Source organism: Alosa pseudoharengus, unplaced genomic scaffold (genome assembly GCF_046254945.1).
Source record: "Alosa pseudoharengus isolate Yale_2024_CS ecotype anadromous, Long Island Sound unplaced genomic scaffold, YU_APseudo_1.1 YU_APseudo_1.1_scf_16, whole genome shotgun sequence".
In the NCBI taxonomy this organism is placed as follows: domain Eukaryota; kingdom Metazoa; phylum Chordata; class Actinopteri; order Clupeiformes; family Clupeidae; genus Alosa; species Alosa pseudoharengus.
In genome coordinates this window covers 28,523,998-28,756,497 of record NW_027468630.1, presented here as the reverse complement: position 1 = coordinate 28,756,497, position 232,500 = coordinate 28,523,998, and the positions used below count along the sequence as shown (strand labels likewise).

At 42.0% G+C, this 232,500-nt stretch overlaps 4 protein-coding genes and 1 long non-coding RNA gene across 7 annotated transcripts in view; 2 read left to right on the top strand and 3 right to left on the bottom strand.

Annotated features, from left to right (window-relative positions):
* Window positions 1-29,648: 29,648 nt before the first annotated feature.
* On the bottom strand, window positions 29,649-30,187 carry LOC143126307 (uncharacterized). Its single transcript, XR_012987450.1, has 3 exons — window positions 30,099-30,187; window positions 29,902-29,961; window positions 29,649-29,730 (listed from the first exon to the last, which is right to left on the bottom strand). It is a non-coding gene; the product is annotated as an uncharacterized LOC143126307 (long non-coding RNA).
* Window positions 30,188-57,815: 27,628 nt separating this feature from the next.
* On the top strand, window positions 57,816-165,873 carry rxfp1 (relaxin family peptide receptor 1). Its single transcript, XM_076286620.1, has 18 exons — window positions 57,816-57,858; window positions 60,146-60,295; window positions 102,551-102,634; window positions 121,879-121,984; window positions 123,213-123,284; window positions 124,764-124,835; window positions 133,863-133,934; window positions 134,120-134,191; window positions 134,316-134,384; window positions 134,912-134,983; window positions 144,879-144,950; window positions 145,261-145,332; window positions 145,496-145,567; window positions 146,344-146,415; window positions 146,907-147,136; window positions 160,570-160,980; window positions 161,370-161,588; window positions 165,548-165,873. The coding sequence occupies exons 1-18, from the start codon at window positions 57,816-57,818 to the stop codon at window positions 165,871-165,873; spliced, it is 2,286 nt and encodes a 761-aa protein (XP_076142735.1).
* Window positions 165,874-174,641: 8,768 nt separating this feature from the next.
* Window positions 174,642-179,751, top strand: ctso (cathepsin O). The gene is made up of 8 exons (XM_076287609.1): window positions 174,642-174,961; window positions 175,227-175,338; window positions 175,566-175,711; window positions 175,980-176,147; window positions 177,252-177,373; window positions 177,888-178,051; window positions 178,310-178,402; window positions 179,232-179,751. The coding sequence occupies exons 1-8, from the start codon at window positions 174,770-174,772 to the stop codon at window positions 179,264-179,266; spliced, it is 1,032 nt and encodes a 343-aa protein (XP_076143724.1). The 5' UTR covers window positions 174,642-174,769; the 3' UTR covers window positions 179,267-179,751.
* Window positions 179,752-180,449: 698 nt separating this feature from the next.
* tdo2a (tryptophan 2,3-dioxygenase a) lies at window positions 180,450-188,980 on the bottom strand. The gene is made up of 12 exons (XM_076288201.1): window positions 188,733-188,980; window positions 188,383-188,491; window positions 187,917-188,007; window positions 186,345-186,415; window positions 185,864-185,991; window positions 184,331-184,517; window positions 182,680-182,787; window positions 182,039-182,150; window positions 181,601-181,658; window positions 181,362-181,441; window positions 181,106-181,196; window positions 180,450-180,612 (listed from the first exon to the last, which is right to left on the bottom strand). Exons 1-12 carry the CDS (start codon window positions 188,765-188,767, stop codon window positions 180,450-180,452), a joined length of 1,233 nt encoding a protein of 410 aa, XP_076144316.1. The 5' UTR covers window positions 188,768-188,980.
* Window positions 188,981-202,199: 13,219 nt separating this feature from the next.
* Window positions 202,200-232,500, bottom strand: part of LOC143126305 (teneurin-3) — a 133,263-nt gene continuing 102,962 nt past the window's right edge. For 2 of the 3 annotated variants that reach the window (XM_076288197.1, XM_076288198.1), the window contains 13 exons: window positions 230,760-231,027; window positions 225,837-225,980; window positions 219,158-219,407; window positions 216,185-216,205; window positions 213,847-214,079; window positions 211,131-211,285; window positions 209,139-210,019; window positions 208,719-208,894; window positions 207,927-208,162; window positions 205,836-206,132; window positions 204,018-205,629; window positions 203,526-203,656; window positions 202,200-203,171 (listed from right to left, as the gene is read on the bottom strand). In XM_076288197.1, coding sequence (XP_076144312.1) covers window positions 202,410-203,171; window positions 203,526-203,656; window positions 204,018-205,629; window positions 205,836-206,132; window positions 207,927-208,162; window positions 208,719-208,894; window positions 209,139-210,019; window positions 211,131-211,285; window positions 213,847-214,079; window positions 216,185-216,205; window positions 219,158-219,407; window positions 225,837-225,980; window positions 230,760-231,027 — 5,166 coding nt within the window. In that variant the 3' untranslated portion in view covers window positions 202,200-202,409. The remainder of the gene's footprint in view (window positions 203,172-203,525; window positions 203,657-204,017; window positions 205,630-205,835; window positions 206,133-207,926; window positions 208,163-208,718; window positions 208,895-209,138; window positions 210,020-211,130; window positions 211,286-213,846; window positions 214,080-216,184; window positions 216,206-219,157; window positions 219,408-225,836; window positions 225,981-230,759; window positions 231,028-232,500) is intronic. The other variant, XM_076288199.1, reaches the window with a different exon arrangement.

Sequence of the window (232,500 nt, the reverse complement as noted above, 5' to 3'; positions counted from 1 at the left end):
ACACATCCTATTGGTTCTTCATAAACATAAAAGATTGATTGCATATCTGGTAAACACAAACTATGAGCTTTTTTGTAATGGATCTGTCTATTTTGATATGTGAAGCTACAAAGGTCATCTCCCAATGACTCTGCTCAAAGCCAATCAAAATCCGGAATGAGTCAGCAGTCTAGCTCATTTAGGATGCATCATAGTAATTAGTTTCATATCTGAGCTATAGCTGTGCTTAATATGAGGGGGGAGGGGGTGTATGTAGCTGTGCTTAATATTAGGGGTGTGTGTGTGTGTGTGTAGCTGTGCTTAATATGAGAGCATATGCATTGAGAATAAATACCTAAGGATGTTCTGTCTCACAGCTTTTTTTTAATCTGTTCTTCACATTTCTTTCATTTAATCACTTTACTATGTTGCTTCATTATTTCAATTTTTTGTGTCTTTTGTCTCATTTCCATAATGAGTGCTCAGTAATTAATTAATGTGTCACTGTTGTTATTCTATCATTGCAGGACAGTATCAAAATGCTTTATAAAACAAAAACAAACATGTCCTAAACATGTTATATCTACTAATGATAGCATAATAACTACATCATGATATGATTATGTCATGGTTACGGTTGCCTCATGATACTAGATTGAAATAAATCTTTACCTCAAGGACATAATTATCACAATCTGAAGCTATCTGACAGAGCCATGTGTTTGTCCCTGTTTGCTTGCTTATAAGGCTGTGAGTAAGCATTTATACCCTCTTTTATGAGAGTCTGATAAAATCATTTGGTAATTCAGAGCCAGAACATTTTGGAGTTATCAGAGAACATTTGGTGAGAGCAGGCAGACTAAGCCATGAAATAAAACACCAATTTTCCTTTTCATAAAACACAACTGCTCTGCGTTTCATCTTTCCCTCTGTTTACACCCTCCTCTCAACTCCTATGTTTTCTTTTCCCTTGAGCAACAACAATGTCCACTCTTTCATTTAAAAGCTCTCTGCAGTGCCATCAGCCGAGGGGGAGGTAGTATTTATCTCAGTAGGAATTGTAAAACTCCCTCCACAGTGTGGTGATTACACATCTCACTTCCTCTCTCCTCCAGAGATAATGCCAAATAGATGGCTCTAGGTAACATGGCCCCACTCGCCTAAAATTGCTGCTCATTTTCATTTCACTGAGATACTAGTCTGGCTTCTCTCAATGCGTTTACGTTTCCCTAAGCCACCAGGATGGCGATGTGTGTGTATGTGTGTGTGTGTTCTCTCAATGCGTTTACGTTTCCCTAGCATAGTGGTTAAGGAGCTGGGCTAGCATGCAGTAGTGTGTGTGTGTGTGTGTGTGTGTGTGTGTGTGTGTGTGTGTGTGTGTGTGTGTGTGTGTGTGTGTGTGTGTGTGTGTGTGTGTGTGTGTGGTAGCATAGCTGGGCTAGCATGCAGTACACTGAAAAGTTGTGACTTCAATGCACCTTATGCACGGAAGGCTCTTCAGCCAGCTCATGTATGTCCGGTGAGGCGGCAGCTGTGTTGTAACAGCATGTTCGGTTATATTCTGCTCCTTCCATGTTCACTCCGACACTGAATATCTTGTTTATGCCCAAAAGGGCAACTCTTTATACAATTTTTAGACACACTGAAAACCATCGTGACATGCTCATTCTCTAGGTGCAACACCCAACCTGGTCCATGTAGGTACGTCATTTACCATTAACAACAGCCGCTACAACACACCTGACTACTCTCGACTGGAAATAAATAAGCTGATTGAGCCTTCAGTGCATTAACTGAAATCCCAGCTTCCACTGTTGTGCCCTTGAGCAGGTACTTAACTCCTGTATTTTGCACTCTGCCGCATGGCGTAAAACTCGTTTTCCACCTGCACAAAGTTTAATTCGGTATTTTGCACGTTTATTTTTTAAACAATGCGCCCAGGGGTGTGGCAATTAACAACCTAGGGAGGGGCTTGGCGCATTGTCTAAAAATCGCTATTGTACACCTGGTCAGAAGTCTATGGCGAGTTGTTTATATGTTATTTTAAGAGCGCATTGTCAACAGTCATATTGGCAGGTGCACCTTCTATCATTCATGAATGCACACCAGCGCACGTCCATGCTAAACATTACAAATTGCACTGATTACAATGGGAAACATAATTAGAATAAAGATATTACGAAATACTGTACATCTCATGATGAGTAGTTATTCACCATCATCTGCAAATTGGTAATGACGGTTAAAAGTGATTAGGGGAGAGGCGAGAGACACGTATGGAGCACAGCTGAAGACGCACTGTCATGAGATATAAGCAACTCCTCTGCAGGATAAATGTTGTTTTATTCAGTCATTTGAGCAATATTAGGGTAAGTGTTGCTTTTTCCAGCCTATGTTTTCGATGGTAACCCATTGTCAGTCAATAGTGAAAGTAACTGCATATAAATGTCTTGTCGTTGACTGACATGTTAGTTTCACTTTGCCAATGAGTTCAAATAATAGATGAGTGCAAATGCGTGAAGGCTATGCTAGGTTTTAGTAAAGCATGGTTTAGGAATGACTATTCCATACAGTCTCGCAAGCAGCCTCCTTCAAATGCGCCATTGAATACCAAAATACCGTTGCATTTATTTGACATATCACGCTTTGCGCCACTAAAGGGAATGACAGATGTCATTCTCATTGGTTTAAATGATGTTACTCCACAAACACACCCATATGACTGATTAAAAAACCTAGGAACACCTTGTTGCGCCATGCGCTCCCCGTTTGATAACGAAACCCCTCCCAATGTGAATTGGACATCCTACTAAATTTGAATAAACTTTTGACGAGTGACGTTGCGCTTTAGAATGTCATGATAGGGCCCCAAGTTGCTCCGTTCCGAACTTTTTCTGTCCAAACAGGCAGTACAAGGCGATCTAACAGAACTCAACAGACAGCTTGAAATGTTTCATACTGTTTACTTTTTCTCGATACCCTGCACCATATTTTTAACTAGTGATGCTGTGTGAAATATTACTACAAATGACAACCCTTCATCATAGTTTTTGCATATTTCACACTGTGCCCTGAATAGGCCTTCTTTAGATATGCAATCAGTCATTAATTTAACATTCCTTACAGATAATGTCATAGCAATCATTGATTTGGCTCTTAATGAATGCGGTCTCCTGCCAGCTAACAACTAATATACCCCCTGCCTATCTGCCTCAAGAAATGTGAATTGTCATCATCTTAAATTCCGTATTGTGAGGTCAGGGTTGTGTACCCATGGCCTCCCCTGACCCTCAAACTTCAGATATTAAATACTGTCCTACACCCGCTCACTTGGATGTGAATTTCACAATCAATATACAGTGTTTCTCATTCAGCCGTGGCCCAATGGTTAGCACTCTGGACTTGTAACCAGAGGGTTGCCGGTTCGAGCCCTGACCAGTGGGCCGCGGCTGAAGTGCCCTTGAGCAAGGCACCTAACCTCTCACTGCTCCCCGAGCGCCGCCGTTGAAGCAGGCAGCTAACTGCGCCGGGATTAGTGTGTGCTTCACCTCACTGTGTGTTCCCTGTGTGCTGTTTGTGTTTCACTAATTCACCGATTGGGTTAAATGCAAAACCAAATTTCCCTCACGGGATCAAAAAAGTATATATACTATACTATTTTGACAAGTAGAGGTCCAAAACTTGATAAGTTCCCAGCTTGTTAACAGTGTTAAACTGGATCATTGTTTCCATGTGAGCTCTGTCTGACTGCATTGCCCGGGTCAGTCAGGGGGGAGTGGAACGGCCTTTGGGTTTTGGGCTCGGCGACACTCGAACCGTCTAATTAAACTAATTACATGTGATGTCTGAGTAGAGCGTCGACACGCTGACATTTCACTTCTCCGTGGCCTGTCTGAACGCATGTGTGACGGGATGTGTGGAGGCAGAAGAGCAGCAATGGCTGGGGGGAGGAAGATACAGCTCAGGCGGCGCAGCCAACTCACAGCCGCTGGAGATGACACACACACACACACATACACACACACACATACACACACACACAGCAGGGACACTTCAGCTGATGAAATCCCTAGGATAAACACAGGGCAATACACACTTTCAAAATTGAATAAGACAACGTACACTTTCACAACAATATTCTGGTAGATAGGCACGTTCAGAAACATAAGATTGTTGATTGAACTTGCCACTTGAAGGTAATAAACAGTGTGACAGCATGCCACCATGTAGAAACACCCCCTGTGAACAACACACAGTGTGAGTGCACAGCCTCAGTCTATGGAGATGATGAAAAGCCAGCACTAGTGGCATTGGCAAATCTGTCACCATATACACTACAGCATTCTATTCACCATACACACTACAGCACTCTATTCACCATACACACTACAGCACTATATTCACCATACACACTACAGCACTATATTCACCATACACACTACAGCACTATACTCACCATACACACTACAGCACTATATTCACCATACACACTACAGCTCTATATTCACCATACACACTACAGCACTATACTCACCATACACACTACAGCACTATATTCACCATCACCATATCTCACCAAACAACAGCCAAATCTGTCACCATACACACTACAGCACTATATTTGCCATCACGTTATCTCACCAAACAACAGGACCCCTTCAGGGCTCTGAACAAATGTGGTGGCATCCACTACAAAAGAAGAGAGGTGTACCAGGGCAAAACAAACCATATCTGTGGGCCGTTCTAGGGTATGAGGGGCAGCTCGGGGGTATGAGGGCAAGATTGGATTTTCATCCAATTCAGGTTTTTGTCTGACCTGAAACCATCTCCCAATCCTCCCAAATGCTCCCAAAGCATTTCTAACCTGTCTCCTCCTCACCTCATCTGAATACATTCTGATCCAGTGCACATAGTCAGATTCAGCTGTTCTTTCGGTGTGCGCTCAGAAATGCTCTGGTGCTCACACACCGTCCATGTTTTGTAAACATGAAACACACTTAGTGGCTCGGGCAAAGCTATATAGTATTCCGACCAGTCAGCACCTTGCTTTTCATTGGCTGTCTAGTTCAAATATCAACCTATATAAAACATTACTCTTGCAGAAGGGTACCAGAGAGGAGGAGGAGTGAGGAGGCCATTTCCGTTTGACAACTTGCATACTCATGCAAAATCTTTGTTGGCTCTACCTTGAAATCACAGCTCTAATTTCAAGGGGTCTCCTATGAGTGTTGAGGTGGAACTGGTTTCCAAAATGGGATTATCCACATTAAGCCCTCAGCCCTCATGGATGGACACATGGCAGTGCCTGAGACCCAACTGTTGTTTAATTAGTCAGAGTTGAGGGGAGAGGCAGCCTCATCAGCAGTTGACCAGTATAGTACCTCTGCGGTATCAGAGCAGTGGACTGTCTCACCAGGATTTGTGAGTGCTTAATGCCGTGGAGTCCACAAGCTTTACTGTAAACCTCTGCCCACTCAGTGCATCAAACATGAGTTTTGTGATAAGCCAGGAAGGTAAAGAAACATGATATGTGTCTCATGATAAGCCAGGAAGGTAAAGACATAAATAAGCATATGCACTCATTACTTTAAGTTTGTGTCAGCTAAACATGACAACATTAAGGTACATTGTAGGCTACATTCTGTGCTTGCGACAAAGTGCTGTCTAGCTAGACACCCCAAGTCTCCCGAAGTTTTGGGAGTCTCCCACATATAGCGGCTTCCTCATGCCCGCAAATTACATAAAATCTCCCGGAACCTAGAGCGAACAAGAGCACGCAAGCCAGACCGGACCGTGCCTGAAGCGCATCCAAGACAGAGAGCATCCTGGTCTGTTTTGCTAAATCAACCAATCAGTTTTCAGTGTAAGTGTGCTTATATCTCTTTTCACCCAAACTTAATTAATCAGTTCAGTCAGTGTATCTAGGAACAGGAGCGTCATGGCAGCGTCAGTGCCCCTCAAAAAGGAAGATTTAAGACCCATTTCACATCAGACTACACAAAAGTGTACCCAATTGTCTCATAAGATTAAAACATAATGGTAGTCTTGCACACTGCACTGTTTGTAACAGCGACTTTAGCATTTCTCACAGCGGGTTAAATGATTGCAAAAGACTTGTTGAGGTGAGTTTAACAAGTGTAATTTAATTTGCATATTACTCAGGCCCAGTGTTGGGAGTAATGCGTTACAAAAGTAATGTAATTATTACTGTAATGTATTGCTGTTTGCGGTAACGCGGTAATGTAAGGCATTACCAAAAAAAAATTGGGTAATATTTACTCGGTACAAACTTCAGTAACGCGCGTTACAATGCATTTTAACCCAAAATACATATTCGCAAACACCACCGCGAGAACAACAGACGAGAAAAAATCCGCGCAAAATAGTAGAACGTATCTCCTGATACTGGTTGAAGATGACTGTGGCTGCAGCAGACTCAAAGTCGGACTCTATTTGCGGGATGGACATAAGCCTACGCTCATTATTTTTATCTTGTCAGAGACAAGGATATGAAGAACATAATAGTTAGTGCACTTTGTGTGCGAAACCAAAAGATCTCACTATGCCTCGCGAAATAGCACAAGTCATTTAATGAAACATCTAAAGTGGTGCCACGCTAATCTTTTTTATTCTTGATAAAACACAAACTATGTTCTTCTAGGGCATGACAGCTTGGAGCTGTGAACTTGAATTAAAGAGAATAAAGGGATAGAAATGCAGAAAAAGATTGTGTAGCCTGGCAGTGCCACCGCTCCCACCACGCGCATCACGCACTCTGCACCAAAGGACAGAGGGGGCACCCAAATGTAACCAATGAATAGTAGATTTACTACAAACTGCGTTTCACTCTTCATCAATAACGTTTACAATGTCATAATGCACTAACACCATGGTACATACTTTTTGGGTTCTCTTAAATCTCCACCACGTAGTACTAGTAGAATGGAATTGGTGGGTCTTCAATAATTCGTTTCCCAAACATTTAGGCTACACGAAGCACATGATATGCCAAGTCGACAAAAAATCCATTCAGATAGCTAGGTGGATACCAGGCTCATAATTCACTTTTATTTGCAAAACGAAATGTGAAGCAACATGTCATTGCATACTTTCCAGAGCAATGAAGGCTGCTTAAAACAACTTAACATTGTGCATATTATTGTTAATACTGTGCTATCAATGTAACTCAATAAACAAGGCTTGTAAACAAGAGCTGGCAAAAGGGCATTATGAGAACGTAAAGATCAATGCTCTTAAAGTGACCGTGCACCATTTATAAGAAAACAGCATTTCTTCAGAAATTAATGTTAAAAAACACACAGTAATGGTCTGTATAATAGGCCTTTTATTTTACTTTAGGTGTTTGAGTTATCATTTAAATGTCACTCACTCAAAGCCACTCACTTAGGGCACCGAAATGGCCAGTAGGCCACCATCTTGACATGTCTTTATTAAGCTTTGATTTACAATAGGCTCTCTATTGAGCAGGACTAGGCCTTAAAGTTACAGTATTTATATCACAATTTTGACTTTGACCTTTTGTCGGTTTTTAACAAAATTCTGACTATGATTGTTCCTTGTTTTGCATCATGAGCACTGCGCCTATTGTATTCTTACTGTATGTTGTTAGCCTTAAGCCTAGCTCAGTCATTATTCTATACCACATCTCCCTCCATTGGAAGAGCAATGAGCGGCATTGAGCGTAATAAACTGCATTTACAATGGCAAATCCATATTTCTAGATATTTTGGTGAAAGTAACTTAAAAGTAATGCAATAGTAGTGTAATGCCTTACAATTCAGAGACAGTAATAGTATAATGTAACAAATTACTTTGAAATTACAGTAATAAGTAATGCATAGTACATTACGATTTTGAAGTAACTTGCCCAACACTGCTCAGGCCAGACCAGATGGCTAGTTACCAAGGCTACATGAAAAAAAAATCTACAAAAAAATCTACATATTTTACCATAACAATTTCTATCAATAGGCCTTCCTTATTTTGGTGTTGGTATTATTGTACAAACATCTGAATTTCAGTATCTAAGTAGGTTAGGTTGGGATGTCTGCTATACATGGCTGACATTACTGTTAAAATGCACTTCCAGTATAGTGAGTATTGGCAAAACCGGTTATCATTTTTATCTTGAGGCGGTGGGGGTGTTGTCGGCAGCTGCTGAAAATAACTAATAAAGTAACTTGTAATCTAACTTAGTTACTTTTAAAATCAAGTAATCAGTAAAGTAACTAAGTTACTTTTTAAAGGAGTAATCAGTAATCAGTAATCAGATTACTTTTTCAAGGTAACTGTGGCAACACTGGTCAGAACGTTGGGTGTGAAACACTAGACACGTCATGTGGTCCCCATTTGGGAGGGGAGGGACCCAACTTCTTTTTTCAATGGTAGTCAGATGATGTTGCGCTGACATAGCAATCATCAGTTCTGATGATCACAATTACCCTATGGTAAGTCAATAGTAGTGTATTATATCTCAGTGTACTGACGGAAGTACTGGGAATAAGAGACAATCTGGCCCTGGTACAACCCAGATCTGGCCTCACAACGCCACTGCGCCCAGTCCACAGTGCATCGTGAGTGGTACGATAAGCCGAAAAGTGGAGGAGTGGATGAGCACATGCTCTCTTTAAATGAATATCCACTCTGCTTTTCCACTGTAGCAGATGCCCAGATCAGCTCTGGCTGCAACGCTGTTGAGTTAGCTCTTATCTACAGGATGTGGCAGAGACGCTAATGTTTAAATCCCTTTAATGGTACTCGTCCTGGCCAGTGCAGGCAGGCTCTTCATCCTCACAGGGAGATATGTATGACTGGTGTGACACTCAGTTCAAAGACAGACCCGTCCCTGAAAGCCATCCTGATAAGAAGCTGTTCTCCCAGAAATATGCAGGGGTTGACAAAATACATTGAATTTCCTCATTTGGGAAAGGGGTCATTTCCAATTCCATTAAGTTAACGAGAGCATCATCTGTTTGCATATGAACTGCTGCCAGTGATTGTTTATTTAGTGACTTTGGCTTTAGTCTTATCTTATGATGTGTGGCAATGTTTACCAACTCCTCCATTAGTTGGCTTATCTTAAAAGAGAAAAATTATAAACAAGGATCGTTTTGACAGGAAGAATCCAATACTGCTTCATTCAGTCATTACCGTTTTTTAAAGGAGCGAAAAAGCCAGTGCTGTTGCATTTTAGAGTGCTGATGTTTCAAAGTTTTTCCTTCCTATCTGTTTCCGAGCAACTCATCCCTCCGTACGCCTGGGGTGAACCTTGCCCTGGACGGTGGCCTGTCCTTCTCCAGGCCCCCAGGTCCAAACCTCACCATCATGCAACTGCTGCCCAGATACTTCCTCAAATCCTCAACACAAAGCCTACGTCGGAGGCTATTCATGTGTTATTGTGCTTTACCTTTACCCCTAGCCTGCACGTTGTCATATGCAAATTCTAGTCAGAATATGAGTCTGATACTGCTCCATTGGGATGTGATTATGGGGCATGTTTCAACCGATACAGGGGTTCTTCTTCTCCACAAATGCCTTAACATTGTTTTCTGGTTATTGTGCTGTCAATATCTTGTACAATGTACAACAGACGTGGTAGCGAAATCTAAATGCCTATATTTTGACTTCATATCCTTCATATCCAAGTAGATTTCTCACCGAAAGATAAATGTCACATTATCATAAAATACCTGTAGGGCCTATTGGGAAATTGATCTTAAACTGATATCCTACAAAAATATCATGACAGGAAATTGTGTTATCAACTAAAATCAAATAATCCACACATACACAATGCACTCTATCTTTGAAATGAATCCATGTATAAGTATGTGACCTTTTACTTACTTGAGACCGCAGAGAAGAGCTGACATTTACACACACACACACACACACACACACACACACACACACACACAGACACACACACACACACAATTGCTCTTTCTCCCTCTTTCTATTCTATCTATCTGTCTGTCTCATACACACTTGTTCTGGGGCAGCCGTGGCCTACTGGTTAGCGCTTTGGACTTGTAACCGGAGGGTTGCTGGTTCGAACCCCAACCAGTAGGCACGGCTGAAGTGCCCTTGAGCAAGGCACCTAACCCCTCACTGCTCCCCGAGCGCCGCTGTTGATGCAGGCAGCTCACTGCGCCGGGATTAGTGTGTGCTTCTGTTCACTGTGTGTTTCACTAATTCACGGTTTGGGATAAATGCAGAGACCAAATTTCCCTCACAGGATCAAAAGAGTATATATACTTACTTATACTTATACTCTTTCACACACCCACACACGCACAGACACACATCATTATTTTATCTCTGTTATCTATCATTAACCTTCAATTAAATATTGTTAACCCTCAATGCTTCCCGAGTCTTTCTGGTAGAAATAATTAAAAAAAAAACTGAAAATTAAGTTCTGTATGATAAAAAAAAGTCTGGGTAACACTTTACGGTAAGGGTACATGAATTATCATATATCTTATGAATCATCAGGAATTGATATAAGTTCAAAGTCTCTCATTCATGATCTCATGCATGAACAACTAAAGTATTAGTTATGGTGGGTACATCATTCTGATTTATGATTTCTTAAGCATGATCATCATGATTAGATTAATTTAAGGTTAATTACTCTTCAGTTCAGCATGTTTGTGGCCCCTCAACTAAAGTGTGAACAATGGCACGTATTTAATGAACTGCACAAGTTGTGTTCAAATCAGAATTTGAGTAGTGATGACCATATTTTTGGCAGAAAAAGACATCACCATGATCATTCTTAATAAATTATAAATCATAATGATGTGCCCATCATACTTAATGCTTTAGTTGATATGTTGTTCATGTATGAAGTCACAAGTGACAAACTATGAACTCATGTAAATTCCTGATGATTTATGAGATAAAGGAATGAAGTCTCATGAATGAATTCATTATGATTCATGTACCCTTACCGTAAAGTGTTACCAAAGTCTGTATGATGAGGATTTATGCTTTGGATCTACGATTGGTCGACCAATCACAGCCTCTGTATGTGAATTCAAAGCTTGATGGTCTTTTGGGCCCCCACCGTCGATTTCAAGGCAGCGCTGCTACCGTCAAATTCAAGGCCGCACTGCCATACCTAATCCCAACCCTAACCCTATGCCTTCCAGGTCTTGAAGTCGACAGTGGGGGCTAGAAGACCATATGTCGATTTCAAACTGCAGTCCTTTATGACCATCATGAGGGTACTGAACCAATCCTGAGTCCTTGGGGATGGGACAATTCTTAATAACTATGCAGACAAGTGTGCTAAAGTCCACTGCCAGTGAGCAATGTGTGGAGGGGTGGGGCCAGATAGAGCCCAATTCCCGACATAGGGAAGAAGAGTACAGTTGCATTTAGCCATTTTAAGGCCATCTGGGGATGTTTTCACAAAAAAAACATCAACTTGTAAATGTATACTTTAGAGGAAAGAAGATTTATGGGTGTAATGAACTGCTGGAGTCCTTCAATAGAAAAAAACTATCAAAGTTTAGCAAGTTCCCACTGAGAGAACTTTCTCTAGCCTTCTTCCTCCTTCCCCTAATTGGTTTTAATAGAAGGCTCCCTTTGATGTGCTGATTGCGAGTACACAGTGTAGCCGTCCTGTTTATGATTGTGTTAATGCCATGCATGAAAGACTGCTCTTTCGCACCGTTTTGGGGGCCGAGCACGAGTGGCTGCTCAGAATCGATAAGGAGCGCTCTCGTGTCCCGTCCTAGGGGAGAGAATGCAATGGTGAGGCTGCTCAGACCAAACCACGGCGCAACGCACACAGACAGAGCTGATTTCCCTGCGGACATCTGCATGCTGGGTATGCGGCTTATTGACAGAGATGTCTCACAAACTGCATGACATCTCAATTTGCAATCAATCAGTGTAGCCTCCCACTCTGGCGGGCGCTCACGGAGATGGCTCCCTGGGCCAGTACAGTGGTCTCCTTCATCCAACATGATAATGAGAGCCCCAGAGAAGCAGGGAGTAAGCTTGAGGTACCAACAGTCTCTGATGGATGCCTTCTCTCTCTCTCTCTCTCACACACACACACACTCTCACCCACACACTCACACACTCACACCTGTGTCTGTAGACTCAGCTGCTACATGAATTGTACTGTGTGAATGTGTAAGTGGCACTGATATCTCAGGAGAGGATTTAAGAACTCATCATTCGCCAGCAACTCATCATACAAATACACCAGGGCCGGATCTCCCTATACGCATACTAAGCAAGTTGCATAGGGCCCCGCAAGTTAATGAAGCCCCCTACCCCATCTCCCCTTGAGTCAAGCCAGCTTTAGGTATACAGTTATAGCAACAGTGTCTCATACATTATGAAGATGAAACTGAATTACCCTTCAGGGCGTGAGAAACGGAAGAATAAACTTCACAAGAATGATCAGTGGGAATAGTAGTCGGGTAAACTTGTGGTCGTTCCTCAACACATAATCTGAGTATAGTAACGTTAAGTTGATCTGTTTATTTGCATCTCTCCAGCGTGTGTTGCTGGCCTAGCCTACCTGACACGGCAGGGAATCCTCTGATCTGTCTGTGGCTTGCTTGCCAGCCTTTCCTAGAGTACTTTGTCAGAGTACTTTGCAAAAGTTGTGAAATACAACCGCATATTCCATTTTATTGAATAACCACATCTTTAAATGTTTTCATTTGTTGTTTTTCAGCAGAAACATGCAAGGATCTTTCTAAACTAATTTCACTCTTCCCATACATTTTTAAAACAAGTCAATGGCTTTACAATTTTTCAGTCAAGCTTTATTGGTTTAGATACAACTGAACATGCAAAATGTAGCCTAATGGATTAACTTTGATTTGCGGTGCTGACTGGACTATAGATGCACACAGTAGGCTAAATTAGGCCTATATGAAGTATTAAAATGATAGTTTAAATAGTCTACGTTTGAAAAAGGGATGAAGGGAATCAGGGGGAGCCAGTCCAGTAGCCTGTGCCTTTGGCAAATAGCCTACTACAGACGCAAGCAAAGAACAGTTAGCCTCAGCCAGTAATAATAATAACTAGATGTACCGCATAGCGGTACAAAATATGACCGCCGCTCAGTCCTGTACAGCCGTTCCGCGAAAATAAATCACACTTCAATTTGTCTCCATATTTTACTCCATCCCCCACTCTTGAAACTTTTGTGTATGCTTGTTTGGCATGCCTGAGTGTGTGTGTGCGGCTGCACAGAAAGTAGCCTACTGGTGCTGAAATGTTGAATTGATTGTAGAATAGCCAAAGAAGATGTAGCATTGTAATAAAACCTTTAAAATCTCTAAACAATCACAAGTAGGGCAGTTCATCACAGTTCTTCCATTGCAACTGATTGATGAAAGGTCATTTACACCTGTAGGCTACATTGTATTTGGGAAAAGCAAAAGGTATCAGCATAATGTTATTTATGTATTTATTTGTTTGTTTGTTTGTTTGTTTATGAACAAAAACATCTCTGTCAGTTCCATGCCGTTTTCAACAGTTATCAAAAACAAGGTCATTTTTGGATGGATGGATTTTTTGTGAATGTTTCTTCTTCTACATAAGATTTTAGTCATTTTTAGTTCATGTAATACTTCATTGTCAATGCACAAATTAAGTAACAGTAATCTGAAACGTTATTGTTAATGCACAAATTAAGTAACAGTAGTGTGAAACGAAATGCTGTTTTACATGTAACCAGTGGTGCAAATAACTGACATGTCCAAATGGGCCTTGATGAAATGCGTCGCTAGACTGTTCATACACATTTTAACGGGCCAAAGTTGAAGAACTGTTGTCCGTTATTGTTCGTGCAAATATAGGCTGATTCATGTTCCCTTGCATTGTGTAACTGAGGTCCATGGAAATTAAAATCAAAAAATAAATAGCGGGCAGATCAGGCTGGGTTCACCTGGCACCCGATATTGTTTAATTTTCCGATTGAGATATCCACGCTCTGGCTATTCTAAATGCAAAAATGCATCAGGGAGTTATGACAAAACTGTAACTAACAAACTAGATCCTAATAGAAAGCTGTTAGCTTCCCTAAGCTACAGGTAGGCTTATAAGGTAGGCCTATTTATAACATAAATTGTCAATAGGCTATGCTGGCGACACAAATAAAATCTCCTTTGGAAACCAATGGCTCACGCCTTACAGTATCAAGCGGACTTAAACTGCCATATCGTGGCGAAAAGTTGTAATAAAATTCACGCAGCTCCATGAGTCAAGGAAAGCGCGAATGAAGTAGCTACTTCTAAATGGGATCCACTACATAGTAGCTTAAGGTGTGTTGCTAAAGCAGCCATAATGAAATGAAGGTGTCATTGTTTGGATACTTCACACACACGTGCTTTTTAATTTCACAGACTACAACTACCAAGCTGGAATCAAAGAACATCGATTCCCCTCTCACACACCCTGCACGCACTTAAAACAAAATAAACAGGCGTCTTAGTCTCACGCATGTATAGGCAAAACTGTATCAGTAACGTTGGTAAATCTTCCATTGCACAGAATGATTTTTGTAGCACGTGCAACAAATGACAGTCGAAAGATACAATTACAGTGCTGCTATCAATTTGCTTGGTATATCCGCATTTCTAGTTTTCTACAAATGCAATCAATCAAATTGGCCTCCATCACTCAACCAACGCTAACGGTAACATTACCTAGGTCCTTATTGATATTATAAGATTAACGTACCTGCAGTAAAAACCAAGCATGTCCGATAAACATCCTCAGATTTATGTCGGCTTCAAGAAGAAATGGGAATTACATTTCATGTGAACATCGTCCTATCCTTATTAGACGTTCTCTGCGGTAAATTACAGTCCTTGTAGGAAGCGTCCATTGTTTTTTTCAACCCACTTTTAACTTCCAACAAAATTACGTCTCACTGCAACGATGCGCCATCTAGTGGACAAACGACTACTTATCGCCAATACTGGAAATGCAGCCATGATGATGGTGATGAATATTTATTATGGCTTTCTTTTAATCCTACTGAATTTGTAATTATGTATCGGCCGTTCTAATACCGATAGTATGTGGGTGCCTGTGTGTGTGTGCATGTGTATATGTGTGCACCGCCATCTACAGGCCAATGAGTGTACAGTCACTAAATGTACACATAACCTAATTTTTTTAGACCCCCCCCCATGGATGAAATTCTACGAAACTTGGCATACCCCCAGAGAATGCCAGGTCAATCATACACATAAAATGTGGTGCAGTTCTGAACATCTTAACTGAAGATAGGGGCGATTAAAGCAGAATAATATTGCATTTTCATTTTTTACCGGGGGGGTGCAAATCACAAATGAGTGATTATGGGCCAGGTTGATGTGGGCCCTTGAGACCAACATACCATAAAAAATTCTTCATCCTCAGTGCCACGGTTCAGGTAGTTATTTAGGAAAAATTGCTTTTTTTGCGGTTCGGGGGGCCCAGCACGGGGGTGGAGTGGCCCCCGGGGACGAAACAAAATTTTTCCGTAAAAGTCTAGTGGGGCTACATACCCACCAAATTTCATGTGCCCCGGTGGTTCGGTGTCCTGGGTATCGTTGACCAAAAATTCAGGAAGTAGATGACGGGGGAAAAAGCGGCGGTCATAATAATAATAAGCTTTATTTGTATAGCACATTTCATACATGGAATGCAGTTCAAAGTGCTTTACATTTAGAGAATTTAAATAGAGAGAAAAGAAAGAGAAGAAAAATAAATGTAATAATACAAACAAACAAACAAACAAGCAAATCAGTAAATAAAACATCAGAGATTTAGAATTAAGCAAAAATGAGATTTCACAAGAGATAGATACAACAACACATTTACAACTAGGGCTGTCAATCGATTAAAAAAATTAATCTAATTAATTACATACTCTGTGATTAATTAATCTAAATTAATCGCATATATGATTTTTGCTGTGAAAGTATTTTAAATATTTAAATTCAAATCAATCATTGAATAATCAGCATTAGTGACATTAAAGTTAAAAAACTATTTTATTATTATTTTAATAATGGGCATAATAATCTATGATATGACCTAATATGCTGACGAAATAAATTCAAAAGTGCTTCGGGAAGAAGGTTTTTTATCACATACATTGCAGAGGACTTTATTTTAATCAACACTTTATTTTTACCAATACCGTTTTTGAAAAGTAAATGTTCCAATCAATGATCTAGGCAGCACATTTTCTTCTCTCTCCTTTATTTTACAGTCTAATGGTTACTGACTACAACGGCTCGGGGTCAAAGGTCATACAGAATCGATTAATCTGCGTTATTTTTTTTAATCAGTTATTTTTTCTCAAATTAATTAATTGAAATGAATCAGTTATTTTGACAGCCCTATTTACAAAACAAATAATGCAGTAAAAATAGGAATACCCTGTAAATAGCAGCATTAAAAAGCATCATTAAAACGTGAATTGATGTGAATAAATACACAGTAACAAGGTAAACGTGAGTTAAATAAAAGCTCTCATATACTGTACATGTATGTTTTCTTTTAAATATGTTTACAGATATGTAGGCTACAGCAAGCATCAAAAATATATATTTGGTCACTTGTATTGGGAGCACGGGCTATGAGGTGCCACTGTAAAAAACTTTTCAGAGGGCCCCTCAGAGGGCAGGATTTTGCTAAGGGCCCCATGGATGTCTCAACCGGCACTAAAATGGGCAGTCTATGGTTTTGTTAGATGGTTGTTGATCTTTGAGCTCAAAAGGCAAATAAATGACACATATACTTCCAAAGTAATGTGTTAATTACTGATCCATGATTGTTTCCCATCTGGGAGAAATTTCAGTCATGTTTATGCCCTATGCATAGCTTTGAAGCTGCTCTTATCAGTCTATTGATGACAGAGTCTATTGATGACAGCTGATTCTGGAGAGCTGTTTTTACTGTTCCGTTTGATATACCATTGATCATGCCAGACATGTGGACTCGAGTCACATGACTTGGACTCGAGTCAGACTCGAGTCATGATTTTAATGACTTCAGACTTGACTTGATAAAATTCGGCATGACTTGCGACTTGACTTGGACTTGAATACTATTCACTTGAGACTTGACTCGGACTTTGCCTCTTTGACTTGTGATGACTTGACATGTCTCGAATCAAAAACTAAATTTCCTGATCGTGGACCAGTCACCCCAGAGACGCTTTACCGCGACTAAAAAAAATAAATAATAGCGGAGACAAGCGGCCAGAGCACAGTACAGTAGCCTCCTGCCGCTACCCCCACACGCGTTACGCTCTGTGTGTAGGGCAAGAGACAGAGGAAGGACCAACATTTAGCCAATCACTAGTAGCTTTACTGCAAACTGATTTGCACTCTTGTTAGAGAACGTTTAATGTCAAAAGGCACCAACAGCATGTTACATAAAGTTGATTTATCCGGTTCTCACTACTGTACTCATATAAACTATGAGATCCAGGTCACTATGACATAGCTGCACTCACTGTGATTTGGAAAGTGGACAAGAATATTATGAAGAGTTGTCTTTGCCTTGTGTAATGGAACTGGTGAGTCTTGAAGTATTCAATAATGTATTTACATGAAGCACATGATATGCCGATTGAAACGCATTTCACTCAGCTACTGTAGCTAGGTGGCTACTGGCTACCAGGCTCATTATTCACTTTTAATTGCAAACAGAAAATGTCAAGCAAGCATCATGTCATACATGCTTCTCTTTCCAAGGGAATGATGTTTGAGTTTGTGGACTAGCCATAGGCTATATTTGAATGGAGCTGGTAAAAAAAGATCATTATGAGAATGTGTGGACAGTGGCACACAATGACACAATGGGTTTAAAGTGACAGTGCACCATTTACAAATGAGATAAACAGCATCAAATGTGTAGTATTTCTAAAGAAATGAATACTTTAAAACAAAATTACTGTCATTGCCAAAAAGTGTTGACCTTGGCTTCCCTTATGATTCGCCACTGGCAGACAGCCTAATAAATAGTTTGCAGGCAAATCTGTGGCCTAGAGCAGTGAAATTATTACTATCAGTCAAATTATTACTCATCCTTACAGTGGGCTCCGCAATTTGGAAAAACATTATATATATTTGCAGCTGTGCTGAGTGTCATGTAGCTATCCGTTTACAGATTACTCAGGTATGCACATGTCTATACACAGGTATGTGCATGCATATGTCGTAAAGGATTACAAGACAGAAACATTGAACATATTTTAATCTGTATTTCTAAAAAAAATACTGTGGATTAGATGTAAGTGCTAAAATGATCGATAGTCTAATAATGGCATTATTAAGTGAAGAGTACCTGATGACTTGTTCAGGACTTGAAAAAGATTGGGACTTGGACTTGGACTCGACTTGGCTTTGATGTGACTTGGACTTGGACTCGACTTGCCCTTCTCTGTATTTACTTGGGACTTGACTTGGACTTGACTGCTAAGACTTGGGACTTACTTGTGACTTGCCAAACAGTGACTTGGTCCCACCTCTGGATCATGCTATTTTAATTAGCGGACTAAGAAAATATGCTCTGAACTGGTTCATATCCTACTGTATTTTCTTCATCAATAGGTTATTTTATTTCCTATAACTCAGCTAGTACTTGCTGTGCAAGGCTTAATTCTTCAGGAGTCTGATAGCTGTCACTGTCATTTTAACGCTTGATTGTTTGAAAAACTGGGCAAACTGGGTAGTTTTACTTTCAGAGTAGAGTCAGGTAGATCACTTTCAGCTCTTCATCACTAATAAATTACACCCCAACAAATCAGGCAATAGTATGGGTAGGAAAGTAGCTTAAAAAGACCAATGCCTGCTAATACTTTAAGCTCTCCTCATGAAGTTTCATTTCCTTTCATGTTAGCTTCACTCATTAGCACTGTTTGGAAAAGAGTCATATATACTAATGATTTCTGTATGGGTTCTGCTCCTGCGTTTGGATGTTGCTGTAGGACAGACCCTCTTTCTTTGGGGGCTAATGGATTTCCCTGAATGGGCCGCTGAGCTGAGCTGCGCTCCAGTCTGCTCTTACCCCGGCTCTGTCGCTCCGCTCCGTGTTGCTCCGCACTCCTTGCCCCCCGGGGTGAGCGGGCATTACTACTCTGCTCAGAGCAGCGCATCAAAGGCCTGAAAGTGTTCATTCGGGTAATTAGACCTCGTCTTTATCCTTTCCTGCCATTGTTTCCTTCTGTGTGTTTGCAAGACAGAGAGAGAGAGGGAGAGTTTGGTGATGAGAGCAGCATCCTCGTTTCTGAATAAAGTCTGTGAGAAAACACAACAGAGATAATCACAACAAACAGACGTTCTGTAATGTTTGCACTTGTCCATCTCTCTTAAGAAACATAATCTTCTTTTCTGGAAGCCAAAATGAAATTTCTGTGTATGGTTCAATAAACAAATATGGTTCAATAAGCAAATGCCTCAATAGTACCACCCGGCTGCCGTCCAGGTTTTGTACTGCTAGGCATACTTATTCAGGGATTATCCACAGTTTGGCCAGCAGACTCAGGCCACGTCTGGGCCAGACTCCAGAAGTCAACCACTGCCTTAAACAAACACACACCCCAGCCTTGTCACACTCCACACATCTGTTAAAATGTCATTTTTCAGGTCCTCCACAGCTCTAGTAGCAACTACACATATTCACTATGCACTATAAGTATTTGTCTGGTGGATGTTGAAGGATTGTGTTGTGTTGTATTCCTTGTAGCAATTCAATGTTAAATCAATAAAAATGGCAAAACGTTGTTCTGCCTCTGGGTGTCATGGTGACTGTCAAGTTTTGACAGTTGCTTGTGTGCAACCGATTTGCCAAGTCACTGCCCAATACGCCACAGCAGCAAGATGATTCCAATGTATGTGCCTGACCATACACACTCAGCACCAAGTAAAGACAAACTGAGATTAATTCCAGCCAGTGGCAGACTACCCTCTGCTGCTATCTAGGATCCTAACCAGTGGCAGACCAATCTCTGCTGCTATCTGGGATCCTAGCTAGTGGCAGACCAATCTCTGCTGCTATCTGGGATCCTAGCCAGTGGCAGACCAACCTCAGCTGCTATCTGGGAGACTGATTCACCTCAAGGAAAACACACAATGTTTCTAGATGATGTAAGGACACTTTGAAGATCAGTGGCATGGTTGTGTTCATTCATCAAGGGACAGGGGTTGTTACAAAGGGGACAGGGGTTGTTACAAAAAAAGTAATTGTCTATAACTGTGCCTGTAAAATGCACCTACTGTATTAGTAAAACATTTGGGCCCTATGACAGATAAGATAAAAATAAAATATACTTTAATGTCCCCCAGGGGGAGGATTTGTCTTGGGCTGCAGTCACTGCGTCACACACTTACAACATACCACATACTGTAAAATATACACAGAGTATAGACAATACAAACATACCTCACTGCATCATCCACAACAGACACAATCACAACAGGGGGGTAACAGTGTACAAGTAGGTAACACAGTCGAATGAGTTTGGCATGGTACACATAGCCCGACAATGATCAACACAAGATATGCGTAATGGATAAATCTTGCCATGTTGACTTCACATTCCCACAGCGCAGCAACACATTCACAAACGTACAAACGCAAACAAACATACAAATCGACAATCGCAGTAGACAGCGTGCCCGGGTCGCAAGCAGAGCAGAGAGAGACAGACAATACTGTAATTCTGCCCCTCCCCCTCCGACAATATAGGGTATATAAGGGTCCCTGTCAGTGCTGGGCCCTTACAATCATCCTAATTGCATCTGACCTGACTGGATCTTTAGTAATTTTGAATTAAGAAATGCTAGTGCCTTTGACCCAGCTCTAAGTATTTAATACTAATATACTTAATATACTAATACTTACATTTACTGTGCCTGACCCAACAACCTACTTCCACCCTTCATACCAAGGGTTGTTATCGAGATGCATGGTGAATATTTCTGAATATCTTTCCATGTCTCTTATGCACCACTTTTCCAGTTGCCTTTCATAAGCCCACAGCCTACATGGAGAGCTGTAGATCTTCATCAGAAAAAGCCAAATGTGTTCAAATTACTGTTGACTTTATTCAGTAGCCAAAGCAGTGCTTCTCTGTGTGTGAGAGAGAGTTTGAGAGGGGGCGAGAGATAAATGTCATTGCCCCTTTGGTATTGGCTGTGCATGTATTTCTAATGAGTTTTCAAATTCAAAATGACATCCTCTAACCTTCAACTTGCATGCACAAAAACATGTCCCTTCCAGCTGTGGAGAATGAATGTCCTTCCCTCCCTCCCTTTCAGTGTTCATCCAATACATTTCACATTAAGAGCTCATTAGGAACTCAGTCTCTTGCATAGACAATAACAATCAGAGCGTAACAGGGACATGCCACTGGTCTGAATGAACAAGTGGGACAAGTGTCTTATTCCATTCAAACATATGTACAGTGTATATGACTGTACCCACTGCCATTAACCTTTATACGGTAAGCAGCAGACACATGTAACATTATAATTGCAAATGATCTGTGGCTGTGCTGAGGTGTAGGAATCGCAGCAGAGCTGGTGTGCTGATAGCTCCTGAAGCCTGGCACAACTAGCGGGAAGGATGATTGGGTTGAGATTAAACACTTTCATCTTTTCTAACAGCTAGTCCTTCCATTTGCAAATGTGCTGTCCTTGCATCGTGTCAGTTCTGATTGATTGTCCCCCTTTGATGTATGGATATGCATGTGTGAACATGCTCTTATCATACAAAAACTACCACCCAAGGAGACAGCCTCCCTCAGCCAAAACGCATACAAAATACCCCAAATGATGACATGCATCAGTCTGCAGCTGAGAGCTCTATCTGTATTTTTTAGTCAGAACATGAATCTGGCCCTAGATGAGGTATGTCTTACTGGTCTCAGGGCAAGCTAAGACGCCATGGTTAACTAAATACATACTGTACCAGTAACATCGAGTTGCTATCCTCCAAAACGAGACACAAACATCTGGGCATCTCAAAGGTCGAAAACACAACAATGTGAGTATGCATGCACATAAATGAGTTAGAAGCAACTTGTTTTCTCCTCCCTGGATAATGGGCTACATTTATGCAGGGCTTCCACTCAGAGGATTTGAACATAAAAGGCTCCTACTTTAAAATAAATGCACAAACACAGAGAGACATGTACACAGAAACACTTGCACACACACACACACACACACACACACACACACACACACACACACACCTACCTAGACACAGGGCATTTCAGGAAACCAGGAGTGGAAAAAGCACTACCTGCCACAAAATGGCTACTAAAAAACTGGATGCTCAAACAGACTAGGGGCCTGTACTACGAAGGGAGCTTAACCTACCCAGATGTAACCCAGGGTTACTTTGTTAAACCAGGGTTGACAAAACCTGGTTATCTTAAGTGGTAATCGGTACTACGACGCTGATTATGAAGTTGATTTGTTGAGCCAGGGTTAACCTCATTGGAGTTTGTGCGCGTTCACATAAAAGGGGCGGGTTGCAGTGCAAGTCACCACTTTCAATGATGACGCGATCACCTTATTTTACGGATGAGGAATGCACACATTATTATGACAAGTTATGAGGAATTAAAACCCACTCTACGACAAAAATCCAGGGCCGGTTCTCCCTATACGCACACTACGCAAGTTGCGTAGGGCCCCGCAAGTTAATGAAGGCCCCCTCTCCCGTCTCCTCTTGAGTCAAGCTAGTGACAGACAAGTTAGTAAGGCCCTATACAGTTATAGCGACAGTGCCTCATACATTAAGAAGATGAACATGAAACCGAATTACCATTCAGGGCATGAAAAACGGAAGAAACGCCACGAGAATGAAAGCGGGAACAGCAGTTGGGTAAATTTGCGTTCGTTCCATGGTTTGATGTCAACATGCGTCTCTCCAGCGCGTGTTGCTGGTCTAGCATAGGCCTACCTAACAGGGAAGTGAATCCCCTGATCTGTCTGCGGCTTGCTTGCCAGCCTTTCCCAGTCACAGTACTTCGCAAAGTTGTGAAATATAATCGCATAATCCGTTTGTTTGAATGCGGGCGACTGGCTACATTTAAAAAAAAAAGACCGCATCTTTAACTGCGTTACGTGCAGCTCGGGATGAAACTAGCAGTTTTTCAGCAGAAACATGCGAGGACCCGTCAAAAGTAATAGTTGATTTCACTCTTCCCATACATTTTTAAAATAACTAATTGTTTTACAATGTTTTAGTCAAGCTTTATAGCATACTGAACGTATGCAAAATGGAAAGTAGGCCTATATTAACTTTGATTCGCTGTGCATATACAATAGATGCACATCGTAAATTAGACCTACAGTATATGAAATATTAAAATGATTGTTTAAAATAGTCTACGTTTGAAAAAAAATATTGAAATAATAAGAGAATCAGGGGAGCCAGTTCATAGCCTATGTCTTTGGCAAGTAGCCTACTACAGACACACAGGTGAAAAACAGTCAGCCAGTAGGCTACTAGCACAACCAGACCCTTACAAAAAACTGCATTACTTCAAGTGTCAAATTGCAGATTTCAGAGTATGAAAACAGCAGTTTTTGAGAAAATATTTGCAGTTCTTATGCAGGGAATGCAGTATTTTAGACACAAAAAACTGCATTACTGCATACTAATGAACTTTACTACAGAAATGCAGTATTTTGGACATGAAAATACTATACTGCACTGTAGCCTACTGTGGTATACTGTAACTGAACTGTACTTGGAAAAACTTCAGTTATTTTTTGCAAGGGGATATGTACAGCAAGCATCAAAAGCAAACAGCCCAGACACTGAGACTGGTCATTTATTGCTGTGTGAAGGTGATTCACACACATGTTTCTTTCTCATAGTCCTTTATAGGGAAAAACATTATAGTTGGTAACTTCCATAGACATCCAAAATGGGGTGGGATGATTGTATTGGGAGCACTGAGGTGTCAGACGATACTGTAAAAAAATGGTTACAATTTGGCGCTCAGTGTTCAGGTAGGAGGGCCCCTTAGCAGGATTTTGCTTAGGGCCACATGGAGGTCTGAACCGGCACTGCAAAAATCAAATACGTCGGCAGTGAACAAAGCAAGGCTGTTGGCAACGTATTGCAGATCGGGTAGCCTAAATGCCTAAAAGTAAAGTTTTATTCCCACATGTTCTTCAAATATGTGTTACGGAGGATTAGTAGCTTGCGGAATGTCTGAAGTGAGTTGAAATAAATAAATAGCCTATTTTGAGTTCATAGAAAGGCCTACAGTTGCAACACAATTCAGAAGTGGGCATATAGATTACATAATAAGGATAATTGAATGTTTAAGTAGCCCCCATTGACTGATTTAGTGTATGCCTAATCCTGTGAACATTTCAGATGCAACACCATTGCCAAACGCACATGGCAGCAGGTGAAAATGAAACACAAAAACATTATTCAGAATAGTAGGTTTATATAGTTATAGCTTGCATAAATATTTCTTAATTATGAAAACATGTAGGCCTAGCTTATAGCCTTCACTTGGCCTCTGTTTTACAGTTAACAAGAAAAAGGTGTCTTTGAACACTACTGTAGGAGGAAAGGCACCAGAGTTTTTACAACAGAAGAGTTGGCCATCGCAAATAGTGGAAGGCCGATTATGGAGGGGGTTGAGGGAGGCATTCGGTCGGATTCTGGTGCTGTGGAAATGTGTAGCCTTTATGTGCAGGGTACAGTAATATGACATTCAATTCAACAAGTTTGTTAAAATTGTATTTATTAGGCCTACTGTAGGCTATGTCCGATTTATTTTAGGCTATTCTTGCTCAGATGTTCAGCATACTGTAGGCCTATGTAAATCTATCTAAATAAAATAGAAAATAAAATAGAAATAGAAAATGTCCGATTTATTTTCGGACATACAGTATTCTTGCATCACCGATGGAATACATGAATGTCCACGTACGGGCATTGCTAGAGACGTCTAGATCATCTGACAAAGATAACGAATTCCCTCGGCTGACAATATACATCTTCATAGAGAATATCGTCCAGTAGGCTATATATATTTTCTGGCAGCCTCTAAACCCTCGCCTTGCGAAGAGAGTCCCTCATGATTTGCGCTCCAATGTCGTATGGATCATCCAGATACGTCGACATGTCTCGGGAGAAATTGTTAGTGGAGGGGTGGTACTTATAAAGGGTGTGGTTAACGGAAACCTCGGTTTTAACCAAGAACATAACCTGGTCGGAGCAGGTTTGAGATGCAGCGTAAATTGCCATGGCAGCATACCTCGGTTAAAACCTATCCACCTTTCGTAGTACAGGTTAATCGGGAAGTTACGCCACACGTGATCAAGTTACTCTCGTAGTTACCCAGATAAGCCAGTAACCCCGCTTCGTAGTACAGGCCCCAGGTCAAGGCCAAAGGACTGTGGTTAGAGGGTGTACATGTACATACGTGTGGTACATCAGTGCCTTATATGTTTAATTTGCACCTTTTTGCTGCTGATAATTCAAAAGTAATATACTAATTTAAGATTACAAAATGTGTTACAGTTTTTTACAATTGTTTACACACGTTTTCAAAACTCTGTGTCTATTTTTCAAAACTCCAAACACAAAACCCACAACTGCTCACACAAAATGCAAAATGCCCCAAATCTCCAGCAAAATGACACACAACATTCAAAATGTCAAAAACACATGTTTAAAGCAAACATTCGCCTCACATTACAAACACTTTTGTCATAATATGACATTTTGGATACATCATGTACACACTGTTGCTCAAAACCTAAAGCTCTTCTGTCTTAGGCTTTCTATATGTATTTCCATACATGAGTGAAAGTTACGGTATCAACAAAGAGAAGTTAATGTACACAGTAAAAATGCAAGCAATATTGAAACCAAAAATAGTGATTTTTCCCAAATAATTTGCTGTTGTGAATACAGTATTTTACAGCAAACAAGAAAAAAAGCAAAGAAGAATACAGTGACCACCAGATGTACATGGTGTTTTGAAAACACTGATTTTTTTTTCTAAAGACAAGTGTGTGTGTGTGTGTGTGTGTGTGTGTGTGTGTGTGTGTGTGGGAGGTGGGGGGGGTCGTGTACTCATAGGCCTATAGACCCTTTCAACTGCAGAAACAAACAATTCTACAGTAAGCGTTCCTAAGGCATTTCTGGAGGCACAGAAAAATGTATTGAGCTACAGTTTTTTTCAACTGCTTACACACTAAATCTTTGCTTGTCACACAATTTTCTAAACATGTCCTCCAAACATCATAACCCGACACCAAATCTGCAAAACCATACACTAATTCTCAGTGTTTGACTCAGTTTTCAATTGACTAAAACACATTTTGCAAAACACCACACACAATTTTCTACCTAACACACAAAAATCTAACAGGAAGTAACTTGATTTCGTTCTTCAAACACAACCCATCATAATGCCACACTAAATCACCAGTGCTTCACTCTTTCTCTTCACATGTGCAAACACTCTTTACTTTACTGAACACCATCCAATCATTGCCTTAGTATAGGTCTATGAATAGATATACTCTCTATATAGGTACAGACCCTTTCAATCTGCTCCTAGAGGATTTCCTGTTGAAATATTCAGAACCAATGCAGATACTTTGAAAATAGAGAAAATACAGTAATCGAACTTTAGCTTACAGTAAAGCACTGGTGATTTAGTGTGCCATTTTGATGGGTTGTGTTTGAAGAACGAAATCAAGTTACTTCCTGTTTGATTTTTGTGTGTTAGGTAGAAAATTGTGTGTGGTGTTTTGCAAAATGTGTTTTAGTCAATTGAAAACTGAGTCAAACACTGAGAATTAGTGTATGGTTTTGCAGATTTGGTGTCGGGTTATGATGTTTAGAGGACATGTTTAGAAAATTGTGTGACAAGCAAAGATTTAGTGTGTAAGCAGTTGAAAAAAACTGTAATGTTTTGTGTTTCATGTTTCTCTTGTCTTTAAGTTCACTTTAAAAGACAAAAAAATGCAGCCCATGGATCAGCCGCCCCACAAGAAACCCTGGACCCTCAAAGACCCCCAACCCAAGGACCAGTTACCCCACAAAGGGTAACTTCCAAACAAATCACAGAATTTCTCTCATGGAATGAACTCCTTGATTCTAACCAGTCTGGTTTTAATGCCACTCCACCAAAATGGCTCTGGTGTCTGTGACAGAAGCTTTGAAATCTGCCAGAGCAACAGCTCAGACCTCAGTTCTCATCTTGCTTGACCTATCAGCTGCTTTTGACGCTCGATGGTGTTTGCCCCCACCGTCGACTTCAAGGCACTAACCTGGACGATGACATTGGGGGCTTAAAACACCATTGTGCACTTTTGACACAGTCAACCACCGCATCCTACTATCCATACTCTCAAGCATTACATGCAAAGCGCACTCCTGGTTTGAATCCTACCTCACCGGGCGTTCATTTAATGTGTCATTGCTAGGACATATGTCCGCATCTTACTGCCTTGCCACAGGGGTGCCCCAAGGCTCAGGACCCCATCATCCACACACGGATTCTCATATCACTGTTACGCAGATGATACACAACTATATCTATATTTCCTGCCTGATGTCTGCCTACAGTCTTGGACTCTTTAAGACTGAACTATCGATCTTCCCAGCCAAACAAACCATACATCACAACATCAACATCAAAACTGACACCTCTCTCTTCTCTGACCATGTTGCCTCTGTAGCCCAATCGTGCCAGTTCACACTATTCAATATGAGTTATATTAAACTATAGTTATATTAAACTATAGTTATATTAAACTTATAAAAGGAAATCATGAAGGCAACAAAAACGAGGTTAGAGGAGATTGCAGAGTTATCCGGTTCCACTACTGGCCAGTTATAAACTGGCTGCACTCTGCACTGTGATTTGGAAAATGGACAAGAATATGAAGAGTTGTCTTTGCCTTTATGTAATGGAACTGGTGAGTCCATTTGTTTACATGAAGCACATTATATGCCGATTGAAACGCATTCCACTCAGCTAGCTAGGTGGCTACTGGCTACAAGGCTTATAACTCACTTTTAATTGCAAACAGAAAATGTCTAGCTAGCATTATGTCATTACATGCTTCTATTTCCAAAAGAAATGAAAGCTGTTTACACCAACTTAATATCATGCTTATCATTGTTAAAGCTGCAGTTGGCAAGTCTGACAGATTGAGGGGACTTAGCCAAAATGTTGAATGTACACTCTTAAAACAAAAGGTTCTAAATGGAACCTTTAAGGGTTCTATAACTTGGTACATATATGGCACCCTCAAAAGGTTCCATATAGAACCATTTCAGATGGTTCAATATAAAGAACCCTTAGGGGTTCTTTCATTTTTTATAAAAGGGTTCTAAATAGTACCTTTTAAGAGGTTCATTCATTCCCCCAAAACCTTTTATTACTTGTTGATCAGATTTTAATGTTTAATCATAAATTTAGGAAAGAGGGAGGCTTTTACTTTAAATGAAAATATACCCATTAACTTGTTACACAAACCTTTGTTTACATGCTGTAAGCCCTGTAATACTATGAAAGAGTTGTACCTGGCTCTACACATAAAAACATGAACAGGAAGACCACACACAGATTTAGAAATAATCAAGCAAATTTATTAAATATATAATATAATAAAAGGTAACATTAACGAAGACTAGCAAATTTGATTGTAAAGTCTCAAAACAGGAGTCGACACTCTTTTTTGACTTGGTATCTTGAACAAATAATGCTCTGCAAAAGCCAGTGTGTGCTTAATCTGCATGTGGTACTCTACACCAAAGATGTAATACACCTCCAGCAGGCATTGGAGGGCATGTGGCACATCCATCTCTCCACTTGCTATTGTGATGCCATCCATCTTTATGGATGCTTTCCTGGCAAGGAGGGGAGTATCGCCACCCTGGAAGATGATGGTTGGAAACACAGTGGTTCCTATGCAAATGAGAAATGTACAAGGGATCTTCTGTAAGAGTCTATGATGTGAATTGACAACATAAAGCAATGTTAATTGTAATGTTAAAAACATCAAATACCTCATCTAAACAATACAGAAACTTGGCATCCTCCTTGAAAAGGGCAGGCAAAATTAGGACAGCAGCACTTTTTTGAAGGTCTGAAATTTCAAAAGAAACAAATAATGATTTCATTAAAACATAGTTTAATGATCTTATTATTATTAAATAATTGAAGGGTGCAAGGGAAAAGAAGAAGCTGGTGACTTACCATCTGTGTTAGTATCTCGCTTGACAGCATCTCCTTCTGACTCCCACTGTCAGCCACTCTGATGACATTAGGGGTCAATATACTGAGGGTGTTATGCAGGCTTAGCTCTAAGTCCAGTCCAAACCGTAACTTCATTTCATGATGCATCTACAAATGAACAAACAAAACAAAACAGAGAAAATTGTAGTTACCAATAAATGGTTATAGAACTTACTCCTGAACAGCACTGAACTCACAATATAGTAATACTACTATAAGACTGTGCTACTCACCAGCTCTGACACCCAAAGAAATGGGAACATCTCCATCACCTCCTCAGTTGGCTTTCCCATTTGCTCTACCCTCTTATAGACAGTTTGCCTCATCCTGTCCATTATATGACTAATATCTGGCTGATGACGGCACAACTAATTGTTTATGGCGTTTATATGCTCTTGAAAGCTGTGGTAGTCCTCCCCAACTGCTTCAAGGTCCAACATAATCTGAAAAAAAAGACATGCAGAGAATGCAAAACTGAATTTACGTATGTGAGCAATGATAATATAAATGTTCTCAATCCAGATAGTCTTTCATTCAATCAGATATAAATAAATAATGTAGCCGGACCTAACTGCTGTATGATTCAACATTTCATTCACAAACATATTACAAACCTCTTGTGTTGGCTCATAATCAGAAGACATCTGGACCCCCACTCTGCACTTTTTTGCTCTCTGAAATTAGCAAAGAGAAATGTGTAATATTAAGATATCTGTACTGACAAACAGTGGCTACTGTGACTAGCTAGTATATAGATATACAGACAAGCAAACAAACGGACTAAAGACAAGCAAGAATGTAAAAATGGCACCTGATGTCCAGGTGGGTCCTCCAGAGGCACATGGTCCACAATTCTTTGTCTTCTGACACCAAACTTTCTCTTCATCTCCTGCACCGTCGTCAAGTTTATCAAAGGAGACCTTTCCTTTTTAAAATTATTCCATTAAGACACTCCAGCAGGGTCTCCTTTACAGTTTTTTACAATTGTTTACACACGTTTTCAAAACACTGTGTCTATTTTTCAAAACTCCACACACAAAACCCACAACTGCTCATACAAAATGCAAAATGCCCCAAATCTCCAGCAAAATGACACACAACATTCAAAATGTCAAAAACACATGTTTAAAGCAAACATTCGCCTCACATTACAAACACTTTTGTCATAATATGACATTTTGGATACATCATGTACACACTGTTGCTCAAAACCTAAAGCTCTTCTGTCTTAGGCTTTCTATATGTATTTCCATACAAGAGTGAAAGTTACGGTATCAACAAAGAGAAGTTGAAATACACAGTAAAAATGCAAGCAATATTGAAACCAAAAATAGTGATTGTTCCCAAATAATTTGCTGTTGTGAATACAGTATTTTACAGCAAACAAGAAAAAAAGCAAAGAAGAATACAGTGACCACCAGATGTACATGGAGTTTTGAAAACACTGATTTAGTTTTTTTCTAAAGACAAGTGTGTGTGTGTGTGTGTGTGTGTGGGAGGGGGGGGGGGGGTCGTGTACAGTATGTATTCATAGCCCTATAGACCCTTTCAACTGCAGAAACAAACAATTCTACAGTAAGCGTTCCTAAGGCATTTCTGGAGGCACAGAAAAATGTATTGAGCTAATGGTACTGTAACATGGGGACAAACAAAAATAGAGTAAAAAGACAAATTTTACATAAAGTCAACTTTTTGTAGAACATTACTGTAAGCTAAAGTCCGATTACTGTATTTTCTCTATTTTCAAAGTATCTGCATTGGTTCTGAATATTTCAACCGGAAATCCTCTAGGAGCAGATTGAAAGAGTCTATACCTATATAGAGAGTATATCTATTCATAGACCTATACTAAGGCAATGATTGGATGGTGTTCAGTAAAGTAAAGAGTGTTTGCACATGTGAAGAGAAAGAGTGAAGCACTGGTGATTTAGTGTGGCATTTTGATGGGTTGTGTTTGAAGAACGAAATCAAGTTACTTCCTGTTAGATTTTTGTGTGTTAGGTAGAAAATTGTGTGTGGTGTTTTGCAAAATGTGTTTTAGTCAATTGAAAACTGAGTCAAACACTGAGAATTAGTGTATGGTTTTGCAGATTTGGTGTCGGGTTATGATGTTTGGAGGACATGTTTAGAAAATTGTGTGACAAGAAAAGATTTAGTGTGTAAGCAGTTGAAAAAAACTGTAAGTAAAGACATGAATTATGAGGCTCAGACAGAGTCAGAGTAGGCTAGTATAGGAATTCAATTGAGGAATAATGTTTTCCATAACAAAACGTTAAAAAATAACATACATATCCAGATGAGCTGTGGTCGTTAAGAAATGGATATCTAGTGATCAGACACCACAGGACAGTGTATTTTTTATGGTTTGGGTACCTGAAAGAACAATCATTGGAATTAGAAGTTTTAGTAGCAAAGGAGATGCTGAGCGTTATTAAACAATAGGCAGAAAAAAATAACATGTGGTCCTAAAAAACCTTCATGAAAAAATCTCTTTACCAGGAGAAATTAATGAAGTATACTCACTGAACCAACGATGATTTGCATAACTTTCCCCCCTTAAAAAACAAGACTGTGTTTCATCAGAGGAAACAGTTGTTCAACCATCCCCTCTGTCAACCCCAGCAGTCTCCCCATCAATTTGCTTTTCTGTTAATGCAAGTATGACAATAGACTTTCATTACATTAAATATAATGCAAACAATGCAGAAATCAGGAAGATGCTGATTAAGTAACTGTAGATATATAGTTGCAAATATTTGGGAAGGTAAAACTTTACATTACAAATTGGACACTTAAAGATAGTATCCATTACCTTTGACTATCTTGCCGTCAATTCAATTGATGGACAGACATCTCACAGTCCAGTGCTCTGTCATCTAAAATGAAAAATAAGACATAGAGACATTAAGTACATATAGTAGTGAGTTAGTGAGTTCCATCCTTTTAGATTCCTGTATTGTCTTACAGACACCAGAGCCGTAGCGTTAGCTATACAGATGTACTAAATACATTGTACTTTTCAATGAGCCTAACAGCATGATACAAGAACTAGGTTCAACTGGTAGCTATCTCATGTGTTTCAAAAGTCTGTTATAGCACTATTGGCTACTGTTAGCTATCCTAACTTGTTGGCTGGTTTCCCTGTAATTTAACTAAACAGTCTGCTAATGAAGTATTAGTTATTGTCAAATCATTTTCAGGCAAAAGGTTCTATTTTCATGGCAAAGAACCCCAATGGTTCTATTTAGCACCCACAAGCACCCTTTTTTCTAAGAGTGTAGTCTCGGTTTCAGTGAATATAATCAAAAAAATCTTGCCAACTGCAGCTATAATATTGTGCTATACATGTGGCACAACAATGTTAGAGTATGTGGACTAGCGTTAGGCTATATCTGAATGGAGCTGGTAAAAGTGTGAACACAATGCGCTTAAAGTGACAGTGCACCATTTATAAATGAGTTAAACTGCATCAAAATAGTAGTATTTCTTAAGAAATTAATATTTTAAAACAAAATTACAAAAAATTAAGTCATTATTATCATTTAAATAATATAAAAGTGTTTTACTTTTACCTTTAATTTTGTGATTTATGTTGTATTCAATATGCCCGTTAAGAAGCTTAAGTCTTTAGGGAGAAAATATACCTTTAATCGTGATTAATCTAGATTAATTCAATTCAAAATATGAGATTAATAAATTATGTTTTAATCGTTTGACAGCCCTAAATAATAATAATAATAATAATAATAATAATAATAATAATAATAATAATAATAATATATTAATGAATTATTTTTTATAGCGCTTTTGAAGGTTAGAGGATCAGGAGGGAGGGGACAAAAAGGAAAGAGAAGGGGGGGGGGTGAGATAAAGTGGAAAACAACACTTAGGTAAAGGGAGTAATAGGAGCAAGATAAATACCAAATAGAATAGAGAGGGAGAGAGAGAGATGAGCTAGTTACAGCCAAACATCAATCACTATTAGCCAGAAAACTCTCCATTATCTCCTAGCTAGATTGCTGCTGGTGGCACTCAAGTGCAAACACTCCCTGCTCCACTTTCTACACCCTGCAGACTCTGACGAGTTGAGATTTCTCTTATTCTACTCTCTGTGGGGTTGTGCTGCGTTTTACAACAGCATCGAGCGCGATTCAGCCAATCATAATCAAGAACCGTAACTATCCTAAATAATGTAATGACAGATATAGGAAGAAATAGTGGCAGATCAGGCCAGATAGTTCAGTGGTTCTCAACCTTTTTTGAGCAAACGCCCCCCTGACCTTACTTTGATCCTCTGACCCCCCCCCCCCCACAAACACACACACACAATAAAAAAAAATTTAAAAAAATACACCCCCAGGTAGGCTATAGGCCACTCACGCTCATGCTATATTGCTTAAATAAAAAACGAGCCCATTTCTGTGCTGTTTTGGTTTCTTCTGGAATTATAAGAAAATGTCCCTATGAGCCTATTTTATTATTAAGCAGATTTAGCCCACTGTTAGAAGCAATAGGAGACTGGTTGGGTAAAAAAAAACACTACCACATCAGCATTGGTTGTAATGATTTTTTTTCTTTAAATCAACAAGACGTCTCATTTTATCATGGACAAAAATCAATCACAAAACAGATTCCGCACGTGAGGCCTGTTTAGGCCTAGGCCCTATATTTCGTATTTGATTAGTAACAGTCTTTTCGTGGACACTTCGCTCAGAGCAGCTGCAGAACAACAGCGAGCGGGGCTGGGGGACGTGAGTCCGGGCGTGTGCAGGCCCAAACTGCACTGTATGACCACTGAGCATAGATAAACAGTAAAATGTAGCTGGGACGGTAGAGGGGTTTGAAACCCATGAATGAAAAAATAGCCTATTTATTTCAGGTAGCCTATTTTTGCACCAAAAATATGTGAAAACCATGAAAGTTTAAAATGTAAAAAAAAAAAAAAAAAAAAAAAAACTCTCACGTTCCCAGCGCCCCCCTAGGTTGTACGAACGCCCCCCCCATGAGAAACCCTATAGTTGATCGAGCTGGTTGCTAGTTGTGTGTGCGTAATGACTGTCACAGTGACATTTCCAGGTCACCAATTTTCTATTTTTATAAAAAATATTTTCGGACATTTCCCCCTTTATATGAGTCTGATATTGCTCCATTGGGATGTAATTATGGGGCATGTTTCAACCGATCCATGGGGGGGGGGGGGGGGGGGGGGGGGGGTGCCTCTGCACTCAATTGGATAGACCTAACCAATCAGAGCAATGAAATAGCTTACTAGTCCGGCAGCCATGGGGTCAGACCTGGTTTTGTCGGTTAAAGTTTTTTTTTTTGCAGAATCTTGTAGACCAGGGGTATCTCTTTAAGATTTAGGAGGGTGCCCAGTGATATCCCTTGGGCAATTTTGTATATTAACCCTTTCTTGTTCAATGTATTGAATACAAGGTAAGACACTACAGGTGAATAGGGTAAAAACAATAACTAGCAGATATCACTATGAAACTTCCCCAGTTGATTACTTACATTAATATGGAAAAAAAATGTATTACAAGTTATCTGAAATGTAATGTTTGAATATACAAATTAGGCACAATCTAATTAAATATGTGCTGATTTGCATAAAGTTTAAAAAGAAAAAATCTGAACATTAGATGAAGCCGGGTTCAAAATTACTTTTTCATTGTGTTTACATATTAGATGAAAAGTCTTTTACACAGGAAATTTGTATTACAAGTTTTCTGTAATTTAATGTTTAAATATGAAAAAGCCCAATGTGCCAAAATCAGGAAATAGGATATACCTCTAATTTCAAGATGAGTAGGCATACTCATATTAAATGCAAATCAACTCAATTAAAATGTACTAAAATACAATGTTCTGTGTGATAGTTTTTCAGACAGTACATTCAAATTTGGACAATTTAACCCTTTACTAAGTGAATTAATGAATTTCTATATTTCAGATAATGCCAGTCAGGGAGCCATGGGGTCAGACCTGTTTTTGTGGGTTATTTATTTATTCATTTTTGCTTAGACTTGTTGACTTGGGGTGGCTCTTTAATATTTAGGAGGGTGCCCAGTGTGATATCCCTTGGGCAATGTCCTACATTAACCATTAAAGCCATATGTGCCGAAATCATGAAGAAAAATAAAATAGGAAAAGCAAATAATCAACTCAAATAGAATGTACTAAAATACAGTTTGCAGTGTGATAGTTATTCAGACAATACTTCATGCATTCAAATTGGAAAATGTAACCCTTTTCTATGTCAAATAATGAATTTATAATTTCAGATATTGCCTATAATAATTCTGAATATGTACACTTTTCCTAGTATTAGTTCTGATAATTGTCCAGTTCTGGCTCATCCTGGCTCTAAAACATGCAGAGAATATTGTGCAAGGCACCATTAACCTGGCAACTGCATCTGTTAGAGCTTCACTCTTGCAGCCACATCTGATCATCTCCAAAATGTAGTTTGGTGCAAGTTTGACATTTTCTGGTAGACTGGTTGGGCTTAGTAACGAATCAATGAATCTTTCTTCAAATGGCAGTTGAATTTCCAACTGAAGTATTCCTTCGCTTCAGGCTCCATATAGTTCAATAGCCTACTTAAAAATGAATATTCTCTTTTTGAATGACGAGTTTAGGCTCTGAGCATAGACTACTACTGCAATAAAGAATAAAAATAAATGTATATTTTATACATATTAGAACAGTAGAACAGACACCCTGTAGAAATCAGCTAAAAGAGGGCAGTTTAGGCTAACAGTAGTAATTTACATAGCATACATGCAGTAAGTCCTTCCACTCAGCAGCCATATTGTAGCACTTTTTGGGCACTTATCGGGCATCTATTTCGGCGTACGCAAGACTTCACAACACCAACCTTGCTCCAGCAGTGAGATCACAACACATGAAAGGGGTCGGATATGTGTAGACAACTGCCATATTGGCGTTACAAACTAACCCCATGCATATGGAGGATTTTTTGAGTGTTGTGCTGGTAAACCTCCATCCACACCTAAGAGACGTGCTATTGAGAGATGCTAGCACGTAGCACCCGTGGATTAGTTTCCTCTCCCACTCTGAGAATGAAATCGGCACTTCAGAAGCACCTACATACACCAAACTTTCCAGTCTTATACCTAACTATATTTAGAAGGCTTCTACAGAGGGGTTTGTTGATATGTTATTCCTAGCCTTTTTATATTACATTTTATTCCTAAAAACATGGCGAAAATTTATTTTTTTTAAAGGCTATTGGCAGTATTTTCTGATTTACGGAATAAATAAAAGACATATCTAAAATTCCCTGTGTAAAAGACTTTTCATCTAATATGTCAACACAATGAAAAAGTAATTTTGAACCTGGCATCATCCAATGTTCCGATTTAGTTTTTTTTAGTTTATGCAAATCAGCACATATTTAATTAGATTATGCTTAATTTGCATATTTAAACTTTATATTACAGATAACTTGTAATACATTTCTTTTCCATATTAATGTAAGTAATCAACTGGGAAAGTTTCATAGTGATATCTGCTAGTTAATTTTTTTACCCTATTCACCTGTGGTGCCTCGCCTTATATTCAACACATTGGACAAGAAAGGCTTAATATCGAGAATTGCCCAAGGGATATCACCGGGCACCCTCTCTAATCTTATTGAGTTACCCCTTGACAGCAAGAAACAGCAAAAAAAAAAACTTTAACCGACAAAACCAGGTTCACCTAAATTATGGCATTTGGCTGCCGGACTATACCTTGAGCTGTAGGAAGAACACACTAACCATCCTTCTCCACAAATGCCTTAACATTGTTGGCCAATATCTTGTACAACACCCGATAGCGAAATCTAAGACAACGAAATACGTAGCTATTTGGAAAAATTGATATTTTCTCTCTGTATGTGTGCATGTGAGTTTTCTTTTTTTTTTTTTTATCTCTGCAGATAAAATGTGTGTGTTCAGTCGCACAGAGCAGATCCAATCAAAGTGAGTATGAGGCTGGCCTGCTGTTTGCTCTTGTGAGGCGAGCAGGCTGCGTCCTGACAGCCTCCATCAGCGGGCAGATGAGGGGAGAGTGGAGAGGGCCGGTCTGCTCGGCCCTGGCAGTCCAACAGCCAACCTTATTATTACCAACCTGTCAAAAGAAAATACACTGCTCACAAAGGCTGCCTTTCACATCACATCTCGCCCGACTCCTCTGACTCCAGCCTTAATCTTTTCCTTTCCCTGCTTTGTGTCTACTCTATGATCCTGTCCGTCTTTCTCCGACCGTGCCGATGGTGTTCACATTTTGATTGGGATCCAGGATGCCGTCAAAGACGAGGTAAACATCAAAGAGCAGGAACCTGGAACTGTACAGAGAGACAGAGGGGCCACATGTCTCAGAGTCGCCGTGTCTGTTAGAGTAAGGAGGCAAGAGACATACAGAAGGAAGTAAAGAACAGAATGCTTCATGCTCTATTTTTTTTTGTTGTTGTCAAATTCAGCCATTTGTTTGTTTTTCATGATCATTACCCAGTGCCTCTTGATTGTAATCCTGTTTACAGCTATGATTAGCTTGCAGGGCTGGTTATGTGCATGAAGCCAGCACTCAAGGTCAAACTCAGCCAGCACTCAAGGTCAAACTCAGTCAGAGGAACTCGCCATACTAATCCTACTAGGCTTCCTTCCAAAATGTGTATTATTATCCCCAGTCTCTGCTAATAATGGAACATCTCGAACATCTATGGGGCAACAAAAGCTCCAGGAGCAGGGAATTCTGGGTAAAAGGACCTGGCACTGCTGTGTTCAAGAGACTGAGATCACAGGCTAGGTACCGCACAGTCTCTCCAGTATTGCAGACAGGAGTATCTTTCATATATATTTTTGGGGGGTTTTCTTTTATGCCTTTAATCTGATAGAAGAGTGACAGGAAGCCAATGGGAGCGAAATATGGGGTGGGATCGGGAAATGCCCCAATGGGAGAGAGATATGGGGTATGATCGGGAAATGTCCTGGGTCAGACTCAAACCTGGGTCCCCGGGGGCACGTGGACCTGAATGTGGTACGGGCACCATAGCCAGTTGCGCCTCTGGGAGAAAGGCATATTTTAATCTAGACATAGGTGAGTCCACAAGTGATGTGGCTCAGAGAGATATTATTCTCACTAGTTGACATCCTCTCAGATCAGCTCAGAGCTTACTCCTTGAGCCTCACTAGTAGACATCCTCTCAGATCAGCTCAGAGCTTACTCCTTGAGCCTCACTAGTAGACATCCTCTCAGATCAGCTCAGAGCTTACTCCTTGAGCCTCACTAGTAGACATCCTCTCAGATCATGAATAAAATATTTATGTATCTATCTCTATCTATCTACAGTATCGATCTATCTAGTAGACCTCCTCTCAGATTAGCTCAGGGCTGACTCATGCAGGAGTGGACTTTTATGTAGACTGAATGTCAACGACTGAAGAGCAATAAGACACAGCCGACAGACACAGTTTGTACTGAACACTGACTGAGATATTTCTTGGAGATCATTTTGATTTGCATCATTTCACTGTGAAGTGACCAAGAGTACTTGGTCAACAAGTGTCAATTTATTTGTTTTTTAGAATCACATTTCTATGAAAATGAAAGCAGTAGATGTTGAAACAGAAATGCAGAGCCCTCCTCCGCATTTATTGGTGTCTGGTAAAGATGAGTGAAAAGACATTAAAAATATGAGGAAAATTGCAAACTTCTAAGAAGAAAAAAATCCTCAAAAAGAAGCATATTTTTTAAACCAAAACACAAGTGACACTATTATTGTCACCCCTGTATTTAATTATCGGTTACAGCCACCCTCTGATAAGAATAGCTCTTAGTCCTCTCCAATCCCATCCCATAAAGTTAGTAATTAGCTGGATCTGATTTCTGGGGGTGTCATGACCCCCGTAACCTCTGTGCAAATGATGCGCCTGTATGCTAGGCTGAAGCTAAAAGTGGTATTGCCAGACTCAGAAAACAGCAGGATGAACTGGAGAAAGGTAAAAATCAATTGTTTAACTTGTGGGGAGATGGAAAATGAGTGTAATTCCCCAAATGGTGGAATATGCTTTTACGAGACGTGCAAGTATAGATGCACCCATGGATGAGTCTCCTCTCTCATGCTGAGAATGAAATCTCCACTTCAGAAGCACCTACAGTACATACGTCAAACTTTTCAGTCTTATAAAAAGCCTAACTGGCTTTTAACAATGGGTTTGCTGATATATTATTCCTAGCCTGATTTATATGACATTTTATTCCTAAAAACATGGCGAAAATCTAACTTTTTAAGGCCATTGGCAGTATTTTCTGATTTACGAGAGATATCCATAAGAGATATCCATAATTTCCTATGTAAAATACTTTTCATCTAATGTGTCAACACAATAAAAACATAATTTTGAACCTGGCTTTATCCAATGTTCAGATTTAGTTTTTCTAAAGTTTATGCAAATTAGCACAGATAAGTACATCATGCCTAATTTGCATATAAACATTAAATTACAGACAACTTGTAGTACATTTTTTTCATATTAATGTAGTAATCAACTGGTGAAGTTTCATATTAATATCTGCTAGTTATATTTTTAGCCTATTCACCTATAGTATATCACGCCTTATATTCAGCACATTGAAAAAGAAAGGGTTAATATTGAGAATTGCCCAAGGGATATCACCAGGGATCCAGGCTCACCTGATGCTCATCATGGCATTTGGCTGCTGGACTATAATGACCGCTATGACAGTTCACCAGTAGATTGATGTATGGTTTGAAACATTTGATTTTGTTAATGTACCTGCTTAGTCTAGCTTTGAATCACCTGGCAATACATAACTGTCACAGCATACTGCGTCTAAGATGTTTGCTGTCTCAAACAGAACCAGTGTCATATATCATCATATGGCATGTCTGGAATATATTTAATGTGCATGCACTGTGCTGCGGATTCTACATTCTACAGTGAGATTAAAGATAGTGTCATAATATGGTGCGCTACTATAATTTCTGCTGAGAAAATGCCGGAGGTTTGACTAAGGAATAAGTACACCCACATCTGCTTTGTTTAATCTCAGAGATAAACATCTTATTATCCTCACTTAGAAAGCTCCTAATTCTTTATACGTCCATAAATCAATAAACATGTCAATCTTATGTATTACCAGCGTCAAACAAGACTCCCTGGGTGGTTAAGACCAAGGAGACCATTATCACATCCTTCACATCACTCTGCCATGGCCAAGAGCATCGTTTGATTACAATGTGTCTGGCTGCCATGGCAATTGCAAGAATCAACTTCAGTTTTTCTTTTCATGTCTTCATTCCATGTTTTAGCTGGGAAATTAGATTGCATATGTATATACTGTATGTGGGTCCATGAGGGACATTTTATTATTCAAAGCAATGGAGAAATCTTTTCTGACCATATATTGCTCAATAAAATATAAGCAAATCTTACTGAAGATTGAATCATCTGATTGGAGATGTATATTTTATCATGCATTCATAGATAATTGTTTCTTTAATGTGAGTAATTTATTGCTGTCCTGTATAAGATCTATCCATCTATGTTTTGCATGTATGTGATATATCCTGTCCTTTCAATTCCAGCTTCAGTTCAGTATACTAAAAGGCAAAGAGAGATGATTGGTATGAAAAGATGACTGGATAACTAAACTGGTTAAGAGATTATTGATGTAGCTTACAGTAGCGGCCATTTAAATCTTTGATTTATTTGTAGGCAGGCAGACAGATAAGCATTAAAGGAACTCACCAAACTTTTTGGGAAATAAGACTATTTGGAAGTGGGTTAGAACAGTTAGCTGGAGTTCTCCTTTAAAGTATTACTTACAGACATACCAAGTGCCACACACTGGCTTTCTGATCTCACTGGCTCATGATGTCTTGACAAAGAATTCCTTCATGTTTCAGACGTTCTATCTGCAGATACAGGGACCTGTAATGGATTCACCAATGGCAACAAATTATGCTAACCTTTTTATGGGCAAATTTGAGCAGGATTTTATCTACTCAGAAAATTAATTTAAACAGTATCTGAAGGTGTGGTATATGTATACTGATGATATATGATATATATGGAAAGGAACAAAGGAGTAGTTGGCAGCTTTCAATGATTATGCCAACACTAGACTGACTTCCATTAAATTTACCCTGAACTCTGACGATAAAGTTATGGCCTTTTTGGATGTATTAAACAATTGGACAGTTCCGTTACACACTGAGATTTGTTTTGTTTTTTTCTTACCGACAGTACTCAGTGACCTCGAGAAACTGTGATATATGTGAAAAATCGGCGGAATTCTTCTTTAAGCAGTATGGTAACTGGTTGATTATGGGATTGTATGTATGGGTGTGGGTATTTGTATGTAACATTCATTCACTTGAGCACCCTGAAAAAGGAACTGAAATGTGCCTGTGCAATAAAAAAGATAGATATGCAAAGTGCAGTTACAGTATATAATCGCATCAACGTTTTAAAAACAGGAAAAGAGAGTAAGGCTGTCTCCTTTGACTCACTGATTTGTTCACAGTCAAACTCTGGCACATGTTTGGAGACTAGATAATCAGGGGCCGTATTCACAAAGACTTTTAAGGCTAAAAGTAGCTCCTAACTGGCAAATTTAGGAGAAACTCCTAAAGATAATGGACGGTAAATTTAGGACTCCTATTTTTTGTCGAGAAGTCGAGAGGACTCCTAACTCATTAAGACCTATTTGCAAATAATCCTAAACTGCTTTTTTTGGCATTTCACGTCGCGTCATGTATGCGGTTACAGAAGCTCTCAATCGCGAGGGAACAATTGTGCATTGTTAAGTCAAGTCAACTTTACTTATATAGCGCATTTCATACACAGAGGAGCAGACCCAAGAGACCCAATTCTATAGCAGGTCCAGCTGGCAGAATCAAGAGACCCAATTCTACCGCAGGTCCAACTGGCATGAGCTGGAGACAGTCTCAGGGTGCAGGGATGGCAAAGCAGACTGGACTCAGGGCCTTCTGTGCTCAAACAAACAAACACACACACACACACACACACACACACACACACAGAGAGACTGGTCTAAATATGCATGGGCTGTGCTTCTAAATTATTTCTGGACAATTCGAGTTTTGTAGGTTATAGGTTATGGCTCTGTTTGTGTGTGTGTGTGTGTGTGTGTGTGTGTGAACAGCATGTGTGTGTGTGTATGTGTGTATGCATTGCCATTCCAAATAAGTATATTAGATTGCCCACACCCTCTCCAGAGCATGTTGACATAGTGGGAAGGCTAACACATCAGCCAGTGGTGCTGTGTCTGGTTCTGGTAATTTCTGCATCACTCAGCGCACTCCCTGCACTTGCAATTACACATTGTAAATAGTGTGCATAAATGACAGTCTGGCAGATTGGCTGTATATCGATTTTCCAGGCCAGCCGTTGCTCTGTGGTGTCCATAAACCACACTGAATAGTAAAGGTGGGACTGGCTTGGGGTAAAGCTGCCACACTGCCAGTGCAGTCTCTCTCACTCTTGGTGGGGGTTCCTGCTGTGTATGTGGAAGCTCAAAGAGCTCCGCATGCTCTCAACCTGTACCTGTTCGGCATGCCTGAACTAAGCTCTCTGCACGCGTCTCTCTGCGCCGACTTGAGCATGGCACACTCCACTTTCGACATTCGATTGCACTACTGGTTAGATGTTATGGCAATATGGATAACTGCATTTCGTTGTACTGGTTGTCCTTACTTGTGCAGTGCAGTGACAATAAAGTTGAATCTAATCTAATCTAATCTAATCTAATCTAATCTAATCTAATCATTGTTTTCAATACAACAACCAACACCGTATTTGCCTTCGCATAGATTGCGATTCAGTTCTATTTTGTTGGTACGCCGCTCAATAAAATCCACTATCCACTACTTGTCAGTTAAAAATGATAAGTGAAATGACAGTGCACTCGTGTCGGCGCCTATTTGCGGACCACTTTAGGCCATCCCTGGGGACTGCCAATGAGTAAAATGCCTTGTGTTTAGCGAATCATAGGCACCATAACTCCATTGAGTCTGATGAACTACGCTTGGTGCAGGGAGATACTGAAGGCACATTGTGTGTACAGCTGAGGGAACTCAGGAAGACTAGACTGTGGATACCTGCTCCACTGGACTCAGTAAAATAGTTACTTCACACCTCTAAAGTATGCTGGTTTTCTTTTACCCCCACTCCTTCTCTCCCTCGCCCCCTCTCTGACCTCTCAAACTTCCTGTGTAGTTTCTCCAGACCTCATTTCCCAGTGTGGCCAGGCTTGATTGGATTTCTACACCTCCCCTGTGAGCAGGAAGTCAGACCATACCCCTCGATGCATCACTGTGACAGGTTGCCAGGTTGGTCCCTTGCTCCTCTGTTGCCATTAGCCACCCTTACTTTGAAAACACACCTTATTCTTGGCACTTGCTTGACATGATGGTGGCCCCTTAATCGTCATTAATAGTCCACACAGTGTCTGGGTCCATTTTTTGACCCATTTGTTTACCTTGTATCTAACTAATTCATTCTTACAGAATGGGAGTTTGTATATGTATGGTTGTTGTTATTATTCGGTAAACTTTTATATAGCTAATACTAATATTTTGTATTTTATTTATTTAGGCTATATTATTTTACTTTAAACTGCTCATTTTAATGTTAATGTAGTGTTTATTGATGTCATTGTAAGTCACTTTTTGGACAAATAATAAAAACTGTCAGCAAAGAACCATAAACCTATATATATTATTTAGAGTCTATTAGACTGATTTTAAGTCTAAACCTAAATATATCCATATCTATATCACATCAACAGGACACTCACATTAGTTTATCCACGGCTTAAACACAGATTCCCACACAGTGCTCACTGAATATAGACACAGTAATATTCCTACACAGCGCTCACTGAATATAGACACACTGCTCACTTAATATAGACGATGCATGTAACAGGATACTACAGTATAACAGTGGTGATTATATTTCTTCATGATCCGCCAGCAGTCCATTTTGTGTGCACACTGAAAACCAACAGTGTGTGTCTACTTAACAGGTGGCATCATTTGACACCCACACCAGGCTTTTCTGAAACTAGTCCCTGTCCACTCCCAATGTTGCCAAGTCCGCTTATTATATCGTGAAGTCGCTTGAAAGTAGTTGTAGTCGTGGGTGGGCTCCAATCGCTTCGACACACTTGTGTTAGGCTTGCTTCAGAGACCCAGTTGCTTGTTTTTCATCACGTGGCCTGGCAACACTGCCCAATCCCCCTCAATTACTGAGTGCACTCGGTGTGGGTCACCCTCACAGCTAAATGAAGTCCCCTTGATTAGCACGTAGGGTATAATACCACACTCAGTTTTGGGACAGACTTCACTATGCCTAGCGGAAACAGGCTCTAATGCAGCCTACTGTACCCATGGATTTGTTTACAGTTGTACACGGAACTCACATTTGTATTTATTAAGCGTTTGTGATGTGCCGCATTAATTATCGACAAAGGGCCATCGGTGTTCACTCTGCGTTGGAGGGTTTATAACACACTACCAGTAATTGGTTTCGGGTGGCCCTTAATGTGGTGGACTCTTAATTCATGTCATTAGTACTCCACGTGAACGCGCAAATGGAGCACAAGTGGCTAGGGAGAGGGCGAAGTGACTAGTTTTGGAAAGGCCAGACAATGGACCTTTTTCACCGCAGCCATTTTTGACATGGAATATATGGCAGGCCCAGGATATCTTCCTGTCCATTTTTAGAAAGGTCAATGGAGCACTGAAGGAACACTAGGCATTTCTCAAACTCAAGGATCCTTTAAAGCTGCTTTTTCAACGAATCTCGCCGAAGCACCGTTCCAATGTCAAGTATCCATCAAATTCTACCAAGTACCAAGTCTCTCAGAATTTTGAGAATGTATGTGTGTGTCTTCCGCATGCTTGGAACACCCACAATAATGCGCACACATTTATAGAGGATTTAAAAACTGTGCTAAACTGCCTTGTTTAGCACAGTTTTTAAATCCTCTATAAATGTTCACTATGTAAACAGAATTGGAATATGGTTTGCATGGAAACAGATTAGGAATATGGTGTGCAAGGAAACAGAATAGGAATATGGTGTGCAAGGAAACAGAATAGGAATATGGTGTGCATGGCAACATAGTCAAGTTTCCTCCAGGATTGCTTACGCTATCTTAAACTGGGGTTTCCTCTGGTTATTACCAGTGGATTATTGCACTCCTTTCCTTGATGGGTCCCACACTGCTTCTGACAGCCCTATGAATTAATAATCAAACGTCTTTGAGATACAAAAATGTCTTTGTGCAAGCATTCCTCATCTTCCAAATGGATCAAAATCATGCCACTTTCCAGATTAATCTTTTTTTTTATCTCACTGGAGAGTTAGAAATGTCCTACTGACTCACAAATTGCTAAAATATTTATAATCATTTTCGGCAAGTGGCAAAACACACTACAAGATAAAGTCATATAAACTGAGCAGATCAAAGTGAGCAAATCAAGCACAACTCCATAGAGCCAGTGGGTCGACAGGATATCTGTTTCTCTGGCTTTTGAGAGAGGTTCAGTCTAGTCCATAGTCTGGGCCTGGGATGCTAACTGAACTCTGCTCTCAAAGAAGACACACAGTTTAACACTGAGATGTTCACAGGGGTGTGTAGCTTGCACTGCACTGTAGTGTAGTGTGTGTGTGTGTGTGTGTGTGTGTGTGTGTGTGTGTGTGTGTGTGTGTGTGTGTGTGTGTGTATGTGTGTGTGTGTGTGTGTGTGTGTGTGTGTGTTTACTCTAAGGTGTTTGGCTGTAACAGCACAACTGTGGCCCTGATAGTGATGGGTTGTAAGGCTGGGGAATCATTTAAAGGAAGACATCTGTGAGAGTGAAATTGCCTGCAGGCTTATGGCAAGAACAAAATGTGGGACAGAAGGCTATGCAGGCTATGCAGCACTGTGTGGTTTATATTGGCAACATTTTCCACAGGAACTCGTATCATAACAATACCACACTCCACCCGTAATATACCCAGGTGGCATGAATGTAATATAACTGTAATATACGTAAATAATTGACTTGACTTGACTCCAACAACACCATATTGCTGTGAAACATACTGTATGGGGTCTAAAATCATGCTAAATGAGATTTGTTTGGGTGGAATTCATGTATGGAGGAGAGGTCAAGGACATTTGCATTTGAGCATATTTTTGCTCTCTCTTTCTCTTTCACTCAATTCAATTCAATTCAAGAATGCTTTATCCTTGGAACATTTCAGGAACATTATTTCCAAAACTCAATTATATGTACACGTAAGAGGTTAAAAAATAAATGTTAAATGTTTAACAGAGTTGTAAAATTAACATATAAGAGGACATAAAAGTAGACATAGAAGACATAGAACGACAATTCTAATAAGAAAAACAAATACACAACATTGTTGGTGGTTGTGGCCTCACTGGCTGCCCTTCCTGTTTCATGTTGGAGAGAGGTCACTATTGTTTTTATATTGTTCACGTCACTGTTTGCATGGGTCATGACTAAAACACTTACGTTAATATCAAACATTGTCTGGCATTCTCTAATAGACTCGGACTGACTTAAAATACACTATCTAATAGTACTAAACTATCTAATAATTAGCTAGCTCTGGCAACAGTGCACAAATGTCACACTGACTGACTGCACTTTGTCGATCAGTAAAGATCCTCTGATCCGTCATCAGCCAAATCTCTACCCAGCTGAGCCCCCCCCCCCCCTCCCCCCCCACACACACACCACTACTTCCCCAGGCCAATCCTCCTCCTCACTTCACTACATCTCCCATGCTAGGGAATTGAGATAACAGAGGGAAAAGTTGAAACCAGGACATAGGACTGGTCCATGTGAGATCGGGTGTGAGCGAGTGGCTCATTTCACGGCCGCTTGTAGGTATGTGGCACAGAAGAAAATAAATCTGGTGTACCGCTGGGCAGCGAAGCCCATGTGCCAGCCAAGCTCCACACCAGCCGCTGTCACAGTTGATCAAGGTGTGTGTGTGTGTGTTTTCTTGGAAAAAGTATGTTTTCTTTAGTTGAAACTGCGTGTGTCTGCGTATGCTGATTTTCTCAGTATCAGTATTCCTCAGAGTTTATGTGTTTGTTTATGTCTGTTGCTGTTTGTATGTGTGTGTGTTTGTTTGTTTGTTTGTTTGTTTGGTTGGTTGTGTGTACACATGTACCCTTACAAGCAAGTAAGTGGCCATGCTGTTCTTCCTGCTGATAGGCCAAATATTGCTGACTTCAAGTATGTTTCTCTCTCTCTCTCTCTCTCTCACTCACTCACACACACACACACACACACACACACACACACACACACACTCACACTCACACTCACACTCACACACACACACACACACACACACACACTTGTCATCGTTGGGGGAAGGATGTCTGTGTGTTCAGTCTTCCTGGTTTGAGGGTGAAAATACTAATAAAGTAATCAAAGTAGGTCAGCTGGTTCAGAGAGACTGACATTCTGTCCACATGTCACACACACACACACACACACACACACACACACACACACACACACACACTCACACACCAACACACACACACACACACACACACACATACACACACACACACACACACGACATTCAGGCATATACAAAGATGTGTATACATACACACACATATAGACATAGGGAAATAATCAATCATACACAGACCCGTCAACAACCTATACACACACAAACATGCTTAAAGGGAAATAACTATTTGCACAAAGCCAGACACACACAGCAATAAGCAGTATGCTGGATAGACTAGTTTTGTCTGTCCCTATTTCAGCTCAGGGGGAGACAGTTTCATCAGCTTTTCACTGAATGCATTGTCCTGACTAGTGTCAAAAAGCACATGAATAAATAAATATGAACTTGGCTAGCAATGAATGCTGAATCTTTGGCAAGACTTCAAGCCATCAACCATGATGGACTGTATAACAGTGGTAAGCTGATCATGTGGAACGAATGTTGATGCTCTTATCCATCTCTGTGAACATGGTGCTAATCACAGCCACATAACTATCTAAGGTGCACCACCAAAAGTCAGAAACGTGCCTGATGATGATGTTTGGATGAACACCGAATCGTTTTGCATCTCATGTTGTATCTCTAAAGTTAATTATTAGCTAATTATTCAACAAAGCTATTTATCTAAAGCAAAGGCGCGGCTAAATGAAACTATTCAAGCATATTTTAGGTAATCGGGCGCTGGATGAAACTATGAAGAGAAGAATAGTCAGCACACACACACACACACACACACACACACACATGCACACACACTTGCACACACACATGAATGGCTGAGAGTTCAGAGAGAGCCATTCAAAATAATTGGACAGCTAAAATTACATCGTTGAGTATTACATTGTTCATGTGATGGCTCTTTTCTTTTAATGGACAATTAGATGCCAGGACACACAGTGACTCAATAAGAAAGTAATTTTGCAGAACTTCCAATCATTTCAGAAAAAAAGACATTTTTTTCTGTTGAGAAATTTTTAGTGAGCTTTCATTCTGTTTTAAATGTCAAGAAGCCATATATTTTGCAATGCGCTAGTATTTTGTCGTCGAGCGGATCCTTCCTGTGCCTGATGCGTCAACTCTAATCTTTTTCCTTAAATATTGATTAATGAGGATACAGGAAGAGGCCAATGGTGTGTATGATGAATGCAAAGTTACCCTGAGTAAAACGCCAAAGTTACGCCTGAGTAAAATTTCAGAATCCAATCCAGAGGTGTCAATGTGAGTGCTGTATGGCAGCTTCACAATCTCATTTCCACCTCCATAGCATTTGTTCTCCCCACCACCCCTAGCACTTGCTTTTTCTTCCTATTTAGGGAAACCAAGGGAAGCTCTCTTTGTAGTATGTGTATTGCTGAATTAACTTCTAAAACACCATGGTAACGTTATAGGAATAGAAAAGTCTGTGTCTACCTTGTAAAAGAGGCTTTATTTTCATGTCAGCATAACTGAATATTTCACCAAGCAAAATAAATGGCAACAGCAACTTTTTAAGCGATTTCCCTCCCTTAATGTAGGCATGACGTTAGCTTTGTGGGCAGGATTTTGGACAAGACAGAGGGGCTATCAGCCTGATAATGGGGAAAGAAACATGTTTTTGTGCTTGAAGACCGGCCATTATCACATGTAGGCTTGAATAAAGCCTTGGCTCGGCCTGGTTCGGTAGTCGGTCTCTGACTTTTCATAGAGAATCTTACTTAGGCACCACGAGGGATTTCAGGACCAAGGACAGAGGCATTGTCTGGCATTCTCTAATAGATAGACATTTATTGATTCTTTGTGTTTTATTAATTTGATTTATAAATGCCATACGATTTGAAAGTATGTAAAGTATACACTGTGTATTTTGGTGTATTTTCAAATAGAATACTTGATAGGATCTACTTCCTACCTAGACCCTTGCCATATACCATTGTCATGGACAATTTCCTACATTCATAACTCTGAATGCTGCACACCTTACTACTCCCCTGATTGTGAGCTGATTGTGGACATTATTCAAAGACTGGAGAGATGAACGGAGAACATTTATTTTGTGTGTGATGTGTGACAGCTCCAAATAACTTACAAAAGGACACAGTTTTGCAACCCAAGGGTCTGCTTCTATAGTGATTTTTGTCTCTTACACAGATGTATTGATTAGAAGACATAATGGTTTTGGGCCATTTTGTGTTTCCTCTCAATGACTGTTCCATCTGTTCTTTAAGGTGTCATTACCTTCCACCTTTAGTTAGCCAGTGATGACAATTTAGCCTTGCAATCTGTTAAAGAAATGTGTGTAACTTCTCAAAAAATGGATATACCAATTTTGAGCCCTCTGTTGGTCATTACAGGTTGTCTCATCATGTCTCAGAAAACAATATACAGTATATATGCAGAAAATAAATGATTTATGCTAATTAAATACTATTAAATTCTCATTTTTTAAACATCCATTCCAGTAACCTCTTTGAGTAACTAGTGGGGATCGTCAGTACTGGTCTAAGTGGTCTGAGTGGTAAATTTACAGCTATTAATTGCAACTCTTATAAGCATCTGTGTTTCACCTTTGTACTGTTATCACTCTTCCTTGTGGAATATTACTATAAAACTATATTATCTTATATTTAGACAAACTCAGGTTAATTACATTTGCATTTATTCAGACACATTTAGCAGACACTGTTGTCCAAAGTGACTTATTATGTCAACTATATTAATAGTTTAAATTGGATTGCATTGTCCCCGGAGTGCCTTGCTCAAGGGCACAACGGTGGAAGCTGGGAATCGAACCCACAGCTTTCAGGGTATTGCACACTACACACACACATTATTAATAGCACATTTTAATGCTAAAGGAAACTTAAAGTGCATTTACATGGCAAAGGCAACTCAAAGTGCTTTACATAAGCCACTAAAAGTTATTATATAATCAATTTTAATAAGCTAAGTCAAAAACAGTTAAATATTTTTTAATAAAGCTAAAACCCATATTAGTGTGATGCAGAACATTACTGTTTAGCCTGTTTTCTAAATAGTGGTTAACATTTTTTTTTTTTTTTTTAATTTTCAGAATCTACGGAATAAATCAGCATCAGATGTCAGAATTCTCAGCATTTGTTTGGTAAGAAAAAAAGTGTAAGGCCCCTGGTCCATTAAGGCGGGGATCACACTGGGAATAACGAAGCGGCAGCAGTAGGCGTAATGCAACGCTCAGACAATAATAAGTTCTATCTTGTTCCTAAGTAACACAAACAGTTTGCTTAAACTGACAATTGAATACGCTCGCGTTGCGCTTTGCGCTTGTGTCTGCGCTTTGCACTCAGCTTGTTCAACGCTAGCGTTAAGCTAGCACTGCAACCGATCCCCTGCCTAACCATAGAAAACAATAGGAAACGTGTATATTACAATTGAGTGCCTAACAGGGAAGCTACATAAGGCGCGCAACTGAAGCGTTCTGTTCACGACACGTAAAAATAATTTTAGAAGACTGGTCTATTTTTTGTTTTGCACCGCATCATGTCTGGTAGCTACTACCATTGATTATAGTGGAAGCTAATTGTTGCAGCAGACGCAACGTTGCAGCAGACGCAACGCTTCAGTTATGCACCCGGTGTAGCTTCCCTCCATACCCTCTCCATTACACCATACCAGTGTTGTATAAAGTACTAGAAAGCAATACTTGAGTAAAAGTACAAGTATCGTACTAGAAAAAGACTTTGGTAGAAGTGAAAGTTGCCTTTTAGAATGTTACTTAAGTAAAAGTCTTAAAGTATCTGATATATACTGTACTTAAGTATCAAAAGTAATTTTCTGATATTTAATGTACTTAAGTATTTGAAGTAAAAGTAAAAAGTAAAAAGCAAGCGGTTTTATTTTGAACTTTTATTGTAAACTTTATTTTGGCTTTCTTATAGTAAAGCATAAAGCATATTCAGGGTTCCCATATCTTCTTAATCTCACTCATCAAATCAAATCACATTCTTTTCTAGGACTTTTTAGGCACAATTCTCTGAAATGAAAAATAAATAACTTATTTCTTTCACAAAAAAAAAAAAAAGACCTGCTTGTACTATCCTGTAGTTTTTATTAGTACCATGGTTCAACAAATGTGTAAAGGTTATATAATAATTCACTTCAACTGAGAAGTTAACAAAAAATATTCCACTATTCCACAAGTTACCAAAACAGAAAGAAAGAAAGAAAGCCTTTGAAATGTAGCCTATCCCATGCTTCCACAAAGAGGCATATTGAACTAATGTTTAGGCTATGTTTTTTGCATGGGTAGGCTATATTGTTGTTTGGTGATTTAGCCTACTCCTTTACTACACCCTTTTCTGAGCAAACAAGGCATATAGGTTTATCATGTAATGTAATTGCTCTTTCTTACATTAAATAACTTTAATTTATCCTCTCTACTTGTCCCTGTAGTCATGGCCTCCTCATCACTAATTTCGGGCTCATCATTTTCAGTGGTCGACTGGTTGATCTGCCTGGCCTCTTTCTACCCTCCATCCTTCCTGACGCTTGTGTCTACTGTAGGGCCGGCTTGGCTATCCGTATCTGAGAAAACCTTTCGGAAAAGACCCAACCAACTCTTTTTGGGAGGGGAGAACTCCCTCACGTAGGCTACAACCCATGCAGAGGCATTGCATTGGTGTCATGCAGAATGCGGAACGTGTCCTACTTTAAGAAAAGATAGACTAACGTGACAAATGTCAATATTTGTTTCCTCCACCGGGCCAAAAGTGAAGCGGCCCACCGGGAATTCTCCCGATTACCCACCCTTACTCTTCTTGGACTGAAGACAACTCCTGCGATGCTATGGATGAATAGCCTTTCACAGGCCGCTAGGGCAGGTAGCCGATGTACAGAAACATTTCTTGCAAATACGGCCACGGGTGTATGACGTTATATTCACCACTACCCTGTTCACCGAGTTCACCACTATCGTCGGGGTGGTCGTCTATGATAACGGGAGGTCCTCCAGTAGGTGCTCCTGCTTCCATGGCGGTTTCAGTTGTGCGTCCTCCTCCTTTAGCAACAAACAAGAGCTGAAATAGAGCGTGCAGCGTGCGGAGCGTGCGTAATGCAATCTAGGAGCAGTGATTCGCCAAACCTCCCTTATTGCAGTCGCACACATTTTTTCTAATTTTATGTTTTAGTAACGAGTAACGAAGATGCTTAGTGGAAATATAACGGAGTAAAAGTATACATTTTATCTAGGAAATGTAGTGGAGTAAAAGTGGAAGTTGACATAAATTTAAATAGCGAAGTAAAGTACAGATACGTGAAATTTCTACTTAAGTACAGTAACGAAGTATTTGTACTCCGTTACATTACAACACTGCACCATACCCCTCAAAGACACACACCATACCCCCTGCCCCACCATACACACACACCATTTCTTTACCCCCGCCCCAAACACACACACCCAGGGGCGCAGGAGATATTTTGAAAGTGAGGGGGATCAAATTGTGAACACAAACCCATAGTGAGATCAGATATCGGATCGCCACCTCTGGCCCACTTTCGACCATCATATTTTAAACTTGCCAGAATATTAAGATAATACCATTGATTGTTTTCAAAATATTTTTTTATTAAAATTGTCAAAACTGTGAGATGAGCACAACGCCAGATCTGCCCTCAGACCAGCTTCTTGCTATGTGCAATTCTACTTTTTTTTTTTTTTTTTTAGATTTATTTTACACTACTTGGGCCAATGGTAGAATACTCTAAAAGCAACATGATGTTGATATTTTATGAAGCCATGAATGAATCATCATGCCTATGATCCAAACATAGACTACATGATCAAATAGCCTAGTTAGGCCTACAGTACCTAAATTGTCTGGTATAAACCAAATCAACTCTCCACTATGTGTCTGCAGTTAATATTTATGCAATGTTAGAACATGTTGGCTTAACAAGTTACCAGTCCAGAACACACAGAAAATTGCAACAGAAAGTTGCCTTTATAATCAACTACTATTTGTTCCAACAGCATTTAAACAAAGCATTTATAAAATTGAAAAAAATATATATTACATAAGAAGTAAAATAAAATACTGTTACTGTAGTAACTGTACCACATTATCCCAAGCTTCAAAGAGCTCCCCATGTCTGTGACAGCCAGACGTGACACCGCTAAATTCTCAGCTTGTTTATACCCCACACTGAACGCGTAAGAAAGGCCCATCACTCTGGGGTGTGGTAGCCTACTCTCTGGGATTTATGCACCAAGGTAACTGAAGTATCCAATTTGTGTCTTGAAATTATGTTTGAAATAAATGTCTTAGAACAAAAACTTTGGGTAGGCCTATATACTTGTATTTTATAGTTAGGCTAGTGAAAACGAGTTGATTAGTAGGCTAGTTGAGTTTGTTATCAATAAACATAACAGCTAATGTCATGTTGAGCAGGAGATAGGCTACCATAAATCCTCAAATTATGCCCGGGATTGATTCTATTTATAGCCGGACAAATAAAGGCAGGTTCCCATATTTGCCTATACCATACCAACAATTGCCATCAGTCCACCAGCACTAGAAGACATTGCTTCGATTTAAGTCAATGAAATAACACATCTTCTTAATATTTTATTATATTGTTGGTTGGATTAATAAAGTCGTTTTCCTACCATGGGTCTCCAACACACGTTCTCAAGCTCATTGTCTTGCCGCCCCTTTCGAGCTAATTGCCAGAGGCTGAAGCCTACTACGTTTAACGCAATTGTTGCGTGACTCAAGGCATTCCAGCCTACGAATTTAATAAAAAGTAGCCTACTAAATCATGCATAATTAAACAATAACTCAATTTAGGCTACTTGGCTACACAAAAAGGTTTCTTTCCTATTCAATGAATGGCTGCCTTGTCTCGCAATAAACAGCGGTGGAAATCCCGACACTTTTTCAACTGTATGAAACATAACAGTGAACCATCAAATATCTCCCAGAGTTCAGTGCCCATCAGTCCCAACATTTAGCAATATAATCAAACAGTCCAAAAGTAAATTAGATCCCAAACCAAACCGAAAATGTTATGCTTTTGATAGCCTACCAGTATGCCGCTCCAAACGAAAAGCATCTCTAATGATGGTTGTTAGTAGACAAACTGGCTTCAGATATCCAACAGAGTGAATATGAGATTGTGCAGTCTTACAGTACTGTAGATGGCTGTGGTTAGTGATGTGATGCTGTTAATGGGGAGTTTTAAATAGTTAGCGCAAACACTATAGGTTATTATTTATTTAGCGTATATAAGGCTTTTTTTCCTTATCAAAAGTGAGGGGGACGACGGCCGTCTCTTCAGCACTGCGTGGGACATATCCCCCACGTCCCCCGTGCCTCCTGCGCCCCTGCCCAGATAGCAAAATCAGATTGGCAGATAGCGGACCGCTGGTGGTATGCCGCCGGTGGCGTGCCACTTGTGGTCCGCCGTTGGTCCACCATCTCTTTAAATTTAACTTAGTCATTAATATTAAGACATTTTAATAAAATTATATATGGAGTATAACCAGAGACTTTCTAATGAGGAGACACAGCACTCAAAAAATCCTCCATAGAAATACATTGGGCTAGTTCGTAATGCCAATCTGGCCGTTGTCTACACATAACCCACCCCTTCCTCGGCAAAACGTCGACATGTGAATACATTAAGCCAATCATGTGGTGTGATGTAAATACATTGAGCCAATCATATGGTGTGTTGTGAAGTAATCGTGCCAATCATGTGTTCTGAACTCACCGCTGGAGCAAGATTGGTGTCGTGAAGCCTTGCACACGCGCATTTCTGCCGAATAGGATGCCCGATGAGTGCCCAAAAAGCGTTGCAATATGGCCGCCGAGTGGAGGGACTTGCCTAAAAGGACTTTGGTATAATGAACAACTGAAAAAGATTTTCCACCAATAGTGGCAAAATATTGGGTAATTTGTCTGCAACCCACCAGCGGACCGCCAGAGAACCGATGAGCAAAATGCCAGCGGACCGCCAGCTATGCCTCCAATGGACTGACAGTGGTCCGCCAGCCTCTTGCTATCTGGGCACACACACACACACACAGATACAACCCCTTCCCCACACACTCTATTAACCCCCCCCCTCCCCCCACACACACACACAATTAATATACCTTTACTACTATTTATTTTATTCTTTAAAGTTGAGCTGGCTCTTGAACACAAGAAATATCATTACTGATAAATATGTTATGAGTGCATGACAATAAACTTGAACTTCAGCCTCCTGCATTTGTGATAGCATGCCTGCTTCCAATACCTGAGGTTGAATTCAGTGTAAGAATGTGGTTGTCCACAAAATGTAGGTTACTGGTGCCATAGATATTACTGATACCATGTCCTAGCTTATGACCAGAGCGGTTAACTTTGTGAATAGGATCTGGGCACGCTCCATTGGGGATTGTTTCCCGTTATTGCATTCAAATGGGTGTAGACTTAGATTTAATTTTGAAACGTTTGGATAAGCCCTGATTCTCCAGTAGCAAAGAGTGTGTCTACAGTTAGTAGGCTAAATGAAAAGGAAATTGGAGTAGTCATTCTTGTCAGTCAATATGACAAAAATAACAAAAATAGGCTGGATAAATAATTTTCAGGATCAAAAAAATGGAAACAAAAAGTATCCACTGTAACCTCTCTTGCCTCTTTGAATACAAACACTTGCTATAGTCCAAAAATAATTCCCTCTGCCATCATATCCTTTCAGCAATGGAAAGCTTGTTTTCAAGGTCAGTGCCACGCTCACTTGTTTCAGTGTTTCATTGTACTGTTGCCAGATCACATACCTGTCAACATTTAGCTTTCCAAAAACGGGAGGAGGGGGGGGGGGCAGTGTTTTATACCGGATCTGTGTTTGCATATTTAATACGTTTCATACACGTGTTTCAACACTGCATTTCGGTCGTTGCTTTTACCTTACCATTACCTTACGCATGCCAGTTATGTATCCACCAGCTGCCTGCCTGCAGCCTACTTCTAAAACTCCAAAGCTTGCTGTCAGATTTGGTTCCGAGGGAACAAGTTCAGTGTATCAACAACACTCAATAACAGTTTATGTGATGTGTTAATCAATTAAATTCCCAACAATTTCACAACAGCTAGTTCTGGAGTAGGCCATTCAACTAGCCCGCTTGCTTACGACGAGACTCAGGCTGCGCAGTTGACACCCGCTTCCTTATTTGGGTTTTGGGTTGCCAGGTTTTAGCCTATGACAAAACAGTTGAAATTGAAACTAAGTGATCGTGTATGTGTAGGGTGTATTTCATACACAACCTGGCAACCTGAATGGATCAATGATTTTAAAATGAAGTTTGATGGCCATGCAAATCACGGGAGTTTTCCGGGAGAAATAACAAAACGGGGGGGTCCTGGGAGATGACCTTGAAATACGGGAGAAACCCGGGAAAAACGGGAGTGTTGACAATGACAGGTATGCAGATCATCATTCGACAAACACAACAGAGGACATTTCTGAGTCTGGATTCAACATGTTAACCTTTAGGTTTGATTTAATTGATTCTTTTGATAGTGAGCCATGGAAGCAGCAGCTATGTAACAACGAAAATGTGTCAGGAAAGTTTGCATTTTCCTCGATGTGCTGTCACTGCGCGCGCATCACTGGCAAAGGCTCCCTCTGCCTACCACGCGACTCATTCACACACTCCCGTGTTACGGTCGCGTGTGGCCGCCTTGCTCGTAACTAGGTTTAACCACTGATACTGGCGTCCAGCTCGCTCATACACCACGCATCTTCATACAAGGAAACTTGGCGAATATATTTCCCATTGTATTCGGGTTCTGTGTTTTGGAGAATCCGTTTTTGTGATTAACACTTCTTTCACATTGGACTGTACAGAGTCAGATCGGTTCTTTGTACGTCTTACAATTTTTGAGGAGGTTTATAGGCTATTGGGAATTACCATGCAGGTTGGCATCATCAGCGTCATGATTTACTGCACCTATGGTAAGTTCTGAAAAAAGGCTAGGCTGCGTGTTTAAATGTAGTAGGTGATTAGGGATTGTTAATTGACTGGGTTTCTCGTAACTGACAACAGAGCATTTTTTTTACTGTTAGGTGATTAGGGATTGTTAATTGACTGGGTTTCTCGTAACTGACAACAGAGCATTTTTTTACTGAGTGTTGGCTGTAATTTCATAAAGTAGCCTGAAGTTTTAGGCACACATGAGATTGCTGGTCAGTTCATTAAACTGTAGCCTCTGCGTCTACTTGCGGAACAGAAACCCTCGTTTATTTTTTTGATAATCGTAATAGGCTACTACACTATTTTCAATAAAGCTTTTTCAGCACAATTAAGATAATAGTTGTCAAAAAGTTAGGCAGTCGGGTTTGGGAGCATATAGGCGGGAAATATGTGTTCATGTGCGGGGATGCCCAACATCTTGAGCTAGGTTAGAAGTAGGACTCTTCGCTGAGGAATTGTCCTGTGAACTAAACAGATATTACGTCCCCTTAGAATTATAGGGTTCTATCTACGTTCTGAGTAGTTCTGAGATATTGAGCTTCAAAGTTTTAGAATTCCATAGAGTTATACTGCTAAGTGGAACAAACCTCTTCAGATATAATGTCCAAAAATGCATACAACTACAAGAAACACTTCACCTCATCTTCTTAAGGTGTCACAGAATAAGAATATGTCAATAACTCAATTTTGACAAAAATGTCAGATAGAACTGTATAATTCTGTCTCCGTAATAGGCTACAAAGGTGGTAAAATAAAATATGCCAATGGTCGAGCGATGCATAGACTACCTGTTGTTCGCTCGATTTACAGGCGCCAGGTCATTGCCAGATTTGTCGAAGGGAAGTGCCTTTCTGCGCATAGTCGATATTTAGGCCTAATGTCTCCTACATCGGCACTCACGTGAATTGTTTGGCAGTGTCACAAGGATGGAATGTTGCAGATAAGAAAAAAACTAGGCTAGCCTACCAATTTAGTATGCCTAAATCTCAATTGCCTGGTTACGAAACAGTAGCACATTTGTCAGATGAAATTATGAAATAAAACAACTGGACGCGCACAGAATTATCTTTTTCATGTCGTACAAAACCATAGATACTGTTAAACTATAGGCTAGATACTATTTATACTGGCTAAAGAAAAGACGAGGGGAAAGTCTACATTTAAATTCAATAATAGCCTATTCAATATTATTGAATGTTTATGTTGTTTATTACTGTCAATCTTGTTAATGTGTACCCATTATGACAAACTTATCTTATTCTCATTGTGTGTGTGTGTGTGTATGTGTGTTTGCCTATTGTGTGACAGAGAGAGAGAGAGAGAGAGAGACTGTGTGAGGGTGAGAGAGACTGTGGTCTGTCTGCATTGTTACATATTTGAGATGAGATGTGATAGTATCAGGGCTGGCATCCTATATCGAGTGTCGGAATGGAGATGACAGGTCCCTAAGGATCTCAGGATATCATCATGTTGCGGAATTCTGTTTTGAACATAACATGTAGTTGAAGTCTGGTGTCAGTTCATGTGTTGAGAGAACCACACAAACTCAAATGTGTGTACAAAACACCATCTTTGCCCCTCCACAACACACAGTACTGTGGCTGTACAAACAATTTACTGTTTTCAAAACCTGATATAACTTAGACTGACCTTTTTGGAACAGTCCTTCAGCATTCTGGGTTCAGCAACATTGCTGAAAATCTCACTCAAAATGATAGGTCCATTTGTCATCAAAGGAGTTCAGGTCATGAAAGGTATTTTCCCCTCCGAAACACACAGTGCTGTGGCTGTAAAAACAATTTGCTTTTTCAAAACCTGATATAACTTAGACTGACCTTTTTGGAACAGTCCTTCAGCATTCTGGGTTCAGCAACATTGCTGGAAATCTCACTCAAAATGATAAGTCCATCTGTCATCAAAGGAGTTCAGAAATGTATTTTCATCTTCCTTCATCTCATCAGGTGACTCTACCTTAAAAGAGAACGGGCCTTAACCATTTGACCATGACCATGCCTGGCAATACTGGCAACCGTAACTCTCACAAATTATTTAGAATCTCCCACTTGTAGCTCCTAGTCTTGTGTCCTTTGTGATTGGGTGAAAGGGTGATAAACGCCCAAAGAATCAGTGAATCAGTTGCTGTATTATGATTCGGTTTCATGGGGAGTTCCATCCATCTTTCAGGCACATAGCCTACCAGATGTCAGATGCTTAGTGTAATCCTGTCCCTTTGTGTGTGTGTGTGTGCTTGTGTCCTTCACCCTGTAGTGGTGCTGGGTGCATCCAATGTGTCGGAGGAGCAGGCTCAGTGTCCGCTGGGCTACTTCCCCTGTGGCAACCTCACCGTGTGCCTTCCTCAGCTGCTGCACTGTAACGGCGTGGATGACTGTGGGAACCAGGCAGACGAAGAGAACTGTGGTGAGTCATCCTCCCCCCTCCTGTTTTTTCCTCTCCCTTTCTCTGTCTCTCTCATTCTCTCTCTCTCTCTTTCTCTCTCTTTCCATTTATCTCTTTCTCTCTCTTGTTATCTCTCTGTCTATCTCTCTCTTTATCTCTCTCCCATTCATATCTCTATCTCTCTCTCTTGATAACTCTCCTTTCATTCATTTCTCTCTCTCTCTCTCTTGATTACACACACACACACACACACACACACACACACACACACACACACACACACACACACACACGGCACTCTTTCTTTCTATATATCTAACATACACACATAAACCATTCACATACCTGGCTGTATAGATCTCTGTATACTACATAAAGAAATACAGACACACACACACACACACACACACACACACACACACACACACACACACCTACAGCACCTGTCAGTTTAAACAGTGTCCATTATTATTGGGGAAGAAGCTGTCAATTCCACTCCACTTTTCTTGCTGCTGCTACTTTAATGGTGATTACAGCTGCCTCATCTTGTCTGTTTTTCTCTCTGGAGAAATTTGTGGACCAATTATGCATACACACACACACACACACACACACACACACACACACACACAGTGCCACTGTTTGGACTGGGGGGTTGAGCTCATTTTGCTTTCCCTGTGTCAAGAGTCTCAGAGGACAGGATTGTCCCGTGACCAATTAGCGGCATCTTTCAATGAAGACATGCGTCCCCTCAAAAACTCATCTTCAGCCAACTGTCTCAAAGCAGCACAGGCTTTGGCAGATTAAGAGGGTATGTGTGTGAGTGTGTGTGGGGGTAGAGGAGTGGGAGTATTTCAGGCCCAGATGTAACACACATCTGTCCCCTCTTTGAAGCACCTGCTAAGAGTGTACTCTCTGCAAAGGATTGATAAACAGGCAGGCTGAATGCCTCTTACCCACGTCCCTCTCGTCCTCTGAGAGTTTATCTGACTGTGCTTAAGGCTCACTGATGTCAACACTCGTTGTAAAGGATACACCATACAGACATACATGTCAGGGTGTGCATAATCATATGTGAACGTGTGTGTGTGTGTGTGTGTGTGTGTGTGTGTGTGTGTCTGTGCGTGTGTGTGTGTGTGTGTGTGTGTGTGTTTTGTGTTTTATTGTGTGGGCTTGCATGCTGTGTGTGTGTGTGTGTGTGTGTGTGTGTGTGTGTGTGTGTGTGAATGTGTTTGTTTTCATGTTTCAAATGACAAACCTCTCAGTGAACACAGCTACAGAGAGATTTTCACACCAGAACTATCAGACACTGCTCTCCCAGTGACCTTCCATGAGAGGTCATTTCAGGGACCTTTGCTCTTATCCTTGAGCTGCACAGCTTCCTGCTCCCTCCTTAGTTGATTCCTTCTTCAGCAGAGCGACACACTGCCTGTCTAACTTCGATGGCCAGCTGGATGATTTAGATGCGAGGCAACAGACCAGGTATCCTCCCCCAGGAGAGAGAGAGAGTGAGAGAGAGAGAGAATACATTAAGTGTGGGAATGGAGATGATGGTCCTAAAAGGAGCTACTTTTGGGGTGAAGATCCTCGAGAGATGAACACCCCCACAATTACTCTCACACATCTCCACCACATTGACTCTCAGGATATCATGTTGTGCCGAAACTTCTCAGAATTCAGTTTAAATATTACTGTACTGGTAGTCTAGTGTCAGTTCATGTGTTGAGAGGACTGCACAAGCACAAAGATGTGTGTAAAGCCCTATCCATTCCCTTTGAATATTGTATATAGCTTAGTGCTTAGAGCATACTTTGGATACTATATATTGTGTATTGTATATAGCTTAGTGCTTAGAGCATACTTTGGATACTATATATTGTGTATTGTATATAGCTTAGTGCTTAGAGCATACTTTGGATACTATATATTGTGTATTGTGTATATAGCTTAGTGCTTAGAGCATACTTTTATCACACTTTCATTATTTATTTTGATTTAATATTGTATCCCCCTCCATTTCTCTTCCTGTGCTTCTGATGCAATCACTGGACATCAGAAAGCCACCACAGTCGATAATAACACCCTGAAAAAATAACTCTGGGGTGAAAGCAGCTCTGATAGGATATTGTCTTTCAGCCTGGGTGTCCTATAAACATAAAAAAAAAAATGCGTTTGATCTGAGAGCCCAGTGCTTGTCTGAAAGAGCAAGACATTATAGAATTAACTGCCACTGCAAAAGTAACAGAACAAGCAGGACAAAAGCAAAGACAGATATACTTATTCCATCCTTCAGTCCCTGAAGCAGCCGTAGTCCCTGAGGAAATGTCAGAAGTCATAGTCAATTAATGTGAAATAGACCAGTCAAAACAAGTTGGCAAATTTGTAAATGGAAGAATAATCAGCTGAGAGTGACTTTGTTTGATTATTTGCCACAGGTGCTCAGCAAATGTGAAAACATATTTATTACTCAAACTGTGACCAGATTCAATAGACCAGTCAAAACAAGTTTACACATTTATATACAAAGAATAATCAGCCGAGTGTCAGTGTGTTACTCGGGAGTGGCCAATCAACAACCAAGCCTATTTACCATCAAAAACAAAATCACTAACAAATCAACCTTTGTGGCTATCTCACCACATTATTAAAAGTGAAGCTATAGTATAATACATTTATTAATTAAATATGTATTAATATTTATATGACTACAACATTTCGTGTGGTAGGAGAGAAGAGGTCATGAGACTTGGTCAATGTTTTTTGTGTGGTCGCCAGACAAAAAGTTTAAGTACCACTGCACTAGCAGGATTGGATCTGGAGCCTTTTTCAGTGGATGTTTGTCTAGTCAGGGCAAGATCTGTCTCTCAGTCTGTGGATAGTGGAGGTGGTTTCTCAGTCTGTGGATAGTGGAGGTGCTGTCTCAGTCTGTGGATAGTGGAGGTGGTTTCTCAGTCTGTGGATAGTGGAGGTGCTGTCTGTGGATAGTGGAGGTGCTGTCTCAGTCTGTGGATAGTGGAGGTGGTTTCTCAGTCTGTGGATAGTGGAGGTGCTGTCTGTGGATAGTGGAGGTGCTGTCTCAGTCTGTGGATAGTGGAGGTAGTTTACAGTAAGTTATTCATCTAGGAAACCAAATCAGGTTTCAACCTGATATCATAAATACCATTATTTGCCATTATTTATTAATACCATTATCAACACACACACACACACACACACACACACACACACCCATGTGCGTGCTAGGTGAAGACAGAGGACATGACTACACACACACACACATAGGGCTTGTGCTGTGCGGAGCATTGCTGAACACCTGTTAATACTACACCTTGGCACTCCTGCTGTGTGTTGTTAATGGGTTTGACTTTAATTAAAGCAGCGTGCAGAGTTTCCCACTGTGGTAGCCTACTTCATTTACATCATAATAGCCTAATAATTATAGACTTACTTTCTGGCGATGTGCCATATCGTGTCGTATAAGGTATACCGGGACAATTCTTTATTGTAAGAATTTGTCACAATATTGATGATATTATGGTATGACAATATTGTTCCTTTGCTGTGTGTGCATTGTGCATATTTTAGTACATGAGAGCAATACTTGAGCAGACTGCTGGGAGGTGCTGTGTTATGTATAAGTATCTAGAGTCTAGCGTGCCTTTGCGTGGAAACTGTTATAATTATCTATTTAGATATTTGGCAATGCGATGGGTTAACTTTTGATATTACAATGAAATACTGATACTAAAGCATTATAGTACATTAATATTTTCACTAATGCATCATTAGGTAATATAGAGATTATTTAGGTATGATTTTTACGCAGTGGCGTAGTCACACTTTTTCAACAGGGTGGACTTTTGAGAAGTAGGAAGAAGTGGGCCACTATTGTTCACATTCAAATTTCTGCCAAACATCCATTGTTGAGAGAAGGTGCGCGTGCTATTAGCCAGGGTCCGGAGGATTCTCCCCCTGTCGTTTGCCTGACTGACGTGAACATTGTCTAGGCCTACCTGCAATAGGCAATCACTTCACTACTTGATAATACCCCTCATGAAGAAATATCACGCACATCACTACCCCACAATTGTAGGCTGTGACTCTTTATTTGATCACACTAAATCAAGAAATATTTCCTAATCTGAAAAACGTTAAGTTTATTTTTCTTTCAGCAAACGACTTGTGACTTGTGTGTCTGTAACAGTGAAATAAGCTTTAAAGGAGGTGAATGATGGGGAAGGACACAATACTGTATAGAGCTGGTAAGTCCCGCCTATCCCCGCTGGACCTCTAGATTGAAAAACCGTTAATGCAAGTGAATGTGAGAAAATAATTATTTTCTGGTCCCGTTTGAATTTTGCCATGAATGTGAACATATGTTGTCTGTGAATTTTTAATATAAATTTTCGTGTAAAGAATGCTACAATTGAGCGGGTAGAAGTTTGATGCGGTTAAACTTTGTGTGAGAGCACTTTGTGGACTACAACTTTCCGCTAGACGACAGCTAACTAGTTTCCCATAACAACCATCAGTTGGTCGAGATGTAGAGGGTTATTAAGATCGACTTTGAACACAGTGAACCATACAACTTTACAATCACACTGTATCATAGTGTTAATGTGTTGAGTGAAGCTAGACATGTTTCGAATATTTTTGTTACCATGTGTGTTTATTCCTGCCGTTACAAAAACTAGCATCTCAGCTAATGTTAGCGATTAGAGCTAGCTCACGTCACAGGCGACATGTAGTCTTTCTCATTATGTCTTTTCCACAACTGATAGCCGAAGAATCATATAATATACTGTCAAACTCGTAACATGAAAAATTATATTAAAAATTCACAGACAACATATGTTCACATTCATGGCACAATTCAAACGGGACCAGAAAATAATTATTTTCTCACATTCACTTGCATTGACGATTTTTCAATCTAGAGGTCCACTGGGGGTTTAGCGGATGGGCGGGACAGCTCTATATGTTGTCAACCTCAGCTCATTTTCTTCATTAATTCGCTCGTTGCACACTCTAAAAATCACCAAACAAATTTGCCCTAGTAATCAAAATAGCTTCAAGCGCGTCCTTTGTTTGAACCCATAGCACTTGTCTATTAATTTAGGACCTGCTGTGTTGTATTTATGTGGCAGATTGGCTCAAAAACACCACTGTCAACGTGTGGACCTTGAGCCACTGCAACAAAGACTCCTGTCCTGGGCAGCACACTATCATCTCCTCGCAGTCACTGCTCACATCAGAGCTCTGAGGCCCCGAGGTATCTGTTGGCTTTAAAGGAGTCAACTGTGAGTGACTAGCTTAGTGGGCAGTCGTCAGCACAACACAAACATTTGTTTGGACAGATGAGCTGAGGGCACTCTCTCTCCACTGTGCCCACCTCAGGAAAGGGACATTGGTGTGGTCATGTGAAGCCGCCTCAGGAAAGGGACATTGGTGTGGCCATGTGGAGCCGCCTGAGGCGGCAAAATCACAGAGGTGGAGGGATGGAAGACCACATCTGTTCCGACACTGATCTGAGGCCACAAAAGAGGGAGGCAAGAGGTTGAATTTGAAATAAAAGGGTTTTTTGTGTGTTTTAATTTAACTAAATTACTAACAAAGACATGTGAGATCAAAGGCAGTTATCATTATCAAAAGTCCAAGAATGTTGTGTGGAGTGAAATGTGGTGGGTGCTGTGTTGTTTGTGTCAAAGTCCAAGGTAAGAATGGCCCTCCATCACAAGAGGAAGAGGCCCGTTTAACTGATGAGACACTGGACCAGATCAACAGCTATAAATCAGAAAGGTCAGAAAAGAAGTGGAAGGCCTAGTGAACTGTAACATTAAGACTACTGGAGAGAGGGATCCAGGACTGACTGGCCTTGAATAAAAGACTCGACTCACAGTTGTCATTGGATACAGATCTTAAAAAGGATGTATTGTTTATACGGAAATTAAAGTTATAAAACAAACAAACTCCTGAAAATATACAATTGCCTACAGTAATCTGCAGCATCCTCAACATATCAATCTGGCATGAGAGGCTTGAGTAATTAGCAGAGGATTGATTGATTTAGTCATCCCCAATGGGAAATTGTGGTTTACAGCAGCAAGTTTTAAAGGCACCCTTAACAGTTTTTTGACCTTAACATAACATTATCAATCATTTTAATGGCACTTAATCGCAATTAAAAAAACTAGATGTACCGCAGAGCGGTACAAAATATGACCGCCGCCCAGTCCAGCACATTTTTTCCACAAAAATAAATCACGCTGAAAGGCCTATATGATTCTAACTGTCTCACTAAATTGCATTATCCACACTCAATTCTCACTGGTATCTGCTAGACAACAAGTACCAAAACATGATTAGTTCATAGATTTCACATGTAAAATAAATTTTATACAACCCCACCTCCATCTTGCCTGTTCATAATTCTGAGAAATTCTTGATTGTTTGTGTTATGTTTATGTTATGTGTGTGGGTGTGTGTGTGTGTGTGTGTGTGTGTGTGCGTGCTTGTGTGTGTGCCTGTGCATGCAAGTGTACATATGTCTACTGTGTGAGTATGTGTCATACGTATGATTACTGTGAATGTATGTGTGTGTGTGTGTGTGTGTGTATCTGTTTGTGCACATGTTTGCAAATTAAATGGGTTAACATGACCCCTGGAGGCAAACATACGGAAAAAAATGGTCATCCTAGGCCCTACAGTTCTCAAGATATTCACAGAGAACTGTGTCTGTCCTACCCTCCTTTCGGGGGGTCCAGTCCAGCGGGGGGGCTACAGATCAAAACGAAAAATGACGGTTCCATGCTATCCATGTGGGGGTACATGCCCACCAAGTTTTGTGTACCCCGGTCTTTCAGTGTCCCGGGAATCCTTGTTGGTGTACGTCACTAAATGTACACATAAATTATTTTATTGTAAGGCCCCCCATGAACGAAAGTACACAAAACTTGGCATGCATTTGGAGGGTGTCATAATGATCCTACACTTTTAATTTCGTGCAGTTTTGACCTTGTCAGCCAGAGATATTGTGATGAAAACACCTAATTTTTTGCTTTTTAATTTTTAACTAGGTGGCGCTATACATGAAATAAGTGGTAATGGGATAGGTTGACATGCCCCCTTAAGACCAACATACATAAAAAAGGTGGACCTCCTAGGCCCTACGGTTCTCGAGATATTCACAGAAAACTGTCTCCGGCCACCTACAGGCCAGTTGGTGTATAGTAACATAAATTAATTTATTGTGTGGCCCCCCATGAACGGAATTCCACAAAACTTGGCGTGCATACAGATGGTGTCATAATGATCCTACACTTCCAATTTCGTGCAGTTTTGACTATGTTAGGTCACAGATACCTTCAATTACAACACCTCATTTTTACTTTTTCGTGTTTAACTAGGTGGCGCTATACATGAAATGAGTTATGGAATGGGTTGACATGGCCCCTTGAGATCAACATACAAAAAAAAAAATGGTCCTCCTAAACCCTACGGTTTTCGAGATATTCACAGAAAACTGTGTCTGCCCTACCCTCCTTTCGGGGGGACCAGTCCAGCGGGGGGGCTACAGATCAAAACGATGGTTCCATGCTATCCATATGGGGTTACATGCCCACCAAGTTTCGTGTACCCCGGTCTTTCAGTGTCCCAGGAATCATTGACGGAAATTTGGGCATGCGAAAAAAAAAAAAGAAAAGAAAAAAAAAAATCTGACTAAACCTATATGACCGCCGCTTCGCTGCGCGGCGGTCATAATAATAGTTTGACAGCCCTAGTCAAAGTAAATAGACTAAAATAGAATTTAGGACATGAAGTCTCAGTGCAATTAAATGTAAACTCTGCATTATCTGTCAGAATCTGATTCTCTTCTCCCGGCACAGAGAAGAGTCATTGTAAATTGTTACGGCAGTGGGCAAGAATGACTTTCTGTTGTGGTCCTTATTACTGTGGACAGGAAGGAGCCTCCAGCGGAAACACTCTGGGGGTCGTTTCTAGAAAGCATTGTTTGCTAACTTGCGTCGCAACCTTGGTAGTTCGCTCCATCGTTCTTGGATTTGGTGTTTCTAGAAAGGGTAGTTCGAACTCTCAATCGCAAACAAGGACGCAAAGTTTGGTCGTTTGAACTACTGCCCCTAGGCAGTCGCACTTGTGTCGTTCCTTGGTAGTTCCTGTTGGTGTCCGGAGCGCCTAACCAAAAATCACAACCGCCTAACCAAAAATTGCGAAGTGGATGTTTATCTCGTGACTCAATGATTGATCTATCCTGTAGCTTAATTTTTGATTAAGACACTGACTCCCCTACTTGGCTCATTCTTGCTATTTATGTTAATTCAAGTATTGCCTTGCTTTTAGTATTATAATCTTCACAGACCCTTACAACAGTAGTGATAAATGGTGTAGTGGCTAAAGCAGATGACTTATTATCCCAACGTTGTAGGTTCGATTTTCTTATGATGTGAGATTGTCCTCTTGCTTCTTGCTACCTGCAGGTGAACTAGTGTGATATGTAGATTCAATTGTTTTTGACTGATGTCTTGTACCTATGGTCTCTCTATGTAGAGTAACTATATACATAAATATGTATGGTCAAAACCTATTGTTGTGTCTCGTAGGCCTACTCTTACTCAGAGATGAAAAGAAGATAGGATGCGAACTCCGGCCGAGCGCGTAGTGCACTGACGCGCTGCCGTTAAGCCACGAGACAATTGATAACATTTGCGATACCCAGACATTCGTCCAGGCTATACATTTTTTCCAACATAGATATTTAACACAAATAATGGCACATAGGCTATTGGTGGGCTTCAGTAAAATGTTGTATATACTTGCAATTAATAGGTTTAGGTTTTTGCAGATGACAATGACAATGCCAGCATTAAATTAGAAAAATGTCAACATAGGCTGTGGCAGAGAATTTCTAGGGGGTGGGGTATTACACGTTGCCACTGTTTCCACCAATGATATCTATCGCTGCATCATCAACAACGTTGTTGGAACTACAGTGTTCGAACGTCGGAGGCAGCGAATTGCGACACAGGTACGATGCTTTCTGGAAACAGGTGTAACAATGTCGCCGTTTGGTCGCAAGTTGCGTTGTACCATGGTGGTTGCGCAACGTCGTTGCTAACTTTTCTAGAAACGACGAGCAGTTTGTAACACAGTTTGTGCAACAACAGTTTGTGCAACATCGTTCTCTCAACAATCAACTATAGGGGCTCCTGCATGGTTTTTTGGTGTCACTGAGATTTGGTCATCTAATGTACAGTAGTAACACTGAAGAACTTTATAGAGACCCCTTGTCTGTACACAGACACACCTGAGCATTGCACGGATCCAGCTATGTCGGCTTGTTCACATGGTATTAAAGACCACTTCTGGTGAAAGTCAAGTTTTTAACCTTGTTAACATGTCCATATGATGACATTTTACAAGACATACAGTTTCATGAGCAGAACAAGCCGTCACTTTCATGGCAGAGGATTTCTGCTTTGGATCTATGTTTCTGCCAACTGGAGGTGGGAGAATTCTTCATAAAAACAAGCTATCTACTGTGTCCACTGCAGCAGCCAGTAGCAGGGAACAGTATGTGAGGCCAGATAGTGTAAAGCTATGTCTAGGCCATTTTAAGATCATTTTGTTTTTATTAAACAAATTCTGAATATATACTTTAGTGGATGAGATTTAGTGGTGTAATGAACTGCTGGAGTGTGTCTAAATTAGCAAAATGATTTTACCTAGAATTTAAATTAGCTTTAGGTGATTCAGTTGTGTCTGAGTCGACTCTTCTAAACCATGATACAGATTAACCCAGAGGCACCATCCACTCGACATGTTTGGATTATAGACTGCCTAGTACAAGAGTGGTTACAGTGACATTTTATAACACAACTCACACATTCATGTAGCTTTGAATCAACGAAATGGACCAGTTAATTATATCAAATCAAGTGTGCCAAAAAAGCTTCACTCTTGGTTTTTAAGTAGGTTAAATATTTTTAAAAAGAAGATTTTGGGATATTAGATCACTGATTTGGCTCTCTATTGCAGGTGCTGTATCTGTGTGTGTGTGCACGTTTGTGTGTGTGTGCGGAAAAAGGGGTGAAATCCAATTTCCGGGACCAGCTCAACTTCCTTGCGCTTATCTCGTCCTTATCAGAATCCTCACTGTCAACAAGCACTCAAATGTGTGCTCATAAACTCCTAACTCAACTCATAAATGGAATACTTTTGTAGTGTATGGCAAACTTTTTCTTCATTCATTCAACTACTTTTTCTTCATTCATTTTCAACCCATGCCTCTCAACCCATGCCTCTCCCTACTTTCTAGTGAATCTTTTAGGGACATTAATTACAGTTATCTCGGTGGCCATCTTCTATTTTTAAGATGCCTTTAAGATTTTATGCCTCATCAGGCCATACCAGGCCATCAGCTTTAAAATGGGCCTTGTCAACCACCTTTGTGATAAGAAGTGACAGTAGATGTCTTTTTAAAAAATCTCTTCATTTTTCTTTCTACTTTGTGTGGTTAATGATCCTTAGTCATTCCTTATCCATCTTATCCACCATTTTTGGGGAATATATATCCTTTTTTAATGAACACAGGAAATATTTATTGAAAATATACTGAAATGCTACTGTAGATCACTTGTGCCATAGTAGTTTGATATGCTGATGTTATCAACTCCTCATTTGTAAAATAAATGAGTTATCTGTGAATTTTAAAATAAATGAGCTATCTGTCAATGTTAAAATAAATGAGCTATCTGTGAATTTTAAAATAAATGAGCTATCTGTCAATGTTAAAATAAATGAGCTATCTGTCAATGTTAAACAGATACATGTGGCAGCATCCTTCACACAGGCTGCACAGATAAGAGAGAAACAGCTGCGGTCTCTCTTAATGCTCTTCGATCCCTGTGTGTGTGTGTGTGTGTGTGTGTGTGTGTGTGTGTGTGTGTGTGTGTGTGTGTGTGTGTGTGTGTGTGTGTGTGTGTGTGTGTGTGTGTGTGTGTGTGTGTCATCGCTGGAGGAGAGGAAGAGATGGGTGATTTATTATTTAAGCCACTGTTCCCTCATCTCCTGCAATGTGTGTGTGTGTGTGTATGTGTGTGTGTGTGTGTGTAGGTGTTTTGGAGTGTGTGTTCAGTGCCATTGGACATGTGTGAACCCAGCACCATCCCTCATCTTTGTCTGGCGGTTTCAGGTTAAATCTCTCTATCTCTCCTGAGCTCTTTTTTGGACTGGCTCTCCATCTCTGCCTTCTGTCCCCCTCTTCCTCTCTTTCATATTTGCCTCCCTCTCCTTCTCTCTCTCTAATACTCTTTCTCTCTCTCTCTCTCTCTCTGTATATAGATAGATGATAGATAGATACTTTATTGATCCCCTTGGGGAAATTCAAGGGTCTCAGTAGCATACAGACATCACACACAACATGCACTTACAGCAGAAATGGTAAACATAAGTATAAGTATAAACATATAACTAAACTCCACTGTACAGTAAAGACAGTACAAGATAAGAAAACTAACAAAACTAAATACTAAATACACTATATAAATTAAATTAAGAAAGTCCAATGTGCTTGAGGGTGATCAAGCATACCACTGCATAGAAGAGGGTGCTGGCCACAACAGACTGGTAGAACATCCTGAGGAGCTTGCTGCACACATTGAAGGACCGCAGCCTCCTCAGGAAGTACAGCCTGCTCTGTCCTTTCTTGTAGAGTGCATCAGTGTTGGCTGACCAGTCCAGTTTATTGTCCAGGTGGAGACCCAGATACTTGTAGGTGCTTACCACCTCCACATAGACCTCTCCAGAATAAGTCCCGCCTCCGTAACTTCTGTATCCATCCAACTACCTGGCGTCGATTGTCTATGGGAAATAACATGGCGTTTCGAAATATCATACCGGTAAAACATCTGTAGGTAGCGAAGTAGAAAAAGCTGGTGGGCAGATTGGCCTACACACTTCTGCCATCTAGTTTCCACTGGATTTTTTGATTGTCGGTGCCATTTAAGTAGTATACTATAGACTATACTACTTAAACGGCACCGGAAATCAAAAAATCCAGTGGAAACTAGATGGCAGAGGTGTGTAGGCCAATCTGCCCACCAGCTTTTTCTACTTTGTCACCTACAGAGTTTGACAGGTACGATCTTTCAAAACGCCATGTTATTTCCCATAGACATTTGACGACCGAAGGTTGAATTGATACGGAAGTTAGGAGGCGGGACTTATTCTGGAGAGGTCTATTGACCCCATCAATGGAGACTGGTAGCAGAGCGGGCTTAGACCTGCGGAAATCCACCACCATCTCCTTGGTCTTTGAAGTGTTGAGTTGAAGGTGATTGAGTTTGCACCACTGCACAAAGTCCTCCACCAGGCTCCTGTACTCCTCCTCTTGCTCGTCCCTGATACACCCCACAATTGCAGTATCATCAGAAAACTTCTGCATATGGCATGACTCGGTGTTGTAGCAGAAGTCAGATGTGTACAGGGTGAACAGGACTGGATAGAGCACAGTTCCCTGTGGCGCTCCAGTGCTGCTGATCACAGTGTCAGAGAGGCAGTTCTTCAGACTGACGAACTGTGGTCGCTCGGTCAGGTAATCTGTAATCCAGGTTACCAGGTGAGCGTCCACACCCATCTGCAAGAGCTTGTCTCCCAGTCTGAGGGGTTGGATGGTGTTAAAAGCACTTGAGAAATCAAAGAACATGATTCTCACAGCACTTTTCCCCTTGTCTAGGTGAGAATGTGTCCTGTGTAAAAGATAAGTGATGGCATCGTCCACGCCCACTTTCTCCTGGTATGCAAACTGTAACGGGTCTAGTGCATGGCGTACCTGGGGTCTGAGCATACCTAAGACCAGTCGCTCCATTGTTTTCATCACATGTGATGTTAGAGCGACAGGCCTGAAGTCATTAAGCTCACTGGGGTGTGGTTTCTTGGGGACGGGGGTGAGACATGATGTCTTCCACAGTGTTGGAACTTGTCCGAGACGTAGACTCCAGTTGAAGATGTGCTTCAGTGGCTCCCCCAGTTCAGCAGCACAGGCCTTGAGCAGCCTTGGACACAGTCTGTCAGGCCCGGCTGCCTTATAAGGATGAAGTGTTTTTAAAAGATAACTTATTTGATCAGCTGTAATGATGGGGGGGATGAGGGGAGTGGAGGGTGAGGAGGAGGACGGGTGCTTCTGAGAGGGTTGTCGTGTGGCTAGAGACTGATGGCCGTTGGCTGAAGCCATTGTTGCCGCACTACTCGTGGTCACCATGTGGGGGAGAGGTGCGATAGCCTGATCAGCAGTGATGATGGAGGGGGGGAGGGGAGGGGAGAGGGGCAGCATCTGGGGTCTGTGTGTCTGATGAATGTATGTCTGTATATGAAGTGCAGGTGTGACAGTAAATGGAGCTGTCCAATCCATTTACTGTAGCATGATCATAATTACCCTTATTTTATGATTTGCCAGGAAAGCTATGAGACTTACTAATAGATAAAATTTGGAGGCCTTAGACACATTTACTGTTATTGTGACTGAGTATTATTTCCAAAAAGCAGCCTATTCTCCACTTTTGGAATGAAATTAAAGTGCTCTTTATTCCATCAGGCATAATTTTGTGCTAATATATTTCAGAAGTTCTTAAAGGCGCTCTAAGCGATCTTGGGTAACGTCACTTCTGTTGACATTCAAACAAAACAGAGCTAGCTCGCTACTCCTTCCCCCTCCCTTCCGTGCAATAGAAACTCTCCTAAACGCACATCTCGTCGATGATTTGCTGGAACAGTTTGTTATGTTTTTAAGGTCCAGGTTGGATCAAGTTGTTTCCAAGTTGTTCACAGAGACCGTGTTTTTTACAGCGTATTCAGGCCACAGGCAGCTAGTGGATGGTGAGTTGATGTTTGTGACAAAAAAATGTTTTAGCTGAGAAACCGTGTAACATTGCTTAGAGCACCTTTAACTAACATTAAGAAGCATGGTATGAAGTGTACTGTGGCTGTTTTGGCCAGTGTCAGAGATTACCAAGGAGTTACAGTGCAGACATGCCTGTAAAATATGTATTCAGCTAGTCGCAACAATGGAAAGGAATGTAGTAGACCAAAAAGTGGAATTTCTTGCCTGATTTGCTGGTATTGTTGGCAGAGACAAGAATATAGTGTGCACCAAAAGGCCTGTTATCAGAGCCCCATGAGGACTCTGGCTCATTGTCCAGTGTGGTTCTGAGCTTCCAGTAAATGCCTCAGACTATGTTAGGCAGAGATGTCGCTGGCATGCGGCGTTCTGTTTCGTTGGGATGTCTGGCATCTGCTCAGTCTCTTATCCATCTGGATGACTGGTTTGCGAGCACCCTGTCATCTTTCCCCAGATGTGCTCTGGCTGGTGACTGGAGGAAAGCGCTCCCTAACTCAGACACATGCAACCACCCTCCTAGCTTTGAGGTATGCTGCAGTGGTACTGTCTGCCAGGACAGCAGTGATCCCAAACACACACTGAAGTTAGGCCAGGCCTGCTTTGAATACATGCAAGAGGGAGAAATGCAAACTTACTTGGTTTTCCTGCTGAAGGCCATTCAACATATTTGAGATTATTAACGGAAGACGTACCAGGAATGCTGCTACAGCATATGCTCATATCAAAGCAGTTCATATTGATTAGATATGTATGCAGAATCTGGAATAAAATTATGTTTTTGCTTTGGTTAACACCAACAAGCTGTTTTCACTTGCTTTACTGAAAAAAAGAAAGAAAAAAATGTGGCTTAGCTCTGCCATCTCTTCCGCCTAGAAAAAAAGCATCTGAAATACAAAGCCATGTTGGTAAAGGACCCCACTCACCTTAATTCTAGTAGAAGTGTATGTAGGTGGATATTTTGTCCTGAGTCTGCAGATTTATATTGATCTTACATTTATATTGTAGCTGAGGTGTGTAGTGAGGTGTGACTTGTTCAGCTGAAGACCTTCTATGACTTCTAGCTGATTGCCCAACATTGATGTGCAGTATTACAGAGGGGCCTGCATCACCTCCACTTGTTTGGGATTTTTACATCTTAACACACACCTCCACTATATATATATGCACGATAGCTTTTATTCAAAAATTCTACCACAAACTAAATAATCTGAAAACACCCCATTATTGTTTAAAAATGTTAATTTCTACATCGTTCTTACGCATCAAAAAATAGTTCCCTTTTCAATAGACAGCATCTTGGTTGCTAGGTAACCAACATTCCAGATCCCTCGTTACAGGTCTTTGTGGTTTACGTGTATTCTTGAAAGAAATGTTGAAAGTCGGGCTGAAATCACATTCATATCTAGCTTTGCTGCATACATGTTACAAGGACACTGGGCCATGTCATGCAAGGGACATGGTACTGCAAAAAAACGGAAACATAGCCTACATTGCAGAACCACTGAATAAATGTTACACTACTGTGCAGTCTGACGTGACGATGCTAGCACGATAGCAGCGGTTAGCTAACTATGCTAACGTTAGTTATCTACAAGTCTCCTTCAAGTGACAATCATGGTTATGGTTATGGATTTGGCAGACACCTTTGTCCAAAGCAACACATAAATACAAAACAACATAATATTTAAAATTGAACAGGGAACAGATTAGAATGTTGGTCAAATATAATAAGGAGAATAGTAATAATAAACAACAATATCAATTCAACCCCTCTTAAACGACCCAAAACTGCCACATATTATAATCAATACTAATAATAATAATGATTACCACATATTATAATCAATACTAATAATAATTACAATCATATTATACACAATGCTGGCAATGCTGAGAACAATTAGCATCCTTGTTTATCTTACTTACATTGAGTTGACTGTGTAGCTTAATCCACAGATCTGGTGAAGCACTGTTTAGTTATGGATTGCTAAAGAGTAACCCATTGCTTAAAATAGTGGAGAGCTGGGATGAGAACATTGTGTCAAATCTTCACATTGTATCGCGGAGTGATTTATTATTAGCTGTGCAAAGTCTGAGTTGAAATGTCCAGGGATATTCCAACTCATGGAACGTCTCTCGGCCAATCGAATAAATAGTTCCAAGGCCCCAGCTGTAGCACAACTGGCTGGGGCGCCTGCACCGTACGCCAGCGACCCGGGTTCGATTCCCGCCCCGTGGTCCTTTCCGGATCCCACCCCTACGCTCTCTCCCATTCGCTTCCTGTCACTCTCCACTGTCCTATCATTAAAGGCATCAAAAGCCCAATATATATATATAAAAAAATAGTTCCATAGAACCCAATTGTTGTATAACATTCGATAACTAGAAAATGTAATTCCAGGGAATTACCATTGCATGTAAATGCAAAAAAGCTGCTGTTTATAACATATTACTTACAGTATAATTATTCAGATTACATAGACTTACAGTAATCTTGAAAACCACTTACTTGGTTAGATGTTAGCTTAGAGTATATGACAGCCAGTAAAAATAAATTGTTAATTCAATATTGATCAACATTCTTTGTTTTAATACAGCAGAATGATACTCAGAATACACTAATGAACACTTAACAACCAATGTAAGCTTGAAGTAAAAAAAAATCACAGTTGTTGAAACCAATTTTAAAGTTACCCAATAATGATTAGGGAGAAGCCAGATGTCTACTGAATTTGCATTCTTACAGAACTTGATAATGCCAATCATATTATCCTCAGTGGTAATTCTGAACTGGCAGTAAGAGCTAGAGGTATCAGTTAATTGTAATAGGTCACATTTGATGGTGATATAGACTGAAGAATAAGATTCAGCCCTTCAGATGATCAGTTTTAGACAGAACTTAGGTTAGAATCTTAATTTTCACACAGTTAAGGTCTAAAAACAGAGGTCTAACAGCACCACTAAGTTTCATAGATGTCACAGCACAGGTATGATTAAAATGTATGCATGCTTCATATAGTTGTCGGCATAGTCCTCCTGTCACAAAATAATACTCAGAATGTCTTAGTGTAGATCTCAGATCTACTTCTCGGTATAGTTCAAGGGTATGTGCAGATATGTTGAGATATGGTCACATGTTTTTAAGGAATGAATGTAAGTGTTAATGTCAGCGATATATGGTTGGCAGGATGTGCACACAGACAGGTACACGTAATGTAATACACGGTCACCACCACACTGGTCTGGAACCTAAAAGACAAAAGCAAACAAGTTAGAGTTAGAGCAAAAACAAGGAATGTGTACAATTGTTCAATACAACTTAGATATTTAAGTGAGATTGTTGCACCATAAATCATATGCAAAATAAATATACTAGCCTATAGTATTTCATTGCAAGCAAAGCAACATTTTGTGTTTTATTCATTTCTGTTTAACGATAGTTGATAGCCAAACAGTTTAAAGTAAACAGCTTAGAACACTTTGTAGGCAAAGGGTGTGTTGTTGCTGTTGATAATCATAAACTGAGTCTTAAGGATGGATCATTCTGATATTAAATATCTTGATAACCAACTACACTATAGCTTATACAGCTTGCTAGGTCTGTCATCCACATGTTTTCTACAGATAACGATGTAGGCCTACTCTAGGATGTACTACAACTGGGAAGCTTGATTCGTGTGCCAGGCTATGCTTTAATTTATAGGCCAGAATAATGCAGAAATGAGTAACGTTAGCCTAGGCCAACTAAACATACTCTGTAGCCTATGTTGACAACACAAACGTTATACCTCAACTTCTGTAGTGTGTTTTAATAATACTTTAGTCATATGGTCCGTTTCCAAACAGTTTGGCTTTCATCAGGTCCCTTCCCGCAGGTGTATTTAACCCTAACGTTAGAACTACCGAATTTGGCTACTTGTGACCTATCATTTCATACATAGTCTATAGTAGAATGCTACATAACATAGCCCTAATGTTTGACGACCTAAATGAGTCAAATACCAAAATTCGGACCACTTACCTTGTCTGTAATTAGAGAAATGTGCCTGAAGGAGAGTTTTACGAGCAAGTAGCACGGCAGGCGATAAGACGATGACGTTCAGAACAGATTCACAGCTCCAGCTCCAGTGGTAGAAAGCGGTTGATTGCTTTCAGCTGCAGGTCACGTCATAATGCTAAAAGTTGCCGCCACGGCGGTCAATGTTAACTCTATGGGAGTTTATTGCTCTTTTATCGTAAATATCTCAAAAAGTATAACGTTCACAAATGTAAAAATTACAGTGTACAATTGTCCGTTTCAAGACCTTTGTAGGAGTGTTTGAATGAGGTCAAACGGTTCAGTGGTTTTAGTGTCATTAAATGTCAAATTTGGTCGGAAGAAGAATAATAAAAATAGACAACTAGAAAATGTAATTCCAGGTAGGGGTGGGCGATATGGCCTGAAATTCATATTGCGGTATAATTTGGGACACAGACGGTAAACGGTATATATTGCGGTATAATTTGGTGTGTGAATTTCAATATAGGTCTAGCAGGTTCTTGCATAAAATAGTCAAGATTGTTACTTAATTAAAATTTATTGTGCAAAACTGCAATTATAGACAACATTATAAAACTTTAACTTCCAAGCAGTATACATTTAAAACAAGGCAATGTCAATTTTAAAGTGAAACATCATTCCAGTGCAAAATACTCCTTTCCCTTACTTTTCTTAGGACTGACTTGGTTTTTGAGGAACAGCGCTACGCATTCGTTGGCTTTCCTCATATTCGTGTTTTGATTTCAGATAGGGCTGCACGATATTAGGAAAACATGCGATATGCGATAACATTATTGAGTATTGCGATAACGATATAACTTGCGATATTTAAATATTTAATGTTTTTCTCTATTCTACTTGCTGCTAACATATACTGTAGGGTTGGGGGGAGGGGGGGGGGTAAATGTATAATTACAGAAATAAATGTATAATTTTCTACATAAACAATATAAATATACTGCTCAAAAGAATTAAAGAGACACTGGATTGGTGCTCTGACACTGGTTCTGAGCACAAGAAAAACTTTTAAGGCGAGTGTTTTATTTTGCAAGAACTGTCAGACATTCTGTGAATGTAGTTTGAGAATGGAGAGAAGGGTGTAAGGTTTCAAAAATGGGTTTTAACAATTGTGAAAAACTGTAAGTGTTCCTTTAATTTTTTTGAGCAGTATATTATGTAGCCTAGGCTTTATATGGCCTGATGAAAGTGGACAGCTAAGATACCTACTGACTAGGCTATCGAAGTTGTGTGGAAGATGTGCTCCAAGAAAATCCTCGTAAAAGGCGGATAGACAGCCAATCTGAATACTTGTGCACCAACCAGCGGAATATTCCACATTGCCAGCCTTGGCTGGGCCTAGCAAAAAAGCTAGGCCTACTTAAGCTATATCGCGGCGGTCACTCATCTAAAATCTTAAGTAGCCCAGTCTAACCTCATACGCTGCGCATCCCACGTTATTAGGCTACCGTCATGCCGACTACGAGGGCAGCGGAAAGTGAAAGTAAGTGGCTGCGATCGCACAGTCCAGGCTAACGAAGTAGGCTAAACAACTTTTACAAATAACGAATCCTGATTACCTCTCTGCTGCTGTCTGGGGCTTTTGCTAAATGCAAATCATGAAATACAAGCCTTACAGTGAAAATAGATAGGCTATCTTCTGATCCTATAACAACAACGAAAGAAATTGTTTATTTTAACACGGTGGAGAAGGACGCATTTGGCGCTGTGTTTGTAATACGTCGTCCTTTATAAAACCAAAAGCCATCACGACTTAGCTCTTGCCTCAACACCTAAAACACCACACACCTAAACTGGTAGGGGACGGGCTTCTAGGGCTGCATGACAGCATCGGTTTGGTAAAATATGTTGACATTCAGAATGTGAATACATCATAGACTGTAGGCAATGGAATGCGCACGGCACAGAAAATGTATCAAAATGTATCGAAAATTAAGTAATCTTTGCGGTATGTCCATCGCAAGCGTTGATATCGCGATAACGATAGATTTTAGATATATCGTGCAGCCCTAATTTCAGATGGTAGAACAGATTGCCTGTGTTACCTCTCTTTGCTGTCACTAGAGATGTCCGATAATATCGGGCCGATACCGATATTAGCATAAAAATGTAATATCTGTTAATATCGTTATCGGATTTTTTTTGCCTTAAAACCGATAAAATAATGCTTGCGTTACACCCAAATAGTGCCTATGCGCTCCTGAAGCGTTTACCGGCGCACAGATGATGACCTCATCAAGCTGCGTCTTGAAGCATACAAACAAGCGTGGATGGCTGCAGTAACAAACTTGCTCGCTCTGTTTCAACATTATGTCTGTGGTTTGAAATTGGCCATGGCCGTCGTAGCCCCTTGAGTTGGCCGTGACGCACCTTTGAAAATCAGAGGTTTACAGGCCACGGTGGCCTTGGTGCCCCCTTCTTTAAATATTCTGCTTTGCGTCCTACTAATAGCGATATATATTTAGCCTATGGCCAAATTACGCAGTGGAGAAAGTGACAGCGCAAGAAAGTGCGTCCAAATTAACCCATTCTTCTCAGTTGAACTACTCGCGAAGTAGCCTACTCATCACACAGACATCACAAGTATCACATGAAAGAGCTTTTTCTCAGCTTTTAAACGATGTTAGCCGCTAATTGCTGTGGTGAACGGTTCGCGAGAAAAGTAAATAATATCATTCAATCATAAATTCTACTGAAGGTTTTGCGTCTATCTCCCTACCCATTCATCTCGGTGGAATACTTCAGAACCCTTCGTTTAACATATGACAAACCATATATCAGAATAAACAGCAGACCTTACCAAACAGAAAGGTGTAAATCAGTCCCCTGTACAGTTAGCCGTTCCAGACTAATCCCGTTTTGAATTTGCAGTAAATTTCAACATACATGGATGTCTCCAAATTTGGGATTTAAGTTTTACACAGTGTTTAAATTGTTCCACATTATTTCATAACGGGCCAAATACAAAACAAATATTACAAATGTCGCCTAGATATGGGTAAATCAGAGGACAGCTGACTGTAAGAGTTTGTGAAAGTAGCCTTAATGATCACAAAATGCTAAGCATGCATAGGCTATTTGAGTTTCTTAAAGCTGAGCTGTGCTTAAATTGTTCAATACATGATTTCATAACAGGCCAAATATAAAATAAATGTTAAATATAGCCTAGATATCTGAAAATATTAGATGATCAGATGATTTACAGTTATATGTAATATGTCATGTTTTTGTATACAGTGATGCAGGTCTACTGCAGTGAATACAACTTTGATCATTTTTATAGCCTACTACTGTATAGTTAACTTTGGCCTTGGTGCCCTGACGTGTGGCCTTTGTGCCCCCCACCAAATATGCCCAACTGAAGGCCAAGTGGCCTTGCCCCTAAAATGGTGAAATTCCAAGCCTGATTGTGGGTATGGCCCGTTATGTACTTCACCTCAAGCCTGAAGTATTTTTTGTAGCTCAAACAAATGTTTTCAAAATTGTGCAGTATAGTTGCTTGCCACATTGTAATTGACTGATATTTGTGCATTCATTCACAAAGAAACAGTTCATGAAGCATCCTACAAATGCAGGCTCATTTAACACAGAAAAAGGGTAGCCTGTCATACACCATGCCTGTTATTTTAGTTGGCTTTACATTCTGCTATGTTGCACATAGTTGTTCAGGTACAATGTTTTATCATTTGTGAAGAAGTCAAATTTGCCCTATTTGTTGTGGGCATTGTCAAGATTATCTCAGGGAGAGTGTAATCCAAACGGTTGTTTGAGACAATTAAAAAATTAAAAATAAACATGGCACTTTTCCCCTAAATTAAGTTGAAGTATTTTTCTTATTTTGCACAGACAATGTTAACATTTGGAAAGCCTTGTTGCATTCAAGAATGCATCCAGTGGGGCATCACAATAACATTAAGCATGTTGTGTTAATTCCACAACAGGAGATATGTGATGTTACCTAAATTAGTTTTGAGGAAAAATAAACCACATATCGACATCGGTATCGGCTGATATCGGAATCGAAATTTGAGAGTTGGACAATATCGGCATATCGGATATCGGCAAAAAAGCCAATATCGGACATCCCTACCAGATTATGGTTTTCTGCTCACTATCTGACACTTTAAATCCAAACCATGTCCATATTATGGACGTTGCACCAGTCTTTTTTAAGAGCTCCTCCTCATCCATACTGTAACGTCGGCGCACAAGACATTGTTAGCGTTCTCCCACGCAGGGCATGCTGGGATACGGGGGCGAACATTTGGGGGTTTATGTCTGTATTTCTCCTAAGTTATAAGTCTAAAGTTAGCGTCTTTATTGTGACATGTTTCCCTTTAAGTTCTCCCTCGTGTGTGATCCTTTTTGTGTGGGGGGCTGCGTCCACCCCTGTATGTGTAGCGTGTGTGTGTACTTGACCCGCTCCGTGTGTATTGAGTTCTGGGTCTGTGTCTGTTCTCGTTCTCAGCTAATAAACCTGTTGATTGGACAACTGTCTGTGTCGCTATCAAATCGTTACAATACCTTCACCGCTCGCAGCCATTTTTCCACACCTGTGGCCTCCTCGTGGTTGTTGCCGGTCCCAGCAGGCCAAGCATGTTGCAATATGATGACATAATGACCTATCGCAATATGCCGGTATAACAAAAATCTCTATCGTTGGCCAAATTTTTATCGCATACCGCTTATACCGTTTATATCGCCCAGCCCTAATTCCAGGGAATTACCATTGCATGTAAATGCAAAAAACTGCTGTGTATAACATTACTTACAGTATGATTATTCAGATTACATAGACTAACAGTATTCTTGAAAACCACTTATTTGGTTAGATGTTAGCTTAGAGTATGAGACAATCAGTACAAATAAATTGTTAATTCAACATTGATCAACATTCTTTGTGTTAATACAGTACTGCAGAAACAACAGCAGAATGATACTCAGAACACACTAATGAACACTTAACAACCAATGCAAGCTTGAAGACAAAAAAGTTCAAATTCATTTTAAAGTTCAAAACCAATAATGTTCAAAACCAATAATGATCAGGGAGAAACCAGATGTCTACTGAATTTGCATTCTTACAAAACTTCTCTCTTATCTACTGTATCTATTTATCAGTTTTAATTCTGAACTGGCAGCAACAACTAAAGGCCTCAGTTAGACTGAAGAATAAAAGAGTCAGCCCTTCAGATGATCAGTTTTAGACAGAACTTAGGTTAGAATCTTATTTTTCACACAGCACAGCTCAGGTCTAAAAACAGAGGCCTAAGTTTCACAGATGTCACAGTACAGGTTCAAAGGTATGAATGGTTGACAAATATGATTCACAGTTATACATGTTCCATATAGTTAGTGAGTATAGTCCTCACACAACAATATAGTTCTCAGAATGTCTCAGTGTAGATCTCAGATAAGTCTCAGTATGGTTATATGGTATGTGCACAGATATGTTGAGATATGGTCACATGTTTGTAAGAATGTATGTTAGTAGGTATGTTGCTAGCAACATTGTCAGAGATGTATGGTTGACAATGTCTTACACGGTCTGGTACCTAAAAGGCAAAAGCAAACAAGTTTAACAGTTATACCAAAACAAGGAATGTCTGCAATTGTACAATTGTTCAATACTACTAAGGTATTTAAGTGAAGTTGTTACATAACATTAGGCTGACACATTATAACCTAACGACTAACATGGTAAACAGTTTAAGCTTTTTAAACAGTTCTCTCAACAATTGTAGGACAATTAAATTCTAGGACAATTAAAAAAAAAAGGTAGAGTAGGCCTACAATACAATTGATGCACCATCAAGCTACTGGTAGTTAAATACTAGCCTATAATATTAAATTGCAAACAAAGCAGAATTCTGTGTTTTATTGTTTTCAGTTTTAGACCCCGTTTACACGAGCATGTGTATTTTTATAAACGAAGACATTTCCCTACGTTTGAGCCTTTCATTTAGACACAAACGGAGAATTCGCCCCGTAAAACGGTTATCCAAAAAAACTCCGGCCAAAGTGTTTTTTTGGGAAAACTCCGTTTATGCGTTTGGTTCTAAACTGTGGTAAACATAGTTTTGGGCAGCCAACGTCACAGTATGCAACAGAAGTACACCAAATATGCGACCAATGTTTACATTTACATGTTCTCACGTGCAACTTTTCAGGGTTCTGATTGGTTAATGTGAGCTTGAGGCTATCGTTAGACTGCCACTGTGGTTTGGCATGCTCATGACAGCATGTATGTACACGGGTTCGTGTAAACACATTTAAAAAAATAACGGTCTCGTGTACATGCAGTTTTATTTGCAAACGTAGATGGCCAGATATTCGTTTAGGAAAATACCCTGCTTCGTGTAAACGTAGTCTTAGTATAGGTGATAGCTAATCATATTTTTAAATATAAAACGTAAACAGCTTAGAAAACTTTGCAGGCAAAGGGTTTGTTGTTGCTGTTGATAATCATATGAGTAAGGACGGATCATTCTAATAAGTATCTTGATAACCAACTATAACTTAAACAGCTTGCTAGGTCTGTCAGCCACATTTTTTCCTACAAATTAGATGTAGGCTACTACAACTGGAAAACTTGATTCATCTGCCAGGGTACACTTTCATTTATAGACCAGAACAATGCAGAAATGAGTAGGCCAAGTATACATTGTAGCCTATGTTGACACACAAACGTTATAGCTCAGTTTCTGTAGTGTGTTTTAACAAGACTTTAGTCGTATGGTCCATTTCCTAACGGCTTTCATAAGGTCCCTTTCCACAGGAGTATTAATAAAGCACCAATGCATTCATAATCTAGGTGCTTGGTTGTATACACCTGTGGAAAGGGACCTGATGAACCCATCAATAGACGAACTATAGCATACCGTTTACTTAGGCTATGTAAGAATCAGGAGTGTAGAATGAAAACGTAGCCTGGCCTATTTGATACACAAACAAGCGGTGTAAACGTTAAACATTTGGTAAAATAAACACAGGAGCATATTTGTTAGCTTTAACTAAAATGTGAACGGTAAGCTATAACGTTATGACCATTAGGGGTGGGCGATATGGACAGAAAATAATATCTCGATATTTTTTGTGATTTTTACGATGACGATAATTAGTCGATATCCTTTAAAAAATGTTTTTGTTAAAGTTAAAGTTACTTTACAGCTCATTATTTATGAATAGCATCATTACAATAATAACCAATAACCTAACCTGTGACTTTTTAACCAAATCAACCAATGCCTTGTCACTCTGACACATTTCCAATTCTGCCCCCACTTGGGTGTGTGGCAATGACATGGTCTAGCCAGCTACATTAGAGAAGATGAATAGGCCTAACAGTTTCCCAAGAGAAAGTCTGAAGCTGAAGTTCCTTTCAAACCTTTACATAGGATTCACTGTAAAACTAAGCAGACCAACAGAGTACATTTCAGTTATTTCCTTCTATGTTTTGTTGAAGAGCACTCATGTAGGCTAGCATTCCCAGTTACAGAATAGAAACTAATGTGTTAGCTTATGGCTAATGTATATGAGAAATCCCATAGAGATGCTAACGGTTATCATAATCGGTAAACGTAAATATTTAGAGCGAACTTCAGTCAATTTACAAAAGAGTTACTTGAGAATAGTTCTTTGTTTACAACTGACTATTAAAATACTCAAAGGCTAATGTTTTCTCTCCATATAATACCGTGTAGGAAAAAATGTGACTGTCTTATCAATGCTACTTGAACAGATACTTGACAAAAGTAGCTGCATAAAATCCCAAGTAGGCTACTCTCGCTGCACAAAATAAACATTAGGCGTGCGTGGGACAACGTTGTGACCCAGTAGTGATCACGTGACACTTGCTCTGCTGCAGCCAGGGGCTTCTCCCGCATACACCTCCTGGGAATGTATGAGTCCTCAATGCGTGATTTCGAGTGTTTCCCCATAAGTAATTTAAATACTCGATAATGTCAAATTGCACATCGTTAAAACAACAATCACAATATTATCTCAGACGATATATATCGCCCACCCCTAATGACCATCAACAAGTAACGTTATTCATGCCATGAATGAAACCCATGATGGGTTTTATCAGGTCCCTTCACACAATAGCCTAGGCTATAATCAAGCACCATGCAGTCTGCATTCATAATCTATTCTAGGTGCTTGATTCTATACACCTGTGGAAAGTGACCAGTGTTGGGAATGTTACTTTAAAAAAGTAATTAGTTATAGTTACTCACTACTTGTACCAAAAAGTAACTGAGTTATTAACTGAAATACTCTATGATAAGAAAAGTAACTATTTGCGTTACTGTTAAAAAAAAAAAGTTGCTATATGTCAAAGAATTTGGAATTTTTGAGCAGTTCTGAGCAGCCAGTTGAAATGAGTAGAACAGACAGGTGTTTGTAGGCTACATAACTTTCGATGTTTATTAGATATAGATAGATAGATAGATAGATGGATACTTTATTGATCCCCAAGGGGAAATTCAAGATTTTGCACATCGACAGACCTACGGTTGATTTCAGCCTGTGTCATAGGTTTTTGTTGTGAGGCAGAAAGATCTATCTTTTGCTGCTTTGAGGACTTTGCCCCGAGTCCTTCTTTGCTAGTGGATGGCGAGCTATCATCTGTGGTGGAGGTATCGGTGTTTTTGGCCACTAGCTTTAGATCTGTGTGTGAGATGCTTCATTAAATTAGAGTTGCTTACAACGGATGTTAGTGAAAAAATAACGTTGTTACCTAACGCCATTCTTTTGAACGGCGTTATTCCAAACACTGAAAGTGACCTGATGTTGAATAGAACCAGAGCCTAGTATCTCTAGGCCTACTTCTCTGGTTTACGTTAACGTTCTAGTTAAAGCGCTGCTGGTTAGTAGGCCTAATGAACGAATGTGACGTTAGTGCATTACGTTTGATTGTCGTTAGCTATCGAAACCTACAGCTAATCGGCCACTATAAAGTTGACGACAAATTAACGTTGATTAACAGTGGGTTTCCTTACATAATAGCCTACATATTAACGTAGCAATTAGGGGTGCCACGATTCTCCAAATCCTCGATTCGATGTAATTTTCGATTTTAAAGTCACGATTCGATTCGATTTTCGATCTTTTTAAAATATTACTATTAATGCATTCCTTATATGTTATTTACTCTTTTTGGCCTTTTCTTTTTCGGGGGGCTTTTATTTTGAAACCGCTTTGAAACCGTTCCAACCGCAAGGTTGTAATGTAAACAGAACTTTAGGCTAAAACAGAGACGTGAACATAGTAAAATGAAACAACACAGAATGTTAATTTGATTGTTTCAGCACACTCCGAAGGGACCCAAGGTTAGTTAGTGTTCATGGAATATGTACTTATAAATTTGCATTTTAAGCCTTAAAGTAACTTTGGACTGTAATTAGACCATCTTTTCACTTGCTAAGTTGAGTAGGCTAAGTTAGTTTTAATTGACGTGAATGAACGAATACTTCCACACCGGTGATTTCAAAGTAGCAAAAGGGGCTTTGATTTCGGTAGGTTGATGTGTAGGCCTATATTTTAACTTGCTGCAGCCTAAAATTAGAAGAGTGTTGACGCTGCAGTTCAGCACGTGCATGTGTGTTTGTGCTCTTGGCATACATGCTGGACGTGACATTGGGGATGTGGCTGCATCGTCGATTCTACTTTTAAGTTCGAAGTTCGAGATTGAGATGTAATTTCGATCGATTTCGAAATAAAATCGAAATCGTGACACCCTTAGTAGCAAGGTGCTTACGTCAACTATTTCACTAACGTTAACGTTATCTAACGTTATAACGTAAGTTTAGTTATTGGTGACCCATCATTTCATACATATAACGCTAACATTACATAATGTTTGACGACATAAATGACTCAAATACCAAAAACCGGAACACTTCCCTTGTGTGTAATTAGAGAAATGTGTCTCTGAAGGACAGTTTTACGAGCAAATAAAGTGACCACGGCTCAGCAGGCGAAGACGTTTAGAAGATTCACAGCTCCAGTGGTAGCTCGAGTTCAGCTGTTGATTGCTTTCAGCTGCAGAGGTCATAATGCCGCCAAGGCGGTCAATGTTAACTCAATGGGAATTTATTGCTCTTTTATCGTAAATATCTCAAAAAGTATAAAGTTCACAAATGTAAAAATTACATTGTACAATTGTCCGTTAGAAGACCTTTGTAGGAGTGTTTGAATGACGTCAAACGGTTAGGTGGTTTTAGTGTCATTAAACGTCGAATTTGGTCGGAAGAAGAATAATAAGAAAAACAGATAAGAAAAACAGTGATAATACACAGGTTTCCCATTTATCAACAAAACTAGATGCGCGCGCAGCCGTGGGGCAGAAGATGCTTGGTGGCCGTCCACAACGTTATAAACTTAACCTAAATAGTCGGCTGCTGTAAGCTACAATCGGATTGTTTTGTAAACCCCTGTTGTCTCAATGATAATAACATCTCATTTCAGACTATATTTCAAAGTTTGCCGTTCATTTGCATTATTAATATACATCGTATTTTGTCATTTTTGGCGAAGACATGCATTCCGTTAGGAATATTGAACATATTTAACATTATCTAACCATCGTGATTTCCAATTGGTGCAGTTTTCAGCACAAAAACTCATTTTATTCTTGTGCTCTTTTGCATTGCTCTATGCTGTTCTATGGTGCTTTCTGCCTCTTGGTTGCGCACACATGTTTTCGTGACGTTGCATAGACATCTATGTATAGTCCATTGCATTTACATGCAATGCAATAATAAGAAGAACAGTGATAATAGTCCATTGCATTTACATGCAATGCAATTAAAAGCAACACACACCTCCCGCCTTACTGTACGTTGCCCATAAATAAATAGGCTAAATATATCTTGCATTGTAGCTAGTATGTGAGTAGACGATAGAAGTAGGCCTACCTCAACACAGACTCAATGAGTCCTTGCCCCGTGCACTCTCTCTCTCTCTCTCTCTCTCTCCCTCTCAACCTGCGCATCCCTCCTAAGCATGCGCATGTAATCCAAACATTCACAATCGTGCAAGACGACTGGCTAAATTGCTATTAAATCCGGTTAGCATCATTGGCACGCTGCACGAATTTGTTCAAAACTGTTGCATTCAAATTGTGATACAGTTTTCAGCCATATCGGCCAGCCCTAATTTAAATATGTGCAGAATTTATTTTGGCATTGTTTTCCTGAAATATTCAAGGTCTTCCCTGGAATAGACATTGCCTGGATGGCAGTATATGTTGCTCAAAATCTGTATACATCATTCAGAATAATTGTGCTTTGCCAAATGTACACGATGCTCATGCTGTAGGCACTAATGCTCCTCCACACTGTCGTAGATGTTGGGTTTGGAACTGAGCACTTGGATACTTGGATAGGCCTTCTCCTCTTTAGCCCAGATGAGTCCATGATTTCCAAAAATAATGGCAAATTTTGATCTAACCACAGGACCTTTTTCCATGTTACGTCAGTCCATTTAAAACAAGCTCAGGCCCAGAAGACGGTGTCATTTTCTGTATCATGTCTCAATACAATTTTGGCTGTTTGGCTGGTTTTGGCAGTTACAATTTTGGCTGCAGTTTTTGAATTGAGTATCAAACTGTGCACATAGACAATGGTTATCAGAGGTTTGGTCTGGGGTTGATGCAGTACCATCTGAGGTCCAAAAGATCACAGCCATCCAATTTGTTTTTCAGCTCTTTCCCAAGTTTGTCATTTTCAGCATTTGATATGTTGTCTGTGTCCTTTTTGCAACTAAATATGAGTTTTATAGATTTGCAGATTATTACATTATGTTTTTATTCACATTTTACACAACGTCACAACTTTTTCTGTTTTGGGGTTGTAATAAATAGCTGGACCGGACCTAACTGTTGTATAATTTGCTGTATGTAGAAACTGTTTATTACCAAAGAAGAAGCATATTTCTGCTGCTCTCTCTATCAATAGATGCTAATACAGAGCCCTTTGCTGGCAGCCAATCCCAGGTGGCTTTGAAGAAGGAGTTGTTTTGCTGATTGAATCCACCCCCCTCCAACCCTCCACCCATGCAGTTGAGGTGCAGGGATAAAGGGACTCATCTTTTCTCATCTTTTCTAATTCCCCGCTGTTGCAACCGCCCGTCTCTGTCTGGCTTTAAGTGGATGTTGAATAACCTCCTCACTTCTGGGCTGTTTTCTTTTGTCAGGCCAGTTCTCTTTCAGTCAAGTTGACTGGGCGTTAAAGCAGTGGGAAGCCATCGAGGCTCGTCCAAGGGAGGGATCCAGCTACAGTGGGGGGAACTTGCACTTGGTGGTGGGTTGGAGGCTTCAAACTAAGGGAAGTGTGGTCTGGAAATGGCTAAAGAATGAAGAAGGACTAGTTGCCTGCAGTGTGAATATATAGGCAAAAGCCTGCAAAAAGAATCCCTCAGGTCAAAAGGTAATTTACACCAAGAACAGTACCTATTATGACAACAGCAAAAAATATAATTCTAGCTAATATGAATGAAGACATCCACACATAAACTATAACAATAACAACATGAAGAACAATATAGTTGGGGATCACTTTCAGAGCAATTTTTGAGAACGATAAAAAGCTGACAGTCAATCAGAATCCATCAAAATTGTAGCCATCACATTAATCAACACAAGGAGAGACTTTCTTTATCATTGGTCAGTGTGAACGCTTTTATCTTTATAGTTATTTGTTCCTGTTGTGAACGGCCCTTAAGACAGATGGTTGGAGGTTGGTTCATTCAAGAGTGACTTCCTATTGGTTAAAATCTCGTGCACTCCCTTTAGGTTATGTTCACATTGGTGGTAGTTAGTGAAGTTCCCCCTTCACTGTAAAACACTTGGGTGTCTTGATAAAGTGCTATATAAATGCACGTTGTTGTTGTTTACCATACGTTTGTTATCCAACCCACTATTTGTCTCACTACGATATTCTGAGTGATGAAGACACAGGAGAGGTGCTAAGTGCAAGGCATCCTGAGAATCATATTGCTTAGTATTGAACAACTATCAGAGGAAGGAGACAGAAAGTTTGACAATGGAATCTTGCAATCAGACTATCTTTGTGTGTGGGGGTGGAGAATTATATGATATTTTGACATTATTTAAGCCTTTTACTCTATATATTCTTTGCATGTGGATAAACTGATACTGTACATTTATCAGGGCATAAGCACTATCTGACTTTCTCTGGGACATACTGTATCTTTGATATATGATAGACCGTATGCACTAAGTACATTATTCACAGTTTGTGTATGTTTGTTTTGTGCTATTGTGCTCATCTTTTGTACTATTGTGGACATCAGAGAACAAAGAGTAGAGACTTGGATAAACTCAGCTATGAGGTGAGCAGACCCTGATGGCCTAGTGGCTCAGGCTATGAGGTGAGCAGACCCTGATGGCCTAGTGGCTTAGGCTATGAAAACTGAAATCCCACACAAGCTCTGTACCCTGAGTTTAAACCACGGCTATTATCATGCCTATAACACATTTACGAGAGTCCCCAGCCTGGAAGCAATTTGTTTAATGGTCAGTGGTGTTTTATTTGATTATTTTATAAGTGGACAAGGAAGGTATCTATCTGCATTGTCTCAGTCCAGCTGTTAATGGGTACTGTCTTTCAGCTGGGGTTAATCTGCATGAGACTGTGTGTGTGTGTGTGTGTGTGTCTCAATGTGTGTGTGTCTCTACGCATATGTTGTTTGCGGTATGCGTATGTCCTTTGCACTAATAAAGATAAAGAGGCATTATCCACTATAGGAGTTGATTAACATATTAATTGTTACGTGTTGAGGAGCTTACCCAAAGTTACCCAAAGGAGTGGATCACCCCCTCATCAGAAAATACATATGAAGCTCACAGCCAGCCAGAGTGTCTGTGTCTCACTCCGTGGGGCCTTCAAAGCAGCAACAAGTTCCAATCACCATACGGCAATTTATTTTTGTTATCAGTGAGCTTTGGTGCGACTCTGCCAAACCCAATGATCTGTTCTGACATTGTGATGTGATGGTAGAGCTAAATCCATTGCTGAAAAGATACATTTGATATGAAATAGCGTCTAGAGAACAGACCATCGAGACCGTCTGAAGGTTGACGGAGTTAATTAAGCAGTGGCCGAGATGACTTGCCGTAATTAAATCATAATTAAGAGGAAGTCTCTCTGTGCAGGGCTGCTGTTGACTGTGGCTGGTTATGTGTCTGATGCCCTGCACTCCAATGTGATACAGACATCTAGGAAAATTGTGTCTTGTTCGGAGAGAGTAGCATGGTGAGGACATCATACAGAACCGTGTCTCAGAGTCCTCAGAGTCCAATTTTTGGAGACCGACCCCCGCCCATACCCGCAAAGTTCAGCACCAGATCTGACCCGTCACCTGTGATAATATCAAAATTAAATCCGCTCCGGCCTAGACCCGACCCATGCCCGCGATAAATCACACACAAGCTAAAATAATTCCAATTTATGTGCTTTATTTTTATCTCACACGTCTCAACATCACAATAGGCTCTCTATGGGCTAATGAAACAGCCTAAGGGCGCTTTCTTTCGCACTATTGGAGCATGTAGGGCTACAAAAATAGCCTAATACAAACACTGTCCCCTGTCAACTTTCACGTTTTATTTGAGTATTTCGCATTCAATCTAAATCTTAAACTAATGGACAATATAGCCTAAATGCGCTTTCTTTTGCGCGATTCAAGTAGCCTACCATACACAAATAGATGTATTGTTACAAAATGTTAAAAAAAAAATATTACAAGAAAAAATACAGCCTGAGCCTGTTGATCACAAACAATAGGTAGCCTATATGTAGGCCTATGCCTATGCTGGCAACGCTCCGCTAAGCTACGAGATGCGTAGAGACGCTACGCTACGAAACGTCTTTATGGATCTCTCTGTAGATTTATATATATTAGATATACATGTAGTCTAATTTGTCATAGCATGATGTTTATATTTATTTATTTAGTTAGTTGAATTGGTCAGTGTGCACTATCTTGGGGTGCTTGAACACCGCCCCCAAAAAACACCAACACAGTTGGGTCAGTGAGCACCAGTCTGTGTTTGTTGGTGTTTTTGTTGGTGTTTGTTAGTTGGAATTGTTCAAGTTTGGCTGAACTTGAACTTTTTAAAGTCAGGCTTTTAGAATAGGCCTACTGTCTGAACAGTGTGGAGCTCGCAGTTGTTTTTCTGAACATTCTAAAGACTGCAACCAACAGAGGTGCGTTCAGATTCACAAACAATAGGCGAACTTTTGCAGACAGGTAAAGCCGTAAATCACAACATTCTTATATCTAAATTCGCCAACTTCAACCTTTCGTCTAATACACTTGCTTGAATATCGTCATACCTATCCAACAGAATACAGTGTGTGAAAATCAAATATGTGTGCTTTAGCAATTTGAAGTGCACAATGGGTGTGTAAGGATCTGTGTTAGGCCCACTTCTTTTTAGTCTCTACATCAAAGACCTTCCACAGTACTGTCATGGAAGAGGTACAACTATACTGTATGCCGACAACACTGTTCTATACACACATGCTACATCAGCTCTGCTATCAGCTGAGAAACTAGCTGTGCCCTGGATGGAGTGGTTGAGTGGCTAGACCAATCTTGCCTTAATTTAAATGTAAGCAAAAAGGCATGTTATTTTCCAAAACCAAGCTTCACACCCCAGATTTAATCATCTGCATTACAGGGTGAACAAATTGAGACTGTCACTGAATTTAAATATCTTGGTGTTGTATTAGACTCAAATTTCAACTTCAAAAAACACATTAAGAAAATGATGAAAACTATTGAATACAACATGGCACATTTTAGACAGATTAGATCCTCTCTTTCCATAGAGCAGGGGTCGGCAATTACGTTTGGACCCGGGCCAATTTTTTTTCAGACAATGGCATCGCGGGCCATAGCTTTTGTAATGGGGGGGGGGGGGGGGGGGGGTTATAGGCCTACTATTTAAATTATTAATTATTATATTATATTAAAATAAACATCATCTAACTTTTAAAATGCATTTAATTTAATTCCATTAAAAACGTTTATTTGCTTATGTGCGCTGTTTTTATGCCGCCTGCTGCATCTCCTGTCGTCTCTCATGAAACAGGCGACTTGCCTAGCAACTTGCCGTAACTAATGTGTAGGCTACAAATATTATTCTTTTGGATGACGTGTAAATGATTAGCTGAACATTGCTATATGCTAGTTATCGATGCAAAATGTCGTTGTCAAAAGCCTTGAAAAGAAAAATTGATTCAGAATGCAGGACCTACAAAGAAGAATGGAAGCAGAGGTATGTGTTGAGCCTGCCTGCATTTCTTAATGCCAAGCCTATTAATTTAACGAAACATAGGCTATTTTTGACCTTGCCCACTGGAAGAGGGAGACAGGACACTGTTGTTGTTTTTTTGCACAAGATTACGCGCACTCGCGTGCCAATACCGTTCCGACCTGTGCGTCATGGATAACTGCAAGGATGTTCCACCTGTTTTGTCACTTTAGTAGGACTATCATCTATACCTCAATAAATGTTTTGAAATTGATGGGATTGCTGTAGGCCTTTTTTTCTTTTTAAAAACATGGGGTTAAAAAAAAAATTCATTCAACAGCAAATTAACGTCATCTCGCGGGCCAGATAGAATCAATGGCGGGCCAAAATTGGCCCGCGGGCCACTATTTGCCGACCCCTGCCATAGAGGCTGCAACGATATTTCTCCATGCCCTCATTTTAGAGTGTTTTCAAATTTGTGTACAGTTTACAAAATTTGAAAAGGCTTGGCTCCTATCTGTTTGCGCAAGTTTGTCTCTTACTGGGCCGCTGGCTCTGTAAGGTCCAGTAGAATAGCTTCCATACACAACTGCACTGTACCCTTTCGCTCGTCAGCCTTTGGGCAGGCTCTTTTTTCTCTTTTAAAGACGTTACCCAATGGAATACTATCCCGGACAATGTAAAAAGTGTGATTTGTTGGTAGCTTTAATGCTAATCTAAAAAATCACTTAAAAATCTCTCAACAATGCACGCGCACTGTTAGATATCACTTCTCATAACTTTTAGTCTCACTCTTCTCTCCAATGTGGCTGATCGGGTGTGTGTGTGTGTGTGAATGGGGGGGGCGGGGGTTGTGTTGTGTGCTGTGCATGCCGCTACACCCCTTGATCATGTGATGCATGTGTGTGTGTGTGTGTGTGTGTGTGTGTACCTGTGATACAAAATGTATTTTTACTTATTGAGTGATGTTCGATTTTTTTAAATGTTGTATTTGTATTTGTCCTTCCTGTGGGTCTGCAGATGTAACTTAGCCTAAGGCTAGCTCTGGTGCAATGCCTCAAATGGTTACATTTATGTTTTAATTGCACATTGTCCCTTACAAATAAAATTGAAATTGAAGGAGGAGTAATATAAAAAACTATATCAGTGCAAGAATAGGTTGAAGTAATAGGGTTACAGCCATTGGTCAAGTTAAGTACTAAGTACCGGTATTAAGTACGGCCACAATCCAGGCTGTGGGAGGGAGGGAAGGGTTATGCAAATGTGCTAATATAGCCTGTAAACAGTGTAGCAGTAAAAACAGTAGGCCAGTGGACAGGCAGTACACAAGCATGGAGAAGGTGGAGAGGCAGACAGACTATGCAGAGAAGTATGTCTCTCCTTCCCTTTAGTGAAGCATCAGAAGTGCTGTCAATGGTATTTTTTGAATGTGTCAGACTTTTAAATTTTAGTCTATTCTTTTATATGAAAAAGCATAGTGATTTACTGCAGGCTCAGAGGTGTACTTCCTTTCAACACATTTATTTATATTATCATGATGAAAATCTTTATTGACTGTTCAGCTCCTAACCTCCCAACAGCTCAGTTCTTCTCTCACTAGTAATAGAGTGCAGAGGATGGTCTCATTACCACAGTGAGATGAGACTGAATGAAGAAAACGAATGAGAGTGTGTGTGTTTTTATATTCGTAAAGGTTGAGCAGAAGGCTTTTCTAGGTCTGACAAGCAGTTGAGTTCTGATTAAAAGTTTGCAAAGATGCAGCACAACGGAACACACACGCCGCACATCTGGTGTAGACGAGGTGTCAGATTCTCTCTGTATTTTAAAACAAAAATGGAATGGTGTAGATGTAGACTATGGAGACACCCTGCAAGCCAAACAAAACAGACAAAACACAAAGTCACGACCACTAAAATGTATTTAATTATTTTATTTCCATTTGCAACAAGTTATGGCACTATGGCTTTGTTCTGGGACCTCCCTGCTCTTCCGTGGGCAAACATGAAAAGCATACGGCAGGATCAGCAGAAAAGAACCAAAAACACTTCATTCATGCATTTATATTCAGCAGGTTTAATTACTTTCACGGGCCTTCCTAAAAAGACCAACAACTTTAGGTGATAAAAAATGTAGCAGCTAGGGTTCTTATGGAAACAAGACTCTGCACTGGCTTCCATTAAGTCACTGACACTGATAAGTGAACTGACTTTAACACACTACTGCTTGTTTATAAAACAGTAAATGGAACAGGACCTAATAACCTATCAGACATGCTTCAGCAGTGCACACCCTCCAGACTCATCAGGTCACAGGAGAAATACTTGTTAGTAAAACTCATCAACAATCAATGTGAATCTATGTGCAATCAGAATCAACGTGCACAGGCCATTGAACTCAACTCACACACTCTCTTTCCACACTACACATCTAACCACATCTAACATCTTGGATTTGCACGACAGTTCACACTGCCTTAGGCTTACCCCCTGGCTTTTCTGTTAGCTAGAGTCTATTTAAAGGCAGGTGTAAAGACAGTCCACTGGTATGCAGTGAAATTATAAATGAATGAGCTGTACAAAAATGTCTTAGTAAAACTTGCACAGAAGCTGACATTTGACTCTTACACAAAAACTGACCTGATGCTGTCTGACATGGGTGGAAAGCCTCCGGGAGGTTGAGCCATAGCCAGTGGCTTAGTGGTGTCTTCAATATGAAAGTCCTATGTAATGTCAAGGCTTCAAACCCTTTGAAATATCATATGTGTGTGTGTGTGTGTGTTTGTGTGTGTGTGTGTGTGTGTGTGTGTATGAAAAACACCAGCTGAATGATCTGTGTGTGTTTGCATAGTAGCAAGCAAATCTAATTGAAAATCTGTAATGGATCGTTTGAATGGTGCTTTGCTACTGTTTTGTGAATATATGTGTGATTTGTATGCAAATGTTGTCTTTTTCCTTTTATAATATAAGTAATTTCAATTAGGTTAATGAATTGGATAATTCAGCCAACTCATGCTTTAACAATTATTCATGCAGAGTTTGCCACAGTTCTGTTGGTGCAACATGAATATTTCATGACAAATATCCCTGCATGAGACTCTGCTATGAAATGTAGTGCCATTTATCTAAAACATGTACGCCATATTTTGGTATGAAGCGTGGTGTGCCGAGGAACACTCAAACCATATTTGAACATGATTAAAATATTCCTCTCAGGCTCAGTTTGTTTGTAAGGATACTGTATGTACCAGCTGCCAATGACTTCTCAGCATGCAAAAAGCAAGACCAGGAAATGTACACGTGTTGACTAGTAGCAGATGACAAACAGCCTCTGATTATGAAGATTCCCTTCTGGGATTCTCGAGTTTTTAGATTATTTTATACTTCCTCATCACTGGCTTTTAGCTATTCATGTGTAGTTGAAAATATCATTGGACAAAATATCTGATGGGAAATATGCCAAATAAATATATTTATGAAAGAAATAATATAAAAATAATTAAATATTTTGTGACTTATGTTGCTAAGACCTTTTCCTCGCCCCTGTTACCCATGGGCCTTCTTTTCTTTTCTCTGATTGTCTAACATTCTGTAAAGTGTCATGTTTTGGCGCTCTATAAGTGAAATTAAATTAATTAAAATTAAACTAAGAGAACTGATATCAAAATATACTCTAATTTAATATGATGGGCTTCCAATGTGAAGACACACACATTTCATATACAGTAGTCTAATCTTTTTGTATTTAGTTAACAACAGTACCAAGGGTAATTGAGTTATTTCATTGTTGCTGCCTGTATGTTCCGTTTGCGAAGAGTTGCAAATTCAACTACATTTTGCGCTACCTCTATGGTGTGTTTTGTTTGGTCCTTGATTAGAATATAATGTATGTTGTTTTGGACAAAATCATCTGCTAAGGAATTTAAATATAAACATAAACAAAAGTGACATCATGCACAATCACTGACTATTCCTTTAAATGATTGTAGTCTGATTTTCTTTTTTTAACAGCAATAACTAAATCAGCTGTTTACCATCTCAAAACATACCCAGACCTAGAGGCCTTATGTGAAAAACTCATTCAGACAAAAAACTAATTTAGAAAAACTCAGTCATGCCCTACTCTGCAGCAGGGTTGATTATCACAGTCGTCTTTTCACAAGCTTTCCTAAAAACACCATCAAACAGCTCCAGCTTGGACAACATGCACTCCCAGCTTTTCTGTTCTTTTCTCTGCTCATTATTTGTGAAGCACTTTGGATTAACAATGTGAATTCACTGAATGGAAAGAGCATGAAAGAGTCTGAATGGCCAGGTCACATTTATTACTGAGGTACATGGAGTGAATGAACAGTATTAGAATAATACATTATATTATATACTGTAGGTCAACACATGAGAATCTATGTTATTACAACAAATTTTAGCCTTATAATAGGCCACTTTGAGGGATTTCCACCGATTCTTCATCTCTCAGCAGTGCGTGCAAAGTTTCACCCATTGATAAATTCCATCTTGACATTTAAACTTTCAGGTTTTAATACATAAATTGGTCTCATCTTCACTCTAGACTCTTTTTGCTATTTGCCAAGTGTCAGAGCATCAAACCAATCTACCAAAATTCCTTGCATGGACATGCACAGATGGAATTTAATATTCCAAAAGGGGCATTTTCCCGATGAATGTGTTTACATGTCACAATATTCCGGTTAAAAGGGGAACAAGTAATGAGAATTAGGCTACCGGTATTTACAATGGCAAAGTAAAATATAAATATATTGCGACTCTCGGGGGAGCTCTAGAGTCGCCAAAAATACCTGGAACTGATTGCTTTAGAGTCTATAATGTTTGTTTGGCTTGTCATTGATTCACTCATCTGCCACAATTTGAATGGAAATATTTTTTAAATATGTTCATAGCAAACATGGATGCATGCAATTAATTTTGATTAATTAATCAGAGTATGTATTTAATTACTGTAGCTTATTTTTTTAATCACTTGACAGCCCTAGTTATACTGTAATCTATCTTTTGCCACTTGTCTGCAATACCACAATGCCAACCGAGACATGGAATGGTGATGATGTCTTCATACTATGAGAGTATTCCTTGCTTCCTTGCACCTGGGTTACAGTTTTACATCATGATGCGAAAGAATGAAGAATGAATGGTATAGCCATGTGCAAGCAGCAGGTGCTGGCAGTTACATTTGTGAGTCAGTATTTCGGGTCACTTAGCGCAACAAACAACATGACCTGTGTTACACATGACCACTAGCATGCACAATGGCAGCAGTGACCTCCAAGTTTACTAGAATCAATCTGTATCTCAGCGACAGAGACCATTGGAATGCTTCAGCAAGCCTATGGCATTGTATAAATGAACCGGGCGAGGTGTTTTGAGTTGCATCAGTACTCCAAGAAGGGTAGAATATGCTTGAGCATGCTTGTGAGTTGTGCACTGTTAATTCATTCCTCAGGGTCAGACTGCCAACACTGAGGTTTGCTGTCATGTTTTGAGGTGGCTGTGGGAAAACATTCATCACACCTGACTTGAAATGTGCCACCGTTGGCAATTTAGTGCTCCATCACGACGTATGAACCCACAGCATATAGAAAATGTGCACATTTTTGACCCACACTATCAAATAAATAAAAATAAAAAACCTCTCTCCACACTCCCTTTTCTTACTACAGTAAATGTGTAATGGCTCCAAAATGCTGGACAAAATGACTACTTCCAAGGAAATGGTTGCTGAAAATTAAGTCAATTAATACATTTCTCTTTTTTGCAGTCTTATATCTTGTATCATTTTGCAACATTCATGCCAGTACATGGCCCCAACCTCTACTTTGTCCCTGAGGTGCGATACAAGTTCAGCGCCCCACGTTGAGGACATTAATCTTCATCACAAGAAGTTATCTGGCCTGTCACTCCGTTCCAGCTCCAGCCTGGCAGTATATGCCCAAATGGGTTTAAACTAGCAGACAAGCGCACACACAAACAGGCCAAACAAACATGAACACTGGACTAAATGTGATTGTCTAAATTAAAAAAATGTGGAATGTTAACAAGACAATTGAATCTAAACTTTTGTTTCTAATGTTCACCTCTGTTTGAATGCAGCTCAGATGTCTTAGGAGGAGAGCAGGACAGACTCTGGGTCGCTCTGAGGAAATTGAGGTCTTGACTGCATTTGCAGGGAGAGAATGGCACTCTAGGATATGGCATACTTTTGATCTTCAGTGCAAGAGGCACTGAAACAGATCAAATCTCATTCTTTCTCTCTTATCTGTCTCTACTCTCCTCTCTTTCTCTTACTTTCTGTTGCTCTCTGTTTCAGATTTCGTAAGTCTCTTCTTTTTCTATCTCTCTTTTTTCCATGTTGTGATTGCAGACAGCAGTGTTCAGCTGCAGTCAAACAATTTATTCATTTGGCCGTTCCATGAGCGGAAATACCTTACCTTGCGTAATTACGCTTGGACTCTGGCCCGCTAGTGCTCACTCCACAGTTAATATACTAATATTATTAATATGGAATTTTGCAGCATCATTCTGGCCCGCTCACTTCGCATTTGATATACTTCTATTGATATGGAATTTTGCAGCATCACCATTCCATGAATTTAAAGCAAGAGAGCAGAATGTCAGAACCATGCATCTGACAGTCTTCAAATGTCTACAACTCTACATGGACCAAATGCAGTCCTTCCAGGATTTTGAAACAACTCACAACTATTAATGTAAATTTAACCAATACCAGCAATGCACCTAATGATAAAGACAACAAAAGGAGGAACATTTCGCAACTAATTAGGTTAACTCGCACCATGATTGGGTATGAAAAGAGCATCCCAGAAAGTGTGGAGTTGTGGGTTACTCTGTGTAAACATGTGTGGGCAAATTATTATTTTTTTTCTACTACTGGTGAGAAAATAATTGGTGAATTATTGTATAATTGTACTTCTGCTGATTTCTCTTCTTGAAAGATTATGCTGCTTTGTGAAAAATAAACAACAAATGTTTTGTTAGCTTTTTTGTAATTCTTCACGTTTTCATTTTTTTGCACTTAGAATGCTCAGAACAGTGTAATTTCGATCTCAAGATCAGTTACCCTCCATTTTTTTACATTTAAACAAAAAATTCAATGGCCTCTCTGACTTTACTTGGCTGTAGAGGACAGTATTTGTTGTGTGGTATTGTCTTAGATTGAAACTGTAGGTTGGAACAGTTTTGAAGGGAAGACAGAATGTGTGGCAAAACCAAAATAAACGGGGGGAAAAAACACTTCAGACTCAGTTAATCTGTAGTAAAAGGATATCTCAATGGCTGTGATGACCTGCAGCACTCAGCCTTGGGCTCAACCCTAAGAACACCTAAATCCTATTGTTTTGTACAACAGCTCAACTACTGACATCTCCATGGCTGTGACCAAGTGCAGCTGATGATCACAGCCATCAGGATATCCCCTACCAACTCCACTCAACACTTGTGCCATTCGGGATATCCCTTACCAACTCCACTCAATACTCTTTCCATCGGGATATCCTTTACCAACTCCACTCAACACTCGTGCCATTTAGGATATCCCTTACCAACTCCACTCAACACTTGTGCCATTCGGGATATCCCTTACCAACTCCTCAACACTTGCCATCGGGATATCCCTTAACTCCACTCAACACTCGTGCCATCAGGATATCCCTTACCAACTCCACTCAACATTCGTGCCATTCGGGATATCCTTTACCAACTCCACTCAACACTCGTGCCATTCGGGATATCCCTCATTTTTGTTTTTCTCCTGCTGTAATTTCTGCTTTTACCTGTTCACTGTCTTGAGAACAGGTGCTGTGGATGAGCATTGTGCGGATATGCTCAATTACTGCTGTCTAGACAACAAAAGCTGTTGCCTGTCAAGTGAATCCTGAAAAGCTTCCTTGTTGTCTGCCACAGATTGCTCATGAAAGTCCACTGTCCAGTGAATGCATTTGTAATATCTGTATTTTACTTTGTCTGACAGGAGACAACAATGGATGGCCACACTTATTTGACAAGTACTTTGGGATGCCCAACAATGACGTAGGAACCAAATCCAATGCATGCTGTAAGTATGTCTGTTTCTCAGCAATACACTGAATTGCTAGATTACAGTAAGGCACAGAGGTAAATAACATATGCAGCTTGTCATTCCTCATGGTTAGAGAAGCTTTAAAAGCCATCTGGTCTATGTAGAGTGTCCTTCAGGTTTCAGTCCCTAGGTTGAACTGTGTGAAAAGAACCATACACATACATGTACACACATGCACACCTACACCATCTCTTGCCTGTCTAAGGTGGTAAAACACATGCAGGTGTTAGCCTGTACCCTGGTCCTTTGTTCCTGTGTTAAATAAAAAACACAAAAATGTTCAAAATAAAACACCTCTAAAGTTTAACTACCTTTTTTTTAGAATTTGAAAGTCATTTTATGAAGAGTGCATCTGCAGGGAGGAGTTGATATGGTGTGCAAGGGCCACAGGAACATAAGATCACTTTTGATTTTCTTGTATGTCTCTCCTCTCTTCTCTCGCTCTGTCTTTCTCTCTCTCTTCTCTCCTCTCTCCTCTCTCTGTCTTTCTCTCTTTCTCTCTCTCCCTCCTCTGTCTTTCTGAGTTGCTTACTTTCGGTCACTGTGTCTCTTTCTCCTCTCTCTCTGTCTTTCTCAGTCGCTTACTTTCTGTCACTGTTTTTCTCTGTCTCTCTCTCTGTCTTCCATGTCATGAATGTGGTGGAGTGTAGTCTTAGGTGAAGGATATTCATACAGTAGGGTCACATTAAGTGTGATAGATCAGGTCAAACGATGTATTATGTATTTCTCACAAATTCCATGATTGGATATATCCACTCTCTTGCAGTCAACCCCCTTCACACACAATAATGTGTAACTTTGTAGTTTTTAAATAGCCATGCCTCATAGAATATAGTGCTGCCTTCCACATTGTTCATTAGAAAATATTTACAGTAAACTGTCATATTGAAAACATGACAAAGCAGACTATCTTGTTCATAAACAATGGTGTAAGGAATTTTAAATTGCACTGTCAGTTTCATTGGCATAAATACTTGCTTTTGAGACATCGGCTAAGCATTTTTGGAAAGGTACTCAGTTTTGCAAGTAATACTCTATGTGGAGCAGTTTGCACTAATTGTTTTGAGAAACACAACTAACTGTTGTGCAAACATTAATGATGATTCAAGAAAGGCACCATAACGACTGAGAAAAACTGTAAAAAGAACCTGTTGGAGTAAATTTGACCCTCTTGTCAGTATTTTAAACCCCTAATGTTGTCTTCCAGGCAGTATGGAAGGCACTAGAGTTAGGCATGGGTTAGGGTTAAGGTTAGGGTTAGGTGCCTTGAAGTCAACGACCACAGCGCTGCCTTGAAGATGACAGTGGGGGCTTAAAACACCACCAAGCATTTTACCCTGACCATTGTAAACATATATACTTCTGATTGACATGTTACTAATGTCTGTTTTAAAAAAAACTGGTTTTATAACAGTCCTGTGGAGAGCCTTGTACCTAGTTTAAGTTCATCATAAGGTACAGAGGTGCACATTGAGAATGCATGTCTTCTGTCAGGGCATGGTGTTTGGTGTGGGTACGTTTTTTCCCTTCATTCTCATCTCCATTTGATCTCACTTCCCATCATTATGTCTTGCCCTGACACCACACATAAAGAACAACCCATCTTCAGTTCTTCAGGTGTGGCTGAAGGTGATGTTTTCTCCATCGGGTACACTCAGCATCACTCAGACGCCTGACAGTGCTAACTCAGCCTCAGCGTCCTATAACAGATGAGATGTCAGGGAACTGGGCTTTCACGGAAACATCCAGAAAATCAATACTGTCAGGGCAATGTTGTCACATTATAAACAATGAAAGCAGGAGCAACAGTAATAATAATAAGCAGCTTATAATTACAATAAACAGATTGGCTCACCCCCCCCCCCCCCCCCACACACACACACATCCATACAGACATCCATACTTGCACAGAAATGTATACACACACCATTTATGACACTAGGGGTGGGTTGCACCAACAAGAATTAAATTAATCTTGGTTTAGGCCTAATCAAGGATTTGTAAATCTAGGTTTAAATTTAATTCGAGCTATGTTGCACCACTTAATTTTAAGCATGATTTAACAAATCCATGATTAAAACCTTAACCTGCGATTAAAACCTTGATCGGTGATTATAGTCCGCCATGATGGATCAGTGTACATAAGCGAGCGACAATTTTAGGCTATTCTCTTAAATCATAAGCCTACTTATGAATAATTGAGGCCTTGAGACAAATAACCATACACATCCATATTTCCAATTTTTAATGAATATATTTTTAGTGGAGGCTAAACATAAGTGAAGTTTACCCACCTCTGAAATTTCAGAAATACCCACCTCTCAATAAATCTAATGCACCTCAGGCAGGCAGCCAGATCAAGAAAATGACAGCTCCGAAGAGACGCCACTTAATGTTTAGTTTGGAGGAGACGGGCTTTACACTGAATCGCAACCCAGTTTTCCGACTCCGATGTCAGTGACACTAGTTTTATAGCCTTTATTCTACTGTCCGTAATAATATAGCGATCATATTCTCCACCGCTCGCATGCGGGAAAAATTAAGACAGTAATTAAACAGTGGGCTAGCTGCTAGATACGTTAGCTAAATCCGCCCAACTTCCAATAGCTCCTCAGTCACCTCATTTGGGTCATCTTTTTGTGTGAAGTAAAACCCAAACACTCCACGGACTACAGTCCACATTGACCGACAAGATTGATAGATTAGCACTAACATTGATATGGTTGAACTAGATAGTCAGCAGCTAAGATCTTTTGGGACAACCATCAGTGAAACGGTCATTGGTTCATCCCTATTAAAAAGCCTTGTGTCAACAACAATATATTAATACTATTGTCATAGCCCCGCTGTTCCTGTGTAACATAACCTGTATTGAACATACTTCCACTAAGTAACTAACGATTATCCTAAAAATAAATCATAATAATGTGCTAATATCTTACCGGTGAAAGGTAATCCCACGGGTTCTCACTTCCAGACAACGTCGATTAGTGCATCCATAGGCTGCACAAAAGTCTGCAGTGTTGTATAAAGTACTAGAAAGCAATACTTGAGTAAAAGTACAAGTATCGTACTAAAAAAAGACTTTGGTAGAAGTGAAAGTTACCTTTTAGAATATTACTTAAGTAAAAGTATCTGATATATACTGTACTTAAGTATCAAAAGTCATTTTCTGATATTTAATGTACTTAAGTATTTGAAGTAAAAGTAAAAAGTAAAAAGCAAGCGGTTTTATTTTGAACTTTTATTGTGAACTTTATTTTGCTTTCTTATAGTAAAGCATAAAGCATATTCAGGGTTCCCATATCTTCTTAATCTCACTCATCAAATCAAAATCACATTCTTTTCTAGGATTTTTCAGGCACAATTCTCTTAAGTTCAAAGAACAAACATCATATTTTTAGAGCTGACATCAAAGAAAAAAACAGAAACAGAAATGTCACTTTTGTATAAACTTCAGGTAAAAATGAAAAATAAATAACTTATTTCTTTCAAAAAAAAATCACCTGTTGGTAGGGAGAACATTTTGGTCATGTGGTATGAGCATTTCTAGGGCTTACTCCCCAGGTCACCATCTCACTCTCACACACACACACACACACATGGCACCTATGTCCAGCAGCTACTAATATGCCAGTCATTAGTTGAAACTGAAAAGGTGTCTGTTCATCTTCAAAAGAAGCATGGTTTTCAAAGTTGCCAGAATTCAGTGCCCGGGAGTTTCAGGCCCAAGACCGACCCATGTTTTCCATAGTGGTGGAAATTGGATAAATGAAGCAACATTTCAGCTCTTACTATCCTGTAGTTTTTATTAGTACCATGGTTCAACAAATGTGTAAAGGTTATATAATAATTCACTTCAACTGAGAAGTTAACAAAAAAATATTCCACTATTCCACAAGTTAACAAAAACAGAAAGAAAGAAAGAAAGAAAGCCTTTGAAATGTAGCCTATCCCACGCTTCCACAAAGAGGCATATTGAACTAATGTTTTTTGCATGGGTAGGCTATATTGTTGTTTGGTGATTTAGCCTACTTCTTTAGCCTACTACACCCTCTTCTGAGCAAACAAGGCATATAGGTTTATCATGTAGGGTAATTGCTCTTTCTTACATTAAATAACTTTAATTTATCCTCTCTACTTGTCCCTGTAGTCATGGCCTCCTCATCACTAATTTCGGGCTCATCATTTTCAGTGGTCGACTGGTTGATCTGCTGCTCAGTCTCTCCTGGCCTCTTTCTACCATCCATCCTTCCTGACGCTTGTGTCTACTGTAGGGCCGGCTCGGCTAACTGTATCTGAGAAAACATTTTGGAAAAAACGGGCTATGGACCCAACCAACTCTTTTTGGGGAGGGGAGAACTCCCTCACGTAGGCTACAACCCATGCAGAGTCATTGCATTGGTGTCATGCACAGAATGCAGAACGTGTCCTACTTTAAGAAAAGATAGACGTGACCATTATCAATATTTTTTTCCTCGACCGGCCCAAAAGTGAAGCGGCCCACCGTGAATTCTCTCGATTACCCACCCCGGGCCTGATTCAGTCTTACTCTTCTTGGACTGAAGACAAGTCCTGCAATGCTAAATAGCCTTTCACAGGCCGCTAAGGCAGGTAGCGGAGTGTTCAGCTTCACAGAAGCTGCCAATGTACAGAAACATTTCTTGCAAATACGGCCACGGGTGTATGACGTTATCTTCACCACTACCCTGTTCGCCGAGTTCACCACTATCGTCGGGGTGGTCGTCTATGATAACGGGAGGTCCTCCAGTAGTTGCTCGTGCTCATGGCGGTTTCAGTTGTGCGTCCTCCTCCTTTAGCAACAAACAAGCGCTGAAATATCGTGTGGAGCGTGCGTAATGCAATCTAGGAGCAGTGATTCGCCAAACCTCCCTTATTGCTGTCGCACACATTTCTTCTAATTTTATGTTTTAGTAACGACTAACGAAGATGCTTAGTGGAAATATAACAGAGTAAAAGTATACATTTTATCTAGGAAATGTAGTGGAATAAAAGTGAAAGTTGACATAAATTTAAATAGCGAAGTAAAGTACAGATACGTGAAATTTCTACTTAAGTACAGTAACGAAGTATTTGTACTCCGTTACATTACAACACTGAAAGTCTGGCATCTTCACAAGTCAGCAATTTCCTGTAGAAATCATGATGTAAGATGTTTTTAACAAACCAACCCGGAAATAAAAACCATGAGCAACTTATTATGCTTTCAAGTTATATTGAAAAGAAAGACCAATTCTGCCTCCCATCGATGTAAAATGATTGGGTGCTAGCTAGTAGCCTAGCCATGATACACAACTAAGCTGCACGATTAAGTCGTTTTTTGAAGAGAAAAGCTGTGATTTCAACATGTTCAAGCATCCAGGATTATAACCATGTTAATAACGTTTTTAAGAAACCAAACTGTTTGTAAATCCATCAAAATGTCAGCGAGATAAGAGTATTTATGTTTGTGCAGATCACGGACCTTACCTCAGTTTGCCTCAGGTTCCACAGATTCTAACAGAAAGCTTGACTGTAGTAAGATGGCCGACCTCTGCAGACGTTCTAGACGACGCCGTAAGGTATGATGTGAACAATCTAAAAGCCTGCTGGAAAAACCTGAAAGCAAATGCGAAAAAAGATGCTGCCAAGGAAAGAAGGGACACTTTTCTCACCTGAGGAGGCCCCCCATCTGGAGAAATGGATGTGTTGTCAGCAAAGATAGTCCAGATGATTCCACAGCAAATAACCCCCTTGCCAAATCCCTTTGACGATGATGCCATTGCTGATCAGCCAGTGCTAGCAACATCCAGCTTCAAAGGTGAGTCGCCGAGCTTGTTCACACAACTATGTAACTTTATTATTATGATATAATAATTGTAGGCTAATGCTACCGTTTTAGCTGGCGTTAGCTGTAGTCTTACATAGCTAGCGAAATAATGTTATGTTTAATGTGTGCCTAACGTTAACGATGTAGCCTAACTTAACGTTGGCTGCGCAAATGTAACGTTAAACCTAACTGTAACTTTGACTAGGCTAGGCTAGTTCAGTGTTACAATGTTTTATCTGTGTCGCCACCTGACGTTACATCTAACAGTAGGCTACAGCTAACGTTTTCTACATTTATTGTGCCGTACCAAACTGTTAGGTTTCAAACGTGTTTGTATTTCAGAACTCAATGATGGAGATACGATGCCTGCCCTCTCTGCTCCTGCCATCATGACAATCTACGAGGGACCAACCCTGTCCCCGAAACCAGTCTGTTCAGATCCAATCAGCCCCTCAAACAGCAAGAGGCATACGAGAGTTAACTGAATATAATTTTGAAGTATTGAAATTGGAGAAAGAGAAAAATATGATTCAAATTAAAAATGCAATATTGCAGAGAGAAGTGCTTGTTTTACAGAAGGAAGTACTGCAGCTTCAAAAAGATACACTCAAGACAGGTTTACAACCTGTGGAGATGCTTTTCAATGAAGTGTAGGCCTACTGTATGTATATCAATTGAGAATGTATTATTTTATTTATTTATCTGACCTGTTTAAAATAATTAAAATATTTTCATTGATTGAACAGTTCTAATTACTCTGTGAATTTCAATATACTACACTTCTGTTCTTATATTAATTGCAGTGAAATGAAGGCAACCATATCAGAGCATATTTTTAAGGTGAAAAAAAAAACATGCAACTCTCACTTTAGACTTCGTAGACAGATTCCTGTGAAAACAATAGATGTCTGCATGTCAGGTTATGTGGTGGCTTGGCTGCAAAGGTTTGTAAGAGGCGGGTAGGCTGCATAGGTGGCTACATGAGTGCTGAATCCCATGACCTAAACAAAGAAAACACACAAGAACATAAAGGATGTTAACACTGTACTACTATTGCATTAAACTGCTTGAATATGCACATGATTATTTTAAGATTATATATATATGTTATATTAACATAGATTTATTATAAACCTGATCATACACAACTTAACTATCCAGTGAAATGGTTATCTATCAAGGTTCTTCGAACAGCATTTCCATTAGCTGTGGCATGCTCCTCTTGGCCATGTACACGGTCCTCATGGGGATCCTCTTCAGCCTCCTCTGGCAGCTCATCTCCAACTCTCTTTCCGAAATTGTACAGCACTGCTACTGCCACAATGACTTTTAATGTTGTCTCTAGCTTTGTTCGAAGTTGGCAAGGAAACCTTCGTTTCCAAACTCCAAATTCTCTCCACAAGACCTCTTGCTTCAATGTGGCTGGCATTGTATCGTCTCTCCGCTGGTGTTTGAGGGTTTAAAAGAGGCGTCATCAAGTAGGTGCGACAGGGATATCCGTTGTCACCTACTAGGTGGCCTTGAAATGCATTTGACATGATATGTACATGATTTTTTCATTTAATCTTATGACCGATTCCTTGTTGAAACGGTACCTCTTTGAAAATTCCTCATCATCATAAAACTCCATTGGGTTGAGACGGTCTCTAATTTTCCTTCGTGGGACTCGATTTTCTTCAAACCATCTGCAGCCATTTCAGATATGTAAACCACCTCAGCAGTAGGTTTAAAATTAATCCCTAACTGACATTTAAATCTGAGTTTAAAGCATTTGAGCAACAAGGTTAAAATTAATCCAGGTTTATATGAGGCTTCTTAATAGGACTAGTTGTTTAATATCCCTAATATTCAGCACATCAATTGACTGTCGCTGGAGATATCCTCTTGGGTGGGGTGAGATTTGGCAGTGATCACGTGGTGCCACCAGCACGCCACATCATCAGTTGTTTGCCCCACACGTCATTGGGTGTTTCAGCCACTTATAACAAGACACCCTCTGCAGAGGTTGGCCCACCACAGGATGATCAGCCCCGGGTGTGTGGCACACGGTGGCACCACGCGGTCACTTGGCAGCCCATATTGCATCCTTACGTTTCAGCCACAGCCAGTGACTGCTCCGTTCTGCTGCAGTGGCAAGTTCTTTAATTGCCTTCCGTTGGGCCTGGGTCCTCTGATCCCTACTTCCTTCAGGAGCCTTGTGGTGGACCTGGCTACAAAGCCTCTACAGCCGACCTCCACTGGCCACACCTTCACGTTCCAGCCCCGCCCCTCTGCTTCAGCTGCTAAGTTGGCATATCGCAGTCTCTTCCGTTCAAATGCCTCATCGATGGCATCTTCCCATGGGACCAGGCCCGTCGCTAGAAAGCAAGCAAACCAAACAATTTGTTGGGGGCCCCGAGCTGGCCAGGGGCCCCAAGACTTAACGACTGGTTAAGAATAAAATGCAACGACAAACTGTGAGCGCCCCTTAATAGTCAATGCAGTAAAGTGCAACGACACTGTTACCGGCAATACTGGGATCCCCCTCAAGGGGGCCCCTCTCAGTAGGTGCTGACAAGCAGCCAGCCAGCCAGGTTCGTGATCTCTGCTGCCGGGAAAATATAAAACCTCGGCAGTCATAATGAAGCGGAGTTTTGCGTCCGGAAGCCAGACAAGAAAGAACAAGAGAAGAAAAAACAAGATAGTGGTAAGTGATAAATTACACTTGAAGTTGACTGATCATCTCAATACCAACGTTTCCCAAAAGGGCCTGTCCCAAGGAGAACAAGTATTACCTTGAAACTTAAACACACATGGGGAAACTGAACAGTCCAATCAGTAGACTATGATAGGCTAAGCTATATGCTACTTTATTTACAATATTTCCAGGCTTCAACCAGACAGCTGAATTAAAGAGGTTGTAATAAAAAATAGTAGGCCTAGGCTATAAAGCATAAGCATAAAGTGTGCTGTCATAAATATCAGTCATTCAGAAAAATATTTTTATACCAGGATATAAAATAATAGATATATTATATTGAAATCCTAGGGAATATACGAAAATAGGGAGGTTATTAAAATGTTATTTAATAAAATGTCTAGCCCCCCCCCAAAAAAAAAATAAATAAAAAAAATCGTGATACAAACCGAATCGTGAGGTTGGTGTATCGTTACAGCCCTAATGCTGTAATATGTTTATTAACGGGATAAGGAAGACGCAGATCTGTTCCAGAATCACTGTTTATCGTATTTAATGACATAACATTGCTATAGCTTTGTAATAAAGTTTTGATGAAAGTGGCATAGCTTCTCTGCTATACTAACTATTCGACCGTGATAATCTATTTACCAAATGGGGGTTAGGAAAACCACACGATAAATTCTGTGCATCAAAGCAGACTGGAACATTCATGCCTAGCAGTATTCATGCACGCCAGCTGTTTACTGTCTTTAAAGCACCAGGTGCGTCTGTCTAATTCTCAAACAGCAGAATGCTTAAATGCTATGTTAAGCTAGCCTGGGTGTTCCCATGCTGCCTTGTGCGCGATTTGATTCACGCTGCTAAGGCAGCCTGGAGACCATGGAGCAAATTTTCGCCTGAGATAGGAGACCAATCACAGAACAAGGGGGAAAGCAAGACAATGATGAGCTATGCACAGACGCATTTGATAGACATCCGTGACACCCAATAAACGGATCTGGGCATTTTTTTCAAATACGAGAAAATTAACGTTTGGTTTCCAGACCACGTCTCATTGAGAAGTGGTGGCGCTAGCCAGGCTAATGTTAAGCTACAAGTAGGCTTAGTTCAATGTATAACATTAACTTGGGACAGGGTTACCACACGTTCTGGTTTTCCCGGGATTGTTCTCTTTTTTTAATGTCTGTCCCGGTGCAAAGGCACTTCTATTTTTGAAGTATTCCCTAGTTTCACTTTCAATAAAACCTACGTTCCGCCCCTGCAATCCTACTATATAAGTTATCTTGATTGTATCCTGCTGTCGGAGGCAGGCATACGCTTATTTGATTGGTTGTAATGCAGTCCTGCGAAACGAAAGTTTACCTTAACCATCAGCATCACCAACAACTACCGGCAGCGCGCAGCAAGCATGTCCAAGAGAGTGAGTGCGTGCGGGTAGGCAACAGATTGGAGAGGGTAGCCTAGTAAAAAAAAAAAAAAATTCGGTTCGATTTGGTTTGATAAAATGGGGCGCGAGACGGAGGAGAATATAGGTCTATAATCAAAGTCAGGGCCAGCGACAAAGAAAAAGAGACACAGTAGGCCTACACAACGCCGACAGGGTGAAAATGGGTACCTTTTCGGAGTGGGTAGGCTAACAACTTAATATTATGCATAGTATTGTTAATGTTTTATGGATTAGCCTTATATCTTAAAAGAGCTGGTGAAAGGGCATTATAAGAACCGTTTAGACTCAGCAACCTTAAAGTGACAATGAATGCACCATTTATAGTTAAACATTATCACATTTGCAGCATTTGTTAATAAATTATTATTTAAAACCAGTAATAGTCGGAAATGAATGTCCCAGATTTTCACAAATCAAATGTGGCAACCCTAGCTTGGGATGTTTTTACAGTAAGCATCGGTAGTTGTGAAAGCAGCTGCATCCTTTCTAAATATCAAAATATGGAAATGCTAACATATATATTCATATATATATATTCACAGGTAATTTCAGATTTTTTTTCAATTATTTTCCCAGGTACACCGTCAACTTCATTCTCATGAGGAAGAAGCTGACATTGGATTTTATGGTACGGTGGTGTTTTTGCAAATGTTCAAATGATCAAAATGTTCAAAACTAATGCACAGTATATATATGCAACAGCAGTATTTGCACTGTCAACATTTTTTATTTATATAAAGTCTGGGTGAACTTAAATTGTATGGCTATGCTGTGGTTCTTGTAGGCTTTCAGCCAAGCACTTCAACACCTGGTTGTGGCGCCAGGTGTATCTTCCCTGTGTTAGGCTGGTCTTGCAACCCACCAAGATGTGTTTGAGGGTTGCCGGAGCTGCAGACTGGAGACAGGCTGGGTCCTCTCTATACCAGACATGTAGGTTGGTTGGAGAGGGCAGGACATCATAAGTGGCTCTAATGATGAAACTTAGTCTGTTGGACTCCATGCTCCACAGATCGCTCCATGTGATTTTCCTCCTCTCCACGCCTTCCCACTTCATCCAGCGGCCTTGCTGAGCTTGGGAGACTGCTGTGGCACACCTAGCTGCTTCCTCCTGGTGGCGCACTTCCTCCACCACCATGTGCCGTCGCTCAGCTGGAGTAGCCTTTTGCCAGGAGGTTGTTGTTGCTTCCAAACCAAGGCCACCTCTGCCATGTTGGACATGTCTCACTATATCCCGGTGTCTGAGGGCGGTCTTTGCCACCGCAACTGCTGCAGATGGCTTCCATTTCCTCCCCGTTGCTAGGGTTGGAGCAGCACCTCTGACGAATAGCTTGAAATTGGTAGGGAGAGGGCTCCATTGCCATACAAGCCTATGCTGCTAAGGCATCTCGGCAGTCCAAACCACTTCCTCACTTGCGCATTCACCAGTCTCTCCAGCCGATTGGCATGGGATAGAGTGACCTCATAAATGGAGATTGGCCACATGACACAGGGCAGCAGCCCAAACTGAAAACACCACAGTTTCAGCTTTCCAGGCAGAGCTGTGCTGTTGATCTGCTTGAGGCCATTGATGGTATCTTGCTTGAGTTGCTCCAAGCCAAAATTAAAAGGATGGTTTAAATGTAATCTTGATTACCTTTAAACTAGATTTAAAGTTTGGTGCAACTGGATTAATGGATAAACCTTGATTTAATCCAGGTTAAGACTTTGTTGGTGCAACCCACCCTAGAGGTCCAAATGGGCTGACAACTGTCTAAATAGTTCAAGGCCACTTGGTTGATCTGTGCTTATTAAAGGTTGTGCAATAGCGGAACATTTTGGATCTTATCTCACATTTTGTTGACGGAGCTTGATGGCTGAACATTTGATAGGTAGGTGATAGGACCATTCGGTTTGGTAGATGCCAGGATGTTTTGATGTGTGCAGTTTTTTTTTTTTTCTGTTTTCTTTTTTCTACCGTTTTTTTTTATGTTACCTAGTTTGAAATCTGACCATCTAGAAGATTAAAAAGTAAAATTGCAAAAATACAGTTTTATGTGTTTAGGGTACCACTTAAGAAAGCACAAAGGACTTCCACATCACTCTCCATGCGAGATGTCAGAAAAAACATTATTCCATCTGACCACACCAATGTTCAACAGGTTTGCAAGTGACAAGTCTCACACAATGAGAAGACACACTGTTTGATAGCACCTTGTGAATTGAGGACTTTTAGTCTTTATAATGTTGTAATTGAAAGGCCAGGTGACAAATGGACAAAGTTTTTTCTTGTCTGACCTATGATGGACTGATTGTCCGGATGACAGCCTGGACAAGCCTGGACAACCATCTCCACTAAAACTCAGGCCCCATTTATTCAATCAGAGACTATTAAGATGTTCATCACGCTGACAGAACTGACACTCTAGTCTTGCCTCACTGAGGTGAAGCAGAAGGAGGTAGCAGAAAGCCTGTAATTAAGGCAACTGTACTTTGCAGCTTTTAGCACACACAGAAAGAGAGAGAGAGAGAGAGAGATAGAGAGAGATAGGAGGGGAGGCAAAAGAAGAGAGAAAGAGAGAGAGAAAGAGAGAGAGAGAGAGGGAGAAGGGGAGACAAAGTCAAAGACAGGTTGTTTTGTCAGTCAGTGGAACTGCAGAATATCGCTCCACTTTATGACAGCTGCAGCAGAGGCGACCTACTGCTGCGAAACACCACACACTGCAGAGATGGGAGAAATGCTCTGAAGCTCACACGGAGAGTCCCTCCAAACATCTTCAGCTGTCACATTACTGACTGACAAAAGACATGGACAAACACAAACAGTCAGCTGCTTATTTGTTTTTTTATTATTAAATTAAGTATGTTATTTTTTTGTTATTTCCCAGAGGAGCCAAAGTTTGTCAAAGTTTGTCATGTTCTTCAGTGTACAAATTCCTTCCACTGGTGTAAGTATCGGCTTGCCTGTTCAGGTGTTTTCTGAGTTCACAATATGGATATATTGTGCCTGAGACTGACATTTAGCATGGGGTTATTTCACATGGAGCTGTAAGTGAAATTGGCTGTACAAAGGACAACTGCTTATTGCACAGTTAATGATGGACAGTGTTAATTCTTCAGTGTTAGGGTATTAATATTATTAGTAATGAAGAATGATAACAACTTCACAGCAGTAAGTAGTTGTAATCAAGGGCATGTGTTTGCATAGATAGATAGATAGATAGATAGATAGATAGATATTATTTATTGTCATCCAAGAATTGGTGGTATTTTTTTGTTACAGAGGTAGCTCAATCCAATAGAAGAAAAAAAACATCATATACATTTACTGTAGTACTGTTCTATAATCTGATTGCTGAGGGGAAGAAGCTGTTTTTGAAACGAGTGGTTTCAGTTCTTATGGACCTGTAACGTCTTCCAGAGGTGAGAAGCTGGAACAAGTGATGGTTTAGATGAGAGGGATCTTTGATTACTCCAGAAGCAGTTTAAGGTCCGCTCAGAGTACATAGAGTGAACTGGTGGTAGGTCACAACCAATTATGTTGGAGGCTTTGGTGACAACCTTCTCTAATTTCTTTTTGATGCGGCTGTCTGAACTCCCTTACCAAACAATGATGGATGAGGTAATGATGCTGTCGATGATGGCTTTGTAGAAATGCATCAACAGATGTTTGCTTACATGAAACTTCTTCAGTTGCTTAAGGAAGTAGAGTTTTTGTTCAGCATATGGACCATACCAATACCATACCATCCCTACCAATATTTTGGAATGATGAAATTGTCCCTAGCAATATTTTAGCGAACTCATTCGTATTGTTTTTGTTGTTAAGTCATATTCATTTTGACATGTCCTCAAAAGGTAGCCTGACGAGCCAGACCCACATTAAAATGTAGGGTCTGGGCACTCACCGTTCACAGTGCTCAGTCCGAGGGGCGGGATAAAGGGTTGTCTTTCAAATTCCCTCTGCACGCAATAGGACAGCTATGAGTCCCATGCGTTTTCCCACCAGCGGAGCTTTTAAAAAAAGCTTAACTCGTGTCAGACTGTTTACCAACAGCAACATCCATCTTGTTTGTTTTCAAGTAGCAGGGAATTCAAGCCAAACCGTTGCAACTCTGCCATCAATCATTATGTTAAGCCCGCCTAACGACTCTACACGATTTGATTGGCCTGATAGAAGTTTAATTTTTCGAGCTCACAAGCCAACGGAGAGTTGCTAGACTAGCCCTGGCTAGGGTGCGTCTAGATTTCTAGGCTACTCACAAGGGGTGCATCTCCAGGAAAACCAGTTTAGACAAACTATTCTTTGATTGGCTGAAATTGAAGGGGATTCATCTGTTGCTCACATGAATGTGTCATAGTCTACTTGTTGATGGTTGCTGAGACCAAATTCGCTACTTGTTGATGGTTGCTGCTGATAGTACAGAGGAAGTTGGCTTATCGTTGGATAGCGTGGCTGATAGTACAGAGGAAGTCGGCTTATCGTTGGATAGCGTGGCTGATAGTACAGATGAAGTTGGCTTATCGTTAGATAGAGTGGCTGATAGTGCAGAAGAAGTTGGCTTATCGTTGGATAGCGTGGCTGATAGTATGAGGAAGTTGGCTTATCGTTGGATAGCATGGCTGATAGTACAGAGGAAGTTGGCTTATCATTGGATAAAGTGGCTGATAGTACAGAGGAAGTTGGCTTATCGCGTGGCTGATAGAGGAAGTGGTTTATCGTTGGATAGCGTGGCTGATAGTACAGAGGAAGTTGGCTTATCGTTGGATAGCATGTCTGATAGGAAGTTGGCTTATCGCGTGGCTGATAGAGGAAGCTGGCTTATCGTTGCATAGAGTGGCTGATGGTACAGATAAAGTTTGCTTATCGTTGGATAGAGTGGCTGATGGTACAGAGGAAGTTGGCTTATCGTTGGATAGAGTGGCTGCTCATATTACTGTGGTTACAGTCAGCGTTTGTCCTTCTCAGCTAGCTGCTGCAGCTCACACACATTATATGATCATTTGCTAATCTATCTGGGTTTGGCTAATAATGTTCATCTGCTTGTGATGTTTTGATTTGTCTGGCTGAGCCAATTGTGCAGCTCACACACATTAATGGCCTGTGGCTCTATGACAATATGACAATTTGCAAATCTATCTGGGTTTAGCTGATAATGTTCATCTGCTTGTAATGTTTTGATTTGTCTGGCTGAGCAGAGCTGTCATTGTGTTCATTTTACTGCAGGAGATAAATTAAACACTCATCGAGAAAATAGCCAGCGGCATCTTTTGGCAGAGACATTAATTGGAAATATCAGCAACACTTTTAAACTGTTATTACATACCTGTCACAAAGAGCCACACCAGGGCTGGATCTCCACCAGTGGAGTGGACAAGTCCATCATTAGCAGGGCCAAAGGTTCACTTTAGGCCAGGAGCGGTTTTGTTAAACGCTTTACAAAGTGGGCTTTCAGCTACATCACCCCCATGCTGTGGAATTCACTGCCAGACAACATCAGACACTGTGACTCAATTACTGAGTTTAAAACATATCTCTTCAAGACCTTTTTTGTTTGTGAAGTGACCTTGGGTGTAATGAAAGGCGCTTTAAATAAAATGTATTATTATTATTATTATTATTATTATTATTATTATTATTTATATCACAACACAGAACTCCTGTATTGTCCAATGGGGGGGAGGGGGTCTGTTGCTTGCATCAGGTCCTGTGGCAGACACTCTTGTCCATGTGAGCAGGGCAGTTGCATCTGAGCATGCGTTTGACAAAACAGCTCCTGGCCTAAAGTGAACCTTTGGCCCTGCTTCTGTCGCCATGAGACCCTTACTGTGACAAGTGATAACAGTGATGTGCTCTGGCAAAGAAAAGTGTGTGGCTGCAGATACAAACAAAGGGTGAGGAGAGGGTTAGACGAGAGAAAAGCTGGATGTCACCATGGATTCTAGAAGCCTCTTTTTAAAAGCATTTTCTTCGTTTCTTCACCCATCTGTATTTGATCTTATCTTATCGTTTATCCACTCCAGTCATCATGAAGTCAACTTAATGAGCTAAAGAGACATCTCAACCACACATTAGATGTATTTCTAAAGTTGCACTTTGCTGTGTATAGTGACAACTCTATGATGACTGATAAACAGGTTGGAGGAAAGTATCTATTTTTTCCCATGATGTCTCCCTTGTCTTTTTTTCAACTGTTTTTTTTACCTTCTATTCCTTTTTTTACCTTCTTTTCTTTAGTATACTGTATCCTAGGACTCGTTCCTATGTCTTAGGGATATTGTGTGTTTGTAAAGAGAATGCCATAACCTGTTGTCTTTGTGTTTTGAATGGTTTTATTGAAATAAAATAAAAACTTGATCGCAAGAAAAATGTATCAGATGGATTGCAGCAACTTTCAATGATTTATTGCACCGTTGCAACTTGTCTCTACTACTGTCTGTTGTTTTGTGGCAAATCTTCTGTGTAGGGCTTTGGGTAGATGTTCTTCTTTCCACATCTTTACACACACACACACACACACACACTCTTTCCTCATCTCTACATGTGTCCAACCATATCCTCTCATTTCCTTTCGATGGCAGGTTCTCAGGCAGTGCGATATTTCACTGCATTCTCCTGTTCAGTCATCCGTAAGAAAGGTTGCCAGACATGTCTGTTCACATTGATTACTCAATATCGCTGCCTTGAGTTTCCCTCTGTGCACGTCTTGTTTGTCACTTCTGTTGGAGGAATGTTCATTTATCAACAGACTTTCAGAAATAGAACTTGGATGAGGTCTTTTTTTATCTGGGCTATAGATTATGTCTTTTTATTGCTTTCTGACTGAAGTTTCCAAGTTGTGAAAAGTTATTTTATTTTGTTGTATGAATCTAGTCTTTAGTGTTGCTCTCTTCAGAAACGTCAACTGATCAGAAGAGGGGAGGTGATGGTGCAGCTAAACTAATCAGAAGAGGGGAGGTGCTGGGAGCAGCTACACTGAGGGATCCTTTTGGGCCTTGTTTGAGTTGATTTCATCAAAATGTTGAGGTCCTTAACCACAAGCTGTGAGTCACAATAAACAGTGTGTCCTTGCATGCTGATGTATGCTACAGTGCTGGATACTGAAGTGGCTCAACTTGACTTTTTTCTTCGCTATTTGAGACTTGACAGCTCAGTGAGGCCTTTTCCTCGGCAAATATCAAAGCCACAGCTTATTGATTTTAGAAATCTAACATATTCAACACCACAGAAAGTATTAATCACAGCCCCTCATTTGTCACTCCTAACTAACGTTTTTCCGGGATACATTCAGTCTTGGTTACAAATGCCTTACAGACTTCCAAACCAGATAACCGATGGCTGTATAGACTGTATGCTTGGTTACACAGTCAGCATGGTGAAACATTTATAGAATACTAATGGTGAATATAGAATAGAATACTAATGATGAATATAGAATGAAATACTATTGTTTCCTGCTGTATGTTCTCTCACCCTCTGTGAGATGTATTTTAAGACACACACAGACACTTAGTGTGTGTGTCCTCACACACTTCACAGCCGTGACTCACCGGCCACTGCACAGTCAAGGCCAAGTAAGGACATCACACTAGAGACTATCATTCTGATGATAACCCCCACCAGCCCCACTGTGAAGCCCTACGGTTCTTATGAATATTCTTACAGTAATCATGGTTTCCCGTGAAACAAAGCGTGTTTGGATATCCAAGGGTTCCTTGACTTTAATTGCCCCTTAATCTGCTGGTAAGTGTTAATCAATGCCTAAACCTGCCCCAAATTAATGCACTAATCTTCTTAAAATGCCTTAATAAATAAACTCATTAAAACTGTATGTTGCCTGTTGCATGATCCACCCCACACCCTTTGAGCCAGTGGCATAAGCCGCAGCTGGCACAGCCGGTTTGAGAGTCTCTCACAGGTCTACAAATCTGCAGGCCTCTCACAGGTCTACAAATCTGCAGGCCTCTCACAGGTCTACAAATCTGCAGGTCCCTCACAGGTCTACAAATCTGTAGGTCTCACAGGTCTACAAATCTGTAGGTCTCACAGGTCTACAAATCTGCTGTGCCCCAGTAAATAGCCTGTAGCCTGTTTGGCAGTGGATTATTTTTAGATTGATGATCAAGCAGCAGGACACAAGTTGGAGTGGTGTTGCTAAAGGATATTGTCATGGCTGTAAAATTACAGATTGCAACACGGATTAACCCATAGCAAAAGGAAAGACTCGCACCTCGTGCTTAAACCACACAGTGCATTTCTGAGCGCTGCAGTTGGTGAGCACATGTAATGACACTATCTCTCCTGCTCTCTAGTAAAACAGTCCAAAGACCAACATTACAGGCTAGTGTTTATGGTTATGCAGGAATGAGTTAATCAAGTTATTATTATTATTTCGAACACCGTTGACCCCGTATAGATGGACATCAGAAAATGCAAAGACAGGAAGGCAATAATGACGTTTGAGACAGACTTGCCCTTGGATTATATCAGTGAAGTTAAATTTACTCAGCTGGTTATCATCTCAGTAGAATGGATCTGTTGGCCATGGCACAAATAAAAACATCAATACTGCATATGTGTACTGTATTACTATATAATGAGTTATTAAAAACAAACAATTAGTGGTATTAACAATTAAACATTTGCTTAATGGACCCTGACATTAGACAATGAGCAAAGTGAACTAAAGCTTTGCTCATGCATGAACTACTGTAAATCTATCAAGTGGTCTGTAGGAGCATGACACTAACCCACTAATGCTTGCACATAAGAAATGATTTTGCCAGGTTATGAAATTAGCTTCAGCTCAGCTTCCCCTTGCTAATCAGTGAGCCTGAGATACAATATGTGATGCTGACAGCATGCAGATTGTCTTGACATCTGATCATGGGGTAAGATCACGCATGTTTGCCTGCAGCTGTTTCGAGTTCTAGGTTGAAGTGGTTCTGATGCAGCACCATAAAACAGCACACGTCACCTGTCGCCCCCATCTACACACCTAGAGAGAGACACATATGCACCTGAACAACACCTGCCCACACACAGGGTACAGACCTGCAGGGGCTGCAGACAATTAAAATGCATTTCATTATTAAATGATAATGTTACATTAATTTACTGGGTTTTATAGGTTATGGAAAGAAATTATACTGTAATATGCCCCCAGGCCTCATGTGCAATGTTTAATAATGCCTCATGCATCAAAATAGCTAGAAGTATAAGTATGTAGGGGTGTGTGTGTGTGTGTCCTGTTCTTACTCATTCTGACAGTGTTGTTCCTCTCCAGTGCTGGGGCTTGTCCCCGACCAGTGCCTGTGTAGAGACCTGGAGCTTGACTGCGACGGGGCCAACTTTAAAGACGTGCCCAGTGTGTCTGTGAACGTCACCATGATGTGAGTTTCTCTTTAAAGACGTGCCCAGTGTGTTTGTGAACGTCACCATGATGTGAGTTTCTCTTTAAAGATGTGCCCAGTGTGTCTGTGAACGTCACCGTCTCCCTGCTCCTGTTTCCTGTTCCGTCTCTGTCCCCCAGTCCCATTTCCTGTAGTTGTCAACGTCACTTTGCTGTTGAGCACTTGACATGATTGAGCTCTCTGCTTGGGTGGCTCACATGAAATATACTGATATCACACACACACACACAGATATCACACAAAACTGCATACACATGCATGATTTCGTGCACACACACACACACACACACACACACACACACACACACACACACACACACACACACACACACACCACATCAAACCACAGCAGATGTCACATAAATATAATCACCCTTTAGATAATCCACATTGTGTGTGTCTTTCCTATCTGGCATTTGAGCTGAAGGTTAGTATGCAAACAGCCTGGTATGTGGTCGTCAAAGACACATTCAGTGATGGTTCAAGCATGTCAGTACAGCTGTTTTAAGTGATACGCTGTCTGATGTAAAATGTCTGCTATCCTCCAGAAGCAGACATACAGAATTACTTGAATCACTAATATTAGGCTACTATTAGTTTAGGCTCGTTGACAAGGCAGCCATTAGAAAAGCAATAAAGCAACCAAATTCGCGGAAGTAGAAAAGTAGCAGACAGAAACTGGGAGGTCTTTGAAATCATGCTGGTGGAAAGCAGTTTTTTTCTTGTCTGGTTTTTATTAAAGGCCTGCCGTGTATGTACAGAACAGTGTGTGAGTATCAGATATCTTGTCAAAGTAATCTCAGCGCTTGACTGCAGAGACGTCCTGCAGAGGCTTGTTTGTGGGGAATATACAGATGTATCAGACACGTAGAGATGACATCCATTATGACACCAAGGTGATGCTGAGATGAGCCGTGCGTTGCCTTGCTCTTCATTTTTTTATCAGAGTGACATTTTATAATTCTCCAGCCCAGCAAGGTTACACAGATGCTCACCATACACTTATCTCATAACACATGATGGAAGATACCTGTCAAACCAGCTCACACACACAAATAAACTCATATACGTGCCACCACGCTTAAATACATGAACACACAAACGCATATGCGCACACACACACATACACACACACAATCACACAGGCACACAGACACTTTAGCTGCTTTTGTTTGCTGATATATTCTCTCTCTCCTCACTGCTGTAGGTCACTGCAGCGGAACCGGCTGCGGAAATTGAATGCAGATATATTCTTCAAGTACCAGAGCCTGCAGAAACTGTAAGACCCTCTGCTCTTCCAAATCTTCCAAACTAAAGAGACATCATTTGCGGGCATGTACTGTAGTTATCTTGGCAAGAACGGCAGCAAAAGTGGAAATTTGCCATGAGAGTGGTTAAAGTCAGCAAAGTTTCCATGTGGGGTATGTGTGTGTTGTTGTCTGAGCTTGCTGGCAGGCCTGTGTTCCAGCACGGCGAGGCTCTGTAATGTGTTTAGAGTAGTCCATCTGTTGTTGTCAAGATTAAGAAAGGTGCCCAACTGTGGCTGAAGTTTTATGGGGACACTTCCATCTCACTGTGAGCCCTTATGGAGCCCACACTGGTATGTTAATTAAAAAAGGGAAGATATCCCTTGCTGATTTGAAAGTAATTTGCCACATGTCTCAAAGCTTGCAGGAGAGACACAGTACTACATAGCAGCTTGGACATGCGGTTAAACTTAATTTCCTGTGCGGGCCGGAAGTACTGCCTCCACTTCATATCTGCATTGGATGGGAACAGGTTGAAGATAACCTAGTGAATACAGAAGTGCACGTGACTCTTCTCTACTTCTCCCATGATTAATACATGTGCTTGACAGTGATATAATCTCATTAGCATGCTAGATGCTACACCATGTACTTTAGTATGCATGCACATACTGTATGGAGGCAGCTGAGGTCAAGGGGAATCCAGAGTGAATAAGTGGCCCCACTGCAGTGTGTGGGAGCTGAGCTTGTTGACGTACTCAGCAGTCTGCACGGGAGTTAACAGGATGCATTTGTCTCTTGGCCACAGACTGCAGGAGCAGAGGGGGCATAGGGGCCAGGGGAGGGTTGTATCGAGGGGCAGGGGAGGGCAGGCCCAGATCCCATAGGTAGAGAGTGCATGCCACAAGCAATACATTTAGACAGGTTATCTCACATGAGCTGTGGTGTGTGTGTGTGTGTGTGTGTGGGGGGCGGGGTGTCATCCTTGAGTATTCTGGGCTGTCAGGGAAGATGCCATGGAGATTGAAGGGCTTTGTTTTCAGAAGGGGGAGAATTCTCTGCTGATTTGCTGAAAACTTTCTTTCTCTGTCTGTCTATCAGTTTCTTTGTCTCTTTGTCTCTTCTCTATCCCACATTACACTCATCTGGCAAGTCCCTGTCTGTTCTGTCCCTTTTACTCACTCTCCTGCTCTCCATCTGTAGCTCTTTGTCTCTCTCTCCATCTCTCCCTCTTTCTCTCTCTCCCCCTCCCTCTTTCTTTCTCTCCATTTCTCTTTCTCCCCCTCCCTCTCTCCCTCCTTCTCTCTCTCTCTATCTCTCCTCTACTTGTCAGTAACACACTCCCAGATACACATGTTGTGTTTTGACGAGTGTTCTTAAGTGTTGTCGGTTCCACTCATGGTGCCTTATGTTGGTGTGTGTACAGATAGCAGAGGTGGATGTGTGGAGTGGAGACAGGTTGTAGACCTGTCTGTTTCTCCTCCTGTTTTATTTGGTTGTGTTGTTTACAGGTATCTTCAGCACAACCTGATCCGTGTGGTGAGCCCGAACGCTTTCCGTGGCCTGTACAACCTGACCAGACTGTGAGTCGATTCTGCTGCCCCCCATTATCTTCATCTTCCCCACCGTCACCTTCCTCATTCTCAGTAAGCCCCTAATCGATGACTGTTCAAAGAGACCACATATCCTGTGGGGGTTTGTGTTTGTTCCTTTGGATTATTAAACCAAGTAGCCTAGCAACAACTTATTGCTCAATTCATCAGCTAAATAAAGACAAACAAAGGACATGAACCCAGTGCATTTTTTTCCCTGGAAGTCCACTGCTCATCTACACACTCCATTAATTATCTCCCTGCACTTTGTCTTGTGTGTGTGTGTACAGTATGTGTATGTGTATGTGTGTTACTCCTGGAAAGCTTAAGAAAAAATAATAGGTCTCTCTATCTCTCTATATCTTTATCACTCTCTTGCTATCGCTCTCTCTCTCTCCCTCTCTCTCTTTATCTCTCTGTCTTTGTGTGTGTCTTCTCTCTCTCTCTCTCTCTGTGTGTGTGTGTGTGTGTGTGTGCGCGTTACTGAGAGCTCCTGCAGGGCTGAAGAGAAATAATGAGATGTGATGGTGGTCTGAAGGACATGTGACATGCTTTACTGAGTGAATGTGTGTCACAAATGAGTGTCTATGTATGACTGAATGCATGGTGCTTATGGAAGTGGGAATGAGTGTTTGTAATCATGGGTAACTGGGTAGACTTCTGCGTTGTGTTGATTATTAATAAAGATGACCCAAAACGAGCACGGGATACTGCTGAAGTTTTATTCTGCACACACGCACAGCAAAGCATACAGGGTGAGTTCGCCAATAGCTCCTCTCTCCATAAAGATATTAGACAGGCAAAATAAAAATGCATGTAAAGTGAAGAATAATAACAAAACATACCTGCACACACGCACATCAAAGCATACAGTACAGGGTGAGTTTGCCAATAGCTCCTGAAAAAGTTCACACATATAACTATATATATTGCAGGTGCTAATGTGCTATCCCAGCTACCTAGCTAAGCTACTGTACATCGCTGTAGGGCTATTTTTGGCATGTGGCTAGACGGAGGTATGTATGTAAACAATGCATTTAAAAAGTAAATTCACAAAAAATAACTCACAAATAATATATATTAACTGAATACAAACAATATAAAGTGAAGCAATCTTATGGATGACAATGTTTAATAGAAATATTTATAAGATTGCTTATGAGGCTGCAATCAGTCAACCTACCTCTCTCCATAAAGATATTAGACAGGAAAGAGGAAGGGGGAGACAGGGGGGTCAAGACCAAGGGGGAGAGGAGGGGCTACTAGAGACCCTCAATACCAGTGTGTAATAAATTGAATAGATTTAAACTGTAACTAGATCACCTAGATATATTGTGCAATTATGTGATTCATACAGTAAGTATAATGTCCAACCTGTTACACTCACCCCTTCAGAATTGCACAAAGATCTGCAAACATCCATCAGGTATACAGGCCATTAGAACTAAAACCTTCCAGCATAAAAAACTGCCTACCCCATCAGGCTAAAAGAATACAGAGGTTGATGAAGTCTCAGAATTCTCTATAGGAAACAGGGATGCCGTATACACCCCTTAGACTAAGGCCTACAGACTATACCACAACGGAGAAGCACAAAAGTAATGCAAACTTTACTGAAACCCATAACAACCCATTAAACCAGGTCAATAAACAGGGTTAGAAAACAATACTCAAACATGGATGACATGTCCCTCAGGGACATCATCACTAAGAACAGATTGAAGCTGAACCATAGATTCAATCAACCTACACACAGGCCTTATAACCCGACCAAATCTAGAAGTGTGAGGTGAGTGTGGTGCATGTGTGGTGTGTGAAATAGGAATGTGTGGCTGTGTAGATGAACTAATGTGAATGTGACTAGAAGCATCAGTCAGACCATGCTCAGGAGGGGAGTCAGAGGGAGACTGGACCAAGCCAGGATCATCAGTCAGGTCTTCTGTAGACCCTGCAGTGACATCTGAGTGATGCTGTGAGACCGATGATGAAGTACGGGCTCCACTATCTGCATCAAGAGAAGAGATAGCTTCATCCAAGGGATGGACAGACATTGTATCACTGAGAACTGCAGGCACAGAGTGAGGCTCATTCTCAACAGAATCAGCATCCGCCTCGCCACCTTCCATGGAGCTTCCATCTAGCCTCTCACTCAGAGGGAGAAAATTGACCTCCAGCAGCAGGTTACAATGCACCACTTTCTCATTTCCAAGGTCATCACGAATCCTGTAAATGTAGAGCACTGGCTTGGCAGCAATGACTGTAGTGTGTACATGGTGTCTCCCCACCTGTCTGCTAGCTTACGCTTTCCGCGGCAGCCCTTGTTCGCCACCAGCACTCGGTCCCCTATCGACAATGGCTGACCTTTGGTCTTCTTGTTGTACTGACTTGACTGGTGTTTCTGTTCTGACTCTGTGTGTTTCTGGGCAACTGACATGGCAGACTTGAGATCTTTTAGTAGAGATTCCACAAAGGAGTCATAGTCACACACTGTGTTGTCCAGCAAAACACTACGGAACATCAAGTCCACCGGCAACCTTGAAAAACGGCCAAACATGAGATAAAAAGGAGGAAAACCAGTAGTCTCATGGGCCGTGCAGTTGTAAACAAACGTCATCGTCTGGACCATCTGATGCCACTTGTGCTTCTGTCTAGGAGGCAAGGAGCGGAGCATGCCACCCAGAGTCCTGTTGAACCTTTCAGTCCCACCATTCCCCATAGGATGAAGGGAGTGGTGTGAGACTTTGAAACACCAGCAAGGCGAAGAAGCTCCGCAATCAGTTCGCTTTCAAAGCTTGTTCCCTGATCAGAATGGATACGCTCGGGGAAACCGTAGACACAAAAAAACTTGTCCTACAACGTCTTCGGCACTTTTCTTGCTGTCTGGTCCCGACAGGGAAACGCTTGGGCGAGCTTTGTGAAATGGTCTGTGATTACAAGAACATCCACAGACTTGTTGTGATCCTCTGCAGACCAGAAGTCAATGCAGACAAGTTCCAGTGGAGCAGTGGTCTTTATGCTCTCCAATGGAGCTCTGGCAGCTGGCTCAGGTGTCTTACTCAACACACACCTCCCACACTTCTTAACATAGTCACGGACCTCCCTCTCCATGTCATGCCAGAAGAACCTTTGGCGGGCCAGGTGGAGTGTGCGCGCCTGACCCTGATGGCCAGCGAGGTCATGGACCCCGTCAGAGCTGCAGGTAAGACATACTGAAATCTTTTGTGGTTTGTCAGAGGGTCCTTACAGACTCTATACAGGACACCATTCTGGAGGACCAGTTTGTCCCAGTGCCTCAGCAGCTGTAGAGTAGACTGGCTTTCTCGGCAACGCTCACGGAAAGATGGTCTTCGTTTCCTTTCCACATAAGGTATAACGGCTGCGATGGACGTGTCTCGACGCTGGTGGGACTGCAGGTCCTGCAAAGACATAGCAGGCAAAGCAGGCTGGCCAACAGGAACCACATCAGACAGGTGTTCCACTACTGACATCGCTCTGAGCTGTGAGGCAGACTCCCAGTCACTGTGGCTATCAAGCAACGTTGAAACCTCATCTTCCGAGAGAGATGCATGGGAGCTGGCTGAAGACCCATTCATACAGGTAAATGCTTGTGGCTGGCTGATGAAGCGGAAAAGATCCTGGACGAGAACATCTCCAACATCCTTCACACACCCAAGCAGGTCTCTGTATGGTTCTGAAAGCAGCCGCTGGCTCAAAGGCTTGACAAAGGGGTCTCTGCTCAGAGCATCGGCAACAATGTTCAACTTTCCTGGAATATGCTTGATCTTGAAGTTATATGGAGCCAACTTGGCAACCCAGCGCTGTTCACAGGCGTCCAGCTTGGGCTTTGTCATGATGTATGTGAGTGGATTGTTATCAGTCCACACTGTGAACTGGCTGCCCTTCAGCCAATGGCTGAACTTATCACACACCGCCCACTTAAGCGCCAAAAACTCTAGTCTGTGTGCTGGGTAGTTGGCTTGGCTTCGGCTGAGTGACTTACTTGCAAACGCCACTGGCCTCACTCTGTCATCACCATCCTGGACTTGTGAGAGAACAGCTCCCAGGCCATCCAGAGATGCATCAGTGGAGAGAATGAAAGGCTTATTAAAGTCTGGATGGGCAAGGACCACACAGTTGACCAAAGCAGCCTTCAGCTCTGCAAAACCCCTAACACAAGCTGCCGTCCAGTCTTGCGGAGTCAACTGGCGAAAAGTGCCACCTCTCCCACCTTTCGCTGTTCTGCCTCTACGCTTAGAGCCTGCAGTCAAACAAAACAGAGGCTTTGCAATGGAGGAACAGTTTGGAATGAAATGCTGGTAGTATAGGACCATCCTATATCCTTTTCTGGGACGGGGTGCAGCCATCTGACTCCATCAAGTCAGTCTTCTCAAAGGATGAAATCACCGCAACTTTGTCCTGATCCACTGAAACCCCATTACTGTCCACTATGTGGCCCAAAAACTTAACTGACTGCCTCAGGAAGTAGCACTTCTCTGATGGGGCAGAGGGTGGGCATCATTGATGGTCCTAGCGTTCAACCACCTGAAGTCTGTGCAGATACGTAGGTCCCCATTCTTCTTCCAGACCTTGACTAGAGGGGAGGCATAGTCACTCACAGACTTCTTGATGATCTCCCGCTCCTCCATCTCGTTCAGCACCTGCCTCAGTTTGTGGTAGTGTGCTGGTGGGACTCTCCGATAGGGAAACCGGAAAGGACGGTCATCTGAAAGGTGGATCTTGTGAACAAAGTCTTTAACCTTTCCACAGTCAAGTGAGTCTTTTGAGTAGATGTCACTGTACTCCAAGAGCAGGGTGGCTAGCTTGGCTTTGTCAGCAGGGGAAACTTCACAGCCCTCTATATAAGTATAAGTATACTCTTTTGATCCCGTGAGGGAAATTTGGTCTCTGCATTTAACCCAATTCGTGAATTAGTGAAACACACACAGCACACAGTGAACACACAGTGAGGTGAAGCACACACTAATCCGGCGCAGTGAGCTGCCTGCAACAACAGCGGCACTCAGGGAGCAGTGAGGGGTTAGGTGCCTTGCTCAAGGGCACTTCAGCCGTGGCCCACTGGTCGGGGCTCGAACCGGCAACCCTCCGGTTACAAGTCCAGAGTGCTAACCAGTGGGCCACGGCTGCCACAAGTCAATATCAGTCAAACCAGCATCCTTCATTGCCTGAACCAGATCAGTGTGCACACTACTGGACAACACTGGGTTAGTGGCAACATCCTGGGTTTGACACAGTCCTTGTGCAATGTTCAAGTCCTCCATTGCCAGACACGGGAACACATCGGCTATCTTAGCATTGCGCCGCAGAGTGATAGGACCCAGTGTTGGATTAAAAACCTTCATCGGGACCCAGCGATCTCCCCACATAGCTGTGACAAGCTTTCCCACAATAATGTGCTTTGGAGCTGAGCGGGCAGAAGTAGGCTCAACAATGATGGTGCTACCAGGGGACACATGGACATCACTGGGTAGCCTACCCCACACCAGGTGTTCTTGCTTTGGAAGAAGTGTAACACTATGCACCAGCTTCACTGTTCCGACTTTGTCCTGCTCACCTGGGCCCTCCCACCGTGACACACAGCTCAGTAGCTCCATGAAGCGCTCACATTCAGGGTCACTGCTTTTGGAGGAAATTAGTTCCCAGTATTCTTTCTTATTTCTCATGTTTTGTAGAACAGACTTGATCACGTTAGTACCAATTATGAAGTCATCTCTCTGCCCAGCAATAACTAGAGTGGGTACAATAAACAAGATCATAGAAGCACTTCGGATACGTTGTTAAGCCACCACAACCCACAATCACCACATTCCCAGGGATTAACTGAGCACTGGGCAGCACACCAGAAACCTGAAGTCTCTTCTCTGCCTCTTCACTAAGTGTACAAGACATGGAGCCAGAATCTAACATTCCTCTCAAAGTGACCTTGCCACTCACCAACACATGTGCATAAAACAGCTCACTTGACCCTTCAAGTCTCTGCGAGCCAATGAGAATCTGCACCTGTCCTGCTTGCAAAAGTCGACTGTAGTTACTGTAGATGGAAAGCAGATCTTGTTCTCTCATGAGGGCTTCTGTACCACCACCCACACTTGCCCTCTCACAGCGTGGGGCATCTAGTTTAACGGAGTGCGGCTGGCCTGTGCAGATGCTGTCGCCGGATGAGAGGCACTCGGGCAATCTTGTTTGAAATGACCTGGTTGAAAGCAGTGAGGACAGAGTTTCAGTAGCCTGCAATGGCTAAAGGTGGAATGGTCAGTGCTGCTGCATACTCTGCATGCAGAAGACATTAAAGGCTGAGAGGACCGTTGGCGCTGTTGAGGCTGAGATGACGTGAGAGTGATTGGGGAGCAGAGCACAGTGTGATGACTTTATTCAGCATACTTACCACCTCGCGTATACCTGGCTCTTCCTCTGAACGAGTTGCAGTCAACGGCACAGTTGTGGGTGACTGTACAGGATGGTTCATCTCTGCCTGCGTGCTGCTAAATGAGCGGTTGAACTGTGCCACAGGGCCCGGACTGTGAACGGGAGGAGAGAGCTGACTCATTGAAGCTCCGCGTCTCAGATCTCGCTAATGATCATCTAAGCGCTCCTGCACTTCAGGGGCTGTCCATCTCCCAGCTGGTTTATATTTGAAAGACATAGACAGGTGAGGGTCTGGGCAGTGAGTAACAAACACCATCACAACTTTAGCACTCACATCCTCAACACATCTACCCTGCCTGCGGAGACATTCATCGGCAACATCTATAGCCTTGTTCAGTCGCACCCAGTAGTCCAGTCCAGTCCAGTACTTTTTTTTGGAGGTGTGCTATAAAAGTCCGCCATGGGCGTGCCAGAGTATGGGAGTTCACTAAAGTTCTGCTTCAGTATATCAAAAACAGCTGCAGGATGGCTACAGAGGTTAATTTCTGTGTTGCTACGTAGTGAAACCTTTACAATGTCACTGGCTTTTCCCATCAGTCTGCTTGCTATCACATCATACATTTCAGCAGTACTATATTTACGTCGGCGAATGTAAGCCATGGACAGTTCATGGACAGTGCATGTGTCAGTACGGTCACCTCTGAAGAATGGGGGTGGTTTAATATCTGATTGGACAACCACGTTCAGCCTTGAGGCATCCAGGCAGCCCCCTGAACAGGTCTGTGGATTATGTGCTGGGTCTGAATGAATGTTAGGTATAGAGTGATGCATTTTATTAGTAATGTCATGTGTTTGCTCTGCATGTCTATTGGTAGGATAGCCAACTGAATTTATCACCCGTTCTGGTGAGCTTCTAACAATGCGGGTAATGGGGGTGAAACTTGCTACTGGATTCAGAACTTACTGGCCTACTCTCTGATAACTGGCCTCTCCATCTGATTCCATAGAGTAACCCCTCCCAAGCCCATTAGCTACGTAAACACCATTCAATTTTGAAAATGACATTTCAACAGTGGTGTCTATACCAATATATCAAATAATACCATTCAAAACCATATGTAACTTGTGATGTAATATCACTGACTGAGAAGCATTGGCTTATTATTTCAAATGAAAATGCAGTAGAAAACCAGGCAAAATAAAATCAGTTAGATAATTAATTTCAATAGTAAAATATAAGTAATATCTCAAAAGGAAAATACTAGTGCAGGCTGAGCAATGTTTAGAACGCACAATACTAATCTAATCTTATGTCAATGACTCACGCACAGACCAGCCTAAAAATTCGGCCACACACGTCACTGAACAGGAGTCGCGTCGGAGGCTTTCATGCAGGAGGTAGGCCTACTGTAGCTAGCGACTGTCACTAACGGCGGTGGTAGTAACTTCAACAGCAGCAGCCCACGGTGATCTAGCGAGCGCAGATCAGATGAACCAAGGGTCACGGCACCATTGTAACTGGGTAGACCCAAAACGAGCACGGGATACTGCTGAAGTTTTATTCTGCACACACGCACAGCAAAGCATACAGGGTGAATTCGCTAATAATAGCTCCTCTCTCCATAAAGATATTAGACAGGCAAAATAAAAATGCATTTAAAGTGAAGAATAACAAAACATACCTGCACACATGCACAGCAAAGCATACAGTACAGGGTGAGTTCGCCAATAGCTCCTGAAAAAGTTCACACATATAACTATGTATATTGCAGGTGCTAATGTGCTATCCCAGCTACCTAGCTAAACTACTGTACATCACTGTAGGGCTATTTTTGGCACGTGGCTAGACGGAGGTGTATGTAAACAATGCATTTAAAAAGAAAGTAAGTCACAAACAATAACTCACAAATAATATATATTAACTGAATACAAACAATATAAAGTGAAGCAATCTTATGGATGACAATGTTTAATAGAAATATTTATAAGATTGCTTGAGGCTGCAATCAGTCAACCTACCTCTCTCCATAAATATATTAAACAGGAAAGAGGAAGGGGGGAGACAGGGGTCAAGACCAAGGGGAAGAGGAGGGGCTACTAGAGACCCTCAATACCAGTGTGTAATAAATTGAATATATTTAAACTGTAACTAGATAACCTAGATCTATTGTGCAATTATGTGATTCATACAGTAAGTATAATGTTAAACCTGTTACATAAGGTATGTAAGAACAGAAGAATGTAGGAAGGATGGCTTTTAGAAAATTGTAATTTTGCAATTTGCACTGTTCTTTGAGTAGCCCAAACGTTTACTGTACATTTGTTGCAAGTCAGAGGCGTGTTCAGTCCCTTCTGGTGGGTGCTCTTTGGTTTAAGGTGCTTGTTTGTCCAAAATTAGTTGAAAAGAAAAAAGCCCAATCGCCGCTACGCGTGGGCAATTTTAAAGTCCTCAGTGGACATGTCATAATAATAAAGACATTTAAAAACACTCCTTGGAGTGCCTTGGTGAAGAAAAGTTTTTTCTTTTCAACTAATTTTGGACTGTACATTTGTCTTTTACAGATACTTTGACTTTGATTTCTGGCATGCTGTGTGTAATTTTATTTGTTTTCTGTGTGGTATTTTTACTTTCAGATATTTAAGCTACAACAAGATTTCTGTTCTGATGCCTGCAGTGTTTCAGGACCTTCATAACCTGGAGTGGCTGTAAGTTTCCCTTGGTGTCCTTCATCTAATACAGACTACATGATAATCAGAGGCAGCTCTATCACACACACAGTGGAAATCATATGCATGGCGCTTCCTTGCCTTATTTACAGTCTCAGCGTGGGAGAGTGCTGCGTTGCTGTACCTATCATCCTGAGGTAATTAGCATGTGTTTGTGTCTGTAGGATTCTGGAGAACAACCATATCCAGGACGTCTCATCCGCCACCTTCCTTGGCCTGCACTCACTGGTGCTGCTGTGAGTTTTCTCTGCTAACCCCACAAGATTAGCGCACTGGCCCTCCTCATGGGCCTGACTTCACACTGTTTAGAGGCCACTGACAACATTGTGTGTGTTTGTTTATGTGTTTACTCTTCAACAGGGTTTTGTTGAACAATAATCTGTCACAGCTGGATGACATTTGCCAAGAGATGCCCAGACTCAATTGGCTGTGAGTTCTGTATAAAACATTGTCACTACTGTTAGCCTCCTTAATGTTAGCATCATTACTGTTAGCCTCATTAATGTTAGCATCATTACTGTTAGCCTCATTAATGTTAGCATCATTACTGTTAGCCTCATTAATGTTAACATCATACTGTTAGCCTCATTAATATTAGCATCAGTAGTGTTAGCCTCATTCCTTTCAGTCTCATTAAAGAAAATATCAGAAGATCAGAAACTGTTGTTAGGAAAAAGGCGGTCATTATCTTGACAATAGTTGATTTAGTTTCTGTGTTAGGAGAAGGTTGCCAAATGTAATTAAAGAATGATAGATTACAAGCAAAGCAAAAAAGCAAATTTAGGCCAATGTTGCAGGATCTGTATGCCTCTGTCTGTCGGTTTCATTTGCCCCACTTTCACACCCCTCCCTTTCTCCCTCCCTCGTTCCCTCTCTCTCCTAGATTATGTCTGTGTGTGTGTTTGTTATAACTGTCTCGAAACTCACTTTCTCCTTGTCTCATTTCCCGCTTGCAGGGACCTGGAGGGCAATCAGATTAAGTGTGTGGGAAATGTGACCTTTCGTTCCTGCAGCATGCTGACTGTCCTGTGAGTTATCCTGTTGGAAAATTGTGTTTCTCTTTCCCTTCTTTCTGATCCCAAACTCTTCATTCTGATTTAAATGAGCTCTAGATGGGATCACACTGTCTGGCACTGCTAGTGCCTGTTTAAGCAGCAGATTTCCCGTCATTTGCTATAGTTCGGGTAACGGACCAACTCACACTTTTAGCATTAAGCTAATGACATGGGAGTAGAGCATTAACTCTAGTTGAACTAGGTTCAACCCTCATAGTGAAATGTGACGCTGGTCAATGCCAGTTTACAGTTTTTTCTCAGTCGCTGTGGTGCATTTCTGAAATCATCATTAACATTTGCACAACTCGTAGTGCATTTCTCAAAACAATTAGAGCAAACTGTATTGCTTAATCGATTACCTGTAAAAGCGTGTAACTTGCTCAAAATGCTTTGTTTATGTCTCAAAATCAAGTATTTATCAATGAAAGTGTAAGTGCAATCAAAATGACAAGTCCTTAAACCATTGTTTATGTCAAGATAGTCAAACTCTTTTGTCTTGTTGTCAATATGACAGTTTACTGTAAGTATTCTCCAATGAACAATGTACAAGGCATCTACGTGGCATATTTTCTACTGTATGTGACATAACTATTTCAAAACTACAAAGTTGCACATTATTGTTTGTGGAGGGGGTTTATTGCAAGAGAGTGGATATGTTTCAACGTTTTTCTGTTGAGAGACATTGTGACAGTATAAAGAAAACAGGCTTTTACAGCATTGTGCAGATGAAAAATGACCAATATACAGTAAAACACCCCTGCTGTGCACTCCTGTCTGTCACATATGTACTGTACCAGTCTATACAGTGGGCTGTATTTTGGGTCACCAGCGCATGGTGTAATACTCGTTATTCACCCGCGGAAAGTTGAATTCGGTATTTTGCACGTTTATTTTTTAAGCATTGCGCCCAGGGGTGTGGCAATTAACAACCTAGGGAGGGGACTCGCGCATTGTCTAAAAATCGCTATCATACACCACCTAAACCTGGTCAGAAGTCAATGGCAAGTTGTTCATATGCTATTTTAAGAGCGCATGTCAACAGTCATATTGGCAGGTGCACGCACCATCATTCTATCATTCATGAACGCTCACCAGCGCACGTCCATGCAAAGCATTAAATTGCACGATTACAATGGGGAACATAATTAGAATAAAGATATTACGAAATACTGTACATCTCATGATGAGTAGTTATTCACCATCATTTGCAAATTGGTAATGACGGTTAAAAGTGATTAGGGGAGAGGCGAGAGACACGTATGGAGCACAGCTGAAGACACACTGTCACGAGATATAAGCAACTCCTCTGCAGGATAAATGTTGTTTTATTCAGTCATTTGAGCAACATAGGGTAAGTGTTGCTTTTTCCAGCCTATGTTTTCGATGGTAACCCATTGTCAGTCAATAGTGAAAGTAACTGCATATAACTGTCTTGTCGTTGACTGACTCCTTGGTGAAGTTAGTTTCACTTTGCCAATGAGTTCAAATAATAGACGAGTGCAAATGCGTGAAGGCTATGCTAGGTTTTAGTAAAGCATGGTTTAAGAATGACTATTCCATACGGTCTCGCAAGCAGCCACCTTCAAATGCGCCGTTGAATGCCAAAATACCGATTTATTTGACATATCGCGCGTTGCGCCGTTAAAGGGAATGACAGATGTCATTCTCATTGGTTTAAAATGATGTTACGCCCCAAACACACCCATATGACTGATTAAAAGACCTAGGAACACCTTGTTACGCCATGCGCTCCACTTTTGAGAACGAAACCCCTCCCAATGTGAACTGGACATCCTACTAAATTTGAATAGACTTTTGACGAGTGACGATGCACTTTAGAATGTCATGATAGGGCCCAGTATGTTAAACAGACTTTGGGCCCTATCATGGGTTACCACCGAAAACATAGGCTGGAAAAAGCAACACTTACCCCAATGTTGCTCAAATGACTGAATAAAACAACATTTATCATGCAGAGGAGTTGCTTATGTGACAGTGCGTCTTCAGCTGTGCTCCATACGTGTCTCTCGCCTCTCCCCTAATCACTTTTAACCGTCATTACCAATTTGCAAATGATGGTGAATAACTACTCATCATGAGATGTACAGTATTTCGTAATATCTTTATTCAATTATGTTTACCATTGTAATCGTGCAATTTGTAATGCTTTGCATGGACGTGCGCTGGTGTGCGTTCATGAATGAAAGAAGGATGGTGCGTGCACCTGCCAATATGACTGTTGACATGCGCTCTTAAAATAGCATATGAACAACTCGCCATTGACTTCTGACCAGGTTTAGGTGGTGTATGATAGCGATTTTTAGACAACGCGCCAGGTCCCTCCCTAGGTTGTTAATTGCCACACCCCTGGGCGCAATGCTTAAAAAATAAAGGTGCAAAATAACGAATTCAACTTTGCGCCGGTGAATAACGAACTTTACGCCATGCGCTGATGACCCAAAATACAGCATGACAACTAGTTATGACAGCTAGTTCAACACATTTGCAAGTACAGTAATGACACAAGCAATGAAATAAGGCCAATGCGTTTTATGGGGTAGGACTATTTAGCATGGAACCAGTATAGGGCATTTTGACCAACATGACATTAGCAATTGAAAATGTAAAAAACAGCAGACAAAATCAGTTGCATGGACGTACTAAAACACTGGTGCTTGTTCAAGATGGGGAAAAATGTGCACAATTGCTGAGATTATATGTTTGAACAAATGTTTTGAGAAGTATTGCTCCAAAACAACTGAGAAAAACTGTAATTCCCAGGGCCCTATGTTCCCCAGCTTTATAAAGCACATGATCATGGTCCCTGGGAGCATAGGGCCCTGGGAACATAGGACATTGGGACTAGGACCTTGGGAACATAGGTATGCTAATAATAGGAAGTTAGGAAGTTAATAATGCTACTGTAATGACAAATGTTAGCTACCAGAAAAAATTGTCCTCAACATCAGGATATTGAGGGTGAATTAGGTAGATAACGTACATTGGACAGTTAAGTTAACATCATTCCTTGAAACCATTGTGTTCAGAAACAAGCTGGACCCCATCTGAACTTAAAATGCATGTGTTAAAGTGCCCATATTATGACTATTTTTCAACAAGTTAAAATAGGTCTAGGAGTTGCAGAAAACATGTTTCTGAAGTTGTTTGTTGGAAATAGCTTGTAGGAAAAGATTCTTACCTACCTCTATTACACTCTTTTTCAGTCCCATTATGTAAGTAATGGAATTAGAATGAATCCCATGAACAAACAGATAACTCTTACACCAACCTTATGTTGTGCCTTTTATTCACGTTTGTTCAACGATCTAGTAAGTATAAATCCTTTTCCCTGCCCACTTAGATGCAGCTCCATAGGTTTCCATTATATTCACGTAACGTAATTGCCCTAAAAGGAAGTGGTGGGTGGGAATATTGAAATGTTTTGGCTTGTGACGTCAAAAGCCTTGCCGATTTTGACCAGCTCACCCTGGAGGCTGAAGGCAGGATACATCCAGAAACCCTTATCTCACTCAAAACAGCATGGGTGTTTTTTTTTTCAAGTTTGTATGCGTGTGGAAGCACCAGAGACACACAATAACACATCAAATCCCAGAAAAAGTGATTTTTTCATAATATGGGCACTTTAAGTGTAACTGATAGCAATGTTCCCCACTGACTCAATGGTATGCTACTAGCATGCTCTCCCCCACTGACTCAATGGTATACTACCAGCATGCTCTCCCCCTTGTGAGACAAGCAAAGGGGCAGTAACCTAGATGTGAAGCAAATATAATCAGCAGTACACATATGTAATAAATGATGACGATAAGTAAATGTGTGTGTGTGTGTGTGTGTGTGTGTGTGTGTGTGTGTGTGTGTGTGTGTATGTATGTGTGTGCATGTTTAAACAAGTTTAAACACACTCACACACAAACCCACAAGAAACTATGCACACACACACACAAACACACACACACACACACACACACGCACACACACGCACACACACATAATACTTGCACAATACCTGAGAGAACATGACCGCTAAGGTGTTTGATAGTTTTTTTTAGGAAGGCCTGTGAAAAGCCCATTGCAATAATCAACCCTGCTGGAGATAAATGCAAGAGTGAGTTTTTCTAAATCATGTTTTGACATCAGCCCTCTAAGTTTGGCAATAGTTTTGAGGTGGTAAAAAGCTGATTTAGTTATCGCTTTCATGTGGCTGTTGACATTTAGATCACTGTCAATTAATACACCAATATTTTTAACAGTATCCTTTGCTTTTAATCCTTTTGTGTCAAGGAGAGTGGCAACCCTAAGTCTTTCCTCCATTTTGTGAAATATAATTACACAGTTCAGCAAACATGGGAAAGAGAGGCGTGTTGAGTTCAGATGCTGTGTTCAGCTACCACAGGAGAGAGAGGTGCATTGAGTTCAGATGCTGTGTTCAGCTGCCACAGCAGACACAGGAGAGAGAGGTGTGTTGAGTTCAGATGATGTGTTCAGCTACCACAGGAGAGAGAGGTGCGTTGAGTTCAGATGCTGTGTTCAGCTACCACAGGAGAGAGAGGTGCGTTGAGTTCAGATGCTGTGTTCAGCTACCACAGGAGAGAGAGGTGCGTTGAGTTCAGATGCTGTGTTCAGCTACCACAGGAGAGAGAGGTGCGTTGAGTTCAGATGTTGTGTTCAGCTGCCACAGCAGACACAGGAGAGAGAGGTGCGTTGAGTTCAGATGCTGTGTTCAGCTACCACAGGAGAGAGAGGCGTGTTGAGTTCAGATGCTGTGTTCAGCTGCCACAGCAGACATAGGAGAGAGAGGTGTGTTGAGTTCAGATGCTGTGTTAAGTTGAGCCATCTCCATGTCATCTCCATTCTTCTGCTGCCCTTCCCTGCTCTGACGTCCAGAGGTCTGCTCTCCTCTTCTGCTCTTCAGCTTTAACCAGATCACAACAGTCACCAGCCCCAACAGCACACAGCCCATCAATGGAGCGTACAGTCTGTAGAAAGTAGAGTGCACCCCAAATGGATCCAAGGTCATAAGGCGGATTGTTCCCTCGGAACATACCCAGAGTGAATTCACCCCTCCATGGACTCTCCATGTGTACAGCCCGCTGTCCTCTGCTGTGAGGTTGGATATGGATATGTTCAGAGAGTCAGAAGCTTGGGACACCTTCACTCTGTGTCGCAGAACCTGCGACATGGGCACGGATCCATTTTTAGAGTCGAGAAACAGAACCTTTGGTTCCAGAGCTTTCTGATGGTACCACTGTATTCCCTCCACATATGCAAACTTCAAGTGTGGGGTAACTTCCAGACGGACACTTTCACCACGAGAAAGCGCCACATCCAAGGGAGAGACTTTGGTGCAAACGTAGAGGATCACTGTCTTTACTGGGTCACTTCCTTCACATTCGTACCCTCCAGAGTGTTGTTGTGACACAGAAGGAATGATGAGAGAGTAGTCCCCAGTCTGGCTGCCGTTTAGCATGTGCATCACTTCCTGTTGGGTCTGGTTAATTCTGAGCCAGACATCCCCAATGGGAGTTTTCCAGTGGACTTTGCTGGGAAGATCTCCTTTTGAAACGCAAGGGAGAGTAAGGCTCTCCTCTTTAAAAGCGAAGACATCTTTTACATGTATGTCCAGACTCCTGTAGCTGAAATGTTGGCATTGACCCCCTCTCCACACCGTACACAGGAACTCAGAGTAGCGCACAGAGTCTGTTTCCATAACCCTAGACAGAGTGACCAGAGAGCGTTTGAGATCCACCTGCAGTCTGCCCCTCAGATCGTCCACGAGTGGCTCCACTGAGGAGTTGGTGTCCAGGGTGAGCATGGTCTTCTTGGACCTCTTGTCAGATCGATACAGCCGTAGGCTCCTCCCGTTCCCTAGATCAGAATCCAACCTACAGAGTGTAACATTGTTATCATACGTTACTTTCTCCCAAGACAGGACTTCTTCTTCACCTTCTGCACAGACGTTGAAAGGGTTGAGAGGGCTTGAGTGAGCGCCAGCGATGAAAACCAGCAGGAGAAATCCACTTACGCATGCGGCGCTCTCCATTCTGAGTTCTGTGTTGCCGTTGATGTTTAGTCAGCTTGTGTCATCTAATTCTACCAGGCAAACTGTAAGAGCTCTGACAGACCCCACGTGTTCTTCTCTATAACGTGTGTGTGTGTGTGTGTGTGTGTGTGTGTGTGTGTGTGTGCATGCTAGTTCTAAAAGCCTTCACTGTATCTATCTATCAGAGGTAACACAGAGATGAAACTGACAGATAGTACTTTGCACTTACCCATAAATATATCAGATTGTTTTCTTTTCTGATTAAGCTGATAGGGAAAAAAAAACCATTACATTAATTTACAGTTTGTGACAATTGCTTCCATACTAAAAATGAATGTTTTTGTGTGCTTGAAAACCTTCAAAAACAGTGAGGGAATGAGTTGTTGATGTTGACTTCCAGTTTAGATTCTGAATGTGAAGCTGATGTTTATCATGTATGGTTTGTCTCCATGGAGACAAATTCGCATGACTGTCAGTAGGGGAGTTATCAGGGTTGAGGTCAAGATAGGCAAAACGTTGCAAAGCGTAAGATTACGCAAGCTCTTTTGCTTTCTTTGGGAGCCTGATGAAACCTATACGCAAAAAAGATTAATTCTCTTTCTCAACTTCTTCATCAACTTTTCATTCCTATCTATATTTCTTCTGAAAATGACGTGAGATGGATATGCTGCACTCACTGACTTTGTTTCCGTTATGCCCTGAAAAAGGCATGCATGATGCTAAATGTGAGCATTTTAAATATGTCCATTTCGGACATGTCCACTCAAGACTTTTTCATTTAACCTTGGTATAGAGACTTTCCCTTCCTCTTTTGACCCACACACATATGTTCACACACGCAAACACGCACACTCACACATACTGTACACAGACACACACACACACACACACACACACACACACACACAAATACTATACATACACACACAATTTGATACATTTTCACCTTTTAGATTATGTGCTTCAAAATTAACAATTTTAGCCATTTTTTAAAGTGGCAGACACAAACTAATACTTGCAAAATACCTGGAGAACATGACAGCTGAGATGCCATATTTATCATATCAACTACATCATTTAGAGTATCGCATATAACAAGACAGCTGAGTTGACATATTAATCATATCAACTACATCACTTGTAATATTGTGTATAAGCATCACAGCTAAGATATATCACATCAGCAGCCTAATTTAAAAGTGGCATAAGTGGAACATTTAACTGCATCTTCTGAAGCTTACTCAGACAGAGAGAAAGACCTCAGATGCTGTGTTCAGCAGACACAGGAGAGAAAAGCGTGTTGAGTTCAGATGCTGTGTTCAGCAGACACAAGAAACAGAAGCGTGTTGAATTCAGATGCTGTGTTCAGCAGCTACAGCTGACACAGGAGAGAGAAGCATGTTTAGTTCAGGTGCTGAGTTCAGCCATCTTCACGTCATCATAGGTCTTTTCCCCCACTCTGCTGACCTTTTCTGCTCTGACGTCCAGAGATCCGCTCTCCTCTTCTGCTCTTAAGTTTGAACCAGATTGCAGCAGTGACCAGCCCCAGTACCACACAGCGTATCAATGGAGTGTACACTCTGTAGAAAAGAGAGTGCACCCAAAACGGATCCCTGTACACAAGGCGGTTCTCCTTTCTCTACCAAAAGACTCTCCATGTGTACAGTCCACTGTCCTCTGCTGTGAGATTGGATATGATCAGAGTGATTTGTACGTATATTGGATACAGTCACTCTACCCCTCAGATTCTCAGGCAAAAGTGCATATGGGAGGAAGTCTAGAATCCTGTGGTTCTAGTTCTTTGTGACGGTACCAGTGGAGCCTATTATCCAAACCTCCAGAGGCATTCACACCTTCAGTAATATCTAGAAGAACACAGATAGATAGATAGATACTTTATTGATTCCCAAGGGGAAATTCAAGAACACATTCACCGTGAGAAAACATCACAACCAAGTGGGAGAATTTGTAGCAAACATAGAGGTCAATGCCATGTATTGCCAGGCTTCACTCCAGACACTCATACTGTACACTCCAGGGTGTTGTGGTGACACAGAGGGAATGATGAGGGAGTAGTCCCCAGTCTGCCGGCCGTTTAGCATGTACATCATTTTCTGAGGGTGGCTCTGAATAATGGTGAGCCAGACTGTCCCATTTGCCATTCTCTCTCCAATGTGCTTGGCTGGAGAACTCTTCATTTGAAATGTGGAAGAGACACATTCTCCTTCTCATAAGCAAAGGCATTCCTTCTATGTACGAAAAGACTAATCTGGTTATAACTTTGGCATTGAGCTCCTCTCCATACTGTGCAACAGTATTTACTTATGTCAGTGTGTCTAATCCCAGAGAGTGTGACCAAAGAGATTTGAGGGCAACGTGCAGTCTGCCCCGAAAACCCTCCCAGGACTGGCTGCAGTGAGGAGTTGGTGTCTAGGACCAGAACAGCACAATTGTCATACCAGTGACATCGGTACGGCTGTAGGCTGTTCCCATTCCCCAGGGTAGAATCACACAGTATAGCACCTTCATCATAAAGAGAGGTATTGGTGAATAGTGAAATGAATATATTATCTTTATTATCTCTTTGTCATATTGTCCACAGACTTTGATACAAAAGCTTCTGTGTTCCTTCACAGCCTCCAGCCTTCAGCCCTGTAGTCTCCACTCTGGGACTGTACTTCTCAGGGCAATCAAAACTTTTCTCATCTGTTGCTCCCCGTTGGTGGAACGCACTACCAGTTCCCATCAGAGCAGGGGCGTCCCTCTCTACCTTCAAATAACTCCTGAAGACCAAGCTCTTGAGAGAGTACCTCCTCTTCTAGCACTACCAACAGCTAGACATGCTAATTCTAGCACTTACCACCTGTCTACAACTGACACTTGACTCTGTGGAAGTAGCAATTACTGCTGTACTAACTTGTCCATGTTGCACTGTACCTTGATTGTTTCGGTTACACTTTACTTGACAGTATCGACATAAGAGTGACATGACAATGTCATGAATGTGTCATAAACAAGTCATAAACGTTTATGACATAACGCTCCTGTTATTAAGTGACATTCGGTTTTTGTCATAACAAGTTAGGATTAGGTTTAGGATTAGGGTTAGGGTTAGAGATTAGGGTTAGGGTTAGGGTAAGGGTAAGGGTAAGGGTTAGGGTTCATGTGTCATGACAGTGTCATGTGAGAGCTCTGTCAGGCTTATTCTATCTTTTCTACTAGAACTGACACGTGTGCATGTGTGTTCCGGTGCCTTCTATCAGATCTAGAGAGTAGAGATCAAACTGATTGTTTGAACTTTAAACTCTCCCAGTTGTTTTCTTTGATGTCCTCATTTGGAGGCAGGGACACACACACCCACACACACACAACACACTTTTTGTCTACAATTGAGCTGTGTCTGTGTGTGTTACTTCTTTCTAATCTCCATTTAAATTTTTGTGTCAAGTCAATTCCCTTTCCTATCACGCCTCTCAATGAATATCAATGAACTGGCTGCATCAGTTGGAATGGGGTTTCGGACCCTAATTGAGCAGTGTTCAAGGATGCAATCTAATAGGGGAAAACACAGACACTCTTAACACCACCAGTCACCTATATATGGAATGACTCAGGAACAAACAAGGTCATGTTTTTGTTGTAGAAGTATAGACGTGGTGCAAACCTCTTCCAAAAAGTCATGTCAAATATCAAACAAGCTTAATGGTTATTTATTGGTTATTTATTTTTTTATTTTATTTTTTAAAATTTATTCTCAGAATAATGTTTGTGTGTGTGTGTATGTGTTTTCATGTGTCTCTCTTACAGTGTGTTGCAGCGGAACAAAATTAATCATCTTCATGACCAGGCTTTTTCTCCTCTTCACAAACTTGGCGAGCTGTGAGTTGGATTCTCTCTGAAATCTCACTCCCTTTCTCTGAAGCATTCTATAACACAAAAACACATTTGTCATTTTATTTTTGAGAGTTTTGACCTTATTATTATTAGCCCACACCCCTGCTCCAACTAGAAATGAACGTATCTCTATAGCAAGTCTTTCAGCGATAACAAAAATGCCATTACCTGAAGCAGATCAAAGGGGGATAAAATACCATTTTCTGAAAGAAAATGTCTGGAGAGTACCCTGACAGAGCTGCAATTCAAAGGACTTAATCTATTTCTGTCAGTAAATGGTTTGTGTTCTTTGCAGGGATCTGTCCAATAACCGCATCACAGATTTCCCGCCTCATCTCTTTGTTGACCTGGTAGATTTGCTTCAGTTGTAAGTGTACCTCCTTTATCTCTGCTCTGGAGATTGGCTTCTTTGTCTCATTGTCTTGATTTTTTTTTATATAATACCCAGAAGCCTTTAATCTTACTAATTGAATATGGAATTGTGGTGATTGTGACATGACATCATATTAATTATGTTGTTATCTGTGCAGGAATATATCCTACAACCCCATTCTTGACCTGGAGGTGGATCATTTCGACAACCTGCATAAACTGAAATCATTGTGAGCAATCTGCTTACCTTTTACAATTTCTGAGAATGCCGCTTTTGGCTGCACCACAAAAGTGGTACCAAATCCTGACTTGTCATTTCTATGTGAGGGAAACACAGAGATTGTGAATCCCTGAAGATAAAGATTTCACACAAGCTTGGTTGAGGATCCATATGTCTGTGCTACGAGTTTGAATTTGCAGTCAAGCTATCTGCTGAGACACATATAGTTAAGAAATCATATATAATCATATAAATATAATCACCTGATGTCACAGTTAGTCACATTGGGATGATGTCCATATTCACAATTCTATTGTAAACATACACACACATGGAAACCTCATGATACCAAGAAAGTTCTTGATGTTGATGTTTGAAAGTATGGATTCCTGAATGTGTGTTCTGATCACAGTCTACATGAAACAGAGAAGACAGAGGGGTTAGTTTAGAAAATGTGCCTTATTGAACGTGCTCCTCTGAGTCAGATGAAGTGGGCCACGATGGTGCCTTTTTGCTTTTCCTTAGTGTGCTCTTACAGGGACAATGTCCTATTTTAGGGCACACATCAAAGCATTACCCTGAGAAAGAGTCTGTGTAGAAGCAATTGTTTGTGCTCTGAAGGGAAAGGAAAGCAAAAAGAGAGAGGGAGCATGAACGGAAGAGGGGCCGCCCGCCATGTGAAAGGCCCGTAGCTTGTCTGAATGTGCGTTAACGGAAGGGGGGCCGCAATATGAAAGGCCCGTACTGTGCACTGCTCTTGGAATGATGCTGTTTTCTTTCCTGCAGGGTCATCGAGGGAATCGAGATTGGGAACATCCAGAGACGCATGTTTGAGCCCCTCAGGAATCTCACACACATGTAGGTCTCCTCACTGCTCTGTTCATCTCTGTATGTCTATGTAAACTCCATAAGTAAGTGATCTGAACAGGCTTAAGATGGCAGTAATATTTGAAACCCATTAAATTAGAAAAATGTTTGAAGCTTTGCATGCGTTACACCTATTTATTTCTGTATCAGTGAAGACAAGCTCTATTTGAATCAAGGTTTAACCATATCATACTGTACATTCTTTTACTCTAGCATGATGGATAAACTCCCCTGGATACTGTTGTTAAATGACAGAGCACATCTTGACATCTGCATTGGATTAAATATTTCACTGCAACCTTATGTAAAATAGGGAGTTGAGGAATTTGAATAGGGAATTTTGATAGCAAAGTTCATGTTTAATTGCTATGACGAAAACCCTCTTTTAGGAAACAGCTAGAACGTGTCCTCTTCTCTGCTGCTAATGGAACCTGTTCTCTGTTGCTCATAAAATGTGTTCCGCACTCCTCTCTTCTCTTCAGCTACTTCAAAAAGTTTCAGTACTGCGGCTACGCTCCACACGTGCGCAGCTGTAAGCCCAACACCGATGGCATCTCATCGCTAGAAGACATGCTGGCCAACATCGTGCTCCGTGTCTTCGTATGGGTTGTCTCGGCAACCACCTGCTTCGGCAACGTCTTTGTAATCTGTATGCGATCCTACATCCGCTCGGAGAACAAGCTCCACGCCATGTGCATCATCTCGCTCTGCTGTAAGTACCACACATGTTGAGATTTGTACGGAGCTTTGAGCTCTCAACAGTAATCCCTGTTTAATTGCCCATGATTTCCACCAGATTGTGCTACCAGATGATAAATGCCCTTTGCAGTTCGTGGGCAGGTCGACCTAAAAAAATTGTTTGTGTGTAGTTTATTTGCGTTTATATTTGTATTTATATTTGTATTTATGTGTGTGTGTGTGTGTGTGCACCCTTCTATACTGTAACAAGCTCAGCTCGAGTTGCCACCAAATTAATGTAATCGGTTCATTAAAACGCACATTCACATATAATCTCTAGCATGCTTAGATTTTAGAACTCAGCTTAATGGGGGGCTTCCCTCCTCTTACACCAGTAAAATCAGAAGGATTTGTAAGATCAAAAGGAAACTTTACTCCTGGCCCACCCCCTCCTTGATTTACAGGAGACAATTTAGGGGTGCTGGTCAGTTTTACTTGGTTTAACTGAGTTTTCCACTGTTCATCTCGTCTCTGCAGACAGCGCACAATTGCATCTTCCAAATTCACTGTAAGTTCAGCAGCAAAGTTTTTGGCCTCTTCAATTTTTGTATCTATTGTTTGTCTCAGTATCTCCTCTCTAATAATTGCACTGGAATTTGCTTCCAAAACCTGCTTTTGAAGAGCTTGGAAACGTTCATTAGTTTCTTTGAGCTGTTTTCTAAGCTCATTCATTTCTGTATAGTAAACAGGGGTATAGCGTGAAGGTTTGAGAGACACAGTATCATCATCTTCCTCAACCTCCTCTTCACCCTCTTCTTCTTCCTCTTCACTTTCACTCTTCTCCTCATTGCTATCATTTTCACCTTCCTTCGTATTACTTAAAACATTACTGGCACCTCCCTTTGTTATATTTGAAGCTGCAGCCTTACTATCAGTAATGTACATACACCGTAGACCCAAGGGAATCAGTGAGACGATCTACCCATTGGCTAAAAGTGACGTGAGGGTGCATTGGCTGAGTGGGGGGCAGAGGACACGGTGTACCTGGCCTTTTACCTCCCTTTCCCTCTTTAGACTGATCGTCTACAAACTCTATCAATGGCTCTGGACTATATTGTCTGGATTGCATCTTGAAAGTAATAGAATGGAAGGTAAAGTAGAGAGAGTAAAGATGTTAACTAAGAAGAAAGAGAAGTTTATCAATACAAAGGATGTGCGTTTAAATCCCCGTACGGGCCACCACTGTAACAAGCTCAGCTCAAGTTGCCACCAAATTAATGTAATCGGTTCATTAAAACGCACATTCACATATAATCTCTAGCATGCTTAGATTTATTAAAGTGTTTTGGTGAGGGTGAGAACGTGAAAGAGAGAGAGAGAGATAGGCCCATAGGCCGGAGTCTATAATTGTCCAAATACCGCCGACGCGGCACAACAACAAAAAAGGAAGAAAAACGCGCAACCAGCGCTGTTTCAGTCCATTAAACAGAGCGAAAAAGGGAACAAAAAAAAACTCTGTATTTTCAATGTCAATCAGTCCAAAAATGAAAATAATCCACGGCAATAATAATCCATAGATCCGAGGATGTGTCAAGACAGTCTTTGAAACTCCGCAAGCACAAAAATGAAAAAGGATAGAACTCACCTCGAAATCATCTCCGCGGAAAAACCAGTCAATTATTCTTTATATCGGGCGTGAAGAAGAGGATAAATCCAGTGTGAAAAGTAGGCTAAAGGAGGTTATCAGAAGCGCCGATCGCCTTCTACCCCTGTCCATTCATTCATTCTTCCTCCTGGCTTTCTTCCCGCGTCCCATTTAAAAAACAAACATGTGATTCTCCGAGAGCGCAGCCATAGGGCCAGAACAGGAAAAGTGGGTGAGAGTGAGCGTGGAAGGGTGAGTGACAGTTCTAGACCCTATCGTCTGTTTTGACTATACTCACCCTGGATCACTGACTTACGCCCATAGTCATCAGGATAGTTAGCGAACTATAAAGATGGTTAGAGAGAAATGGAGCTTATAGAGCTCAATACTACCTGGCCAGGTTTTTTAAACAATACATTATAAACAAAAGGCAACTTTTACAGTGAGAGAGTTAGGCCTATTCCACATGAAGAAACAGTTAACAAATCTTTTATATTTTACAAAAATAAATAAGACTTGTCTTATATTAAAATATGGCCATTTATGTGGCGGATGCTACAGTCCCCGCCCCCAGACTGGAAATGGTGAGAGGAGGACCAAAGTAGGGCTTCATATTCACCACATTTACAGTATCCATGGAGTAATCAGAGAAACGGACTTTGTAGTTCAAAGGTCCCAATTTCTTCTCCACGGTACCTGGACCGGTCCACTTCGGTGCCAGCTTGGCAGTGAACCCCTTGGATGCATCAGACAAAGGATGGGCTTTGACCCACACCAAGTTGCCTGGTGTGAACTGGACATCTCTTTGCTTCAAGTTGTAATACTTGGCTTGTTTTCCTTGGGCCTTCTTGACATTCTCTGCCACTTCCCTTTTAAGTTCCAACTGTCTCTCTAAAAGAGAGTGTCTAGACGAAGTTGGTGAAGGAGCTTTGGGCAGCAGCTGTTCAAGAGGACCTTTCAAAGAGCGGCCTAGATGCAGAATGGCAGGAGGAAAACCTGTGGACTCTTGCCACGAGGAATTGATGGCGAAGCGGAATTCATGGACCCACTTGTCCCAATCTCTGTGCTTTCCTGCAACATAGGACGCAATCATCCGTTTAAGAGAACGATTGACCCTCTCTGTCTGGTTTGTTTGGGGATGATAGCTGGTAGTAAATTTGTTGGTCACTCCCCATGCCTTGCAGATGTTTCTCAAGAGATGGCTGGTGAACTGGCTTCCCCGGTCAGACAGAAGGTATTTAGGAGTACCCGACCTAGTGAAGACATCTTCTGTGAGAATTCTCACTAGTTTAGGTGTCTTGCTGTTATGCACCGGGAAGAGTGGTTATTCTTCCGGCTGCGAGGAAATGGACCCATGATGTCGATGCCCAACATCTCACCAACCTCTGATACTTGCGTTGATTGCAGCAGACCACCAGGCTTGTTGTTGGAGGGTTTGTGCTGTTGGCAGACAGAACACTCTTTGACGTGTTTCCAAGTGTCCTTACGAATGTCTGGCCACCAGGCTACTTCCAGGATACGCAGGAGGGTCTTTAAGCATCCAAAGTGTCCTCCTAGAGGGTTATCATGGAAATATTGCAAGAAGGTGCTTGTGTCCATCCCGAGCTATGGGTACTCTCCTGTATAACAGCCCCTGGTGGTCAAGAAAGGTAATGCGGTCTGAAGGAAGAGACTCCGGAGATGGCATCTGCTCACGGACATCCTTGATATAATCATCCTTGTTTTGAGCAGTGGCAATCTCATCCAGAGAGTTTGGCAGGTCAGTGGACACTTTGTTTGTGCTATAGCAAACAGCAAGGCTTGTGGTGGGCGTCCCAACAACATGACTGGATTCAGGGATCCGGGACAGGGCATCCGTAACTACATTCAAGGTCCCCTTCCTGTACTGGACGGTGAACATGAAAGGTTGGAGTCGGAGGGCCCAGCGTGTGAGGCGAGAGGATGTTTTTGGAGTATTGAATACCCAGGACAGAGCTGCGTGGTCAGTCACAACTTCAAATTGCACCCCTTCCAGGAAATGTTGCCACTTTTCCAACGGCCAGACACTCCTTTTCTGAAACAGAGTAGTTTGTTCAGCTGCGTTCAGGAGGCGTGATGCAAAAGCGATCACATGCTCACCATCAACATCCTCTTGGGTCAACACCGCGCCCAGGCCTACATCACTGGCATCAGTGGAGACCTTAACCCTTAGAACCCGATTGACGCAAAGTGCGTCAAAAAACACACCCTTTCTTCTCTGTTACATTGCTCCGGAACGGTTCATCGCAGCGAGATGAAACCTTTATTGCACGACAGAGCAGAAGTGGGGCTTTCCAACGAGACTACACACTTGTCTGTACGATCAAGTATGAAAATTAAAAAAAATCATGAAATTAAATCAAATTGCATCATATTTACAGTCTATACTTCTCTGCGTTCACCTGCACACACATTACTCTAGTTTGAATTACTTGCGAACCTGTGATCGCATCGATATGGCAAGCATATCAGATGAAAGAGGGGGCACTGGGCTATCCATTGGTACCATGTTTATCGATCCTTCTGGCTTATAGAACCAGACGAAATGACTGCAAAATAATAACGTCATGTACACAAACCAACGCTGCACACTCATTACTCTCGTTTGAATTACTCGCTGACCCGTGATCGCATAGATATGCCACGCATGTCAGATGAAAGAGGAGACTCAGAGCTATCATTTGATACCAAGTACATCCTTCTGGGTTATAAAACAGACGAAGTGACAGCAAAATAATAACTTCATATAGCTGGACTTACCCCACGTTTTTGTCTGTTCTTGTGGCAAAGCATGTTTATAATCCAATGCTATCATGTGTTTCTCTATGGCAAAACATGTTCATATTCCGGTTTTGAGATCCTAGCAAATTCCTGCATGGCATCCAATTCAAGGCTCACATTGCATCCCAATTTGTTCAACAAATAAACACCTTTTTTGCCTTTACTTTTTTCATGGCAATGCAGTAAAAAGTTGAGAATTATTATGACTGCATACACACAGGCACGCAGGCTAACACGCAACCTCGGGTCAAGTCAGGTCAGATTAGTTCGTGTCACAGATATGGAGGGCAGAAAGGTCATTTTTCATCACTAAATAAAAAATGGCATTTATTTCTGTAAATCACAGAGCAAATATTTCTGTAAATTGCTCAGCCCCAGAGTATCCCTCCAACATGGCAATTATATTGCCCGATTCAGGACAGTCTGCCCTACACACACATGAAATGCATGTAGAGCTGTGAGCTTGCTGTGGTGAGATACATGTTCTGTGGCTGAGGGTACTCATCAATGGCCTTGAGCTTCTCCGGATCTGCTGAAATACCCTGGCCGGACACTTGATGGCCTAGGAATGTTAGAGATGACATTTCTTCAAGTTGAGAGTTAGGGAGGCGCTGTGGAGTTTCTCAAACACTTTCCTCAGATCTTCCAAGTGAGACGCTTCTGAATTTGAATACACGATGATGTCATCTATGTAAACAAAACAACAAACACCCTTCAGCTCGGCTAAAACATTTTCCATAAACCTCTGGAATGTGGCCCCGGAGCTCTTCAGGCCAAAAGGCATGGATAGGAACTGGTACAAGCCGAACGGAGTGATAAATGCAGTCTTCTCAATGCTGGCTTCATCCATGGCAACCTGCCAGTACCCAGAACGTAGGTCTAGTGAACTGAATACACGGGCTCCAGCAAAAGACTCAAGAATGTCGTGTATTTTGGGCATTGGATAAGCGTCAAATAGTGTTTTTTTATTAAGGCGCCTATAATCAACACAGAATCGCCACTTCCCCCCCGGCTTAGGAACAAGCACAACAGGACTGGCATATGGTGAGGAAGAGGGCTCAATGATCCCATCAGCCAACATCTCCTTCAACTGCTTTTGTTTTATGTCTTTCTTGAGTGGTGACACCCTGTAAGCTGGACACCGCAGGGGCATGTCGTCAGTCAGACGGATGGTATGCTTCACAACAGATGTTTTCCCCAGGTCACCTGAGCAAATAGAAGGCCATTCATGCATCAGTTGTAAGAGATCAGGCCTAGATTCAGAGGGTAAATCAGCCAGGATGTTCAGAGGGGCAGACAGTGTTGTGGCTGGTTGGTCACAGAGAGGCAAAGCATAATAAATGCTAAGGCTTGCTGATCCATCGGTTGTGTGCCATTCTTTCTCCCTCTCACTCTGATTGATGAATGGATAATATGTCACCTGTTGGCCATTTCTCGCTCCATAAGTTCCTCGCATGAAGTCCAAGCGTAAGCCACTTTTGCAAGAAGTCTAGGCCTAAAATAATTGGAAAAGCAAGATCTTCATCTGCAAGCACATACATAGAATGAGTCCAGTAACTGTCATGGAGGCTAATGGTGCATTGAGCTTTCCCTAAGGCTCTCTTTGCTGTACCATTTGCCAGGGCAAATTCCTGATGGCCACAGGGTGTCAGGGTTTCTTGTTCCCTCTTAATCTGTTGCCATAGCTTGTCACGCATTAGAGTGAAAGTACTCCCTGTGTCCAGCAAGGCAGGCCCCTGAAAGCCTCTGATGGTGATATTAACAGCAAGGAGTGATAGACAGGTGATATTTTTGAGATATGTGCTTCCTAGAGGCATTTTTTAGTAAAAGTTGGGAACAGGACTTTTTAACATAATTAAGGTGTGCTGAATCCAACTAGCCCTGTTCCCAAGCTGAATTTTGAGTTTATGACCATTGAATTAGCATAAATAAAATGGTTGCCAAAATAGCGATTTTGGGCACTTTCATTGGGCGGATGTCATTATACCATGTAAATTAATTAATATTGTTCACAGAAATCTTCCTTGGCCAATAGATCAAGGATACAGGCTGTGAAAAAAAAGAACAAAAAAATCTAGTATTATGCCCATGTTAACTGAGCAGGCACACAGTATTTGACGAATGAGAGTTATGTTTTTTGAGGGTCAAGAAAGATGTGTAGTGATGAAATGTAAAGTTTAAAATTGTGGCCTACTGGTTAGGTCTTCCGGTTCGATCCCCAACCAGTAGGAAAAATGTGGGTGGTGTCTCCCATGCCCACATCCACGGCTGAAGTGCCCTTGAGCAAGGCACCTAACCCCTCACTGCTCCCCGAGCATCACTGTAGCAAGGCAGCTCACTGCTCCAGTTTAATGTGTGCTTCAATGTGTGACCTGTGTGTTCACCAATTCACGGATGGAATACATTCAGAGACCAAATTCCTTGTATACCCAAGTATACTTGGCCATAAAACCTGATTTACATTACATTTACATAATTGAAGCGAATTGGGTTGGTAATGTATGTAGTCTCGGAGTAAGTTATACAGGCCTTTACCCATTTCGGTAACATTTTACGGTAAGGGTACATTAATTAATTCATGATTTTTGTATTACTTCACTCATTAATATCTAATTAATCATCAATAATTTACTGAGTTCATAGTTTGTCATTTGTGACCTCATACATGAACACATTACTAAAGTATTAGGTACGGTGGGCACATCATTATGAATTATGATGTATTAACCATGATCATGACTTTATTTTTCTGCCAAAAATGTGGTCATCACTGCTCAAATTCTGATTTGAACATAACTTTGGAGTTCTCTAAACATGTCATTATTCACTACTTTATTTGAGGGGCCACAGACATGATGAATGCATGAGAAATTATCCTAAAATTCATGTAATCATGATGACCATGCTTAAGAAATCATAAATCATAATGATATACCCATCACACCTAATGCTTTAGTTGATGTGTTGTTCATACATGAGGTCATCATGAATGAGAGTATATGAATTCATGTCAATTCCTGATGATTCATAGGATATAAAGGAATGAAGTAATGCATAAATCATGAATTAATTCATGCATGAATTCATGATAATTCATGTATCTTTACCATAAATACCCATATTTCTTCATAACATTTGTGTTAGTAAAATGATTGCATGTCCTGTGAATTAATAGCTAGATGAATAACTTTATAACTAGTGCAAGTTCAAGTTTAAGTTACTTTATTTGTACCCAGAGGTAGATTTTGTTTGCAGTATAGAATGCTTCAAGAGAATTTGCCAGAACAGGAGCACAGAGGATGCCATCTTTACGGCAATTCACTCTGCCCTGTCCCTCCTTGACAATAGCAACACCTGTTGTGAGAATTATCCCCTCCAAATTGATCACCAAACTCAGTGAACTGGACATCAATACCTCCCTCTGAAACGAGATTCTGGACTTCTTAACCAACAGACCGCAGTCGGTTAGATTAGATAACCTCACTCACTCAACCCTCACCCTGAACACTGACGTGTGCTGAGCCCTCCTTTACTCCCTCTTCACCTACAACTGCATACCTGTGCATGGCTCTAACACCATTGTCAAGTTTGCAGACAACACTACGGTGATTGCTCTCATCATGTTCATGTTTCTGGGTGTCCACATCTCTGTGGACCTCTCTTGGACCCTCAACACCTCTACCTTGATCAAGAAGGCTCACCAGCATCTCTTCTTCCTGAGGAGACTAAAGAACACAACCTCTCTCCTCAGATCCTGGTGAACTTCTAAACCTCTACCGCTGCACCATTGAGAGCATCCTCACCAACTGTGTCACAGTATGATATGGCAACTGCTCTGCCTCTGACTGGAAAGGACGGCAGAGGATGGTGAAAACTGCTCAGCGCATCACTGGTTCCTCACACCCCTCCATCAATGCACCCCCCCCCCCAACCTTCACAGGGACAACAAGGAGGCGAACATTTTTCCCCTATCCCACCAATAGTATTCTATTTACATTTATAAATGTACACACTTTATTACACTTAAACATAGCGATATTCTACTGATATTTCTACGGTTGTTCGTGATTAGTTCAAAGGTTCCAATGATTTTAAATTCCAAACATGTGTCCACCCACCACGAAGAAGAGGTTTTCCAATAAAGTCAGGCCACACTCTTTGCCATAGAGGACCATAAACATAGTCAAGAGTATAATAAGGTGATAATAAGGCTAATTAGCATAATAATAGATTTTTTTCCGAAGAAAGTGCCCAAAATCGCCATTTTGGCAGCCATTTTGTTTATGCTAATTAGATGGTCAAAAACTCAAAATTCTGCTTGGGAACAGGGCTAGTTGGATTCAGCACATGTTAATTATGATAAAAAGTCCTGTTCCCAACTTTTACTAAGAAATGGGGTATTCAATTAATCTTCAGCGAGGTCCAGTTACAGAAAATTTCCTCAAGCAAAGGTCCAGAGCATCATAATGTTTAACGTGTGTTTAGGCTATGTATATGTATGTATATATAATATTAGGATGGATGGATGGAGCCTAGTTGTAGATAGATAGATAGATAGATAGATACTTTATTGATCCCCATGATTGAAGATTGTAGGTCTAGGCCTAATGTTTAATGTGAAATAAAATAAGTAGCCTAAAAGGCAACATTCGAAATGAGGAGAAATAAGGCAAGATAAGAGTAGCCTAGCCTAATTGGGGAGAAAAACTGAGTAGCCTTGGCTATTTTTAAGATCTTAACGTGCACTTAAAATCTAATTTGAGCTGAGACAAGGATGGATATTCCACAGCTGGTTCCTTGAACCCATTAATCAGCAAGTTTAATTTAATTGTTTTAGTTGTTTTTATGTTGACCCGAAATCCTGGAAACCCAGGAATATCACGTTGTTGGGCAGTGAATGCATGTAGGCTTAACTAGATTGTGGTGGATCAATCATATTGCCTTCTTAAATCGTAAAATATTCTGTGGTCTCAGTTCACTGTTGAATGGGCCTAGCCTACCCTATGCTTGCTCAAAATATATGCTTTGTCTAGTAGAGGTGCTTCAAATTGGCGCTTAAAATCGCCTGTCTCAGAATATATAGAAGAGGTCCAGGGCAATTCCGCGCAAAACTGTCACATCCATATTTAGTTGGCGTTACGGACGTGGCAGTTTTGCGTGGTATTGCCCCCGTATCGTTATATAAAGCTCTGTTCTCGCTGTCTAGCTTTCTCCTCTTTGAGCAATCGATGATTTGAAAATAACTTACTTATCGTTAACTTAGATATCCATCTAATTGTTTCTCGTCCCGTCTCCTCTCCTCGCTCGTTTCAGGCTATCAGTCTCTTCTCCGTAGTAGGCTACTTTACTCACTGACTCAACTTTATCAGAATTCACAGATTTCACTGGCTGAGTAGCAGCAAGCGAAATTATGGTTCCTGAAGCTCCTGAAGTAAATGCTGTTATCCTAACCAACGAAACATTTAGCGCAGCTTTGAAATCTTACGTGAAAATCTAAATTAGGCTATTATGGTCTGGGTCCGGATAGGATCACGTCACGGTCCGGACTCGGACCGCGGTCTGCCATTTGGTGATGGCTGCTCTAGACCCTTATACAAGGACTTTTTCTTGAAATAGCACTTGTCTATGAGTGAGGATGTTTAACTCGAGCATGAGGATGGGATTCTGATTTTATGACAATTAAATCAGCCTTTTTCTTCTGCTGCTGTTTAGGTGGTCTCTCATTATTGACTTTGGCCCAGTAACTTTTCATTGAGGCCAGGTCACTTTCAATCATGCTGCCAACTTTCACCAGATCTGCTACAGTGTTCACAGTGCATCGCAACCCCGGCGCTATTTTGGGATTAGCATTGTTGAGGATGCGCTGCACTAATGTCACCTCGTCAATGTCGGTTTCCATTTGAGACAAAGGGCTCGATAATCAGAAGCAAAGTCTCTTATGGATTCATTGGGGGCTTGAATGCGGTTGCGCAGGCGCTCTTCAATTTCCTGCATAAAATCATTGGCCAAAAAAGCTGTGGCAAATGCAGTCTTGAATTCCTCCCATGAGTGGATGTTTTTACGTTCCGCTATCCACCAGCTTTTAGCAGAGCCTTTAAGTACTGAAGACAATGCGGCCAAAATTTCAGCATCTGGAGTTGGTCTTAACTCAAGAAATTTATTACAAAGCTCCAAATAAGTCATTGGGTCTTTTGTTTCACTATCTGCTCCAAACTCAGGAAAACTCAGCTTAATGGGGGGCTTCCCTCCTCTTACACCAGTAAAATCAGAAGGATTTGTAAGATCAAAAGGAAACTTTACTCCTGGCCCACCCCCTCCTTGATTTACAGGAGACAATTTAGGGGTGCTGGTCAGTTTTACTTGGTTTAACTGAGTTTTCCACTGTTCATCTCGTCTCTGCAGACAGCGCACAATTGCATCTTCCAAATTCACTGTAAGTTCAGCAGCAAAGTTTTTGGCCTCTTCAATTTTTGTATCTATTGTTTGTCTCAGTATCTCCTCTCTAATAATTGCACTGGAATTTGCTTCCAAAACCTGCTTTTGAAGAGCTTGGAAACGTTCATTAGTTTCTTTGAGCTGTTTTCTAAGCTCATTCATTTCTGTATAGTAAACAGGGGTATAGCGTGAAGGTTTGAGAGACACAGTATCATCATCTTCCTCAACCTCCTCTTCACCCTCTTCTTCTTCCTCTTCACTTTCACTCTTCTCCTCATTGCTATCATTTTCGCCTTCCTTCGTATTACTTAAAACATTACTGGCACCTCCCTTTGTTATATTTGAAGCTGCAGCCTTACTATCAGTAATGTACATACACCGTAGACCCAAGGGAATCAGTGAGACGATCTACCCGTTGGCTAAAAGTGACGTGAGGGTGCATTGGCTGAGTGGGGGGCAGAGGACACGGTGTACCTGGCCTTTTACCTCCCTTTCCCTCTTTAGACTGATCGTCTACAAACTCTATCAATGGCTCTGGACTATATTGTCTGGATTGCATCTTGAAAGTAATAGAATGGAAGGTAAAGTAGAGAGAGTAAAGATGTTAACTAAGAAGAAAGAGAAGTTTATCAATACAAAGGATGTGCGTTTAAATCCCCGTACGGGCCACCACTGTAACAAGCTCAGCTCGAGTTGCCACCAAATTAATGTAATCGGTTCATTAAAACGCACATTCACATATAATCTCTAGCATGCTTAGATTTATTAAAGTGTTTTGGTGAGGGTGAGAACGTGAAAGAGAGAGAGAGAGATAGGCCCATAGGCCGGAGTCTATAATTGTCCAAATACCGCCGACGCGGCACAACAACAAAAAAGGAAGAAAAACGCGCAACCAGCGCTGTTTCAGTCCATTAAACAGAGCGAAAAAGGGAACAAAAAAAAACTCAATTATTCCTTATATCGGGCGTGAAGAAGAGGATAAATCCAGTGTGAAAAGTAGGTTAAAGGAGGTTATCAGAAGCGCCGATCGCCTTCTACCCCTGTCCATTCATTCATTCTTCCTCCTGGCTTTCTTCCCGCGTCCCATTTAAAAAACAAACATGTGATTCTCCGAGAGCACAGCCATAGGGCCAGAACAGGAAAAGTGGGTGAGAGTGAGCGTGGAAGGGTGAGTGACAGTTCTAGACTCTATCGTCTGTTTTGACTATACTCACCCTGGATCACTGACTTACGCCCATAGTCATCAGGATAGTTAGCGAACTATAAAGATGGTTAGAGAGAAACTGAGCTTATAGAGCTCAATACTACCTGGCCAGGTTTTTTAAACAATACATTGTAAAGAATTCCACATGAAGAAACAGTTAACAAATCTGTTATATTTTACAAAAATAAATAAGACTTGTCTTATATTATAATATGGCCATTTATGTGGCGGATGCTACAGTACGGACATCAATAGGAACAGTGTTTTGAAGTCAGAAGTATCTTGTGTAATTTCAACTCTCTTGACTGAAATAATCCACTTCTGGCCTGGCCGTGCTCCCATTGGTCCCCCAGCCCACACACACATGCACACACACCATCTTCCCCTCAGATCACTCCACTCCTGTCCCTGTAGGTTCCCGTTGTCTCATGTGCTCCTTGGGGGCCCCCGTAGTCCCCCCCAAAAGTCCTCTCATGTTTCCGCCTGACCCGCTCTGGCCCCTCGAGGAGCATCAGCATCTGTGCTCACCGCCTCTGTCTTTTGTGTGGGGTCGTCTCCCCTGGTTACTGAGCCGTCCCTAACGAGAGCTGTCAGTAAAATGTGCTTTGATATATTTCATGGATCTGCGGACTTCAAAGAGGCCAGCATGGTGTGATATATGTAGAAGCACATTTGCTGCTCTGTTGAGACATACAGTATGTACATGTAGTGTAGGGACCGTTACCCAGATCTGAGGCCTGTGTAAAGGAAACGCTAATGCATTCCCCTTTTGATGTTGCTATGTGATGCCTAAGCGAGATGTCAAAATGGATTTCCCACTGATTTGTTTTGCTTTAGATGAATCAAACTCAACTGTGCTAATCTCACATGTGACTAGGCTGTCAGGAGGCTTCAAGCACGCTGAGAAATATCAAGGTCCACAGATCCCAACTTTGATGGGGGGGGGGGGGTGTCTCGTCTCCTGTCACTAAGAACTGAGACACATTAGCTGGTCCTCTGACAGCGCTCTCAGCTCAGTATCCACTAGATTAGTTCTGATTGAGAGCTGTCTGCGTGCTCTCAGCTCAGTGTCCACTAGATCAGTTCAGTTCTGATTGAGAGCTGTCTGGTGTGAAGGCCTATTAAGACCAAAGTCAGACTCATTACCCATCATTCTGCTTAGAGATCACCTGGGGTCACCTCAAGAAAAGCAGTCCAGATTGTGTAATCTATAGACCTATAGACCAGCCAGGGTCATGCTATTGATACGCTTGTTCCACTTACAGACCTATAAACCAGTCTGTGTGGCCTATTACAAATCGACCTTGTTGATCAGCACGTGTCATGCTTAGCCTGTGCGTCAGATGACACCGCGTCCACAAAGTGCTCCTTTGTGCCCCTGCAGGTGCTGACGGGCTCATGGGCGTGTACCTGTTCATGATCGGTGCGTACGACCTGAAGTTCCGCGGCGAGTACAACCGGCATGCGCAGGCGTGGATGGACAGCGCGGCGTGCCAGGTGGTGGGCTCTCTGGCCATGCTGTCCACGGAGGTGAGTGTGCTGCTGCTCACCTACCTGACGCTGGAGAAGTACATCTGCATCGTGTACCCGTTCCGCTACCTGACGCCTGGCCGCCGCCGGACCGTCACCATTCTGGTGGTCATCTGGGTGCTGGGCTTCATCATCGCCTTCTTGCCGCTCGTCTGCAAAGGGGTCTTCCGGAACTTCTACGGGACCAACGGCGTGTGCTTCCCCTTGCACTCGGAGCAGCGGGAGACGGAGGGTGCGCAGATCTACTCCATCGTCATCTTCCTCGGTACAGTGGCCTGGAGGGGACAAGAGGAGGGCTCACTGCTAGCAGATTGTCTTTTGTTTAGTTCACATCAACATGCATCTTTTATTTCATTTGAGTTATATATTAACTTGTCAAAGCAGGCCAGTTCCTGTTCCCCTTCCCCTTCATATCAAATAGAAGTATTGAACAGGAGGAAAAGGTTGTGTGGGTGATGTTGAGATAGAAGTATTGAACAGGTTAAAAAAGTTGTGTGGTGATGCTTAGATAGAAGTATTAAACAGAAGAATAAACTTGTTTTGGTGATGTTGAGCCAGTGTTGTGTGAGTATAAGTTTGACTGATTGTGAGCCTGATGCAGAGCCACTATGAATTTGTGTTAGTGTAAATTGTGTTTTACCCCCCTATCCACAGGGCTGAATCTGGCAGCGTTCCTCATCATAGTCCTCTCCTATGGCAGCATGTTCTACAACATCCAGAGAACCGGCACGCAGACCACCAAGTACACCAACCACATCAAGAAAGAGCTGACCATCGCCAAGCGCTTCTTCTCCATTGTCATCACAGACTCGCTCTGCTGGATCCCCATCTTCATCCTGAAGATCTTATCCCTCATGCAGGTGGAGATCCCAGGTGAGCCAGACAGCACTGACCACTAGACAGCACTGTCCACCTACAGCACTGACTACAGCACTGAGCATTAGACAGCACTGACCAAATGCAGCACTGATCGACTGCAGCACTGACCACTAGACAGCACTGACCACTAGACAACACTGACCACTAGAAAGCACTGTCCACCTACAGCACTGACCACCTGCAGCACTGACCCAGTGTTTCCCATACATTGACTAATCTGTGGCGGGGCGCCACGAAATAAAAATCGGCCGCCACAGATGAATATTCTATGTTTAATTTAATTTAATTTAAATTAAATATAAGGTCAAATCCTTGCATTGGCATTGAGCTGCGCTTTTTACGCACGCAGCCTTTCCTTGCCCCGCCCCGCCCCGCTCTCTCTCGTAGCCCGCTGCCACTCCTCTGCATGTGCATTTAACAAAATATTCACGATTGTTGAAGGATTGTTGTTGCCACATAGAAGCATTGCATAGAAGACGTCTGGCTAAATTGCTATTAAATCTGCTTAGCATCGTGACCATGCTGCGCAAATTTGTTCAAAACTGCTACATTGAAGTGAACACTGCTAAGGTCTTATCACAACATAGTAGGCTACATTGAAGAGACTAAACTAAGTTAAGTTATGAAATCAAGCAGTATCTCAAAGCTAACGTTAGAATACTGTTTGGATGTCGAATTTAGCATGCTTAGCCTACTTACAGCTGCTTGTCAATTTCGTTGAAGGGCTCATTTTATTGACTCTGACACTGAATGTTTGCAAAATCCTGATGTAAATGGAAAAGTGTTTTCCAAAATTCAAAAGTGCTTGTCCCAAGGAGAAGTACGAACCTTTATTTTAACTATGTAGAAAACGTTATGAATTGCATCCACACATCAGCAGCCTTTCAACTGTGTTACAATTGCAAGGGTTCCCTCAAACGTCTTAAAGTGACAGGCACTCAATTAGACCTATACACTACCAAGATGATCTTAATACCCCCCCCTGTCAAAGTCAGCTAAAAATTGAATCCAATTCACCTACAACACTGACCACTAGACAGCACTGACTACTAGACAGCACTGACCACCTGCAGCACTGACCACTAGACAGCACTGACCACCTACAACACTGACCACTAGACAGCACTGACCACTACACAGCACTGTCCACTAGACAGCACTGACCACTAGAAAACACTGACCACTAGAAAACACCGACCAACTGCAGCACTGACCACTAGACAGCACTGACCACCTGCTGCACTGACCACTAGACAGCACTCGCCACCTACAACACGTACCACTAGACAGCACTGACCACCTGCATCACTGACCAACAGTTCAAGTCAAGTTTCATTTAATACTCACATGGCAGTTGGATAGGAGACTTTCTATATCTCTCTGTTCTGACTTGGGGAGTCTGCAGTTGTGCCCATTTCTAGTTGACTGCACAGATTTTTGAGCACTCTGCCTAATTGGATTCTTCTCTCCTGGAGGGGTGGTAGTGAAAAGACTTGCAGGGCATGTTTGTAACTGATGTACGCTCAGACAGCCCAGCAGGGGCGTAGCACAAGATCCTGGGAGCTATGCATAGGCAGTCCTGATGGGCCCCCATGCCCCCCACCCCCATGTTTTTTTTCCAGACTTTTCAAGGGCCTCCCCTTGGGGCCCTAGTAATCAGTACTGGTTTTACCCCCCATCCGACGCCCCAGACAGCACTGACCACCAGCGTCTCTCCACGGGGACAAATCAGGGCCAGAACAAGGCTAAACAAAGGTCGAATTAGGACCCAAATGGGACCAAACCAGAACCATGTCTGGCTTCTGTTAGAATGAGTCTGCTATGCCTGACTTAGCTTTAAACACACGTGGAAAAGATGGATTGACCTGCTCATCGTGATGCACAGCACACTGCTGAAAGAGACAGAGTGATGTGGAAGAGACTGGAGCGGGAACTTTTCATTACAGGTGGCATTAGGAGAAGCCTGTTTCTACACCATGTTCTGAAACTCTACTCTAGAGGAATATCAGGGTTTTTATGAGTGCATTGCAGTGTGAATGCTTGTTGGTAGACACACGGCTGCTGGACATCTGAATTTACCCTGTGGGGAGGAATAAAGTATCTATCTATCAACCAGCAAATGAGCAGATACAAGACAAATCTGATTTTGAGTCATTTTAGGACATACAGCTTTCAGAGTTTAAATGTTTTAAAAGTGAGGAAGTGAAGTGAGAATTTCAATATAATTCACATGAGATTCCTCTGCGATGCATAGGAATGATGACAGATGCAGAATATTAACTCCTGTGAAAGTGTTGATGCGGGGACATTACCATACAATTCCCACAGTAAAAAATTGTGATCCATCAGTTTCTGTTAGATCTGTTAAATGTAGTGGTCTGTTTAACATCCATTTGCTTTGGGCATCTGCATTATAGCCCTGTGCCAAGTTAATTTTCTCGTATTTGAAACATGGTTTACGAATGCCCAGAGCCGTTTATTGGGCGCTACGAATATCAAATGCGTCTGTACGTAGCTCATAACCGCTTAAGTGTGAAAACGAAGTCCATGGAATCCAGGCTGCCTAGCAGCGTGAATAAAATTGCGCGCAAGGCAGCATGGGAAAACCCAGGCTAGAAATACACAATTAAATAACATAACATTTTAATATTTTTTAAAATGGAGATATAGCGTTTTGGAACCAACCTCTTCACACACATATATTGACTAGTAGTGGCTAGTTTGTAGTGTAAAACCTGTGAAAACCTTAGTGATATGAAGGCAGCTAACTCTCATATCTATCCACACACACACACACACTCTCTCTTTCTCTCTCTTTCTTTCTCTCTCTCTCTCTATATATATATATATACAGTACACAGTACACACCCTATATACTGAAGGAGAGGATTGAATGAGAGAGGAGAGGATTAAAGGAGAGAGGAGAGGAAAGTATAGGAGAGAGGAGAGGATGGGACAATAAAAGAGAGGACATAATATGAGGGAGGAAGTGGAAAGGAGAGAAGAGAAAAAGGAGAAGAGAAGAGAGGACAGGAGTAGTAGCTGACCCTCCACACCTGAGGAGCCTTCCTCATTCTGCACACGTCTTGCTAGGACTATCATGCTGGCAGTGTCCACTGGGGCTGGGCTCAGAGGCAAAGACCACAGGCTTTGCAAATGCCAGCCAGTCAAGGGATGACTTTGCTGTTTGACTCACCGCCTCATAAATGCACAGTCTAGAGCAGAGGCCTCGTGTCAATGTGTTGTTGAGGATTTTAGAGTTCTGTAATAAGCTGAGCCAAGCTTTCGCCATAATAGGATTAGTTCAACCCCTCAACACATGCTCTAAAAAGATGAAATGTGGCAACCACACCGTCATTTAACTTCCTCTTTTCTCTCTGTTTTGTCCTCTCTCTCTTTCACTCCCATCTCTTCTTTTGTCCTCTCTTCACCATCTTTACTTTCCTCTCTACTTTCCATCTTCTCGTCTCCTTGTTTGCCCTCCACACCTCCTCACCTACCCACCTCTTTCCTCTCCCATCTAACCCTCCCATCCTACTCTGTCCTCACCTACCCACCCCTTTCCTCTCCTCTTTAACCCTCCCATCCTACTCTGTCCTCACCTACCCACTCCGTTCTTCTCCTCTAACCCTCCCATCCTACTCTGTCCTCACCTGACTTGTTCTCTTCTCTCATCTCCCCTTCTCCTATGCTCTCTTCTCCCTTTTCTCTTCTCTCCTTTCCACCACCTTCCTCATATTATGGCATCTCTTTTCTTATCCCATCCTCTCCCCTTTCATCTCTCCTTCTATCCTCTCCTCTCTCCTTCTACTCTCTCCCTCTCTTCTATCCTCTCCTCTCTCCTTCTATCCTTTCCCTCTCTCCTTATATCCTCTCCTCTCTCCTTACATCCTCTCCCTCTCTCCTTCTTTCCTCTCTCCCTCTCTCCTATCCCTTTCTCCCTCCTCCGTCAGGCTCCATTAGTTCGTGGGTAGTGATCTTCATCCTGCCCATCAACAGCGCGCTGAACCCCATCCTCTACACACTGACCACACGGCCCTTTAAGGAGACGCTGGTCCAGGTCTGGGCCAACTACAAGCAGCGGCGCCCCCTGCTGGGCAACCGGCCCACGCACCTGCGCTCCTTCACCTGGCTGGAGATCGTGCCTCTGCAGGAGGGGAGCCAGGCCACCACCATGATGCTCACCTCGCCGGACTTCCTGCCACCGCAGCCCCCTGACGCGCCCTGCGCCTCGGCAACGTCCCAGCTGCTCCGTGAGGCCGGCGCCACCGAGACGTGAGACATCGGTGTGTCCACCACACTGCCCCGTACTGCCCCCAGACCTCCATACAACTCTGCTACCTAGTTCATCTCCAGCACCACTGCGCGTCTGGTAGTCATCTGCTGTTTCCACAGACTTCATTAGGCATATGTTATGGCCGTATGTTTGTTGATGTTCACATTGCATGTTTACGTTCGGAGACAGGGTATTAAAGAATCCACACGTGTGTGGAGTAAAGGACTTTGATGATTGATGCACATCCAAAGGGACTCAGTACCACTGATTTTACTGTGCTTGTTTTTTCCCCTCAAGTGGACGACTGGGAGTTATGTAAGAAGAGTGGAGAACTGGAACTGGTTGTTTTGAACAACAGCATCAAAGCTGAGACATGCAGACGTGAAATGGACGGATCTGTGCCGTGTAAAACCTGCCTCAAGACTGGAACTCGGTCAAGCCGTTCCTCTGCCCAGTAGCCATCATGTGTCCATCTGTGTCCAGCTCTCTGTGGCGTTACTCAGTGTGTGTGTGCCACTGAGGTGTTGTGCTGGAGAACAGGCTTCCAGTCCAGGTGAGCAGCTGACCCTGCAGTAGCTCAGACCATGATCTGGACTGACCTCTGTCCTGCTGGAGTCCTGCTGTGCGTTACCTTGATTTTGCCACAAACAACTTGTGAACACACAAATAGTGGGTGGACGAAGTTCTCGGTGAACATACATACTTGGTCAGTGGACTAAGGCTTACTGTTTGACGTGAACAAAAAGATACTCAGCTTTAAAAGATTAAAGAAAAAGAGTTTTGCCACAAACGTTCACCCCTGTTTGCCTGTTTAACTCTGCAAACACCATCCTCCCATCCAGCACGGCATGGCCCACTCTTACTAGGTCCAGTGGCGCCATAGCCTACTCTTATAGGTCCAGTGGCGCCATAGCCACCTCTTACTAGGTCCAGTGGCGCCATAGCCACCTCTTACTAGGTCCAGCGGCGCCATAGCCCACTCTTGCTAGGTCCAGCGGTGCCATGGACCAGATTTACTAGGTCCAGCGGCGCCATAGCCCACTCTTACTAGGTCCAGTGGCGCCATAGCCACCTCTTACTAGGTCCAGTGGCGCCATAGCCACCTCTTACTAGGTCCAGTGGCGCCATAGCCACCTCTTACTAGGTCCAGCGGCGCCATAGCCCACTCTTGCTAGGTCCAGCACTCTTACTAGGTCCAGCGGCGCCATAGCCCACTCTTACTAGGTCCAGCGGCACCATAGCCCACTCTTACTAGGTCCAGCGGCGCCATAGCCCACTCTTACTAGGTCCAGCGGCACCATAGCCCACTCTTACTAGGTCCAGGCCAGATCTGACCCACAGTCAGCTGATACCTGGGAACCAAATCACTGTGATAAAGATTATTTATGAGAGGTTTTATGCCTGTGTGTGTGTTTGGTGTGTGTGTGTGAGTGGGTTGATGTTGTGTTTGTGTGTGTGTGTACAGTATATGTGTGTGTGTGTGAGGAAGTAAGGGTGTACAATTGCCAGTTGCAGGGTTGAGCTATGCTTATTTAGCTGTGCTTATTTGGAGTCACACTTTTGATGATGTGCAGTGGCTCATAGTGACTCAGACTTGAAAGCAGTTTGGGATACAGCACACCATGGTTTCAGTCATAGAACACAAGCCCACACACAGACACACACACAGACACACACACACACACACACACACACACACACACACACACACACACACACACACACACACACACACACACACAAACTTTGGTATAAGAACAAATCAGTTTCAGTCATGGTTGGGATATCTTGACACTGGAACCTTTTCTCTCACACACTCTCCTCTCTCTTTTCTCTCTCTCTCTCTCTCTCTCTCTCTCTCTCTCTCTCACACACACACACACACACACACACACACACACACACACACACACACACACACACACACACACACACACACACACACACACACACAAAGAAGTGGAAAACGTTAAAGTTCCCCAACACATCCTTTGACATCCTATGACAGTTTGCTGTCCTTTCTGTGTCACATTTATGCTTGGGAGCTCTCTCTGTCTGTCTGTCTGACTGTGTCTTCTGAGGTCATTTGTTCTCAAACGTGGTCCACCTTGCTCTCATACACAACCAAATGTGTTGTTTGTCATTCAGCAGTCCTCTTGTGTAGCTGTAAAAAACATTTACCTTAAATCTTTATGTCATAAGTTATATATTTAGTAGCACAATATTTGTTGTCTTTACTTGAAGATGATAATTGATGTTTTTGTAATTATCAATGTTTGTGAAGAATATCATGAACATTAGCAATGATGAGATCTAAACCTACAGGGTGACATAATTGCAATTCATAAGGCAGAGATGAAATAAATTGATTCAGTCAGTCAACACGCTGTGTTCAGCTGGTATCTCCTCAATCCTCCTGTTCCAATTTATTTTTGTCTGAAAATAACTGAAAATACACATTGTCATATTGAGACTAATAAGAGTTAGATATATGCACACAAACCTTGCCAAGACTATATTTTTGCAGTGAGAGTGCATTTTATCCATGCCTCTAGCGTGGCCCATGCAGTGAGGTTGATTGGTTGAGTGGTTACACTGTGTACATAATAAAAGCTTTTTTGGGAAAAAAAAGAAAAAAGGTCTGAGTGTTCTGGCTGAGTGTTCTCAACAAATGAGTAGGTATGTGTTAAGAACTAAGAGATTCATGAATAGGTCAATTCTTACCTCAACCTTACCGTGCAGGTGATAGTATACAACAGTTAGAATACCAGCACAACCTCAGGAAACTGAAAAGCTCCTGATTACATTTTTTCCTTTCTGTAGGATAAATATTGAATATTGAATGAACTGTACATGTTTTTGTCTGTTTATTTATTCAATGCAAACAAAAATAAATCCGCTTATCAGCTGCTGGAGTCACTATAAAAAACATACACACTGGGAATTTGCAGGGTTGTGTCTTGTGACTCCATCTTAGAACTGTATACTCCAATGTACTCACCTGTTTTAAGAAGTCCAGTATTCCAGTAATGACCACCACAACCAGAGCCCAGGTTGTGGTGGTCTATTTATCTATCTATCTGTCTATCTGTCTGTCTATCTACCTACCTACCTACCTACCTATAACCCCTGTCAAAAATGATGGAATCACCACTGTTGGAGGTCACAGATGTGCCTCAAAACAGTTTTTGTTGGAGGTTGTTCATTCAGCTGTTTTATTTTCTTCGAAAAAAGACAAATCACAGATGTGCCTCAAAACTATTTTTATTTAACAGGTGAACATTCTGGTTTCTGGCAAATTTGTAGTAATTAAAGCAAGTTTATTTTTCAGATGTAGAGGGGAAACAAATATGGGTTCAATCCTGAGGGGAAAGAATATGGAATCACAAACCTAAAATAATTAGCACTTTGTTGTACCTCATCTGTCTTGTGTGACAGCTTGAATTCTCTGAGGCAGACTTCTCTCATGTAGAACAGTATCTTTCATCAATCAGGTTTCAACTTTGTCAAAGTTAACAGATCAGCTTCACAGGACGGTACCTTGTCATGCACCACGTCCTTCAGTTTCCACCATAAAGTTTCAATGGGATTGAGATCCAGACAGTTGGCTGGCCAAAGCCATGCCATTGACTTGATGGGCTGTATTTTGCAGCCTGGCGCATGGCGTAAAACTCGTTTTCCACCCGGCGCAAAGTTTAATTCCTTATTTTGCACGTTTATTTTTTAAACAATGCGCCCAGGGGTGTGGCAATTAACAACTTAGGGAGTGGCCTGGCGCATTGTCTAAAAATCGCTATTGTACACCTCGTCAGAAGTCTATGGCGAGTTGTTTATATGTTATTTTAAGAGCGCTAAGTTGATACTGTAATGTGTAACATTCTGTGTAACCTACATGTATTACTAGGCCTACTGCCAACATCGAGCAATATGCTGTTTCACCTTGTAGTGGCGCTCAACCTTAATGCAGCCCTCGGGAGCACGTAGCTGGAAAGATGCTTAAGCCTTGAATTTCCCCTTGGGGATCAATAAAGTATCTATCTATCTATCTATCTATCTATCTATCTATCTATCTTAAGCCAGTGGCAGCATGCACGTAAGGTATACATACTGTACAGTAAGAAGCGCCCAGATTTTGGAGTAGCTCCTCCCAAAGCACGTAACTGGCTTCATGGTGCGTAAATGACAGACTTAAGTGAAGGGCAGAATGTCCACAGGCTGAAAAGCGTTTAGTTGTGCACTTTTTTTGACTTGCACACCCTTGAGAATTTGCCCCTTCATGCACAAGTGTACACTAACATTTTGGACACTTTTGTGTCCATCAATCGAAAGAAGTTTTGTTGGTCATTTTCCAGGATGATAATGTATCTTACCATAGAGCAAAGAGCTTTAAAACCTTTCTTCAGTAAAGACATATCAAGTCAATGGCATGGCCAGCAAACAGTGTGGATCTCAATCCCATTTTAACTTTATGACTTTATGGTGGAAACTGAAGGACGTGGTGCATGACAAGGCACCGCCCTGTGAAACTGATCTGTCAACTGTGATAACGTTGAAGAAGAATACTGTTCTGACTGAGTGAGTTACTCAAGCTGTCATAAAAGGCAGAGGAGGTACAGCAAAAGTACTAACTATGATTATTTTAGGTTTGCGATTCAATATTTTTTTCCCTCAGGATTGAGTGATTCCATATTTTTTTTCCTCTACATGATCTGCAAATTAAATTTCCTTTAATTACTACAATTTGTGTTCATTTGTTTGGAGCCGTTTCACAAAGCCAAAATGTTCATCTGTTAAATTAAAATAGTTTAGAAGCACATTTGTGATTTGTCTTTTTTCGAAGAAAAATCTTTCGATCTATCTATCTATCTATCTTTCGATCTATCCATCCACCCACCCCTCTACTGTATGTCATACGGGGATGGGGATATAGGAACTCTGTGAGAAGACGTGGAATATCAGGTAATTGTTTTGCACATGGGAATAGGTGGCACACAGCACACAAACACACACAGGTAACAGAAACTGATGGTGAAAATGTACCAACGTGACAAACCCGATGCGTACTTACCATGCTCTACCCTCTCTTCTCTCCTCTACCTCCTTCATCTCCCTCTTCTCTCCTCCACCTCCTTCATCTCCCTCTCTTCCCTCATCTTCCTCCCTCATATCCCTCTCTTCCCTCATCTCCCTCATCTCTCTCTTCTCTCCTCCACCTCCCTCATATCTCTCTCTTCCCTCCTCTACCTCCCTCATATCCCTCTCTTCCCTCCTCTTCCTCCCTCTACCTCCCTCATATCCCTCTCTTCCCTCCTCTACCTCCCTCATCTCCCTCCCTCATATCCCTCTCTTCCCTCCTCTACCTCCCTCATATCCCTCTCTTCTCTCCTCTACCTCCCTCATATCCCTCTCTTCCCTCCTCTACCTCCCTCATCTCCCTCCCTCATATCCCTCTCTTCCCTCCTCTACCTCCCTCATATCCCTCTCTTCCCTCCTCTACCTCCCTCATATCCCTCTCTTCCCTCCTCTACCTCCCTCATCTCCCTCCCTCATATCCCTCTCTTCCCTCCTCTACCTCCCTCATATCCCTCTCTTCCCTCCTCTTCCTCCCTCTACCTCCCTCATATCCCTCTCTTCCCTCCTCTACCTCCCTCATATCCCTCTCTTCCCTCCTCTACCTCCCTCATCTCCCTCCCTCATATCCCTCTCTTCCCTCCTCTACCTCCCTCATATCCCTCTCTTCCCTCCTCTACCTCCCTCATCTCCCTCCCTCATATCCCTCTCTTCCCTCCTCTACCTCCCTCATATCCCTCTCTTCCCTCCTCTACCTCCCTCATATCCCTCTCTTCCCTCCTCTACCTCCCTCATCTCCCTCCCTCATATCCCTCTCTTCCCTCCTCTACCTCCCTCATCTCCCTCCCTCATCTCCCTCTCTTCCCTCTACTTCCTCCTTCTACCACTTTCTCCTCCTACCACACACTGACTAGTACTTATAATGTGTAGGCACTCCTATCCTCTAATTGTATCGACAGATGCAATAGTAATTCCTAGCTAATGTCTCCTCTTTAGCTTGAATGTTATTCTCTTGCTGTAAGTCACTTTGGATAAAAGTGTCTGCTAAATGAATACATGTAAATGTAAAGGGGTCCTGGGGTCGGTAAACCAGTGAGGTCACACCAGCTCCTTTAACAATGTGACTTAAGAAGAAAGTTTAGGGCTAGAAAAGTAAAAGATTGATGTTATATTAAGAACCCTGCCTTGTGTGTAGCTACTGTATTTTACGGTAAGAGATTATTAATTTCCAACGGCAACAGGTGAGGCTTGACAGAAAAGGTTTGATAACCACTACATTTCAGAGAATGAGAAAAATGGATCTCTAGCTCCCCCTTGTGGCTGTGGGTCTTATATATTTTAGGCCAAGATCATGGTCAGCTCATGGATTTCAACCTGAATACTTCCTGTGAGCAGTTCATTTCTTGAGATTCAAAAATTTATTTCAAGCATCACAAACAGTATCGTCCTGACTTGTGTGTACTAGTGTACGTGACTCCTGAGACAGAGTATCAGTTTATCACTTGTCAAACATTCCAGGGGAAATGTTACTGCTACATTTCAGACCAATGTTGTTTCCAATGTTTCCCTTTGTTAGAATTCAATAATTATTACATGACAAAAAAATTCAACAACTTTGAATGAAAGATCTTAAATTCCCAAACATGCTAAAGTGAAGCAGACCCAGCATGCATATGAATTTGAACAATCTGCAGTGCAGGCACTCGAGACCTCTGGCAAGCGCTACGGGTCGACAAAGACACGCACCTCAGAGGGGGACCTCTGAAAATAAATATTCATAGTTGACATGGTTTGTGTCATTTCTGGATTTGCTATAGAAAGTACCAACAAATCTAAAGTTGAAGTTAAAAGTCTGAATTTTAAAGTCTTGTGTAATCAACTTGTACAATTAGATTGATTTATTGATTGATTGATTTGTTTATTCAAGTGTCAAACACCATGGTGCCCAGCCCTCATGGGCTTATTAGACTCTGCAGTAATAATTTCACAATTATCTTCAGATAACCACATGACGTAACACAAAACCCAACATAACATATCTTCCTGGGAACCAAGAAAAAAAAGTGTCCAACAATTTTTTTTTTGTTTTCTTTCTATTTAGGATTAAAAAAAACATCTTACAATTTTTTTAAATTTATTTTTATTTTAAATTTTATAGCATGTCCCCTGTGGTGGACAAAAGGACCGTTTTAGTATGAAAAGGTAGCCATGAAAATAGACAAAAATTGACAAATTATGCTTTTAGTGGTATTAAATTAAAAGGTAAGGTTAAGGGTAAACTTAACCAAATATAAGGAAAAAGGTTATTTATCCTTCTAGACTACTTTATTTGCCGTTTTGGACAGTTGTATTTCTTTTTTCTGGATTGTTCATTTCATTTTCATGTTTTTCTTTCATCTGCGATAATTCATTTTTTAGTCTTACTCTTCCTCGCTATCTTCTTGAGGCACAGGTTCATAGTCCTCATCTCTGTTTCACTCACTCATCACCTGAGAGCTCCAAATCTGACCCCCCCCCCATTCATCCTATACAAATTTCCCAAAAAATCGAAATATTTTGGTCCTGGTGACCATTATAATGGACATTTATAAAGTCACTATTATTTCAAAATGTAAATAACTTAACTTCTTTCAAAATTAATCATATGATTCTTGACATTTTCATTAACAAGACCATATATTGCCATCATAATGAATGCTTAATAAGAAGACACTATTTGACTATTTGACACTCTCCTCCTTCCATAAAATGTGCTTGTTTTGATGTCAACCATTTTTGAGAACAAGAAAGAGGAGGTTCCCAGCAACCCAGCCAATCACATGATATATCCCAGGATGTCCTCTTTAAAAGACCACAGGAATTGATAGAATAGCTCAAAGGGGTAAAGGGGTATGCATCTAGAACTTATGTCCACTACAGAGAACATAGGTCAATGGATTCGGTCTCAGGAGGATAACTAAACCACTAAAAATACAGCCTTGTAGCCTACACAAGAAATAGAGATGGCTTGTCATATGGGATACAAAATACTTTGCCGCAGATACCAGGCCTTTTCTATAAATTGTGCCAAGGCAAAAACATAATTTTCAAATTAGAACTGTGTTTGTATATTTTGCTTGGTGAATGTAGCCTAATGTGTCACACTTCTACCGTAGGTTTGTATACAGTATGCTCATATATCTCCTCATTCATTTAATGTACATTTTAAATAGTTACATTTTTTGTTATGGTTACAATAATTTCATATTCATATACTTCATAAATTCCACAGATGATACAATGTAGGCCTACCATCTATTGTTAGATGTTAGACTGAGCAAATTCCATTTTCGGATAGAGACTACTAAAGTCCATCAGTTAAAATCGGTAGCATGTTTCATAATAACTGTTATACCTTCCTACAAAATCATGTTGTGTCCTGGTATTATAATGTAAAGGTCAAACATCATGCAAAACTTTTGCCAATGAGAAAAGTTTGTCAGTGGTAGGATGTCCTGCAGAAAAGGCGTTGTCTTCAGACTATATTCATGTTTGTGGATAAACGTGGTGGACGTAGTGCTAGAGTTCAGTTCTCATCCAATAAAGCTGTCTGGAATAATTTCTCAAAACTACTTTCAATACTTTTAACTACTTTCACTACTTGCAATATATGTATCTTCCACTACTGTAGGTGGCGGTAAAGCCTCCAACCATAGCCAAGACCTGCATCGGAATGTCGAATCGTGTGTAATGCCAGTATCAATATAATTACGTCTGCCTGCTTATCGGTTGTAATACTCTGCCATTAAATCCACTTAAAGCAGTCTAAATTATGCGGAATTTCTGTTAAATGGAAATGTTCATTTTGTTTTTGTTTTTGTATCAGAGGGTCGATTTCACAGCAGGAAATGACCAACTCTCAGAATCTGAAGGAACCGAAACCAAACACAACTCGTCATTTTCCTTTAATCTACTCAGCAAGAGATTCCAGCACACGTACGCCAGTCTGGAAGAGTATACACAAGTCAGACTCAATTTCGAAGTAAGCCGGATTTAAAATAATGATTTAGCCTTAACATTTGCATTTTATCTAACCGAACAATCTAATGTCTCGGCAGAGTTTAGGGACTGCTACCATGCTTCATTCTTTTCCCGGATAACACATTTTAGAGAGAGCCTATATTTAGACATTTTGATATGTGTCTATTAGTGCATGCTCATCGAAGTGTACAGTAGCCTATTTTTTCTTTTTTGGGGGGGTACTATGGCTAAATCTGGCTGACATCTCAATCCTCTCTCCCTTGCAGAACTCTCTCAAGAGGCACACATTTTTGAACACAAAGCCTAGGGAAGCCAGCAACAGCTCGGCCAGATATGGTGTGAATCAGTTCTCGCATTTATCTCCGCAGCAGTTCAGAGGTAACAGGCGTAGTGTCATGTGATGCAGCGTCCCTTGAATATTCCCCTCCACTTTATATATCAGGCTCCGACATGGACACTTGTAAAAGTTTTCAAACTTTCAAACATTTTGAGTTTTACATCCTGGTTAAATAAAGGTTAAAGCCTCCTCCTCCTCCTCCTTGTGGTACTACTACTAATATTGTGTGCCTCTCATCTCTCTGTTCAACTCCCCTTCTCCCCTCAAGACCTGTACTTGCGAGCCAAGGCTGAGGTTGTCCCTCCCTTTAACATCAGCAGTCTGAATCACAGCAGCCATGTGGCCAGAGAGCTGCCTGCCCGCTTCGACTGGCGTGACAAGGGGAAAGTGGGGCCGGTGCAGAACCAGGGAACGGTAAGCCTCAGCTCTCCTTATCTACTGACCCTGTCTATTGACCCTGTCTGTGGTGGACTCCAGGCCACCTGTAGTAACACGTACACCTCCATGATATTACTGTAGTGCTGTTTAAAACATCCTGGTTGTGCGTATTCAGGTTCAGGCTTTTCTTAATATACTGCACTGCTGTGACAATCATGCTAAATCACGTATGACATTAGGTGTACCCTGGAATGAGCATGTGTAATGTCCTGTGTGCCCCTGCCTCTGTGTTGATCAACTGCAGTGTGGGGGCTGTTGGGCCTTCAGCATCGTCGGGGCGACCGAGTCGGTCAGAGCCAAAGATGGCCATCCCCTTGAGGAGCTAAGTGTCCAACAGGTCATCGATTGCTCGTACAAGGACCAGGGCTGTGATGGGGGCTCCCCAGTCCGCGCCCTCGCCTGGCTGAAGGAGGTACCGGTCCAGTCAGCTTTTCCTATCATCTCCTTGTAGAACAGCAGTGCCACATACAATAAATTGTATATAAAAGTTCTTGATAAATTCAGAAATAATGCTTAATTTAGGACTATGCAATATACAAAAAGTTCTTTGCACACACTTTATAAACCACATTACATTATTTTGACATACATAACAACCATACCTGACACAGACATGCATGTTCACTAGGGAATAGCTTAATTAAATTTAGGCGTTTGTCCAGTCCACATTGGGGGTGGTTTTGTTATCAAACGTTATCAAACGTCGGGCGAATGGCGCAACAATGCGGTTCCTATGTCTCTTAATCAGTCATGGGTGTGTTTTGGGTGTAACATCATTTAAACCAATGAGAAAGACATTCCCTTTAGCAGCAAGCAGCGCAACTTCAAACCGCGCACCGGTATTTTGATAACCAGCGGCGCATTTGAAGGAATCTGTTTGCATGCGAGACCGTATGGAACAGGTATTCCACTAAAGCATACTTTACTAAAACCTACCAGAGTATAGCCTATACACGCATCTGCACTCATCTATCATTGGCAAAGTGAAACTAACTTCACCGTGGTGTCATAGTCAACGACAAAACAGTTATTCACAGTTAATTACTTGACTAAATGGGTGACCATCGAAAATATAGCCTGAAAAAAGCAACACTTACCCCAATAATGTTCGAATGACCTAAGGACCTAGGACATTTATCCTGCAGAGGAGTTGCTGCTTACATCTCGTGACAGTGCGTCTTCAGCTGTGCTTCATATGTGCTTTTTGCTATAGACCAGGTTTTCTTGGTCAGTGGCGTAATGCTTTTTAGATAGTGTAAGATAGAGATTTTTAGATAATGCGCCAGACCACACCTTAGGTTGTTTGCCACACCCCTGAGTGCATTGTTCAATAAAAGAGATGCGCATGGTGCAAAACTCAAGTGTAAAATAGGAATAAACTTCTCATAATTAAAGAATTAAACCTCTCATACTGTCAGTACACTATAATAGACTGAGCATGTCTTGTGGTTATTAATGTAGAGTGTGTGTGTGTGTGTGTGTGTGTGTGTGTGTGTGTTTGTTTGTCTCTTCAAAGACCCAGGAGAAGCTGGTGAAGAAGCTTGACTACCCTTATAAAGGAGAGTCTGGATTGTGCCATTTCTTTGCCCAGTCCCACAGTGGTGTGGCAGTGAATGGTTTCAAGGCACAGGACCTCAGGTATGGTCCAGAAAGAGGGCACTGCTGCTATCAGAAAGAAATTGATGTGTCATGGTGTTCATGATTAATGTTTAGTTTATGAACTCTGTCTTCACCTCTCTCTCCTCTTCCCTGTGTGTGTGTGTAACTGAATGCACACACACATACACGCACAGAGAGAGAGAGAAAAATAGAGAGAGAGGGAGCGAGAGAGAGAGAGAGAGAGCTCTGTGATGATGTTGAAACTCAAGGTCAGTTTGATTGGGGTGAGTGTGTACCGAGTTGTTCAGGACACAGAGGTGGGAGACACATAGGGCACTGCCCTCAGACCTGCCTATGTACAGACCAAAGGTTCTGTGCAGGTGTGTGTGTGTGTGGGCTGTTGGCGAAGTACCCATCTCTCTGGGCTTAAACCAAGCAATAGCACAGGTCCATGGGTGGAAGGTGCTAGTCTGAAAGATTGTGTGTGTGTGTGTGTGTGTGTGTGTGTGTGTGTGTGTGTGTGTGTGTGTGTGTGTGTGTGTGTGTGTTTCAGTGATGAGGAAGACCTCATGAAGCAGTGGCTGGTGGACTACGGGCCTCTGGTGGTCACGGTAGATGCGATGAGCTGGCAAGACTATCTGGGCGGAGTCATCCAGCATCACTGCTCCAGCCGCAATGCCAACCATGCAGTACAGGTCACTGGATACGACACCACAGGTGTGTACACACACACACACACATGGACATACATAATACATGAGCTCTGAATGGAAATACAGGTACGTGTTCATCAACAGGTGTCATTAATCATCCCTACAAGACACAACTACTGCATAGGACCATTCAAACACACATCAACATCTGAAAGGTTGAAATACGAAATGCCAACTTGCTAGAGCCAAACGTCAATGCATTTACTGTATGCCTCTCATAGAAATACTGTGTAAAATGTGTTTTATGCTCTGTGTGTCCCAGGCGATGTGCCGTACTGGATTGTGCGTAACTCCTGGGGCACTTCCTGGGGCGTGGATGGTTATGTGCACATCAGGATCGGCGGCAACCTATGTGGTGAGTAAGGCTGCCCAATCAATACCCCACTTTACAGTTCCACGTATGATTATTTCAACATGTTGACTTTCCTACTACAGTACACACACACACACGCACACGCACACGCACATGCACACAGAGAGTGGATAGACGCCTTCGGAGGCCGTGATATGACCACCCTTATGAGAATCAGAAGATGAATTTCATGTAGAATGTTATTTAGTGTTGAGCCAGTGTTTAGATTGAGCACTGATCATGGATCTCTAACAATGCCTCTTCATCCAACTGATGTGTATGTTGTTAGACACATGTTATTTATCTGCAGTGGTGTTTCCTCTTCATCCAACTGATGTGTATGTTGTTAGATATGTGTTGGGGCAGCCGTGGCCTACTGATTACATTAGCGCTTCGGACTTGTAACCGGAACCCCGACCAGTAGGAATGGCTGAAGTGCCCTTGAACAAGGCACCTAACCCCTCACTGCTCCCCGAGCGCTGCTGTAGCAGGCAGCTCACTGCGTCGGGATTAGTGTGTGCTTTACAAAGTACAAAGATACAAAGTCTGCTTTATTGTCAATTTCAAAGAGATCGAAATTACATTTCCCACTATCCCACGGTGGAGACAAGACATATTTTACTCTTTTTACCTCACTGTGTGTTCACTGTGTGCTGTGTGTGTTTCACTAATTCACGGATTATTTGGGATGAATGCAGAGACCAAATTTCCCTCAAGGGATCAAAAGAGTATATATACTTATACTACAGTATATATATTTATCTGCAGTGGTATTTCCTTTCTGTCTGTGTGAATGACTCCTCTGTTCTCTGGTCTGTGTGTTGTTTCTCAGGTATCGCGGACACCGTGGCAGCTGTGTTTGTGTGAGGGGTTGTGTGTGTGAGATAGTGGTCCAAAGGGATAGTTAACCACCAAACTGTGTTTGTGTGAGGGGTTGTGTGTGTAAGATAATGGTCCAAAGGGATAGTGAACCATCAAACTTGGCACTTCATCAAAGGGATCAAATGTCACTGTACTCCGCCTGGTATGAAGCACTTGAAGTTCATTTTTGGCATATTTAATGGGTATGTTAAGGGGGAACAGCACCAGCACATGATGAAGGGAGGTCTACAGGATTATGTCTCTGTGTGGCAGTATGTCTTAATAAACCATCATCCTTGGTGAGGAAAGTGGGTAAAGATGATACAGTTTTCATAATTTCTTAGACAATGTCAAAAGTTACAGAATAGTTTTATAATACAGTTTTATTTTTGTACTTTAACAACATTTTGAGAAGTGAGACTGTTCTCTTTTATAATTTTTTTTTATATCAAATCCCAGATAATATCAGAACAATAAAATGTCATATCCAACATTGCAGTCTGGACTTCTTCAATACATGTACTTCACAGAGGACCCAGAAGAGTCATGATTTTAATAGTCACAACAGCAATATTTCTTACAAAAAGCACCTAATGATTATCATGGCAGTGCAAATCAGAGCGCATGTCACTATTAATAATCACATTTCTATGAACAGACATTGATCAATCATTGGCATTAGAAACACTGCACATCTATCAACACTATGTACATGCTCTGATGAAGGCTTTGCGGAAGAAACGTTAAATGGCCGGAAAAAAACTGGTAAAATAGAGATTAGTATAGTTTTCTGAAGTATTTTGTGTGTTACCTCATAACCTTTGGGCATTGGTGTTTGGACTATTATGTACATACATCACTTTGCTGTTTTAAATGGTCGGCCCTCACAGTGAGCAGCATCAACATAAATGTGAAGAGCATCATTATGGTAAAGGACTACTGCCCTTATAAAGGAGAGTCTGGATTGTGCCATTTCTTTGCACTCTGATTACTTTTCCACAGTCCATGGTATGTCCCCCTCCCCCGCCCCCCTCCCTTTACCTGTCGCTCTTTCTCTTTGACCTTGACCCATGATCATTTCTCCTGTCTGATTCATCCTTCTCTCTCCTCCCTCTTTCTCTTCTCTCTCTCTCTCTCTGGCTTCACTGCATTCTGCCCTCTCTTGCCCGAGACCTCTCTTCCGCTCTCTCTAGTCGGAGTCGTCACTAACGCTGCTGCAGTACGAGCTGTCACAGCAGGTGTCGGCGGTGAAGAGGAAGGGGTGCTCCGTGGGGTTGAGCTTGGGCACCCAGTGGCGCGGCACCAGGAAGGTGGCCAGGTTAAACAGGTCCACAAACACCTTGTAGCGGTCACTGATGAGAACAACACAACAACAAACACCTTGCAACGGTCACTGATGAGAACAACACAACAAACACCTTGTAACGGTCACTGATGAGAACAACACAACAACAAACACCTTGTAACGGTCACTGATGAGAACAACACAACAACAAAGCTCTTTTAAATCTAAATGAGCCATATCATGCCAGGGTCTGGCTCTCATTTTATTAGTAATATGTTCTGTCATGATCACAGGATCAAGTTGTTTCAGTCACACACACACTTAATATCTTTTTTTGTGGAACTATCACCACATAAAATATGTTCTGTGAAGCATGATGTATTATTGGATCCTGCAGCTCTGTGCGGGATATGGTTATATATAATACCTCCATGGTACGGGATATGGCTAGCCAATTGGGATGAAAACTATTGTTTGTGTTTTATTCATGCCTAGCATAAGCAATGGCTATATGATGGCTGGTGTATGCAGGATGGACATTTTGACAAGGTAGAGCTCACCTAACGGTGGAACGCAGGTAGTGGTATCCTGAAGAGCCACCGGTTCCGGCCTTGCTGCCAATCATCCGATGGACCATGCACACATGGTTATCTAGGGGATGGGAGGATTCACAGTCACTCAGTTTGTTTGTGATGCATAGTTACATGAACAGCATAAGGAACTGAGTAAACATGAAACCATTTTAGACTGTATAGATAGGTTCTCTCACTACAATGCCAAATTAATGTTCTTGTCAAACTCAGGTGAGACACCTACATCTCCATTTGGTCATGAGGGTGTCTATGTCCATTAGTGATGTCAGCAGCTGGAAGGGTACCTGGAAGCGAGGCTCCTCTCTGACAGGACACACAACAGGTGAGTGGTGAGCAGGTGAACACTGAACAGGTGAATTGAACCGACACATTATACGTGAGACGATGGGGATCGGACGAGAGGACGGCTGATGAGAACTGTGGGAGGTGAGTGGACAGGTGGAAAGTGGAGAAACATCTCACCTGTAGAAGTAGATCATGAGAGCTCCCTGCAAAGCTTTATATGACAGCCGTCTCTCACCTGAAGAGTGCACAAACACAGAAGACTGTTGAAATCATTGCTATTGGCTCTAGATGTTTTATTTGGATAACAGAGAAGACTGTTGAAAGCATTGATGTTGGCTCTAGATTTCTTATTTGGATGGTCAGGGGTGGAATGTGTGTATGGTGCCAGGGTTACTAGTGTTTAGCATATTTAAACAAACAAACAACAAATTAAAAACAACAACAGAGATTCAATTTGATTTAAAGTGAATTAGATTGATTGTCAACAAGACATTGAGGGATGTTCAACTCTTACCGTGTAAATAGCTAAACTGTCACAGGCCTGGTGCATATATTTGCATGTCCTTGAAACTGTGTGTGTGTGTGTGTGTTTGTGTGTGTGATCATCATCCTCACCTTTACTCATGAGGTGGTCATGTCGTTTCTCATCAAACAGGGACTCTAGCACTTCTCTCTGCTTGGTGAACTCGGCCATCTGTTCATCCTTGTCCTCCGACTCTGGTTTCGTCTGTCCAACAACACAACACTTGAGCTGGCTGCATGGTAACCTGCCCACTCTCAGGGCAAGATTACATAATATGGCACTGATTCCATAGTCCTTAAGTCTGATTACACAGTCTGATTAAATACATGATTGTAACTCACATAATTAATTAACGAATGAACATACGATATAATTGCATGAATTAATTAATTAATGAATTAATGGATATGCCAAATGCTACTGCAGATCACTGTTGTCAGCATCAGTATGGATTTGAGTCCATGGTCGCCACAGATGTCTGTGCAGAGCTGGGGGGTATTCCAAGTACGAGGTTTAGTGACAAACCTGGGTTAGTTAACACAGAGTACAGTAGGTGATAAACCTCCTAATAGAAGAGCTGTATGACTTCATTCTCCTAACAAAACAGTACCATAGGGCTCTTGTTGTAGGAGGTTTACCACTTACTCTGAGTTGTTACCCAGGTTTATCACTAAACCACGTACTTGGAATACCCCCCTGGTATATGAGTCAGGAGATGATAACGATGACAAACCTCTAGTTTCTCTCTCTCCCTCTTCAGTCCCACAGCAATGTTGGCCTCCAGTTTTCCCCAGAAGTTGAATCCGTTCTCCTCCAAGCCGGGGGTGCGTTCCAACCATTTCTGCAGCACACAAACAACAGGTAATAAGTTAATAGACCATAATAATAATAATAATAATAATAATAATAATAATAATAATAATAATAATAATATGATAATAATGATATACATACACCATAATAAAACACATCATGTTTGTCTATCAGTATATCCATATTATCACTGCAACATGCAAAATAAACATGAGGAAGCAATATTAACACAGGATACTCTATGGCTTGTTGGTGTGGAAAATGTATGTTGTCATGGTAAATTTAAGCTCACTAGCATATGTAGGGTCAGGTGTTCTAGAAACTGCAGGTGTCTTGTGTCATGTGTTTGTTCTCTGTTTACAGTGTCATGCCATTGTATAAATGACACCCAAGTGCACAAAACTCGCCCTGAAGCCTCCCAGGTGATGTGTGTGTGTTGGTGATGCCTACGTGATGTGTGTGGTGTCCAGGTGATGTGTGTGTTGGTGATGTCCAGGTGATGTGTGTGGTGCCCAGGTGATTTGTGTGTGTTGGTGATGCCCAGGTGATGTGTGTGTGTTGGTGGTGTCCAGGTGCTGTGTGTGTGTTGGTGGTGTCCAGGTGCTGTGTGTGGTGTCCAGGTAATGTGTGTGTGTGTTGGTGGTGTCCAGGTGATGTGTGTGGTGTCCAGGTGATGTGTGTGGTGTCCAGGTGCTGTGTGTGGTGTCCAGGTGCTGTGTGTGTGTTGGTGGTGTCCAGGTGCTGTGTGTGGTGCCGAGGTGATTTGTGTGTGTTGGTGATGCCCAGGTGATGTGTGTGTGTTGGTGGTGTCCAGGTGATGTGTGTGTTGGTGGTGTCCAGGTGCTGTGTGTGGTGTCCAGGTGCTGTGTGTGGTGTCCAGGTGCTGTGTGTGTGTTGGTGGTGTCCAGGTGCTGTGTGTGGTGTCCAGGTGCTGTGTGTGTGTTGGTGGTGTCCAGGTGCTGTGTGTGGTGTCCAGGTGATGTGTGTGGTGTCCAGGTGCTGTGTGTGGTGTCCAGGTGCTGTGTGTGTGTGTTGGTGGTGTCCAGGTGATGTGTGTGGTGTCCAGGTGATGTTTGTGGTGTCCAGGTGCTGTGTGTGTGTTGGTGGTGTCCAGGTGCTGTGTGTGTGTTGGTGGTGTCCAGGTGATGTCTGTGGTGTCCAGGTGATGTGTGTGGTGTCCAGGTGATGTGTGTGTGTTGGTGGTGTCCAGGTGCTGTGTGTGGTGTCCAGGTGCTGTGTGTGGTGTCCAGGTGCTGTGTGTGGTGTCCAGGTGATGCCCAGGTGATGTGTGTGTTGGTGGTGTCCAGGTGATGTGTGTGGTGTCCAGGTGATGTGTGTGGTGTCCAGGTGCTGTGTGTGGTGTCCAGGTGCTGTGTGTGGTGCCCAGGTGCTGTGTGTGGTGTCCAGGTGATGTGTGTGTGTTGGTGGTGTCCAGGTGCTGTGTGTGTGTTGGTGGTGTCCAGGTGCTGTGTGTGGTGCCCAGGTGCTGTGTGTGGTGTCCAGGTGCTGTGTGTGGTGCCCAGGTGCTGTGTGTGGTGTCCAGGTGCTGTGTGTGGTGTCCAGGTGCACACCTCCACCAGCTGCAGCAGTGTGGGCTCCTCCTCAGAGCTGAGCAGCAGCTCGCTGTCCTCCCCGCGGAAGTTGTCCCTGTAGTGGCGGCGATTGTAGGGAACGCGCTGGTTATCTGGAACGCCGATCTTGTTCTCCAGGAGACGGAACTGCAAGCTCTGAAAGCCAGAGGCTGGGGACAGGTACTCCCTGGTTTAGAACACACACACACACACACACACACACACACACACACACACACACACACACACACACACACACACAACCATACATAGAAACAATCCAACATAAGTACAAATATGTCACAAAAGCATGCACCTAAATATATGTTTGCATATTAAAATTTTAGTATGTGTCAAAAACCAGTACAGCATATTTTTCCCACAAAAATAAATCACGCTGAAAGACATATATGATTCTAACTGTCTCACTAAATTGCATTATCCACACTCAATTCTCACTCAATTCTCTGGTATCTGCTAGACAACAAATACCAAAACATGATTAGTTAATAGATTTCACATGTAAAATTCATTTTATACAACGCCACCCCCATCTTGCCTGTTCATAATTCTGAGAAATTCTTGAATTGTGTGCATGTGTGCGTGTACATGTTTATGTTTATGTTTATGTGTGTGTGTGTGTGTGTGTGTGTGTGTGTGTGTGTGTGTGTGTGTGTGTGTGTGTGTGTGTGTGTGGGTGTGTGTGTGAGTGTGTGTGTGCGTGCTTGTGTGTGTGCCTGCGTATGTGTCTGTGTTTGTGTATGCATGCGTACATATGTCTACTGTGTGAGTATGTGTCATACGTACGATTACTGTGAATGTATGTGTGTGCGTGTGTATCTGTTTATGCACATGTGTGCATATGGAATGGGTTAGCATGACCCCTGGAGGCAAACATACGGAAAAAATTGGTCATCCTAGGCCCTACGGCTCTCAAGATATTCACAGAAAACTCTGTTGGTGTATGGTCACTAAATGTACACATAAATTATTTTATTGTAAGGCTCCCCATGAACGAAAGTTCACGAAACTTGGCATGCATTCGGAGGGTATCATAATGATCCTACACTTTCAATTTCGTGTAGTTTTGATCATGTCAGCCAGAGATATTGTGATGAAAATACCTAATTGTTTGCTTTTTAATTTTTAACTAGGTGGCGCTATACATAAAATAAGTGGTAATGGGATGGGTTGACATGGCCCCTTTAGACCAACATACAAAAAAAAGGTGGTCCTCCTAGGCCCTACGGTTCTCGAGATATTTACAGAAAACTGTCTCCGGCCACCTACAGGCCTGTTGGTGTATAGTAACATAAATTAATTTATTGTGTGGCCCCCCATGAACGGAATTCCACGAAACTTGGCGTGCATTCAGAGGGTGAATTTTGGAAATTTGGCCATGCGAAAAAAAAAAAAAAAAATCTGACTAAACCTATATGACCGACGCTTCGCTGCGCGGCGACATAATAACAACACAGTCACAAAAACTTTCATAATTTACATGAAAAAAATTAAATATTATCATCTGCTGACCTGAAGTCAAAGAAGTCCAAAGCAGTCATAGTCTCCAGAACAGCAAATTGGTCGACCAGGAGTCTGAAGATCATGACAATCCTGTGGGTGCGTGTGGTCACTTTCAGCATGTTGCGCTCATCTCGCACCTGGGGTCAAGACATGCGTTAGGACACCCACAAAAACATCCCATTTCTTAACTCAGAGGAATGACTGTTAAGAGTCCACTGTTATCCACTATATACGTAAAACAGCATTGGTAAAGAAATGTTCAGTATTATTTATTTTATATTGTGTATTGAGTATATTCTGTTTATTTTGAAAAACAAATCATGCTTCTTGCTGTTTAGGCTCTAGTGATAGTTAAGGCCATTTGTATATGAATATTGGTCCAAAGTAGCTATCCCAATGCACACACACACACACACACACACACACACACACACACACACACACACACACACACACACACACACACACACACACACCTAAAGAGACTTACATGGCCACTAATGAAGATATCCCTCACTGAGTCCAGCTCCCATAAGATCTGCTTAAACCACAGCTCATATGCTGCACACAGGACGGAGAAAATACGCAGTTACCTATGACCCCTTAAAGCGATGGTTTGGAGTAATTTCACTCTAGGGTCCTTTTCACCATGACCCCGAGCCAAACACCCTCCCAGAACCTGTTTTCCCTTGGTCGAACCCTGGTCGAGTAGCGCTGTCAGAAACGAATGACTTTCTGCAGGCGTAATGGAACCAACTTAGTATCTCGTAAATTACCCCACTAATAATGCCCTGAATGGTATGAAACTTCTACAGTAGTACAACTATGTTCTTTACTCATAAAACGAGGCATTGAAAAGTTTGTACAGTAAGTACACCAGGAGTTTATTTAAATAACATTTGCCTGATGGATGCTACTACTGTATCTGCTACTACCTACCGCTGCGTCGATGTTACTTCCGTGATTTGGGAAAAGCCCGTAAAAGTCCTGGCAGAACGCGATTACATTACAGTTTTTTGGTATATCCAGTTTTTTATATTTTTTTCTGAAGTGTTTACAACTTAGTGTTAACTAATAATTGTTGCAAACTGGTACTACAAACACAATATTAGTGCATTCCTGAATCTACATCCTTATACATGCTTCCTGCCAGGACTTTTTTTGGTATATCCAGTTTTTAATATTTTTTTTCCGAAGTGTTTACAACTTAGTGTTAACTAATAATTGTTGCAAACTGGTACTACGAACAAAATATTAGTGCATTCCTGAATCTACATCCTTATACATGCTTCCTGCCAGGACTTTTACGGGCTTTTCCCAAATCATGGAAGTAACATCGATGCAGCGGTAGGTAGTAGCAGATAGTAGCATCCATCAGGCAAGTGTTATTTAAATAAACTCCTGGTGTACTTACAAACTTTTCAATGCCTCTTTTTATGAGTAAAGAACATAGTTGTACTACTGTAGAAGCTTCGTACCATTCAGAGCATTATTAGTGGGGTAATTTACGAGATACTAAGTTGGTTCCATTACGCCTGCAGAAAGTCATTTGTTTCTGACAGCACTACTCGACCAGGGTTCGACCAAGGGAAAACATGTTCTGGGAGGGTGTTTGGTTCGGGGTCATGGTGCAAAGGACCCTAGGGTGAAATTACTCCGAACCATCGCTTTAAACATGATGGCCCTTAAACATAATGACCCCTTAAACATAATGACCCCTTAAACATGATGGCCCTTAAACATGATGACCCCTTAAACATGATGACCCTTAAACATGATGACCCTTAAATATGATGACCCTTAAATATAATGATGCCTAAACATGATAACCAATGGTATTAAATGGTTCCTGTTGAGTGTTGAGTACACATATTGTGAATGTGGATAATAGGTGTAATTGAATGTTAAAAGTTAAACTCTATTTCTGAAATTTCAGAGGTGGATAAATTGTGTTTACTTGCTTATAGCCTCCACTACATCCCTGATTACAAATAAGATGGAGAACCTGCATGGACATGGCAAGATGGAGAGCTGCATGCATCGGCCCAGACAGGATATTTACCTTGGTGCGTAACGATGAACAAATGTTCATCGTGAATCTTGTTGCCTTTCAGCTCACTCTGGAGAGTTTGGGCAGTGACGATCTTATCCAGCTGGACACAGAACAGTGGCAAACCATTAGTTCTATATTAGGTGAGTTTGTTTAGTTAAGGCCATTGAAAACAGAAATCCCTCTCATACTGTCAGTACACTATAATGGACTGAGCATGTCTTGTGGTTATTAATGTAGATTGTGTGTGTGTGTGTGTGTTTGTGTGTGTGTGTGTGTGTGTGTGTGTGTGTGTGTGTGTGTGTGTGTGTGTGTTGTTTGTGTGTGTTGTGTGTGTGTGTGTGTGTGTGTGTGTGTGTGTGTGTATGTGTGTGTGTGTGTGTGCGAGAGAGAGAGAGAGTGTGTGTGTGTGTGTGTGTGCGAGAGAGAGAGAGAGTCTGTGTGTGTGTGTGTGTGTGTGTGTGGGATGTACAGGTACCTGCAGGTAGTCTCCGTAGATGATCCCTCCTTTGCTGGCCTTGTTTGTCCCATCCTGAGAGTCATCCCTCTCGCCCTCGTCCTTCTGCTGCTGTCGGCTCTGAAACAGACTGAAGGCACAGCCGGTACACACACACACACACACACACACACACATGCAAACATGCACACACACACACACACACACACAAACAGACACGCACGCACGCACACACACACACACACACACACACACACACACACACACACACACACACACACACACACACACACACACACAGCTTTGTGTCAGTGAGTGTGTAAGTGTCTGTGTCATTAAAAACAGGTAGGAGTAGTCTTCACAGTACTCACACGTCTCTCTTCTGGAAGTATGGACATCCACTCATGGTTCTGCCAGACGGTACACACAATGGCACACACTGCTCTCTCTCTCTCTCTTTCTCTTTGTGTTCCCCCTCTCTTGCACTTACTCTCACTCTTAATCACTCTTTCTCTCTCACTCTCCGTTTCCTTCTGCCTCTCTTTCTATCTCTCTTTCTCTCACTCTATCCCCCTCTCTCTCAGTCTCTCAGTGTCTATCTGCTACTCTCTGTATCCCTTTCACACAGATTAACTCTCGCCCCTTATCCTTGAGTGCTCAGACTTGTAGGAGAACGGCAGCCTCTGTGTGCACAGATCTTTATAGGCTTCCCCTTGTCTGACCACCAGCCAATCATATCTTGTCATCACTGTCCACGTCCCTATTGGCCACAGCTCTGCCTCTGTGATGCGTACAAACACAGAATTTGTACCTGTCCACCTGCGACGGCCGGATCATCTGAAGCCATGCCAAGAGAGTTAGCTTTGTCAATGAATCAGACCATAAGACCTACAGTATATTCACATTTCAAAAACATTTCAAAGCAGGGTTTCAACACTGTGGCTTGAGTCATGTACAGTAAATATGAGATTCATTAGATTTTGTGGTACCATGTACCATGCACTTATCAAAATGTATACAACTTTGACTTTAGTATTTGTATAAACGTGCCTTGATACTCTGAAGAACCTTTGCCTCATTACAGTTTTTTTCAATCGCTAACAAGCGTTTACCCATACTCCAGATACTTTTTCTAAACTCTTAACACAGACTCACACCTACAAAACACAACTGGCCAAATGGATCATTTTCTTCTCAAAAACACATTTTGTTAAATATCTACACATCTTTCTCTGCACACACTAACTTTACCAAAACACTGGAAATCTGACTCAAAATAAAATTATTCTGTCAAAGAATAACACTTGTTCACTTCACAAGGTACATGCTGTCAATCAAAGTACACCAGGTTCCAAAATACTGGCTATTGTTGACATTACAAAAACTGCATAGACTTTTGTGTTTCAGTTTTACAGGTATTTGCATGCAATTGTTACACTAAGTTTCTTGGTTGGGAACTGTATGTCCACATGTTATGTTCACATTCAAAAGCATTCCAGTAAAAAGCAAATCATTGTTTTTCCTTTACTGGTTGCTACAGGAGGTACAATAGAAATACTGTTTACAGTATGATAGAACAGAAAAAGTTTTACAGTATTGCAATGCTTACTGTGAACAAAATATCCATGAAACACACAAGCATTCTGAACAAAAAAACAACAGCAAAAAGCCCAGATAAAAAGGGGGGAGCTAACAAAAGCACAAAATTACTGTACAGTATCTAATCTCGATCTTCTGGGTTAGGCTATGTTATGTTTTCATCTACATCACATTGATTACATGGTCAATGATAGTGTCACGAATTTCACCACTGACAACAGTTCCTGCAGCCAAATGGAATGCCACCACCATGCATTCTTACACCTCTACCTTGCCCTCTTCTTGGGCCAGCTCTTCTCCCTGGCCCTGCTCCTGCACCTCTTACTGCATCTCTCACTGGGCCTGCTCTTCTCCCTGGGCCCCTTGCTCTTATTCTTCCTCGTCCAGACATTACATTGTTTGTCTTTTTCTGTTTCTGTTTCTAAAAACATTACTCCTCAAAGTCCTCCTTTTACTGTGTCAGTGTAATAGAACAAAATAACCCCTGCCACTGAGTCTAAGCCAGACTGGAATCAGCTGTGGTTGGCCCAATTTACCCAACATAAATCAGTTGTGTGTTAATTATTGAATTGTTTGTTTATTATCAGCTGAGATATATTGTTTTTGAACTGATATCATTGCAGAAGCAGAGGTTTTTATACTGTATATAAGGTTTGGCATAATGTTTTTACTATTGTGGGATGTTGTGTGTTAACATTCGTAAATACTGCAACAACAATCCATCATTTTGTTGGGAGGTATAGCTTGTCTGTTAAGAAAATGTAAGCATTGTGGAAATGTGTTCACTGACTGCATATCGTGTGAAAACGACATGAAATGTGTGAATGGTATGGCCAAAAAAGACCGATGTTGTGCTAATTGTATTAAGAGTTTTGAAAATGTGACAACTGGTTGGACAAACGCATGTTAGCGACTGAAAAAAACTGTAAACCAAAGATCAATAATGTCCCAACATGAGTACTCCTGGAAGTTTACATAATATTTGGCTGCAGAAATGATGTATAGAGCCAAATGACCCAGAGGACAAAAATAAAGTGACCAAACAGCTAAGCTGTCTTTAATCTGAACATAAAAATAGCTCATACAATCTGCGATTAACCAAATACCCCACTAATTACACTCATTTGGTCTTAACACATGCAGACCTTTTGGAGTTTGGAGAGGACACTACACAGGCGAGTATCTCAAATGAACTGATAATATTAAAATTCTAGTCTGTCCTTGAAAATGCGGACTGTTCAGAACAGATCATGTCCACATGTCTGGTTAGAAGTTAGTAGAATGATGAAAGTGGCCAAATCTCTGTCTTCACTCAATGCTCCCTCAGATTCACTCCTAAATGGATTGGTCCCTCATGAAGTTCAAATGAGCAACACAAACGCTGTAAGGCAATGTGATCTTCATAAACCTACAGCTACCCACTCTAGTTCAAATAGGGCAGTTCTCAATAACGTATTGAGATTTGCACACAATATGCAAAGACAGACAAACTCAACATATTTCCCATATGGAGCTGAAACTGAAGGCCCTTTCTCTTCTGTCTGAGAGTGCAAGCAGACTGCTGGGCTGTGGATCAATATGAAGGTATTTATCTATTGGTTAATATTTACAGATGAGTGCAGACAGGATGATGTGTAGCATGTGGGGTGTATGTGCATGTGATGTATGTTTAGGCAGTGCAGGTGAGGCACTGAGTGAGATGAGTGCTGGATCCCAGATGTTGGTATGTACTGACAGTAAACACAAACAACCAGCAATCATTTGTAAGCATGCATGTGATTTATGTAATCAGTTGTAAACATGCATGTAATTTTTTTAATAATTTGTAAACATGCATGTAATTTGTATGTAATAATTTGTAAACAGGCATGTGATTTGTATGTAATAATTTGTAAACATGCATGTGATTTGTATGTAATAATTTGTAAACATGCATGTGATTTTTTCTGCCAATACATGCAGAGCGTGTGTGTTCATAAGTTGAGACCACAGCGACAGGTTTGTGCACGTCCACTCACATAGTTGACTGAGCAGCGTGTAGGTATAGATCTGTAGCCTAGACAACAACTGTTTCCGTAAAGAAAGATGCAGATGCTAAGTCAATTAATACTTTTAAGGAGTTTGAATATAAGCAGAGCACAACATATAGGTTTTGTTTGATAGGTTGTGTTGTGTTTGTCTTGGTCAGGAGGTCTGACGTTTGTTTTACCTTTCAGCAGTATCTGAGCTTTAGCAGTTGCATGGTTGTGTGGTGAAACAAGTTCCATAGCAAACAACTTTTGTTTTGTAATATGGTTCCATAAACAGCTTAATTGAACCACGTCACACTTTTAAAATGCATAAGCCTGTTGTTCGCTTTGGATGCAATATTACTCGCATACACTGAGCAAAAGCAGCACCATTGTATTAATGTCTGTGGAAACCAGCTGATTCTCAGAGGCACAGTGACTTTCCAGTTCACTCCAGGTCACTAGGATCAATATTCCTTTGGTTGGGCGCTCAAGTTAATATTGTGAAGGGAAGGTGAGCATATTTCTTGCCCTTCTTTGTAAAAAACAAATGGGGAGAAATCAAACAATATACAATTTCTAGTCATCTCCGTTTGAATATATAGGCCTATACCGGTATTCAAATAAAATGCAAATAAAAACAAATTTCATAAACCCGTATTTAGCTGCAAAAAGGACATAGACTATTTCATGGAAAATATATGTTAATTTTGAATTTGATGCCAGCAACATGTTTCAAAACAAAGTTGGGATGGCGGCATGTTTACCACTGTGCTGCTTCACGTCTTCGTTTCACAACATTCTGTAAATGTTTAGAAACCGAGGAGACCATTTGCCAGTGTTTTGAGAATGAAATGTTCAGTTGCTCAACAGTATGGGGTTATCTTAATCATATTTTTTTTACATGATGCACCTAATTTGACAGGTCCGGACTGCAGACAGGCCATTTTAGCACCTGGACTCTTCCTTTATAGGAATATGTGCAGAATTTATTTTGGCATTATCTTCTTGAAATAATCAAGGTCTTTCTCGAAAAAGATATTGCCTGGATGGCAGTATATGTTGCTCAAAACGACATCATTCAGAATTGCTTGTGCCTGGCCAGATGTGCAAGATGCCCATGCTGTAGGCACTAATACACCTCCACACTGTCAGAAATGCTAGGTTTTGAACTGAACACTAACATGTTGGATAGTTGGATAGGCTATCTCCTCTTTAGTCCAGAGGAGTCCATGATTTCCAAAAAGAATGGCAAATGTTGATTGATCTCACCACGGGACCTTTTTGCACTTTACCTCAGTCCATTTTAAACCAGCTCAGGCCCAGATAAGATCACCTTTAAATACAATTTATTCTTTTGCATGGCAAAAGTTTACACTAGCATTTGTGAGTATCAAACTGTGTGCATAGTCAATGGTTATCCGAGGTTTACCTAAGTAATCAAATTCAAAATGATCATATATATTCCATGAAATAGTCATACATGTAATTTTTAACATTTTATGTTGTCTGCGTCCTTTTTGCGGTTAGATATGAATTTACATGATTTGCAGATTATAAACATTCTGTTTTTGCATTTTACACAACATCCCAACTTTTTCTGATTTGGTGTTGCATATACAGTATGTATATATGTATATATAGTGCTGCTTGAAAGTTTGTGAACCCTCAGACAACATGGTCAGAGTATTTTACAAAAAAATCTAAATAACTTATTTAATGCACATCCAAACCCCAATTTGTAAAGCTGACCTTCCAAATAATAGACAGAATCAAAGATAGTTATTTATTTTCATTATATATTCAACAAAAGTGTGACATTTGCAAAAGTATGTAAACCCATACAGTTAATTTCTTGTAGCATCTCCTTTGCAACCACTACTTCGACCAAACGTCTTCTGTACCCATTAACCATCATCTCACATCTGGTTCTGCGGATTTTCGCATACTCCTCCTCGCAGAACTCAGCCAGTTGAGAGAGGTTGAAAGGTCAACTGGCATGTACTACCCGCTTCAGGTCTAGCCAAAACATTTCTACTGAATTGAGGTCAGGACTTTGACTAGGCCAATCTAGAGTATGAATTATCTTAAGCCATTCCTCAGTCCTTTTGCTTGAATGCTTATAGGGTCATTGTCCTATTGTAAATATATATTTCCTCCTAGCTTCATCTCCCTGACTGACATGAGGTTCAGATCAAAAATTTGAAGTTTGGTTCCAAAATGCTATATCAATTTTAATGGATTTTCAGAAATCATTTTTTTAAAATGTTGTTTTCTAAGTAATTTCAGTATAACAGTAAATTGGGTTATTGTTATTTGATTTATCTTTACTCAATCCATACATTGAGTACATTAGACAGACATGAAGCACAAGAGCAGAGGGCATGAAGGATCATCTTGCCTGCAACACAGACTGTTCTTCTCATCATTTCTTCATTTCATCGAACAGATAAACGTGAGATCTCAAACATACGAGGTGTCCTGAGGTGTCCTGAGCTCCAGAATGCCATGCATCATCTGAGAGTGGTAGTAAAATGTACTTGTTCCAGTTGATAGTGTAATGTGAGACAAGGGAGAATCTGCTGATGATATTGAACGTTTCTTGAAGTGATACTCATGGGTTCTGTAAATAAAGTAAAAGATCATCTGCATATAAACTGATTTTGTGTTGTATGTTGGCTACCTGAATTCCTTTGATTATGGTGTTTTGTCGTATTGCTGCTGCGAGAGGTTCAATGAAAATGGCAAAGAGGGAAGGCAAGAGTGGGCATCCCTGTCTGGTGCCCTGATGCGGTGCGAAACTCTGTGAAGTGATTCCGTTACTGGTGATTTTGGCCCTGGGTGATGTGTACAGTATTTTAATCCAGTGGATGAACGACTCTCTAAAACTAAACTTGTGAAGTGTATTGAATAAAAATGACCAGATTACCTTATCAAAAGCTTTTTCTGCATCAAGAGAAATGATGATGGTTTTCTGTTGTCTTTCTTGTGATACAGTATATTGAATAGGTTAAAAAGTCTGCGGACATTATCTGTGGCGTGTATATTTTTATGAAGCCTGTCTGATCTGGATGAATGAGTGTGGGGGTATTTCTATTCTGGTTGCTAGTGCTTTGGTGATAATTTTCAAGTCAGTATTCAATAGTGAGAGAGGTCGGTAGCTAGAAGGGTGAGATGGATCTTTGTTGGGTTTTAGCAGTAATGTCATGGCTGCTGTATTCATGTGTGTGGGTATGGTGGAGGGTGTTTTAATTTCTATAATTACTCTGTTGATTGTGGTGATAATATGTCCCAAAAGTGTCGGTAGAATTCAGCTGGTAATCCATCTGGTCCAGGAAATGTATTGCTAGGTATTGCAAATTTATTGAGTTCTTTGGTAAGTTCATTAAGGCTAAGGGGTGCGTCTAGAATGTTTATTTGTTCTGCAGTTAATTTTGGCAATGTCATACAGTTCAAGGTGTCGATTTCTGATTGGGTAGGTTGGTGAGTGGGGGAATAGAGGTTGCTGTAGAAATTCCGAAATATGTTATACATTTATATCCTGTGGGTTTTGATTAATGTTTCCTGTGGAGTCCAAGATGGCTGGCATGATTGATTTCTCTTAAAATAAGAAGATCATGATAAAACAACAGAAAACTCCAAACTGCTCAAGGGGTTCACATACTTTCAAGCAGAGAGAGAGAGAGACTCCTCTGTATGTCCAACAGAGGGTGCCAGAAGTTACCAAATGAGAAAGGCCGTGTGGCGCTCTGCCACTCACTCCAGTGGCCGCCCCATGCCCAGTGGCTCTTGCTCTGTACGCTCACTCGTGTGGAGAGCCCTGCTAATCCAGAGGAGAGAGTGAGAATGTCATGAATAGGGAAACCGTGGAACAGCCAACCAGCCAACATAATAGCCATTCTAGAGATTACAAACATGGAGTTGCCATGACGATGGTGGACTCCTAATGGACATGGTGGCATGTTCATCATATTTGGTCTACAGTGGGGCCCTCTCATTCTCTAACTGATGCTGTACATAATCAAATATTATACCCAGAGGTTAAATTGGGCCTGAGCGCACCGGAGCGCAGCTCCGCCTATTCAGGTCCACAACACACCCTGCCGGAGCATATGGCATATGAGACTGAATAATTAGCAAGACTAGCCTAATATTGAACTTCCGTGGCCCAGTAAAATCTCAAGTTCAGGTTTAATTTCTCTCGGTGTACTCGTCACACAGATATCACGTGAACGAGCGGAATCTAAGCTGTCCAATGATATTAACGCCAAGTGGCTGTGATCAATGGTTCGCGAGAAACTTAACATTGAACTTGTAATGAAATGTAGACCTAGTCATATTTGCATTCTGCACACATCTCTGCACAAACTATTCACTCAACACAAGGCGAACCGTATATCACAATAAACAGCAGACCTTGCCGAATACGAGGATATAACGCATACATCTGTAGGCTACAACAAGCGGTTCCCGAGTAATCCGTTTTTTAAAATTGCAATACATTTCTACATGGTCTCCAACTTTGGGCCAAAATTATAATGTATTCTCATCTAAACTATTTAGCCTACAGTATGTCAGTAGAAACGTTTCTGTAAATTGCTTAGCCAGAGTATCCAACCATCATGTTTGTTATATTGCCAGATGCTATAATCAAAGATCCTTAATATACATATAATATAGCCTAATATAATATAATATAATGCTTCCTAATGCCATGAATGCAAAAATATGAGGGAAAAAATCATGAGACGCAAATCATTTTTTCTTGATATAAAGGCTGACATAAGACATATTGCATTTAAGACAAATATTATCACATCTACTTTCCCAGATATGGGTAGCCCAGACTGTCCTGAAAAAAAGGAAGATATAGCATCTATAGATGCCCATTACAATGACCAATATAACTCAATAACCAATATGACTAGCTTAAGCCTTAGATTAACTAGCTGAACAACACAGGTTGTTTTGCTACAGGCTACTGCATAATTTCATGGAGGGCTGAAATGTACACTATTTTTGACCTATTTTTGAAAATATGCTTTGTGGTTGTGAATTTATTGCAGTATCATAACTATTCTGTGTGTGCATGGTTAAAACTCTGAACCGCACAAATATTTCCATCCATATATTTTATAATAATTTTATATAATATTATGTAATTATTAAGTCTAACCTCTGAATTTCTTTTGAAAGTGCACCAGAATGATGCATTTAAACGTTAAAATATACAACATTTTCTTGTGTCCCAGTGCAGTTTAGGCCTAGTGACACCCCTGTGTGTATATATAAATATAGTGGAGTTAGAAAGTGAGAAACATACACCCCAAGCAAGCTAGCATTGTAATTCCTCTCTCCTCAAAAAGGTGTTTTAATGTAGGCCATGCAGCCCATTTATTCTTACTGGTTTGGTCCTGCAGCTCAGCGTGTCATAGACTCTGTTGCGATCAGACACTTGCCAACTATCTCAAATGTGAGTTATGTGCCGGTGAGTGGAAGTTGGGGAACTGGGAGTGGACGAGGATGGGAAATACGGGTGTGGTAGCCCGTCACTGTCAATGGTGAAGCTTTTCCTGAAATTGGATAACGTCCCCATTCCATTATGAACCACCGATCTTTGGCCTAGCAATAATGGATTTATTTAAATGGTTTGTCCATTGATTTATCATGTATATTTCATTGAGATCAGTGTTCAGTGCTATTTTTTCATAAACACTTAAATAAATAAAATAAATAATATTTAGTATATTCCTGCAAGCCACTCACTAGTTCCACAATAAGCATCTCCTCACTCGCTGTGTTGATTGAGGCCCATCGCTCATCCTTCTCGTGCTACTCAGTATGCCTCTTTGAAGTCAGTGTAGAGGTGTGTGTTCAATGACTGCTGACGGTTCTTTCACTGTGTTCACACGTTCAGTTGAAATGTCTATCTGTGCAATATTGTCTTATGAGTGCCTGGTAGTGTGGTGCTGTTCAGTTTTGATCAGGAATGGGATGCGAAAAGCGTGTCTGGAGGCATACCACCACGTACAAAAGAGTCTTATAATTTTCTACATTTACTGGGCTATGTGCAACCTGCTTTATATGGACAGCTAAGAGAAGTGAAGACATATCAGCTGGTCAGTGGTAGGTGGGCCTGGGTTATTCCAAAGCTATGAAGGCATCTGTTTTGTTTCAGTCCATTGATGGGATTATTCTCCACAACTGTGTGTATCAGCAATTGTTGTTGTTAGTCCGAGAGATGCATAAGTGCACACACACAGTAGAGCCTATCCAATCCTTAATTCCACAGGGACATAACCCGCCTGGCCCTGGATCTGGGAGAAATCAATTTGACGAGTGAAAGTCAAACAGGACATAAAGAATCGGTTTCTATTCTGTGTGAATACAGCTCTGTAGAGTAAAAGACAGCAGCTTTCTGCAGCACATATCAGAAATGCTTCTCATGGCTGGTAACTATCGTTCTCTGTCTGAGATGCGGCCGGTTCTTGCCTGTACTGTACATAGCAGCTCATTAGGGTCATGTCTGGGCTGAGTCTGTTGTAAGGCATCTGTCAGCTGAGTGGTCTTGGCGTGGCACGTCTCTGTTAAATTTATTCTGCTAGGCGCCTTGGCGGGGATGTCCAGCCCTGACCACTGTTTGACCAGAGATCACGCTAGCCACGTCCGATAACATGTCTGATTAGGCTGATCTGATCCACACATGTCTGTCTTTCAGTGGGTCATTAGCCAGAACAGGTGGTTGGTTGAAATGAGCCTGTGGCTGTGGAGTGGATTTCTGTGTCCTGCATCATGTTCCCCTCAATTGGTCATTCATCACTGTCACCAGCAGAGGGAGCTAGTAGCTCAGTGGTTCGCATCATCACCACTAGAAACATGGCCCTCCATATATATAAGTGTGCTGGGAATATTAGGGAGAGAAATGCAGGGGATGTTTAGCTTTGCTGTTTTTGGGATTTCTACGTAGCTCTGAGGACTAGGATCTGAGGATTAGCAGGTCCTTATATAAATAATCAACTTAATTAATGGTGGAGTTAGTGATATACAGTGGACCAGAGTTATTCATCTTTGCACACCATAAGATATGTGCATGGTCTCCCTTATGTTTTCTCCACCAAGCATTCCTCATATGCAGCAGGATTAAAAGTCGGAAAAGTCGGAACTTATGCATTGATCTGAGCTAGAATTACTGATTCTAGCTTTAGTCACATTTTAAACACAGAAAACAGACTGACAATGAAAAAATCATATTTTGGTTGCTGTTTAACTCCAAAACAACACACTGTCAAGAAAAGTGTGTGACTACTTATTAAAGATGTACTTTGTTTTTCTGTATGGCTGACATCAAAGAATCGTTGGTTTCATGCCTCTCCTCAACACTGAGCCACCAGTCACTCCTCACTCATTTAAACTTTTCTGACTCCACCCCTACCTCCCAACCCACACACACACACACACACACACACACACACACACCACATATATGCCCCCCCCCCCGCCCCCAACTCCAAACATCTCCTTATTAAATATGAATTTTGGACTCTCTTCTCTCATCCATAGCGATCAGGAAGTTATGCCCGCCATAGAAGAATGCCGACTGTGAGAGCCGTAATGAGAGCAAGGCATGCGTGTGCGTAGAGCGGAAGATGAGAAGGGCAAGGAGGTCATGACATATTCAGAGTCTACTCTCATTCAGTATTCATGACCTCACACATCTCATGCATAAACATGAGTCAGCTGGGTTAAATCTGACTCCAGGCTTCTGCTGCCTTTCATCAGGACCACTCCAGTCCAGCAAGATGCTTCTGAATGTATGGCCATTTTCTAGGTCCTGTATGTATGGGCATTTTCTAGACCCAATGTCTGATGAAGGCCTAACGTCCGAAACATCACATTAATTTAATTATTTATTGGGAGCTATTGGTGTAGCGGACTTTCTTCATGCATTCAGTATTGCCCTTTTCGTCCAGCACCCAACTTTAACATTTGGATGTGCATGCTTTATTGTTATTTTCACATTTTCAAGACCCACCTTGAGTAGGCTGTTGACCATTGTTGTATCGCTCATAATCGTATGTCCGGAGTAGCCAATGCTGGATCTGGCCTATTGGCCACACTGGCCTATTTACATCGTAGGGCTGCAAGGCTTCACACTAAATCCAAGTAGGACACATTTGTCCCTTTTCCTCTTCTTACACAGAAACACAGTCTCTCCATCTCCACACAGCACACCCCGTCTGTCGCGTGGAATGGGATTTCCATTTCATTACGCGCCCGTGCAAGGAATACTGGGTTAATCAGGAGGGCAGTCTCTGGCCACAGGAAGGCCCTCAGGGGGATGACCGCAGCGCTTAGCATTTGTGTAAACACTGAACATCAACATGCACTAACAATGTGCACAAACACAATGTACATACAACGCACAATGGATGTGAATTAATTTGCTTGTCAGTGTGATTGTGTTTCTCATTGCCCACGGAGTATGAGGCCCCTCACCGGACATGACAGATTCCCCTGACACAGAGTTTAGAGTCTGGAGGTGAACAAGATTGACATTTTAGAGAATGTGTACATGTCTACGGTAGTTTATCCACATATTACACTACCTGTCTGGTAAATACACAGAACACACAGACTCCACTCTCCCTTCTGTTTTGCTATTTAGCATTTCAATATTTTTCGTGTTTGTTTTATTTTCTTCTTTGGAGAAATCCATTACCCTAGGTGGAGGTATGTTAGCAGGGTAGAAAAACTATCTATCCAGATCCAGAAAGAAATCCAAAGAAGAGAGCCACAAACCCTGGTGCTCAGCGGGGGTCGCTTTAGACTGAAAAGATACGGAAGTCAAGCAATAATAGAATTAGATAATGATTGAATCATTTGCCTGACAGAATAATTGAGGCATTGTTCTCTGTTCCACTCGAGCCATTCCTGAAAATGGTCCACGCCAAACACACACTCTGGAATTACCCTTAATATTCCAACACACTGTGGTTTCTCACACACTGGAGACAAACATTTGTGAAAATTCAATTCCCCTTCACATCTGGGGCATTAATAATTCAGGGTAAACAGCTCGAAGCTAAATTGTTGTTATTTTGTTTCTTGTGTTGTCATGTGAAACTGGGGGAAAATCACTTTTTCATAGATCATTGATTTAACAAAATAAATCAAATTAAAAACGTGAGTTCCAACATGTTGAATTGTAGAATAAATGTGCAATGCGGAGGGTTTGACTGTTTCACTTTTTATTGATAAAGTATAAATACTTAACATAAAATGACTGCCACTGTGACCATTATGTGATGAAGAATTCTATTTAATTCTTAGACAAGCACTGCTAGATTTCCATTCCCATTATCGTCTGTGCTAAGGAGCTTGCTTCTTCTTCATCAATCGAACGCTGAACCGTCTCAATATCACTGTCAGTTGACAGAATATTTAGTGATTCAGGAACATATGTTCGTTTGGTCCTCATAAACCCAAGACTAAATAAAACACTAGTAACTGTTGTTGTGTTTATTGTAGATGGTGGTAGTGGTTGTATGTTTTTTTTTCCACGGTAGACTTATGGTTGGGAATCTATTTCACCTGGATCTCAACGCTTTAGAAACACACATTTACAAAGCAGATACAAAGTGACAATTTCATACAATTCATACTCTCAGATACAGACTAAAGTTTTTTTTTATGCCTTCCAACTCTGTTACACTCAGATGGGAGTGATACTGTAAGTCTTTTGCTCATGCCCATGTATGTTTCTGATATTTTCAAATGACTACTATGCTTATACAAACTAACTAAACAAATGGACAAACAAATAAATAGACAAATAAATAGACAAGATAGAATCTATCTTATAAAATATTTTCACTGTACATTAGTTTGCTTGTGACGGTGGTGACTCAGGCTTATGGAGTTGTGCTGTAGAGACGCTTGCCTTAGTAAGGCTTCATACAATTACAGAGTATACATTGTGGCACAACGCACAGCGTTGCTCAATATTTGCTGACTTGCACGTCCCTTCGTGTAAAAATGATCTCCAAAGTGTTGTGCTGCATGTCACACCAGCCATCTTTACACAGGACGAACCTAATCACGACTATTTGCTGTTCCCACCGTTACCGTGTTATTGCACCCAATTTACAGCAGGGGTCATTAGTCCTAGGTCCACTTGGCACCCCCTAATCTCCCCTCCAGCTAGAAAGTCTTGCTCACATGTTAGCAGTCTGATTTCAAAGCAGAACTGTGCTCAACAGTTCTCGAAAGCAGAGAAATGGTCCACTTCTCTCTGCTCTTGCCACGTCAGCGGACTGTTTTTGTCCGTTGCTGTAACTAGAACAAAACTCACAGCATCCTCTGCTTTCAGCGATCATGTGTTACCTCAGGGTTGAAGTCTCAGGTGGTTTTGTCTAGAGAAAGCAGAAGGGGTACTGTATGTTACCTCTTTCCGATCTCGTTTTGCCGGAGGAACTGGATGTTGTTGGTGCTGTCGGCTAGCTCTGGGTGCTGCTCCACAGAGAGGACGTAGTAGCCGTCGTACCCCGGGACCTTGCCCCCGCTCAGCAGCTGCCTCTTCTCGCCCTCGCTCCACAGGCGGGCGCCTTCCTCTCCGTCCCGCACCCTCTGCTGCTCCCGGGCCCATGCGCTCACCAGCGCCCTCTGGCGGGCCAGCTCCAGGATGCGCTCGCGCTCCTCGTCCTGCGTGGTGCCGTAGCGTAGGTGCAGCGCCAGCCCGCCGCTCCGCAGCTCCACGTCCACCAGGCGGCGCGTGCGGCCGCCCCCCGACGCCACGGCCGTCGACTGCCACACGGTCACGTTGACGCCGTTCTCCAGCGACCGTTTGCCACTGGTGAGCTGCAGCACGGCCAGGTCGGTGTCCGCCGAGCCCGGCTTCACAAAGTGGTGCGTGTCGCAGCCGTCCAGCATGTAGTGCAGGTCCTGCAGGTAGATGGCGCCATTGAGCACGGTGGCCAGCTGGACACAATCCTCGCTGGTGGTACTGAGTGTGCGTGTCACCACGGCTCGGCCTCGGCTAACGGCCAACATGACACCGCGGCCGATTAGTGATGCGCTCGGGGCGAACCACAGCCATGGCCTCTCTGTGTGCGGGGCCGGTCCAAACTGGATCTCAGGCAGGCGCTTGAACGAGAGGAAGGCCTCAGCTTGCCTGGACACGTCCTGCTGCATCCCAAAGATAGGCTGTGAAGAACAGGACATGACCGTGTTAAGCATTCATTAGGATGCTCCCACATGTCCCTCTAAGAGATATTACAGAGGTCTGCTCTTTTCAGAAAGCTTTTCATTTTCTGCTGACAAGAGTTTATGAATTATCAAAGTGCTTCTTCGCCTATTTACTTCACATTAAAATACCATCTGATAACATGATTTAACTTTTCTTTTTGATTTTTTTCCAAGTTTGATTTTGATATGCATATCTGTATTGCTCTACAAGTAGTTTCATACTGTATTCTACAACATGTTAATGTAATAGCCATCATCATGCTATGCTAACTTAGAACATATAAATCAAGCAGGACACTGTGGGATACTAACTGGGAGGTCGTCCCAAAGCTGGCTCTTCATTAGTTCATATGACGGATTGTTGATGTCAAACTTGGGGGCAGGAAAACCAGGTATGGTGTTGTGCAGGTGAAAGCCAAAGGTTACCAGCCAGGTGTTTACATCTGAAATAAAGATGAGATGATGAATACATTCATGAAAAATAAAAATCTGGTTCATGAATATTAAACAAATGGATCATTATGCATCATAATCAGAACTGAATTTGGTTTGACTCGGATAGTCAGAGACCCACAGACTATCTATAGATGCTCACATGTTGACACTCTTATAATTATGGTTGAGGTTAGAGGCTGGATTTGGTTAAGGTGATGTTTGGTAATTGTTCAACAAAAGATGTACTGAACTTGAATCTTTATGATCGTGTTAAGGCTCTGTGGGCCTCAGTAAAGAGTTACCCATTTCCATCAAATAGAATTGAGTTATATGTTGTTTAAGTTCACATATGGGGAAATGCTGTCATACCTGTGACATACTCCCGCACATTGTGACCTTTACTAATGGGGTCGTTGTTCCGGAACATGTACAGGTTGAAAGGCCGGGGGTCCTTCCCCAAGTCTTTGAAAGCAGTAGGACAAGGGGTGGTCCAGCGGCCTGCCATGATGTCAAAGTCCCGCTCGCCGAAGTGGACCAGCTTGGTGAGGGGGTCGTACAGGCCGCCATGGAAACCCAGTGGGAGTGGCAGGTCGGGGTTGGAGTCCAGGTGCACCTCGCCGTAGGCCGTGTACTGCACCTGCTTCAGGAGGAGGCCCTCGCTGCTGAAGACAGCCAGCGGCGTGCCCGTGTTGTCACAGGCGATGTAGAACTCTTTCCCGCTGCTCATCTCCATGGCGAACAGGTGTCCCTGCAGGTCGTAGTAGAGCGAGGTGATCTCCAGGCTCGTGTGGTTGTACACGTGTGTGATGCGGCTCGGGTAGGTCAGGTCAGCGTAGAAATACTGCAGGTGCCGACCGAGGCTGCTCTTGGAGGAGACGCGTCGGCCGAGGCCGTCGTAGCGGTAACGGACGCTCCAGCCCAGCGACTTGCTGTAGACGCGCTCCAGGAGGCCCTTGGAGTTGTACTCGAAGACGTCGGAGCCTCGCTGGCGCAGGAAGCCGTCCTCGTCCAGCTGGTACTGGAGGTCACCCAGGCGCGTGATGTGGTCACGGAGGTCGTAGCGGAGAGGAGTCAGTCGGGGGCTGTTGCCGGGGTTCATCAGGTGCAGGTTCCCGTTCAGGTCGTAGCTGTAGCGCCACGACACCCGGTCGTTCAGAGACGCCACCTGCAGCTGGCCGTCCACGTCATACTCGAAGGTGTACTTGGTGGAGTTGGCGTACGGCCCGATCTTCATCTCCTTCTTCATGACTCGGCCCGCGGCGTCGTACTGGAAGGCGATCCAATACATGACCGTCCGGAACACCTCGTACTGTATCTCTTTGATCCGCCCGTGGCCATCGAAGTGCTTGCTGTAGGTCATGACCGAGGTGGAAATGATCTGGTTAATGTCGTAGTAGATCACCCCGAACTTGCCAAATTGTTCCAGCTTTCCAGAGATGTCGTCGTACTGGTAGAGGTCAATCGGAAGTGGCGTCTCGTTGATGACTCCTTGGACACTGGCCACCCGGAGGCTCCCATCGTAGGCGTAGTCGAAGCGCGCGTTCACCATGCCGTCCTCGTTGAAGCGGTAAATCTGCCGGTCCACTAGCGCCCCCAGCTGTCTGTAGCGGATAGTGCAGATGAACGCCTCGTTCTGCAGGTTTATGGTTTTCAACACGCCGACCGTCTCATCGAAAGTGAAGGTGACTTTCGTGCTGTCGTACAGAACCTCCGACAGTTTGTTCTGCCACCGGTACCGGTACAAGATCCGCCGGCCCGTTCCGTGATGGGCCACTCGTAAGAGGAGTCCGTCCTCCCGGTAGTCGATGGCGACGGAGGCGTTGCTCTCGGGCGGGTGGTAGAGGTTGCTGTAGTACCCGAGAGAGCGGACCGTGTGCATGGTGTAGCGCGCCAGACTGGGCATGGTGACGCCGGACAGGAGTCCGTGGGAGTCGTACTCAAACACATACTGCCTCTGGCTGGCCAAGAGCAGCACCACGGCCTGCCATGAAACAGAAAGGACGTCAGTAGGACAAGACGCGTCCTGATTCATAACATCTCTAATGAACACTAATGTGGTTTATTGCTACTGAGAATATTCACTGGATAGATAAACCTCACTTTTATATTCAGCTACCACGGATTGCCAAGATACACCGTTACAATTCATACAGTCATGCTTTTGTTATGGAACTGGTCAGTTCTCACCTGCTCCATGTAGGTGTAGGTCCAGGTCTTGCCATCGGGGAACTCTCTAGTGACGAGCCGTCCCTGGTTGTCGTACTCCACTCGCTCTGCCTCAGATCCCCACTGGAGGGCGCTGATGAGCCCGCCGCTGGTGCGGGTGATGTTGACGGGCAGCAGTTTACTGCTGGGCGTCCACAGCACGGGCTGGCCGGCCGCGTCGTACAGAATCTTCAGCAGGAATTTGCGGTGGTCATCATAGATCCTCTCCGTCCGCAGTAGGCGGTCATAGTCCACTGACAGAATGTTACGGCCATTCACCTGTTGTCATGGACGATGATAGTAATGTTGTTATTGTGCATTAGGAGAAATGGTCCCAAACTCACTGAGTAAATTATTACTAATCAAGTACAGTTGGGGCTAAATTTGTTGGGACCTTTTTTGGGACCTTTTATTTTACGTAGATATTCTAAAATGGCCCGGAGAGAGTTGTTGGTACCCCGAAAAAGAAGATAAAATTATAAATTATTGGATTATAGTGTTGTTTAATGTTAATTATATTAAAGATCTATTTGATCTTGTATTCAGTTATTCAGCCAATTTAAAGGAGAAAAGTAGTCACCCTGCAGGTTGGAACAGGAAAATCAAAGGAAAGTGTTGCCCGACCGCAACTCTAAAAGACTTTTCGAGAAAATATTTTCGACATGTGGCAGAAGCTGTGAGACAACTGGATGGCATACTAATAAGTAAAGGCTACCATCATTCCAATGGCATTTTCATTTGTTTTATTATGTGATGTATGCTGTTGAATGAAGAGTCAAAATCGAAGTCAATTTGCATTAAACATGGAATAAACAATTATGAATGCTGATTACTTTAGTCAGTTTCAATTTTTTTCAAAGAAAAAATGAGTGTTTTTCTTTCTTCATGAAAAGATACCAACAAATTTTATAATTTAATAATTACACTAATAATGACAGAGAGACAGCATTTTGTCAACATTGCTTGGTTCATAGAGACAGCACAAAAACACAGCGAAGGAATGTTACATCTGAACACTTGTAAAAGAGATGTATGTGCAACATTTCCTTTACTTCACTTTTCAATGTGAAAATATGTTTCTCTCGCCAGCACAAACAAACTATACAAAACATGAATAAGTAATAAATATGTGTATGAATCGTGTGTGTGCATGCATAAGAAACAAAACAGGTTTTGTAGTGTATCTAGCTTGTGCAATTGCATGTGTATCTATGACAGAACAAAAGGCAAGAGTAACTCTATGTAGGTGGGTGCTGCTTCCTCTAAAGCTCTGGAGCTGATGAAATAGATTAACTGTGGCTTTGAAGAACTTCATTAGGCTGAAAGTCACCCTGGCGTTGCTTCAAGGTCTTAAATCTTGCAGCTGAAACTTTTATTCAGGCACTTGTGAAAAGAGTATGGGAAACATGTTAGCTGAAATAGACCATATGCAGTATGTTAGATATGAGATATCTAGCTTTATAGTAGATTTGTTTATGTATGTATTTAGCTGACCCTTTTATCCAGCAGATTACAGATACCAATAGCAGGGCTAGTCTTCCTGGAGCAACATGGCTCAAGGGTATAACGTGACAGCTGGGAATGGAACCCCTCTGTTGTGGCTACTCGTCCAGTTCCTTAGTCACTATTGGTCTGTTCAGACCACAGGGGCTGATTATGGAAGTGTATGGATGTGGTCCATAGTTAGAGAATGCGTGTGTGTGTGTGTGTGTGTGTGTGTGTGTGTGTGCGTGTGTCTGTGTGTGTGTGTGTGTGTGTGTGTGTGCGTGCGTGCGTGCGTGCGTGCGTGCGTGCGTGCGCGTGCGCGTGCGCGTGTGTGTGTGTGTGTACGTGTGTGTGTGTGTGCGTGTGTGTGTGCATGTGTGTGTGTGTGTGTGCTTGTATGTGTGTGTATGTGTGTGTGTGTGCGTGCGCGTGTGTGTGTGTGTGTGTGTGTGTGTGTGTGTGTGCGTGTGTGTGTATATGTATGTGAGAGAGAGAGGGTGTGTTGGTATGTGTGTAGCTCCAGAAATCATGACTTGAGCAAGAGATAGACAAGGGAAAGTATGTGTTTAAAAACATTTAAAAACTGACCCGTAGTTTTCGTCCAAACACTGTGACCTTTGCCCTCGACTGTTCCTTCCGGAAGCGCCACTCCACCAGATTCTGCCCACTCTCGCTGGGCAGCGTCATGTTCCGGCGTGCCACAATTGGACAGGACGGGCCGGCCAATATGTGGGGCTCGGTCTGATAGTGGGAGTCCATGCCGTTGGCGTAGAGGATCCTCAGGGATCGGTCATAGCCCAGCACGTAGCTGTTCCTCAGTTGGTCTGCAGGACATTAGAGAAGACACTCGTTCACCACAGGGAACAGCTACTGGACAATACTATGCTGGCATCCAGACAGAAACAAAAAGAGTTAGTGTAGACTTATTCAATATTGTCTTTGTGCACCGTGTATGTTCATTTAAAGCTTCGAGGCAACCAAAATGCTTATGCTTTTTTTGTGTTTTTTTTCAGGAGAATAATGCATACTTGAATTCAAAAGAACATTTGAGGCAGTAACAACAGTAGCACTGGCTTTCTTCCCAAACATTAAATGAGTGGTTTTATATGTATCATTTATACACTCTAGGGAGGTTTTAAAAAAAAATAAATAAAATGTACTTTCATCGTCAACAACAGCAATATCAACAGCAAAATAAGCAACCAAACAAACATGCTCACTTTAAAAGTTTGATTTTGATTTAAAGACTAAGAGATATTAAAGGGTTGCTCATCCTGAGACAGTGTTACACTGCCTGAATAGGTGTGTGTGTGTGTGTGTGTGTGTGTGTGTGTGTGTGTGTGTGTGTGTGTGTGTGTGTGTGTGTGTGTCTGGACCTACCCTGAGACAAAGTGAAAACTGCCTGAATGGACGTGTGGTTGGCGGCGATGCTGGCATCGTCCTCCTGGCCAGAGGTTGTCAAGGTGACAGTGAAATCTGTCTCCATGTCGCCACGGAGATTAGTGACAACACCGGAGGGAAAAGTGACGTTGTAGAGCTTTCCCTCCACATCATACCTGCACAGGACAACACGTGTGTTACACTGGACCACAAAACACTGACACTTTAATCGTCCTGTCAGCTATATTAAGTCCTTTATGTGTGGCCCAATACAAACACCATGGAATCATGGAACTAAAAACTAAGAGGTGAGATGTTAGCTGTAGTTTGCTGTAGTTTACTTGACCTGCACTCCATTTTTAGGGGTCCATTTTTAAGTGGGCATTTCAAAAGTGCTCCATCACAACACATAGCACTTACTCATAGAATGTGGTCCAGCCGTTGGCGATGGTCTTAGTGGCCAAGAGGCCGCTGTCGCCATGGTATGTGAACTGGACGAGCTCGTGCCCCTGTGCTGTGAGGGACTTCAGATGGTCCTTTGCGTCCACAGCCATCCAGATCACCTGGTTGTCGGGGGCGATGAGCCGGACGGGCACTTGGCCGGCATCACGTCTGATGCGGAGCGTGTTGCCGTGGCAGTCGGTCACTCCGCTGAGGCCGCCCTCGTTGTCGTAGGTGAAGTTGTACTTGTAGTCGCCCATGACGAGGTTGAGCGTGTGGCGGTGTGTCCCGTTGGCGCTGAACAGATAGAGTTCTTCCGACTCGGGAGACGCCACCTCGTACAGGCCGGCGGCGTTGACCGGCGGGCGGGTCCGCCCGATGGCTCTGATCCGGATGTTTCCGAGGTCGGCCACGTACAGGGTACCGTCGGGCGCAGCCACGATGGACGACGGCCCGTTGAGCCGCGCGTCCTTGGCGTAGCCGTCGCCGGTCAGGTAGCAGTCGCAGTTCACGTCATTCCGGCAGTCGCACTCGGACGGCGCCCCGGCCAGGTGGGTGATCTCGCCGTCGGCCGACACGCGTTGGATGCGGCTCATCTTCTTCTCGTCAGTCTCGGCGATGAAGAGCTCACCGGCGTAGGACACAGCGATGGCACTCGGGCTGTCCAGGGCCGTGTGGCTGGCCAGCTGGATCTCCGTGGGCCGCTGGCTCTGCAGGGGTCCTGGGCAGTGCAGCGGCCGCCCCGCCACCACGCTGGTCTGACCGCCCTCGAACACACGCAGCACCAAGTTCCCATCCAGCACGTACAGGGAGTTATCCACGGGGTTGATGGCCAGGTCAGTAGGCCACTCTAACACAACCTGGAACATGATGAGAGGAGATAAATAAACACGCAAAACACACATGCACATCACACACACACACATACAGTACATAGTCATTCATGCATAGACACACATACATACTTAAATGTAAATACACTCACACACACACACACACACACACACACACACACACACAGTACATAGTCATTCATGCATACACACTCATATGTACATAAATGCAAATACACTCTCACACACAAACACACACACCTACAGTACATAGTTATTCATGCATACACACACATACATACTTTAATGTAAATACACACACACACACACACACACTCATACGCAGAAGGCCATTTTTCAGCTCAACAGGGTCTGTGGAGGACACGAATTTCCTGAAGAGTGATTAATGGGGGAGGAGAGACTGGGTGTGTGAGGGCATGTGTGTTTGCGTCAGAGAGGAAAGGAGTGTGTGTGTGTATGTGTGTGTGTGTGTGTGTGTGTGTGTGTGTGTGATAAGGGCTTTGTCCCCATCACAGGTGCCTGGGTGAAATGTCACTTAGTCTTCTCCTTGTGTTTCAGCGGTGCTTAATTGCTGTCTGTCCCCTCAGGATAATGTTTGGGCAAAAAAGAGGAATGGGCTGGATCACCTTAAGTACACCAATTCCATTTACTGCCTCTCTATAAATTAGACGGCCGGACATCTTTATACACCTACTAATTCCATTACTTTGATAGACAAAGTCATCGAACACAGGATGACACAGCACAAAACGTACAGTAGTCTAGCTTGGGTGGTATGGAAGACACAGAGTTGTGTGTTAGGTGAGTAATAAATGTGTTATAATATGGTGTTATAATATCAGAGAATAATATTGTGGGAGTACAACAGCGGCTGATTACCTGTCAGCTAATGGGACAGTGAAATTAAATTTGGTAAATGTCCAAAACAAAATAAAAAGCCATTTCTGTCAAGGTAATAATAAGTCAATCACTTGTCCAGTTGCTGTCATGTCATAGTAGAGAGGAGAGTGTCCAGTGTGTCTGGCAGGGGTCGCATTCTGAAGCCGAGTCATGTCACTGCTCTGTCCTGATCTGATTGTGATTCTGATTCTTTTTCAGAACACTAGTGGTCAGTCACCTGATGGACGTCCATTGCAGCATCACACGCCAGTGGTCGAGCAGAAGCAAGGTCGTTGGATCCCATTACCGTGGAGATGACCCCTGTCTTGTCCACTTTCCGGATCACTGTTCCGTCGACAAAATAGATCAATCCGTCCTTGTCCACAACGATGCCTGCCCAGACAGATGGGAGAAATATAGATCACACCTCCATCACCCTCCACACATGCACACTTGGGCCTGAACACCAAGCTGAGTCGGAGAGGGCCTGTTGGAGTTGTCTTTCCAACTATTAATTAGGATGAGCTAATGGCTAACCTGTTTGACAAGGCGATTTATGTTATTTTTGGTGCAATTAATAACTATGATGAACATACTGTTTATTTGGGCTAGTGCTTGTTTGTTCAGTGCTAGGGTTTATTAGTTTATCTAACGTTACATGACAATGCAACCCATGCTAATTAGGTGAATTAGCCTGAATAAGTAAATATATGCATAGTATATGCATAGGTAAGCTACATGATAGAGGAGGTCAAACAGCTTTATCAGCTGGCAAGACTCCCATTTCTATTTTAAATGATGGGCTCTAACATTGACAAAGTACAGTTTAGATGTGTCATTTTGTTGGTCTTCTGGTTGTCTTTGGTTACTGCTCTTCTTAGGATTTGGGTTTGGGCAGTATTATGCAGCCTGAGCCCCAACGCAGACACACACTCAAACTCAAGCACATACTAAAGCACACACACACACACACACACACACACACACACACACACACACACACACACACACACACACACACACACACACACACACACACACACACACACACACACACACACACACACCCTGGCTGGATGTGGTGAAAAGGAGACGACGGGTACATGTGTCGAGGTTGGCTTCACATTATTCAGGTCACTGCAGAGAGCATCACACTCAATTATTCACATGCACTGAATTATTTCTCAGGCCAAAGTGGAAGTGGCTGTAGCTGGAGACATCAACCTCTCAACTCCTCCTCTTCCTCTCATCCATCCATCACTCTCTCTTCCCACACACACACTATCCCGCTTTTTCTCACGCCATCTCCCTCACTAACTTTCCTTCCATAACTTCCTGTCTCTCTCTCTCTCTCTTCTCTGTATCCCTTCTTTCTCTCTCTCCACCTCTCCTTCTATATATTTCTGTCCCTCCCTCTCCTCTCTCCTGACTGTATCACTTTTTAATTTGCTCTGTATCTCCCCACACTGTGTGCCTTCAGCTTAGTTTGTTGATAAAAGACAAAAGCGGAAAGCTACTGCATACTGTGGTCAGTAGATAGAGAGATATCTTACGTAAATAAACTCTGTGTTTATGTGTGTGTGTGTATGTTAATGATAAGTGTACCCTCTTGTGTGTCAACACTCTCTGTGTGAGTTGATCCACGGCAGATCTGAGTGGATGTGCGTGTGCGTGCGTGTGTGTGCGTGTGTGTGTGTGTGTGTGTGTGTGTGTCCATGGGGGTGAGGATGTTTATGTGTGAGTGGATGTGCATGTGTCCACTCTGCTGATGACGGAGAGCGCTGCACTTAGTCCTTGACTCACTGTCCCCACTTCTGCCTTGTCTGAGCAGCCAATATGCGCTGGGTGGAGGCAGAGTACTTTTCCATCTTTGTCTTTCATGAAGGATCTCTGTGAGGACGACATCAGGAGAGATCGCGTGGTGTCACTCAAACTTTTCTTTAAGGCTTCACACACTGAGGCCTTCAAAAATATGAAAGCTGTGTTGTGTATTTTTGGCCCTGCAGATATAGAGGAGCTATTATCGTGAATGTAGACTGAGGACAATGGGCTGGACTCGAGATATGCCCATGCAGTGAAATCTGGGCCATTTTATTTGTAACAGTCTGCCGGACATCATGACAGGCTTCATCAGCCCGAGACGCCGGCATGCTTCATCAATCTGCTGTCGAGGAGACGTTGCCATGGCTGCGCTGGGACTAAGCTCCGACTGCCCCCAAACACTGTCACAAATCTCAAATCGCTTGACCCCAGTTGACTTCCACACAAGAGCGTGAGGAATGAGAATCAGATGTGATGACAGGACTCACTTTTCTTTTTTTCCCTTTTTTAATCGCAAAACCTCAGCAAATCATTACCCTGTAGCATCCAGGCTAGGCTCCATCAAATAACCGCTGCGCTAAATCACCCAGGCCGTGTGACAAGGACAGGAGTGAGTCCCCCCACCATTGGGGCTGACACAGAACTATATGACTTTGGCAGAAGGCTACTAGCCTCTTCAACGTCCACTGCTCTAAATCTCAGGGTACAGTTAACTTTCTCCTCCTGTGAGGGTTAAAGGGCTGATGTACTGTCATATAAAGCAGGATGATCAAACTACACATGAGAGGATAGGAGGAAAAGGATGAGGGAGAGAGGGAAAGATACCTTTTTGTGATGCCCCATGGGCTTTTTTTAAAGGGCAGGAAGGCTCTTGAGGCCTCTTCCTCGCTCTCTCTCTCTTCATCTCTCTTTCTCCCTCGCTTTCTCTCTCTCTCTTTGATGCAGGTCCGGCACTGTGATATTTTTCCAAGTATCACACTTCATCAAATGCCAGATATCAATCTTTAATCATTCAGCTTTATGTGATATCTGCAATGCATATTGAGCGCCTTCTGGACTCTTGCCTCCCGCTGACCGCAGATGAAAGGGAAGTGAGAGCCAGCTGAAGGAAGTGGTGCTTTGGGTGCCCCCACCTTTGGGTCCGGCCAGCGAGGCCTCGGTCGCCTGTCCTCCGTCCCCGCAGTGGGCCTCGTCGAAGGGCAGACAGTGCTCCCCCGTGCCCACCACCACCTCCACGTTCTGCTGGGGCTCAACGCTGCTCCCCAGGGCCCGGGGCCTGTAGATGCGGCGCGAGTTGGTGTCCGAGACGTACAGCTGCCCTGTCACCGGATCAGTGGCCAGGTAGTACCGGTGGGCAGGGTTGTTGCTGTGTAGTAGAAAAGAGAGAGAGAGAGAGAGAGAGAGAAAGAGAGAGAGAGAGAGAGAGAGAGAGGTCAGATAGGTGAATAGAAGAAATAAGAAAGAGAGACACGTCCGCAGGCAGGCAGGCAGTGAGAGAGCAATGGATCACAGAGAACCTACTGTAAGAGACGGACTATACAATGATGAATGAGAGTGACAGGTGGGGGGATAGAGAGAGAGAGTCAGAAGTAACAGATGGACAGATTGGTTAGGATGGAGGGAGGACAGGGAAGGAAATCATGCAGCGAAAGATGAAGTGATCTGCTAAAAAAGCAAAGAGATGAGACGACAATGAGCTTCAGTGAGAAGGAGAGCTGACCAGTGAAAGAGTAGACAGGGAGACAGATGTGTTTGCTGATGCCTCAAGACGGCTTGAGTGCGGAGAACCAAATTGGCTCTGACGGATGAAATAACTGAGTGATGATTGGAATATTCATATGATTATCAAGGTGCTGAGATTCAGCAGGACTTTTCCCCTTGGACTATGTTTAAGAGAGTGTGTGTCTGTTTTGTGTGTGTGTGTGTGTGTGTGTGTGTGTGTGTGTGTGTGTGTGTGTGTGTGTGTGTGTGTGTGTGTGTGTGTGTGTGTGTGTGTGTGTGTAAAGAGTGGGAGAGGAGATGGGAGGAGGAGTGCAATGTATTTGAAATCAAGCCAAATGAGTTCTGACTGGAACGTATTGAAAGAGGAGATGATAACAGATTTCGGAATGCGGCAAATCATTCCCTTCATGATCGGTCCCGAAGGGCCGGCAACGCCAAATGAACGAGTATTTGGAAAAGATGGAGGGATGAGGGATATGCAGATCCCTCCTGTAGCTTTTCATCTGCTTCCCTTTTCCTCCATCCTTTCTCCTCTGTTTCTATCTCTCTTGAGGATTCTTTTTTCTCTCTTCCTCCTCTGGTTTTCCTCTTCTTTGTTGCCTACCTTCTCTACAGCCTCTCTTTCCCTCTTTATCTCTCTCTTTCCCTCTCTCCCTGCAGCCTTTCTCTCTCCCCCTCTCTCTCTCCCACTCTTTTCCTCCATCTCTTTCCCTCTCTCTCTCCCTTTCTCCCTTCAGCCTCTCTCTCTCTCCCTCTCCCCTCTCTCTCTTCTCTCTCCCTCTCTTTTCCTCCATCTCGTTCTCTCCCTCCTTCTCCCTCTCTCTCTGGCTGTCTTCTGTGAGTGTGTTACATCAGGCAGTGATGTCCATTAAAGCTGCATCTGGGCAGCAGAGGGAGAGGGAGAGCTGACACATGTCTCTTTCAGACAAACACACACACACACACACACACACACACACACACACACACACACACACACACACACACACACACACACACTAGTACAGAAACAGAGGCCCGCAGAGACATGACATAGAGAGAGAGAGGGAGGGGAGAGGAGAGAGGGAAGGAGAGAGAAAGAGGAAGCGGAGATAGAGAGAGAAATGTGCGTGGGAAAAGACATATCTCTATATGGAAATGGAGAAAAAAAATATCTATACTTCTGATGATTTGTTCGTCTGTGAATGTTCATGCTGAATAATTGATTCGAAGCGGTGAGTTGTCACTGAAACTGAACACAACACAACGGTCTCATAGATGATTGGCAGACCATCACCCTAAAAAGTAACATCTGCTGAAACATGGACTGATTTCACAGTTTCATTGCAGTCGTTTTCTTCTGCTTGTTCCCGTTCCCCAGAGAAAGCCAAAGTGCTCCATACACAGGCCTCTGTGCATGACATGACATGACTAGAGGAGCTCCATCCCCATGGCCCCATGTAGTAACCCCATAGCCCGCCCCCATGTAGTAACCCCATAGCCCGCCCCCATGTAGTAACCTCATAGCCCGCCCCCATGTAGTAACCCCATAGCCCGCCCCCATGTAGTAACCCCATAGCCCGCCCCCATGTAGTAACCCCATAGCCCGCCCCCATGGGTTAACCCCATAGCCCGCCCCCATGTGTTAACCTCATAGCTGAAGACATTTTGCAAGACACTTTAGTTAATAGTCGGTAAATTACGGCACTGTAAACCTTAATCTCAGAGCAGGAGAGGGTGGCTCCACATACTGTGCATGCCAGCACTTACCTGTGCCTGAAGTCTTTGTTCCTGGAAGTGAGGATTTGTCAGGTGGAGCAGGAGGAGAACAAGTAGACCCCGACGGGCGGAGGGGCACAGAGGGGGGGGGGGGGGGGGGGGGGGGGGGAATTACAGACAGGGGAGAAAGTAAAGTATGAGAGCATCACAGGTGTTTCATAAGGAAATGAATGCTTCGGGGGATCAGCTTTGCCAGGTGATATTTCTCTGTCCTGAGTGCAGCAGCAGGATGAGGGCACACGCTCTCTTTTCCAAGGGAATCTGTGCCTTTGTATCAAAGGCTTATTCTCTGGCTATCTGTGTTGTAATGAATTATTGATCAAGCGCGCGCTAATGAAAGAAGATAAATATCACCTCGGAGAAATGGTTTGTGATTTTGGAGCTGGAACAAGGACTAGAGGATTCATTGGGAAACTGGACCACAGGTTGGTCATTATCGGGGGTGAAAACACTAGACCACAGGGTTGTCATTATCAAGGGTGAAAAGATCAATGCATTCGCTATAAACATATAATTACAACTACAATAGTGTACTAAATCACTGTATTTATCCCTCTGTTTCAGCTGTTTTCAATATGTTTTGTTTCTTAACTCCACATTTATTCATCCTTTCATACTTCCATTTATCCCTCATTCAACTACTTATCCTCGTTGTTCTGCCACTCACTGGAATGCTCCTACAAGTGGACTTGCAGTTATTTCCCTTTAATCTCTTTTCTGTGTGCAAGTGCTGCTATTCCTGACCCATGACATCATCATGGATTGAACCTCTTCTCCACCCACAAACTCCCCCCCCCATTCCACACATCTCCCCATCTACTGCACATCACTCACGTATGCTGCCATTTACCCATCATCCTTCTCCTCCCTGAACATCCGCACATCAACCCACCCACGCCACTTCCTTCATGTCTCCTGCTTGATGCATGCTGATGCTCACAGACATGTCTCTGCTAGTTCTGTCTCCATCGTTTGCACTTCACTTGGACTATCTGGCCGCAGAGACTTAACAGATGGTGTGTTAACATTCCAGTTCACTATGTAAAATTGTTGTTGAACAATTACTGTTCATTTTAACCAAACCTTACCCATGACTTTAACCTTAACCATAAGTAAGGGATAATGTATAGAACGCCGGTCCTTATTGGGAAAATACGTCCCGACAGGGCAAACAGGGCAATTATTTTCCCAATAATGACCGGCGTTCTATACATTATCCCGCTACTTGCCAAAACGAAATAATAAACTCCCCACAATATGACTTTAGCCTACATAGCCTAGCCTATTTGTACCGTTCATCGTGGCATTTACTGAAACAAATAGTTCGCAACAACACACGCTGAACTTGAATCGAACATTCTTTAGAACACAGCTGATCAACCGTCTGCTTTCACTTTTGAATGAAGTTCCAGTCCTTGCGTAGTGATATGAAATACCTGCACAAACTCCGTTGCCATTGGGAATTGGGAATGGGAAATCCCATTCAAGTCAATGGAGCGTTCTACTTGCCTTGTGAAGAGCCATGTAATAAATTATAGTTAAAGGAATTATCCGGAGTAAAATGCACTTCAGATCAATCTACGGATGATTGGGAGTACATACGTTGAGTTGACACCCAAATCATGTCATTCGGATGTATTTTGAGAAAGTTCGATGTTACCGTTTTTGGTCAAAGCTCGTTAGCCTGGACGTGACGCGGGCATGTCATTTTGCCGCTACAAAACGTTATTTTTATACCTCTTCTACAGTTCCAAACAACATTACACTTACAGTACGTGGTAGTGAGTAGAGGGCCAAACCGAAGTATCCCAAGGTCTTTATGTGGTCGGATAGAGAGTCCAGAATGAATTTCATCAAGCCAGTACCTTTCCGGAAATGTTGCCATCTTTGAGTGTGGGGTAACACGCTCTGGAAATTCACAATTTCGTTTGTTTGTATGTTTAAAAAAAAAAAAAACGGCGACGAAATTGTGAATTTCCAGGGCATGTTACTCCACACTCATACGGACTTTCCCCTGAAGATGGCAGCAAAGATGCCAATTTCCGGAAAGGTACTGGCTTGATGAAATTCATTCTGGACTCTCTATCCGACCACATAAAGACCTCGGGATACTTCGGTTTGGCTTTAGGGACCCTCTACTCACTACCACGTAAGTGTAATGTTGTTTGGAACTGTAGAAGAGGTATAAAAATAGCGTTTTTGTAGCGGCGAAATGACATGCCCGCGTCACATCCAGGCTAACGAGCTTTGACTAAAAACGGTAACATCGAACTATCTCAAAACACATGACATGATTTGGGTGTCAACTCAACGTATGTACTCCCAATCATCCGTAAATTGATCTAAAGTGCATTTTACTCCGGATAATTCCTTTAACAGAGCGTCAAACGATAGTGTGTTTATCATATAAAGGCACTCTAAGGGATACTGGGTAACATCACTTCTGTTGACATTCAAACAAAACAGAAAGCTAGCTCGCTACTTCCTCCCCCTCCCTCCCGTGCAATTGAAACTCTCCTAAACGCCCATCTTGTCAGTCATTTGCTGGAACAGTTTGTTATGTTTTTATAGGCAAGGTTTGCCCAAGTTGTTTTATAGCTGTTTTTGGAGCCTGGGTTGTCCACAGAGATTGAATTTTTTTACAGTGCATTCAGGACACAGGCAGCTATCAGATGGTGAGGTGATGTAAGTGACAAAAAATGTTTTAGCCTAAAAAACGTATGACATCACTTAGAGCACCTTTAAGAATCTGTGTCTTGTTTGTGGGCGGACATCTTGGTGCTCTCGTCATAATAACAAATTAATAGCATATCTAACAAACCATGAATACTACATACAAACACATGGATGAATCATCTATGTCAGAAACACATTATTATTATTTTAACTTTTTAATCATTATTATTATTATTATTATTATTATTATTATTATTGCTATTATTGCTGTTGGTGGCGCTGTCTCACCTGAGCTCCATGATGCTGCTGACGTTCCTCGAGGGGTAGATGCGCCTGATGTAGTTGAAGTCCCCAACATAGAGGCTGCCATCCAGGCCCCATGCCAGCGCCACGGGGGCAAGAAGCTTGTTGCCCTCTGCCTGCCCATTACAGCTGGGGCAGGAGATGCTGCGCCGCCGCCCGTTGCCCATCACCGTGGTGATGACGGGGGGCAGGAGAGAGAGCAGGCGCTGCTCTCCGCTGCCCTTGAAGAGGATGCCTGTGGACATATTCAGTCACCGTAAACAGGGGGCTGCAAAATCACTGGAAACACCTGACAATGCAGCTCGACTGTCAAGGGCGCTTCATATGGTCACATCTGCACACGGGAAATAGGAAAAGATCATTCTCTTGTGCAAGCGCTGTTTGTTAATTTCCACCGTTTTATCCAGCGCAACATTTCTTTTCAACTGAATATTTCTTACTAATGTAATGTCATCCAGATCTGGAGCCAGTCCGCACCAGAATAATAACTAGGTCTGTGCCAGCTGTGGTCAATTTGCAATACAAAAAAAACGACTCACAACTGTTGACGATTGAACATCCATTATTGCTATTGTTCAAGATTAAACATTAATTAACATTCATTACTGCTATTGATCTAAAAGAGATGGAAGATTTCCAAGGGGGTGGGGGGTTGGTGTTTGTCCATTTCTTTAGCAGGGCAAGAACCCCCCCCCCCCACCCCCATCCCGTCCTGGCTTCAGCCCTGTGTTCCAGCAGCAAGCTTTAAAACCTACATCTGAGGTGGAGTTAGTCCTCCTGCATGGGCAAAGACATCCACGCAGCAAGTACAGTATGTGCATGCCTGCCCAACACAGAAATCGATGGGCAGGATCACAAAAATCTTTACATTTTGTCAAAAAAATGTGGGGAAAAAAGAAAACAGATTTAGATGGATTAAAGATTTAAGTGCTGAATACGAAGATGAGTTTAAATGCTGCACGGAACATCAAAGGCCCGGTCTCAGCGTTACCTGTGAAGTGGCAGAGATGACGTCAGACAGTGCTTTGATCACCCCCCCCCCCCCCCCCCCCCTCACGTCCCGTTAAGCGGCCAGTGTGTGCGAGGAGTCAGCACAGATAAATATTTCAGCCACTTCCACATTTGACTTGTTTCTTCAAAGAAAGAGAGAAGTCAAAGAGCAACTTCAAAGGGTCGTACTGAGCTAATACACATGAATCATTCATATCCAGCAACACAGTAAGAATTCCAAAGCCTGCCGTGGCCTATTAATCACTTCAATGACTCTGCTGCAACCAGCTGTCTGATTGGCTGGATGTCAACCATGCTGCACTTGATTGTGCCACGTGATTGGCTAAGGGCCCTTGCCAGCTTTTTGAGTGTGCAATCTCATTGGCTGACTGCCTGCACCTCCTATTGCTCTGTATGGTGTCCACATGTCTCACTTCACCATGTTATTATTCACTGCTTCCTCCCCTTGGCATTTAATTTACAGAAATTCACAAACACCCCTCCACTTTCAGCACTTCATGCATTTGTGTGTGTGTGTGTGTGTGTGTGTGTGTGAAAAAACTTCCAAGTTGTTTCCCTTGGGAAAGAAGAGAGACCTGCATAGTCATTTGTTCCTGCCTGATTACTTTGTGCCATTGACTAATTAATTGAGGGGATGGTTCAAATGAAGATGTGGTCAGTTGGGATTTCCAGCTGGTCCAGTCAAGGCCTCTCCCGCCTCCTGTTTCAAATCTTCCATTAGTCAAGATGAATGGGACCCTGTGCACTGCATCTAAGAGCACATGACCTTCAGAGCAAACCAATCACATTTGTCTGGCAGCCTTTTTAAAACCCTCTCTGAAGGGAAGACCCTGATCTTCCCAGATAGGACACCACAGCACAGACAAAAGACATTCTGTGGCTGCCAAAGCCATAATGGAGTAACCAAGCTACCTTGGTAATTGGTTATATCCCCTATCCCGCTTTGTGGTGATGAACAAAAAAGAAGACATATATAAACATCAAGGTGTTTCTTTATGTACATGTAAGCTTGGGCTTTGGCACTCGGCTCTGAGTACTCTGGCATGTGACAGCCTGTTGACTAGAGAGCCCTTGACTGTAGCCAGAGGTATTCTAAATAACTAAATGCTTTTTCATCCGCAGGTGTAGCAATCAAACGCTGCATTCTTGAGGCATTGATGTGTTAGGTGAGAGTCATTTCAAAGAGAAGGGAGGTGTGGGGGAGGGGGCAGAGCCAAATACAGTAAATCCTTCTTAGACACACCATAATCATTACGTAGTCATTTGGTGTTTACACTGAAACAAATATAAGCAGAACAATGCTCCATTGCCTGCTTTCGAAAACTTGCTACTGTAGCATCCCAGAACCAGACACATGACTTGTAACATAGCATCTGGCTTGATCAAAAGTGCTAACACCTCACACTAGTTGGCTAGCCACCAGGGTGCAACAACAGAAATGTAATATCTGTATGGGGCAAAACAGAGTCATTTTCTCCCATTACCTCACTGACAACTGATAGTCCTATAGCTCAACATGATCACAATCTCTTGTGGATTCTGATTTTGGGTCCAAAAGACCCCTGAACACTCCAGACACACATAATATAATGTGTCACTGCTCATCATGGCAGATGTGTGTGTCCTGCCAACACAGTCTAGCTCCATTTTGTTTAGATTCGACACGACCTTGTCAAGCCAAGCCATGTCTGTCTCTTCCACACACATGGTTGTAGCTCTGTGACTCTGTGATTTGCTCTAAAAGGGAAACATAGAGACGGAGCTAGAGACAGGCTGAGTTAATCCATTATTCTGTTCCCCTTTATGCATATACATGTGCACATAAACATGAGGATTTGTTGCATTTCGACAAAAGAAAGAACTTTGAGACAGGAGAGGGAAAAGGGAGAGGTCTCCAAATCTACTAACATCTGAACAAACACGCTTTTAGTCTTCTACTGAACAACTTCTAGCCAGCTTACTGCGACATAGAGAGCAGTGATGGAAACGCTCCCATTTGTGTAGCCTTCCAAAGCCCTTCCAAAATGCTTTTGTGCGAGGGGAGAACACACACTATCACACAAAACATGGCAAAGGAATTTCAATTCATGTTCGGCACACAAGGCGGGTGAAGTTGTTCACGCACTGAAGTGTGAGTCTACAATGGGAACGTAATAGATTCGCCCCAACATATCTACATAGTGTTGGCTCCTCACAGCAAGGGGCGGGGGGTTATGAAACTGTGATAACACACGTCAAACACTGCCGATGGAACAAAGCTCTCAAAGGTGCGGTGCTGTGAGGAGAACTTTTGGCAGAAGAATGCTTTTCTCTCGCTTGTCAGGTGTGTGTGTGTGTGTATGTGTTTGTGTGTGTGTGTGTGTGTGTGTGTGTGTGTGTGTGTGGAGGTGTGCCTCCATGAGTCTACGAGATGCAAGGCGCAAAAGAGAAGGAAAAAAGAGAGAAAAGACATTACACGTTTTCATTCTCGCTTTCTGTCTGTGATCTTTTTGTGGGAAATTCTTGACAGATTTGGTTCAGATAAACAACGGCTCGGTGTTCAATGTTTAATGAAAAAGGCAGCTCCAACACTTCTCTGGAAATAAACAGTGGAAACGCCTTTCAGCAGCTGTTGACTTTCCGTCTCTGATGTCAGGAAAAGCTGAACTCCAACGAGCATGAGCAGGAAGGGTGAAAAACTGCACTTCCTCCTCTTGTAAAAGTATAATTGATTATTGACACTGATGCCAGGTGTAGCGATCCCTTCAGCCGATTCATCCATCTTAACCCTGTTATACTTTGAACTTCCAAAGACCATGCTGTCATGACTTATCATGCTGATGCAGGTTCTATCACACCACTAACTATGATATAATGTTAAACAACTGTTGACCAAATAAGATAGCATCTACATAATAAATAATTATTAAGTGCAGTTTGCTTCATTAACATTAGTCCACATTATAGGATGTACTCGGACTTAAGGATCTGTCCTGGACCCAGTGGACCTAAAGATACACTATGCAAGATTTTCACCTTAATATAACCTTTATGAAGCCAATTTGATGGTAAACGAACTTGTAATAGGCGAATCGTTCACCTAGCATAGCTATACAGCATAGATGTAGCAAGTCGCTACCAAGAAAACTAGCCATGTAACTTCAAGAACGATGGCCCAACAAATCTCACAAGAATCGTGAAAAATTATCTTGTCAGTAGATATAGCTCTTTGGAGATAGTTTTGCCTGTTGTTAATCCTCCACTTTCACAACAAAATCATTTTTATTGTGTACAGGGGGGATAGGTCACAACAGCAGAGTAAAATATAAATATATCATGACTCTAGAGGGAGCTCTACAGTCATCTGTCTTGGACCCAGCGGAGCTCTATGTGCTCTGATGTTAATCATAGTCTGTATGGAGAGGCTCAGGACTGGAGAGGGAGGGGGAGGAGAGGGATGGAGAGAGAGAGGGCTAAAGAAGAGTTAAAGTGAGGGAAACAGGGAGGGAGAGGAGTTGGGGTTGAAAGGAGGGAGGGAGGGAGGGAGAGGTGGCGAGGGTTGAAGGGAGAGAGGGAGTGAGATGGGTCGGAGGAGGGAGGATAGGAGTTGTGGCTGGAGATGAAAGCGTCCAAAATGGCTGCCATCAGCGGGCCCTAAGCCAGTGGGATGAGGGGGCTTAACGCCTCACAGAGAGAGGGGTTAGGAACAGAGGGGTGTGAGTGCAGCATTCAGCACTATCTCTCTCCATACACTTCTCTCTCAGTCTCTCTCTATCTCTCTCCATACACTTCTCTATCTCACTCTCTCTCTATCTCTCTACATACACTCCTCTATCTCACTCTCTCTCTATCTCTCTCCATACACTCCTCTATCTCACTCTCTCTCTCCATATAGTATCGAAGTATAAGCATATATACTCTTTTGATCCCGTGAGGGAAATTTGGTGTCTGCATTTATCCCAATCCATTAATTAGTGAAACACACACAGTGAACACACAGTGAGGTGAAGCACAAACAGTGAGCTGCCTGCAACAACAGCGGCGCTCGGGGAGCAGTGAGGGGTTAGGTGCCTTGCTCAAGGGCACTTCAGCCGTGCCTACTGGTCGGGGTTCGAACCGGCAACCTTCCGGTTACAAGTCCGGATCGCTAACCAGTAGGCCACGGCTGCCCCATATCTCTCTCTTTATCTCTCTCTGACCACCACCTTCTATACACTCCTCTCTCTACACAACTCTCTCTCTAGATACTCTGCTCTCTTGGAACTTCCCCTCTCCACTCTCTGTCTCTCTCTCTCTCTCTCTGAACTCCTCCTCTCCTGCTCTCTCTCTCTCCTGCTCTCTCTCTCTCTCTCCCTCATTGTCTCAGAACACTTCTCTAAAGAATTCTAAACCCAACAACAAGACACCAAGTGGAATAAATCTGGTATTCAATCTGCTTGGCGCCGTGACACACAGCATCTTTCACCACCTCCTCGTTCTCCCAAAATAAACTCCTTCCCCTCGCTGCCATGGATCACCATGCTGTGTCTATACGAGCTGTATGAGTGGGTGATTTAAATGAGATTCCATTCTGAGCCATCCCATCTGGCATTGTGCTTAGATTAGAGGCGCTCTGCTCTGCTGACTCTTCTGCTGGAGAGGGGGACGTTGTGTCCTGGATGACTCAATTTCTCGGGGTCACTTACGGGTCACCGACTCACTGACATGGTGGTGGAAGTATGGCAAATCTGCATATCAACTGAGTCTGCCAGTAATATGAGTGATCACCCCTTCAAAGTTCTCCACTATTATCTATGAGTGGGACAATGAGTCATATTTCATGTTCAGGCAGTTGTACAGTGCATTGTGATAGCCCCTTCTGATGGAGGACGTCCACTTGGCCTGCCGTGCTCCCTGTGATGACTGAGAGGACTCAAGGGCACTCTTGCGCCCCCACAACCTGTGAGTTGAGAATACCTCACACAGCCCAATTCGACGCTGCCAGGTTGATATCGAGTCAGTGGGATTAGGAAAAATATATGTAGAATATGGGATTCATGCATACTTAAAGGTGCAGTTAGCAAAGTTACATTTGTTTGTGTTTATGTTTATATTTAAATTTCTTATCAGACGTTTTTGTCAAATACAACATACAGTACATCATATTTTAACCAAGGGCCACAGAAACACACCAGAGAGGTAGCTCACCCCTCCCTTCAGTATTCCCAGAGAAACTCCACGCATGGTTTCATTTTTGTTTGTGGGACAGACTGCCCCCACTCAGAGTTTTTACTCACAGAATGGGCAGCTAGTGGTCGTAAGGAGATGATTGCTGAATGTGACAAAAATCTTGGGCTTCAAATCGTGACTGTATCGACAATCACCAACTGTACCTTTAACACAGCCTAATACAGGGATGAAAGGTTACTCCAACACACACACACATACACACACACTCAAATATACAGCTATCAATACAAAAATATTCCTGAGCCTACCTGATCAACACACAAACAGACAGACAGGGTTCACAAATGCATCCTCGTCATAACCGTTAGATTAAACATGTGTGTGGAGTTGAATAAGCACGTGTGTGGAGTTGGATAAACGCGTGTGTGGAGTTGAATAAACACAAGTGTGGAGTTGGATAAACACGTGTGTGGAGTTGAAGAAGGTGTTGTTGTTTGAATCTTACCGTTGGCCACGTCCAGAGCATGATGCTTGTCCAGTGTCCAGCCCCCCATGTTGGAGGGGTCGAGCTGGTATCCCTGCAGTGTGATACTCCTCTTCTCCCACAGAACCACACTCAGGCACGCTTCATACTCAAAGCCCACGGACACTGCAGGACCAAACACAGCAAACACTGATGATTACACACTGAGCCCATACTGACACCACAGAACCAAACACTAATGATTCTTTTTATTTATTTATCTATTATTTATTTATTATCACACACAAACACAAACACACACACTCTCTGTCTCTCTCTCTCTCACACACACACACACACACACACACACACACACACACACACACACAGAGTAATGCTCATCACGCATTATCAATGATTCTCATTCAATAGTAATCGGAGAATAACAAAACAAACACTAATGATTATCTTTATTTATTTATCTATTATTTATTTATTATCACACACAAACACAAACACTCTCTCTCTCTCTCTCTCTATCTCTCTCTCTCATCAGGCATTATCAATGATTCTCACTCATTAACCCTATCGGAGAATAACAAAACAAACACTAACAATGGTCACACTCAAACACACCCACCCTGCTGAAACAAACACTAACAATAGTCACACTCAAACACTAACACTGCAGTCAAACACAATAGACTTCCTGCTAACTACCTCTCAGACCTGACTCTGATAAAAAAAAAACACAACCTGACACTTAAGAACACAGCAACGCAGCGTGTCACAAGATACACCAATAATTGCCATGCTCAAAGCACAAACAAGCATAATAAATTGGAATGATTAGGCATCTCATTCAAACCAGAGCCTTTCTCAAGACTAGCAAAGGAAGTAGAATGAAAAAGGGAAAATAAATGTTGGTTCATTTCACCCAATTTCAATTTCAAGATTTCAAGTGCATTCCACTCATTTTTATTTGTTTTCACACTCAAACTTGAGTCATATTTTAACCCTCATAGGGTGTTCGTTTTTTTGTTACACAGGAGGTGCTGCTGGGTCTAGTGGACCCATTGCATTTTAGGCCTTTTAATTCAACATAATCAAACTTTTTTTTTTTAAATACTCACTAGATGGTTACTTCATCCCAATTGCAAGTAATATAAACAACACAGATGTTAAATGTGTTGCCCTTACCTTTGTTAAATCACAATTATGAATAGAAGTGCCACTCGTTTTTGTTTATTTTTGTATTAAAATATAACAAAATAAGGAAATGCATCATAAAACAGGCATAACTGGAAAATAATCAACAATTGTACAAATGAAGCAAGTTTTATTTATTTGAATTCCATTAGAAATTGAACATACTCAATAACATCTGTCTGAACAACACACTGAAGCCATTGAACACGGCAATTTTATACCAGACTATACCACATATGAGGGGCAGAGTCTCACTGTGTGTGTATTGCATATGTCTTTTTTGATAGGGGATGGCATGAAAAGGTAAAAAGAAGAATTGATGTCTTGTGCATGAGTGACATGCACAAGACATCGAGCATGTAGGTCCTGGTAGCATCCGAATCACATTGGCAGCCATGCAGGGGGGTTCATTTTTTACTATTTTTTTACAATTGGGGTTCATTAAAACATTTTGACATCCATATGTTGTCATTTGCAAGCTGCTGACAGTCTAGTCCAATGTCTGGCTGCTCAATGGCTGGTCCTGCGGCTTGCTGCTCATTGGCTGGTCCTGGGGCTGGCTGCTGGCGGGCTGGTCCTGAGGTTCGCTTGCGTTTCGGAGCTGGCTGACAGGCTGGTCCTATGGCTGGCTGCTCATGGTCTGGTCCTGAGGCCTGTTTGTGTTTTGAAGCTGACTGACTAGCTGGTCCTGTGGCTTGCTGCTTATCGGCCGGTCCTGGGGTTGGCTGCTGGCGGGCTGGTCCTGAGGTTCGCTTGCGTTTCGATGTAGGCTGACGGGCTAGTCCTAAGGCTAGCTGCTCATGGGTTGGTCCTGGGGCTGGCTGCTTGCGGGCTGATCCTGGGGCTGACTGCTTGCGGGCTGATCCTGGGGCAGGCTGCTTGCGGGATGGTCCTGGGGCTGGCTGCTTGCGGGCTGGTCCTGGCTGCTCATGGGATGGTCCTGGGGCTAGCTGCTCACGGGATGGTCCTGGGGCTGGCTGCTTGCAGGCTGGTCCTGGGGCTGGCTGCTTGCGGGCTGGTCCCGGCTGCTCACAGGCTGGTCCTGGCTGCTTGCGGGCTGGTCCTGGCTGATCACGGGATGGTCCTGGGGCTGGCTGCTCACGGGATGGTCCTGGGGCTGGCTGCTTGCGGGCTGGTCCTGGGGCTGGCTGCTTGCGGGCTGGTCCCGGCTGCTCACAGGCTGGTCCTGGCTGCTTGCGGGCTGGTCCTGGCTGATCACGGGATGGTCCTGGGGCTGGCTGCTCGCAGGCTTGTCCTGGCTGCTAAAGGGCTAGTCCTGAGGCTCTTTTACGTTTCGGAGCTGGCTGATGCTTATCCTCCTCTTCAAACTCAGTGTCGGACTCTAATTTTTCAGAAATGTTATCCTCACTTTCTGAAACTATTTTCTCTGCATCACCATCAAAACCCTCTGACACACACACACACACAGGACCTATGATTTCCACACTTTAACTAGTTCCGGGTCCAATGGACCCGAACATCCTGTGTGTAATATAAATGTGAAGGGGGGGTATGCAGGGGGGGTTCATTGAAAATGTTTTCTGATTTATGTTCCTCACAGAAAATGAGCCAAGGCCAATGAATCTTAGTTTAAAAAAAATAATTATTTGTATCATTTTTATTAAGCTAAAAACTGAAAACGGGTCCCACAGACCCGAACACCTTATAAGGGTTAACCATAAAAAATGACAATATGCAGCAAGAAGTAGAATGTCGTAAAAGTCACATTGTGGACATCCTGTATTTATATGCGTATTGAAATGGAGACATGGTGCAGAAACAACGCTATCAACAATTTCACACTCCTGTGTAGATTACTATAAAATCTGCAGAAAACTCCCAGGGCCCAAGATTCAAAATAAATAACATGAAAAAACAGGAAATGAGTGGGACAAATGGTCAACAACGCTTTTATAACGTCAACCTGCCTAACCTCAATAAATAAGACACAAAGAGAGAAAATAAATAAACTTCACATGATGTAAATTCAGCAATGGAGCCCCTCCCTCTCTTCAGCAATCCAGCCAAATAATGAAACCTTTCATCAGTGACAACCTGCAGGTGTAGGATGACCTTCAAACCCAGCAGCTGGAAGAGCTCTGCGATTTATTTATTTGTTTATTTTGCTTTCATGCCAAGTACACAAGAGCACACCATAACCACAGGGTTACGTGCCACTGTATTGCCTTACTGAGGATAATACAACACTGCTACAATACAACAGTGTTCCTTAGATTGTAACTCATAGTAAACCTGATGCTAGTGCACTGGTTTATCAAACCATATTATGCTAAAATGACATAGACACCACCGTTTCATTGGAGATAATCATGCAGCTATCAGTGTTTCTAAATGTTTTCACATGGGCCTTCTTACTGTGAGTCATGATCAGAGACCAGTAGAATTTTGGAGCTGGGTTGAACCTTACGTTATGCTTTGAGAAGAACCATGCTTTGTTCCCACTATGAGTGTGGTTAGGTGTTAGGTATTGAACCATGCTTCGTTCCCACTATGAGTGTGGTTAGGTGTTAGGTATTGAACCATGCTTCGTTCCCACTATGAGTGTGGTTAGGTGTTAGGTATTGAACCATGCTTTGTTCCCACTATGAGTGTGATTGTCTTCCATTAACACAGATGTTGTAATATTAAGCACAACATCTGAATGCCTACTCTCAGCACATGCCTCCACCTGTATAACAGTGTGTTGGTTTTCATTTTGATTTGAATAGAATGTAGACATTCATCTACAACATCTTAGTGCTTCTATCTAAGCAGAGTGCACTTGAAAGAGAACTTTGTATAAAGAGATCATTTCTTTAAAGTTATTATTAGAGGAAAACAAATCCTCCACAAAAGCTCACAGCTGTTTGTGTTTGTTTGTTTGTTTGATGGTGTTTTATTTCCTAGCCTTTCACATCCTTTCATCTTCAAACATCCTGCAACAACAGCCAACATTTCGGCCCAATCCTCCTGACGCCACAAGCTGCCGCTTGGCACTGAGTGTGCGGAGTGTTTTCCACAGGACAAGTGGAGCTCCAATCCACCGTGTCACAGTACCAGCGAGCCAGTTTAGGATGCTTACTGATGCTGCCGTTTGCAATTCAATTCTATTCAAATTCAAATCAATATAGTTTAACTCAATTATATTCTAGTCGATTGAATCTAGAGTGCTTCAGTACGGTTTGGTTCTATGCCATTATGCTCAATTTTATTTGAAGTAGGACAAGGTTTTCAACCGCTGGTACCACATAAGTACTGTGATGGTTTTGTAGATCACTTGGATTTTGGATTTTTGTCCCCCATACACCAATCACACAGTTCCCTCACATACAGTACACATCCTGTGCACTGACACTTGAGGATCTCTATACCTAGTCTATAACTACTTCTACTACTTATAGTTATTTTACAGTAGCCTGTGCACATCCAGGTTCAAGCACCCACAGGGTCATGGGTCTTCAATGCTGAGCCGTGATCCTTTCCCGATCCCATCTCTCTCACTCTCTCCCACTAGTTTCTTGTCACTCTCAAATGTCATTTGTGCATTAAGCCGCGTAATTTATGGTGGAGCAGCACTAACGTCACTGACATTTGTTTGACTGACGGTTCGTAACCCCCTCCCGTTGTGAGTCTGTGTCGTTTTGGAAAATAAACAGGCGTGCTAAATATTCAGTCAAACTGAACTTTAACTTTAAAGCCAAAAAGCCTTAAAATATATTTTAGAAAGAGCAGAGGGCAGATGGGGCAGACACTCACCTACAGCTTGGCCCAGGCCGTAGACCTTCTGGCCGTAGGCGTCTGTCTTATCCCAGAGCAGTGTGTAGGAGAGGTGGGGCGCGGCAGGAAACCACTTCTGGAGCATCCTGCCCTCTACGGACAGCCTCAGGTGCACCTTGGACAGACCGAATGGCACGGCCGCAGGGGTCAACGTCACCTTCAGCACAGGCCTGTAGCCAGATGCCCGAGAGCTCAGGTACACCAGCTTAAGCTCACTCCCAGGAAAATGAGTCTGCTCATGCAGGACCTGACGTGAGGATGAAAACAAATAAATAAAGCAAGGCAAGGCAAGGTATATAGTACTTATTCAAAGACTGCAGGCAGTGTTTTAAATTAGCAAAAAAGTTCTTAATCCTCAGTTGCAGTGAATGGGTAATATATGTGAATATTAGCAACAGAAATCAGTAGGTAAAATCTGTGTCTCTCAAAAACTGATGTTAGTGGATAATGTCTAATGAGGGTGTCAAACATAAGGCCCGGGGGCCAGATCAGGCCCGCCAGCAGGTTTCATACAGCCCTAAGATGTTTTGGGTAGGAAGGGAAAATTAGAAAGAAAAGATATTCACATCCAGCTGTCTTCAACAATTTCTGTGATAAATTGATTAAACCTAGCACTACAAACCATCCGCAGGAAGGAAGAGGCCAAAACACTGACATGGAAGTAGGGTGTTTCAAGAGAGAAAGAGCAGGATATGACAAGTAAATGACTTGTACTTGTTTGCTCATGAGTGGGTATAGTAAAGGAGTATATAATTTAACAACACTCTGATACCAATGCAGAGAAATGATAATGACCATGACAATGACGACCCCCATGAGGTCTCATTCCAACAAATCCGGCCCACTGCCTGATATGAGTTTGACACCCGTCTAATGCATTAACAAGCATGTTATAAACATGCTATTACAAAAAATAATCATATCATTAGCCATTATGACAATCGGTGATAATACAATAATTGCTAAGATTTCTGTACAATAAGTTCATCACAATCATAACACCAGACATGTTATGCCACTCTGTTATCACCATCAGTCACAGGGTAACCTGACAGTTTCAAATAACTGATGATTTTCAAACTTGACTGACTGAAAGATTGACTTTCCAAACACCTTCTATGAGGAAATGGTTCATATCATTGGTTAATGGCATTATTAATGGTGTTACTACAAAAAATATAAAGCAAATTTCAACCTGCCACCTCATGGACTAAGATAATGAGGCACATCTTCCGTGTCACACTAATGAGCCACTTAAAATACTTATGGCCACATTCATTTCATTGGCCCGTTCCGTAACACTGAGAAAGACAGGGTGTAATAAAATAAGTGGCCATTTGTTTTTTTTTGGGAAACTCAAAATGGGTTAAAAGAAAGCTTCTGCATGTAGTTGCAAATGTTTAGAAAACCCAGAGTTGGCTTCCGAGTCTGCCATCTGTGTTTGGCACAGTGACATCATCACTTATAGACCAATTAGAGGAGGACTGAAGCCAGAGCTGCCACCGTGTGAAAACAGACATTACTGAGGGGAGAGCAGCCATTTCGGCTCCTTCCCAGTGGAACACACGTGAGGGGAGAGCAGCCATTTCGGCTCCTTCCCAGTGGCACACACAACGCCTCCTTTAGAGCAGCTCCATGCTTACACATTTACCACTTTTTGAGGTATGTTTTTATCAGGCAACTAGTTTTGGCATCATCTCCAAACGTATTTTAAAGTTAT

Coding starts and splice junctions, on each gene's coding strand:
- rxfp1 (XM_076286620.1), top strand. CDS start 57,816: ATGCAGGTTGGCATCATCAGCGTCATGATTTACTGCACCTATG. Junction 124,836..133,862: donor CTGTACAACCTGACCAGACT/GTGAGTCGATTC, acceptor TTTTACTTTCAG/ATATTTAAGCTACAACAAGA. Junction 145,568..146,343: donor CTGCATAAACTGAAATCATT/GTGAGCAATCTG, acceptor TCTTTCCTGCAG/GGTCATCGAGGGAATCGAGA.
- ctso (XM_076287609.1), top strand. CDS start 174,770: ATGGAAATGTTCATTTTGTTTTTGTTTTTGTATCAGAGGGTCGATTTC. Junction 174,962..175,226: donor AAGTCAGACTCAATTTCGAA/GTAAGCCGGATT, acceptor TCTCCCTTGCAG/AACTCTCTCAAGAGGCACAC. Junction 176,148..177,251: donor CCCTCGCCTGGCTGAAGGAG/GTACCGGTCCAG, acceptor GTCTCTTCAAAG/ACCCAGGAGAAGCTGGTGAA.
- tdo2a (XM_076288201.1), bottom strand. CDS start 188,767: ATGAGTGGATGTCCATACTTCCAGAAGAGAGACGT. Junction 186,416..187,916: donor GTTCATCGTTACGCACCAAG/GTAAATATCCTG, acceptor TCCTGTGTGCAG/CATATGAGCTGTGGTTTAAG. Junction 182,151..182,679: donor GGGAGAGAGAGAAACTAGAG/GTTTGTCATCGT, acceptor GTTGTTGGACAG/ACGAAACCAGAGTCGGAGGA.